General features: G+C 41.8%; 4 protein-coding genes across 9 annotated transcripts in view; 3 read left to right on the top strand and 1 right to left on the bottom strand.

Annotated features, from left to right (window-relative positions):
- Positions 1-6,285, bottom strand: part of bmp4 (bone morphogenetic protein 4) — an 8,980-nt gene extending 2,695 nt beyond the window's left edge. The window contains exons 1-3 of the mRNA XM_080479679.1: positions 6,012-6,285; positions 2,261-2,383; positions 1,278-1,642 (exon numbers count right to left, since the gene is read on the bottom strand). Of these exons, the coding sequence (XP_080335805.1) occupies positions 1,278-1,635 (358 nt within the window). The 5' untranslated portion in view covers positions 1,636-1,642; positions 2,261-2,383; positions 6,012-6,285. The remainder of the gene's footprint in view (positions 1-1,277; positions 1,643-2,260; positions 2,384-6,011) is intronic.
- Positions 6,286-63,979: 57,694 nt separating this feature from the next.
- Positions 63,980-83,510, top strand: ddhd1a (DDHD domain containing 1a). 4 transcript variants are annotated; one of them, XM_080480064.1, is made up of 15 exons: positions 64,046-64,177; positions 64,602-65,214; positions 66,333-66,509; positions 71,169-71,270; positions 74,066-74,194; positions 75,504-75,651; positions 77,593-77,702; positions 78,306-78,412; positions 78,490-78,752; positions 79,696-79,771; positions 80,437-80,586; positions 80,771-80,835; positions 80,930-81,102; positions 81,988-82,185; positions 82,292-83,510. In XM_080480064.1, the coding sequence occupies exons 2-15, from the start codon at positions 64,608-64,610 to the stop codon at positions 82,477-82,479; spliced, it is 2,493 nt and encodes an 830-aa protein (XP_080336190.1). In that variant the 5' UTR covers positions 64,046-64,177; positions 64,602-64,607; the 3' UTR covers positions 82,480-83,510. The 4 variants fall into 4 exon arrangements, with proteins under 4 accessions (XP_080336188.1, XP_080336191.1, XP_080336189.1 ...); XM_080480062.1 differs by having other exon boundaries at positions 63,980-65,214; XM_080480065.1 differs by lacking the exon at positions 71,169-71,270 and having other exon boundaries at positions 63,989-64,177.
- Positions 83,511-88,999: 5,489 nt separating this feature from the next.
- On the top strand, positions 89,000-128,031 carry fermt2 (FERM domain containing kindlin 2). 2 transcript variants are annotated; one of them, XM_080480367.1, is made up of 17 exons: positions 89,000-89,261; positions 90,563-90,720; positions 104,025-104,258; positions 110,388-110,516; positions 112,972-113,004; positions 114,526-114,751; positions 114,855-114,957; positions 115,239-115,346; positions 118,841-118,975; positions 119,698-119,747; positions 120,560-120,684; positions 120,790-120,896; positions 121,004-121,222; positions 124,022-124,042; positions 125,008-125,132; positions 125,238-125,379; positions 126,061-128,031. In XM_080480367.1, exons 2-17 carry the CDS (start codon positions 90,564-90,566, stop codon positions 126,232-126,234), a joined length of 2,088 nt encoding a protein of 695 aa, XP_080336493.1. In that variant the 5' UTR covers positions 89,000-89,261; position 90,563; the 3' UTR covers positions 126,235-128,031. The 2 variants fall into 2 exon arrangements, with proteins under 2 accessions (XP_080336493.1, XP_080336494.1); XM_080480368.1 differs by lacking the exons at positions 112,972-113,004; positions 124,022-124,042 and having other exon boundaries at positions 89,041-89,261.
- Positions 128,032-143,112: 15,081 nt separating this feature from the next.
- Positions 143,113-213,596, top strand: stxbp6 (syntaxin binding protein 6 (amisyn)). 2 transcript variants are annotated; one of them, XM_080480289.1, is made up of 7 exons: positions 143,116-143,475; positions 155,158-155,357; positions 197,458-197,588; positions 197,777-197,942; positions 201,032-201,130; positions 208,889-209,046; positions 211,275-213,595. In XM_080480289.1, the coding sequence occupies exons 2-7, from the start codon at positions 155,204-155,206 to the stop codon at positions 211,296-211,298; spliced, it is 732 nt and encodes a 243-aa protein (XP_080336415.1). In that variant the 5' UTR covers positions 143,116-143,475; positions 155,158-155,203; the 3' UTR covers positions 211,299-213,595. The 2 variants fall into 2 exon arrangements, with proteins under 2 accessions (XP_080336416.1, XP_080336415.1); XM_080480290.1 differs by lacking the exon at positions 201,032-201,130 and having other exon boundaries at positions 143,113-143,475; positions 211,275-213,596.
- The last annotated feature ends 74,762 nt before the right edge of the window (positions 213,597-288,358 follow it).

Raw genomic sequence — 288,358 nt, 5'->3', positions numbered from 1 at the left:
GCACTCCCACCCAAAAGGCTTCAAAGCGTGTTATTAACATAGTTTAGCAGAGGAGGAGGGTAAGATGCTTGTAGAAAGGAGTACAAACACACACACACACACACACACACACACACACACACACACACACACACACACACACACACACACACACACACACACACACATTGCATCACAGGGAGAAGTGACTCCTCCAGCAGTGTTTCTTCCCTGCGAGCCTTGGTGCACTGCCGTGTTGGTGTATGTCGGGGTGTGCTACCACTAGCAGTGTGTTTGACAAGCCCCATTACGGCTGACTCATCCCTCCCTCCTCCCTCCTCCCCCTAAGGGCGGACATGTTCTGTAGCCCTAAAGGTTTTCTCAGTCCTCCACGCACACAATCAATCCCTCACTCACAGACTCCGGCGCATTATCTCCGTGTCTCACTGCCAACATAAAATATTGTTTCAAACGGTTAAGAGGCATTTCTTTGGCCGTGTTTCCGAACTCAACTTACATTCAACAGATCGGCCAATCTGGGTTTTCTCCAGGTCTAATTGAAACCTCTGCGTTTGTTGCTAAAACGAAGCGGTCACAATAAACAGAAAGCCTTCTAACGTTCCAGTCTTTCTATCACGCCGACTTCTGAGACTGTTTTTCCATCTTGCCGGAGAGCTGCAGCGTCTGCTCTCGGCACCCACATTGTTGGCAGAAGGGGCTTTATTTAGAAGGCTGCAGAGTAGCATTAAAGATAATTGCACGTTGAGGAAGTTCTGCGAGAAGAGCCCTCCATATAAACTGGAGACATGAGAGACGAGCACGCTCAACGTCCAGGCCAAGAACAGGCTTTTTTAAGCCCCGTTGTGCTGGGTGGGGTGAGAAGTGTAAGTCCGTAATATGAAGGTATGCTTTTCCTTCAGCTGCTAACCAAACACGCAGAGCTTTGTCAAATTAGGCTCTTGAGAGCTTGTCTAGCAGAAATTTTTTTTTTTGGTCCCTCTGTAGAAACTGTCTTGTGACCACATCCTCGGATTCTTTGGTTATGGTGAGATGGGCGGAGCGCTCCGACAATCATGTTTCAAAGGATGTAGGAAATGCTCTTTTCTCCCTCGCCCATGCTAATGCATTACACTACTACCAAAATTATCGGAATGCCTGGCAACTGTGACTCGAAGTATGGTGTAATGTTTTGTGCTGACATTTGCATTTATCATCTCTAATCCCGCTGATGACAACATATCCGTGCCTTTTTTTTTTCTCTTCCCCTTACTTCACATTATTCAAACAGTCTCTCTTACCTTCATGGTGGAAGCCCCTCACAGTGTTGGCTCGGCTCGCCGACCTCTCCGGGTACTCGAAAGCAATGTCGTGCGCTCCGACCTCCTCGGCCTCCCCAGACTGCAGCCGATAGAGGTCCAGCAGGTAACGGGGCACGGTGGCCGAGCGGCTGGGCCGAGGCCGCCTTTTGAGGCCAAACATGTGCAGCAGCGTGGCCTCAAAGTCCCGCAATAGTTCATGGCTCTGAGCGGCCGAACGACCCTGCAGGCCAGGTACTTTCTTCTTCCCTTCTTCAGGTATCAGACTAGCATGGTTGCTCTCTCCCAGCAGGACTTGGCATATTAAAATGACCATCAGCATTCGATTACCAGGAATCATGATGTCTCTGTTGGGAGCAGCGGATGGAACAGAGATTAGAAAAGAACAGAGACAAAAAAAGGAAAGAAAAGAATTGGAAAGAAAAGGAGTTATTGTAACATTTCTAGTATTTTATCAGCTTCATTCTTCTATCTAAAAGTTCCCTCGGAAGACAGACTAATTAGCCTCTACAATCCAGTCTGCCTTGTTTACAGTAAAGCGGTCCTCAATCAGATAGGCCGCTGGCAGTTTATCTTTGGTGACATCCACCAAAGGTAAACAGCTGGTTCAGGAACCTCACTTTTTTTTTTTTTTAAATGGAATCTGAGGACCATTCCTCCTCGCTCCCTCCTGTTCCCCCTTGTGTCCTCCACTATGATTAAACAAATAAAAGAGGCAGCCCTGGGGTCGGAGCAAATTCTTAACTTGATAAGGAGCCTCGGTCCCTCACAGTCTGCTCCAACCAGCCATGGGGCAAACAAGCCCTGGACTTAACGTCACACGTTGCCTTTCGCAACAACCCCACAGGTACTTTCCGTTGAAATTTGAATAAAAGCCCCGTGAATGAGTGACTTAGGTGAAGAGCAGGGGTATATGCAAAGCGTCACGTGCCACAAAATTGAAGAGGTATGGTCAACCTACTTACCGACAGAAAATAAAGCATGGGAAAACAGTCCATGTTTGTTGGGAGCAGGCAATGGACACGTTCTTCCAGAAAATTTTAGGTGGCGTTGGGCGGCTGCAGGTAAACGTTGGAGTGACCCTGTTCCTGAAAGATAAGGTGAAAAAGAGATGGGATTTAAGGAGGTTGTTAGGTGGTATTTCCTCGAACAGCAGCACACCAGAATGCACGTATGTCTGTCAGCTTGGGAGAGAGAGCGAGAGAGAGCGAGAGAGAGAGAGAGACCCAGTGTCTCTTTAAGGCTTATCATTTTGGCTCGTGGGTAAGCTAGCTATTTGCTGTAACTGGAATGTAAGGAGGTATGTGCCACAACACAGACAGCAGATCCCAAATGCTTCACACTCACCTCAGACAAAAAAACACACCTCATTCATTATTAGATATATCTTTTTTTTAATACCACGAACACAATAAAATATTTTAGTCAGACTAAGGGAAACTGCTACTTTTAAATGAAAATAATGCATGAAATACACAAAGACATATACAGTGATTCTGATCATGAGATGTTCTATACCTAAAAAAAAAATAGGTGATTTTATTCAGCATACATCCCTTGTAGCAGCGTCTTTGTGCAAGAACTTTTGCATTTGACTGCCATTATGGGATAAGACATACATTCTGTTCTGACGCAGTGTAATGTGATTGTAATGAAACCACAGTACACAGAATATTTTATTCTTAGGTGCTCCAGATGATCATGTTAACTAAAATATTGATGTATTAAGAGCGGTTTCTCTATACAAACTTGGTCTTTAAAAACAAAAGAGATGAGTCTTACTTTTACAGTCATCTTGTCCTCAGCTTACCAAGCACAGCAATATGGCTCTAATGATTCCAATTTTACCCCCCATTTGAAGTGTTAAATGCCACCGGCTCGCACTACTGAATATGACTGAATCCCTGAGTCAAAACAACAACGGCACCATGGCAGAGACGTTCAGCTCCGGAGAGACATCTTTTGGAGCTGGTTCCACTGGAGAGCGGCACCATATTGATTGTAGTGTGTGAGTACATGCATGTCTCTGTAATATACAGCTTGTGTGTATTTTAGTGTGTGAGGCTGCATGTCTTTGTATCTGCGCGATTATATCTGCCCCTGCATGGTTCACTGTACGTGCAATCAAGGATCTCTTTCCTAACAGCATTAGGCTTTGACCTCCAATTGACCCTCCTTTCTCGGTCATGACACTGGATCCAGTGTGTGTGTGTGTGTGTGTGTGTGTGTGTGTGTGTGTGTGTGTGTGTGTGTGTGTGTGTGTGTGTGAAAAGGGCGATGTGCAACGTGCATGAGATGAATGGCATGCTTGCGTCAGTGTGCGTGCCCGTAGGCGTGCACGAGCGTGTGCCACCGTTCGCATGTTCGTGAGAACTGTGGCAACGAGAGGAGGGTTCAGAACATGATCATCTCTATTACTCATGGGGGGCGGGGGGGGGGGGGGGGGGGGGGGTTGAAATGTGTGTGTGTGTGTGTGTGTGTGTGTGTGTGTGCGCGCGCGCTCGCATCTCTGACAACAAACGTTCATTGTACAGAGAGGGCCTCTCCCATGATTACAGGGATTCATAGCACTCAAAAACACTGACCATACAGAACATCTTGTAACTGTAACCAGCCACTGACAAAGCTGCAGGCTAAATCAGACAGACGCTCAAAGTGGCGTGATGATGATGAAAGAAAATGTGAGGTGGGCAGGTAGGAACTAACTTTCGACTCTGAGTGAAAATATATGTGTGGGATTCAAAACTCTTTTGAATGATTGATTTCTCAAAATTGGTGTGCTGTAATCTTCACTTCCAAAATGTTTGCGAAAGTATCAAACACTCAAACATTGGAACCGAGTGGAAAAAGACACGCAAAAAAGCTTTTTTTGTTTGCAGCAGCAAATGCAGACCAGGGTGCAATTAGGCCGCATGTAGTCATTTGCCCCTGGCTTCGCTCGATCCCCCTTGGCCTCTTTCTCCCCTCTGTCTCTTTTTGACCAGAGATAATGTGATCAGACTCTGCACATGGCTCTTCAGATGTGTTTTCTGAGGAATTTGACAGTGATGGTGGGAGGGAAGATGAAACTGAGGGAGGGAGTGAGTGCAACAGGTTACCACAGGAACAGATCTATGGCCTGATTTTATCATTCCAGATGCCTGTCATTAGTTTGCCAATTGCCTACGTTTATTGTTGTGAGTGTGTGTGGTGTTAATGGACAATTTTTTCTTTCTATATTGTCTTGATTAATTAAAATTCCCTGTATAAATTTAGCTCTACACATTTATTAAGTTAGAATTTCAGGGGAATATAATAAAATACAACCCGTAAAATATCAATAATTTTTCTACCACTGGTTTTGTTTTATGTTAGAAAATTAAGATGGCACTGGAAGAAACCGAAGTTGTAACTTTACAACTTGACTGGAGTCAAACACTGACCTGCAGGTTTGGTTGTGTGTTGTACTCCAGTGGGAAACACACCAAAACCATTCAAATGCAGTGAAAGGGGATTTTGTAAGCTGTGGCAGGCCAAACTTGAAAATCAAGAAATTCATTAAGATCTGCTTTTCCTGCGAACTTACGCATCTATTTGTACTATTTAGCTTCAATAAAACCACACAAAAGTTATTGGGGATGTCAAATGGCTTCTAGTTCCCATGGGTTTTATGTAAAAGTATCATCTCACACAAAAAAACAATACTAATTGACATCAAACACGTCAACACCTGAGCCAACATTTTCCCGAAACTTGCCAAAAAATTCGAAACCCGTCTTTGAAATATAATGACTATATAATTACGGGGGAATAAAATGCGTTCCGTTGCGTCAAAGTTTGGAGCGCGTTCACCCGGCGAGACAGCGGAGAAATGCGAGTTGCAAAGTAAATTCTGTGCCAAAGACGCCATGCGCCCGCAGGACGCGAAATGTTTTCTCTGCTGCCGTTTCACGGGATTAAATGACACAATTTCACTTTATAATCAGTTGTTACGAGCAGGTGAAAACACGCGTAGCATGTAAGTCGTCTTTTTACAAACCGGACTGACATCTGTAATTCTATGACACCGTCATGTAATGCGTTGGCACTTGTCATGACGGGTGAGAAATGAGCTCGCATTAAACTGGCACAATTACGCACTAAATATTATGGGAGACGAACAACTGAAATTTACAGTGCGTGGATTTCACATTAAGACATTGATCCTTCATTTCTTGTTCTCAAAGCTCTGTCATATTTTTTTTTTTTTTGTCCCATCATGCCTGGACGGCACATAACTACATACAGGTGTTTTATTCACGTGTTGGGAAAAGTAACAAATCTTTATCGTGTGAATATTTAAAGCGCACAGAAGAAAGGAAAGCGCATTGAAATCGGACCCTCTGTTTGGAAATGACCTCACTATCTTGGTTTGTCATTGCTCAAGTCTTGGGCTCAAAAACGCTTTAACCTTTTACATGCTTGACCGAGATCAAGATGCATCCCAAAGCGCACTTGGTGTTGTTTCTGCGTCACTTCGTCACGCGTAAACTCTGCGTTTTCACCGGTAACACTGCCCAAACCCTCGGTTACGTCGGCAAAACTCGCATAAAAAGTCACACGATAGGTTAAAAAACACAAAAAAACAACAACAACAAACAAAACAAAAACAAAACTTGTTTCTGTGGTGTGTAACATATTACAGTTTCTAAAAGCTCCAGCGCAGGTAAAGTGTGTGTGAAGTGTCAGTGCGCTTACCATCAGTGGAGGTACAGGTATCCTCGAATGAAGTGAATACGAAGGTGTAAGGGACTCCAGGCGTAACGCCGAAAAAACGCCGAAATGAGCCTTAAAGGAGAAGCTGGATGCCTTTTTGGCTCATTAATCCTTCCGCGACACCTCTCGGCGGACTGTGGAGAGGAGAAGGCCGGCCACTCGGGCTCTGCAGCGGGGGTTTCCTTCCTATCCGTCTCCACAACAGATCGCAGGAGCGGGCGCTGCGCAGAAGACGGCCAGGTTTTCCGAATGATCCAGCATCTATGGCCCCTTGCACTTTTTATGTGTCCGCCCAATTTACCCTCCCTGCCTCCTCTTCCTCCTCCTCCTCCTCCTCCTCCTTCTCCTCCGCCCTCCCTGACCCCCACCTACCTCATCGGTCTCAAACACCTTGGATAACCCCCCCACCCCCTCTCTCTCCTCCTCTTCCACTTCAAATAAAGAAACCTCACCGTGCGTTGATTTTTTTCTCCCTCCCTATTTATTATTTCAAATTTTGCCATTTGCTCGTAAGAGTCACTGGTTGAGACGCTTTGTTGCACACTGACATGCAGGAATTTAGTCTTTTTCTGGCTGTTGCAGCTTGTCTTTCATATAAAGTTCCACACAGTTTAGGAATTGCTCAAATTTTTTACATTGACACTGTACAAACCCCCTTTTTTTGTTATTGTTTTTAATGACTCGTATTTAATCATAAAAACTTTAATAAAGGGTGATTGTGCTTTATTTTGTTCTGAGTGATTACAGGACTTTTCTTTTCTGAATCTGTGACCCGGAACTCCTCCACCTATCAGAATCAAACCAATTGGTTTGGGTCAGCCTGGTTTTTCACTTTGTACCCCGGATGGAAGTTCCTCTGGTATAAATAGATATGAGCTAAATCTACAATGTGAAAAGGAGCAGCCGAATACACCCCGATTCTTTGTGATTTATTAAAAATGGCAATTAGAAATACCGTTTGGCATAGCAGGACATTTTTCAGTTCATGAGAAGTAAAAGAAATCAAAGGAGTTGCTCGTCAATGATTTGCTGTTCAGCGATTTTCCTTTCAACCTGATACTGCATGACACTAAAGCCCGTATCATCATTACAACACAAAACTGTTTGCTCAACGTTTTGTTCAGAGAAGGGAGATAAAAGTAGGATATTTTTTAATTATATACTAGACATATTTCATATTTCTCATCCATTTAGTGGGTTCCAGCACACCTACAGGCACTTTTAGAGTCATTCATCACCCGAAAACCCACATCATGGACTGCTGGGGCAAACTGGAGAACAAGGAGAACATGCAAACACCACATAGAAAGGCTTTCCTGTAGGTTTATTCAAACTATTTCCACACAATCATGGCCTTTTTTTGCAGAGATTAAAAAGCTCCACACAACACTTGCATCTCACCCTCTGAATTCGCTGCACCTGCACTGGACATATACATATACATATACATATACATATACATATACATATACATATACATATACATATACATATACATATACATATACATATACATATACATATACATATACATATACATATACATATACAGCTGGTTGAAGAGGGAGAAACCACAGGAAGTCAGTAAATAGTAACTTTCTTCTTTATTGATAACAACATATGCTGACCTGCGATGAAAATGTGGATCTTTATACATCATACACATTTTGTATCAATGGCACATTTGGGATTTATTATTATCATTATTATTATTACTTGGTATTATATTGGAAAGGATTCATATTTTTATTCAGTTAAAGTACAACGAGGAAGTTGGATAACTGTTTTCTTGTTTTAAATTAGCTCCCATTACTTTTGTTTCCTCTTGGCGCTGCGTACCTCCTCTGACAAAAACTTTCCTAATGTTGTTTAAAAAATGACAATAGCAAATAATGAAGAGATCCAGGATGTTTCTCATCGTATCCCCTGGCTCCTCCGATCTTTAACCATCTCCATGTCCTCCCCCTGATTATGAATTCTCTCTGAGGTCTTCATCTTCTCTTATTCACCATAGCCCATATTTCTCTTTGGGACATGTCCAAACAACTTGAAGCCGATATCTTTAGCTTTGTCTTTAAAGTAGTCAACCTACACTCAGTTTTAAATGAGAGGATTTATTTTGTTATCGTCACTGATTCACTGATTCTCGTTGCCTCGCCAGGCCTGGACTGGAAAGTTAGTTCCCCATTTAGCTTTTGACCGCCGGTAGTAAATCGGCATCCTCTATGGTTGTACATCTGTGCCTTTATGCATGTGGCTTTTTGGGGATGTGCTTTGTGACTCAACCCACTTTGGATTCCTCACCTTCCAGCGCATACCTCCAGCGTGACTCCCGATGCTGGATCCCAACCATTGCAACGTCGTCATTTGTGCTGCAGGTCTTGCTGTTATTCAAGGGATCCGTATTTTATGCAGTTCCTTTGAGTTGTATTGACAGAAATGGATCAGGGTGGTGATCTGATAGAGCTCCAGTGGATTAGACACGTATGAAACACTGTTTTCTGTCAGCCTCGCTGCAAAATGTGACATGATTACATGAGCTGAAGTCATGTTTTTATTGAGCTCTGCAACTATGGCAAGTTTCCCTGTTTGCTGGCAGTACATGCATGTGTGATAATACAAAAATGGCTTTAAAATTGTACGGTTAGACAATCGGCAACATAAACTGTTGCGCTAAACATGAATAACTGTCATTTGGGCAGGTTTTAGGTTGGTGTTTTTTGTGTGTCAATTGACCAACGTTTTACCAAAATCTATTGAGAACAGTAGCTTAGATTACATTTCTAAATAAAAAAATGGTCAAAGATATAAAAAAATTTTTTATATTGTTTGCCACTTTCCAATTATATAAAACGCAAGAAGAAAAAAAACAGCATTTATTGTCAGTCATATTGAAACTCACCACAACATAAAGGTAACAACATTGAAACATGTTTTATCATCATGGAGAGTTTTTCACTTTGTGCCCTGTGAAAGTTACATTTCGCTGATAAAAAAAAAAACTATGATGTAACTGTATTCATTGTTTTTGCTGTGGCTCTTTCAATGAATGATCTCCACAGATTTGAAACATTGTTAATACTGCATATCATGCGCCTTAACGGTGCAGCTTGAAATATCTCAAAAATGTTTAGAATTTCTTAGATAATTTAAGAGATTTACAAAGTAGTTAGTTTGGGGTGTTATCTGACTTCCGCTTATTTTTCCTTTCATGCACCATTACACTGCAAAACAATGTGGAGGAGGAAGAACACTGCAAATACACCAGTGTGCAGATTTGAGGGAAAGCATGCCTTCAGATGATAAAATACGACGCCACATAGCCTCGTAGTTTGTGTCATAGAGGAGATTCCAGCGTTGTGTCAGGAAGATGTACGTTAATATATATATAAAATATATGTTAAATCAAACAAAAATAATGAAGCCTGAAATGAATGAAACCCTGAAAATTATGTAGTTTTCAAGTTTGGCCACCAGTGGGAGCTGTTTTTTTTATTTATTTGTAATGAAACCACAAACACATGCACACAGAAAACAATACGCTATACACATTAACAACTGGAGTACACAGACATTCGTATGGACAGACGACCAAGTTGACTTGTTATTACAGCGACTCTCAATTATAAAACTACCAAGTCCAAGGAGAACATGCTCTGGGAGTCATGCCACTCTGGAGGCCGCCATTGTTGTTATTGATTACCGACTCGTGCATGTGCAGAAGAACAGTTTACTACAGCCGTGATGCGCAGGCATAGTAGCAGCATTTCCGGCTCCTACATGGTGACAGAGCCCAAACGTTTTAAGAAAATTGTGTTGTCCTCCGTTTACACAACAACATAGTGTTTTCAAAAAGTTCCACTTTGGGAGCCGTTCATTATTTACCAGGATTTTGCTTCAAAAAACTAAGCTATTGACTTTCTTTCAGTTTTGATGTACTATTAAGAGCTCAACTTAAAAAGTCGATGTTGTGTCTGTAGACCTTTCAATTGGAATATTATTCTGTCCTGACTATATTGTGTTGCCTGCAGTGACCTGCGAGCATCACAGACGTTCCTCCACAGTGGAAACCTTGGATGTCTCTTACCGATCAGGCCGTTGAGAGTACAAGATAGGCTGCGGATGTCTCTTCCAAGGTGTTGACCAGGCTTAGCCTCTTTGAGCCCCCTCAGTTCCGAAGGAGATTACCAACTGCGGGTGGCTTAAACCCACAGGCAGTGAGTGAGCAACCTATTTCACTACCGACAATGTGAACCTCTGATTCCCCAGCGACAGACTTAAAAAAAAAAACCCAACATTCTTTTAGCTTGTAAAAAAAAAAGAAAAAAAAGAAGAAGCATGTTTTACCTGAAAGTTCAACTCCCAACTGCTTCTCTTTGAGTGAAATGAGCATGCACAGAGCTCACTCGTGCACCGACATTTGCCTTTGGCCATCTTTCGGGGGATGAGGTCAGGGTTGCTTGGCGGCACTAACTGTTGCTGGGAGCACAGGGAGAGCTCGCTCACGCGCCCCTGTCACTAAATCCTGCTCGGAGCCACTCACCTGTGAACAGCGGCCCTTAATCAAGCAGCAGCTCAAAGGTGACCCGGCCGCCTGTAGACCTCGAGCCCCGATGTCATAACACACCTTCATTCTGTCTGGGCTCTCCTTCAGAGGCTCAATCAAGCGCTCACCAGTACAGACACGCGCCACGGCGATTGATCAAACCTCAGCTTTCACTTGCGCCGGGAGTTCTCATTGAAGCATTCTTCAGCACAGCTGCCTCGTTTTGCTCTAGATGCTCGTCCTGTAATCCCCCAGCCCGGCCCTGGGACCTGAAAGTCTGGAAGTGGTGTGAGGGGTTAAGAGAGGGGAAAGGGACGAGGGAAGCAGAGTTTAAGGACGGATTGAACAAACTATTTTAATCCCCATAATGGAATTGCCATGTAAACTTGTGAATCTTGGAGTAAACAGAAGGAACATGAAGAGAGGGTGGATGTTGAAGTAGTCTGAGCCTTTCCGGGGGGAATTGTGTGGCCATTGAAATGCTTCCATCTCTTTTTTTTCTTTTTTTTTTTGGGTTGAATTTCTTTTTCAACGTGTCAAAACAAATACTCATAGCTCCCCTCTTGTGAAGAATATTTAGATTAACTGTGGTGATTTTTCGCCATGTTTTACTCAAGCTGTGCCGTCGTAAGTAAGGAAATTATCCTTCAAGGAGAATGGTAGCAGAAGCGAGATATGTTAATGATAAGAGGGAACAGTGCACAGAGAATAAAGCGGCCGCGCTGAGGCATCATCTCATACAACACTCCCGCTGGCCAATATTATCCGATCCATTACAAAGAGCGATCATCAGTGACACTCCCGGGTATAAGATTGGGACTGTGAAGTCGTGAGTGACAGGACTTTAATGTTCGTCCATCTCCCGCTTGTCACTGGCGCAAACCTGCCCCTGCCAGATGTTATCAAAAGCAGCTGGTCAAGTGAGCAGCCGAGGGGGTGGGAAGTGTGTGTCGGGGGCTTTTTAAGCCTCCCCCCCACCCCTCTGTCAGGGTGCAGGGAGACACACTTGGGCTTCAACACTGTCCAGACGCAGTCTGAGTGGAGCAACGCCTGATGCTGGGACTCTGGGGGGGGGGGTTTGCGCAGGGAAACTTTCTCAATGGATTAAAAAGCTTTTTTTATCACCATTTGGATTGGCACTTGAAGATACTCCTTTAATCTGAGAAGGGGAATTGACTTTGCCCACACCACAGTCCCAAAGGGTTCAAGCTGAATTCTCCAGCGATGATGCTAGTTAGTTATGGACAACCTCACAAGTGTCCAGCAAAATAGATTACGCTTGAACAAATGGAAATTGACCAAAATAGAAGATAATTGAATAAAGTGCAGTGCAGCAAAGTGATACGGTGCCCGGAGAGATCTCGTGACCAGAGACTCAAAATTAAACGTCTCTTTGAAAACCGATTCTCAAAATCCAGTTATGACATTACAGTACAAAGCTGCTTTTGGACAATCTTACAAGAGGTAATAAAATAAAAGTTGAAATTTGCCAAAAAATGTTACTAATACAATTTGCTGAAAGTCACGTTTCACCTCGACTGACCGTGACCGGAGGCAGGAAAGTATGTCAAAAATATTTTTTGCACGTCACACTAAATATTCTCTGTTTTCTATGGAGATTTGTATGTTGTTGCTCTGCATGTGGGGATTTGCTCCCACTGTCCAGAGATCCTGTTCATACGACAACGTTTGATTGAAAACGCATCATTTTTTTGCGTTTTCATTTCACAAAAGTTTCGTTTTTGCACGGCAACGTTTTGAAAACGATTTCTGTTTACAAGGAAGTGGCATGAACACCCCAAAAAAAATACTTGTGCAGAAGAATGTTTGACTAAGGCAGTAGCAGCGTTTCTGCCATCTGCATGGGGACGGAGCCCGAGCGTATTGTGTTTACCCCCCCATTTGCACAATGACGGAGTCGATGCATTTTCTACCGACGCCCAAAACACAACGAATGTTCTCTTTTCGCCTGCATGGGTGGATTTGCTGCCACAATCCACAAACATGCATTTGATTTTGATTTGCCCACAGGCAGCTGGGATTCGCTCTCTATGGAGACGGCGGATGAACATTGAATTTTATTTCTTTTTTTTTTTTTTTTTTATTCAGTGGCTACAAGTCGAAGCCCAAAAAGCCTCGTTTGGACCTCAGACCAGCTTCAGCTGTCAAAACAATCCAATGAAGGAAGACATCAACGCAGAACTTTAAAGAGGTGGAGTTAAAAAACACAGCATCTGCCCTCATTCGCAAACTCTTTCAGATTATGTTCTCACTCGATCGCCGTCCCCTCAGATTGATCTTTGCATCTGAAACTATCAAGAAGCACTTAAATAACCGAGTGTCAACACGGTTGTTTCAAACCGTGACTTTTAATACAGCCTGTAAATCACACCAGGAACCTGTTATTTCATCAAGAATGCAATTACATACTTTCAAATAAAACTTGAAAGGGCACAGCCAGTTTTAAAATGTGGTGTGCGCTCCCATGACGGTGGGGAGGAATTTCAAGTAGTTGGAATATGCTAACATCTTTGTGAGGGGGGGGGGGACATGAGCAAGACGAGAGGAGATTAATGGAGGAAAAAAAAAAAAAAAAAGACATCAAATGTTTCATACATATAAAATCAATGGCAATAAAAAGAAATCTATATTTTTTAATTTGTGTTCTTCTGTCAGCCATTTATTTACTGTTGTGACATTGTTCTCTGAGGCCACATGTGCAGTTTCTGATGTGGCAGATGTGGTGCTTGAGATATTAAATTAATCCCACATTTACATTTAAAGCCATCCGATCAACAACACATGCAGTTTAGTTAATTCATTGTACGATTGACTCAATTGCCCTGGAAGTAATCCCTTATTATCATGTCATAGACTTAGTTACAGTAAATTAGGGTGACCAAACATCCTGTTTTGTACACAGACATGTCCAATTTTCACATCCGTGGTTCTTATAAATGCAAGAAAATGTCAGATTTCTTTTTGTTTTCCTGAAAAAAAAAAACGATTGCGCATATATTTTAATTGACTGGTGCTTTGCACAGAAAATTACTTGGATGCATGTGTAATCCCATTAAGCTGCTTTGTGTGATGCTCTTTCCACTCATAGACTGAGCAGATGATGAAGAAACATTGCTTCCTATCTGCCAACGAAATGTTTGCTAAACGAGTGTTTTGGGGATATTTTTGCTGGAAGAGTTATTCAGGACATTATTTTAAAAATACAATCGTTAAAAACAACGCTGACTTCTCAAATATGTCATCATTTAATTCCAGGGATTTATTGAAGAGAGATTATTTTAGTATGCTGAGTAACCTCTGAGAAGTTTGTCTGGGTTTGAATCGTAGAGAGATGGATGAAAGACTACATTGAGCATGTTCAAAGTGGATCAGATGAATTTAGAACCGGGGTGTCTCTCCCAGTCCTGCTTCAAGTTTTATTATTTATGCCAAAAAAAAAATAATAATAATTACAGAATTGGTTCTTGTTTGTCAGTATTATTCACTCTGTAAAGACGACAACACCAATAGAAGAAGCTTTCCTGAATGATCGCTAGACTTCATAATGTGAATAGAATAACGAAGTTAAGATTAAATACGGTTCTGGACCTAATCTCAAAATCCAGAGTGGCCCAGTTTGTATGAGATATCATCTTGGAGGACCAGGAAGCTCCGACCCTGGTCCTGAAGAGCTGCTGCCCCGTGTGGTTTAGGTCACCTCCTGCAGCAACACATCTGATTTCAATGAGAAACTCCTCAATGGATTTTCTTAGGAGCTTGATGATGATATAGTCATTTGTTCATGGTACGTTGAAGCAGGGGGACGTCTCCATCATGCAGGACCCGGGGTGGACACCACTGTGTTTTAACATATACTCTTCCTGTTGTAAGTTTGAAGCTCAAATGGTCTTGTGACTCTGCCTTTGTTAGAGCCCGTTTACACAACGTTTTCAAGTGAAAACAGAAAACTTTGATAATGATTTGGGTGTTTGGAGTCACTGAAAACACAACTTTTTGAAAACACTCTCACTCCTTAAAACGCTGCTACTGCGGACCACAACCATAGTTAATACCTTGTCATGTAAATGGGTCCTTACTTTTCGAAATTAGTTTGCTGCAAGAATGAAAAAATTTATTTCAAAAACAAGTATAAACCTTTTTAGTCATGTTGTCCTCCATAATAACTTTAATTAATATGCTGGCTGGTACAAAACTAACCCCCCCCCCCCCCCCCCTAATTTACAGACATTTTGCAGCTTGGAAAGTTGCAAACAAATTGGAAATTCCCTTCCAATGCATCATGGGTAAACGACATTGGTGGAGTGCGTGGGTGGAAGGGCCAGGGGGCTCACATACTGTACAGCGTGACCGGAGTAGTTCGGAGGGATCGATTTGTACGTTCAACTCCAACCTGGACACCAGCTGTCTGCAGAAGAGATGGGGAAAGATTTGTGGCTCTGCAGCTTGACAACAAAATAATCTTTGCACTAATGTTGAATTACTGCCGTGGCAGTTTGTTGCACTTGGCCTATTTGTCAAGTTACATGAAAAAAACCCTCAGGTCATGATCTATCCATCCATCTTTTATATCGCTTTGTCTGCTTCATGATCGCGCAGGGGGGCTGAGGGCCGATCCCAGCTGACTGCTGGTGAAGGCAGGGTACAACCTGGACAGGTCGCCAGCCCCCTTTGTTCATAAACAGCTCATAAATTTGGCAAGAACATACTCATATGTATTTAACATTTTCCTCATGTGAGGAAAAGCAATCTTCAGGGTTAGTTTTCAGTATGAAACTGTGTCCGGTAAATGTACTGTAACTGTGTAAACTGCATCGTACGGCTGCCAGAAATGACAAGTTTCCTTTCAGTGATGTGGTTTATCCACCAGCTTAATCCAGTCTGAGTAAAGCTCCTGTGTTTGTGAGCATGTAAAGCTGTTTTAAACGAGGCTCAGTATCCAATGACTCACCCCTGACGTAATATTTCATGGTGCAGTCGGATGTAACTCTCCTGGGTGTCTGGCCTGCTGCTTGGGATTTGGCATGGAGCGGTAGGTGGTCAGGCGATTAGGTCACCGCATTGCTCTGAGATCCAGGAACGCTGTAACCTGGGTTTTTGTATCTGCTGCGCTTCCGATCTCTCTGTGGGAACCGATGTGTTGCAGTTAAGTTGAAGCAGAGCAGCATCCAGGTTCCGCCCAGCTCCAAATAACTAAATAACAAGGAGCAGAGTTTTGAACTCCTTAAAGGGAAAAGCTCTCAATTTTGCTTTAGTCGCAGCGGAATGTGATTGCTTCTGTTGGAGTGGCTCACGGAACACAGGAATCATATCTAAAAGTATGTTATTTCCACAGATACGACAGTACATGAGGTTTTTTTTTTTTGGGGGGGGGGGGGGGGGGAGGTGCAAGCCGAAGGGGAGCACTACTGAAGAATTCCTTTTTGTCGGATATCCTATGATCTTTTTCTGGATGGCTGACTGAAAACTTAATTTCTAGCTGGGCCTGTAATTGTAGGTCATTTTGCTCTATGAGTGCAATTGCAGATTTGATAAACAAGATCCTCTGGCAGTGCAGTGTTTACTTTCAGGGCCTTCATTTGAGAGCTGGAGTTCAGGGGTGGGATAAAGTTTACCCCACGTACACTCACACCGACACGTTAACACAACATACTGTACGTGTACAAAGAAACGTACATGTCACTGAAGCATGGCTATGATAATACACCCTCTACATCAAACACTTAAATCTACTTTTGAGCCACTCAATGTTTCCAGACCACCTATTTGCCTGCTGTAGATCTCAACTCCAAGCACATCTGTTATAGGAATATGCTTCTTTTTTTCTTTTTTTAAATAGCTTAAAAAATACATTTGATTCTCAAAAAGGTAAATTATACTGTGGATAAGGTGAACACTGTGGGCTTCAGTAAACGCAGCTCAAACACAAGTACATTTGCAAGTGACTATTTTCAGCCACAGATTGATTGAACTACAGAGTTTTTTTGGCAGCAGCACGACTGACTCATAATAAACTAACTGTGCCCAGGTTCACAGCCCTGAACCAAGACGTCACCAGTATAACACTGCACGCCATGAAATCGTTTTAATGGTTCCGGGTTTTATTTTTTTCAATTTTTGGGGGTATATCTTTCACATGAAGAAAAGACTGTATGTATACTGGGATTATTCTTTAGTTTATTATCCAAGCTCAACAAAATGTAACTTTCAATTCCTTTTCATCCGTCTTTGCTTTGCCGCTCATTCATGCTCTTCGTATTCATATAGACACTCGCTTCAAACTGACTTTCTACCTCCAGGTGTTCATTTTGTTGGAAAGAGCATTTGGCAATTAATTCACTAGAGGGCGCTGCTTTAATTTGACCAATTGGCCAATTTTTTATTGGGAAAAGTAGAATAACAGAGGCAATGATAACTAATACAGCAACAGCAGGTAGAGCACAAATCAATAATTCCTATTTAGGATTTTCATGACAAAAATATAAATTAGAACCAGTTGACGAGCCCAAAGCATAGAAAACTGTTCAAATTTAGCAAAGTTTCTAGTGAAGTGTTTAAAAACTTTGCCCTTAAAAATAAATGATGAGTACTAGGTGCCATTTGAAGTTTTTAACCACACTCTCTTGGATTTTAAATGCTACTGAAGTATGAGACACTTTAGCTGGAGGTTAATATCCTAAAGCCTAGAGATAAATGGGATCAAATCCTGTCGGGTCATTGTTGTGATGAGCAAAGTGATCGTCTCAGGCCAGGCGGGACAAGTTGTGCTGGCCCTGCTAGGAACATCAGTTTGTGTTTCATTGCTTCTTTGGCGTGACGTGCCAGGTTTCCATTTGTTTGCTTGATTGCTTTTGACACAGCCCACAGGCTATATTGTTTACTTATATATTTTTTTTATTATTTTGCCACCACAGACTCCTGAAGCAGAATATGGACGGATGACTCCATAAGAAATGAATGAGCCTTTATTCAACTTCGGGATGCCGGCTGATGTTGGCGAAGAAGGGTATCAAAAGAAGAATCAGCCTGGGTAAGGATAACCAGAGTACCTAGAGAAAACGAACAAGCCCAACTGAAACTAGAAACTGGGAACAATCTCAGTATGGAGCAAGAGTATTAACCACTACCCCACTGTACAAATCCTATAGCACAGACGTTTTGCTGGATGACTGCAGGACACATCAGATAGTGATGAAGCCAGATGTAACCTGACTTGTTCACTGCTGGGAAGCTTTTAAAAGGTCTCTTAGTCATATCACTCATTCCACGTCAAAGGCATCTTCTGGGAGAAAGCATGCTCCACCAGCAGGAGAGAGCGTAGCGTTGGTCCAACACAATTCGGGATGGAGATCGGTTGTAAAAGATGTAGCAGCCTGTACAAATAAACTTAGATTAAACAAAAATAAGCCGGCGAAGGGGGAAGGGGAAAGCCAAAGGTTTATCTGCTGTAGTTTCTGAGAGGCTGTAATGGATCGGGTTTAAGTGAAGCCACATTTCTTTTTTTCTTCTTCACTGAGCTCCAGCGCTCGTCCCTCCGGGGGGCAGTTGACATGACACAAATTTTCCGCAGACAACTAAATAAATAAGTAAATAGATATAAGGTCAGTGATATTAAAAATGAGTCAAGAACATTAATACTGGTAGTGTTTGTTTGTTTTTCAATGCCAGGGTATGGTTGTGGGCTGCAGCTGGAGATCACACAGATTTAAGAAGAAAAAAAACAAAAGCGTCCAGATCCCGAGCCAGCACGCTGGGTTAGAGAGCGATTCTGTTCATTTTCACCATCGCAAAGGCGAAACTCATGCACACAGAGGCCTTTGAAAGCTGTAAAATCTAATTTATAATAATCATGTGTTTATGCGAACATCAATAAACGTTTATCACTCAGAAATCACAAGTATCCCACTCCGGTGTCGACGCAGGCAAACACTGTTTCCACTAAAACCCAAATACGCTCGAGTCCAATTCATGAAATTAAAGCTTACCGGAAAAATAGAAATAAAAAAAAAAAATGCCATGGTTTTAGTGATATTAGCCAGGATAATGATGCATGGCTTCGTGTAATTCCCCTTCTTGTTGTCTTTAGCGGTTTGGCTCGCTTTGGCTCGTGTCCGAGGGATCATTTGAAATGTTTTGTTTATTTATATGTGTTTGGATGTCCGGGAGTACGATCTCAAAATGATATATATAAACATAAAATATTACCCAAAATTTGAGCTTAATCAGGGGAAAACTTCAAATCTACCCCCAAAAAGCTCTCCCCCTTCCCTCCGTCCTTATTGTTTCATTCATCCATCCAGAGCTGCTTTCTTTCCCCTGGAGTTTCAGCTGCGAAGGCGGAAAGTCTGCTGCTCACCATTGTTGCATTACATCTCTGGTTTCCCCTCCAGGAGTCTGGATCGCAGCAGGGGGGAGCAGGTGAGAACACAGAGGAAAAGAAGGAGGATGGATGGAAGAAGAAAAAGAAGAAGAAGAAGAAGAGACAAGACAGGAAACAGCAGCTCCTCTCGGAGGACGCCGTCCCTCCTCATGAAGCTCGGGTAAAATTACACCACAGTCCTCCATTATTTCCACTTCTCTCATCCCATCACTGATCCTCTTTATGAGGAGGAGTACGCAAGCAATTAGAGCATCGTGCGCACAAACAAGTTCATATATCCTGCGCTGGTAAAAAGATCAAACAAAGATCAAGACACTTTTTGGATTATGTTTTATTTTGGCGCTGCAACTTTTACCAAAATGTGCAGTCATAAAAAGGCTTTAGGGGCACCTGAAATATGTGACCTTTTATTTTTATTGCTCCCTTAAACACTCATTCAGCTGGAGGCATCCATATTTGTAGATGTTATGTCATTTGCTGTCATCCACCGAGCATGTGGTTTGCATGCTCAAAGGCACTCCAACAGGTTAAAGGACGGGAAAAAAACAAATGTTGAGTTAACTTTAATTATTTGCACACTTTACTGCTTTTACACATGATCAGTTCTATTCTTATGCGTAACACTGTCATGCAAGGTAATCACACACCATCGGAACCAAGTTCGGTTCAGTGTCCCTTCTAACGACACTTCAACACATGATGGGGCATCGAACCACATCATACGGGGTTGTCCAATGACAATCAAACAAGAAATGTCTCGCTTGCTCTCTGTATGTAGTAGACTTTTTTTCATTTCTCAAGATAAGTATATTGTGTGAAAGCCATTTTTATATTTCAGTTCTTTGGTTTTTCCTAAATTTGATATGAGTGAATCTCAGTTCAATAAACCCAGAACAATTAGAATGGTGGAGGGATTTTCTTAATTCATAGTGGAATCAGCTATCATCAGCATCATGTGAGGGGTTGTGTGAAGTATCTTGAGCTTCTTTTGCAAAAATGTCCCCAAAGAATAAAAAACAAAACAAAAAACTGAATAACAATGTTAAGGAACTGACACCGTGGTTGCTGGGCAACGCATGACAATGTCAGTGTAGGACCGAGATGCTGCATAGACTCTCTCACTTCCTTAGCTTCACCCTGCAGGCTGCTCATTCCATTGTCCTAAAAAGAATTAGATGACAGTTAGCATCATTTTCAGTCTTTCTCTGTATGGAGTCTGCATGTTGTCCCTGTGTATGCATGACTTTTTCTCACATTACACAGTACACAAACTGACGACACCGTTCAAAAACCTGCACTTTGGGTTAATTGATTCCTCTAAATTGTCTATAGATGTGAATGGCAGTGTGGGAGACTGTCTCTCAAGCAACCTGTCAATGTCCGTAGTCAGCTACGTTTGGCTCCAGCGACCCAAGTTAGATTAAACGGTAAATACGAATTCATAAATAGGGTTGAGCAGACCTGAAGAGGGGTTGTTCCGCTCATCGCCTTCGATAAATAGCACCGTCAATGTTTCATAGACTTGGTTGAGTTTTCCGATTTAGCTCATCCACCTTTGTGTCATTTTGGCCCGATACCAAATTAGCAAACATGCTTGAATGAAGGCTCCTGCAGAGAGGTTGTTGACTAAAGCACAACAAACATTTACAGAAGCTCCTGCACCCTTTTTGGCAGGAGGAGCAGGAGATGACATCAGAGGAAAACAGAGTAATTCACTGTTTACGCAGTTTATTTTGGAGCTTGATTATGTGTAACTCCGCAACCTTTTAGAGGGTTTAAGAACACTTTTAACCATCGGGGCTGCAGCCAATCTTGTTATTGCCCGCATCTGTTGAAAACCAAATAATAGCGGGTGGTCACCTTTCATCATGGTATGATGGGAATGGGTTGTGTAAGGTGATACCGCACGACGCAGGCATGGCTGTGACATCGCTGCTTTTAAATTTAGTTTTCTGTCCACGACCAAGCGGGGACAAGTACCATCTGGGCTCAGGGAGTAGTAATGGTAGCGGGACCGAACGTGCACATTTCATTTCTGAAGCGGATTAACAGAAGTTTAGCTTCAAGCTCAACTTGGGAGAGACACAATTTAGCAGGATTTTAAGGAATTCCGGGGTGAAAGAGGAGTTCACCCAGACCCATCGAGATAAGGCGAATGTGTAACCGCTGAGCGACGACCCACCTTAAAACTCACAGATTCCCTACTGATCTTCCACTGAGCTCAGGCTATTTATGCAACCCTGTCTACATTAAACACACAAATGACTGCAACACACACAACCACAGACACACACACACACACACACACACACACACACACACACACACACACACACACACACACACACACACACACACACACACACGCACACACATACACACACACACAGAGCAACCCACTACCGCCACCCTGCCCACACTCTATTTCAGTCTGGACTTTACCGTTCCAGAGACCACAGGTCCCGCCACATGGAGAGAACTGTGCTGGGCTCTCTAACCCCAGTCAGACCAGGGTAGTCACTGGGGTGGGGTGGGACGGTGGCAGCAGCGGCCAGAGGGTGGTGGTAGTGATGGGAGGGAAAGGGGGGGGTTGGTGGTTGTACGGGTGTAGCGCTATCTCGCAGCTGTTTCGCTAAGGACGGCGAGGTCTCTCTGCATAAATTTCCCTGATATCACCTCCATCAGACGGCCATAAAGCTGATTTATTATAAATACTGCTCTCGTGTGTTTACTGCGTGCATTCTTGAGCCTGCAACATCTTTCAAAGTGAGCACTTGCAGGTGCTCTGGCTCAGTCTCCGTGGGGCAGACTAGAGGAAGTCAAGGGGAAAAAAGGGAGAGGGGGAAGAAGAAGAAAAAACAACAACTCGGCAGACACAGCAAGAGGGGCAGGGGGGGGGGGCATAAGGCAGGGAGAACGAAGCCGGAGAAGGAGGTACCAGGGTGGTCATTACTGTGGTGGTCTAACCGTGTCCGTGTCAGAGTATGAACTTACTTTGCAGTAAGCAGTGTAATGCAGTGTTTTAGTGAATAGCGAATGTAACACAACACTGATACGGTGGTATACTGGGCTACCATATTGCTCGCTTAGTAACATTGGCACCAACTGTGACAGTGAGTTTGTGAATAGATGCCTCCGAAGGGGGTGAAATTGTTTCCCTTGAAAAGAGGCAGGCCAACAGCAATCTCTAGAGGAACACGGTGGCAGATAGGATATCAGATCTTGACGCAGATATGCCAAAAAGACAAAAAGTCAAGTCTTTTGTTGAATTTTGGAACAAAGTTTAAAGAGAAAACATCGGTGTCAAATGGAAGACAATCTACTCTGTCTTGTACTGGAGTCCTCATAAAAAATGTCATGATGTTTACATGGAACCTTTTTTAGATTCATAGTCATAGAGTTGTCGTTTTATTGAGCTGGCCCGCTTCACAACAGGTTTGGCTGCATATGGACCCTGAACACAAATAGGCCATTTCTATTAGAGGTTTGAGAATTTCCATTGTGATCAAGATAATTTGATGTGCAGATTTTGAGGTCATCACACTCTTAATACTTTACAATGACGCAGCAAATGTTAAAAGTTTTTTTTTCGGCAGTCATTTCTGTCCCGGGTGTCCTCATAAAATGTTAGTAGCATGGTTTGAGCAAAAACACCAAAGGATATGTAATTTTCACAGGCCCTCATTTGGGTGTATGTCTCCCTAAATGCAAATTAGCCAAAGCTTGCCACGTCTGGGGGGTACACAGATGCCGGCCCCATGGCAACCAGTATGTTTTCACAAGAAAATATGGCTGCGGTCAACAAACAACAGTGCAGCCGAGTCAGACCCATACGCAGAACTGGAGGAGGCTATAATACACGGTCATACACAAGCTGCTGTTTACCAACTCAACACGAAGAGCTTTTTCACCATTTACATGCCAGGTCACCACACAGCTGCTAATTAGCCTCAAGCTCAGTTTCAGACTGTTCCTCTGACGTAGGTCAGGACAGTTCAGGACATCGAGACTTCATGCCAGTCAAATGCCAATTTCTGGGCACATACATTTGTCTTTAGTTCCTGCAGCATCATCATCATAAAAACAAATCAATCCAGACCGCTCAGAGGTTATGAGCCTGTTTAAAGACACAATCAATTCAATTTTATTTAGAGAATGTGAATAACAACGTCGTCATTTGTGGGTCTTCGCAGTCCAAAAATGGCCGAGTGACAAAACACAATAAACGTTTACATCTGGCGCTTGGTTGAAGACGCTCGGAAGGGGTTTGTGTGAAAAGTAAATTGTCCCGTTTATTATGTGACATTCGGGCAGTTTTCTGAACATCACATGGATTCCTTCATAAGCAGCTGAAATAATATTGGTTCTGCTGTATATCGTCAAAGCTTAAGAGCTATGCAGGCGGCACGCCAAATAACATATTGTACATGTATTACCCATCAACAGGTGATTTTTCCAAGATATGTCGCCTTTAAAACTTGGTATGCTCGTCTTTCAAAAAACACTGTTTCATTTAATCGGGGATTGTTCATGCTTCAAATACATCTGTGGAGTCATGCAGGTCTTGTCTGAAACTGAACATGATTTTGAAGTGAGGAAACTTTGGAGGAGAGGCGAGACATCGTCAAAACATAAAGTAAGATTGAGGATTTTGAATAAAGACGTCTATATAGAAGAAATCCTTACCACCTGATTTATTGTACTGACATCAGGGATTACATGAATGGAATTGTAGGCGTTTCAAACTACCTGGCATGTTGGGCAAAAGGCACACAAAGAGAAATTATGAAAGTTGTTATATACACTGTTGTATGATTAATTTAAATCCACATTTTTCTTCTGTGTAATAAGTGGACATTTCAAAAGCATTCCTCAACATGCTGACTCAACACAACCTTTTTTGGGGGACTTAGTTGCTGTGTACTGAGATCATAGCCATCGTTGTTGGTGAACACAGTGTAAATTGTAGCCAGTATTGTGAAAATAGAAACAAAGATCGAGTAAACAAGCATTATCAGTGGAATTTGTATTGTAGGTAAATCCTGAAAACAATATCTTGTTGACTAATTGGACCGTTAACTTGGCTTTAGTAAATACGATAAACCTGGATGATAATCCCAGTGATTAATTTTAGATGAACTGGACTTTTTTTTCTCATAGATATCCCTTTTATTTCGAGCTAAACTCCGACATATCTCTTTCAGGATATGAATCAAACAGCACTGTACTGAAAGGGTATTGCAATGTTACAAAAATAGGTTTTGAATGTACATTTCTGCTTTTATAAAATTAGCAGCTCACATCGCAGAGCTTCTGTTTATCAGAGCTGTGCTTCTCTTTCCTTAATCGTGCCACTTTATTATTTGATTGCAAATTTTTTTTTTAAATGTGGAGAGAGAAAGAGATAGTATCTAAAGGGAACAAAATGGAGCCCAGATGGCAAAGAAGGGAGTATCCTCCACCGCAGCTTTCTCTTGATCTCACCCCGGTTTCCGAAAGTGACGCTGCAGAGCGGGCAAGCCAGGAGTGAGACGGGATGCGAGGGATCGGCCCAGAAGTAGATCAGCAATAATTAAAAAGAAGACAGAGAGGGAGAGGAGAAATGTGAGTCATTCCAGAAATGCGAGGGAGCTGCTCGCTTTGTGGATGCAACGGGAGATTGACTGAAGATGAAACTGTTCTGTAACTTCACTGCCACCACCGCATCAGTACGTCCGTCATGTGCAGTGTTAGGATGATGCCAAAAGTGAAAGGAGAGTAAAAAGATTTGGACATCAGATACGTTTAAATGATCCAGTTGCCTTTAAAGATCTGGAGTCACTGGTAAGAAATCAGTGGGTGCTCTGGATGTGTCTGGCATGCAACCAGACATTTTGTAAAGATATTTCTCTCTCTGGTGGAAACCTTTTAGCAAACCTGTCTGCGGCGGGTGCCTTCAGCTCAAGCACAGACAATCTGACACTTTCTTCTATTTGTTGAACACTTCAGGGTGAAAGCAGCTCCGGTAAACACTCGTTTTAAGCTGCCATTGTTCCAGAAGCACCTGCTATGCCATGTAGGGAAGTTAAGCTTGGTATTTATCCCAAAATGCGTGCGCACACACACGCACGCACACACGCACGCACGCACGCACGCACGCACGCACGCACGCACGCACGCACGCACGCACGCACGCACGCACGCACACAGTACCATGTAAACAGATACCCACAATCGTCCTACCGCTCGTTCACAATCTGGCTTGTGTTTGCTTCCCGGGATTTTTTCACAGGGTGGAAATATTTAGCCCTGATGAAACATGCATTTATTTAAGTTTTTTTTTCCTTCTTATTCTTCTTTTTTTCCCTTCCCAACCACAGTCCCTAAAATCAAATAAACGAGGGAGCATTATTCTTTTTTCCTCCATAAAACCCCATCAAGAAGAATGCTGGTAATCCATGTCTACTCCTCCATCATGCCTTGTTCCTTTCATTACCAGCCATGCTGTTCCTATTACGCCTCAACATCATCTGCTCTTATCAAGATAAATGCGCTGAGATATCATTTCATGTTCCCCCTTTTTTGCTTATTGCCTGCCCAAACACTGGACACAGGTTGACTGCACTGAACCAATTTACTGCATGTTTGCGGTGATGGAGATTCTTTTGTTTCTTCCTTTTTCTCTCGCTGGAAAAAAAGCATTTGTGCTGCCTTTTCCGAGCTCCTCTCTTTTTTTATTTTTCCTTTTTTCTCTTTTCAACCTTGACATAAGGAGTTGTTTACTCGGCTCTTGTTCAAGATTGAACACAAGCCTCCGAGACGTGAGTTTGTTAAAATGATGCGGAGAAAAAATAATGGCATAAACATGTTGACAGATATCCAACGAGAGAAAGAAAAGGGTGGACAGAGAGTGGATTGTGGGTTTTGACAGGTTCCACTTCAGAGGAAGCTTCAGGGACTTTTCTAGAAACCATATTTGTGAAATTTCCCTTTCACCGGTATTTACAGTTTTTCATGCAGTCTAGTAATTTCACATCTACAGGATATGAATATGTGTTTTTGAAAGAGCTCTGCTGCATCCAAAGGTATTATGTTCCTGCTGGACGCTGCCTTGTCTCATACTCAGAACCAGTAGTCGGTGCCAGTGCAGGAAGAAGTGTGTCCATGTCAGATTCACACATCTGCCTTTTTTTTTTAAAAAAAGAAAAAGAAAAAACAACTGCGGCCACCATCTGCCTCTGGTCTTTCTCATTTTTGTTTTTCCATTTTTCCACTCTTTATAATCACCAGCTACTTCAGATCGCAGGCTTAAGTAGTCCTCTGTGAGCCAATGCAACATTGATTTTTCATGTTTTGTTTTGGTGGTGGTTAGTAGAAACAACCTTGTAACCAGACGTTTGCCGGTTTGAATACTATTTTCTTCGGGTCCTTGAGCAAAACACTCAACCCCCAACTACTCAGCCGATCACCTGATTTGCTGCAAGTGGGCAACTGAAACTTTCTTTCCGTGTTTGTTTTTGTGATAATCCTGCTTTGTGGTTGCGTTTGAGGTAGCAGTTGGAGTTTGTGTTGCCCTTATTGAAAATTTGTTCCTAATATTCTGCTCCTCTAATGCCTATTATATAGTATATATGCTACAAGTCTACATATAGAACTCTACAATGTGAACATTTCTTCTGCTGTATGTAAAAAAATATCTCCACTTATGCAGATGATGATGTAGTAAACAGGATTCCTACATTGTTGTTGTCAATCTACTTGCACATGTGCTGTCAAAGCATTGACTGCAAATAAAAAATGCAGTTTTTAGTGACTCCTTTATTTGTTATGTGCATCCATTCACCAGTATCAAACATATTGCCCAGTCGCTTTTCACACACAATGCATTTGTCTCAGTGTCGTGATGCATGACTATTAAAGAAAACAAACTGTAAAAGTGGACACTGGCCTGCCGACTGTCACAAATCACAATTTGCAGATTCATCCAACAGCAGCATTATTCCCAGGACTTGTTGGCTGTGGAGCGGTGACTGGCATCAGACAGCTGCCTCTTCTGTGGGTAGGAGAGCAGACCGACCAAAACCAAACTCCAGAGACTGTGAACAAATCACTGATCATCACTGTCTGTCTGTCTCTCTCGCTCCCACACGCACACACACACACACACACACACACACACACACACACACACACACACACACACACACACACACACACACACACACACACACACACACACACACACACACACACACACACACACACACACACACACACACACACACACACACGCACAGCTTGCAACACACACCAAATCCTTTTTCAAACCATGATACGATTGGCAAAAGAAAATGCTGAATAACATTGTGACCGGACTCGGTGTTTCACCCATGACTGCTTTTGTCTTGTGGGAAACAATGTTCCTCGCAGGCTGCTATTACACATATGCAAACAAATGATAATATTCTGTCTAGACAATAATAATGTCTAGACAAATGAAGTAATAGGTTATATCCTAGGTGTGTGATTTTGAATCAGGTTCATGCATGACTAGGTTGTGATTGCCCCGTTTTATTCTGAGAGCGAACGAGACGAGGGGAACGAGTACAATTAGCCAGTGTGTGAACAAGCTCTTGTTTATTGACTTTCAGAGGGAAACTTTATTAACCTGCCCAGCCTTGAATGGGAGACACCTGCTGTTGGCACTTAGGCTGTCATTACTGCTGTAGAGAGCCACAGGGAGGGATCCTGGCTATGCCCAGTACTGCCTGCTGTTCCATTGTGCGGCGCCCCATCATCCAGCAATTGAGTGCTACAACGTTTACAATGAGATTGCCCTTTGTTGGGTATCGTCGCTAAGCTGACAGACCTTTTTTCCCTCACTTGTCAGCAATCAAATTATGGTGGACAAACCCACCGAAACTGGTTTTGTTCCTTTTGTCCGTCAGTCAAGAAAAAATAGACGCTGCCCATGATTGACTTTTTTTTGTTGAGGTTGCCATTGGTGAAGTGGGCGATAGCAAAAGAATTAAATTCACAACGAAAGCACAAAACAACGAGTTTGAGTGGATAAAGAGCCTGAAAGAGAGACACTGAGTCACTGAAGGCTGGAAGTGAGCCTGTGTGGATGCCGTAGATAAGATTGGTCAGTCTGATTTCACACATCTCCCTGTCAGCAAGGAGTTCAACTGTCATTTGGAGTTGCTCTGGTAAATCAACTGTATGCTGTGTTCCACGTTTTCATGATATTAGACTCACTTCAAAACAAGTCACTGATGAATTCAATAAGCCTATAATCCAGCGCACGCTTACAATCAATTTTCTAGTGCCAGTGACACGACTATCATTGTGAATCAGTTTTTAATCCTTCTGTAAATGTGACTCTGATCTTGCCCCAAAAAGGGGAACTAACTGTCACTGAGGAGATGAGAGGATGGATTGCTCCTCCTACTGAGTGATACTTCCTCCAAAGTGCATAGTGTCAATGGCTGACTTTCAGCAGAACAGATAAAACGCCGTTACTCTGGCTTTTATCGTCTTCCCTGGGCTCAGGGAGCGCAGATACCACCCATTACAAGGACAGCACTGAAGGCGAGCCTGGATGCGTGGGCTTCAGCATGTCTGCAGCTAAAAGGAGTATCTGTGTGTACACTTGTGTGTGAGTGCCTGCCCGTGAGCTGATGTGTGTTCACTAAAAAAAGGACAGGGGAAGGAAAATTATGACGATAAAACCCCGCGTGGGCTTCGTCGTCTAAAGTCTCTTTATGCAAGTGCGTATTTATTTATTTGTTCTCATTCAGGAAATTAGGTAACTGGAAACCAAGAGCAGTTTACAACCAAACATCCACAAATATACAAGCTGTGCACATCCAACTTTTAACCTTACTGAGTCCAACATGTACTCCGTGGACCCCTCAGGCAAACATTATGTTGACGATCACAGCTCAACAAAAATAATGTTGCTAAGTCAGCCACTGGCTTGTCCTTCCGCCCTCCCAATGCCCAGCAACAAACTATTCACTTGTTTATACAATGTTGGAAAAGATTTGATAGCAGACACCGAATTTCCTGCTTTTGCTTCTTTGTTTGTAACTTTTGCTCTCATTCCTGTCAAACTGGCCCGCAGTCCTGAGCGTGTACGAGAGCTGAGGTGATTAGCTGTAGCAAATTCCCAAGGATTACCAGTAACTAACAGTTACAGGTCAGCATGCCTGCCTTCAGAAATACCAAACTGTAAACAAGTCAAAGCATGACATAAGCAAAGCCTTTGGTCCAGCTTTTTGCTGCAAAACATGCAACCTGCAATCGAAAAAGCCAGTCACTGTCGGTTTTTATTTAAAGACAAATGCAAATAGTGCAAACGAGGTGTGGATGTGTGCCAACGTGTGGAGTGTTAATTAGGTGTGGAATGGTGACCTTTGCCTGGCCTAAAGGGACCTTTATGCATTGTAGCTATGGAGGGATTAATAGGTATTGCTAGGCAACGTGAATGTGTGCAGTGAAAATTCAGTCACAAGTCATTAAAAGCACTTCATTTGGAGAAGCCCACACCGAAACTACATGCAATCTTTAAGGCTGAGATTTCACTCTTTTAAATGATCAGAAATTATTATTATCTGAACTTATTTTTCATTGTTTAAACCTGAAAGATCACAATTGAATCAAAAAGGAAAAACATTCAAAAAGTGGCACATTGAAAATGATGTAGTTACCACGTTGGGCTACCAGTGGGTGCTGTTGGTTGTTTTTGTAATGGAACCACACAAACATGCACACAGAGAACTATAAACTATAACTATAACTATAAACAAGAACAATGGCAAGTAAACAAACATTTGTATGGACAGATGATGAAGTTGGATTGCTATTCCAGGGGACTCTCAACTATAAAACTACCAAGTCCCAGTAGAATATGGACTGGGAGTCATGACACTCTGCAGGCCTCTATTGTTGTTGTTGGCCATCTACTTGCGCATTTCCAGTAGCATTTCCATCGTCTACACAGAGATGGAGCCTGAGTGCATTCAGAAGTTGCATTTTCACCCATTTACATGGAGACGGAGTCAGAGCATTTTCATAAGTTCCACCTTGGGAGCCGTTTTCAAAAGGCTGCATTTTCAGTGGCCCCGAGCGCTGCTATCATGTAAACGGACCTCCAAAACACAATGAAAGTTTAGCATTATCCCCTTGTCATGTAAACAGGGCTTTAATCTGTGGCCTCAGTCCCTTCATCAAACCTCCACATATCGTGAATCTGTGCACTCAATGAGTTCTGCATTCCTCCACATTAGTTTTATAAATACTCAACAAATGTAACTGTAACCACAGACTTATAATTCACGATGTCTATCACGACAGATTCAACTCCTAACAATAGTGTCTCAAAAGGACGACGATTTTGCAGTATGTCTTCCATGTCATTCTTGGTGTTTCCACAAAACACCTGAATTACAGGACAGTCCCATAGAATACGTGTGTGGTCTCTTTCTTTACCACATGCATTACATTTTCCTGTGCTAGGTTAAGTCTGAATGAGTGACATGTAAAGCTTCAGTCAGAAGTGGGCAAATGGTGGCCTGCAGCCCACATGCAGCCCCAGTCTCCAAACTTTGCGGCACACATGCCATTTTCCAAAAATGAAAAAATGTATGATTATAGGTTTCACATGTATTTTAAGCACATTTGAACCCATAAGGAATTGAAATGACTAAAATTACTGTACTACTGGATCTATTTTAAGAAAAATGAAAATAAAGAGTCAAAAGCTTGAATGGTAATTCAAATTAGAGACATACAGTTGGTTCATTTCATTAAATTAACTGCCATAATTTTCATAAATCCTTGTAGTAGATATTTGACTTTTGATAGGGAAGATTCCATTTTGTGGCCCTCAGTTACACAAGATAGATTCCCAAGAATGATCAAAACTTTCACGCATTGTTGTCTCTCCTAGCCTCATGCTAACAATCAGGTCTTTCTCCAAAGCAGAAGCCACTTTAGACAAATTTTTATCTGTACAAATATAAATGCATTGTCTCCTCTGAAGGGCTTTTATTTCGTGAATCCCAAAACCTCTCTGCCACCCTTCATCTGCTGCTTGTGGGCCAGACTCTGCTAACCAGCCCCCTCAAGAGATGAAGCCAAGGAGCTTGTGTGGCGGACCCATATAAATAGATGTAACATAAAGGCACTGCCTCCCTTTTTCTTGCCATTGCGTCCTTTCTGTCTTGGAGTTGTTGTATCTTCTTCATTATGTGTTTGAGTGCTGCTGAGGCCACTTTTGTGGTGCTTTTCAAGAGGAACCCCTTTGAGAAGCAGCTCCTCAGGGACTGGGGACAGGCAGTCGGCCAGCTTCCAGAGTAAACATATAATCATCCCTTGGACAGCTATAATTATATCTGGGACGTGAAGGAACAGAAGCAAGCGAGAGCCAGGCAGATACACAGTAGCAGAGGTAAAGCAGAAAGATTTAATATTTGTTTTCTGTTGTGAATGGAGCTCTGGCTGTGTTTAGGCAAACAGCAGAAGGAGCGTACAGCCTGTTGTAGCGAGTTTGGGGCAGTGGCACGTGTGCTTTGGCGTTTGTACGTCGAAGCAGAAGCTGAATGTCAAGACATGTCTGCGTCCATGCTTACAGAAACACATACACACCTTGCATGCACATCTCCACCCACATGCAACCGAACCACATGGAAAAAAAAAAAAAAAAAGAAGAAAAAAGTGGGTGGTTTCGGGGATAGTTAGGGGAGCTCCCTTAGGGCCTTTTCTTTCATCCAGCATCTCTCAACAGAACAAATTCAATGTGGTTAACTAGCTGGTACACTTCGCGGTCAACTACCAATTCCACCAGGCTACTCTGAAAAGAAATTGGTTACAGTGTCTGGCTGGAAAACCTAATGACTTCCAGGCGGTTTTTTTCTTTTGGTAATTAAAAATGAATTTGTCACTACTGAACAACAAAAATGAGTCTGGCCTGTGAATACCTGTTTTTCTTTGCATCACATGACGGTTCAAAACCAGCCAAGCCTTGGTCTTTTATGTGAAAGTTCCCCTCTAATTTTCCTTGTCTGCAGTGCCCTCGAGCCAGGTTGGATGGGGGTGGGAAAGGGTGACATCACGCTGTTTAGGCAAATTCCATATGAAAGAAAAGAAGAAACAGCAGAAGTGATTTTATATAAAGCAGTGGAAACACTATAAAGTTATAGGAAGTGATTAGCCCATAATTAAGCAACCTAAACAAACCCCCACCGCTCTCACACATCATTACTGCCTCCAAACTCACAAAGCAGTGTGCACATGCAGCAGAGGCTGGGAGAGGATGTCTCCAGGGCCGAAGGTTGAAGCTTCGGGAGCAGCAGGGACCGGGGTGGGGGTGGAGGTGGGGGTGGGAGGGTGGGGGGACCAGGCTGCAGCTGGGGTCAGGAGAAGGCACGTTAATCACTGCTATCCTGTCAACAACAAAGAGCGGGCCTCACCCAAATGCTCTGCTCGGTAGCCATAATATTGCCACGTGAGCCAGGCAGAGGTGTCACTCGAGAACTAAAAAGAAGGAAGTGAAGACACGGCGTGATGATGCAATTACAGGAGTACGACGAGAGAGGGGAGTAATGGAGAGTGAGACAGGGTGGGGGGGTCTCAAGTAGTTTCATTCTTATGCTTAACCATCACTTAATAACAACCACAAGGCCTTTTGGAGACGGATCCCACACACCCTCTCACCCCCCTCAAAGAAAAGCCTATAAATTACCTACATTGGCTGGTACCTGACATGACTTATTACTTGCATGCCCCAACCACCTCAGTAATCACAACTTCTCTTTTCATTCGCACACTTCCAGAACTGAACGTCAGACACTGAACCTGGGCGCGTGCACTGATCCCTTGTTTTAAATATTGCCTCACCGTAGCTCTTTAAACCTCCTTTGAAATGATTTTATTATCTGGGTCGAATGTCGGCAGGCCTACCTCTCCTCTCTGCTGACACACACATTCAAGTACACTCCTTTCACTAAATGTGTTGTTCCAAGCGCCAGTAATTGAAACACAAGCCCTTCCTGCAGTGACCAGACTGTGACCCCACATCAGGTCACATTACTGAGCAATGGACATGTTTAGATGTTTTACTCCAAAAGAAAACATCATTAGGATCTGAGAGTATATTTCACTTTGCCCTTATGTCTGCAACGCCAAGGTACTGACCGCCCCCATGACCTCAGACCTGACCTTCAACCTGCCGGCCCTCTGTAATACACAAGTACACATAGGCTGTGTTTAAACATTTAAAAATGCCATTTACTAAAGTGCAAACCATTTCATAGCCTTTTTTTTTTTTTTAACTCTTCCATCTGCATTGTCTCTGCTCCAGCAGTTGTCTGATCTGACACAGCCTGATAATAGGGTCGGGCCCAAGTGAAACCAGAAACAATTTGTTTTGGTCTGAGCTATCATTCCATTTCCCATAAGCCGTGCCTCTCCCTTCTCTCCTCTCAGCCCCTCTTTGTAACTCTTGCCAAGAATTAAAAGGCATGACTTTAGACACAGTTACAAAAAGCAGCTGCTGAGTAACTTTCCTCTTAGAAACATACGAAAGGCCATTCCAGATTTGCATATCTTATTCCAAATCACAAACTGCATGCCTTTTAGAGAGCCCCAAGGCCCTCGGCTTGCTCAAATGGAGCAGTATTTCTGGAGTCCACCTCTGGAATGAATAAGGGAGGAAGTGGAGAGGCCGCACTCACCCTAAGGCAGGAAGTGACATACGGATGACGCTCGGCAGCAGTTGTTTTAAATCTTGTACGGCAAAAAAGAAAATTCTTAAGAGCAATGCAGGAGAGACGGAGAGAGGACGAGGAAAGGGGGGAAAAAAAAGTAATTTGATTATAGTCGTTGCCCACAGCAGCATTTCCAACTCTAAACATGTCCGTCCCAAACCCGCTGATGTAAACACAGCATGCTCTTTGACCTCCATGGTAAACATCTGTTCAAGGATAGGCTTTCACCCGCATTCAAACACTGCCTGACATGACATTGATGAATATACTTTTAATCACCAAAAGTAACACATTAAATGACTCTTCATTATCTGCCTCAGCAAAGTCTAAAAGTAAAGCTGGGCAAGGAATTTTACTTGATTTTCAAGCTTGTGACCTGCTGGCAGGGTGTTTCCAAAATATTCCAAAAGTGTGATCAACAAATCACTTTCAAGCCTCCCAACATCAAAACCTTCACAAGTTACTGCAGCTCTCTTGGTATTATCTAAAAACGAAGACACCAGTGCCTTTGGAGAAGCACCTTGGGAGAGAAGGAAGACCCTTGAAAGGGTGAGCAGCAGCCGGTGGGTCCAGGGTCTGGAGCTCGTAAAACAGCCGCAGCCAGCCAGGCCAGGGGGGAGGAAGGAGGCAATTAAAAAGACCTGCCAGTGGCCTTAGTGCTGGGCACCAGCTGACTTTTTTTTTCTTCTTCCTGTTGTGAAATAAGTCGATAGAATGGTGATGGAAAGGCAAGGTGGAGAAAGAGAGAAATCAAAAATGGAGGTACAGCTGAGGGGTGCTGTGACTTCACTCTGAACTGGGGTGGGACCGCATAGACCACCGCTGAGAAAAGTAGCAGACCATCAAGACAGACGACTTCCTACTACTACTGGAGTCTGATTATCCCCTCGAGGCCCAGAAAGAGCCCAATAAAAGCCTCCTCATTAAGAGTGGACCATTTATAGATGGCTTAATGAGTCTAGGCCACTAAAAGAATAGAGGGAAGGAGGGACTGATAAAGAGAGTGTCCACTTACTACTTTGGGGTTCCTGTCTCTGCACCTCCCTGCTCTCTGAAGTCTGGTCAGAAAAATCATAACATAGTCACATGGAGCCGTGAAGGCCAAGCTAAACACACCCTGATCAGATTTTAGAGCAATAAATCTAAAGTTATCTCTTCATAGACGTTCCTACAATAACATTTTCTACGTGCACACATTCCACAGATGTGCACCTTTTGCTATATGGCGCATGATGAAATTTGGTTAACTCCAAAATCCCGACGATCCGTATTACTTCAGTTCTGAAATTTTTTCCCTCTCTGAAAAGCCACCATTCATTTTAATAAATCACTCTTTGAAGGGTCAACACAGCTCACTTTTTTTCATAACCTCAAAGGCAAAAACTAAACTTCAACCAAGTAACTAGATGGGCCCACCGCATCTGATAAGTCCTACAGTACAAACAAAGAGATAAGCTCCTATAGGCCATTCATCATACCACTCCCACTCTAGCCTCATGCATCCTGGTCACCGCCCTCCATCACTGATAACCCACAGTGATCCTATCTGTCCCTTTGAGAACAACAAATGCTACATCTTGACACCAGCTCTTTTTCTCGTCCCCCCAGACACATGCTTGAGCACACTCATGCATACCCACCTGTGGTAATTATGCAAGTATTTAAATGCACAAACGCACAGAGTCCACACAAACCACATACTGCCTTAATTTTCTTAATTACAACCAAATGCTCCTCAGAGAGATGTTTCGAGATGAAGTTCATTCAAGAAGCAGAGAATGAGAAAGACATACTAAATGAAGACGTCTTCATTTACACTTTCTCCAGGAACTTCCTCAAAACCACATAGTAAAATCCCTGTTACACTAATCATGAAATACTTATAATAATGCAATGCCCATAAATGGTGTAATAAAATTTCTGGCAGTAGTCCTGGAATCTTTTCACGGGGCACTTGTAATGAGAGCAGATGGAAAGGCCTTTACCTCCTCGCTCCCTTGGTGGCACGCTGGGTGTTACTCTTTTCCTCGCCAATAAAGAGGCGTTTTGTTCTGTCAGAGAGGACCTCTGCTGTGGTATCATTGCGCCACTTTGTGCCAAGACAGAGAAAAAGAAAGTGAAAGCCAGTCGGACAGTTTGAGAAAGAGGTTGAGAAGAGTCGGGGATTAATGGTGGCCCTGCAAGTGGAGGCCATAGGTAGAGATGAGCTGCCACAATAACACACGGTGATTAAACTCTTACACATTTAATTAGATAGTTCCCCTCCTGCAGATCTCTTTAGCATTTGAATCTGGGTTGAAGCATAACACTGCGATGCCCCATTGTGAAGTGGATATCATAAAGAAAAGTACTGCCCGACAATGAAAGAATAGCAGAATCCGAGGGAACTTTTTTCTTTCTTTCTTTCAGCCAAACCGGGAAGCACCTTGGAGCATGAAATGTGGCTCCAATTGTTTCTCTGTGTGTGTATCCACCCATAGCGCTGGTGAAGGGTTATTGGCAGGCAGGAGGAGGGGAGTTTCGGGAGGGGATGCTGAGCTGAGAATGCCAGGAATGTCCAGCCCTGTTTACAGCCTGGGCTGGTTCACACCTGCAGGTCAGGGTGCTATCACCAGCCCCAGGCCCTCCTCTCCCTTCTGCCCCCCTCATTACAAGGGGGTCAAGCTCAGAGGTGACCTAATTAGAAGCTCATTACATCACAGACAATCTCCATTAGCATGCCAAGCCGGCCTGTTAATCCATTAGCACCACAGAGGCCCCCAGTGCAGCCTTTACATTCCTGTCCCTGTGGCCCTCACTCAGGGCCCCTGCCACACACAAACAGACACACCGATGGTTTTTATGATTCAAGACAACAAAATATTGTTATTATTCTACCACAGATAAAATAAATAATACATATGTTATTACAGGGAAGACCAAACTGGTCAAGGCAGATGGACATCCACCCATGTGTCTAATTGATTCAAATTTTTTCTGTTATAAAACGGGTTCCAGAGTGGGGAAATTTTAAAATGCCACCTCGGCGTTGAGGTGTGGACTTAACAACAACAATGGAAGACTCATGGTCCAGGTTGTCCTGCAGAAGCTACTGATGGAAGTCAGTTTAATATGGTGATATGTTGGATTTCTCGAATACAAGGATGAGCATGAATATTCTCCGTGTCTTCTTCTGTGGTTTTTCATGCTTTGTGTCTTTTCTGTTTATGGTGTATTTCTGGAGCAGATACAGCGCACCCGAAAGGCCTGGCATGTGTACTACGTCATTTTGAGCCTAAGTAACATGTGGACAATATTTTTTTAAGAATGATGGGGGGAAAAAAAGATTGTTTTGACTCACGTGGACAGAGCCTTAGTCAGTCCATGAGACAGGCAATGTCCTGACACTTCAAGGTGTTTCGGTCCAGTGAGATGAGCACATGGGGTTGGGGAATAGTTTCAGTATGTCAGTGGTCTCTGATTAAGGTCACACCTGAAAGTTTTGGCTGCAGGACAGGCTACAGACTAAAAACATGTTCGCTCTTTAAGTGTCTTTTCTACATCTGCTGAAGAGCATGTGCAGCTCCAAAATAAATCCTTTCCTCCCCTTTTGACCATTAGAGAGCGAAGAGGGGGAAAAAATATCAAAAAAACTGAAAACCGTAATTCAGCTCGCTCTTTTTGGCACAGAAATTGCAAAGTTACAACCCTCTAAATACTTTTGTGTATTTGCCGTAGGTCTGCTTGTCATTATATGCTTCCAACTGAAGTTTAAACATGTAGGAATACTGCAGATTTTCTCACAATAAGTTGCTGTGATGGATTCAAGTAAGTTGCAACCAACTCAGTTGCTTCTTTTTCCACTGTTTCCTCATAAATGACCTTCCCTCTCCGTGTCGTTGTTGGATAAGGCTTCTGAACTGCTGGGTGCAGCTGTGGGGTTGTGGCCCAGTGCTGGGGACTGAAAGAATCGGTATCCATCTCCTCACTGGGGACCTGGGAGACACTGAGCCCCACAACCTTCCCTTTGAAACCTCTCCCCTCTGGTGACTGGCAGACCATACAGCGCACAGAGCTTTGTAAGTGACTCCATTGTCGGGGCCAGATTGAGAGGAAAAAAGGGGACGAGCCCCAGGGATAGAAAAGCAAGGTGAAACAAAAAGGTCTGGCTCTGTGGTCTGACGAGGGCAGAAATGGATCAAAGGAGTGGGTGCTGACCTGCGGCCTTTGTCCATCAGACAGCCCTGGCTTCATTTAACCTCTCTCTGGAGGTCGGCAAAGCCCATTGGGATATCGAGCTACACAGACGCCATGCCCTATGGGGACATCTCAGTGCCTCCTCCACAAGCCCTCCACCTGGGACAATATCACAGGTGAAAGTGGATGGGAGGGGTTGGTCTGTGCATCGCCCTAACCTGTCAAGGATCCACCACAAAGGGAGCTGAGCCCTCTCTCCGGATGCCCGGCGGCCAAGTCTTACCTTACTATACAGCATTCACATGGCCTTGCTGCCTCCCTGCCCTGGCTCCACAGGGAGAGCTACAGCATGGAGGGAATCAGAACAGAGAGGAGCTCTCAGTCGCTCACCTGGGGATGGTAAACCTCAGCTATGTGGCAAACAAAGGTGAACTTAGTGGATCTCTGCTGCATTGTTTCGTCGTGGAAACTTAAATCTTCTAGCCTTAATGAACTGTTGAATAGGGAGGATTTTCTGTGGTTCAAGGGGCCATGTGTGACTTTTAAAAGCCTGTCCATCATGCTTTCTATAGAGGCAGACCTTACAAACAACCTGTTCACAATACGTGCAAGGATCTCTTCTGAAACAGTCAAATTAAATTTTCAGCAAGTATTCTAAGTTCACTGCTTACTGTATGTAACCTGTCGTCACATGAACGGATGCTGAGCAGGCCATTCAAACACATAGATGATGGACACGAATGCAGCTAGTTTTGAACAAATCTTTGTCATCATGATTCAAAGTTCCTTCATAGTAATATTGCAATAACACAACAGGTGGGCATTTCTTAGAGGGAATCACTCACCCTGCCTGAAAAGGGAACCAAAGGTCGAGAAGTGGAGCGGATGGACAGGAGTAGGAAGCTGAGGATGGGAGGCAAATTGAAGCAGGAGTACCTGCAATGAAATTGGGTTGGGGGACTAACTATGTTGGGAACGAAAGCGGCCAAATTGTCCTGCTTTCATTAGTGTGCTGAGTGAAGCCTCTGCCGAGGCCTCGATTCCCAAGACTCTCGGATAACAAGTGGCTTCCCACACTGAGGCTTTCTGTTTTCTGTTTCCTCTCCAATAAAACCAGCCACAGAGAAAGAGCAAGAGAGAAGACCAAGAGTGATAGACGGGTGGGGAAAGGGGAGAGGGGACCCCCGTGGTCTGCTGTTATCTGTCTAACGCAGTCATTTGGAGGGGAGGGGTGCAGTTTGGTTTATTTTCCCCAAAGCCAATGAATGGCTGCTGACAAGGCATTTCTGATGGCCATGATAAGATACCCCACCCCCGGTGTCCTACCACTACAGCTCTGACCAGACCTCCACTCCGGCCTTTCAAGTAACCAGGTTAACTGGTCGTGGAAGACCTGGTACTGAAAGACAAAGTAAGGTGGTCTTGTGCTGAAATGCACAAATGTCGCAGACTGAGTGAAAGCGGAAGGCAGTGAGTGGAGGTCACTAATATGACCTCCCACACACAGTAAAGCACAGACCAAGACAAAAGCATTCCATAGGCTATACCAGTCATCCTGTTAGTGATAGGCTCTAGATAGCGTTCTCTACTTTATGCAGCTGGCTGGTGTGTATGCAGGGAATGTTATGTTTGTCTGAGGCCCAGGCACGGCCATATGGATGCATACATTTCTGTAGGATGTGCAGAGGTCGGTGCTGTTGACTGTTTAACCAGCTGCCAGCTGCTATCATACTGTACAATCAATGGGTATTGTATATTTGAAACATGAATGAACATTAAAGGTTAAAGAGAGTTAGAGCTAATACACTCCAGATACATCGTTGTCATGAGTACTTTCTTACATCCATCGGTCCATGTGGGTGGCTGTGTGAGGCTGGTGTCCATACCAGCAGACATTGGAGGAGATGGTACACGCTGAACAGGCCATCACAAGGCACACACAAAGAGAGATACAATTATACACACCTACCAACAATTTAGACCTATTCACTTAAATCATCCTGCTATTGGCCTGTGGGGGGAAAATGAAATTTGTGAAGAAATCCATGCACGCACAGAATACATAAAAAGGTCTGAGGAATTATTTTTCAGATCAAGGTTAATTTTGTTGTGCTTGTGATTGCAGGCGTGTAGCAATCATTATTCTCAGAGAGTTTTCAAACTCTCACATGTGCATCACGCATCATCAAATCGTCAAGAATAGAAGGTACGTTGGCATGACACTGGTTGTTTTCTGGAACAACCTTCACCCTCTCCATGAAGCTCTCATGAAGCACAAGCAAACGAATCATCTGCCAGGAAGTCATCCCTGCGTGTAGCCATCAGGCTTCACTGTCACACTGTCAATTAGGACTACAAGACAATCTTTTTCCTTCATTTTCTATATTTGTATTTCTTTAATTCATTATCATTGCAAACAGAACCTTTATCACAAATAGGTTTCCCTTTGGATTGTAGAGGTACTCTGATTTTAATTACTAAGAAAAGAACAGTTGCAGATATATTGTATTTAGCCCTTCGACTGAACATTTGTTCAATATAATTTTTTAAAAAGTGAAATATTAACTGGAGCTATCATTAGCAATGACCATTTTCCAATTTTTGTAGCCTATTGTTTGCTATCCCAGTCCATAAATGCAAAAAAATGGATCAATCATTCTAAACAACCTGGAATTTAGTGTCACACTATGTAAAACTTCATTGAATACAATCTGACTGAGTTACACTTAAAGTTCAAGATGCATATTTATCAGACACTGAACCCGAAACTCCCTGTGTGAATGCAGTGTGAGACTGAGTGGTTGGTTAGTCGGAGGGACCGATGGCGCAGATTGGCAGCTTCGCTTTCGTCAGTTCTTCTGTCAGCTGTGGCTACATGTGCAGCCTCCCACCATCGAGTAAGGAGTGAATGAATAATGCAATGTAAAGCACTTTGAGTCTCCTAGAAAAAAGCACTATATAAAACCCATGCATTATTATTATTATGCCTCAGAGCCTATTGGGCGCTTGTGTGAGGAGATCCTCCGTCTCCCCATCTGAACAATCACATTTTAAAAGCAAATAAAGAGTCAGACGGCTCGGAACTCCTGAAGTGAAACATAAACTACTTTAAGAAAGGTGGAGAATGCCGGGCAGCAGAAGTGGAGATATTTTCAGGATTGTTACGTTACGCTATGGAAGTGAACCCAGAGTGACGTACGGATGCAATCATGTGCGCACCCGCGGCCTGCCCACAGTCTACAGACGTGTCTTGCAGAGAGCATGGGAAGGCCTTATAACACCAGAGTGACCGAGATAGAATAAAACCAATCCGCCTCATTTTATGTCCGAGACTTGGGGCACCGTTTAAATCGCCCCTGGCTCGATGATTGGCTTAAAGTCCATTCTGGTTTGTTCTCGAGTGTTTCTACGAGATGTTGAGAAGAAGACAACAAGCAGTGAGTATCTGATTATTTACTCCTGTCACATCTCTTCAAATTTACCGGTTTAAAAGAAATTTTAGGTTCAACGTTCTCCAGTTAAGTTATTTTGAAATGCACACAAACAGAAATGTGTTCAGAATTTTGCAAATGTGTCTAGGGTTGTTAATGTTTATAAATGTTTAGATATGCTCACATTCATTATTGACTGTAAATCCAAGAACTTAAATAAAGCTGTTTATTTTTCACTTCTTTTGTTGAGGTTTCTTTCAAAGAATTCTAAAATGCTTTAAAGATGGATTGATGTGTTGTTTGAAAATATACCGATATACCTTTTGTTTTTCCTAAACTCAGATTGTCATTTCCAGTAAAACAGCCCCAAAACATATTCATTTTCTAAAAGGGACTAATGAACATCTGCTTGTGTTTGTTTACAAGTATGTTAATAAAAGAGTCTTAATAAGTGCTCTCTATTCACCAGCTGTTTAAAAGAACTATAATTTTTTTATCACTGTGGGGCTCTGTCAATCTAATAAAGGCAAGATTGTTGTAAACGTGCTGTATTTAAATGAAGTTAACATTGGCTGAAATTGAATAATAATGAAGAGCCCCATCTAAGAAATTTATCACCGGTCGCCGCTGATATTTATATTTCTTTAAAAAAAAAGAAGAGGAAAAATAAACTTGATATGGCACATAAGTTGTGTCGCACAAGGTCGATTTTTGTGACAACATGGATGGATGGTTTCCTCCACTCTGTCGAGGGGCCCCGTTAAACACCATATAAAAAAAGAAGTTAGCAGGAGGCCATGTTGGGAAGGCAGAGATAAAATCCAGCAGGGGTTGCTTATTGCTTCCTGTCATATACCTCATCGTCCTTTCTGTGTTACAAACACAGTGACGATGGAAACATATTCAAATACAAACATAAGTGTGCCTCTGCAATACATTTAATGCGGATTTAGTTTTAAAGTCTTCAAAGGGATTCAATGATAAAATGTAATGGGCTGCACACAAGAACTTGCAGTGTTTTCTTGCCACCACTGAGAATACGGAGGAAGTGAGTCAAATAGAGACGCAGTGAGATGAGAGCGTGCACGCACACAGAAGCTGAACACATGTACAATAATACTCGCAAACACACAGCCGCAGCGCTCTGAGCCAACCTGATTCTAATTTAAAGGTTCCATTACAGAGCACTCGCACATGTGCGCCACCAAACGGTCTTAATCGAACCACCCTGCTCTCCCGTGTCCCTTTACTCACTAATAGCGACCGGGGCAGAGCTCAGACCAGCGGGCAGAACCGACAGAGGAGGGAGAAAGAGCGAGAGGGTGTCTGTGTTGGAGAGGGAGGGTGGCAGCGATGATAAACTGTGACCTTCTCCTCATACTGCAACATGCCTAATGGCCGCTCTGAGTGCTCCAGCTCAAGGTGTCTGAGCCTCTAAATGGACGGGTATTTTTATCCTCCTCACACACACACACACACACACACACACACACACACACACACACACACACACACACACACACACACACACACACACACACACACACACATGAACAAACACTGCAAATGGTGTGTGTAGCCGTAGCTGACGTCCGGGTGCACCACAGGGTGAGCGGGGACTGGTGAGTTGGCACGCAGCGCTGGCAGTACTCAAGTTCCTGATAGCTTTCAGGGCCCTTTGATGTTCTTTGCATCCCCCGGCCCCCTAACCGCTACATCCCCCCTGGCCTCCCCCTCGCAGGAAATTGCATTCTGTCCACTGCCATAGCAGATAAATGAGGCAGGAGAGGGGCTGCACACTGTCACCAGCCGACCTGGCCTGTCTCACACCGCAACCTGCAGTGTATTAGCCGCGTGTGTTTGTGGCCAGCACCCATAGCTGGGGTGCCTCTGGGAGAAATAGTGCATCTGCATACACACAGCTGTTGCCTGACTTGTACACACAGTAACATACAAATTAAAACATGCCATTGTATCGTACAACCTTAAGTCAGGCTTCCTACTGCGCTTATATGTCCTGTATGATACTTTATATATGCATAACTTCACTGATACAACTATTTTGACCTCTTGTAAAATGTTACTAACTCTCCAGGGCAGTGAAGACACACGCATTCAATTCGTCTCCGTGATATTATCCTGAACATCGGACAGGGACAACAACTCTCTTCACGCTTGCAGCTAGCGTGTCACATTTGATTACATCATTGTGAGATTCCTGCTATTCCTCCATAGACATTGTCTGGGAATGTCAAGAAATAATACAGCTAAAAAGGACTGCTCACGCAATGGGGACCCCAGTGGTACTTATGGGCATAGAGGCGACTAGAAAAGTACGGAAAGTTGCCTGTGGACATGTGTGTGTGTACATACATGTGTGAGGTCATGGTTTTTGTCGGATGTGACGGTGTGTAAGTGTGCACGTGTGAATAGGTGCATGTCTGAGATCATGGGCGTATGTGCGGGCCACGAGCCTCAGCCAACAAATATGTTTGATTAGTGCTTCGCTGCATGCAGCGGGGTCTGCTGTAACTAAATGAGTTTCAGCTACAACGTGATGTCAGTCCTATTGGAACCCGATGGGACGACCCCACCCTGCACGATACAAGTTTAGAGCCCTCACACCAGCCGACCACCATGTTATTGTGTTGAAACCTACACTGTTACACACAGATGCTTATCACATACAGTAGGCTTCAACACAAAGGTTTCAGGTGTGAATGTCATGCAATGTACAGTAAGCAGGATTTTCTTTTCTTTTCTTTTCAAATCTGAAATGGAAATTGCCAAATAATCCGTTCATCCTGGACATTTCCATATTTATGAGTGGGATTAATCAGTAGCATCTGTACCTTCATGTAATCCACCATGGATTCATAGCTACTTCCACTTCTGTCATCTGTCTACATCTGTGACTTTGTGTTCTGTTTTTTTTAATGCATCATGAAGGTGCCGATATCTTCAAATCTCCCAGTACACCCTGTCCTCAAAACAAGCTCGTACTTTGGTTTGCTTGAGAATGCACAGCCTATTTTCACACATTTTGGGCTGCACACAGAGGAATCCAAGCGAGACGTGGGACATAATGCAATTTTCTTAGCGCAGACCTTCAACAATTCTCAATTCTTGCAGACAAACAGATGCTGAAAGCCGAATGGGCTTTAATGGCGTATTGGCAATGACCTCCACTCTTATCTTTTGAAAGGATTTATCAGGAAACGATCCGGAAATTCCGAAATGTAAAGTTTTTATGTCGCAAATAACTCACAGTTCATGTTCATTACATGGTCATTGCTGCAACATATATTACTTTAATATAATGTAGTTTATTTTCCCACTCAATAGGCCTTCTCTTTTGCTCAGTATAGTGATTGAAGATGTTTGGCCGAGGCTGACGTTACTCTGCTCCATGCTTGGAGCAGTGTGTGTGTGTGTGTGTGTGTGTGTGTGTGTGTGTGTGTGTGTGTGTGTGTGTGTGTGTGTGTGTGTGTGTGTGTGTGTGTGTGTGTGTGTGTGTGTGGCTGAACTATGAGAGGAAGTAAAATTCTGCTTGGGATTGTTGTCTCTGTTGTTGTCCACATCTGTAAACTTGAGACAAAAATTGAGTGTTTGGAGGCATTTTAATGTTATGTTGAACTCTGTCCTTTTTTTGATCAATCAATCAATCAATTTATCAAGCTTTCTTTAGATAGCACCTTAGATAGAACAAGGTGTTTCATATACAAATAAAACTTTAAAATCCCTTCAACCATCCCTTCCTCACTCTATTATTTATTCAAATGTCCAGAAGAATGTTTGCTCTTGGAGTCAACTGAGGAAACATTTTCTTTTCTTCATAATGAGGTAATGGTAAAAGAACCTATCAAAAGATACAATTGACTTTATTTGTCCCACAGTGGGGACATTCCACTGTTACATCAGTGATAAATAAAAGACCAGATCATAGATAAGAAGGTGAAAAGGATAAATAAGGCCAATAACACAGAGTAATATGAAATGTCGCACAAATGAATTTAAAAAAAGGATAAGCAACTATGTACAAGGGAATGCCACATGTAACAGTGTATAATTTTACAGTGAATACATATATAGAATATACCAATTTAAAATAAAGAACAACTAAACCACAAGATATATTACAATAGATATAACTAGTATTATAAATAAAAAGTGTTAACTGATCTAACAGGATAAATCTACTGACTACTATTACTAATAACTCTTTGGCTTTTTAAAACATCAAAAATCTGGGTAATCGTACCAAAGTTAGTCCAGGTTACTGACAAGATGCGTCATCGTATGTTTTATTTCTTAATTCTTATATAAATGAATAATCACTTGTAGAGGACATGAGAGCACTCACAAACTCATATGGTTAAAAGCAAATCTTATAAATATCAAGGAGCAAGACCAATGACAACTTTAAAAAGCAATAGGAGAACAAATATATTCTAAAACTAGCAGGATGTCAATGCAGAGACTTTAAAATGGACATTAGTGAACAAATTCTTCTTTGTTGATCAACTGCGAAACACCTCCAAAGTGAAAGTGCAAAATATTTGCATGAGTGTATAATAGAGTGCACTTTGTACAAGCTCGTCATTAGATGGCAGTCCTCCTCCCTACGTCAGCGCTGAAGTCGTCGCCACTTTTAAATGAGCAAAAGTGTGGCAAAATTTTTTTTAAATGCCCTCTTGTGAAATCAGTGTGGTTTGGCAGTAATTTCATGTGGAAAATAAAAACAAGGTAGCGTGTAAAGAAAACCCCAACCTGTCATATAATCACTGGAGCGATGCAACACCACATTCAACTCAAACATTTGGATATTAAACCTCCACCTAACGAGGACCACTGCTGTGTAAACCACATCTGACGCAGCCATTTTGACATCATTTACCCAGAGACACTGTGATCTTGCCCAGGCTGAGAAGGTTACGCAGCTCATCATGACATCATTTCTGTCGTATTGATATTTTAACTTCTATTTATTCTGTGTTCTTTTTCATGTGGAGCTATGTTACAAGAATTTCCCTCTGGGATTAATCGAGTGTTTCTATTCTATTCTATTCTATTCTATTCTATTCTATTCTATTCTACTCCACCGACCTTGCACAATTTATTTCCACAAACCTTTGTCAAAGGTAAAAGCTTCAGAAAATTAATGGAATGTTGAGTACTACACCATGTAAAGTCCCTCAAACAGGTGGTTGAAGATTGTGCACAAAACAAAGCAGCTCCGAATACACACAATGCTCTCTGTGACCATGTTTCAAATACTTAAAACTGTTTTGTCTGTTTCCTAAACATTACTTTTGTAACTGTAGTTGCCAGGTGGGAACATCTCTAATATAGCACATATAGTACAAATTATATTGATGTGAACTTGAGTAGATAATGGTGACAAGTTTGGGTTTCAAAAAAATTATATATAAAGGAAGAATTTAGACCTTCGAGGGAATAATAACTTGACTCACAGAACTTTACTGCTGTGGACAACTGAAAATATTTTTTAAAAACCAGAATGAAGTGAAAAAGGACATATTTTAACAGCCAGCGTACCCTAACTCCCTCTAGCCACTTCATCACCTCCTCCAAGCAACCAGCAACACTCCCCTCACAGCAACACTCCGCTGTTGATGGGAGCGATCCTGCATGTGCTGAGTGAGGAGAGCAAGGACACCATGTGGTTCTCTATTGTGTAACACACACGCCATGTGCACATACACACGTCTGTGCACACACCAACCCCATTACCCACCACCTCCACAACTGCCCTGTATGACCCTTCATCCTCTCCTGAGCTGTAGCAGAGCCCCCCTACACATCAGCAGGCTTCTGATTGACAGGCCGTGAAGATACACCAACATAGCCTCCATTTAGCTCAAGTACCACACCGCCATCACCTCAGACACCCCCGCCCGTGCCCCTCTTCATGTCCCAGGAGAAAACACACTTGAGCCAAAGTGTTTCAGAGCAGGATGTTTCCTGGGGAGAAAAGGTTTCGTCTCGGGTCAGTGTGCACCGCTGTGATGGAGGGTGCTTTTTCACGAGGGGGGGGGGGGGGGGGGTGGTCTGGACTTATAGTGAGAGGAAAAAAGAAGAACAGAAGGGAACGTGAGAAATGGAAACAAACAAAGTGTGTGTGGAAGTTGCAAGAAGTGAAGTGTGGCATAGATAGGATGGCGAAAGTTAGTCTGTGTGTGTGTGTGGAGGGGTCTTGAAGTGGAAGCTCGGTGAGCGTGTGACGGAGTAGCGGGGTGTCTGAGGGTTAGAGAGTTTGGAGCAATGAAGGTGGTGGGGGGGTGCTGAGGGTGTTTAGTCCTGAGAGGAAACATTAGCAAAGCGAGGAGGAAAAGCTGCCAAATTAACTTCTCACCCTTTCAATCATACCCCTGAGAGTTCCTGCCCCACTTTACTTCTGCCGATCTGGCTCCACTCCTTGGATGGAGTCCTTTCTTTTTTGCCCCCTTTTTCTTTTTTTTTTTGGTCCTGCGCTGTGGAGAAACATCACACTCTCACACCAATGCAAGCTCAACCTTACAATCCCACACCCTCCACCCCCCCCCCCCCCCCCCCACCCCCAACATCTCGTCTTCTTGCACCCTCAGCTGCGCCTCTGTTTTCACTCACTGACCAAAGATGACTAAAAAAAATATCTCCCTCTGTCTCAAATCTCTAATCTGCAGCAGCAGAAGGATTTAATGACACCAATGGATCAGAAATCAAAACTCATAGCTTGTTCAACACATCCACTCCTGAACAGCAGCCAGCAGAATAAATAAACCCTTGAAAAAAAAGAATTGCTTCATGTATGACTGCATTCCAAAAAGAAAAAAAAAAAAACTGCATTAATGTGGGTTTGAATGATCAGCAGAGGAGTAGAGCAGATGGTCTGTCATGACTGCTGCTTTTGTAAAGCCATCCGTGTGCATTCAGCTCAGCCAGTGCAGCATGGTCTGGACTGTGGCAAAACAGTTAACATCTCTGTCCTCCACACTGTCATACCCTCCCACCTTCCCTACCATTCCTACACACAGCCACTCTAGCCTAAATTGTTTGTATTTGTGCTTTTTTTTTTTTTTTTTTTTTTTTTTTTAAACTACCCCATGTTCTGTTTTGCCTCATGTTTCTTACCCTTTCTATCACGGAGCAAATTGGGTGGCTGGTCCCTTCACTCTCAAATAGATGATTAGAGTCATTGTGCTAGACAAATGTAACTTTTCTGGACGCTCTAAATCTGTTCAGGCACATTTAATAGTGTCAATTATTGTGGGGCCAGACAGGGGACTTGGGCCTTTCTGTAGTCAGGGCCCTTAATAACATTGGCTTCAATGAGAAGCAGATGCTGACCCGCTTGGTCCCTTTGAAAAAAGACATTTGAGTAGCTCTGCTTCTAATTTATGAGCCTCCCTCCACATCTGGAATTCTTTATAATTAAAACATAAACCCCAAAGTTCTACTTCCACCTGTCAAATGTTGAGAAGATGAACATAGTAATGGGCTTCTCCTGCATTGGTAGAGAGATGGAAGGACTGCTTTTGCTTGTTCTTTTTAAGGGACGGGAAAGGGCCAATAAGGGGGCGCAGAGCGAAGCCTTCTTTTGTGATTGTTTTTGCTTTACAGCCAGGTCTGGTGTGCTGCGTGATCCTCAGCTCCGAGTGAGGTAGAAATGAAGCCAGTAAAGCTGATCTTTGGGTGTGTGAGTGCATAAATAAGCTTTAATCACATCCAGTCTGATTCATAAGAGGGTAGAGAAACAATTGCTGAGCCTTTTTTTCCTTTTGATGTTTTCTTTTCTTTCTAACAATTGGCTTCAAAGCAATGTGAGACAAAAGCATTACTGCAAGACGGAAACGCAGATTTCCGACCTCACACCCAGCACGAACAGGAAACATCACGTTTAAGCTTAATAGATTTCATTTCCTTGTATTTGGAAGAAATGAAAGCAAAAGAATGGATTTGCCATGGCTGGTGAATACCATAATTGCCCTTAATAGGGTTTGTTCCAACAGATCAATAGAACCCACATGAGTGTGTGTACATGTGTACGTGTCTGTGGAGGTGTGTGAGCGTAAAGCCTCTCAGACCTCAAGCTCCCTTCGTTAAATCGAATTAAGATCCTGCACCCAGCAGATTAATTTTCTTTGTCTTTTTCATCTCCTTTCTTCCTCTCCTCCCACCGCCTCACACCCACCCTCTTTGAAAACCAAGTCGAAAGCAGCTGTGAGAGGGGCCGTCGAGCTTGTGGAGGTTGGAGAGTGCAGCTCGTGCAGTTAATCCTGCTGTGAGCACGGCTATGAGGACAGCATTCCTTCCATTTTCTCCACTATTACCAGATCACCATAATTAAGTCTTCAGTGTTAAAGGGGCAACCGGGCCCAAACAGAAAGCTGATCTGCACCAGCTTCCTGTGGCTACTGCTGGAAGTCCAACGAGGGCCACATGCCCTGGTACACCTGTAACACTTACATTAGACATATGAGCCTGCACAAATAAACAAATGCTAGAAGTCAACACATTAGAGGCAACCTGCTTGAAATGGGGTCTTTGCAAATCTTCTTCAGCACTCTCTGTTTTTATATCGTAAACTTATTCTGTCAGCTGTGATGACGAGAGTCAACAATGTCTGCAGGTGGGAGGCGGTTAAAACCTGACCAAAGTTCCTCTAAACACCAGCATAAAATGCCGAGCCTTAAAATAGACAAAGGTTTAAACGGTCTTAGTCAGCAGCAGGTATTTGGTAAAAGAGGAAAAAGCATGGTGGAGAAAGCAAGCTCAACAAGGACTTTGAGCTGGGCACAATAAAAAGAGGGACAAGTGGCAGAAAAATTGGGTGAGAGGACAGCGAGAGAGGGTAAGCGCTGCACGGGATGGGGGTGGGGGTGGTGGTGGGGGGTGAGAGGAGGGCCTCTTTGTGGATCATTGGCAGATAATGGGCTCATTAGGCCAAACGTAGCTTTAAAAGGCTCTGGCTCTCTAAACAAACAGAACAGGCGCTGAGGAGACGGACTTAAGGGCCCGACATGGAGAGAGATATAATGAGGCCCTCCGCCCCTGTCCACCAGAGCAACGGAAAGCCAACCAACAGGCTGCCCACTCAAATTCTTCAATGATCAGCCAACCTGCTTCAGTGCCAGTCACACTCACCTTCCTCACAAGTGAACCTCCTCTCAGTCTCTGTTTCTTGTTATCTCAGTGTCGCTTTGGCTTTTCTTCTTTCTAAGATTTCTACTTTGTTTGATTATGATGCAACATTTTGTAATATAATGTGCATATTTTTGACCCTCTGTCTACAGAGAGCTAATAGAAAATATCCATGCAAGGAGTAAATAAACACCCCCTCAAATCTCATTTTATATCTGAGATTTGAAGCCAGCCCCCAATTCTGGACACCAACACACAGTTATTTAGCTTGAAACACTTGTTACACTGTTGATTTTGAATACTGAAGTTATGGCATCTTTCATTCACAAATTTTGTAATTCCATCTCACGTTTTGAAGCGTCTTTAGTCAAAAACAACACCAAGTTACTACTAATGTTGCATGGCAGCCATTACTATTTAAAGTACTTTGAGATTAAAATTCGCTATATGGGTACGCTCAGTTTACCATTTAAGGTGATGATTTGATTACCAATATGCATCGAGCCAATAAAAGACAATTGCTTTATTATTTATGGCTCTTCTATACCATTTTCTCCTTTTCTTCCACCTGGAGGTGCTCGGCACTGGAGCAAAATCCAAACTAACTGTGAGTGAAAGCAGGGTACTCCCTGGATAGGTCGCCAATCCATCACAGGGTAAACACAGAGAGACAAACAACCACACACATTGACATTCACACCTAAGAGCAATTTAGGGTCACCAATTAACCTCACATGCATGCTTTTGGACTGTGGGAGGAAACCGGACAACCTGGAGGAAACCCACTCCGGCTGCTATGTAAATTCCACACAGAAAGGCCCAGCCTATATTCGCATCCACTACGAAGTGGCAGCACTAACCACTGTGCAGCCTTTGCTTTAATCACAGTCAAATATTATGAAAATAAAACATCAGTGTGTGATTGACCACACTGTTGTCTCAGTGATGATATCACCGGCGTGATGACATCACAGTTTGCGAACCAAAAGAAAGGGGAAGTAATGCAGATTTCCTCCAGTGATATGATCATAATTTGGCAGTTAATGTGAAATTTGTCAATTGCAGATGCGTCGTAGACTGATCAGTCAGTATCCATGTGAAAACAATATATGACAGCAAATTTTATTTTCCGAACTCCTAGTTGAGTTTGTTAATTTTGTTATGATTTGTAATTGCACTGCACATATAAGATTTTCTTAAGTTGAGATCAAGAGACTCCACTCTGTGCAGCATCATTTCTCTTACAGGCTCCGTTTACGCGGCAATATCTTAAGTGAAAACGAAGAGCTTTCGGTGCATTCTAGGTGACGGCGATTGGAGTCACTGAAAATGCAACTGTTTGAAAACGGCTCCGAAGCAGGAACTTTTCGAAAACGCGCCGACTCTATCTGCGCATAGATGGCTGGAAACACAACTTTTTGGAAATGCTGCGCACCATGGCCATAGTAAATAGTTCTTCTGCACATGCACAAGATCAGCACAAGATCAGCAATAACAATAACCCCAGTGTCATGACCTCCAGTATATATTGGACAATCCAACAATCCAACTTCATCATCTGTAAATACGTTTCTCTCTATTGACTGTGCGTGTGGTTCCATTACAAAAACACCCACTATGCTGTTTCCATAGAAATGGACATTGTTATCCAGATATTAGCATGTTATTGGAAATCTTTGCTATGTAAAAGCAAAACATTTCTGAGGACAAAAAACAAAATTGATGTATTTTCACTTGAAATGTTATCGCGTTAACGTGGCCTAAGCTGCAAATTCCTGAAGATGGTTAACATTAGCAGTGTCCCTAGGTAAACATTTCTTCCTATTTACTTTTGGTCAGACTGAAAGAAAGGCTTTGATTGTGACGTTTTCTGTTTCTGCTAATGAAAAGCATTATGGACATGTTGTGGTGCCACTCAGTGTTTCTTCAGTCGTTCCAATGAAGGTTTAAAGACCAAATCTAACATGTCATAAATACGGCAGGTTAAAGTAAAGTGGATCTCTCATATAAAGTTTGCAGTATAAACTGAGAACATCTTAGGTTGAGTGCCGACTCAGTTTTATTGTTATCTGAAAGCATTAAGCATAATCACTTTCAGTCGTTTTCTGTTTTGTTTGTTTTTTTTTAAACCCACAAAACACTGGTGTGGATGTGAATCATTTTTCTGCGTAAATGCTGTTTTCATACACACGATAGCCTGCTTACTGCAGAAACCGTAACCGTATTCTAGCTCTCCCATTGCTCCACTTGGTGGTTTGGCCCACACAGCCCCCCTCCAACCCCCTGTATTACTCACTGCAAGTACTTCTGTTTGTTGACGAATAGGAAATACTCATAGTGACTCATGTTTTAGATTGCTTGTCCTTTACAAAACACCTGGCCTCGGTCACCTTATAAAATGCAGTCAACATCGTACTAAGTGTAACCAGAATGCATTATTCACTCATTAGGGTCAACAACCGAGCTCTCTCCTCATCCAAGTGTTCCCCAAGGAACGATACCAAGTCATCAAGTGATGCAAATAAAACGTTGCTGAGAAGTCAGAAGAAATGTGAGCTGTGTTTAATGCTTGTGGTGAACGGGTGCTGCTCCAACAAAGAAGCCTGTGGGGAGCTCAAATTCCCTATTAAGCAATTGGGATGTGAGCTGCGTTATTGGAAGGAGAAAGGCCTTCAATTATGTTTGTGATGATGCCACTTACAGGGGGAAAATTTTTAAAAAAGCATCTCTGTTCTTTGAGATATTTCATTGGAAGTAAAAAAAAAATCACTTTTTTTGTAACATGTGGTGCCCATTAGAAACAAGAGAGCATTTTTCCTCAAACTTCATTGTAATCAACTCAGAAATGTTAACACCGTCCGTGGATTTCCACCTATTGAGAGTGCCACAAGATTTATAGTGAGAAGAAGTAAAGATGCTATTGTCTGGCTCTCCAGGAAACCCGAAATCTCCCATTACACAATGTTGGCCTTTATTAATACCAATATATTGCACTGCGAAAGGCAGGAGAACGTTACTTGGAAGGGCAGAAGTGGGGATAAAAAGGGGGTGCTGAGGCGGTTTCTGTTCATCTCCAGCTGCTTCTCTGCTCATCACGCTGAGCACCAACATCAAACACACTCACGCTATGGCCTCCTCTCACACACATCTGACATCCATTAAGGATACTGATGGAGGACCAAGCCTCTGCAGGGACTTGTGGTCCCATCTCTCAGCTCCTTGCACAGAAAAGAAAAGGAAAGGAAGGGGAAAGACGAAAGGGATTGAAGGAAGGGGAAATTTCTAACAACTAGAAACTGGTCCAAACTTGGAATACAATACATGTTCTTTTTTCTTTTTTCTTCTTCTTTGGATGGAGACCCAACCACTTCAGCATGTGAATATATTTTTAGCTAAGCTCATGCAACAAAGTCTGTTCAATCTGGACATTTTATAAAGAATACTTATTTTACCACAGGCACATTTTTAAGATTTTTGACCTTTGGTAAGAGTTCTACTATGTGTCTCTCATAAGATGTTTAGCAATACTGAGCCAAACTTTTGTGATGCAGGAGAAAGTATAAACAATGAAAGAGAGCAGCAGGGTTTTTTTTTTTTTTTTTGGCTTCTTAAACACCCCTTGCTTGCAGCCAAATATGCTTTTCTACTTGAGGATATGAGGGGAAAATGTAAACAGAAAGGAACAAATACAAAAATTATATATATACTGTTATAAGGGCTTTCATAAAATTAGACAATTTGGATTTTTTTTAAAAAAACCATGATGCTCTCTGGTTACGACAGTGGCATTTGTGCAGAATCTAGATCATATTTGAGGGTTCACAGGCCGTTCTGTAAAAACATTCCAAAGCTGTCTGCGGGATATGTCTATTCCCTGGGTAGTTTTCCCCACTCAGATAAGTCAACCCTGACAGTGTGAAACATCATCTGAAAACACAGAGAATTGGCCAAACACATGTAGGTCTCTTCATGGGCTCACAGAGGTCCTGAGGGCAGGGTGCTCACCTTGTAAATGACAGCCAGAGAAATTTTACTTACAATATACGAGTTGGTCTCGCACAAGGATCTTGAGGGAGATTTTTTTTTTCGAGAAAAGACGCTGAAAACCTGAAAGAGGCTTTCAGGTTACGTGCAGGTAGAAGGGAAGGATAATGTGGATTTTAGTTCTTGTTTCAACAGCCGGTGATTAGATATGATGCCCCTCATAAACACCTTTTGTAATATTTTTATAGGAGTTAACCAAATGGTTCCCGCACTATTTCAACTAATCAAACCCTCTTTTAGAAGGGTACTTTATTATATTCAAAATGTATGACCTGCTGGTATTATTGAATCTTCTGGCTCCGAGCCTAATGCATGTAAAGTTGATTTACAGGGGGACCCAACACTGGAACAGTGCAGCTATGCGTGTGAAACAGCTCAGACATGTCTAAGACTCTTACAGTATAATAGAGTAATGAGAGTAATTGTTGCACCGGAAAAGCTCAGTAAATGTAATGTTAAGGCTGCAGGCTTATAATGAGGTGAAGATAAGGTCTGCTGCTTTATTAATATTATTTAGTGATTCAGTTTGGGGAATAGGTTTGAATAACAGAGGAGGATGTCTTAATTAGACTAAAGCTGGAGTTTTTCTTACAAAATGGGAACGTCAATAAATGATTACCATACTGTATGTATTGTCAACAAATAGAGATAGATAGATAGATAGATAGATAGATAGATAGATAGATAGATAGATAGATAGATAGATAGATAGATAGATAGATAGATAGATAGATAGATAGATAGATAGATAGATAGATAGATAGATAGATAGATAGATAGATAGATAGATAGATAGATAGATAGATAGATAGATAGATAGATAGATAGATAGATCGATAGAAGCCTTTTGATTTGCCTTCCCACAGTTCTTTGGAACATGTAATTGTGGGATGGGCAGCAGAGGTGAATACATGGGTTCCAAATGCCTGTTAATCTGAAGGAAACCTTAGGGGAGAGAGTGTTCATCCAAACAAGGTAACACTAACTTCTCCCCTGGCGCGTGAAAAGCAGAGTGAGAGAAACATCACCCTGCTGTCTCCTCTGCTTGTTTACTTCAGCACATTAGCCCATAGGGCCACCCCACATGGACCTACATCCTGCACGGTCAAACACAGGGATCAGGAGAATAGTGTGAAAGAGAGGAAAGGCACACCTCATTAATCTTCCTGGCACTTTCCTCTCCTTGGCTGTCTATTTTAGCGGCGAGTTTACTTTAACGTGGAGGTGAAAGTGACAGCTACGCAAATGGCTGCCTTAAAACGCAAAATGTTCAATGTCACCCACAAGTAATAATTTACACTGTTTGTAATATCGTCGCCGCACTATTTTTGCCACTTTTTCATTTTGTCTATGCTCCTCTTGTCTCCTAAAATATAACTCCTGTTATGTTTGGACACAAATTCTGTTAATCTGTTACAAGCAGAGGAGAGTGTGTCTATTATGACATGGTGAAGAGAGCACATCAGAGCACATCCTTCCTGAACTGACTCACTCACACCAAGTTACTTTACTAAAGTGCAACCGTTCTGTTTGCTGACACAAACCAGGCAGCCTCATCCACTGTTAAAAAAAAAAAAAAAAGAAAAAAAAAAGAAAGAGTTTTTGTTAAATTCGAGTAAATAAAAGTAATTTTTCAAGAAAGTGGTGGTCAGAGTTAGACGAGTCATTTGACATTTTGGGAAATGTGCGTACTTCTTCTCCAGCAGGGAGTCAGATGAGAAGGTCACGCTTACTGTTATCATTAAAATGAGGTTTAAAGGGAGCGAGTGGAGACCGCAAGTAGTCACTCTTTCTGGCAAATAAATAGTCTGGAGCATTAGTCATCTTACACCACAGCTTGTAATTTTTACACATTATTTTTAATAGATTAAACACACATTATTTAACATCTTAATTAGGCTGTGTCAAAGGTGCTGCCAGGCAGATTTCTCAGCCTTTGAAAAGAGCCTGTTGCGCTGTCGAAGTGTCCATTTCTACGACCATCACACTGTGTCTTTAACCTTCCGTGTATGAAATGCTTTAATCAAAGCCTCATTTTCTTTCTTTTACAACACAGACAACGTAAGAGAAACCAGCACAGACACGAAGTCAAACAATGGACTTGATTATATGAAGTTCTCTCCTGTCGAGATACATTGTCATTAAACAATCACACATAATAAAGACCAATTGTTCTTTACAAGCGTGCATTCGTTCCCTCACACAAACAAAACATGGTGACAGTGGCCAGGCTCCAGTGTGTGCGTGTGTGTATGTGTGTGTGTGGGGGGGCTCAGACTTTTGAACTGTTTGCAAGGAGTCTGCATGACAATCAGCCTGTTAGCCCTGCAGGAGATTGTTAGGGGAAGCAGGGCCAGGCAGTCGCTTCTGTATGCAGGGGTCAACGGCTTCAGTCACTTATGTGAATGGTGGAGCCCAGACAGCTCTGACAGGTGGAGACGCTGGCCTCACCTCAGCCACAGCCTGCAGGATGGAGACTCCCCAAGACACCCCAGTCACCCGGGGATGTGAAGTGTGAAGTGCTGCCCTGCAAGCACCCCTCTTTTCCATTATAATTGACTACACCCGGCCCTTTTGAATTCCCCTCGCATGCTAGAATCTTCTCTTTTCAGTTGAACACACCTACCAAATCACCTCAGGATGTGGGTGGGGGACACGGCAAAGCCCACACATTACATCATGTATTTACTTATCCAGGCCTTAGCCAGTGAGTGACATGGAGAGTGGAGCCAGGGGTGAAAGGTGAAGGATTCAGGAGTAAATGAGTCATGACCAAAACCAAAGGATTGCATTCTAAGGACAAGGTTGCTTAAACACCAAAAGGTACAAAACACCTCCACAACATCTCTGGAGTTGGAGCGTGAAGATCCTAGAAAAGCTTCACCAGAGGTTCATGTGATTGCTACAAATTTCTAAACTAATCCTCAGAGACTTCCCAGATGTACATGTCTTGAACATAAAACCATAATGTTTCCCAGAATACAGAGTAAGCACTTTGAGATTATTTGCTATTAATGACAACTATTAGGGGCTCAGGCTTTTGGTAGCCTGCCAACTACTGTTTGAACATTTTTTCCTTCCCAGCAAGTGGAATTTGAGCTCTCTAAATTGCTTCCCTTTAGTAACAATGCAGTAAACACCCTCCAATCCCCTCTCAACGGTCTGCGCATGGTCAACATCACCTCGGTAACTGCTAGTGACATGTGCCGCAGATTGGCCTTGTAGTGCATCCAAGTGCCCCACCTTAGCGAGGTGGCGCAGCTCCGAGAGACCAAACAGACCCGGAGAGGGCCATCTGCAGACTGTTCCATTTACCGAGAGTGTGGGGTTTCTTTGTTTCAGCGGAGGGATCCTTCATTTTTGCCGCAGTGTGATGGCGAAGAGAGGGTGAACCAGAGGTAAAGGGAAAATCCAAGGAGGCAATGAAGAAGAAGAAAAAAAAAAGGGAAAGTAATGGAAAACTGTAAGAACAAAAGTAGGGATGGGTGGATGGATTTCCACTTATTCGTCTGCCGTTGCCCTACAACACTTTCCTGTCAGTTGGAGCTGCAATGGCCTGCACGGAGACATCAAGCGCATTCCAGGAGACGGCCCAATTACGGGCAGATGAGGGGCAGTTCTCTTTGTTTAAGAACAAAGCCAGAAGTGACACAACTGGTCTTTAAAGGGCGCTCTCACAGCCCCAGCTGAAAAGAGGGGGGCCCAGTGGGTAGGGGAGGTGACCAGCTGGTTATAAATATCTATTTGGTCAGTTACTGGAAGGAAAATTTGCAGTTTGTTTGTCATCCACTCATCCAGGTGGTGGGCCTGGTGGTTGCAAAACATCAGAGCAGAGAGACAGAGAGAGAGAGAGAGAGAGAGAGAGAGAGAGAGAGAGAGGCCAACCTGTGAGTCTGACTGCCAGAAAAAAAATGGAATTTGACTAATTCTTATATGAAAGCCACATGTCATCCTCCAGTGTAAACCTGCAGTGCGAAAAAGTTCCTGGCCAGATCGGGTTGCATATTTAAACTGACGATTTTTCTGGTCATTCACATTAGATATCAGCACAATGTGAATTAGTCTTGCACTCATTATCGTGCAACTTTAGCGCAACGTTTAATGCTCAATACCAAAAACAAGAATGTTCATGTAGAGTTGGCCTGGATTATTTTCCATTTGGAAACTTTTAAGTGACCAGGAATAAAGACACATTTGAACGTTTCCCGTGCAGAAATGTGACTTTTAGTATGAGACTGGTCAGAACTGTGACCAGCAAAAAGTTCCATACATTCATGCTTTAAGTATTAACCATTAACCATTTCCCACGAATAGGCCACAAATATACCGTTATAATGTGTCCTTGTTAAAGGTGACAGTTCACATTGAGTCAGTTGCAAAGGAGACAGGTTTCCAGAAGTATGTGCAGAAACATCACAAGCACTTCTACAGAACAATCCCCTTCGCAAGTGACTCTTCATAAATGCACAATGTTGTAAACAGATATTGATCAAATAGAGCAATATGTGGTCCTTTAAGGTAAAGCTTTTTCCCGCCCCCTAAAAAAAACATCCAAAGTACTTCCGGAAGCTGAGTCTTTGTGAAAGACAACAGTTTTTCTTTTACAACCACCTTTCAAAGCCTAGGGGGGGGGGGGGGGGAATTTAAAAAGACAGAGTTTGGGTGGAGTTGCACTTTAATAACGCACATTGTGCAAGTAGTTGTTGATGGCCAGAAGCACAGAGTATTGGCCTGCAGAGGGGCGTTACGGACTTAAAGTTTAATTCCCACTCTGCAGTAAATTAGAACACAGCAGGGTAATGTCTGTTTATTCCAAATACAGCTGCCTGGGCCTCTCTCCTATCTCTCGCCCTCTTTCTCCTCCCGCGGAACCACAGCGAGGCCCCCGGGATCACCTGGATCAGCACGACACACGCACACAAGCATCGCTGCAGAAGACGCACGTTCTGCGCAAACACATGCACTTGCATAAACAAACAAACAAGCACATGCATACATGCACGCATACCCAGAGATGTAAACACACAGTCACGCTGCACTAATGCACTCGTACACAAGTCATGTAAACACACTATTACAGATACAATACAGCAAGATTCTGGAGTTCAGTGACACCGGGCCAAACACTTTGTGACTACTTGCTCCATTTTGTGTTTTACACTGGGGAATCACACTTCTGCCTCGATCCTGTGTTTCTTTAATATTTTTCCGACAAGATCCGTTTAAAACATGTTTAGTAAAAGAAAGAAAAAAAACCCCGGCATATTGAGCATCTGAATTATGTTTAAACCCACCCAGTTCTTTACAGTCTGCTTATTTGTCATCATACAATGGCTTGATGATATTTTGGGAGTTGCATTCAAATGAGGCTTTTTGATGAGTTCCACTTACAGTTGTGTGTCTTTGTTTCTGTGGGGTTTGTGGCAGTCTAAGTTTACAGCAGTTAAGGAATGCACTTAAAACAGCATCATGAATATAAAATGTGGTTTATCAAACATACATTTACAGTTTATTGAATGAACACTCACTCCATTTTGGTTTTCATTACTGGAAGTGGAGCCTTCATCTGAATCAGTGTTTCTCAGGCATTTTTCAACAATAGGTTCAGCCACGTGTCCCCTGACCCGAGCGGATGCTCGGTAGAATGCTTGGTAGAATAAAAACATTTTAAAAACGCACTTCAGTGTGTTTTGCCACGGTAAATTATTCCTGAATACATCTTCCATCCGTTCTGGCATTTCTCAACACTTGAGAGGCAGGTGGCTGAAGTCTCTTTGGGCCACCCACACTCGAACCTACAGCCAATTTAAAGTTACCAATTAATCTGGAGAGCATGTTTTCAGATTGTGTGAGGAAATGGAAAAACTCTTCTTTTTTTTTAAAGTTTCATTTACAGTTTAATTATCTGAAGGGGTTCTGGTACTTCAGTGAACAGCTGCTTTGAAAACATAAACATCAGAAATTATCACGTCACTCTTCACATTTTTATAGAGTATACCGGTGCATGGCTATTTTACGAACCATGCATGGCCAAAGACATTTCATTACTCAACTCTCCTTACGTGCAGGAAGGTTCAGATTAAAAGAAAAACAAATGGGGAAAAACATGGGGATTAGGCATTCTCTCTTGCTGCCCCAAAGCTTGAGAATCTGGAATAGTTTGTCCCATCAGATGAGAGCTGTGAAGACTATAGATTCATTTAAAACAACCCCGGAAACCCATGTCTTGGAACCTGCATTTTCCATCAGGTGAATTGAATATCTTGTTTTTTCACATTTTGAACAACAGCAATTTCCACCCTATTTTGTTTGAACATTCAGTGTTGTTGTGTTGTATTATTTCATTATGCAAAACAGACAATTTTCATAGTTTGAATTCTATTTTGATTTAATAACATCTTATGTTCTTTTGTTTTTAGGTTCACTTAACTAAATAAACTGTGTCTTGGATCAAATGTGACATTTATCATTTATTACGTCAAATATATCTTTTAGGAAAGCGCTCTAGATTGTGTCATATATGTTTTTGGGTGAAAAATGGATGCATCACTTGTCGTGCTGATGTGATTTGGATGCTTCTTGCCCCTCAAATGACTTTTCCAAATTTAACCGCTATGACATTTCTTCTTTGGAAACACAGTCGCCTTAAGTTTAACAGGTATTTCCTGCCATCTGCTGGAACGTTTACTTGTTGCATTTGGCCATTTAAAAAAAAAAAAAAGAACCTCAGAATATTATTTGTCTTTGGCTGTTTTGCAATTCTTAGAACGCGAGTTCGTACTGGCATACATCATGAGTAACTACTTGCAGGGCATCCTCAATAGTGTGGAAATACAAATAAGCGAGAACATATAGAGGTTAATGGAAATTTGGAACATGAGCGTACTTGACGAGGTGGCTGTCATGGCTGGGTGATGGACCTTGAAGCTGAGGAGCACGACTGAGGAGGCAGAACCGGGCGAGAGGAGCCAGGAGGAGGAGGAGGAGAAGGAGGATGAAGAGGGGGAGGAGGAGGTAGAGGAGGTGGAGGAAGAGGAAGAGGAAGAGGAGGAAGAGGTAGAGTAGGAGGAGGAGGAGGAGGAGGAGTAGGAGGACCCTAGAGCCTCTCTGGTTCGGTAGGTGGGTGATGACATTTTATATGATGCTCTAACCTTTAGAACATTATGGTAAAATAGTCAGTACCTTTTCTGTCTCATACATGCTGTGTATAGTACAGTATATTGTACCGTGTAAGGTACAGTGTATAGTACAGTAACCAATAATGTGTATAGTACAGTGTTACTATTACTTCTAGCCTCCTATACAGCCTTTATATTACTATTCAACTCCTTGGAGATCAGTAACAATAAAAGCAGCTGATCAGGAATTTCCTACTGAAACAAGAATTATTTTACTGTTTGTTTTCTTGAAGATCCCCGATGTACGTATATTAAATGAATTAACCAGCATTCCACATACCTGCCTGCTTGTCATCATCCTTCTGGTAATGTCATTAATATGTACTGTATTACATTTGTCTAATATAATCCTACAGTTAAGCACACCAATCATTAGCACTAATCATTTCTCTTTAGAGTAAATCCATAAATATATACATGTCTTAAACTGTAGAGCAAAGAAAGATGTCAAGCAGAAGATGAAGGAAACTTTATTTAACAAGCTTAAACAGAACCTACAGCAGTAAAAACACAAATAAGTTAGAAACATGTACATAGAAAAATTCCATTGTTTTTAAAAATTCTAAAGTTCTTTATTTTATTTCCCAGGAACAGAGGCCCCTGCAGTGATACACAGGTCAATAATATGCCTATCCTGGACACATTCTCTTCTAGAGGTGCCGTGACTCCAGCCTTGGGGGTTTCCGGGGAGCATCGTTCTGTTGACACTGATGCTCCTGCTGGCCATCAGGCATTCTGCCGTGCTGCTGCGGCCATTGATGGTGCTACGTCCTATATCTTCTTCCTGCAAAGCCACAACACATCTGTTACCTAAACAGAAAACTTTTCCCCTCCATCATCGTGTTGTTATTTGTGATGCCAAAGGAGGTTTATTGATAGTTGAATTGTTTTCATTTTGTCATTCTAAACATGAATATTATAGACTCGTTTATAACAACAGGTAGATGCAGAAAACCAGTCAGTATCTGGTGTGACCATCAATTGCCTCACGCAGTGCAACACATCACGCATATGGTTGATCAGGTTGTTGATTGTGGCCTGTGGAATGTTGGTCCACTCCTCTTCAATGGCAGTACGAAGTTGCTGGATATTGGCAGGAAGTGGAACATGCTGTCGTATACGCCGATCCAAAGCATCCCAAACATGCTCAATGGGTGACAAGTCCGGTGAGTGCGCTGGCCATGCAAGAACTGGGATGTCTTCAGCTTCCAGGAATTGTGCACAGATCCTTGCAACTTGCGGCCGTGCATGATCATGCTGCAACATATGGTGATGGTCGTGGATGAAAGGTACAGCAATGGGCCTCAGGATCTCGTCACAGTATGTCACAGTATTGACATCAGCAAACAGCTCAACCACACGACGCTGTGCACGCTGTCTGCCATCTGCCCTGAACAGTGAAAACCGGGATTCATCCGTGAAGAGAACAGCTCTCCAACGTGCCAGACGCCATCGAATGTGAGCATTTGCCCACTCAAGTCGGTTACGAAAACGAACTGCAGTCAGGTCGAGACCCCGATGAGGACGACGAGCATGCAGATGAGCTTCCCTGAGACGGTTTGTGCAGAAATTCTTTGGTTATGCAAACTGATTGTTGCAGCAGCTGTCCGGGTGGCTGATCTTAAACGATCATGGAGGTGAACATGCTGGATGTGGAGGTCCTGGACTGGTGGGGTTACACAAGGTCGGCAGTTGTGATGCAGGTTGGATGTACTACCAATTGATCTGAAACGCCTTTGGAGATGGCTTATGGTGGCAAAATGAACATTCAATTCTGGTGGACATTCCTGCAGTCAGCATGCCAATTGCACGCTCCCTAAAAATTTGCAACATCTGTGGCATTGTGGTGTGTGAACAAACTGCACATTTCAGAGTGGCCTTTTATTGTGGCCAAGGCACACTTGTGCAATATTCATGCTGTCTAATCAGCATCTTGATATGCCAAACCTGGGAGGTGGGATGGATTATCTTGACAAAGGAGAAGTGCTCACTAACACAGATTTAGACAGATATGTGAACAATATTTGAGAGAAATATGTCATTTGTGTGTATAGAAAATGTTTCAGATCTTTATATATGTATGACATTGTATAGGTCTATGCAGAGGGACCATTCGGATGTACCCTTGGTCTCCTACTGATGACGTTTCACTGGTACGCGACACAAGTATGGACAAGTATGGGTATTGTAAAACGGCCTTTGTCTCCATCTAGCGCTTTGAAATAAAAACGCACTTTTGCGACGTTCTCGCGGATTCTGCGTGCGCGCTCACGAGCGAGTCCCGTGACGAGCGCGTCATCAGCTGTCCGGCCGTAGTCACGCACGCGCGGTTACGGCGCTGCTGTCTCTGTGCAAGATTTGTTTGGACAACGGCAGAATGTGGAATTCCGCGGAGACCCGGAACAAACTATGGTGTCTGTAACATCACCCCCTTCGAGTCGCACTGGAGGTCCACGTTGACCGGAAAGTTTTCGGCTTCCTGTGAGTTAAATGAGAGGCAAAGTATCGAAGGGCTGTGCTGTTTTATCTCTCCGTGACTTGTCCAACCGGCGTCGTTAGCTTTAGCTTAGCAGGCTAACGAGCTGATGTCGAGACAGCTGCGGGAAATGTGTTGAAATTGAAATGTTTTGATTTATTCAACATGCGTTGTTATGATAGCTGTGGCGGAGCGTCAGTGACTCTGATAAGTTGAAGTCACTATCAAGGTAGCGGCTGTAGGGTTTATTTATTTCCTGCTCAGGTAGTTATGAGCAGTTTTAATGTTACAACCCAAACGACCACACTTAGCTCTCCGTCCGTGAGCGTTGACGCCGCCAACAACAACAACAACGAGAAGGAGTGGGGTTTGGGAAGCAATGTGTATCCGTACTGTCACGAGATGAGTCTCATGGGCGATTCAATGCAGGCGGGGATGTCCTCCATCCAGCCGGGGCTGGACGGCCACCTGCCGCTCATACACGCCAGCCACCTCGGAACCCAGGACGGGCTCCTGCTGGACCTGAACACCCCGGGGGCCTTTATCGACAGCGGCTCCCTGGAGTACGGCGACGGGAATGGCGCGGGTCCGCTGTTCGAGAAGAGGAAGAGGTCCCGGTCCAACAGCTCCAGACACAGGTTCAACGAGGTGGTCACGGAGCTCGGTCCGGAGGAGGTGCGCTGGTTCTACAAGGAGGACAAGAAAACCTGGAAGGCTTTCCTCGGGCATGACTCGCTGAAAATCGAGCTGATGTTTCGGAAATACTGCGAGCTGAACCCCGGTGCATCAGGCTCCCAGGTCAGCGAAGAGGAGGAGGAGGGTGGCACTGCGTTTGTGGAGAGCCGGGTGAACGGTGCAGTGCCTGTGGAGACCCGGACCACCACCCTGCACAGAGGTCGGGGGTCCCTGGACACATTCACCTTGTCCTCTGACGAGAAAGACCCGGACAGCATTGAAATCAACTTGGAGCCAGTGTGTGTCCGGGGAGGGCTCTATGAGGTCGACGTGAAAGAGAGGGAATGCTATCCTGTCTACTGGAAGCGTGAGTATATTCACCCACCAACAGCATCTGTACAACTATGTACTCAAATGATGTGGCACATTCCTGCAAATTCCACAAACATCATTATCATAGTGTCCCCAGTCACTGATTCCCCAAAAGTGGCCACCAAAATTGTCATGTGAATCTTGCAACATATTGTAGGCCTTTTTTTTTTTACTCTGGCAAACTAATTACTTAGCTTGGTCTTTTGGGAACAGTGTCAGCCTATTGGCCTCGGCTGATCTGTAATAACTAATTCATAGAGATTTCCGGGAAAAGGACTGGAACAAATGAAGGAGGTCATTGTAGAGCCTCAGAAAACCCGACCTCGATGAAAGGGGTTCATGGGTAGCTGGTTCTTTTGAAGGTTAATGTCTAGTGACATTCATTTTCCTGGATGTTCATGTTGTGGATGCAAGTTCTTTAGAGCCAGTTCAGACCCATTTTAGACGTTTTCAGCTTGACTTAAGAAGAATAGAAAGAAGTGGAGAGATTGGAATAAAACAGAAGAGACGGTATCAAGGGGCTTTCAAATGAACTTTAATCTAAGGAGCAAAAGGTATGAAAGCATTACTTGTTGTCTTGACACTTCCTTATTTAGCAAACCAGATTAAATCAAGCTTATATTTAATTTCCACAGAACTTGAAATGTTAGTGTCCGTAAGGTATAGGTTATCGTCTCTGACTACACATGAACCACCATAACAAATGAGTGCATTGTATTTACTCTGACTCCTTCTGACTGTCAGCACTTTGCAGAAAGGCCCTGTCTTATGACAAAGTGGTCTTAATTTAGAATCTGCTTTTACACTCTTATTCACCACCAGACAATCAGTTAATGATGTCAGTTTAGACTGTAATCAAACATGGCCTTGCTCTACGAGCCTCGGAGACTTGGCCCACCTGGATTTGTGAGACTTCCTGAGTTAAATGAAAATTGGCCCGACTGAAAGATAGCCAGGTCTTAGTGTGGGACTGTGGTGACTGTTGATTTTTTCTCTCAGCGTATCCAAAGCAGAAGGAAAGGAAAATGTATCTGTATAAACTTTATGTCTCAACTTAGTTGAAAAAGTCATCAATACAACTGAGACTGAATCAATGCTATCACCTTCTTACAGAACAAGACCATATACCTGTAATGAGAGGCCAGTGGTTTATCGATGGCACTTGGCTCCCGTTAGACGAAGACGAAGGTGACCTCATTGAGCAGGAGCACCTGAACCATTTCCGTGGCCAACAGATGCAGGACACCTTCGAGACGGATTTGATTGTGAAGACCGTTGACAGTAAAGATGGTAAGCTAAAGCGAACGGCCAAGGTAGACTTTTAAGTTTTTTTTAAATCCAAGAGGTTCTTGACACTTGAAGCTATGAACTCGTTGATGTAACTGAAACGCAGCACTGAAGCATCCATTCTTAGAACAGAGCACTCCATAAGTAAATATGGCTGATTAAATCAGACTGTAATCAGGGATTGATACAAAAGCTAAAACATTTTATTGGTTCTATTAAAACCTCATTTTACATCATGTGACTTACTGATCCACTGAACTGCATTTTACTCGAGCCAGGCAGCGTCTTTTAAAACAACACACACTTGTGTAAAAGCAGTGACTAGATGAAATGCACCCATAGGCTTTATTAGTCATGAATTCCATTAGAAGGTAAGCTAGTTTAAAAGCCACTGTCTTCACAATAAAGGCAGAAAATAGAACTGTGTGTCATAAATGGTGAATTATGAGACGGCTCTGCCTGCTGTTGCATCGACGCACAGCCAAGAGAAATGAATGGAGCAGGTGCCTCTATTCATGTGTGTGTGTGTGTGGAGGTTTTTGTCATGTCATTCTTCCAGTGTAAAGCAGGTGCAGCTCGTACATTCTGGCTTATCCCTCTCCGGGGGTCTGGCTCAAGCAAAGTGTGGCCGGTTTTTAGCTGCGAAAGGCAAAAAAAAAGAAAGAAGTTCTTTGATTCAGCAGTCTCCTTAAGGCAGCCATATCTTCAGGACCTTTGTTGGTGATTAATGTGTGGGTGTGTGAATGTGGCAGATAAATTGAGCAAAGCAGGACAAAAGCGATGTAGTAACTGTTCACCAGAGTGAAGAATGTTTGATTTTTTTTTTAAGAAAACATGGCTGAGAACATCATCAAGGTAATCTGGAACATATTTGAGTGTTGAATTAATGCGTGAATAGCAGCTCCGCTATGAAAGAATCTTTCCCTTGGCTAAAGTTGTCATCGTTGCAGCATCAAACAAAAAAAATCTAATCATGTATTGGTATTGATGTGTACTGCACATGTACCAGTCCCATCCTTTTTCGCTTGTACGCGGCACTATGGTTGACATGCAGCTACACTATCCCACCCTATTCAGAATAAATTAAGTCCTATAAATAAAATCATCAAGTGAGCAAAAGGAGGTAGTGACAGTATGTTTTGGTACATTTCACTAGCGTCATTACAGTTTTTTGTCACCTAGTCATAGCTCCAGCTTTAATCAGCTTCTGGCACTTTCTTCAAATTGAATCACAGAGGTAGTAGAAAATGTATAAAGTCGTATGCATTAGTGTACAATGGGAACTCATAAATACATAAATATATTTAGATGCAGAGGGACAAATGCAGATCATGTGCAGGGGTAAGCAAATAAGTTTGTGGTTCATCACAGCTGCACATCTCACGTACCATATGGCCTTAGCCTGTCTAGTACGTGAGTTGTAATACTGCAAGGATGATCATTGCAGTATAATTCTGCTCACCTTGTTGTGTAGTGAGATAAGCAGGGCTGCAGTCTATCCATCCATTCATCTTCAATACCTGCCTCATTCAGACTGAGGTCGCAGGAGGCGGGTGCTCAGCCCAGCGGACACCAGATGAAAGCCAGCATTCACCCTGCACAGGTCGAGGATGAGGTCTTTGTGTTATGTAAACAAAATGCATGCGTCGTTTTTGCATTTCATCTGTATTGTTGGAGAGAAAACATCGAGGTTCTGATAAATCCTGTAGCCTTGGTCGTGAATTGTATTCTCACTTCTATATTTAGCAGTGCTCTCAGGGAAAGTGAGTGATAGATCCTTTTAATTCACTTTGTTTGGGCTGATGATACTGCCGACCTTTGAGAGGAGACTGTTTTATCTTGGAACTAATCATTTCAAGTGCTGAGCCATAAGGAATCTACCTTGGACTGCATTTCAACTGATAAATGGATCATAAACCGAGCGAGCTAAAACGTGATGTTATTGCGGGACATACATTTCTCCTGCTATCTCTTAGTGGCTCTCCTACCTGCCACTCTTCTCTCTTTTCTTGTGCTGCAGCAGCCAGCTGAGACTAAAGGTTAGTGAAGCAGAAGACATGGTAGGCATTTCAGTGAGCTATGCAGCCTTAACATCATAATGAGGGACTACCCCTACTGTAGGTGCAGAGCGTTCATAAATGTCCTGTTTCAAAAGAATGTTTGGTAATAATACAAATAAGAGTAGCAAAGCCTGAAATGTCAGTATTGTGCATGCAGTGTGGCATGTTCCACAAAAAGATCAATAGTCGCTTTTCTTTTCTTTTTCAAATGTTCAGTGACTGCTTTTCTGTCAGCTTTTTGTTTTACATTACGAGCAGAAATAAACCCGGATTCAAGTGAAATGACAAGCTTTTCCTCAGATGTTCTCCATAAATAGAGGTCTCACAATACTTTCTTAAAAGGAAATTATTAGGAATTTTGAAAGTGGAAAACAAAATAAACCAGATAATGTGCCATATGCTTTAAGGCTTCATGCTTTGGGTTTATTCAGCTGTGAGGTAGTGGTGGAAACTACAGGGTGTGTCCCAGTCTGCCGGGCTCGAAAGACCTCAAGGAAATTTAAAGGCCAGTGGTTTGGGCTGAGCGTCGTCTGTCAGCATTGTATCAAGTAATTTTTTTGAGGTAGGCAAATCTCACGTGTGTTGCAGTGCCTATTTAGTTACATGTGTATTTAAGCTGCACATGACACGGATGACATGCTTGACATTTATAGACAACAAAATTAAGTTTTGTATTTTAAAGAAATGTAAGGAAAAAGAGATCAACATTATAATTGTCCACTCAAGTTTTTTTGGGGGGAGAGAGATGAAAATGTGTCTCATTTAAAGCTGTATTTAAAGAGTATTGAGACCAGCAGCAAAGAGCTGCAGCAAGCTTCTAGCTGGCTACATTGAACATTGGGAGATGGTCACTGCTGCTAATGTTTCTGCTGTGGCTTGAGTCCAAATTGGGCTTTTGTTCCATGCTGTGTGTTCTCACTCAGCGTGAGTGTGTGGCATTTCTCCAGGTGCTCCATTTTCTTGACGGAGTCCAGAAACATGCATTTGAGGCTAATTGGTGACTCTAAAATTACCTCTGGGTGTGACTTTGAGTGAGTCCCCGTCTCACTGTTTGCTCTGTGATGGACTGGTGCAGGGTGCATTCTACTCTCACCTATACTCTGCTTCAATTGGCTCCAGTGCCCCACGACAGTAAGTTAGAAAAGAGGTATCGATGATGAATGAATGGAAAATGTTATTTTGCTGTTTGTAGTAAGCTTGGACAGTTAATTAAATAACCGATTTTACAGAAGGTGATATATTCTAAACTCCTCATATAAAAATAATGTTACTAATTCTGTACCTTATAATGATAGAGGTTATATAGTCACTTTGTTGTGGTTATCACACAAACACACGCACAAAAGAGGTCATTGTATGGCTAAAAACTCAAAGGCTAAATCAGTACCAGACTGTAAAGGGTGATATTTTATTGTTTATGTTGATGCCATTAATCAGGTTTTGTTTAATCTGATCCAAAAGTCTCATCAAAGGTTATCAGTTCAATGTGGCTTCACATGCAAACTTGATCCATACGAGTGATTCCAGTCATGAGAGAGCTCTTATCTATGAATGGATCCATCAGTGCTGTAATGCCTAAATGGACTTCACTGATAGCTTTTACAGCAGACAAACCTCCTGTACACTCAGCAACCCCACCCCCCGCACACACACACCTCCTTCCTCCTCAGCCATTCACCTCTGCTGAGGGAAACGCTGCTGACATTTGCAAGTCTGATGTCTGTCTTGTCACGGGTTGAATGATTTAGTCAGATCGAAGACTCATGGAACTTTGTGATTTGATTAACAAAACCCGAGAAAGCCTTTTTAAATGTCAAGCTTTGTGTGTTTGCAACAGATTCAGTAATTGAATGTGTGGAGAGTTTGGGTGTTTTTTTGTTTTTTTTGGTTTTGGTCAACATTTTGGTCATTTGTGAAACAATTCAAAGATTTTAACCTATTCATCATTTCAGATTGAATAATTGCTCTCACTTTAAAAGAAACAAAAAGCACCACTGAAATTGGTCTTCAGCACATTACGTCAAAAAGCATTTAGTATTTTTATTCATGCATTTGTAACTATGCTGGATATTACCAATAATCCCCCAGATTTGGATGTATTCTGTTTGTATGTTTTTCATTCATTATAAATGACATTTAACATCACAACCTTCAAACAATGCAAGTGGTGTAAATTATTCATCAAGCCAAATGGAAATGTGGGTAAATATTAGATGCAGTCTAAAGTGTATAAATGTATCATGCATACGCAAACAAAAACAAAGGGTGATTGCTGTCATTACATTTTTCAGTCATGCCACTTCCATAAATGTCACTTTTGGAGTATTTTGTAATGAGTGTCAATAAAAAAAGCTACCACAGTCATCAGAGGCAGATATCAAACAGCGCTGCATTTTGAGCTGCAGGTCCATCCTGACCTGTTAAAGGTCGTAGGGTTGTTCCCTGCAGCCACCAGGACACAGTGTTCATCCAAGTTACAGCGAAGTTGTAACCTGGCGGCAGCGCTGCTTGATAGGTTGACCTGTTGAAGAGTGATGACAGCGGTAGTCTATGTGCCTCACACCGGGGTAATGGCCATTACTTACTTTCTGTTGGTTGTTAGTTCTCTCCCATCTGCCCCCTTTCTACCTCCCCTTTCTGTTCAAATGGAGTGGATATCAGACGAGTGCTAAAACTACATGTCACAAGCGCAAACGCTGCCAAGGTACTGTAAAATAACTTCTGTTGTATTAGATTTACTAGCTTGTACCCCCTTACCCGTAGATCCTTGGTCCTCGTGGAACTAAAATTTCCCTCTTTTTTTTGTGGTTCAAACTTTTAAAATCTAATACTTGGGCACTAGACCTAGGCTCAGTTAGAAGCGGATTTGGGCTGCTCTCTGCTTTCCCCTTGCAGCTTTAACTGGGCCTAGTGGCTAGAACTTTCCTCTGTGTGCTGTGACCCGGACTTTAGCACTTGTGCTGTCACTGTCGCTGCTTTTTGAGGAACCCTCTCTGTATCGGTCTCTCGTCTACTTGTTGGAATAGTGAGTAGATAGCATCGTTCACTCAGCTACAAGGGTGCCCCCCCCCCATAAATCATTGGATCTGGACTTAATAAGCTGACTCTTAAAGAAGTCACCCTGTCTTACTGCTTTTTTCTGTTTTGTTTTGATCTCCTAGCCATGCCGACCCCCTTCCTCTCTCACTTATCCTCACAGTCTGAGTGTATCATTATGGAAGCACCCTCACCAGCTCTCGCTCTGAGAGTGATGAACAAAGCACTCTGTTGAGAGCCAAGCAATATAGCTGAACAGAGGAGCCTTTGTGGCCTTTACTGTTATAGCCCTTAACATGTTGTGTAGAGTGAACCTCTTTGAGGTCCGTCCCTGTCCTAGTTCTGGATGGAATGAATAGGGGTGTCTCGTGGGCTTTTTCTTCATTTTGTCATAAATCCACACCCTCATTGACCCATAGCCTGGAGAAACGTGTTTTTTATGCACAATTCACCACCTGAGTTTACAGAATGTTGCACAACAAGTCATGTTGTGAAGTGCAAGAACTTAATAAAGAGGAAATTTACATGTAGTTCATACTGGAAACTAAAACTCTTTATTCAGCAAATAGTATCAAAGAGCCATACTTCCTCATCTAACTTCCCTTAACTCGTATCACACTGTTTGGGAGTCTGTTTTCTGTCTCCATCTTCACTCCTCATACTTTGCCTTTCACCTCCCTCAGTAGTTCTCCCCGGCAGTGTTGGACAACTCGCTCAGTAAATGGTTTCTTGGGTGGCTGCCAGCTCCTCTGAACACTTTGGTTTTGGTCCCCTCCTCTTTCCCCTTTCCTCCAACAATGCATTCCCCTTCATTGTAAAACAGGAAGAGTTCTCCCACAACCCCCAAGTGTCATTTTTAGTTCAGTGGTGGTATTTATTTTCAAATGCTTCATCTGAATAAAACCACCAAACTGAAGTTCGATGTAGTTTGTTTTACAGCTGGAAATCCCACCTCCTGTTTTACAGTGTGCTCAGCAGGTGAATCTCAACGGTTTCATGAGGCCTCTCCCTCCTTTTCATAACAATGGGGGTTTTCATGGTGAATGGCACCTTCCTTTTCTCCAGGTAAATGAGAAAAGAAGGCCACTTCACACTGCTTGAGATGAATTCAGACTGAGCTGTAGAAAAGTGCTCTTTGCTGCTGCTGCCAAAGAGTGGTTTAGTGTTGTTTCATGTGGTGGTGCAGGATGTGCATATATTTCCTTTGCTGCTGAGGGCTTTCATTCGAGACTCTGCAAAAACAAGTTAAAATAGGAAAGAAGAAATTGATATTTACCTTCTAATAGAATAGAAATACTTAATTAATCCCTGGGGGACACTCTTGAAAATTCCTTAGAATCTAGGCATTACTAGAGAAAATGTCAGACCTTCTCCTTTTTTTGTCCAAATATTTCAGGCAGATGTATCCTTCTTCCAGACTCTGCTTATCCTGATTTATATTCAGACTGGCTACACTCAGGATGAACAGGTCTCGGTTTAGATGCAGTAAGTTCTTTACCTTTATTGAACAAGTCATGCTCAACCAATCAGCCAATCAGGACCAAGTTATCGCCACTATGAATACATGCACTGCCCCTTTTCAGGTATTTCTGATCTTGCAAAATCATTTGAAGAAATGAGATTGAGAAAAAAGATTTTGCATTACTTTTTGTTATTATCATTCTATGTGTTGTTTGTGGGACTCAATTGTTGAAAGCATGGCGTTAACAAATATTTAATCTGGAATAATGCATTTCTACAAGTACTTTACCCTCTTCTTAAGGATTTTAATCCCTGTGTTTGCTTCAGAGCAACACAAAGGGGCATGACTATGCACTGGACCACTGCCAAAATCTTCAACCACACTCATCAAAATGATCTTGACTGAACACGGCATTTAAAGGACATGAGGCAGAAACATAAATAATCTCTCACAAGTTAACCAGCTTGGTTTATCGCTCTTATCTTCTGCAGCAAATGGTTTAACGTCTCTAGCTGCACCTCTGTTCTGCTCTTACTTGCCCAAGTCACTGCATCAGACATTAAAACGCCAACCTGGAAGAAATTTAAGCTGAAAATGAAGTGAATTTTAAAAATGGGTATATAAAATATTCAGTGGGATCATTTGCAAGCAGGACGACAAGCAAGAGCTGAAATATGCCATCATGGTGTGTGATAGTTTGATGTGTTTTCTGTCTGCAGATCAATGCTCTAGACTGCATTTGATTGGGCTGTTTGGCTAGACTGATCCTAAGCTTTTGCTGTTTTGTTCCACAATGAAGAGGATTTGAACTGGGTCTGTTCTGTCTGTCCTCGATTTTTCTCCTATCCTGAACATTTGCAATCACAACGTTTTGTATCCCTTTTCCCCGATTTTCCCCCTCTTTGTCAAATTTCCTATACCATCTGTCAATGCCCTCCTCTCTTTTCCTGCGTCCATTCATTCACTCACTCACTCCTCTCTTGCTGCCCTCCCCCTTGCAGCCATCCACAGTCTGAAGCTGAGTCGCACACATGTGGATTGGCACAGCGTGGACGAAGTCTACCTCTACAGCGACGCCACCACGTCCAAGATTGCACGCACTGTAACCCAGAAACTGGGCTTCTCCAAAGGTTTGTAGTCATTGACTGTCATAAGCACACACTGCGTGTGTTTGTGTCTATCAACACTGAAGAAGATTGAAACTTCGACTCAGAGCTGTTCACATACTGTAATAATGATGATGATGATTTTTGTGTTTCTTAGTCAGTGCTACTGAATTAGATTCTTGCTCAACGAAAACAATAAACACTGTAATCCCATTAAAGTTAAAAAAACAACAACTATTTGTTATCCCACTGCAGCGGATTAACAGGAAATGGTAGCTAATAGTCTATCCATCACTATTCTGTAAGGCTTAATTCAGATTATTGTGACAGAGTTGATTATGGGTGAAAGCAGGTTCTACCCTGGACAAGTCACCAGTTCATTTGAGTAAACGCAGAAAGACAGAGTTACATTTAATTCAGTGTCACCAATTTACGTCAAGTCTATATTCTTGTACTATGGGAGAAAACCTGTGCACGCACAGGGAAAACTATACAGAAATGTCCTCAAGCCCAAAGTTGCGCTATGGATAATCTTGCTGTGAGGCTGGAGTGTTTAACAAAGATGTAGTCAAACCAGCCGAACTAGTTCATTCCTTCCATTTTTGTTCTAAATTCATCCTGGTATCTGCATACACCCACAAGCTCAAGGAAATAAAATGGCAGTGTGCAATCATTTGCTGGTATTAGCTACCATGTGATAACACTTACTTCAACACGACCGGGTACAGTTTAGTCTCTTAACTGGATTAACTAAGGAAATCACACAATGTCCATCTGCCATCTTGAAGGGGCTCGATGTGACCGACCATCCCGAGTGTATCTCATGAGATAACGTCTGTAGTTTGACCCCAAGTCTGATGCTTGATCTGTATTAATGACTCTAATCTGTTCTACAGTCTCCAAAGCTCCAAGGTGCATTGTCATCTTCTGCACGCAGATTATAAGATGAGTTGTTACAGGTTATCTCAATCTCCTCTGACAAACAAGTGCTCTGTGAAGGGATATCTCTTTAGTGTTATCCTTACGGTTGCTGTATCGCACATGACTCAACTGGATTATAGATTCTAAATACAGACTCATTCAGCCTGTAGCCACCTTCTAAGTCCTCCACAGTGTCGGGCTTCAGTCCCAGCAGGAGTCCTCATCTCAGCCTACTGGCCTCTTTGGACCCAGCACAGCACGTTACTTAAACATTACTCAGCTGTTTAGACTCTCAGTGAAAGAAATGGCGCTTTTGGCTTGTATTGCCAGTGTTGTGTGGAGTGACTGATTTTCCCTTCACAAAACAGTTCACATATATCGAATAAAGACCCCACCTTCACCCCTCTTTCAGCCTCCAGCAGTGGTACACGGCTCCATCGGGGCTTTGTGGAGGAGGCCTCACCTGAGGACAGACCTCCACAGACTACACATGTCGTCTTTGTCGTTCACGGGATTGGACAGAAGATGGACCAGGGCCGTATTATCAAGAACACTGGAATGTGAGTTGTGTTGTTTTTTAAACAGTCATAATCTCTTTGAAGCATTTATGAATTCTTTTTTTTTTTAAGTTGTAGCTTGCTACTTTTTCAGATTCTGAATTCCCATAATTGGATTCCCCTGCCGAACTCACTTAATTTAAGTTCCCTGGTGTGTGTGTTTGAAGGAAGGTTTTAGATATTGACCTGTCTGGCTTGTTGTTGTGAGTCCTGATGTGTTCGACCTTTTTGATGTATTAGCATGTTGATAAAACCAGCGAAGTCGATATGACTGTGGCCAAGTAAGAACAATGAAACATTTATCAGAAAGTAGGACATTTGCTCTGACAGAAGTTTACACAGCAGAACTGGAAACATTCAAATAGCAGGGATAAACATCCGTGTTAATCTCCTTCACCTTTCAGGCCTGTGCCTCATGTTTCACCAAATGTAATGATTGGATGCTTCAATCAGCACAAATGGCAAACCAGTGAGCTCTGTTGTTTTTGGTGCCCCGATAATCTGCGAAAAACGAACCCCCATAACCTGTGCTCATAAAACCAAGACTATTGGTCTGGCCTGACACTGCTGACTTGCTTCTGAACAAGCGCACTGATTTCCTTTCCATTTCAAAGTCACCTTGATTTATTAAAAAGCTCTTGTCAATGGGACATAGCCAAGTTGAGGTTAAAGATCTCTAGTGAGGAATTTAAACAGAGAAGGTCAAAAATCTCTCTTGAAACCTGGTTGACTTGGTTTTGTTGTGCAGCTCATCAATGTGGGGGAGAATAATGAGTTGGCTTCAATCCTTGCTATGTGTGTCTTTCACATCATAGATTGTGTGGTGCCAAATAGCCTCGGTCTATGTGCCTTTCAGTAGCAGTGCAGGCAGTACAGCCTGTACAGACCAGAGCTGTGTGTCTCTGTGTCACTGAGTTAACGTTGGATCGAGCCCCAGCTTAGGCCAAATAAGCAGGTAAAGTAGACCAAGTCAAGCTGCATAGCACTAAGCCTTACTTACTCCCAGCTCCCTGTGGATTACAGCCACACACTTTCCTCTTCCAAGAGGAAAGATCAGACATGTCTGGCCTGCTCCTTGTCTGTCTGTTATCATTGTTTGGTTAAAGTCAGAATGCATTCCGGTAACGTGCCTTTCAGAATGGCAATTTAAGTGGTGAAGGGGGGCATTATTATATTTTAAAACAAGAGTTGTTAATCTAAGCAGCAGTATTTGGCAATACTTCGACTGAATTTACACCTCAGACAACCACGGATTAAGTAAAAAATGTTTACCTGTGTGACCTTTTTCAGCATTCTTTTCTTATTAATCCAGATCCAGACCACTTTCATATGAGTCCCTAAATCTCCCCATACCTCAGTCTGAACGGTCCTGTCACATTTCATCCGACTTTAATGTCAATGAAGTGAGAGAGGCACCACAATTGTGCGTCAGGCGGCGTCGGATCACATTTACAATATAAAGCTCCATAATCACCCATACTGCCTGCGTGGCGGGAGCAACCACTCCTTCACTAAAACTACAGAAATCCGATCTCTGCAAAAAAAAAAAACGTTGATGTAGACCTACACAGTGTGAACGTGTCATTGGATTTCCTGTTTCTGAGCCTTAAAGTTTCTCACAGCCTCCATTTACTCTCGTCGACGGCTGCTTCGCTCATTTTGTGTTTAGAGTATCCTGAAAGCAGAACTATGAGCAGCGTCGCTGCCAAGTATGTGCTGCTGCATCAGTGAGCAGCAAAATGGATGTCCTTCTTCCCTTCCCGACATTCATTCTAGTCTGAGAGTGCAAACACACTCTCTTTCACTCACAACCTGCCATTATAGTGTTCTGCTCCAACAACAATAATAGTTTCTAACTCAAGCTAAAAAATACCCAAATGCGCAAAAAGTAATTCTCTTTCCATCATCATCATGCAGCATATCTTTTTTTTAATGCCTCTTCAGGCTGAGAGAAGGCGTGAGGAAGATGGAGGAGAAGCACTTTTCAGACCACAATGAAGAACATGTTGAGTTCCTGCCCGTCGAGTGGCGCTCCAAACTCGCTCTGGATGGAGGTTTGTGACATTGTGCAAATGCTTGTTCTGCTTTATCAGTCAGCGCTGCCTGTGGGTGTGACGGACCACATAACTCTGTGATGATGACGACGATATTGATTGGACAGTTTCAAAAGAAAAACATACTTGTAGTAACAGACTTGTAATTAAGTGCTAAGAAAAAATGAGAAATATGTCGTTTGAAATGGTAGCTTGTGCATTTTTTTCTGGAAACACGAAGCTCTGACATGGAAATATTTACTGATGCAACTTTGCACCAACAGCTGCTTTAAAAGTTTGCAAAAAGAACTAATAGATTACTTTAAAAAAACAAAAACAAAAAAAAAGTTATAGCATCTCTGCTAATGGACTCCACACTCTGAGGGCCAAACTATATAGTTGATCTATGTATCAGTGTCGTGTGTTCCAAGCTGTGGAGAGGTTGATCTGCACAGATGAGCTGTGATGCACCACATGACTGGAGCTGTTGGAATCTATTGCACAATTTTACTGTATCTGCCCAGCAGGTGACCAGAATCTCATGAATTGCCTGCTGTGGTTTCCACGCTGGCTAAATGTGTAGAGTGTAATTTCCAACCTGACATGGTGGGTGTGTTTGTGCAGATACGGTAGATTCAATCACACCAGATAAAGTGCGAGGACTGCGAGACCTTCTGAACAGCAGTGCCATGGACATAATGTACTACAACAGCCCTCTTTACCGGGACGAGGTGAGTCATACTCTCTCAGAAGCTACGAGACTTCGCTCGTCGCCGCCATTAAACCCCCGTCCCCGCCTTCTCTCCAGATCACCAAGGGTCTCACGCAGGAGTTGAACAGACTGTACACACTCTTCTGCGCACGAAACCCAGACTTTGAGGAGAGGGGCGGCAAAGTGTCCATCGTTTCTCACTCCCTCGGCTGCGTCATCACGTACGACATCATGACGGGATGGGATCCCGTTCGCTTCTGTCTGCAGGAGCATCGCGCCGTGGAGGAGGAACTGGACCTGCGCTGGATGTCTTATGAGGAGCGGCACATTTTAGAGCAACTGAGACACACAAGAAATAGGTAGATTTCCTTAGAGATGATTGATTCCATGATACTAACTGAATGTCCAGTTTTGGGTTGAAAACTGGACAGTTTGCTGAAATTAAATTTTAGCAGTCTTCTTAGTTTATTACCTGCTACACTTTACAACATGAATTCTGTAATATTGCTAATGACAGTAAGTTTGACTGTGCGATCTCTATCTGCACAAAGCTGCTGCAGCATACCTCAATATGCAAGAATAATAGTGTTAACCTATACATTCACTAAAACTGCCTTCAGGAAATAGATCAAGGAAATCAACCAAGAATGGAGCTGTTGTCGCAGCGTGAGAGGATTCATGTGAATGTTAACAGAATCTATATGTGGCTCATTATTTTTATCTTCTGAAAATATTGTTTTGCTTTGTCATGACATTTCTGACACTGTCGGATCATCTCAGGCCATCCTTGAACCACTCCCACTACAGAAAACCACTGATTTTAAACCACGATCAGACAGATTCCCCATATTTTGTCCAAGACGGACACCTTCAGATGTGTTGTATTATTTTTGGAGGCTACTCAATAGGAGTATATTTACAAGCAGATTTATAATAAATAGCTGGAGTTACTATTGAAGTTTATTATTTCTAATCATGAATTTACGATTTCAATACAAAAACATAAATTAGTGGCTAGTCTGATGTCTCATGATCAAATGGAGGCTTTCAATACATCTGCTCTGTACCGCCCATTACACAATGTGTGTACTTATTCGTACCATCACCTCAGTGAGAGGAGACTTCTGAAAAAGGTTTTATTGATTTGAGTGGAGCAGGAGCCTGTCAGTAATGGGCTTGTGTCTCGGTAATGTATCTAGTAGCTGCATATGAGGAGGATTGTTTTGCTGTTATTATTGGTCCTGGGTTGTGGAGAAGTTTTAAATTCTTACAGGATTGATCATTGCTGTTGGCTTTTGTCAGGTTGCGAGAGCTGGAAAATCAACTGGTGACACTTGAGGCCTCCCGGCCTTCAGCCCCCCCTGCTCTCAAGTTTAAGGTGAGAGGCTTGATTTTGTACACATATTGATTGTATACGGTTGAAAAATGGCCTTAGCGATAAAGCTGACATGCACCAGACCAGAGCAAAAATCATGATGATATAATAATCACAAATATTAGACAATCCTCTTTTGACCCCACATTTTCAGACCTAAAAAAGTAGTAGGATATTAGGATCAATGCCATTTTAATTCTTTGGCAAAAGTAACTTTTCTGCTCAAAGCTTTTTCATTTTATGTTCGTTTTAAAAATTAAACACTATTGTGTCAGAAGTTGTTTCCATCTGTACTCACTGGACAGATGCTACCAAGTTTCCCTAAAAGAAAAAGAAAAAGAAAAATTTGCATAACATTTTGATAAAGTGGCCAGACTCATTATTATCCGTCGATCCATCTTCTATACTGACTTCTTTACCTGAGGTCGTAGGGCGCTGGTACTGATCCCAGCTGACTGGGTAAATGCATGTTACACCAGGACAAGTCACCAGTCCATTCCACCTTAAAACATGCAACACAGAGCCTCCTTTTACTAGAAACTCCAGAAAGATTCAAGAAGATATTATTGTTCATAGAAGTATAGATGGAAACGGACTGTAGCTTTGCACAAATACTGTCAACAATACCGATGAGCCTTCATGTCATCTTCACTGTGTTTGTCCCTCAGGTGGAGAACTTCTTCTGCATGGGTTCTCCTCTGGCAGTGTTCCTGGCTCTGAGAGGGATCCGGCCCGGTACCAGCTGCCACCAGGACCACATCCTGCCCACCTCCATCTGCAGCAGGCTCTTCAACGTCTTCCACCCCACTGATCCAGTGGTCAGTCTCGCCTGAGCTTCTCACACCGAACAGCTGCTCTGTCTCACTCGTTGTTCGTGGATTTGACCTTTTCCCCCGTGCTCTGCTTATGGAAACCACATTTGCAGCTCATTAGACGTGTGATGTGTGCAAAGCGAAGCTCCTTTGTACTTGAACCTCACTCAGGTTATTCTGCTTTGTTCAGGCTTACAGACTGGAACCCCTCCTCCTCAAACATTACAGCAACATCTCACCTGTTCAGATACACTGGTAAGAACTTAAGCATTAGTTTTGACGTGGTTCCATTTTAAAACGTTTTTTTGTGTCTGTACTGAGATTATGTGGCGTTTGATTTATCCGTCAGGTGCAGTGCCACTAATCCTACACCCTATGATGAGATCCGACCTACATTCCTCAACCCGGTAAAAGAGCCCACATCTGACACGGAGAGCATTCCCAGTCCAAGCACCTCTCCCGTCCTGCCCCGTAGACACTACGGGGAATCCATCACCAGTCTTGGCAAGGCCAGTATACTAGGTAAGGCACGAGCAACGCTTCAAATAATTCATTCTAGGATGTGACTTTTGTTTCTACTTTAAAATAATAAGAGTCAAGAACTTATAAAGTACCAGGACTATTACTGCTCTTCCCAACACTTCTTCTTATTGAGTATTTTGTCAACAGTGCCATCTTGTGGCAGAAATAGGGACATGCAAACATCATCTGAGGCATTTTTAACCATTTACTTTTCAATCAAAGTGTTTATATTTGCTTTCTTGAGCATTGTCTTAACCAGCTATGGTAAATTAAAGAAATATTCAAATATTGAGAAAAATCGCATTTCTAATAATTGAGATTAGGTTGTTTTATTTGTTTTTTTGGCGAACTTCTTAAGATACTGTATATACTACTACTTAAGACAGAATAAACTCGTTTTATACTCCTTTTGCTTTAAGAAAACTTATCTTATTCTTCTGATCATCTTCGTGTTCCTGGTTGATTCATTTATCCGAAAAATTTTAAAGTCTGAACATTAGCGTGGTGATAACAGAAAACTACTATAAATGACAGTATCTTTCTTTTAAGATCTCTAAATAAGTCATGTTTAATGTGCTTTGTTTTGGAAAAGGAGCACAGTGTTTTGTAGTATTCGGTAATATAGAGACAATGTTCTAGTGAGCTGTTTTCACAAGAAACAATGAAATATGTGATTTTGGTCAGTGTGTTTGTCACTCAGAGTTTTGATTGTATATTTGACGTATATGTAATGATGTGGCTTTATGTTAAATTGACGCTCTCAATGTAGAGAAGAGTACTTCAGCAACATCCTCGAGTTAGAATATTCAATGTATAATTTTAGTGAGTGCTCTATTAGGCGCTAATATACTTTTTGATCCATTTACTTTTCCTGTTCCACGATAGGGGCGGCGAGCATTGGGAAAGGTATCGGAGGCATCCTGTTCTCGCGTTTCTCCCGGTCCAACAGCCAGCCATCCGTGTCGTTGGGACTCGACGGTGCAGCAAGCGCCGACGAAGAGGAGCAGAAACGCACAGAAAGCCAGTCGGCATACGGCCTCTCCACCATGGTTCGGCCCACCTCACCCACCGTGGACACATCACGTAAGCTCTCTCACCTATTCAGCGGTCATGGAGAAATTCGAAATCATGTTGATTGGACATTTGAGGCTCTACTTTGATTCTGATGAATTGATTTTCTGCCTGACAGTGGAGCTGGAGCGGCGCATCGACTTCGAGCTACGCGAGGGCCTCGTGGAGAGTCGCTACTGGTCGGCAGTCACCTCGCACACAGGCTACTGGTGCTCACACGACATCGCTCTCTTCCTGCTGACCTTCATATACACACAGAAGACGACGCCGTGCGACACAGCAGAAGACACGCCAGTGCCAGACTGAGGCAGCACATTTATTACAACACAGACACACTTGAGTGGTGTTTTAAACTCTGAAGGTGTTTGTCATCTTCTAGACGAAACTCAAAAAGTCACTTTGTTCTCATTTGTTCTCATCAGTACCTTTCTTTATTTTTTTTATTTTGGTGATCCAGCTCTTTTAAGACCTTGGATTTCATTCCCAACAGACCGACTCAAAAACTTCATTCCAAAATGTGCATTTCTTCCTATTTTAGTTTTTTTTCTGAAACGGTGACGACGCCGAGGCCTTTTGCCAGTGTGACAACAAGCTTGCATGTCAACAGTCTAACGATTCTGACGTTTGGACGATTGTTGCCACCAGGAGAGAGTTCTGAAGTTCAGTCCAGCTGCTTTTCCTCTCAGACTCAGTCTGGAGCCTTGTGACACATGAGCCTGACCCCCTCAGCCTCTGAGGCCGCCGGCGCTGTGTCTCACTTTCTTCTTTCTTTGGATACAAGAGGGAGAAACAGAACTGTCAAAAGTGTTTAGTTTTCATTCTAGCGAGCATTTATTTTTTTGTTCATGTCATAAACCAATATATCTGATGCCTTTTAAAGCAGCCAAACAATGTAACTCAAAGAAGATTTCTTCAGTTTTTTCTACGGTTCTCAAAAAAAAAAATCAACAAAAAAAACAAACCGTGGGGCATTATCCCTTTAATGACGTTTCAGCAATATGAAAACAGACACTCGCTCTTCATTATTTTCCCCCATTTTATATTTATTTTTTATGTTTATTACGCACCAGATAAAACCTGGTTTTATATTCTCCACAGTGAACTAGAATTTCCCTGTTTTTTGTTTTCAGTTACTCAATAAGAGACGTGTGCGTGGAAACAAAAACCTCGTCGTTGTTAAAGCAGTCGAAGGTAAATACCTTCATTCAGAGTCTTTGTGACATTTACATTCAGAGGTTTACATCCATGTGCGGATTGTACCAAGACAGGCGTATCTTTGCTGTTGTAAAAGAGCCTGAGGTGTAGAGTTATTTTCTTACGCAGTCGAATCCTAGTCTAAAAAAAAATATATATATATAAAAAAAAAAAAATACTTGATGTCATATACAAGACAATGAAACAAACTCAAAACAATCCATCAGAACTTCATGCTTCTACGGTGGGAATTTTCTCTCCTCATATCTTTATATTGAAATCCAAATGAAATCAGTGATATTAGATGTATTTTTTCTTAAAAAGAAAAATATTTTTCCTAGCGACATTCAGGCTGTTGTGGATATAAACTTGGATCTCATTTTAGAGAAAAAATGGGATGCAAACTTGTGGCCAAATAACATTTATTTGTTCGCTCGTGAGCTGCTTGGCTTTACTAAATCGGTTGGTGATCATTTAGTCGGCCAAGGGTTTTAAGAAATGTTTTTTTTTTTTTTTTTTTTTTTAAATACATTGCACATAAAAACACTAACTTCTTCGCCTTTTTTCTGTCCAGTTCTCGCTCGTCTCGTTAATTGTTGGCGGAAACAAGGTTACCATTTATATTTGATGTATGAATTAAAAAATACTTCCCCAAAACAGGAAATAGATAAGTGGGGGAAAAAAATCCTGACGTTTTTCCGACTTAACATTGAGCTTTGATTAAGAAAAAAACAAAACCAAAAAAAAAAAAAAGCCCCATCCTGGTGGAGTCTCCATTCGCTTCTGATCCCAGTAATTAATCTTAAATTAAAATGCTTGCTCACTTTGCATGGTGTTAGATTAATAGTGAAAGGTTGCTGGGAGAGGAAAATGGTGCGGAGTGCCAACACACATAAGAAACTTTGCTCTAACGACGACGAAAAAAACACTCGTGATTGTTAATAGATTTCTAATTAAATCATTTTGAGTACTTTTCTTTTGAGGGGATCAAGAAATGGAATTGTCCTTCACGTGACAGAATTTTCTTACCGTCTGTGTCAAATTCAATGTGTGTTCTACTTGTTTAGATAAAAAAAAAAGAAAGGAGAAAAAAAAAAAACCTAATCATAGAGCTTGTTTTTTCCACTGTCGTGTGAAGCTGCAGCTTCACTGTACCACACAAGGGCTGTGGCTGACTGGTCCACCTCTTGAATGGAGTCAGTTTATTGGTGTTTAATGTCCATGTTGTGTGTGCAAAGGCCTACTGACTAAAACCAGACTGCCTTGATGAGATGAAACCCCCACAGGCCGGAGGCGTGTGGCTGCTGGGACACATAAGGGAGAGTGACGTTTCCATGTTAGATCAGGTGGATCTCGCACATTTATCAGCTCTGAATTGCACACGAAGCTAAAGCTGAAATCAGCCCGGTTGTTTTTTTTTTTTGTTTGTTTCGTTTTATTTATTCATTTTTCGCTGAGCATGCGTTGCATTGCCGTGATACGCGTGGCATGCCGACAACCCCGGAGACCTTTTCTTTTTTTTTTTTAAACATGTATTTCATTGTTACCTCTGCATCTTTTGTGGGTTCAGACGCAGCAGTCGTGTACTGTAGCGGTGGTGGACGGACCACCGGGACAACAACCACAATGTTTCAGTCGTCTTCTGTGAAATTGGCTGCGTTTTCCAAAATGAATGACATTTGCACTTACTTTCCATTCGAGCAGTTTTTCATTCAAGCACAGATCTTCAAATCTGTTTCAAATTAAAGAGGAAAAAAAAAACGTCACGAGAATTTTCTGAAGGTGCAATATAATTTTGACTATACAAGCATTTAATGTACAGCATTTTGAACGACAACGGTATATTTTTCTTGTCGAGCATCAGGGAAACATCTGCTGTTACAGGTTTTGTAGATTCACCCGATTGAAGCCATCAGAGTAAAAGGATTGAGCAAGACGTCACTCCTTAGAATAAAACAATAAACAAGCAAATAAAGATGTTACGTATGGCTCACAGCTACAAGAGGGTGAGGCAGAAACTTTCTGTGGGATGTGCTGAATGAAATGTGTTTTAAATGTTGCTCAAACCTTGAATGGATGAATGGAAAAGTGTTTTTTTTTGTTTTTGTTTTGTTTTTTTGTCCGTCTCTAGAGCTGTGCAATAACCCATGCCTGTAATGGATTCTAACTGCCATCCAAAGCACTGTATTTATTTCCTTTTATTAAAGCATTTCTTTTTTTTTTTTTGGGATACAACCATCTGTCTTGTTTTCTCGTTGCATTCGTTGCTGATTATATTCTTTCTTTTCCAGCCTGAGTTTGGGGGACAATAGAGCCGTTTGTCCATGCGGAGCTCAGATCAGATTCTTTCCGAGGCGCCCCCTGAGGTGAATAACAAAGCCGACTTATAGACGGTGAATGGGCTGCATTGTGATCCGCATGCCGCCGTGGCTTCCACATGAGTTCCTCGATGCAGTTTAAAAACATCTGCAAAGGCGAGGCTCACAGATGGGAGCAGTTAGATCTGAGATGACTCATAAATAATGGAGGTGGCTGCAGTTCTTGTGTGTGGCCAGAAGAGGGCAGTCATGTATCGGTAATGCTGGAGAAAAGAAGCCTTAGTAACCATCTGGTCCCTTTTCCCTCATCCTGGTTCCATTTCAATAATTGCACTCCTTTAATAGATTTCAAATGTTTTTGTGAAGGATAACATATTTCAAGTCCAGACAGAATGCAAAAATCTTCACTCCCAATGCCAGAAAGTAAATCTGAGGCCTCCTCCACCTTTTTCCTCCACCTCCTCCATCTCTCGCCCACATCAGCAGCAGCAGCAGCCAGGCCAGCTCCCGATCGGCCTCCTGCTCTGCATCTGACTCAAATGTTTACCCTGCAATTAAAACAGAGCCTATAAAAGGCAATGGGTCGGCCGCCAGACACTGACGAGGGGGTCAAAGCTTGCAGGGAGAGGGGTTATAAATCGCTTTGATGCCGACCGTCGTCTGAAGGCCCAGATTCCTGAGCTGAGTGAGCTCACCGGCAGACCGAGCCAGAAACACACATGATTCATGGGCCTCCTCTGCACATATCTTGGAGTGTGCATTGTGCTGCTGCTGCGGCGGCTCTGGAGAGAAAGAAGACTGCTCTTTTGTTTTTTCTTTTCTTTTCTTCAAACTCACCATGATCATTTGACTGAACAGTATCTTCCATCTGGATGAAGACAGGAGGAGGCAGCAGCTCGTAGACAGTCTTATCTTCATTGTGCGCTGATCCACACAGATACTGATGAACTATCAGCACACGTGTCATCTATGTCTGGTACAACTGTTCTACTCAGGGGTGGGATTAACAGATACTCCAATAAAGTTGCATTTTTGACTTTTATAAAAATCTACAGTGCTACTTAAAGTTGTAACTTGTTCTTTTTTTAATCTACATTCTTTCCCAGCGTGTAATTCTTCTTATTTTCATGTTCCAGTGTGCTTTGAAAAGAGATATTTTATATAGGTACACTGGATTGATTACACATTAGATACAGTTGAGTGATTTCTGAAAATCTTTTTTTTTTTTTTAACTTAAGGATTTTGTAAACGATGCGTCAACCTTTAATCGACAACTTGTTAAGTTGTATATTCAATATTGAGTAGTTCTTCCCAAGTCTGCCCCTCCATCTTCACATTCAAAAGCTACAACCCCAGTGAAAAAACAAAAAACAAAAACGATTGTGCACGGGTGAAGATGAGGATGGAAAAACAGGAATCATCCTTCTTATACCTGCTTTATCCAGCTTTAGTCAAAGACAGCTCGTCGTCACATCCATCACATCCATCACATCCCCAAAGCTGGAACCTAAACCCCGGATCTTCTTCTTATGAAGCGAGAGAGCTTAACATACACAAAACAAATTTGGTTAATTAAACATTGATGGCATTCATATTTATTTCAATTCTATATATGGGCTATTTTGGAACTATGGCTGTATAATCTAATACCATTATCTATCTATATATATATGTATAAAAGGTGATGACTAAATATTTATGTCCTCTACATTTTTTTCACTTTTTTGAAAAGAAATCGGTGAATTACAGTTAAATGATCGACTTCGGGGAGGAGGAATGGTGTGAAGAAGAAAACAAACTTCCATCTGGACGCGTTACAACACGGCAGTAAACGATTCCTTGAATATATATGTGTGCCGTGATACAAATGAAAGTATGTTTACTCTGGATAACTTCTGCGGCTCTCACACATCCACCGGGTCTCTTTGTCCAAGAGAAATAGAGCTCACTCGTATAGAGAGAAGCTTTGCAAGCAAACGGGGGTTTTAAAGGAACAGTATGTGTTTGTAAAGACGCAAAAAAAACGAGGGGGTCAAAAGTCCCTGTTGTGTTTTTGTAGTTACTCCCAGAGCTGCAGAAGCAAAGGTCCCTGATGATGATGATGATGATGCGAGACTCACTCACAGCTCTATTGCCATAAAAGGCAGCTTGAGATGCTTGTCCATTAAGTCTGCCACAAACTGCTGAGTTTCTCCGTCTGGAGGGTCGCTGCTCAGCAAAATATTGTGATAAAATATGAGCACAACATTTTCACACTCTGCCCTGCATCTGCTGTATATTCACTGACGGCCAACACTCGCTTCATCGTCTTCACTTTCTAGTAAGCCATGAGCTTTGTTGATAACACAGAATTACTGCGAATTTGATGGTAATTTAATCATAATTTTAAGTCTGTGCACCAGTGTATTCTTTGCATGCCGTGTATGTCATGTGTGGTAGTTCTTACCTTTTTATTTGTTGAAGATAAATCGTTGTAAACGAAGAAATATAGTGTGGATTCACATTGTTTGAACCTAAAAAAACGCTAATATCACAAGTATTGAAGCCTGAGGTAACATCGATGGATGAATGAATGAATTACTTTAATTCAAATCAAAATTGAAATATACAACAACACTATTCAAAAAGAGGTGCAAAGGCAATGCCATAACTGTTACACTTGTGGCTCTGCACTGTTAGAAGATGGATCCATTGCATTACACCAGGGGTGTCAAACATAAGGCCCATGGACCAAACCTGGACCCCAAGAGGCTCCAATCTGGCCCAGGAAACCAATTTTTCAGTGTTTCTAGATAATTTTTGACTTGCCAATTTTTCAGTTTTCGGAGAGTTTTGTTAAAACGGTTTGCCAAATAAACAACAAAAGCCAGAGCACACGCTTACTGAATTTTTTCCACACCTTTTGACGCGCTTTTTGTGTACGCGCTCCAGACGGGACTGCACCAGTGACATGGTGAAAATCTGGCAGAAGAAAAATAATAATAATAATTAAAGGGTGTAATCTTTGTGCCTTGACTTTTAAAGAGGCAGGCAAACAATAAATATATCTTCTTTTTTTTTTATTTTACCTTGCTGCAACTATTTTCTTGTTATCAAGGAAAGGGTAAAGCAGCCCCCTGACCCCTCCCTGAAACTCTCTGGCGCCCCCTGCAGGAGGATGGAGAACCATCGTCAGCGATGTCATTCAAAACAATGATAATTTACTTTTCGAGTACATATTTCTTGGCTGTGTGTGTGTGTGTGTGTGTGTGTGTGTGTGTGTGTGTGTGTGTGTGTGTGTGTGTGTGTGTGTGTGTGTGTGTGTGTGTGTGTGTGAAAGGAAAAGTGGGATTGGAGCAGTGACGTGATCCCCGCTGGAGGAGGAGGAGGAGGAGGAGAAGCCGCGGCTGGACTCCATTAATCCGAAGCCTGCGGGAAAACTGTTTGGGATACTTCACTTTTTCTCCGACTACTTCAGGGATTTCTCTCTGTTTTTACCACCGAACCAAGACCCCATACATGATTTAAAGACGGGGGACTAGTTGTGTATCGTGTACTCGACTGCTGTAGTGTTTTTTCTCTCTCGTCTTTGTGAAGGTGAGTACTGAATTAAACGCCGCCGCAGTGAAACATGGAGAGAAAAAGAGAAGGGGGGAAAAAAAAGAAAGAAGCGGTTGCCGCTTTTGTCGCTCAGTACCTACAGTTTACTCTTACTTGTAACTTTTCTCCGGGTATTTCAGGGGCTTGTTCGGGGGGCGTTTGGGCCACTTTCCCGTTGAACTTTGTGGTTAAACGAGCGGCTGCGTGGAGCCCGGGGAGTTGTTGCTTACATAATGAAGCCCTCCGTCTATTTGTAAGAGTCGCTTTACCGTTACTTTTAACAGGTGGAGCGGATCTTTTACTGTCATTTACAGATGAAAGAAATATATATTTTAAATATCCATGACCAGGCGTGGACCTTCAGGTTTTTTTTCTATTAGTGATCCGGCGGTTGTTTTTTTTTTTTTTTTTCTGCTCCAATGTAACCAGACAGGCTCGGATCACAGAGTGACAGGCGACATTGTAACTTGTTCCAGCAGCACAGACGCTCCTGGTCGTTTTGTCCACAATGAACAGAGTCACCTCCACTGTCAGCCCTGCAGCAGACACATCTGATTCTTTATTAGCAAGATGAATGTTAAATACATGTGGAGCCAGGGGGGGGATGTAGTGGTTCACACTGGCGATGAGAATATTAAGTTTTGGGAATGGGCGAGCCTTTCTCTCTCTGTGTGTAAAATGGTTGATGGATTTCACTCGTGAATTCATTTTCCCACTGATTTACGCTCGCACACCGACAAAGGTGGCTCAGTCCATCCATTGGGAGCAGTTTAGGATTCAGAGCCTTGCCAAAAGGCACTTAAGAGTGCCTCATTGACAGGGGGAGATGGGGAATCAAACCTCCGATTGAGACGACCCCTCTACCAGCCGAGCCACAGGGGGTTAGCTACAGACCTAACCCGCCGCTGGTTTTCCACCAAAGAGCTTCAATCTTAATGACATCAGTGTTGTCAGTGTCACTTTTCTATACTCTGACCCCGCGAGATCACGAGTGGTTTTCTCATGTTGACTGTTGGCAGCAGTGTCTAGAGAGCTTCCTTTGGAAACCAAACAATAGACAAGTAGATTTGTCCACCACACTTGGGGTCTAACCGCCGGCAAAATCCGATGCATTTACCATCATGTTACCTCGATATTCAACGCTAAGTTTCCACCGCTACTATGAGGGAGTATGAAACACTCAATAAGGTGCTTTTCTGCATGTCTTGATGGTGTTTTGTCAGATTCAGCCTTTCCAAAGGAACCCGAACGTTCTGAAAGAAGTCTTCTCCCCTCCTGACTCTGGCTCTGTTTGACAGGATGGCACTGGACGGGATCCGGATGCCCGATGGCTGTTATGCCGACGGGACGTGGGAGTTGAAGATGCACGTCACCGACCTCCACAGGGACGTGTCGCTGAGGGTCACCGGGGAAATCCACATCGGTGGAGTCATGCTGAAGCTGGTGGAGAAATTAGGTACGCGCGCGTGCTGCTGGAGCGCCAGCCGTTTGAGCATTTCCAAGGCATCCTATCTAAACGTCAACAATCAAGCTGCAAACAGTCTTTTTTTTTTAGCACATCAACCACGGGGCGTGCAGATTTTGCAATGCTTTGCTCTGGTAGCACCTTTCTCTTTCCTTCTGTGCCCGTGGCTGCCTTGTGTAATCTTTTATTATTCTTTTCCTTTTGCAATTTCTTTTCCATGCAAAAGTTCAAGCTCTAGATACTCTCCTACATTGTCACGTCTGGAAGCTCAAACATTGATATGCTTCAATATATTAATGAGGTTTTTTTTTTTTGTTGTCATTGAAAGAAGAGTGTAAAAGTTGACATTTGTTGCTCGCGCAAGCAGCGCCGACTGTTCGTCTTTGTTGGCCTGTTGCAGAAGTGGGTCAGTTGCTGAAGGTATAAAGAAACCACACACTCAACCCCCCCCCCCCCCCACACACACACACACACTGTTCTGTAACTGCACTACACTTGACAAGTTTGGGTGCAACTCGGCACAGGAGTCCTCTGTTCCAGCCCCCTGAACACTGGCCTGTTTCATGGACTCTGGAGAAAGGTCAGCGGTGGTGGCAGGACGTTTCTGGAGGGAGCGACAGTTTGCTGTGCGCTGACGCTGCCCGAATGCTCAGAATTCCTGCTGCGCTCCGAGGTTTTATTCCCGACCCGTGGTCCTGTTTTTAGCTGCTCTGTTCGCGCGCCACATAATTGAGGTCTTTGTTCTCTGCGGCAGTCCGCACTGAGTAGCATCGAGGCTACGCGAGTGCGTGAATTCACTGGTACGCCTGCGGAGTTGTGTTCATGCATTTCTTTAACGTCCGGGCGAAGGATGTCGATTTTGTCGGCCATTTCTTGTTGATAAAAGTCTCCCTTACATCAGTTGTAGGATGACATGTGCAAATATACACGGCAAAATGGCTGATTTACTCTGAAACTGGAGCTTGGAAGTGATGCTCTTTTAACGCGGAGGCCGGGTGTCGTCATATCCAGTCGTGTTTTTAAGAGCATGTGTGTGTCTTTTATAACGGGTTTCACAGGGAGTGTGGGGGCATTTCTCCTAAACTGACTCAACAGGCTGTTTTGGATTGTAATCATTAACCCATCCACAGCATGAGTTTTTCCACATGGCCACACTCTCCTGGGGACTGCACACACTTCATGTCAAACAGAGGATTTCGATCTTGCAATACGCAGTGTGTGCACGCTTTGAATAGCCCATTGGCGCCCCGTTCTTTTAAAAAGGTTTGCAGAAAACATATTGCTTTCATGCATCCGTGCGTGCACAAACCTAATAAAAAAGCAACCTCGGCATGCCTTTCTGTGAGACTGACTAGTATTCTTAAAGCTTTTTGTTAAGTAATCTGCTCCAATACCTCCCCGGTCCTCATCCAGCACATCTCAAGTGTTGTCACGTACTCGCTGGTACGGTTTACTGATTGCCTGGCCGTGGTGGCTGTACATGGATACCGTACATGAGCGAAATGCATGGGTGCGTTTGCAAAATGCTGTGCCAAGGGGACACGTAGATACCAGTAAGAGTTTTGGCAAGCAGTGGCTCAGTTCCACATTCAAAGGACGACACGGTTCAATGACAAATCTCCCGCCGCCGTCCTTTTCATGTTCTGTCCTTTGGCTCGCTTCAAGTGGGGAAGGAGGCTTTTCTTGACACAAAGTTTGAAGTCCTCATTCAAAAAGAGTGTTTTTGCATGCAAAAAAAAAACAAAACAAAAAAGGTGCAGCTGTCTTCTCCATGACGACGCGAGTTCCCATCGGTAGTATTTGTGCATGCGTTTCCACACGTGCGCGGGGTCGTGCAGGCCGGCGGGTGTGTCTCGGCCCCATGCATCCTGCTTCCATCACGCAACCCTTCCCGTGGGCGGCAGGCCTCTCGTCCACATTTCAGGTTTCGGATGGCCCTCGATAATGGATTAAATAGACAAATGCCAGGAAGGCACTTAGCTATTGATCACAGCGGCAGACACTGCATCCATTTCCCCGCAAACCCTCCAGGAGAGCAGTATTTAAAGCCAGCTGATTAACCACCCGCTGGGTCCTTTTGCTTTTTGTAATCCTTTCATCCTCCCGTTGCCTTCCATCATCGCTGCTTTCTCCAAAAGTGTTGATGTTTTCCAAAAGTCGGCACTCCTCTCTAAAAGCCGGGAGGGAAACCGCATATTGTACAAACAGCATTAGTTTGCAGGAGATTTATTTGATGGTGCCCAATTTGTCGAGCTTTTGGGAAAGGTAAGGCTTTGTGGCTGACGGGAAGTGCTCGAGCTCTTTAGGTTTCGGGCGAATGCATTGCAACTTTGCACACATGGATGATGTTGGAGAGGGGTGCTGCTGAAATGTCGCTGTTTGTAGACAACCCTGTAAGTTAGTTATCTTTCCCCTGCTTTTCGTAGAACCACGATTTGTTTCGCTTGAATGAACAAACGGGTGGGAACACAATTTGATTTAGTTTTTATTTTTAATACGGATGACTTCCTGCTTCTCAGGACCAAATCAGCATCGGTCATGAGAAGCAGGAAGTTATATATATATATATATATATATATATATATTTTTTTTTTTAATAGTTTACATACAGTTCAAGCTTGAGGACTAAAAATTAGTTGATGAACAAGAATTTAATAACAAATCTCAACCTCACGTGATCCAATATTATTACTAACAGCACTTATAATCACAAAAAAGCAAGACTTATGAATTACTCACAGAATGTCAACTGAAATATTAAGAAACTACTGAACGAGGTCGATGTTGCCTCGTTATAACTTGCTGAAGTTATCGGCACCAAATTGTGGGAGCAGGATGCAGAAGCACTGAACCAAAACATCACGTTGCAGCACGAAATGTAGAGAAATGGCCCCAAAACGAGGAAACGAGTCAGCCCAGGCACCAAACTTTTATCTGTTATGCTGTTGATCGCGCCCCGATCGCTCAATGTGGATGGAAAAGGACGTGTGCGCGAGAGAGAAGAGGAGAGGTGGGAAGGAGGTGTGTGCAGTGAACGCTCTCCTCTCCATTGTGACGTTGCGCTCGCTGCCTGAATTCCATAAAAGTCTTCTATGAAGCAGGAAATGACCTCCGGAGTCTGGCATGTTGTTCTCCGGTCGCTGCCGTCATTGCTGGAGCAGCACGCTTCGTCCACCTCTCCCTCTCTCCATCAGCGATCCCTCTTTTTCCTTTCTCCTCTCCTCATGCCCACAGATACTTCTGTGGAAAAATACTTTTACTATGTTGTCTCCTTTTTTTTTTTTTTTTTTTTTTTCTCGCTTCCTAATGCCGGACTCCTATTTGACACAATGTGCTGTTCAAGGCATGAAGCAGTTGATAGGAAACTGAGGTCTTCCCCTACTTTCTGACCTGGGTTCATGTACTCTGATGCTCAATGTTCCAGAAATAGAACTTGGGCAAACTAATTGGTTTTGTGTGAGTCTGATAGTTCATGTGGTGGTTTCCAGTTGTGGCGGGGGCGGCAGCAGTTTCCTTGGCCACCGCACCGCCATCCCACCGCAGAGAAGTTTCCTTGCGTGTCGGAGGAAACGTGTTTTGTATTTGCGCTGACCTACATATTAACATCCCGGTGGATGTCATCATCCCGCATTCATTTTGGTTTCATCGAAGCGAGTCGCTCGTAGTCGAGCACAACTCGGATCGTCTTTTTTTTTTTTTTTTCTTCGTCCATTTGTCCACCTCCACTGGGAAGCACATCTATCAGCAAGCGAATTCCTTTATTAATTTTTTTCCATACAATGTTTCCTCTGAGAAACTTTAAAGTAACAATCGACTGAAGTAAAGTATGAGTAGACAACTTTTTACCATAACTCTCAACATTAGAATTGAATGGCGCAGTGTTCATAAAATATGCATATGGTTCACTGTTAACCATTCCACATTACCGCAGGGAAGATTCAAAGAAGACAAGCAGCTGTGGCGTTCAATCAGTTACACACATGTTGTGATATCTTTACTTTGTACTGGTGGTCCTCGCGCCGGCTTGTTGCTAGTATTAATCTTTCCTGAGGAGGATTCAGAACTGCTGGAAGTACACAAATTTAAGAGTGATCTAAGCTTCTAACTTTTCCTTAAATAAAGAATTTTTTATTTTTTCCCCACACATAAGTAATGGTACATGTATTTCAGTAAAGCGTGTGAGTACTTAGGACTAGTTCTGAGTCCTAATGCCAAGGTTTTGTTCTGTTAAAGTGTCTTGGTTTTTAAGGCAAGATGCCTTAAAAGAAGCATGTATCGGCAACTCTTACTTTTGTACTTTATTAGTGTGGCACTAAAGTTATTTTTCCCCCCACAAATATCTGTGTTTCTCCTTTACTCTCTTGACTTTCTGTGTCCTCCTGCCAGCATTTTCACTGAAGGGTTATAGTGACCAGTGGGAGATGGCTTTGCTTTGACAATGGAGCGCAGGCTCTGTAAGGAAACAGACGCTATTTTACACAGGATGCTGAACTTCCTTTGGGATTTTTTTTAAAAATTTAATTCACAACACTTTTCCCCCCTCTGTCTGCTTCATGTTCCCGCCTTCATGTCTTTCGAGCATTCGGGCCATTTTTTTTTTTTTGGTCCGGCCCTGAAGGAAAGATGGGTATTAGATAGCATCGTCATGGTGATGTGGGAGCCGTGAACAGGTCGCCAATTCTTTTCCTTTCATTATCGTACACGCTGATAGGATGTAAGCACATTCCCTCCCCCTCTGTCGTCTCGGCCTTGACGCACCGCTCAGACATATCACTATGTGTAATGAAAGTCATTGATTTGGAATGGAGCCTCTCTAAAGGTCTGGCATTAAGAAGTGAGAAATGGCCCTGCAGCCTGTGTGATCATCTCACTGTCTAATCTCTCTGACAGGAAGTAGTTAGCCTAAGTGCCGGTCCTGCCCAGGCCAGAGCTTTCCTGTTTCAGGGGCAAGATGCTGCTGTGATTGTGCCGCTCTGCACTCAGCCCTCGCAGATGTGGCCATATGTAGACTACTGGCCACTGATATCGCATGCATACTCACCGATTCCCATATATAGACAGCTTTGGCAGCTCCACTCAGGTCTTTTTGAATCTTCATCTGTTTTCCTTTCTATCGGTATTCTGCTTGGCACACAGGATAACGCAAGGGAGCCAGAATGACACAAGTGCTGAGTTCAGAGCTGCAGCTCTCAGGTTTCTCCAGTTGTTTTTATTTTTTATTTTTTCAAGCATAGATGTGAAATGATGTGAAGTCCGTGGTGCGTTTGCACTAATTCAAGACTTCACAAGAAATGATCAACCCCTTTAACATGTTTCCATCTAAACTGTAAACCAACAAATGACCCGCAGAGACTCAATGGAAATATTTTGAGACAGGCAGAAGCTGTAGTTCTGATTGATTGTGTGATGGAGAATGTGTGACATACAGAAACCAGCTGCTGTTGTGAATCTGCTCCGTGCTGCTGAGGTAATTATCTGCTCGGTGTACAAGGAAGAGTTTCTTGTTGTAACTGAGCTTAAAGTTCATCATTTTGTTTTTGCTCTGTTGTGCTTCTCTTGGTGAAGTGTCCAGTCAGAGGAAAAAGTACTAAGGATGCACGATGACTATTTTTATTTCCTACTTCTCATGGCCAGCCAAAGATATTTAGTAGATATCCCTAAAGGTGTGGAAAGCTCAGATTTAGTGAGCAAAGATTAATGAGCTGAAACTTTTTGTCCTTCTCCTTCCTGTAGTTCGACCAGCACAGTAGGAAGGAAATGTTAGAGCCCCACATTGTTGCTCTCACACCACACACCTGCGTGTCAATGGGGTAAACCGATCTGAAGTTTTTTGTGTCGCTTCTCGGCCCACTTTTCATTCATTTAAAAGCCGTCACTCCACCCCTCCATCTGTCTACACTCTCCCTTTCACAGAACAGAGCTTCGGGAGCTTTCTGTTTTCATAAACAGCGTATTGGTCCATGTCGGTTCGAGAAAAGTTTGGAAAAATAATCAGTGAAGCTCTGTCGCTCCTAATTCGTTCAGTTTCCCAAACATCTTACTTAATAGCAGGTTTGCATTGCAGCTCAATATCCTCAAGAAATGGGCTTCGCTAAGATTTCTATAGAGGTTCTGGGGTTTCCTGTTTGGCTCGCTAAAGGCATCAACGGTTATCTCAGTCCTGAGGGGACGAGACCCAGGATACATACATGGATGGAAGGACAGATGAATATTGTGTATCTGCTCCACTGATCTTGGTCCCACAGATTCTTTGTAATGTCATTATTGCACCAGGGAGCTGGACGCTTAATTGTATAAAGCTGCGTTGGGGCGGAGGCAGAGTCCCCCCCCCCCCCCCCCCCACTGTTTTCTGATCTTTGGGTTTGGACACAAATGGATACAAACTATCCGTCTCTAAGGAGGTTTCCTCTGGCCTTTTTTTTCCTAAATGCATTTGAAGTCAGCACTGTTGCACCATTTTCACTCTTAACAGACTGGATCCTCCGAAATGACTCCTCACTCCACTCTAAGATCAACTTCATTGTTGATACACGAATGCTCAGATATCTACCCATTGAGAATAAAGATCCCGCTTCCCTTGTTATCCATCTTCTAGCCTCATTCATCCAACTTGGGCAATTTTAGGACTTAAAGATTTCAGTTTTTGACCATGCACAGAAAAAAAGAGCTCAAGACTGATATTCATTGTGATCTTATAATGATTGGTGTGTTTTGTTTGAGAGCTTTTCTGGATTTAGACGAGTGTGTGTGAAACGCTGGTGGTACGCTCCACAAAATCAATACCACATTGGCCTTTTTTAATGAGTCTTTTTTCAGACTCTACATGTCTTGCATATTTAATGGCTGCGATAAAAAGCACGTTTGATGGACTATTGGCTGGAGCTGCTGGTTGATGAATGACTGACGTGAACTCAACTAACCTCCTTCAGAAACTGTTGTTCCTACTCATTATATTTACGCTGGGCTTTGGGGTCGTCCTGTGTAGACTTCGTATGTACCTCTTGTGCAAGAATCAAGTAGAAGCAGAGCTGCAGGTTCTAATGAATACGCCAAATGATCCCAAAATGGCGTTTCGTATTCAGATCGTGATGAGAAACCACGACTGTCTAATCTGTAGAGCCATCAGATAGTCATTATGAAAATGCACCAGCACCACTTGCAATTACCGCGTATGCAGTATTCCTGCCGAACATGCAATTGCTTCTCATTTCTATCGCTTAGACCAAATTCTCTGTCTGAATCTCGATTTACGAGGTCGGGAACAGCCAGTGCATTAAACATTTCCAGCTGTGCACGTCTTTGCAAAGCATTTGTAACAGACAATGGTCGCTTTCTTTCACAACAGATTGAGGATGTGCTCGAGTCCAGTGAGTTCCTTTAACTTGGCTTTTACCCCGAGGGGTGTTTTTTTTTTTTTAAAAGGAACTTATGCATCATGGGTTTGACCAGCTTTACTTGCAACCTGTTTACCGCAATCATGTCATCTTTCATTCTTGTGTTATGAGTCTAGAAACAAGTTTGTCTGCTCCTCCTCTGCAGATCAGTGATTATGTCCCCTTGAGAGTCTGAACTAGTTTTTAACACAAGCTCTGATGCTGCTGAATTCATCGTATCGTTCCAATCTTCCTCTGTAATCTTTTAACCTCCCGTGTGTCGTACAGATACTGTCATCACCTGTCTGGGTTGAACCTATTGTGTACGTGTTGGCTATCTGATGCTGATGCTATCTGGCGTGACTGCACGCGCTACAAAGCGCCCCAAGGCCCTTTACAGTAGCTCTAATTTAAGGACAGTGCACAGCAGTTGCTTGTTGTATCTTTGCTTGTCAATGCTGACCCTCGCCCTGCTTCAAAACGAGGAATATATTTAGAAAGAGAAGGGCTTCGGTGTGGTACAAGGGCGGGGGGGGGGGGGGGTTAACCTGTGTGTGGATACACGTGTCGGTCTGTAAATGGGACGGAGATAATAAGACAGCCAAACCCTGGCACTCTGTGTCTCTGTTGTGTGTGAAAACAAGTTGTCGCCGTGCACCGCTGCCCCCGCGGCGTCAACCAGGAGTCGCCAAGGAAACGGCATGACCAGCCTCACCCAGCTGTAAAGCATGCCATTTATCAGCCCGTGGCTTTAAAAATGACAAAAGCTTTGCATCTCACAGTCGTGGTTATTACCACGTTATTACCTTCTGACATCCAAGATTGCCAGTTGTACTTCTCATCCCACAAATGCACAATCCTTACAAATGTGGCATCGTTTGAAAAAGGGAAATAAACAATATGTTTCCATCACTACAAGACTTATTGCTGCAAATCGACACGGTGGATTCCTTATGTTTTGTGCACATTATGTTTACAGTCATTTTGAATCTGCTCTTCTTCCGAACAAGTTGTATGACTTGCTGCGTCTCGTGTGTGTGCCCATGCTGAGCTCCTCCCTGTCCTCCGCCCTCCTTCTCATGTCCTTTCTCTCGTTCTTTTTCTCTCATCCTCTCCTCTGTTGTCCCGTCCCCTCCCCCCCACAGACAGGCCTCCATAAACAGAGCTGCCTCCTAATGTAAACACCACAACTACTCTGACCAGGAGGGGATGGATGGAGGGAAGCAACACTCTCCCAATAAGAGCCCTTCAGACTGGCTCCATTTTTGCATACAGGGAAATTTTAACGTGTCCTGCTATTAATCCGTGCCAATTTTTTTAAAAAGAGTTTCTTGTTGCGGTATCTGCTGCCGGGGAATAAAAAGCAGTTTGCCTGGCAGAATTTCTGCTTTGATTTTGCTCGTTAAAGCACAGACACGTGCGACACGGAGAGCTAATGTCGTTAATGGATGGATAAGAAGAACACCTTCTCCTGGGCAAACAACCGAACCTGCTCACACACAAAGCGTAGAATATCTGTATCGTCTTTCACATCCTGCGGAGGTCATAAAACATGGTTTTCCCATTCGGCTTCCCCCCCTCCCCTTGTCTTGAATGCCATGTACACACATACACACACACACACACACACACACACACACCCATATTGCTCTGCGAAGGGCTGTGGGTCCACATTTAATGCACCCAATTACTTAGGCCCTCCGCTTCTCTGGCTGCTGCATTACGTCAGGCTTGGCAGGCAGTATTTTTAGCTGGTAGATGCCATTGACCACTCTCTCTCTCTCCCTGTGGATTGAGTTACCACCTTAATGCTAAAATTGGCCAATGGAGGCCTACCCGAGCTGCCCTCAACCAATCACAATACATCGAACCACTGCGTAGCGACACGAGCGAAGGGAAGAGAAGGCTGCGTCCAGTGAGGGCTGGGCGGTGGGCAGCGTCAACGGAAACGGAGAAGCGGAGGCCATAGAAAGCGTAGTGAGGGTAGCTCAGCCCAGCCAAGACCTACATTCATGCCTTTCCACAGATTGTATGGTGGTCATGAACGCTGAGTATGAAGACGTTTCTATGGATCGTGGTATGTGGCCAGGGCCAGGGTGCCAAATGCTAATACTGGCTGTTCAGCGTGGCTCCCAGACACCAGAAATTACAAGGTTGTAGGAGGAAAATCTGTGAGCACAGTTATGAAAATACACCCCGGCTTATTTTCAGTGTTTCTCTCCGCGCTGCCTCTCATTATTCCAGCCTTTCAATAGTCGGCAGGAAACTTTGGGGAGCCGTTTCTCCGATGGTAGCAATGAAGTTATGTTGTGCACAGCTGAGGCATCAGAGAGGGGGGGCGATGACAGCCAGACCCCATGCTGCTGGAGTAACTCACCCAGGGCCTCAGAAAGCTTGGAATGTTTTCGCTCAAGTACCAGGCGTTTGCCCGCTGGAGTAAACAGGGTAGAACCCAACAGCTTGACAAACAGCGCTCCGCAAGACAATTCTCCAGGCTTTCACAAAAAGACATCTGCATTCAGATGCTTGTGGCCCTTCTTGTTCTTCTCAAGCTTGTGCTTCCCCTCTTAATCGTTATTGTAATCTCCTCCTCAGCCCAGTTTGCTTTACTTGCACCACAGTGGTCTTCTTTCTTCGCTCCAAGCAGGCAGTCTGTTGTTTCACCTTCTCACCCACTAATCCCGTTCATTCAGCTCTTAGACAGGGTCAGCGGGAGAGTGTCAATAACGCATAGAGACGCCCCTATGCAAAGCAAAGGTCAACGAAGGCAAGAGCAGCACGTGAAAACAGAAGGCCACTCAAGGTTTTGGTTACTGCGGCAACGAGCTGTTTGTTTGACGGATAGAGGAAGTCAGCATAGAGATGTTTTCTGAATGCTGTACTGATTTGAATATTCCATTTACAGAGTGAATGAGTAATGAGCAAGGTTGAACTTGATGGAAAAACTGTCGGGTTGATTGCCGAGTGTAAATTTAGTCTCCCGGCTGCTGTGGAAAGAGTACGAAAAACTTCAATTCAAGCACAAAAACAATTACAGTGCGGCAGTTGTACCCAGTTGCAAGTAAAAGTACCATGTTTATTGAACAATCAAGTTAATATACTCAAATTACTACAAGTTGTCTTTTTAACAGCATTCGACTTTCATGGGGTGGCTCTGGCCCGGGTGGTAGACTGGTCGTAGGTTCGAATCCCAGTCTCTACTGTCCATATGTTGATGTGTTTGTAAGCAAAAGACGGAACCCCAAACTGCTCCCAGTGGATGGATGAAGTGCCTTACGTATGGCAGCCACGTCCATTGGTTGGGGCAGTGGTGGCCTGGAGGTTAGAGAAGCGGGCTTGCTGTGGAGAGTTTGAAGGTTCGAATCCCACAGTAGACGTGTCACCACTGCAGGTCCCTGAGGAAGACCCTTGACCCCCCCCTCATCTCTCTGGAGCACCGCAAGACCTCCACATCCTAGAAATAGGATTTGTCAATGTGGGGGGGTGATTTCCTCAAGGGGATTAATAAAGTCAGCAGCAGGGATTGGATTACATTTAATTGTGTCAAAGCATATTTCTCTGATTAATAAAGTATCTAAAGTGGCACTATTTTAAGAAGATGTAGCTATAAAGCAGGAATTTGCTTTGTTAGAAAAGAAATAGTCTTTTTGCCTTTAAGCATTTAAGTTGTACTCAGTAATGACCTGATTTTATCCTCACAGGGTGTAAATTGTACTTACTTTTTACAGTAACGTGAGTATTTGCCATCCATTATAACTTGAGTATGTCCATTAGTACCTCTATCCTTCCTCTTCCTCATGCACTTAGATGATGTGACATCAAATCACTTCATCTACTAATATGCCAACAGTAACTAAGTTATGGCCTTAATGAAGAACCCCCCCCCCCCCCCCACCCCGAGATTTGACAGTGTATTGTCATTATTCTTAATTCCTCAGTTGCACTTATCTCTTAGTTGACAAAAATGATGAATCTGTTGTATTGCGTTTTACTTCAGGTTCAGGTGCACACTCCTCTTTCTTCACCTTTGTGCTTCTCACTGAATATCAGGAAATGTCCAAATGTTTCTTGTGCATTGCTGACACAGCAGTGTAACGTGCTGTCGCAGCTCAGATCAAACGCTTTGATTAAAAGATGACTTGGCAAGCTGACGTCTCATCTGGGTACAGTGACTCAGAGTAGAGAGAGAGAAACACAGAGTGAGACTGAGGATAAGCTGCAGAAGCAATGAAGGGGGATGTGGGCGTAGGAAATGAGACACCACACTGGGAAGTGCCTTCCTGGACTAATGCCGGAGTAATGACATCACTGTTTGGAGGGGACATCTCAACACAGCAACAATTGGATGCAAACTGTTCCCTCCATTAGGTTGTCAGAGTTTACCACCAAGACATCAGTACGTCACACTAACACTTTATCAAGAAAGAGACTGTATTCACTCTCAGATCTTTCTCTACAGAAGTGTTTTTTGTTGTTTTAACATTTTAAAGTTATTTTTTTGTACAACTGGTCATTGATAATCGTGATTTCATGTTGACCTCAGAGTTTTAATTTCTGTCTTTGGTTAGAGAGATATACTACGATGTTATAGAACAGAGTTTTCTGTCCATACAGAGGAGGAACTCTTTAAATATATTAGAATTAGAATCTGGCCAGGTGTTCTTTAAATAGAAATAAAATCAAACTTTAATTGAATATGATCAAACATATTAATCATAAAGAAACACATTGTGGGGTACTTTAGGCGTGTTAGATTGTTCCACAGGCGGACAAAATCGAATCTGTATTTTTCTTGAGCTATTTATCAATAATTACCGTTAACCGATGCTCTCCAAATACATTTGAATTGATTATCGTTCACTTTTAAGCGATCTCCTCGACAATGTTTTTGCAGTATAAAACCTCTGCAACTGATCCTCACTCCATCGAAAAGCGAAACCAAGAACAACAATTTGCAAAACAGATGCTTCGACTTCCCTCAGATCCGTGCAGCCTTCACCTTCCTCTTGAAGAATAGACACGTACACCCTGAGACCACAGGTTTGTCTCCATTGTGCGTGAGCCCCTCCACAGCAGAAGCCTGGAAGCCATGGGGGCTTTCGAGTGCCTTGTGTCTGCTTAAAGGGATCACGGTGTGGCTTTGAACAAAGAGGGAGGTATGAACCTGATATTCCCACCGTGTCACACAAACAGCCACGTCTCTCACATACTCTGTCCTCTCCTCCCTCTCACTTTGACTTCACCCCCCCCGTGCAAACCTTTTTTTGGCGCTCCTCTTCACCCTAACTGTGACCTCTGCCCTGCAGGGGACATATCTGGTGATCTTCGGTCATTACAGTGTGCTGAATACAGACTGGTGACTTTTTTTTTTTTTTTTTTTTTTTTTTTAACACTTTCCCTTTTCTGCTGTCGCGTCCCTTTAGACCAGGGGCGTCAAACATAAGAGGCTCTAATTCAGCCCGTAAAACCACCAAGCAAATTGTAAAAAATCTCAAAGAAAACATTGGGGTTTTTTTTTCTTTTCTTTTTAGAACAAAGTCCTTTAGAGTGATGGACACAACATAACATTAAGGCCCGAGCTCAGATATCGGTCATGCTACCGTAGAATGGAGTGACCTTGTTGCTATGAAAATGAGCCTCAAAGCCATGCTGTCAGGGTGAATCTGTAAAAACATGCTGTGGTAATTATTTAGTTTTGCAAAAATATAACAATTTTCATCACTTGTACTGTTTTTTGTTTTTTAAACTCAAAGAAATGTTTGATCGATCCACTCAACATTAAATTGGGCTGTCTGACCCCTGAACTAAAATGTGTTTGACTGTGACAAATCCTCTAATAAATAAGGTTTTGGAAGCAAGGTGAATGCCGCCTTGCACACATTTCTAAAAACCCAACCGTAACGGTCTTTCTCTTTGTTGTAGATGTGAAGAAGGACTGGTCGGACCATGCCCTGTGGTGGGAGAAGAAGAAGACGTGGCTGCTGAAAACCCACTGGACGCTTGATAAGTACGGCATCCAAGCCGACGCCCGGCTGCTCTTCACGCCGCAGCACAAGCTGCTGCGCCTCCAGCTGCCCAACATGAAGCACATGAAGGTCAAGGTCAACTTCTCGGACCGGGTCTTCAAGGCTGTGTCGGACATCTGCAAAACTTTCAGTGAGTGGAGGCTGTGACTCATTCTCACGTCGGAGAAGGTGGTTTGATTTTGCAGTGTGGATGTGGAAAACAGCGGTGGAGTCGTTATGAGATGAGGCGTGAGTGATTGGCAAAGAGTCGTGGAAATGAAAACCTATTAAAGCGTGGCATACTGGATCCAGTAGCCTCACTTTAGGTGTCCACTCTGCCTAAATGAATTGTGCCTCTGGCCGTGTGAGGTTCTGAAAGCTTCACTAATCACATCCTTCCTGTCACATTGTTTTTATCCCCGACAATCAGTCTTGTTTATTAAACACTGTAAAGCTCTGCATGCTGAAGTCATGTCTCACGACTGGTTGTCCACCTTCACATCACGTCCTTGGAACTTGGGCTCCATCGGTCTCACAGTAATGTTTGCTAAACATGGATTAGCAATCTGTGTCGTGGTTAAACAGACACGCACCAAATAAATAATTCTCTCGCTTCTTGTGCTGCTTTACCAGCCGTCTTTTCAATTAATATTGGGAGCGTGCATCGTGGCGTAAGCAGTACTCGAACACTGGACATCTTCTCTCACTGGCTCCATGATGTCCTGTCCTGTCTGCTGAGGTCACATGGACCCTGACAACCCCTGACCTGCTAACGCCCAGTCTTCCTCAGCTCAGCCCTCAACCCCTTGCCCCTGTGACTTAACCACCAGTCCTGTTTGTTGGTCTGGAGAACCCGCCGCCCCCCCCCAACACACATAAACATCTCCGGACACCTGTTCTGTTTTTGTCACTGAGGTCTGTCGGCCAGTAGGGTCAGTACCTCCAGTGGCAGTTTTCTTGTTCTCGCTGGCTCCGACAGGTAGCACCAGGCTGTTCTTGGTTGTGTGTACACAGAGCTGTGCTATGAAATGAGTTTTAGTTGAGTGCAACTATACAAAGAGGCTGTTTTTAAACTCAATGGCAGAAAGTCGTGGGAGAAGCGGGCCTGCAGCCTTTCTGTCAGGCCTCATTTGGACTGTGTCTGCTTCTACTTTGGTTTTAAATCAGTTTCAACTCCTCAGAAATTCCCAGCAAAAGCCTTGTGCATGTGACAGCCGGTCAGGACGTGGTACAGATACGATAGGCACCTGAATGTACGCGTCTGCTAATTGGTAACGGACAGTGGGAAAGTTCCTCTGACTGTAACTGGATGACATCTGACTTAGCTGACTTGCAGCTGTTCTGTCCTGGAATTCAGTATTTTCTTTTTTTTTTTTTTTTAAATGTCATCTGGGCAACTGAGTTTGACAATTTCCTGTGCACATTTTCTGCTGACTGCCTGTGAGCTGCGAACATTGAAGGAGAGGGGACAGGAAGAGACGAGGCCTGTCCAACTGGCCTTTAATCCAGACAGGGAAAAAGGAAGGACAGAGATACGGGAAGACACAAAGCCAGTGGAGATAAATAGTTTTTTTTTTGTTTTGTTTTTTTTATTTGGCTGTGAGCTGAATTCTTAACACAGAACTTCTTCTATTTTCCAAAATAGGTTTATTTAGTGCCATCAAAGTTAGACATCTCGTACAAGGGAAATGCTCGAAATAACTATAACTCTCCCAACACAGACACACTCCATCTGGACTGAACAGTAAAGGAAAAGGGAGCCAGCTGAAGGTTGGTGTACTGTAATACTAGAAAATCACTCGGTTCCTCTCCTGTTGTGACCTCTGTCAATTTGGCAGCTCTCACATCCTGTGCTGCTCTGCTTAGTTGATAGTGGAGGAAAAAAAAAAAAAAGTCATTTGGGATTTTCCACTGTTAGTTTTTAGGTATCATTTTTAACAATTTCGAGAATTCTATCTTGGATATGATTTTTGTTGCGATAGTCCATAGGGACGCTCCTGCATATTGTTATTGTTGCCTAAACTAAACATTAACAGATCATAAGTATTGAAATATATACTGTATATCTGTGTTTCAGAAACCAACACTGACTTCTTCATCACGCTACTTTAGTCTGGCCAACCGTTCTCAAGTCATACAATTAGAACAATCGTATATCAAATGTTGCATCTCATTTTTAACTCCCTGAATCAACAGAATAATTGATGTTTGATATCAAATCTGAAGGTCTTCCTTCTCAATGTTTTTCTCCCCCCGACGAAAGAGTCTCAGTCAGACCTCCTCCTGTCTAGACGATCTAAACTCAATTTACTCACTTGCAACGCATTAAATAGACACATACACGTCCTCCCTCTGACAGGAGGCCATTTAACTGTTCCTTAGAGTCAGCACACAAAAAATGTACTCTTCACTACTGACTAGCACTTGACTGTGGATGTGGGAGCTCGTGGTTGCTCCCCCCAAAATAATAAAACCCTAAAAATGAAGCTGCAGCTCTCAGCAAAGTCCAGGCCGCTTCACTTCATAGTATTGCCAAGCTCTCCTTTACTCACGACGTGCAAGAAAACAAGCAAGCAGTATCCTTCTCTGGAACACGTAAAGGGGAAAAACCTATTGTAAAATGAGTCAAATGGATGACCAGGCAGGAAACCGCTCATGACAACAGCTTTTGTCTCTGTATCGCTTGTTTCTAAAAGCATGACGAAGACGGTTGATAGGTTGTCTTTCAGGGAAGTGTTGGCTCAGAGCAATCTGTCCTCCAGAAAACTGTGACTTCGTGTGGATTGTTGTTTCTGTTGTTTTGGGTCCAGCAGGGTGGTGACCCTTCAACCTGACTGGGCCCATGTGTTGCTGGCTACTGTTGTCATAACACAGGAACACTGCGATCTGGCCTCAATTCTGACTCCTAAATTAAAGCCTGTTGTCCTGTTTGTAGGGGCATTTCTGCTACTTTTTAGTCTTAGGAGTAAAAGAAATAACGCATTCCCTTGTCAGTCTTCAAGAGCTGCCAAACAATGGATGATGCTTTCAAGTTAACATTATCAACAGCTGCACCACATTTTCAACAAGATTCAACAACTTTATTCATCTCTAAGGACAAATTGCTTGAGTCAGCCGTCATGTCAAAATTGAAGTACACTGACATATCTAAAGAACATTAAAAAGCAAAAGGAACAAAATATCATGTTTGCAGAATAAGGTCTTGAGGTCTATACCTGACCTGTGTCATGAGTGGTGTTAAGTACCCAGATAGTTAGATTATTAGAACCCAAAAACACATTTCATTTTCTAAACCAAATCTTTTTTCCTTAAGCTATGTTCAACCCCTCCCTTCTTGTACTCTCCCATGAAATAAACCCTTGGTTTCGTCCTCCTGAGTTTTGATCAGTCAGTCTTCCAGCCCTGCGGTTGCCTCTTTTTAACATTCAAACCTCTGCGATGGTAAAACAGAAATTAAAGCACTCCTCTTTAATGCTTTTTGTCCATGTAGGGTGTCTATCTGTTTATATGACAGAGTTTAATGTTGTAAAATTAGACTGTGACTGGGTTTGTGATTCTTCTGCGGCTGGCCTTACTCACTGCAGTGAATCATCTGTTCCAAGGAGTAGATCCAGTGAGCCCAGCTGGCTCTCGGTCAAGCCCTCTCCTTCTGGCGTCAGGCCTGGTTACTGCCACAAGTCCGCATGATGGAGAGTTTGAATCTTATTGTCTAGGTGTCGTTTCTGCCAGTGGAAATCATCCAATCCTTTGTCCGTTCCCTCACACACCCTCCCCATGCACCAGCCGCAAGTATGCGGCGACTGTCGGAGCGATCATCGCACAGACTCTCAAACTATTTCTATAACATACAATTCAACACTAAACCAAGTTTGTCAGCAGAAATGAACCATAACATTTGTCTGTCAAAAAATTCCCATTTGAATCATTTCTCATATGGTTTGGTTATCCTTATTGTACTGCTTTCTCTTCCTTAGTTTCATGATAGACGGTGTACCTGGTGACTAATCTCTCTGGCCCCGTTTACATGAGAACATCTCAAATGAAAATGAATCATGTTTGCTTTCATTTTCAGCAAAGTTTTGCATTCACACAGCAATGTTTTGAAAACAATGTGACGCCGAGCTCCATTGTCGTGTCAGTCTAGCATGATGTGTTCATGCTCATATTCCATTACCTGCTCAGCAGCCCTGACTCGTGGTGGAGAGCTGCATGACAGTGAAGCAGCCTTATACAAGAATAATACACGAATTACTTTACCAAAGTAATACTCCTGACAAGAAGGGGAGCAGATGGTTGATCATTCAGCTGACTAATCATGTGCTTCCCTTGACGTTATGCAATCATGCTTGTGTTTGGGACTCTTTACGGTGATGCATTTAAGAAAATAAATCTATTTCCTTTTTAAAAAAAGAAAAACTAAAAGAAAAAAAGCTAATTATTTGAAATGATGTGTTCTTCTCGTGGGTGGATTGTAGTGAGTCGTGACACAGTCCAGTTGCCTCTTATTGATGATATCCTTAGTTTAGCAGACATGGAGCCTCCGTCATATCGACAATGCAGCCTGCCTCTCCGTGGGAGTGATGGAAGAAGCATATCTGTCCATTACTAACTCCACTTATTCACGGTTGAGAGAGGGACCGCTTCAAATATTGCTTTTATGGGAAGATTTGTATTCCAGTTTCTTCAAATGATCCTAAACCTGATGTGTTAGAACTGAAACCTTTGAAAGATTTGATAACTATTGGGGTGGAAGTTGTCTAAATACGTGAAAACGCAGCAGGTTCATTCCAATAAATGACAGAAATCAGCCGATGACCTTCCAGCGGTGTCTTACACAGCAGTGTGCTGGTGAATATTTGTCATAGGAATACATTCCTAGAGTTGACAGTGTGATCATAACAATTCAAGAGTTACAGTGACATTGTAGTATAACGCCACATGCCTCTTGAAGAGCGAGCCGAAGCCACGTACTCGCAGCTTGATACACACTCGACTGTGTGTGTTGGCCTCCTCGCATAGCTCAGTGGGGCTCAAGCTGAGCAGCACGCCGCAAACTCACATGGCTGTATAAGGGCACAGGGACTGTGTGCTCCACTGGTGCAAGCACCGTGAATATAAGGGAGGAGGGAGCCATAGAGAGAGAGAGAGAGAGAGAGAGAGAGAGAGAGAGAGAGAGAGAGAGAGAGATAGGGGGTGGGAGGGTGAGCTCCCATCTGGTAGTTCTTAAAACTCCTGGAATGCTTTTGCTTTAGTTACACAAACCAAACAAGCTTCCTCACCAAGCCAAGACGTTCTCTCGACCCGTCTGCTCGTGCTCTCCTCCACACACACACACACACCCCCGGCACTCTCTTCAATCTGTCTGCAACGCCGGCCCAGTCCCTTTCTGTGAAAATTACCAGTGAAATCCTTCAGTGGAAAGTGATGAAATTCAATAATGCTCCCTTCAAATACATGCTCGCGCTTTAATTCATATGAAAACCCATAGGAAAGCAATCCAGCTGGGGGTCCAGATGTGCTCACTTCTAGACCAGCAGCATCCATTCCAGTTCAGACACATTCTGGCCGTTTTAGCTCTTTACATCAGAACCTGAACTCGGCCTCATCTTCAAACGCCTCTGCTGCCGCTGAGTGATGGCTCCCTGGCCTCCAAACCCGAGGGAGGCAGAGAACAGAAAGCAGCTCTGTTTTACTCATCACACTGAAACACACACTGTTGTACTGTAGCTGGTCATTTCACTGAAACTACCTGTTTGCTGTCATGTTTGTTTTGTTGTCTTTTTTTTTTCTTTTTTCTTCTTCTTCTGTTTTGTTTCGAGCGTTGCTGTGTTAACCACAAGAAGCCGAGGAGTAGTTGTGGAAAGAAGGCCGACAGGGAGCTAGAGGTTGCGTCGGCCTCGTCTCAGCAGGGGATTACAGTTAAAGGAAGATTTGTTGGGGCCCCGAGAAAAGGGATTTGAGATTTTCCACCCTTCATGTGCACAGCTGTCTGCAGAGCTTACCCACAAACTCTGTCCATCCTTCTTGTACTTATTCTGCCTTTCTGCCACTCACAGTAGCCTCCCTGTCCTACTCCCCTTATTTGTTAGTGTGCTTTAGAAGTTGTGTCGTTTATTGCAAAGCTGTCATTGACAAAAAACAAACCAAAATAATGCAAATTGCTGTCTTTTTCGAGCGTCAGCGGCATCAGAACCTGCCCATCTCCAGAGAGGCTTTGCAGCTCGTCGATGTTGTGTTTCGGTGACATCAAATGAACCTTCTCACCGTCTTCTCCGCCCAGATATCCGCCACCCAGAAGAGTTATCTCTACTGCGTAAGCCCCGTGATCCCAAGAAGAAGAAGAAAAAGTTAGAAGAGGCAGAGGAGGATGATCTGGAGCTGGAGGGTCCGCTGTTAACCCCCGGATCAGGTGAGCTGTTTTTACAGATTTTGCACCGTCTTTGCGGCGAGAATTTCCACTGAATTACTCGGAATTAGCGGAAAAATGAATAGAACACAGACGCTACAGCTAATATTTATTCAATCTGATTTTCACTTTTCTAACTAATCAGCTGAAAGGAAATGGCTTATATTTCCATAATCGTGTAGCTTGGGGTTATGTTATTGCACATTGCTGTAGAGTAAAGCTTTCACTTCCCTCAAGCAGCAGGTTCCTCCGGCTCTCACCGAGCATCTCCTGCTCTTTTCTGTGTCTGATTGCACTTGTGGCTCACAAAACCACCACGATAACACCAGATTGCGACACGCTGCGTCGAGTGACCAAATATGAATGTCTTGAGTTTGAGGCCTGCCTGGGATCTACAGTCCTGGCTCCCGATTCCTTGGCAGGGAGGACGAAGAATGGTTGAGATTCCACACATAGTTGGTCACGCTGCCATTTTAAACCCAAACCAGGCTACACAAGTGCAGTTAAAAAGGCCCTCCTCCGTCTGGCAGTGTGTGATTGAAGAGTTAAAGCCGTCTGAGCGGAGCAAAACCGGGTGGACCGCCGTCGCAGAGTTGGCAACAAGGAAAACCGCTTACACTATGGGGCAGGTTGAATGGGAGTCTTCAACGTGGAGTTAGCCACAGTCAGTTCGTTGAGTTGGAGCTCATGACAGCTTAATATACAATCATGGAGAATTTGAACCATCGTGTCATAGCAGTAAAAAACAAACTTTAAATGACGTGTATGGAAGGCAGCAGCCGCTTCTAAATATCACATGATGATCACACCCAAAGTTGCATCATTACATTTTGAGGGTGTGCTCCAGCGATGCCTCGAGTCCTGATACATTTTGTTCCCGGTGGGTAAATGTGGTCACGCTATCGAGCAGTGCAGAGAGTCTTACCAGGAATGTGCAGAATCTGTTTACTGTCACCAGTACACACACACACACACACACACACACACACACACACACACACACACCACACACACACACACACACACACACACAAGTGGTTCCTGCCTGTTGGATCACATGCTGCAGTGAGAGTCTGTACTTCATGGCCAAGTTAAAGACGTTATTCTGTCCCTTGTGGGGAAGATCTGGCCTCTCAGCACAGATCTTCTGATGGAAATCACAAGGTTTTGCACAGATGCAATCAGGACTACAGCCATATCCTTTCTCCATTGCACTCTTTCAGTAATGTGTTTTAATAGTAAAAGATTTGATTAACACAAATTGCGTTTTTCATTGCCACATTGAAAATAACTCCTTTCCACTTTGTTAAATGTGAATCTGTTTTTGCACTCTGTGTAAGAAAGCCTAATATGAGACATATATATTATATATACAAAATTTTAATTAGCAAGCATTGATAGAATTCTGTTTCAATGAGAGTCTTTAAAATATTCTTTGACTGGAGTTATTTGTGACTGACTATGTGGTTTCAACCTTTTACTGCCAACGATTCACTGCTGCCATGTGCATTTCTCATTAGCATAAGTCATGTACGGTTCAAAATAGCGATATATTCAAACATGACGAAAATGCAAAGAAATAGAACTTTGGGTGTAGCTACTACTCACAACCAGATGAGATTCACTAGTCTGTCAAACACCTGTAACATGAGCACACTGTGATATTGAAGAACTGTTGAATATTGAAAGTTGAGTTATGGAAAAGGGTTCCCACATTTAACAAAAGGGTTTACACATCAAATAAAATCTGGACAATCTTTAAACAAATTCTTTTTCAGTGACTCAAATCCATGAATTGTGTATTATATAGTGATGTTCACTCATAAATGCATAAGATAATTTCTTTCCAAAAACTTTTAAACAAACCATTTGGGTCGCTCCAGACTCCTTGTCTGTGTCATGTCAGATCTCTCTCTGAATCTTCCATGCTCACAGCTTGAGCTGTTATGACTCAGACGTAGAGCCTTTGTGTGGTCCGTGATCCCAGTGCCACCACATCATGGAGTCCCTGTTGTACGTAATTGTCTTTGCTGTCAGGTTGGAGGACGACATGCCTCAGACGGCTATTTACACTGCAGTTAATCCATGCAGGGCCGGGTGACGTTCACCAAAGCCTTCCTCGAGCTTTCAGTCAGTCATGCTGTGTTGGATGATAATGAATGGATGGATGGAAACGACAGAACCCTGCAGCTCGTGCCAGGGCGATCTCCTTTTGAAAGGAGGGTAAACTGAGTCATCTGCTCTGTGGCTGGCAACTGGCAACGTGTGTGGAAATGCCACAGATCTCCTCATTCTTCTTCTCTTCAACCTTTGTCTCTTCTCCCGTTTCCCTCTGTCCATATGCAGTTTTCAAAATCTTAAATCTCACCTCTTTGGTTTTTATTCGCTGCCTGTCCGTTCCTTCCCTCCACTTTTTTCCTGTCTTTCTTTTCTCTTACTCTGTCTCTTTTCATCCTAGCCTCTGAGATAATATACATCGGACCTGTCAAAGGTAAGCTTTCCTCTTCCTCTGTCCTTCTCTCTTCAGCACTGCTTCCTCACCCATGACCTCCACAGCTGCAGTTTGAGGTCACATGGCATCCCTAACCTTTGGGGCGAGCAGCCGAGTCACCTGACCTCTCCTCCAAAGGAAGTCAGCTGATTCGGGTAGTCCCATGACAAAGGTTTTGCGACCTATTAGAAATAAGCTTGAAGCTCACTTTTTCGGAAAGTGCCTCCAGGTCTGCTCATTGTGCAGAGTAAACAATCCCTCCTCAGCCTCAGAAAGTTTAGCTCAAGGAATCTGCAGTCAGTCGGTAACAAGGTCAAAGCAGGCATGTTTGATATTGGACAACTTGTGTGTTTGCCGCGTTCCAAATCAGAATCACATGCTTGTAATTCTGCCTCCATGCTTCAACTATCTTCCCACACAGTAACTTTCTGTGGAAAAGAAAAGAGAAAAGTCCACATGTGACACATTAATTTATTGACAATTCCCTCATGGTTTACCTCCAGTCCTAACCGCCAGTGGTGGTCCGGCTTCGTGAACCCCTGCAGTGGGAGCATGAGGGAGTAGTCATGTTAACATTCTTCATGCCTTTTCGCCGACATTGGAGAGTCAATAAACAGGATGGAGGAAGCCTTGTTGTGTTGCTTTCACCATAAACACAGTTTCTCTGGATATTTAGCATTCCTCATGAGACTCTATGGAAGAAGGGAGCGCTCACCCTGACCTCATTAGGATCGGGGGGGTGGAAGAACTATTAGATAACACCTCCTCCATGGGGATGGGTGGCCATAGCCTGCACCCTGTTCTCATGACCTCAGCTCATAAGCACAAACACACACACACACACTCACTCACACACAAACACAAACCAAACCCACTTCCTGGTTTCAGAGGGGATGTAGCAGTTAAGCTGGTGTTGCTTCTTGACCCACGGAGGGAGAGAGGGAATGTGGCTAAAAATACTCCTCAAGGCCACACAACAGGAAGTGCAAAAAGGGGCTTCACTTTGGAAGCTTGTGTTGGAGCCCAAATCCTAAATTTAAAACTAGATATGAGTGGAAGTCACCACATTTAAATTGTTATTGTATGCTCCTTCCAGATTTTTTGCACTCCTCCTCCTCCTCCTCCTCTCCTGCGCTAGTCTGCTGTGTGAAGTGCATTCCTGCAGGTTTTGTGACCGTAACCAAGTTGGTGACCGTGATAGTGATGTGCATCATCTGCATGCTGATCCACATCAGCCCCACCATCAGCAGCAGGATGTTGTAGAAATCACTCATCTGCAGAGCATGGGCTGGTAGTCATATGATGACCGCTGACTGGTCTGCCCATTCTCCAAGTGTGTGTGTGTGTATGTTGTCACTGTTGTTATTTCCATTTGATGCTTTGGCGGTGGTGTATTTGTAAATGTGCACTTAACTGGATCCTGAGTGTCGATATAAGGTTACAAGCATACCGACATGGTTGTTTATGAAGTTTTTTTCCTTTCGGGCACTAACTTGCTTCTTTGTTTCTTGTTCTTTTCAGGGAGCATCTACTCTAGTCCAGGCTTATACAGTAAGACCATGACCCCCACCTACGACTCCCGGGACGGCAGCCCTCTGTCGCCCACCACCGCCTGGTTCGGAGACAGCCCCCTGTCAGAGGGCAATCCCAGCATTCTTGCCGTGAGCCAGCCCATCTCCTCTCCAGACATCCTGGCCAAACTCTACAAGCCCCAGTCTCTGTTGGACAAGGCCAAAATCAATCAGGGGTGAGAGGCACTTTGCAGATTAGTCTGTTTAAATGGCACAATATCGAAAACACAGTGCGTTTTCATTTCATGGTGCCTTTTGTCTTGGTGGTGTTGTGCACAGGTGGCTGGACTCCTCCAGATCTCTCATGGAGCAGGATGTGAAGGAGAACGAGGTGCTGCTGCTGAGGTTCAAATACCACAGTTTCTTTGACCTCAACCCGAAGGTACACACACCAGAGCAACCAGTACAAGACTCCACACATTGTTGGGGGATCTGTTAAGGACATGTTGTGGTTGATGGCTCGTTTCAAGTCAAGTAGCAGAGTCTCTCCGTGGTTCAGGTTTAGAATAATTAATTCTGAGTTTTAACCCGCGTAGTTTTATGGCATTTTGCTGACCACCTCATAATGCCTTAACCACATGCGGCTTTTTTTTCTGATATCTGACCAGATGTAGTGTGGTCTTGTCCTGTGTGCTCAGCCATGTGCCTCGCTTGTGTCCACAGTATGATGCCATCCGAGTGAACCAGCTCTACGAACAGTCCAAGTGGGCCATCCTACTGGAGGAAATTGAGTGCACGGAGGAGGAAATGATGATGTTTGCTGCCCTGCAGGTAAAGAGGCTGCCAGTGTCAATGCACACGTTCTCAAATTTTTCCTCTTTCAGCATCATTTTAACAGGGTTTGAAATGGGGAGTTCTTTTCTGTTTGGCAGTGGCCAAACTGCCTTCTCAGCCACAAGCTAATGAATTGGATGGAACTGCAGCCTGGAGCTGGGCCATAACAGGCCGGTTCTACTGCAGCATGCATACTAAAACTTGGCCATTGTATGTTGTTACAGAGGGAGTTAATGGAGGCACTATCACAAATATTCTCGGTGTCCCATTTCTCTTCATTGATATTAATCTGCTAAATCGGCTATTAGGAGGCGACTCAAAATGTCCTCAGTAAATAATTTAGCAACAAATCATTTGCAATATATTACTGTACTTACCTCATTTTGAGGAAGTTGCATTCATGACACTGATATGAACAATGAATAGAAAGCTCCATTTGCACACACGTTTTGTTCGAGCGAAACAAACTGTGTGTGACTTCTCTGTCAGTGTGGTTGATTTGTGGGAATGTGAATGCTGCTCTTGAAATTGCTTTAATTAATTCAAAATTTTGCTTTTATTGTCATTACACAAAGGATGCAACCAAATTTGGATAGTTGTGTAGCACAATGCACTGTATGCTATTGGAGCTTGTAGGTGTTAGTCCATCCATCCATCTTTTATACCACTTCACCTATCGGTCCGGGCTGGTTTTGAACCAACTCGATATAAATTTAAGATCATTAAAGCTCTGGTAAAGAAACTGTGCTTAAAATTTTTTGTACATGTTGTGATGTACCTGTAGCATCACAATTAAGATCAGGTCTTCGTTGGTGTCCATGTCTGATGTGCTGCAGTGAAATAAAGCTATTTGGAATCGAACCGAACACGGCCATCAAAACTCAAAGTGGGGGTAAAACATATGAACACTAATCCCAGAAAGGAGTCAGCTAGTTAAGGTGAGTATTGTACATCAGAAAAGTGTGGAAGATTCAACTGTATACTCTATCCTTCCATCCATCCAAATTCTCCTCTACTTATAGTTAAATACACTTGAATTATTAGGTTTTATCTGGAATATTACTTGACCTATTTCAATGAACTGAAATAATACCAAGTTAAAGAAGTATATCCCTACGAAAGTATTCATACCATTTATAAAAATTGAGAATTTAGAAAAGAATACTACAACATATTCTCATGTTGTAACTTATGTTGTATAAATGTGTAATATTGTTTTGCTTCAGCACATCAATAATTGGTTGAATAATTCTGATTGACGTCAGGCATGTTTGTTAATTTTTAACTATATTACACATGAGTTTCTCTTCAAAGATTCATTTTAAAGAAGTGAAATCTGTGGATACAAAGGGGGAAGCGATATACAGATGTGAACCCCACTTCCTCCCCCAGCTATCTTGTGTAGTCACGACGGGGGTGTGGTGTCCCTGCTATTTCTGACCCCCATAAACTGTGGGTGCCAAGACCCGAGGACGCCACCCTGTCCTCACCCCAATGGTAATTATAGTGCATCCTGGGCCACGGGACCCCTCGCTTCAGCCCGGACCACCCACCCCAGCAGGACACGGTCAGAAGAGACCTGCTCGCATTCCTGTAAAAGCTCTCGTACACTCTGAGGTGTTTGGTGTGTTTTATCAGACTGGTTATAATTACCCTTAACGGGTTTCTTGTTACACCTTCCCGAGAGAAATGCTAATCCAAGTAGGGTGTTTAGACTGGCGACTACTCTGTCACTACCTGTCTGTTAGCGCTTTGGTTGCGGCTACTACGTTTCAGCTGCGCAGCGTGAGCTCAGGGATGGGCTACGGTTTCACTGTGGCGGGACGCGGGGGTCTAAATAAAGAGCAGTGATTGTCTGCGCTCGGTCTGTCGCTGGCTGGAGTTGGCACGCTATCACCTGGATGTTTCACAGAAATGAGCTAATCAAGAGTCTGAGGCAGAAACTGACTCTAGTCATGGAAGTAGAGCACATGGTGTACTTTGTACCAAAGCAGGGAAATGCACACAGTCTGTTTATCACACGCAAACACTGAGAGGGGGCGGGGTGGGGGGGATACTCCAGAGTGAGTTTCAGTTTGAAGAAAACCCTTCAGAGCGGGAGGACAGGAGGACAGGAGTGTCATGGCGAGCCCATTGTCCCGCAAGCTAAAGCCTCACAGATCTCTCTCAAAGTCCGCTCTGCATCTCTCGCTCTCTCGGCAGCTGTTCATTCATATATTGGTGGGGGGTTGGTGACGGGTTGACATTACAAATACCATTTGTCAACAAGCTGTATTTAGTGTCGGTGACTCACCGTCGGGTTTTCGGTAATGGCCCCATCCCGATGAATTGGTGTTTCCATTGTTAGAATAAAGCTGTGGTCTCACATGTGTGTCTAATGAAAACAGTTTTTATTATGTGTAACAGTTGCACAAGATGTGCAGAAAAAGATCTCCGCTTATTTTAGTGCATCATTTCTTCAAATCTCCTCAAACCGATACATCTGTCTCCATCTAGAAGACCACGTTGCTGTTTAACTCAGTAGCGCATGCTGGCTTCACTTGCTAACTGAAATCCCAGCAGATGGTAAATTATTTATATGGCTATTATCACAGACCGATCCCCTTTTATAAGACGAAGTTGGAGCATTTATGCAGCGGTAGCACATTGCCGGAAACTTTATAGAGATCAGCGAAACTGTTGACGACGGTGCTGGAGCAGCTGTCGGCGTTTCGTTTAAGTCCTGAGTGTTTCTTTTTCAGAAAAGAAGGTATTTTGGGGTTGATTTGTAAGTTTTAGCTGTGTAACCACACTGTAAGGAGACAATGGAGCCACAGGTTGTTCACACGACGTATAAAACCTGAGATGCACTGTAAGGGTTTAAACGTCAGATTTGTAATACTGTGCATATGCACGCTTAATTTGCTCTGCAATTGAGTATAATGAGTAATATGCCTCAAGTAAAAGGAACACTTTATTGAATTATGGTTGAGATGGACGTAAAGGCACCGCAGCAATGTTGGGCACAACTATGAAAAATGGCATACCACAGTTTTTTGTGTGAGAATGCAACATTTTGAAAACAAAACTCAGAAATGTGTGAAGATCTGAGTAGAATCTGAGGTAAATAACAATAAGACATGCTGAGTTTCCTGTTTTTGCCTTCTGGTTTTGGGCTCAAGCAACAGGTACAAGCACTTATTGGTCCATAAAGCCATTTCCCGCCTGCATTCAGGGCAGGGTGGGAAGTCATATTGAATTTGATTATGTTGGTTTTCACAGGTATAGATGATGTAGTCGCTGCTACTGATGTTGTTTCGGCTCAATGTATTTCCCTCCCTCTTGGATTTTCAAATGCTTTATGCCATGTATATATGTTTGTGCTTTCTTTATATTTCATGCTTTGCTGCTACGCTAACTGCCCTACAGGTCTGGGACATAATATAAAAACTGAACTGAACTTTAAGGTGATCTAATTGCGACATCTCTCTCTTTCTCTATTTTTCTTCTAGTACCACATCAACAAGCTGTCAATCATGTCATCAGACAACCACATGAATAACAGCGAGAAGGAGGTGGACGAGGTGGACGCCGCCCTGTCGGACCTGGAGATCACTCTGGAGGGAGGCAAAACGTCCAACACTCTGGTATGACAACACCGCCACCGCTGCCTCCTTCTGGGCCGTGGAGCACTTGAGTTTCATCCAGAACAGTGCCATTATGTGAATGTGATTTCCCACTTGTGAAGCCACGGCTTTGGTTTGGCGCCATTTTTTTTTTTTGTTACTTGTTCTGATGAAGTGTCCTTTCATCATCTGTGTAAAACAGGAGAGGAAATCTACACAATCAACGAACACAACGTTTCACGTGGTTATTTTTAGGGTGGGCGAATGGGACAAAGGGCTGTGGTTATAAGCCACAAACCCCATGAAGGTTGTATTTTAGCTGCACTGTTCCAGCAGCCCTGTCCTGAGAGGCTGTTGAAGTTTCTACAGCTTGGGGAAAAGTAAGCTATGGGATATTACACAAGAGCTGTTGTCTATAGCGCGCTCTGCTGAGCAGCGGCATTGAAAATGTACAAAGTTGAAAGTGCGCTTGTTATTGTAGTTGCGTTTAACCCGTTATGGCCGAGAGCGACACATACGCAAACCAGATGCAAAAGGAATGTGTTTATATGATGGCGTGGCCTTAAAAAAATGTGACCTGCAAAACGGGAAAAAGTGAAATCACGTCGCATTCAGCGCTGAATGGAAAAGCAAACAGCTCTAAGGGCGAGAACTCAGCTTTTACCTGTGATTTTACTGGATTTCCAACTCTTTTATGTTAAATATTGCATATACTAACTTTGGTTTTTTTCCTCTCCTTCCAGGGTGACATCACATCCATCCCTGAGCTCGCAGACTACGTCAAAGTTTTCAAGTAAGTTCGCCTCCCGTGTAAATTTGGTTTCGTAGTACCACGTCAACTTCACAATAATCGACGTATCAATGCATGTAAAGCCTTACCTGAGGAGCATGAAGCAACTCCAGAGAAGACGATGGCTAAAGTATCATGTTTAACTTGGAAAACCACTACAATTCACTAACAATTAACCTGAAGAATAACAAGTTGTCAATATGTCAGTAAAAATCATACTGAGTGTGATTAAAATCGTGATTTTGCTTCGAGGAAATACAGATTTGGAAACAATCTAACAAAGTATTGTCCAAGGATATTAAATGTTTTCCATAAAATTTGTAATAATTGTGATTAGAATTTTGGCCGTAGTTCTGCAGTCCTAAACTAAACTGTCGCCATCAGTCTAATTAGAAAAGCTGATTCTGCAAAGAAAAAGTGCAGGCTGCTCTTTTACTTTGGCTCTATTGCAGTTTGAGCGAGTATATTCTGATTCATATCCATCTTGCTGGCTGGAAGCCTTCGCTGACATGCAGGTGGCCCCGAGGGGCGACTGGCTGATAAAATGGATAAACTATAGGGGGGATATTATCAAGGGGCATCTCCTCCTTAATGGTTTTCCAGAGTGTTGGCTCGTCTCCTCTTCACCTCGCTGACTGCTCAAGTTTCCTTGCTCTTTCTTCCCCAGTTCTCTCTCCCTTCTTTCTACTCTCTGGTGATCTCTCCTTTCCCCCACTCTTCCTTTTAAGTCTCTTTAAAGAAAATGGGTGTTTTCTTTTCTTTTTTTCCCCCCATCTGAACTCTGACATGTCTTCTATCGGTCACTTTTCCTCCAGGCCAAAGAAACTGACGCTGAAGGGCTACAAGCAGTACTGGTGCACGTTCAAGGACATCACGATTTCCTGTTACAAGAGTAAAGAGGAGTCACACGGGACTCCTGCTCACCAAATGAACCTCAGAGGTGATCATACACATTCTTGAAAAACGCATGCCTGCATGTCGAGCCTTGGGTTTTCTGCTTATCTTCTGTCGGCGCGACCTTTGACCCCCTCTCCTTCTGTGTCAGGTTGTGAGGTAACACCAGATGTTAACATCTCGGGTCAGAAATTCAACATCAAGTTGCTAATCCCCGTGGCCGATGGCATGAACGAGATCTGGCTTCGGTGTGACACGGTAAGGCCGAAGCCGGCGCCCTTTCGACCTCGACTTGTCGTATTGTTCAGGTGTTCTTGTTTTTTTTTTTTTTTTTTTTTAACTGTATTTGCTTTGAACGGCTCCAGGAGAAACAGTACGCCCACTGGATGGCTGCGTGCCGCTTGGCCTCCAAGGGAAAGACCATGGCCGACAGCTCGTACAACCTGGAGGTCCAGAACATCTTGTCCTTCCTCAAGATGCAGCACATGAACCCCGACCCCCAGTTCATCGAGCCGATCACCACGGATATCAACCCGGAGTGCCTGGTGTCCCCGCGCTACCTGAAGAAGTACAAGAACAAGCAGGTACGCCTGCGCGCTTTAACATAAAATATCTGAACTCTGTTTGCAGACACATTGGAGGTTAAAGAAGACGCGAAGATCATCGGCGTCTGGCCTGACGTGTAATTTGTGGGAGGTTGTTTACCTGCTTGATGGCTTGGTTGTGGAGCCGGACGGAGAAGCAGCTGATGCTTCCCAGATGGACGCCTCCTGGCATCAGTCGTCTTGCTGTGGAATGTAACCTCCCTCCACCTCCCCTCTTCCTTACTCTTTCTCCTCCTGCTCCTCCCTCGACTCCTGTTTTCGTCCAAGGGGAAGTCAGGACAGCGGATGTCTTACAGTAGAGCTGCTTATGTCAGACTGTTAACGATACCTCCGTGGCGTGGTGCTTTTAGTAGATCTCGGTTGCTGAAAATAGTCTTCTGAACACAACACTGCGGTGCGGTCCCCCGCCACAAGTGGGCATCCTAATATCACAGTGTTATATTTATCTCCCAAAATGATTTAATTTGCTCTTTAAACCTCAGGAAGGCTCGACAATGTCCTCGGGAGATTAGCATGTACGCACCAGGTTGGTGTATGTACACTGGAACAGCTGAGTACACGGCTGCCATGGCCGTGTGAGCTGGATGTGGGTGAATGAGGTAGTGGCCTTCTCGCGGCTTACTCACTCAGTCTGGATTTGCTTAAGTTGTACTACAAACGTGGAATGTCGCTCGGGGGGGTCTGGAAGGATGTCGGGAGGTCGCTCGTACAGTAAACGGTGACTCAGATACGGTCTAGACCGTAAACTGAAATATCAAGCCATCTCTAGAAAGAGTCGTGGACTTAAATGGAGGTTTAGGGGAGAGAGGATGTCGTTAAATAAGATTACTGACATGAGAGTTTCATGTCCCATACCCCCCCCCCCCGTTACGGTCAGATTTTTCCCTTACATACAGGAAGTGCATGACGTGGTCCTCCTTAACTCACAGCCTCAGCACAAACTTAAAGTCAGAGTAGATCCTGATTTACAGAAGTACATAATAAAGTTTCACTTCTCTCTTTCTCTTTTTCTCACGCCTTTTTTTTACAAATCGGGAAATCCCTTCAGTCTATTCAGGGTCAATTACATCATCTTTTTCTCGTTTTTTTATCCTGAACTCTATCAAATCAGATTGTGTTTATTTTGTTTGGTCAACTGCAGTATCAATGTTTCATATTGGTCTCTAAGGTCTTTGAGATATTACTGCCAAGAAAACCTCCTCATTGTACACTGTATGCAGTGACATCATTACCTCATTGTAATGTGTTGGACATGAGAGGATCGATTTTTGAGTTTATTATGAAAACGCTTGTGGGAATAACTATTTAACTGATGAGCCTACAGGTTCACCTCGGTTTATTTCCCTGGAAAAATGATCGCCTTTAATAAGTATAGTTCAAATAAGCAAAAATACAGAAGGCTCCGATGACAACGACCACGAGCCAAATTCCAGTAGAGCGTAGTCCAAAAACTTGTTAACTTGTTTAAAAAGCAAACAAACATCCATCTTCTATATTGCTTTATCCAACTGAGGGTGGTGGGGCAGCAAAGCTGATTCCTGTTGATGGGCAACTGCTCTCCCACTTTCAGCCCGGAAGTCACCTGTAACACCTGTTTTTGACTGTGGGGGAAGTATCCAGAGAAGAAGAAGAAATAAATACCACTGCACTTCAACCAGTGATGTTTCACTATGAGGAGAGTGCTCATTGTGTTAAACAGCAGGCCACACTGTCAGTAGTATCAGACGAGCAGGATGTGACTGTGCTTCTTTCTGGCGGGGGGCCAAGCCAGAGGTTGATAGATGCCCTCTCCAGGGGGGCAACATAAAAGCATGAAGCTCTATGCAGAGTGTACGTCTGCACACATACACACACATGTGCACTCTGTAGTAGGCGTGGGCCATGAGGAAATGAGCCGTCCCTGGGAATGCTGCGCGGGAAAACTTGTTTGGGAAAAGCCCCTTAAATGTCCAGCGGGCCTGCGACCCCTCCCAGCCTTCTTTAAACTGGACTTCCTGCAGCAAGATTTAGTCCGAGGAGACTTCCGGGCTGCAGGACACAAGCGGATACGCTCACAGGAGTTTCAGAAGGACGGATTGGAGCTAATTCTGCACGTTTGCACAGAAAACAATTAAAAAGAAACTAGTTTTAAACCCTCAATCTTGAAGATACTGACGTCCACTTCTACTGCTGCTGGTGTACAACACCATCTTGTGGTTGAAATTGGAACTACAACTCAATTTAATTATTCTTTTCAAAACCTTTTATGAAGAAGATTGGATTTTAGATTTTAAGGCCATGCGATATTTAAAGCCCCGGTGCTTCTGTTGTGTTTTGCAATAAAACTACGAAATAAATAAATTCAAAATAAATATGAAAGAAAAGTGCAGTCATATGTGGTTATTAATTAAAATATTAAAATATTCTTTATCACAATCCTAAACATTATCACCTGATATGAGCCAGTTTCAGTGAAGTGAGTCCCGATGTCCTTCACATTAAACCGTGCAGATGTTGTGGAGTCTCTCCCCTTGTCATTTATAAATCCCACACCTTCCGATTGCTGCATGACCTCTCTGCTCCACAGCCCCCCCCCCCCCCCCCCCCACCCCCACACACTTTATTTCTCCTGTTACTGTGATGGTTTCCTGCATTGTTGTTTTGATCTCTCTCTCTCTCTCTGCTCTCAACACTGAATCTTACGTGCTTTGTTCTCTTTGTCCAAACCATCTTCTCTCTCTTCCTGTATGCATCTTCTTCGTTCCTCTGTATGCTCCCATCCCCTCCTCCCCTCTTCAGCCAGGCTTTATCAGGGACTTGGTAAGTCCAGTTGTCTGTCCACTGGGTGTCTTTCAGCTTTAGATCTGTGCATGATTGTGGAAAGTCTCGGCACTGTTTTGTGTCGGCGTCGTCTCGCCTGACTAAAGTTAATATAGCGAGTATTAGTGGCCATAACAGTAGAGTAGATGGCGTGCTTTCTGTTTATGTTGCTCTAACATGTTTTGTACTAAAAGCAGCTAATGAAGCTGGACTGTGGGAGAATTAAGAGGTGTTCAGTCAAATAAACGGAGCATGTTTTAACACATTTCCATCGACTGAACAAAAAGGTAAAAACCTAAATTGATGAGTATTTAATGTGTCTTGAGCATCTGATGCATGTGTGTCATGTGCAGAAGCTGCTGAGGCCGAGTGATCCCTCACAGTAAATCAGTGTTTTGACACAGCCGTTTTTGGAATCAGACTCTTTTATTGTGTCGGTGCTGCAAAGGAATCTGATGTTTTAATAGTAGTTACAGTCACGCTGCAGCCTTTTTAATGCTCAAAGTGACCGATCGTTGTATCTGTGATGGATCACTTCTTGAACCTTCAAGCACAAACTGTAAGTGCTGACAGACACAGACTCTGACCTGTGAGACTCTCCACTGCTGTTCTATTTCCCAGGTTTGACACTCCCGCCTGTAAAAGGGGTTTAATGACGGAGGTATACACACTCATGCATGCCGGCTCCCACAGTCTGAAGGCTCATTAACCTCGATCGGGCTTAAAGCTTAGTTTAGCTGTACATGTATGTGAGAGTTCTGTGGAGACCAGGTGTCGCTGTGCACTGATGCTTTTATTGTTTGACTGCACAGTTAGAAGTCTGCTGATTGTCTAGTTTAAGCTGGGAAAACTGAAAAAAAAAAGTAAAAACTCCTGCTGTTTTGTAATAACTAAAAGTAGTCTATTTAAAAAACAAAAAAAAACAAAACAGTTTTAAATAATAAGTGTGATTGTGTATTTGCCAGATTTCTGCCCGGATTCTCGAAGCCCACCAGAACGTCGCCCAGATGAGTCTGATCGAGGCCAAGATGCGCTTCATCCAGGCGTGGCAGTCCCTGCCCGAGTTCGGAATCACTCACTTCCTGGCACGGTCGGTGGAGATGTCGGATGCTCTCGCCCACTGCGTTGGACGCGCGCGTTGACGTTCGGTTTATTCTACCGAGACTCTCACTCTGTCCCCGTGCCGCCTTTCCAGGTTCCAGGGTGGGAAGCGGGAGGAGCTGATCGGCATCACGTACAACCGTTTGATCCGCATGGATGCGAGCACCGGAGATGCCATCAAGACCTGGCGCTTCAGCAACATGAAGCAGTGGAACGTCAACTGGGAGATTAAGATGGTACGGAGCGGAGCAATTCACACCATACATCGGTCCCTTCAAGGACAGGAAATAGTTTGGACAAAGTCTTGAGAGGAACGACAGCCCGAGTGAAACCAGGACAATGTAGACTGAAACAAAATGTCTGCACTTGTTGGAGGATGTGCATCACCGACAATTCATGTTATTCATAAAAACACATTTTTCTGGGAGGCAGCGTCTTATATTACGACCAGTGCGGTACTTCCTGTGGGAATGAACTCACTACTCTGCTTATTATATTAAAAGTGAACCAAGTATCGACCCATTTCCCTCAGAATTACAGCACTGAGTGTATTTCAAGGTGAATATTTGCCAATTCTTGCACGTGGATTCAAATTCGAGAAATTAAAAATGTGTCTTTTTTTTTTTTATTAGATTAACCTCCATAAATCTCATCATTTCTTGTGGTCGGAGTCACAACGCAGTTGTGAAGATGTCATTTTTACAGCTAAAAGATGAAAAATCATTTTGATTGTGATCACAGATAAAAGCCGACAGTAACACGGTGAAATGTTCACGGTCAGAAAACCCACGAAAAGTTGTGCAGTCACTTTCCTTTGAACATCTTTAAAAAAAAAAAAAAAAAGCTGTTCAACAGAAGAAGGACGCTGTGTTGGTCCCTGACTGCTGCGCTGTGTGTGTGTGTGTGTGTGTGCCCAGGTGACCGTGGAGTTTGCGGACGAGCCCAGCCTGTCCTTCGTCTGCGCCGAGGTGGACTGTAAGGTCGTCCACGAGTTCATCGGAGGCTACATCTTCCTGTCCACGCGCGCCAAGGACCAGAACGAGTCTCTAGACGAGGAAATGTTCTATAAGCTGACCAGCGGCTGGGTCTGAGCGCCGCCGGCCCCCAGGGAGCGGGAGGGAGGGGGGGGGCACACACCTTTTTGGGTTTATTTTACTATTTGTTTTTGTTATTTTTAATGTTTTGGAGCTGCATCCAAGAGTCCAGAGCAGCAGCGGGTTTTTTTTTTTTTTCTTTTTCTTGCATTAATATTGACAAGCCCGTTTGTTCCGACACTAACGCTGTGGTGGAAGCAGTCCAGATGAACTGTGGTGGTTGCGCAGAAGCTGTTTCCAGGAAGGTTTGTCCTTTTGTCCTGCAGCCGCCTGCCTCCTCTCCTTCCTGGACCCGATGACCGCCGACTTACGTCCACGAAAACCCTTTTTTTAAAAAAACAAATCCTTCTAATCCGACTTTAACCCAAAGAATTGTTACTTTTTTTTTCCTTTTTTTTTTTTTTTGTCTTTACTTCCTTCTAAAAATCATGTCTGTCATTGAACCGCTGTGAGTAAAGTTGCGCCAGGTATCTAATGTTTGCATTTATTTATCCTAAAAGACAGGCCTCATCAGTAGGACGTGCGTCTTTTAGCGTCCGCTCGGCGAGAGGCTCCGTCTTGTTGACGTCACATGTAAGCACTTGTGCAGTATACGGTCATGTTTATGAATAAGCTGTTAAGTTTCCTTTTTTTTGCTTTTCTGATGTTTTTGTGTACTCGCTTCCTCTCCCTCCCTCTCTCTCGAGTACGTATCCGTATGCAGACCGGCGTGACTCTGTGGGACTCGCTTTGGTTTGGATTGACCGATGAAACCAGCAGCCCGGCGCACTCGGGTGAGCGTCCAGTGGGGTTTAAAAAAAAAAAAAAAATCTGCTTCCCAGCTGATGGAAACGTCCTTCCAAAGTTCGTCTTCGGTCTGTCTGGCTGTCACCTAAAACCCAGCTGGAGTTTGAGCTCCACTCTTACCCGAAATGGGGTTGAAATGTAAGATTTCCACACAAAGGAATGGTGGTTAGTGTTTCTGTGTGGAGAAACACTGTCTGGCTTCAGTCCAAAAAAAAAAAAAAACGTGTGGATGTGACTTGCCTGACGGAGGTCCGCACATCCTATGACACGACAGTGGACAGATGCTGCACAAGAATATCAATATTCTCCCGAAAAACTTCCCCTGACGCTTCCGTTTTCTCACACCGTATAGTATTATCATGTTTATTAATACACACCAGCAACAGGTCACAGAGTTTAAAGAATGCATATGCAACTTTTTTTTTGTTGTTCTTGTTCTGTCCTCAGTATGAAGGATCAGTAAATGAAGTATTATAAATTCTTTTTTTTTTTTGTAACTAATGTAAAAACACAAACATTTTATAGAATTGTACAGTGGGTTTTTTTTTTTTGTTTTTTTTTTGTTCTGCTTTTATGGGGGTTTGGAGGTTTTTCTTTTGAGAAAGAAAGGGGGGTAAGCCATCAGTCAACGTGTAGTATTGAGAAGTGTGCCTGCCTATGTTGTGTTCTTACCGAGTTTTCAGATGAAGCTATATGTGAATATATATGAAGATAACACTAGTCTCAAACTCCAAGATGTTGGTTGAGTACATATTTTTGCATTTGTGCTCCGTTTGTCTGCTTTTGTCAAGAATAATGTCCATTCGTGGCCTGGAGCTTCATTTTTAGCTCTTTTTTGTTTTGTTTTGTTTTTTTTAACTGGCAGTGATACATTAAGTGCTTAATTCACCTCATTGTCTAATTTGTTTTTAATCACAAATGAAGCGTGCCATTTATTAATGTCCGTATGAAGGAGATCCTGGAGTTTGAGACAAATCAGCAAAAAAAAAAATAAAGAGAGGTGAGCGCAAACCAAGCCTGTTGTTGTTTATTTTTCTCTGATGTTTCAGTTTGCCTCCAGTGGTCGGGAGCAGCCCTGCATGTCCTGCTGTCCCGGTTTCTGACTGTAAAAATGCATTTATTTTAAAAAAATAAAGTAATTTTTATTTAAATTGCTTGGAATTTGTTTTCATTTCGCCACGGGGGAGAATATGTTTATAAGTCAAACGTGATTTACTGTTTCAGATGCAGCCAACAGAACTAATGATGGCTGTTTGTTTGGAAATGGTATTTAGTGTAGAAAATGAATTTATGGCTGAATATGAAGTATATTTTACTAATGTATAAAAAATCTGTTCCAGTGCAATGGGATCAGCATTTGCTGTAATTGTGTTTTACTATAAATATTCTCTAATATTCAGCATTTTCCTAGACACACCCCCACACCACCTGCAGAGGTCTCACGCATGCACCGCCTGTTTCCCTCCAGCAGAGAGCAGCCTACACCCACTCTCCGTCCGAGTCTCCGCTTCACCTGACTGCCCATCCCAGCAGACACCCAGAGCCAGACTGAGGAGGAGATTAGATCAGATGGACGCCTGCAGACCTGTCTGCTTATTTTACAGGCTTTCTGTTCATTTCCCCTCCCTGCAGCGGACAGGGTGGACGTCCATCACCTGCTGAGCGGCCGGGATATGAAGCTGTCAGAGGCAATGACGAGAAGAGCGCTTTCCACATCGTCTCATGTCAACACAAGCAGCATGCGTTAGAAAAAAGGAGATTTTTTAAGGATGTTTGAGGCCGTAATTGTAATGATCGTCCACAATGATGAAGAAAAAGAAGAATATTGCGGTGTAGTATAGAGAGCATGTATCTAAGCCGCTCTCTGATGTGAGATCAAGTGTGAAGTTTGCACAGTCTGGTGTTGGTGGTGAGCATTCTCACCTCACAGCAAGGCAATTCATCATTTGTGTCCAGGCTTGGTTGTGTGAAGTTCCCACGCTCTCATGTCCACAGGTGAGTCTTGCTCGGTCCGGTTCGAAAAACATTGCATTTGAGCTGAATCAGAATTGTATCTGTGAATGTGATGAACTTGTAAAATGTCCATGATGGGCCGGACGCCTTCACCCCCAGTCAGCTGGAATGACCTCTGAGTGGGATGAAGAAGAACATGTTATGAAGAAAGATACTTAGATGAAGTTTGACAACTTCAACGTTCAAGAACAAAAAGACAACCTTTGGATCATCGTTGAATCTCTCCCGCCTTTCGTAGCGTCTGGTTCTCCTGTAGTCCACCGGGATCGGATCCATTGGGTTCACAGTGTGTTCGTGAAGAAAGTACATTTCATAGATGGCTCGCCCCGACTTGGGAGGACGGCCTTGATATGGCAGAATTCAACTGGATTTGACGCTGACATTTATAGACTGAGCTCCTCGCCGGCAGTCCCTGCACATTTCAGGAAGTGAAAAACATAAAAGGAGCCGCACAAAAAGCAAAGTGGCTCCTGTTGCCTTTCAATTCTGCAGCTTCCTGCTTGAACTCGGTGCATATTCAATCACAATGAGGCGCTGCTCGGCTTTCCTGTGGTTCACGGCCCCTGAACATCATTGTTAATGTCATGCGGCCCCGTCTCCCCCAAAGTGTTTCTGACCCCCCCCCCCCCCCCCCCCTTCGCCTGCAGTGCTATAGATAATGTCAGCCGTGGCAGCACATGTGCTGATAAGTTGCTTTCAAGTGGGTCTTTAAGTTTCTTTGAAGAAGCCAGAGCTTTGACCTTGTCGGGATCATTTATCATTTTTTTGAAATCTCTTCCTCAGACTGTTAAGATAAAGCTGGATGGAGGTTAAAATACTTGCTGCCAAGATGACAGAGATCGATCCACCTCTTCGGTTTGCTTGGAAATATCCCAGCAGCTGCTCAATAGATTGCATCCAAGGTCTTCTCAGACTTTCATGAGCCCCGGAGGACTTTTCCTCTTCAGCCACCGCGAGCTGATGTGTGAAACAACCATTGGACTGAGTTTTACAGACATTCGTGCTCTCCTCCAGGATGAATTCGAACGATATTAGTGATCCCCTCAACTGTTCTGCACTTTGTTCAGCCCCTCAGATAATAACTTCATATCTGCAAACAGAGGCTGCAAAGCTTCTCCTTGTGTGTATCCTTAGTTATATTTAGATTTTTTGGATTGTTTTGAAGAATAACCCGTTCACATGGAGCATCTCATGTTCAATCACACATAAAAAAAAGCACTCAGCAAATACTTTGTCCTTAATGCACAAGATAATATAAATGAGATCAAATGAACGTTCTGTCATTGTACACGTTCAGTTTCTCGTGTTATTTGGAGATTCTGACCGTGTCTCTGGTCTCAGGCTCCTTCACATCCCCTCCTCGTGTCTGATTGCTGTTCCCCTCCCTTATGTGTTTCACCTGAGTGTGTGATTGTCTTCATCTGTGTGCGATGTTCTCTAGTGTTTCTGTCTCCTGCTTTCCAGTGCCTCAGTAAATAATCTACTGTGATCTTGTGGACTTTATTCTTTTGGATGTTTAGATTTGAGTTTTTTTTGTTGTTAGGAATAAGGATGAGTGTCTTCCAGTCTTCTCCTGAGCCAAACACAACACCTACGAGACAAAGGCATTTCCAGAAACTGAAAACATTTTGCAAATTGTTTTAAAAAGAGAAGATAATGCAGAAAAGGGAAAAAGGTAAGAAAACTCAACAAATCATTGGAGGTGTGGAGTTTGCATGTTCTCGTCGTGCTTGTGTGTGTTTTCTGTCTATAATCCACAAACATGCAGGTTTCCAATTCACTAAACTAATCCTACTTTATTTATCCTCTTGGAGAAATAAATTTTTTCTGCCCACTCTTATGTGGGCACAAATAATGTAATATTCAAAATGTTCCCCCCATTTCTGAGGATAAACTTCAACACGCCGCATGACTGTCACCACACACCATCGCTGTGCTTCACATCCGGGTTTCACATATTAAATCGGGAGATGTCCAACATGTGAAAGGAACCACATGTTATTCCCATTAAGTGGGACAGTCCAGACTCCATATTTCCATGGAAAAGACTCGGTCAGGGCTAAACGCTGCTCAGTGCCAAGACTCTTATCTTGATGTCATCGGTTACACTTGGGAGCTGCTAAGCTGAGTTTAAAGGCTCGATGAAAACATGTGTCCTGGCTAAAGGTCTTGGTTGTTCAAAGACTAAAACAACATCTCAATGAGTCCCTTTGTTTTAGTGACCCGCTAATTTAGGTGAAGCTGAGCTGACTGGTGTTTCTTTGCGAAGTTCCTCATGAAGCCTCAATGTTTACAACCTGTCTTGAGGTTTTTCTGGTTTATTATCTGGCCATCTGCTTGAAGTGCTGGGAGCCTTGACGACCGCCACCTTGTTCATCTTTGCCTTCAAGCCCGGGACGTCACGCATTTATTTGCACAAGTATAAGCATGTCATTAAAGTCTCTGTGCTGATCCGCAGGGTGTCCTCTCAGCTGAAGAGGTCATGTCACATGGTGTTTATCGAGACGGGAGCGGCCTGCATCGTCAACCGCTGCGGCACGCGAGAACGCCTCCGTCAAGTGTGCGGGTGTAAGCACAAGCAGGCTTTCAAGGTGGCTGGGAAATTACTGCTGAAAGCTCCACCTGTTGCACGTTTCAGCTCGCCTAACGTTGAGTTGAGTCGTCTCTCGGGCTATTTGCTGTGGGAGTTCTTTCCTAAAGTAATCCACTTCTCCCTCAGGGACCTTTTGGCTTCAAGCACTCTTTTCACAAAATTGGATAATTTGCATCGCCTCGCTCTCAGAAGCCCGTTTTGTTCGGCTAAATCTTGTTTTTCAGCCGAGTTAATGCAGTTTAAAGAGGCTGCTGTTGTTGGGGAATACATTTGGGACAAGCAGACGAGTGTCAGGTTGCTTTTTTTTTCCGCTTGTCTTTGTTACCTTACACTCCAAGATAAGGTAAGGTGAGTGTGTATCCACAGATTAGTCTGATGAGGAGAAAATGGAAGCATTGTGGAAGAGAGTCAGTCGATCCACCTGTTTGAACCCATATGCAGTCAGTAAAGTCGAGTTTGTATGTTAACTGAAAGTGTATTAGGTAGTAATAACAAATTATATTGTGTTATTACAGATGAATATTGTGTAAATTGACTTTTAATTATTTTTATATTGTAAACAAGACAAATAATTGCACTGGGTGTGAATTATATACGTGTTGAAGCAATTGAATACACAATCAGGAGAAAGACACAAGTGCTCCTGTGCTTCTTGCTCTAAGACTCTTTATTTCTACAGATACGATTTTTTTTTTTTTATTATTGTGGTCACCGTGCCCGGAATCCATAACTCAGGATTTCAGTACAAAAACATTCATGTAAGATTGAATGCTCCCAGTGGCGGTAGCAGAAAAGATGTCAGCAGGGTGGCTGGGATGAATCATGTATCGTCACAACAATACCTCTTTCTCGAACTTCATTAACTTTAACTCAGTGCTGAAGGTGATACCAGTCGTAAAGTGTCCAGCAGTGATGTTGTGATATTGTAAGAGGCTTCCTCCCAGGAGAACTCTGACATCCAGGGCCGCTGTCCACGGCCCCGCCCCAGCCACCCCCTGACTCCACCACTGAGTCGCCCCTCGGCCTGACTGGGAAAGTGTGTGTCAGCCCTGTGACAGTCGGGTCGGATGGTTTCAGATGGTTTCATCTGTATAAAAGCTTGACGATTTGATGAATGAGCCCTCAAAACGAATTTTTTTTTTCTATTTAATTTTGTCCAAACGATGCCCTGGTGTAACATACTGCAATGACTCCAGTGTTTTCAAATTGATCCCTTTGAGTCAATAGTCTTAAAAGGCCCTTTATAACCATCACCTTTTAGGACCACTCTCGGCTTCGCTCTTCATTTTATGATCTGTTTGCTAACAAGCCTGCAGAAGCCCCGACTGTCTCACTGCCCCCGAGGCCATCCCCACCTCCTCTCCCTCACGTCTCTGACTGACACCACTTGTCCTCCAGCTGACGATAAAGACCCAAATTGAACTTGCAGGATAAAAATTGAAATCGGGGCGCTGTGTTGTCACCTGGAGGGCTCTCCATATTGATCGTCTGAATTAGCTGCTTCGACGCTGAGATGGTGAGAGAGGTGGTTAACCTGGCAGGACGAGAGAGAGGACAAATATTCAGAGTAGCAGGAATTCAAAGCTCAATCAAAGCAAAAAAGTAAAGGATTTACCACTAATGCGTGGGAATGGAGTTATAACAAGTGGCTAAAAGTGAATACAGTGGAAAAAGCTGCGGAGTGCTGTGACACATTGGCCGAGCCGTCAGAACTTTGTCCGTTACTCTAAGGACATATCCAATCATTAAGCTCAGCTGAAGTCGCAGCTGATGTTGGATTGTAATCAGTTTGATTTATTCATACATTATTTAAATCCACTAGAAGTGATTCTGAGTGGTGATTGACTGATTCCTGCATCATTTTCTTTAAAACTAATTCTTGGACAAATGTGCATGTGGACAGACCGCTCTTAAAAAGTGGACTGCCTCCGACTTTCAGCTGCCTCTGTCCTTGAGTGCACACACACACACACACACACACACACACACACACACACACACACACACACACACACACACACACACACACACACACACACACACACACACACACACACACACACACACACACACACACACACTTCATGCACCTTTTGCTCAGCTGTCTTGCCGCCATGATGGAGATTGATCTCGTTTGTGGTGTTTAATGGCGTGTGGCTCCATTAGAGTCCTTTGCCCGGTGACTTGCTCCACACTTTGACTGAAGCACACCTATGAGGATTAACTTTGATTCAGGATGCATTCACCTAAAAAATCTCCTTCCTCCCACTTCCCCAACTCCTGCCTCATCGGCTGCATAGACTCTCCACACGGCACAGGTTAGAAAACGGGTTTTATCTGGATGCTTTCATAGGTGGACACAGTGAGATGGCGATCGAACAACTACAGTTGTTCAGTTGATCCAATAATGTAACAATACATAAGTCAGCCTGGAATTCTAGGATATAAAACCATTATTTGCAGGTTTTGGGCAGTTTGCTAATCAAAAATAGACATACTGAATTTGAGAGAAATCATAAACATTTATGGACATTATATAAAATCATTTACTGTTATTACTTTAACAGCAAGTTATTACATTACAAGCTCTATTACATTTGGAATGACTGAAATTATCATGTTACTGGTTGCTCCAAACCTGATGCGATCCTCCTTGACTGTATCCACTCACCTCTTATTATCTCCCTGATGTGTAACTATAGTGTTTTGCTCCGTGTTGTCAGTTTGTCTTTTCACATCTGTCTGCAGTTTGTCCATTTCTGTCCCTGTGTTTCCTTTTTGCCTGTTTGTTTGACTTGATCGACGTTGCCACATTCTGAACTTTGCCTGATCAATCGCGAGCAATATCAAAGTCCCGATGCTGCAGATTCTTGTGTGAATCATGTGCAGTGTTGGAAACAGTGCTGTAAAGTGGGATTGAAATTAAAAATAATAATAATAATGATTATTTCAATTTGTTGCTAAGAAAGAGGGTAGGGTAAATATGACATTAGGAGACTGGAATTAGGAGGAAGAATGTGAATATTGTGGAGTTTGAAAATTAGTCAAGTCTTTCATTATAAAGCAGAGCAAGTTTCTTATGCAACCTAAAAACTGTTGTTTGACATGAGAAAAGGTGTGAAAATGTAGAGAAAAATGAAAGTTCATAGTCCGAGAAAGTTGGGAATAACATGGTAGAGCAATACAATACAATACCGTAACACACTTTTTTGGGCAGTGTCTCACTGTGTGCATCTATGAATTTAGAAAAGACACCCTAAAACAAAATAGACTTATCTTTTTTTAATATGCAGCCGTTTCTCTTGGATTAAGTGTTCATATTATTTCACATTAAAATATATCATTGCTTGAACAACTACTTTTTATTGATAATATGGTATTCAAATTAAAGATTGAAAGCAAATCTGTCGGCCCTCTTTATTAAAAAGGCCAAACTGCTGTGATTGATCTGTGCATAAAAGCCATTACTTGTGGTTGGCTGAGCACTCAGATGATGGATGGTTAATATCTGCTCCAAATCTAATTAAAGCCGCTGTCTTCCACGAAGGAGTGTTGTTGTGACGGGTCTGAAAATCCAGAGAAACTTGTCAAAAGTTATGTTTCGTGAATAGTTTTTCAGATCTGTTTTTTTTTTTTTTTCTTAATTACAAGACTTTCTGCTCTATAGTCCTAAAGGTCATTCAGGTAATTCCCATAATATGACGGTTCTTCACATGAAAGCTTTTGACAGCCATTGTCCTATAGAATGAGACCGTGAACAGATGAAAAGAAGATAGAAGAACTAGTTTTCTGTGAAACCCTCTTTATAGTTCTATGCTATGCTGATTGCGCACACAACAAAGTAGCTTGATTATCGAAGGTGTGTTGTAATAAATGGTGATTAGTAGAAGATTTTAAAGCGAAATGCATCTGGAAATGTGCAGGATTCAAAGGAGAAGCATCCATAAGAAAGACCGTCACAGGCACTGGAAGCTCGGAACAATACCAAATCAAAGTGTGCTCTTATTTCACTCTATTATAGGATTTTCAAGGCAGATATGGTTTTATAATGTGAAATGTGCATGAGCAAAGACTAAGCATGCCGACATGAACACATGCCTCATTGCTCAGTAAGGGAAAAATCTAAACATTGGGTTTGAGAGGGCCTCTTCACATAAACACACAAGGAGATCCTGGATATGCCAACTCTAACGAAGTTACCACTGGATTTTAAATTCAATACAGTTATATTTATATGACTCTAATTACACCATGAAAATCGATTGGCACTTTTACAGAGAAAAGCCAAACGATCCCACAAAACCTCCCCTGAAAAGAAACCTCTGCAGCAATCAGGGTTTGGGGTTTGGAAGAAAAAAAAAAGAAACAGTCAGAGATGGAGACAGTCAGAGAGAAACAAACAAGATGACAGCAAGTTTTTGGCAGACTGGCCGTAGGAAGCACAGATCAGCAACTTCCACTATGAGATCCTGCTGTATGTTACTGAGCAGGGATGTCAAACAGGGGACAACGTCACAAAATATAACAATTACAAAGAAAAACGTCACAATGTTCAGCTCGTGCTTCTTTCTCTTTGTGAATTTCACCTTCTTCATGTTCTTTACAAGACATTCTATTGATTTTTTATTCTCTGTTATTTCTTTGCACTGAACCAAAGCGAAAACATCCCGAGGTGTGTTAAAGCCAGCTATACTGGCTTTATGCAGCCTCCCTAACTGAAACTGGAAGCTGGTTCCACGTGAGAAAAGCCTGATAGCTGAAAGCTCTGACTCCTTTTCTACTTTCAGCAAAGTCAAGAACGACCAACAGGCCTGAACAAAGTGTTCTGATGGGACTAACACAACCGCAATAAAACTTGAGATGAAAGAAAATACAACGGTTTTGATATTCTCAGTTTGAAGCACAGCTACAAGATAAAACATCAAATCAAGCCCGCATGCTGTGCACACTTTCCTGAAGTAACGTATACATGTCAGCAGGACCTGAATAACACATGTTTTTTTCTCTCTGGTTGAGTTCTCAAGCTGTTTTGGAACCTCTGTCTGATGTGTGTGTTTCTCGCCGCACATTGTGCAGGGTACGCAACAGACCACATGGATTTCAGTGTTTGATCAGCAAAAGAAAAAAAACCAAAAGAGACAGAAAGGGAGAAAAATGGGGGAAGAGAGAGTGGATAGGAGAGCGTGCGAGAGTATGGCAGCCATCTGGCATTGTGGGGAGACGAGAAGCAGCCGGAGATCGGAGCGGAGGGTCCCTCGCACCGGTCCATTCCTCCATCGTCAGATCTCCATGTTTACCCTGCTCGCCACGTGGACTACAGGCTCCCCGGTCTCTCTGAATCCTGCCAGCCCGCACAGCGCCGGCAAGGATTTGAATGTTTTCCAGGATTTTGCGGGCTGGAAGGGTGTATAGAGGGAGAGGGAGAGGGAGAGGGAGAGGGGGGGGGGGGGGGGGGGGGTGAAAGAAGCAGATCCAAAGGAGAAGAAGTGCCAGGTAGAGCTCCGACAGAAGCGCTCGCCTCCTCTGGGAGCGCTTTGTTAAAGGAGAAAGCACTGAGTGTACTCGAGTAGAGGCAGAGTCAGTGATTAACCTCCCAACCTGGGGATTCTTTGGCACGTCCATCGCTAGTAGCTCACAATAACAAAAGATTTACTGTGGCTCAAGACGAGGACAACAAATACATCACAAAGAATTGCAGGGAAATAAAATGATAAGCAGATACGCCCATCATTTTCCATTCAGCGCCTCTGATTTATGTATTTCACTGGCAATGTACATTTATTATAAAATACATAGCACTGTTTTAGTAATGGACATAAAATGATGCGCGGGGCTTTTGGAAGCTTTCTTTTTTATTGTAATTCCACAGCTGTAGTCCAAAGCGCCGTCAGATTGTTGCTTAATGTGAGCGAGGGAACGCTTCAACGAAGCAATGGAGCAGAAGTGGCTCAATTTGTTCATATAGTGCATCAGCATTCAAATGGAAACGCTGCACTTGGTATTAAAAAGAACCCGAGAAAGTGGTTTAATAATAGTGACTGCTGTTTTTCATAATTCAATCATCTTCTGTATCACTTCATTGACATTGGGTTTTGTGGGGCTGCAGGATCCCAATGGCTGAAGGCAGGTTCCACTCTGGATGGAGAGACAATCTCGCACACACTCATATTCACACTACAGCAATTCAAAGGCACCAATAAGATTTAAACCCATTTTTTTTTGTTGTGAGGTTAGAATCCTGAGTATTAGACCAGAAGGTCATGGATCAGAAGTTCACAGGTTCAAATGGCCTCATTAAGAGGCGAGTGTGGTAACCACTGCAACACCGTGCAGCATAGCCCCCCAAGATGATTTAAACGTCTTGTACTTCTGCAAGTTTCTGTATATTTCAGTAAGTGAGAATGGTAATTTGGATCCGGGGTGACCAAGAGGTTAGAGATCAGAAGTTTGAAGGTTTGAGTCCCACTGTGGGTCCCTGAACAAAGCCTGTGTCGTACCATGGCAGCCCACTGCTCCTGGTAGTTAAGGATCATTAAGAATTGTGATAAATATAGAGAAGTCATTTTCCCAAAGGGATCAAAAAAGTATGCTTTCTTCTTCTTTTTTTAACATTTGTCCCAAGAAGGGAATCATTCTTCTCTTTCAGGAATAATCCTCCATACTAAGAAATCACGAGAGTGAACAGGAAGGCTGGATCCCGTTTTTTCTTGGAACAACAGGTTATGATGTATTTGTGGAACCCCCTAAAAAAAAAAAATCACTATTGAGAAATGTTTCTGTTTATTGTCTCCCTCCCCTAACAATAGCTTGGGATTTTCACCCTCGTCGTCACAACAGTCGGAGTGAACGGTTACCCTTCCACCACAGTTTCCCCCTCAAAGATTCCAGACCAATAACACATGCTGGAAACTTCACCCCGCACCAGCGAAACCTGGAGGACGTCTCAGTCTCTGTGGCGCAGCGCACATCCAAAAACTAACCTCAGCATCGACTTAAGCGACGAGTCGAGCCAAGCCTTCATCGTGCTGGTTGGGCCATCATTTTTCCAGACTGTTAGTGAGCCTGGTAGCGCCTCAGGAAACCTCGAGCAGCTCACTGACCAGACTCTCCCCGGAGACGTTCCACTGCCTGAAATCCCAAACTCACCAGCAGGAAACAGCTCAGTGCCCTTTTAACCCTCCCAGCTTGTGTGAGTCTGTGTGTTTTTTCATGTGCGTATACATCATTTCCCTTCTTTTGGCCGATGTCTCTCTTTCCACCTGGAAACAGTGAGTCATTTCTGTGAAATGGTCTGCTCATGCAGGGGAGCACAGAGGCGCAGTTCACCACAGAGTCACTCTACCTACAGTACTTGTTGCCGTCTCAGAAGCCCCACGGCCACCGCAGTAAAACATCCCCCATTCTAATCCAAATCTCTACTACAGCAGGAGAGCCCGTGTAAATCAAAGAGGGCTGTTTGAAGGTAAAGCACGCTCTCAGGTAGTCTTGGAGGACTTAAAAGACGAGAGGGAGGGGGAAAAAAAACTAAATCTAATTCTAAAATCCTGAAATGAACTCTTTCCACATGCTGCACCAGATGGCTGAGCAGCTTGTTGAAGCATGGAATCACAAAGGCAGCCAGACAAACTGTTACATGATCCCAAGGAAGTTTAAGGAACATTCACAGTTGATTACTGGTGTGAAACGTGAAAGACGAGTGAGATGTTGTTTTCTGCCCGCCTGGATCAGACGTTCATCTGTCAATGTGGTCAGCGTGATGGGGAAACAGACTCCATGCACCAATGCAAAGCTGAGTGGCACCCGCCAGAAATACAGCTGCTTCTCTGTTCTGGCAGTGTCATTTTTTATTTATTTATTTTTTGTCCATAGACTGAACTGTTGCATTACTCTGGCAAACTCCTGCAAAGTCAATTAAATTATATAAAAACTTTTGTAGATGGCTTTTTTTATTCACCCCAAGCTCATCTGCCATTTTAGCACTGTCCCTCTCGCTTCGCCTGACCAATAATGCTGGCCCCAATGGTCATCAGCTCCGTCTGAAACATGTTAATGATCAGCTGCAAAGACCCACAGGGCAAAAAAACTAAACAGAAGCACATAAAAACTGTTGAACTCTCTTGGATGAAACAGCAGTGTCCAAGTGTGTAGCTCAAAGTGATGAGGGAGCTTAAAAAAGAAGCCAGATCTATCGGGAGAGGAATTAGAGCTCTGTGGGGGAATTGGGATGACTCACAACTGGCAAACCACGACATTAGACAGTCGAAATTGCAGTCACACGGACACAGTGAATTCCCATTGGAGTGATTTGCGTTGGCACGGCTGTAAAAAAGCAAAGGAGAACGGTTCACAGCAGCTGGCAGCGCGGGACACTTTGTTAACGCTGACACCTCCCACACATCCAGCAATGAGCTGCTGGAAACCGTTCAGGTAGTGTGGGCCTGTCTAAACAAGTGATTGAAAGAAGTTAAGCTACTTTTTTTTTTTTTTATTAGGATTTTGGAGAATGCCCCAGTTACAGCTGATTCTGCAATGTTGTGGGAAGACTACAATAATCAGAGATTTGCCAGGTTTAGTATCATAGACAGGGCAAGCAGGCAGGCTCACAGCAGAGTATTCTTTAATGTCATAAGAGTCTAATCTTCTATAAAATGAGACGAGCTTACTGTTTCTGCAACAGGGTCGTGTCTGAACACACATTTAAAGGTTGTTAACCTTCTTTAAAACAGTGAAACCTTCCAAGTTGCTCCTCAGGGTCGGTTTACGCGACAGCATTTTCAATCGAATCTTCATTGTCTGTCCATACGAATGTCTATTTTGTTAATGTTTATAGTGTATTGTAACAACACCCACAAATGGCCCAACATGAAAACGACACTGTTTTTAGAATGTTGCCGCGTAAACACAAACGTTTTCCGAAAGGAAAACGCTAAATCTTCTCACACAAACTGGCCTTGATGATTTAGAAGTTTAAGTATCCTTCAATACATCAGACCCCTTTGCTTTCTCGCGAATAATTGAAGGATATTAGATAGCTCAAATATCTATGGTGACCCATGGTGAGCAATCTATTTTATTGCCGACTGAAGTTATCACGTGGGACACCTGATGTCCCTCCAATTTTTGAGACGCAGAAGAAAAAATAAAAATGTCTTGTGCCCCTTCATGATCGCATAATATCCCTTCAGGGACAAAAAGTGTCACTGCCAGGTGGTGCGTCATATTAGAAGTTTCAAAGTAGTGTTTTTATGGCGACTTTGGGAGAGGATCTTCATTTTTGTACTCCAGAGGAGATAAAATCAAAGCCGCAGAGCTGCAATCAGAGATATTTACTTGAGGCTTACAGCCTCCAAAACCCAAGTAAGCACTTCAACTCACAGCAGGAGTCTTAAACTTGGCAGGAAAGAAGAGCAATTGAGAGATGCTGCTTTCTTTCCCCCTTCTTCATGGATAACCTTGGAAAATGTCCTGGTTACTGTACATTATTTTCTAGAGGCACCAAGTTTTGTGGTGGGTCATGGGGTTTCATGTCCAACCCAAATTAAATTCAGGGGGTGGAATCCTCCCCTCAAACAAAGTATCTACAGAGTCCTTGAGAGTGCACAGCAGCAAAACATGACTTTTTCACTGCTGTCAGCTTTTGTGGCTCAATGCACTCTCCCTCTCTCCTTATTGCCACTTAAAAAAACAACAACATTTTAGCCATACTAATGATTGGGAGAAGGTAGATTCATTGAATTTTATTTAACCGACACAGAAACATATGCTGACGATACATGTGTTTGGGACATACTGTATTTAAGGCTCTGTTTACACAGCAACATTTTCAAGTCCCAACAGCAAACTTTCATAGTGCTTTGGGAGTCTGTTCACGCGACAATGTTGCTTGGAGCCACTGAAAACGCAACTTTTTGAAAATGCAGAAACTGCGCACGAGCACCACGGCCATAGTAAACACCTTTTTCTACATGTGTGCACCTTGATAGACAATAACAACAATACCTATAGTGTATTTTTCTCATGTGTGGTTTCATTACAAAAACAGCCAACCGAGGTTCAGCCAATCCCAGCCGAGTATGGGCGAAGGCAGACTTTCCCCCGACAGGGAAAACACCGAGAGACATGCAATCCTGCAAACTTGCAATCACACATACTTGCAATTTATGAGTCATCAATTCCCCATTGGTGTTTTTAGATTGTGGGAGGAGACACCTGGAAAAGCCCCATGTATACACAGCGAGAAGATCCACAGGGAAAGGCTCAACAATGCTTGGATTTGAACCGGGAGTTTTCTCGCTGTGAGGCGGGGGCGCTCACCACTATCTGACCATACGGCTCCAGAGGGGACACATCTCCGAAGTTTACCCACTCATTTCCACTAATCTGTGGTTTCCAACCTTTCTCTTAAGAGACCCACATTTTTACCTTTTCAAACTTGGGCGACCGCCCAACATCCTGTACAATTACAAACACTATATATAAAATACAGTTTCTCTGTTATATTCTGTAACGATGAGTTAATCTTCTCTGAGGATCAACTTTTTGGGGCTTACACGCCGTCTCGGGGTATTTGGCGGTGTGGTACTGCTTCAGTGTACACGATTCAAAACTTTCTTTCACCAGTTTTTCACCACCAAAGATGCATCTTCTATGAAGCTATATTCTATGAAACTCTCTTCTTTTTTTCCTCCTTCTCTTAAGCCCGATGGTCCAACATTTCTTTCACTACTGCTTACACTTAATGTAAATGCTTGAAGTTAGTAATTTTGTGACAGAAATTGATCAAATACAGACTCACCTATTCAAGACATGAAAAATAAATGTAAAAGATAATAAAAGAGGGCTTCGCAAGGGTAGGCAGTCTGTCCAGAATTTAGGAGAACTACTAACTTGATAAACTGACACCCAGAGGTAATGAATGTGAAAGTACTCACTATCCAACACCACCACTATGTTGGATTACAGGGTTGTGCTCACGCTACCGCAGATACAGAGTTTGTACTGGCTTTTAAAAACAAAATCCACGCCTCCTCTGGAGAACGACATGCAATATAGGGTCCTGTGTTTTGAGTGTTTTCTGTATGCTGCATGTGTTCTTCTTTGTTTTTGTTGTATTTAGGTGGCTTTGTCACAGCACCACAGCTGGCCTGGTTTAAATACTGCAGCGTTTTGCAGCGCACAGGCATATTTTTCTTCATGTCGTTCCATGTGTGGAAGACTTTCTGTAAACAGAAAATATTTTTGAGTCCAAGAACCTTTTTTTATGACTTAAGTATAACCCCCCCCCCATTAAGTTGGCACACTCTGCCTCCCCCTACAAAAACTATCTGGATAAGCCACCGCGCTCTAAAAGTGTCAAACTATTTTTGGAAAGAATAAAAATGCAAAAGAGAAACAGAGGGTCTATTAATAACATTAAATGTTTTGTGTGTGTGTGCGTGCGCGTGCGTGTGTGAGGGGCGCGCGCAGTGGTGTGACGCCGCGCTATTGGCGGGCGGGTTTGCGCGTCTCTGGGAACCTGCTACTGGTTTCTCATCCACACACACACACACAAACACAGTCACAGGCAGACAGACAGACTGGCTCTTCAGGGAAAAACGGCAGCAAAGAAGGAGAGAGAGAGAGAGAGAGAGAGAAAAAAAGAAAAACTCGCCTCCAGCCGGTCACAAACCTACAACTCCGAGAGAAGTGGAAGGACGCGATGTTGAACGCGAAATGCGAGCGTTAATTCAGTCCGAGCGGACAATAAGGAAGAAAAAGTGCGTAAAGTGTGACAGCTGGAGAAATTAAACCGGGTGGAGGATTTGGGGATCCGCACGTGGAAACAAAAACCTTTCTCAGACGCATAGGTAAGCTTCGGGTTTACATGTATCTGCATGCATTTGAGCATATTTTACGCACGGGTAAAGTTTTTTTTTCCATGTTTACGCGGAGACGCTTTTCGCGCCTGCGGTGGTCAGTTGGCACAGACTGCGTCAACAGTGTCTCCGCCACTCCACAGTGACATAAGCCTGCGTGGCACTGGAGAACTTAAACACTTTACGAGCCACGCTTTAAAAAGAAACTAAACAAACATCAAGTCTCCTGCGAACTGCGATTAATGTTTTCCATCCACGAAATCGGATTCATTAGAATTACTTTCTATAAATGGTCATTTTTGTGGCGTTCGACTAGATGAACCGCACCTCCTTGTTCCTGCTGTGATGTTTTGTCACATTGGAAGCAAAAGGCACCTTTTCAGTCCAATCACAAGCAGAAGTTGCGTGTCAGACAATCCTGTCAGCGCAAAGTGGATTTGGGGTGTTGTCCAGCTCGAATAGAGGAGCAGCCTATTAGACATGCTCTGCTTTCTCATCATCAAGCCACAAGGAAACCCTTCTCTCACATGATCACACTGTAAACTTGGAATATTGTCCACACACTGGACATTAGTCACATTTTAAGCATGCAAATACATCCTTTTTGAATAGAAGAATCAGACACCCAAGTGCATTTCCAGAGAACACAAGGTGGATTTGGGGTGGTGTCCAACCTGAATAGAGGAGTTGCCTGTTAGGAATTCTGTGCTTGTGTATATTCAAGCAGCTCGGAAATTCTTCTTTTGCCCGATCAGTGTAAACATGTAGTTCTAAATCTAAAACTAAGACTTTGTCGCATTTTAATCTTGTAACAATATGTGATGATCCCGGTCTGCATTTTTGCAAAATGAACCTCAGGATTTCAAGCTTATAACTAGTCTTGTTGAAAGCAAAAGTAAAGTACACTTTTCAGTCAGATATTTGAGGAGAAGAAGCAATGTATGAGATATTCCCTTCAGCACAAAGTGCATTTGTAGTGTTGTCCAACATGCACAGCCGAGTTGCCGAAAAACATCCGGTAACCCTCTATTTAGAGGACCAAAATGTATACTTGTAAACAGTTGCCACGTTTTAAGGGCCCAGAATATCTGATGATCCTGGTTTGCATGTTTGCTAATGAACCGTGTGTAGTGAGGTGTTTGAAGTGTAAATTTGACCTCAGCAGAGATAACAAGATTAACCATAAACCCTTAAACACTCATGCAACAGTTTTGATAAATTAGTGCATCAAAAATAGAAACAGGCTGAAAACATTTGAAAATAAGTGTTTGTTGCTGCTATTTGAATGTGTGCTCAAGTAAAACCCAAGGCATATGCAAAGTGAGCTGTTGTTTGGAGCCTTCAGGAGCCACTCAGGGTCCCCAAAACAAAGGCAAGATAAAAGGATTAAGCAAAATGTCCGCTTTTCGAAAATATTTGTTCTCTGTTTGGGTTAGATTCATGGAGTTTGAGCTGAGAAATCTCAAAAGAGAGCAAAGAAGAGCCTTTTTCTGCACGTGTCCGTCTCTGTATTTCTGACTCAGGCTTTCTCCTTTATTCCTTCCCTTGTGTTTTCAAATGGCATTAACTAACCCACTTATATTTCAAATATTGCCTCTTCCTATTGCTGTAGTTCAGGGTTTAATTTGCTCTGGCATGCCATAAGAGATAAGTGTCTGCCACTTCCTCAGCGTCCAATTAGAGTCAGCAGCATAATGTAAACTGTCCCCCCTCCCACCTCCCTGTGGGTCTGCCACCTCAGCTCGCTCTGCTATCAGAGGGGACGTATCCTTGGGAGCTGACATGAAGACATAAAGATGGCTGTTTCTGTCTGAATTGTACGAGTGAGAAGAGGAACAAAAGCTGCCAGACAGTGTGTCAGATAAAAATGACATTGAAATTCCTCCCCAAGGATCCCAAAACACAAAGGACCTGTTCCTGTATTGCAGAAGAACTGTGGCCTGCTTCTCGATATTGAGCAACTCTTCTGTTTTGCAACATATTGAATGGAGAAGTGGTGAGATGAAGACTTTCTGGAGTAGTGTTGTTTGGTGTTGGATTGTTACTCTAAATGCAGCATCCAGATCTGCTGCTTTGGACCAAGACTGTAACTTACCACACGTTCACTCTTGTATTCCTGATGCCTCTTGCCATTGCGACAGTACATCACCAGTCACTGTGGTAATGATCCTCACAATATTGGAGACGTCCATTGGGGAGTGCTCTATGTTTGCACTTTTTGCTATTTACCAAGTCCGTCTGAAATGTTTTACAGCATTAAGGTGCTAAGCTATAAAGATTGAGCTCATTTGAAGGGGGGCGCTGGCATTTCATTCATTGATTGATGGTTAAACCATGCCTCTCTGGCACTATATAACCTTCACTAGCAGCTGAGTCACCAAGGGAAATGGATGGGGCCTTCCATATCTTTCCTTCTGAGGGTAAACCCAAAGGTATTGTTTAGTCTGCCGCTGTGATGAATCGCTATTCTGGCCTCATGATCAATATTTTCTTTCTCCTTTTACATAAAAGTAGTAGTCAGCAGGATTTGCACTATTCACTCTCTGATGACAACCTGTTGTCTCACGGCGGAAAATATAATTTATGTTTCCACTAGCAAAAGACAGACAAGCTTAGAGAGATGTCTTTTTGTAATTTCTACCAATCCTTGCCGATCCCCTTAATTCTCGATACTCATTCAATATCACTGTAAAAAACAACAACAACAAAAAAATGCATCGTTTTCGCATTATCGTTTTAGAAAGGTTTCGCGTTTGTGATGAAAATGATGTCATTGTCATGTAGGGATATTAATGGGTGCTGTACTCGAATAAAACCACATGGGTATGCACGCAGAGAACATTAAGCTGTAAACATTTACGCTCCTTTGAAACGGTCTTTCTTTGTTGTTTTGGCCCACTCTATCGGTTATTTTCAAGAACTAAAAAGTATCTCCACATGTAATCCAGATGACGGTGTAATAAATGTCCACTTTATTGGAGAAATGGTGTTAAATTCCAGAGTGAACAGCACATTCTGCATTTTTTTCTTTGGGATTATCCTTCACATTAGTTACTATGACGGTGGTGTGCATGAATCAGTGTTTCAGAAAAGTAAAAGTTTTGGCCGTTTCCAATGAAATGGACCATTTTCATAAAGTTCCGTTGTCAGTGGCTCCGAGCACTGTTGTCATGTGAGCGGACACCCAAACGCAAACAGTGTTTTCCATTTTCACTTGGAAAAAGTGATGGAAAGAGACCCTGAGATTCACGCCGTTAGTGGCAGCTTCCAAGACATGAAACTAACGTGAAAATCAACAAATATATTATCCTGACGCAGTCAGGTTGTCCGCTCATCTCGGCAGCCCTGCTCTGTGAGCGTCATCGGAACAACCCAAGTTCTGCGGTGCGACTGTTTCATTACGTCCAGGCGGGACTCTGACTCAAGAGGCATTTAGTCATAATCCAACAAATGGTAGCCTCGCGCCTTTGGGTCCTCTGCCAAGCACATGCACTAAATATCTGAACCTGCAGTTTCTCTCTCAACAACAACATCATCAGTAGGGTAAAACTAAACCTGTCTTAGAACAATCATTCAGAACAAACATTTTTAACGTTTTAATAAATAGGTCGATAAATAATAACAAAATCAAAAGGCTATTTCAATTTTACAAAGCCAATCCACAGTAGGATTCCAGTGTTTAAAGTAAACTGAACGGTGCTGGTAGGGCCACTTCATCACAAAAACATGGTTAGAAATGACATAAACAAGATTTGTGGTGTTTCATGAGCTTTGCAGTGTTTCCACCTTTTTTTTTGTTTCCTGTGAACCCCGAGGCATCCTTTTTCAAATTGGCTTTTGGAAATCTATAATTGAGACTTTGACAAAAAGTGTGACTCCCACTGTTTTTCTTGTTGACAAGCTGAGGTGCGACTGTGGACGCCAGAATTCTCCAGTGTTTATGTTTTGTTTGCCAACAAGAGATTTCCTTGGCTCGACTCGCACACATGCCATCATGTCAATCTCCCCTGATGCAACTATGCAAACTCTATTTTACTTCCTGCACAACGGAGAATTTTCTATCAACATCCACTTGGTACTGAACTCCGTTCTTATGACAACCCTACTTCATGGACCAGTCCTCTACATTATTTAAAAAAAACGCCAAACTTAATTGTTGCAAGTGAAAGAAAACCCTGCATAAGAAACTTTGCAGAACCTTCAAGAGATCATTGACAGCTGCTGAGTCCTTATCAGATATATATATATATATATATATATAGTTGCCTTGCAGTGACTCCTTCACAAAGTGATAGGTTTTCAAAGGCAGAATGAAGACATGACGAGGAAATTACAGGATGGAGCTTGAGGCAGATATTTTTTGATCCAATAAGATCAGTCTCAGGCAAACCGCTGTAGCACTGCCTCAACAATAAAGTCACTCAAATTGCCAGCTGGATGTCGGGATGGATTTCAGTGTTCGTGAAAATCAGTTTGATTCATCTGCTGAGCGCAAACTTTTTCGGCTGTGAGAAATCAAGAATCTCTGCAGTGTATTGTGTGTGTGTGTCAACCCCCCCCCCCCGCTGACGACGTCGGTAAACAGAACGGTTCAGAATCTGACTCACACATCAAACGACTGTTCATTTTGCTGTGGGGAATCTGGGTGTACTGTTGCATCACAAACAAAACAAACAACAAATATTGACAACTTTTCACCTGAGTCGTTTGAAAATGCGGGGAGACGTGGAGAACGGCTTATGACCGGATGTGTCCGAGTGTTTGTTGCTGGCTTTGAGCTGAGCTGCTGTCACTTCTCTCGGGTAGTATTTTTGGCCCGTCCCAGGTGAAAGTAGAGCGATCGTGACAATTTCTATTGTTGTTGTTCACAATCTGTGGTCTTGCAGTTAGAGGGGCTGTTGTCATGTTTGTGCAACCACAAACTGAGATCTTCTACTGACAATATCAGAAATTACACAACCACCGTTTCACAACACCGCACAGTGTGACGGCTTCTGCGAGGTACAGTGATCAATAGGAATGCAGCAGAAAATCACGATTAAAGCAAATAAAATACAGGATCCAGTCACATTCTTTTTATATGCTTCCATATCAAACCATTTCCTTGTATAGAAATACTACAACTTCAAGCTTTGCTTAATTTTTTGACTTCCTGAAGGCACCGACTATATGTAGATGACATACAGGTCTATTGTATTAATGTGAATCGAAGTACATTGTCGTGGTCGTCATTATAAAATCTACTTCGCACAGGTAATAGACCTGTGACTGCTCAAACGTCACCTTGAGAAATCCTTCCACCCTTTCATTGCCATACTTTTGATTCCAACAAAATCAAGCCTATTTGCATATCTCTGGAAGTGGAAGTTGGGCAAACGAACTGTTAATGAGCTTTGCTGGCTGGCACAGGCTCACTCTGAAGGAGGGATTTGGTTCCTCAATCTCAGAACTTGGACAGCTGAATCAGGAATGCCGTCATACCCCGCTTGAGTGAGCGGCCCTTCTGTTGTGCTTGTTTTGGATTTAGTATTAACAAGGGTTGGGGTTTTTTTTCAGAGAAACTGATAGACCTGGTATTTCACAATCCAGCCCTGCTTGATTCCCTGAAAGTAGTTTTTCGGTAATAAATTGTTGAGATATTGTTGTTACTAGGCTCTTTTTCACCGTGTTTTATGTCTTGTGAAATACCAGAGAGAGTATTTCCTCAGCATGACCTGGAACATAGTAGCTGTGTAACATAACAATTCTTGCCATTACTGGCTCTTATCGATTGATTGACTATTTATGAGTAAGAAAAATATGTTCTCCTGTAAGTGTGTCAACACTAAGGTTTGCCCGTTATTTGTTGCTGCTCTGAATCTTAATACGTCGCAGGCTGGCGTTGACACCATGAGAGCAGCAGGGCGGATGCTGTAATCTCTCAATTATTTTATGAGAGGTAACGTTCGCCATCTGTTCGTGTGGCGCTGTTGGATGGTGCTCACTATTAGTGACACGGATGAGTGGCAACTCTCTCTAAAGATTGAATCTATGAGGATGTGAGCACCGTGGGAGGTCGCTCTCTTTAAAATCAAGGTTGTGCATAATTCAGCATGAAAGATACGCGTGAAAGGCTGCCGATGAGGCAAGATGTTTTATTTCTGAATGCATGAAAGCAACTATTTTGTCTTTGCAAGTTTCCAAAGGATGTCTAGTGTGAGTGGGAGGAGTAGATGTAAAGTAATTCTCAGAGGTTTTTTTTTATTTTTTTTATTTATATCTGTTTAGCTTGTGATCTTGCCAGATGATTACGTTATATGTTTTGATGTACTTATTTTGTATAACATAGTAATTCAGCTGTTTGGCTCATGCTCCAGCTGGAAGGAATATTTCTGCGCTGCTCTTGATCAACTCTTCTGTATCTTGTTGTGGACTTTCCAAAGGGGGTTAAAAAAAAAAAAGGGAAAATATGCATGTTGACACACCAGTATGTTCTCAGCTAGTGCACACGGACGCATGGAAAAACACTGCCTTTTGAATGTGTGTAGTATTTTATTGAATTCGGGGCAAAAAAATTGTCGGACATTTTCTGTCAAAAATTCCCCAAATCCAATCTACTTTTAAGTTTCTTTAAGAATTGTGTTTTTTTTTTTTCTTTTAGCCTCCTGCAAAACTTTAATTCTTGTTTTTTCTGCTTGGTTTTTGCAGTACTGTCTATATAGGAATATGTAGTTTTTCCATACCCAGCAGAGGACCATAAATATCCAAAGGTTAGATTGAAGCTGCCACAGGGAATCTCTCACGGGGCTGAGGAGAAATACTTTTTTGCTTTCAGTGGTGGCTGTTCTTGAAGATAAGATAGAAAAATGTATTTCTCCATGTTTATCATTTTCTGCTGCTTGGTGTACACAGATGCAAACTTTCACTTTTACCTTCACCCTAACTTAAATATAACCCATGTCCTGCAATTAAGTCTCACCTCGCATACAGTCCTTTGACAAATTGAGCTGTTCTGTATTTTCAAGGCGTTTTCACTCTAATGGTGCAAAACTAATTGCTTCTTCTAAAGGCAGGACAAGCATGCACGCGTACAAAATCTATATTTACTGCGTTTCACTTGACCACCTCCTACATTCTCTTACTCCCACAGCAAATTAGAGCTCACTGCTTCATATTTATATGATTGATCCATAATGGCTCACTAAGTAATTGTCACATCAGCTACCAGACTTTTAATTACTTGAGCGGCAGAGTGGATATATGTGGTAATAGATGGGATGCAGATGGACGTGGTCTCTGCCAGCTGCTGGTTTCGGCTTTGACTTTTCATGTCTCTCCAGGGCCGCACCTCCGGCTCACTTTGATAAGGTGCATCTGCTTGTCTTCTGAGCCCATTTCGTCAGATTCTTCCGCTTTCCAATTCCTCGTGAGTTTGGCCGCTTTATGAAGGGCTGTGCAGACTAACTCAGAGACCACGCTCCGGTGCGGCCCCCGGGAGAGCAGTGATTTCACACCAAGGTACGAGGGAACGAGCGGGGCCACAACGCGCAACCGCAGTTAATAAAGTGTTTTTGAAAGGAGGCTTTGTTGTAGAATGGGGCGATAAGCAGCCATTAAATACATGTTCACTCTTTTTACTGCCACAGCAGCAGCTCGGCTGCTACCACTGTTCAGCCCTGCGCTGTGAGCATTGCATAAGTCTGCTCAAAGTCAAACCGTAAGCTGTGCACTGTAGCTGGCTACATTTCACTGCCTCAAGGCTCCTGTCTGCCTCCTCCTCCTCCTCCTATTCCTACTTCTTGCTTTTTCTTCCACCCCCCCTCCTCGTCTCTGCTTCCCGTCATGCTTCAGTGGGCCACCTGAGGGGGAATCTGCGCTGGTGACAGCTTGAGGCGAGATGTGGGCAGCCTTCCTTCTTCGCTTGAGGATGATGTAGAAATTGTACGGATTAGGGCTTCCTCAGAGAGGAACTGCGCTGCTATCAGAAGGCAAACAAAACCAGCCACTTCTCAGCTGTTAACCTTTTTTTTTTTATACCATCCAGTTTTTATCCAAACGGCAGTGAGAGGAAGGGGGTAGCCTCATTTTTTATTAATTTTTTTAGCTTAATCAAAATGATATCAGTGTGCTGCAGGTTCTTGTTAAAAGAATCCTTTTTGAAATGAAGTTTCCCCTTAACAAGAATCAGGCAATAAATAATTTAGAATTTTATTATTAAACTTTCATTGTAAAATTATGACGAGACCCTGAAAGCTGGTTAACAATACAATAATTTTGAATATTGGAAAATGTCTTATTCAGTGGATGTGACACCGAGGCCTTCGCAGAGCTTTTGAGGTTGGATTGGCACAGCACGGCTCTTTCAGTCTTTATCAATTCTCAGTATGATGTGCACGCCTCAAACAGGTTTGCACAGCCTTTGCACCGTGTCTGACTTGCCGGAAAAAGACCCCCAGTTGAAAGGGCTCGCTTGCTTTTGACAGTTGGCTCGAATGCAAAACAACTCTGTGCTTCTTTCTGCAGGAGCCTCACGCGTCTGTCTGCGAGCCAAAGCGTTTGCAATTTGGACATCTTTTAAGTTCCAAAGAGAGGCTTATTTATTAGCCCTTTTAATTACTCTCCACACAGTCTTGGCGTGGATTTTTGTTTACGGTGGCTGCTTGCATTGCTGAAAGGGCAGAGAGGAGGGTGGTAAGTGGGTGAAAAAGAGCAGATTGGAAAAGGCTGCTAGTGCCTCCATTGCAGGAAAAGTTAGAATTTCGATCCTGGAGAAGTGACGTTTACATTAGAGAGGAATGAATGAAGGAGATCAGGTGAAAAACATTGTACGTGTGTGAATTGGGAAGGTAAGATGGTTGATTAGTGACCAAAAGACGGGAGGCTGTGTGTGATGTTGCCGAGCTGGGATTTGTCAGAATGGACAGCATTAAGTAGAAGTAGGTTGAAGCTCATGATGGACTGTTTGAGAACATGAGAGAGACGAGATAAGAGTTTGTATGGTTCACTTGTGTGTGTGTGTGTGTGTGTGTGTGTGTGTGTGTGTGTGTGTGTGTGTGTGTGTGTGTGTGTGTGTGTGTGTGTGTGTGTGTGTGTGTGTGTGTGTGTGTGTGTGTGTGTGTGTGTGTGTGTGTGTGTGTGTGTGTGTGTGTGTGTGTGGAAAACGATTTTCATAGTGGAGCAACAGGCCATTGAGAAGCTTCATGAGTATCCATTCAGGGAGAGAAGACATGCATGTGATTGGTGTGAGGGAGGAGGATACAAGAGGCCGAGAGTACTGGAGGAAGATCTGCTGTTAAAATTATATATAAATAAAAAAAAAAAAAAAGCCAAAACAAATTACAGTGACATTTTGAGTACTTTCTCTTACTTGGTCTAATGCAGAGAAGCTCTCTAGTTTGTCAGCAGGCTTATTAATATATATATCTCTGAAAAAGACTTTACATTTTGGTAGATATCCTTGGTGATTATCGAAGAGGTGATGATTTATATTCCATTGTGAAAGCACCTCTATATGGTTTCTTAGAAATGACCAATGGAAGCAACACACTCAACAGAAATGGAACAATAACAGCTAATACTCTTAAGTGGGACAATTTATTAGATTGTGTTGCATTCTAACAAGGCTATTGTATCCAAAGCTTTTATCCTCCACCGCTGTCGAAGTGCTCTCTCTGGCCTGACGTAATCCCGCTTTAACAATGACCACAGGTCAACAATGGCCCCCTTTCAGCCTTTGAGTTTATAGACATGGAAGGCAGCTCGTAGGCTTTTTATTGCTTGTGTAAACTGTGCTCTTGTGCAAGTCAATGAAACTTGGACTCCGATTTGCCGGAGCTCACGGTTTGAAAGCTGGCTGCACTGCTGGAAAACATCTTTTGAGTTTGTTGGTGGTTGTAACCGTAGCGAGTCGGCGCGATGAAGACATTGTTTTGCTGGTTGCCTTGCTTTGGCTTCACAGTAGCCTAATTCATCCACTGGTTAACACTAACTGATTTGTCCATCAACAGCAGGGTGGAGTGGTATGTGTGGTTGAGAGAAGGATTAAGTTCCACAGTCGTTTTGGGAGCATTTGGATCTGATTAACCCACCTCATCACGTTTGAATCCAGAGTTTGAACACCGGCCAAATAAGAAGAGTTCTCCCTGACACCACCAGGACGTGCTCACTATCCCTCACATTGTACTCTCTGTCTCCCAGGAACAAACTTGTGATGGAAACATGATTGTGGTTTTGTATCACGGCGACCCACCACCACTCTTAACAGCCTCGGCTGAAGTTATTTAATCTCCGTGAGTGGCGGTGCTTCCAAGGAGAACATTGGCAAAACATTTAGAGATATGGAATCTGGAGACTGGCAGAAAAACGGAGCGGTGTAATTTCAAGCGTTCCCTGTTTTGGAAGCCCGTGACTCCCTCTGTCATTACTTCAACATGCCTTTTGCACTGTGAGCAGTGGAGTGTATGAATTCACATTGCTTGTGTGGGATTGTTTCAACTGGAGACTCCTACTGGACAGTAGCAGTTGGCCCGAGGAGGAGGTTGTGATCGGTCAACCGTTATAGTTTTAACTCGTCCATCACATAATGATACTCATGTAGTGAGAAAACTATGTTTATCTTTATTCATTCTCAAGCTTTTGTTTCAGAGATTACCTGAGAATATCTTCTTTTAAATCTAATTATGGCTGAATTTTCTTGTATTCCTTTGAGTGATGGATTGTTTCATGTTTGATGAACTGAATTGATCAAGCTTCATTCATATGGAGCTTTTTATGTAGGTCCATTTCAAATCTGAAGATTGATTCATGCTACTATGCTGACTCGGTTCCGAAAACAAATGTGGAGTCGGCGAAGGTATGCGCTCTACCGAGTGCCCGCTCTAGTGATCATTATTATTATTGTCTTTATTTCAATGCACTCCACAGTACTGATAATAAGAATGATCCTTTAATTTATACAAGTTTTTATTGAGCATAATTCTTTTTGAAAGCATTTAGACTTTGAGTGATGTGAGTGTCATAGCCAGATGCAACGTAAGCACATTTTAGAAGATGGATGAGCTGCAGAAATGACGTATTTAGAAGCACACAAAAAAAAACCTCATGTCCTTAAAAGTAGATGTGCTTAGTTAGTGGGATGTTTCTTCATTTAGTCAGTTTTATGTGACATTTAGTTTCATATTTGTGTGATTTCTCAGTGTCAACTAAATTTTTTCTTTTTTTTTTCTTAACATCAGTCTGAAATGTGATGTTGGACAACATGACTTTTCCAACAGTGTTTCGGTACGATGCACACATGATTACTGTAGTGGTATTTTTGCAAGTTTCAAACTCCTTTCAAATGTATGAAGGTGCCAGAGCCGTTGCAGGATTTCCTTCATTGTGTGGATCGAGAACAATCTATTGCAAGGATGCAATCCTTCTGAAGTCTGTCACTTCCTTTGTTTGGTCTGTGCAGCCTTCAGGTTTCACTCTTGAATTTCTCTTAACACAGTTTGTTTGGCGGCAGAATGAAACAATCCGTTTGTTTTCGGTGGACCACTGCAGCAGAAACTATATATCTGCCGATTTAAACTCAATCAGGACTGATAGTAGAGGATTAAGTGCGTATAATGATTCGGAATAAGTCGGGTTTCTTGAAGTTGGCTCCGTCTGTTTCTTCTTGCACTCATTTTCTCTCTCGTCTCCTCTTCAAAGGTTGGATCTCTTCACTTTAACTGCTCGCCGGCCGCCTGATTCAGAGATGAGTGCCAAGTCAGCCATCAACAAGGAGGTCTTCATCCCCCACGATGAGAAGATGCTCGCTGCTGTGCAGGTGAGGCGGAGGACAAAGAAGAAGATCCCGTTCCTGGCCACGGGCGGTCAGGGCGACTACATGACCTTCATCTGCCTTTCAGGTCAGAACTGATGAAAACTTCTTCTCTTTTGGTGTGTAAAACGGCTTCTTCTGCTGTGCTTGCTCATGTTTCCCCCCGCCGGCTGGTGTCGGTCGTGCTCTTTCAGCCTAAAGTCACATTTCAGACATGTCTCCTTTAATTCTTTCAATAACGTTGGCCCTGACGAGCGTGTTTACGTTTCCTCTGTCGAACAGAGAGCCACGCTGAATCAATTTCCTTCTGGGCTTCGGGTTAATCCTTTTTTAAACAGATTAGATTTAGGCTGAAATCTAATAATTGTTTCACTTGAAACTGATTGTGTTTCTGGATATTTTGCTGTTGAACCATCAGCTAATTTGCTTCCAATTAATTAGCTATGCATATTTTCTTGCTGGCAATAAAGCCTATTTCAAATCCAGCATCTTAAGAAGATAATTCTTCGGTTTTAAGGCCTATCAAACTCCGAGGTTCAGAGGTTCCTAAAAGTGACTTGCAGTCATTTATAGACGTATCAAGACAGATCCCAGGTACACACAGATGTTTTAAGTAAGAATTAATGATGTGCTTTAGATTTATGTTTTTTTAATCTCAGCATAAAGTCCATTTCAATGAAACCTTCTGACTCGGGTCTCAGTGTCATGTGGTGTACTCTTCTCTCGGACATTTATACCATTCGCTTGGTGGTTTCGTGGGCCGGACTGGAGCCTCTTGTGGGCTTGTTTTGGCCCACAAGCCTTATGTTTCACACCCCTGTTTTAGACACCCTTAAGGGTTTATGAAGGAGTGAATAATCTTCTTTTCATGTGAATATGTGTACTGCCTAATATCCACTGTGTGTAATGCTGGACTGGTCACATCCCCAGCAGCAGACCTCATACCCTCGGTTCCTTTTCAGTTTTCAGCTTCACTGCTCTTGAAACTCGTAAAGTCATCTAATGCACAGACTGCTTGGTTCGCATGCCATTTTTTAAAAATTTCATTTTTGACATTATATTGAATATGTTACTGATTTAGTGGAAAGTTGAATGAATTCAACTGGTTTGTTTGGAAATTTCTTCCTTGTATCATCAAAATTGTGTTTGTGTTTGACTCACTTAGCAAACACAAGGCAGTTGAAAATAACTCATTCAGTATCGCTCTCTGAGCTCCTCCCCATTTTAACATTGACCAAGGTCCTCCTGCAGACTGCAGAGGCATAGTGATTCAGGTAGCGATCATCCTTGTGTGAGCAGCACACCTTACTCGTGTGACTCCCCATTGCTTTTCCTCATTCCCTGATATGACTTTTCTCTGGGTAATAATATCAAAACATTTCCCAAAATGATCATTTCACGTTTAATCTCAAGTCGCAACTTCATTCATCGATCACTAAATTTATTTATGGCTTTTTGAAATGGCTTTATTGTCCTAAATGAAGTAGGCATAGTACAATTAGGTCTTTATGGACAGTGTCCCATTATGTATTGAGCACTAAAACATTTATCCTCATATTGTTTAAGTGTGGCTGCTCGTCCTCACTGAAAGGTGTGTGTGTTACGCAGAGTGATGGAGGCAGGGTTAGTGTTAAATCCCCAATGGTGCTTTGGAGAGAATCCAATTTAAACTGCAACTGAAAGTTGCTATCATGGGAGGATTTATAGAGATTTACTGTTATGGAGATTTGCTATTTTCAGAAGCCCCAACCTCTCAATAAGGACTCAAACGCTGAAGCGCGTCTGTGAATAGACTGTCCACTGTTTCTTTTGCAATGAATTTACTCCAAATCTACCCGTATTGAATAAGTTTGGTGGTTTACAAAGGATGCATGTGGGTGTCAAGGCTTCCACCTTTCTAGACAAAAAAGGATTTCAAAACCTCTTTATCGTGATGTACTGATGTAGATTGCTTCGATAATCCTTTAACTGCTGATGGCCAAATACAATTCATTTCACATGTCTTTGTTTAAATTAGATCAAAATTGACATGAGGTCCTTTGATGTGAAGATTTATGATTTAATAATCACAATAAACTGATTATATATGACAGTGTTCTTCTTTTTTTTTGCATTTCAAAGATGCCCTCAGGAGGCTTATACAGCTTTCCTTCAACTATGGTAAATATTTATTATCTGAATAAATGTTGAGAATTTCATTCCAGATAGTCTGTATTTAGAAATAAATGTTTCATAATATTCTAAAAACCTCTGCCAAAATGTGCTGATTCTGTTTTTTCTGCTGTCTGCTTTACAGTATATCAGCCTCCTGACCGAGCTGATGTTTTGTGTCACATGAGGGAACACAGTGATGAAGGCCAGCATTGTAATGTACAGTAGTTCACTGAGTCATGTGGCATTTCATTAAGCCAGCGAAGCGTTGTTGTGAGTCGTCTGTGTGCAACCCTGTGTGTGTATTTTATAGTCCTGTAATGAGTACGAAGCCAGCCAACGCACGCCTCCCACAACATTTAAGATACAAGGCGAGTAGTGTGACTTTGAGTCGCTCAGCGTGTTGTATGTATATGAGGGTGGGGGATGGAGGGCAACTGACATTCTCATGGCTCCAGTAGCAGATAAAGTTGAGGCCCGAGGCCATACAGTGGCAACGTTATGCAATCTGTGGCATGTCACGGCTCCAGGGAGAGAGCCTGTCTCTGCAGCACAGCAACTGTAGACGCTTCAAGCTCGAGATGAACAGGGTGCTGGGATCAAACACCAGGCCGTCACTGTTGCTCCAATTCCTCCATCATATGCTGTATTCACATTAAAATCCAGTTAGTATGAAACAACCCCCCCACGCCCAAAACAAAAGAACAAAATAATTTCAGTAGTTGAAGGATTCACTGCAAATCATTGGTTTGGAGTAAATCGCTGCTTTTTACCGGCTTCCTGCAGCTGACCCTGTAACCGCAGCTCTCAGTAGGATCTCGCTCTGACGGCGAGTCTGACTCTTTAAATTGGCTCTTTGTTGAACTCGCGGTTGTTTGTTTTTGGTCGAGAGCTGCATTTGTCAGCGCGTTGAAATAAAGAAACGCGGACAGCTGCCACTTGGAGAGCAGTGTTTCCTACTTCAGCATTACGTTCAACTCCACCAAAATCAGACGGGCTTGACTCACTTCGCTAACGATTGTTTGGCTTCAGGGTGGAAGCTCCGATATCAGTCTCAGCTGAGCAAAGCAGACCAGCGAAATTGCCAAAACCCCTTGGAGAAATACAGTGATTTACATCATGTTCAATTCAATCATTTTTTCTTTTGCCCAGAAGGTCCAAATATTCAAGGTGGCTTCAAACAGGCTACTGGACGAGGTTCGTGTTTATGTCCTGAGCCGTTTGCTCTGGTTCAGTTTGTCCACTTTGCCTTCGCTGACACAATCCGGAGGGTTTCTGGGAGGATCTGGAGTTCGGCCTGCTTCCAAGTGAATTCTGTGTGGTGTGATTGTGTTGAGAACCCAACACAAGCCGGATTATAAAACAATGCAAAGCTAAAGTAAACTGATTATTCCCGTTCATGTTCGGACTGTTGTTATTGTTTATTCATCGTAATTTCACGAGGCCAGACAGCACGACTTTATTTTTATGTTATAATTCATTCCCAACTCGGACCTGAAGTAGAAATAAGTACCACAGCAATTTCTGTTTGGTGAGCAAACAAATCCAGAGGATTAAAATTGATTGTGTTTAATAGAAACGAAAGCTTGAGCTGGAGGTGTTCAGTTGTAATGTTTGTTTGTTCATTTATTCATTCTTCTGTCCTGTGTCTTACGTACAAACATGAAATGAATACGATAAAAAACACAGACTTGGCCTCAAGAATTAACTGGTGGAATGTTAGAATCTGTAACAATCTACGCATTTGTAAATTTTATCTCAAATTGATACTTTTAAATATGATTTCATTCCAATCTCTCCAAGGTCAAGATATTACGATGCGATTGTGTGTTTACCTCCATAGGAAGCTGTAAAACAATGGTTTGTATGGCGCTTTCATAGTTTATCATTTTCTATCGGTTGGTAAACATCCATGTGCACTACGAGTTGCTGTGAGACGACCGTCACTACATTTCTGACAGGCGAAAAATAGCTGCGACTCAGGTGGGAGAGCTCTTCGATTGGTGTTCCGATGATTCGCACAGTGTGCGATGGTGTCACCCTGCTGACCCCGAAGTTGCTTCCTATAATGGTCGAGCATCTTGCATTGTTGTGTGAACAGGCGCTTTTTTTCCCCCTCTTGCCTCATTGCTGTGTAATCTGTGCATGGCTGTGTACTGTGAGTTGATGTGGGTGAAAAAAAAAAGTTACTACAGGTTTGTGTTGGATCGTGTTGGTCAGGGTTTGACTCTATGTATTGTCTGTGCTCATGGGCTCACTTTAGGGTGAACTTTGATTCATGAAAAACATGCTTTGTGGTTGTTTAATTTCAGTTTAGTCATGGTAATATTTTACTGCTAAGGTTTTTTATTTATTAAAAAGTCAAGATTAGTCCAACTTGGTGTGTATTTATTTCACAGACGTGTATTAAACTACCACATATTGTTTATTCCAATTAAGACCATATATCACCAGTGTGATACAATACTGAGCTTGTGGGTCCACAACCTGAAGTGTGGTCGTATCTTCTTTTGTGCAGAGGTGACTATGTGCATTAAAACGTCCATGTTTTGTAGTTTTCTATCTGGAGTTGAGCCATTCGGTCAAAGTCTCCTCTCCATCAGCGCTGACCCGTTTGTGAACCACAGCTACACTGACTGGTGGAAGCATATGTAAGGTGGAAAGTTCAGTTCAGTGTTGATATTATCATATTTGTCTTACTAAACCGAATGTAGTCCAGAATCCAAACACTCCTCCTTTCATGTGTTGTGAGGATATTTCGGAGCTGACTTTGATCCTGTTCACGTACACATAAACTCCTGAGTTCTTCCCCTGCACTCAGAAGCATATGTTAACGCTTTCACAACAACATCAGGGGTCTTGATGACATGGGGGTGTACTGGAGCGCTGCCAGAAGCTCAACATGACCAAGTTGGTTAGCGGGATTTCTCTTTGATCGCTGGGCTTCACGCGGTGCCTTTTTGGCTGGACCTTGGGGCAGAAACACTGGACCGCCCACAGAGTGTTTGGCAGCAGAGATGTGAGGCCGTTTCGACCAGATAAGGCACTGGGAAGGTTCACTGGACGCAGCCCATTAGTCTGCATGATTCTCATTTTTCTTTTTACAGAAGGAAATGTTGTTATATTTTTCCATCCCATCTGAACATTTGCTGCTACAGGTTGTCAGAGAATGTGGGGTGATTGAGGGAATTTAGAAGTAGCCTAATGTGTTGATTTCTATAGGGAATGCCTACATTTCCATCACTTAACTGTACTGGGTCGATGGAAGCAATCGTCCTACACTTATCTGTCTTCAACACATGCTTTGTGCCTTTGACTACATTTACAGTTTGTGTTTTGATATTCATATGGAAAACATGTGGGTATCCATGATTATGGGTGTATCCATGCATTGTGTGTCTATGCAGGCGTAGTATTTTGTGGGTGGGTTCGCATGCCTAATTTAATGAGTCAGCAGTGTTTGATTCATGGAATGGGTTAAGAAGAAATTGCGGCTATGTTGTTTCTGTGATGTTTAAGCAAATTTTTTAGTCACAATTTAAAGAAAATATGCTTCATCACATCATGCACCAGTTTTAGAACCATTCAATTTGACATGTCCTTTGTTTTAGGGACAAAGATCAAATTTGTTTTTAACGTTTCGTCCAAGAGCCCAGTATATCTGTAGTTTCCTCTTTTCAGATTTTCTGTGTTCAGTCTTCTCCTGACTATTGATTAGCTCCTGAGATGAATGGGCATGCAGCTTGTGCAGCTTATAACCAATCAGAAAGTCGGATCAGTTTTGACCTTGGTTACTCCGCCTCCGCCCCAATAAAAAGCAATGCTTTAACCAAGACTCTGTTACATTTGAGATGTCCGTTTCTTCAGGATTTCAAGTCCACGCTTAAAATAAATGAGATGCTGGGGGGGGGGGGGGTTCTATTTAATGATGTTAAAAATGTTCATGGCTTCGACTGTGAAGCTCAAGAAGATTTCATTGAGAAATTTCAGTTTAAACACACAATTTAAAACGTCTTGTGGTGAGTACGCCTGTGTTTTTGCTTTCTTTGTAGTACTGGAGAGAATTGTGGTGTGACCATGCCGCGCCTAGTTTAAATGAGCACTTCTTTCAGTGTAACTACTTCCCACTTGATGTCCTTGTGTATGGGCGATCCCGCCAGGTGGTGATCAGTTGATCTAATCAAGATTGGCTTAGTAGTCAAAAAGTTCCATATTATTTCCCGACACGCCAAATCTTGATTGGAGTCTTGAACAAAAAATCTCTGACAATAATAGTCAAACTGTGCAACACAACAAAAACAACAACAAAACTTATAGATTTAAATTGAAAGGTTATTATGATATGTGTTCCTCTCGCTCATTAAAGATGAAATGGGGCTGTATGTGACCCCCAAACTAAAATATGTTTGACACCCCTGATATCGACCATAAAGACTGTGCTAGTGCTTTTAATTTTAAACTCTGATGTTATTTTGTATATACAGTATATCAAATGCCCGTTTTACAATTTGAGTGACAAACGCTACTAAAGGGGAGTGTTCATGGTGGTGGTGGAGTCAATGGTGCCACTGGCGCCGGTAGTTAGTGAAGCTCCTTTGTGCTCCTCTCGACAGTTTTCTCTTTTGCTTTCACACTGCATCCAACTGATAAAACTTTTTTTTTAAACTCCTCAGCGAATCCGGACAAATGTTTAACAAGGTTCAGGCAAGCGTGGGCGTGTGGGTGGTCCGAGCTCTGTTGTAAAGACTGTTGCCTTCTGTGCATTGCCAGTTGTTGCAGCAGTGACTGACGCCAGTCTCCCAGTATTTACTGAGATACACTCAGCCCACTCATGTGGGACCAGATACATCAGCATGAGACTAATACCATATTCCCAGAAAGGTTTCTGTATTCTCATGTGCATGCCATACATACCACAGCCCCATTAGTATCTGTGGCAGATCTAAACTAATTAGGTATTTACTGCTCTGCCTTTCAGACTTTTGCTCCTGCCCCCTTCATTTGATAATGTTTACCTCCATCCATCTGTTAAATGTCTTGGCCAAAATGAAAGTGTCAGTAAGTAAGATTTCACAATCTGAATGACCGGTGCAGCATTTCTCTTGTGGACCAACACAAATAAAAGGGAGTTGTTTGCACTGTGTGTGGGTAAGAGATAAAACTCTGCATGGTATTACTGGCTCTTAGCTTTCAGCTGACTAAATAGAAATTGTGGGATTGTGATTGATACGACGCACCTGACCTTGACGCTTGAATGCCAGCATGTTTTCCCATCCTCTAAGTCTCCAATAACCCTTCATTCCCTAGTTGTTAGTAGTTAGTATGTTAGTATGAGTCCAGTCCAGTCTGCTCATGTGTTCTAACTCTTGTGTCCTCTTCTTTGGACCCAACACAAAGCCTCATGTCTTCGCATGGTCGCAGGTATTTATATATATATTTTTTTTAATCTTTCTGAATTTCTCTGGATTTGAAGAAAGACAAAAGAAAAATTGCTCCATAAATCCAAAGACATGCAGACAGTCAAATGCATTATCCAATATGCTTGGCATCTGCTGTCTCTTATCTTACACACACACACACACACACACACACACACACACACACACACACACACACACACACACACACACACACACACACACACACACACACACACACACACACACACACACACACACACACACACACACGGAGCAGGTGGAGCTGATAGATTAAAGTTGCCAGTTCTCTCTGTGTGTGTGTGTGTGTGTGTGTGTGTGTGTGTGTGTGTGTGTGTGTGTGTGTGTGTGTGTGTGTGTGTGTGTGTGTGTGTGTGTGTGTGTGTGTGTGTGTGTGTGTGTGTGTGTGTGTGTGTGTGTGTGTGTGTGTGTGTGTGTGTGTGTGTGTGTGTGTGTGTGTGTGTGTGTGTGTGTGTGATGTTGTGCACACAAAGCTTCCCTCTGTTGAGACGGCCAGCCTGTTTCATCCAGTCGGCAAAGAATAAGTGTGTGTGTTGTTTCTGACAGCTCTCTTCACACTACTTTCCTGTGCCAAAGCCAAGCTGTCCATCATCATCTCCCATCAGCCCGTCCGCCTGTTCATTAATGTCCACCTCATTCTGTTTTCCTTCTAACCGAACACTTCAGTTCCTATAGCACCCTCACATTTCTACATCATGATCTCCTCACAGTTCAACCCTTCACATCTGTGATTTTCAGCTTCTTTTATCTTTTGTACTTGTGTGCGCATCTTTACTTCTTCATGAAAAAAGAAACCTGCAAGGTCTTCTTCTTTTCACAGGAATGCGATGATCGCTGTAGGGTAGGCTGCACAGTGTTGCCGGTTGAAAGACTTTCTTTAGCTCCCTCTAAATCTTCTCTGTTTGGCTGCTGTCAGCGTCGCTCCTCTCTTTCTTTAGGGCGCTTTGTGTAGGAAAGTGATGTTCCTGCTTCCCCTGGAAGCAGAAAGAGGGAGTGTTAATGTAGGAATCAAAACAAGAGAGTGCCTCATTCTTTCACAAATAACATGTTTGAGCACAAAACGTTATTTGTAACTTGTTATTATAGTGAAACGTTATTTTGTACAGTGGATTTCTTCTAATTATAGTTTTGTGGAAAGCTGTGGTTCAGTTGGTGTAGCAGATTGTCTTCCAATGGCAGTTACGCTGTGCAGACTTTGCAAAAGCATGGTAATCGATTCCCAGTCGTGATATTTGTGAAGTGAGGGAATCCTGAGGTAAAATGCGAGTGATGGTAATGATGATAACAAAAAAAATTATAATAAAAGGATTTATCTCACAATAAAAAATACACATCAACAACAATCTCAGATCCACTTAGAACATAATGTGCATGATATAAAAGCAATAAAGAGACATTACAAAAAAAATAAGAAATAATAAAAACAGAACAAATGAGTAATGATGGTGTAAAATAATATAAAGTTAAAACTAGTGCAGGTTATGAGTCAAATAAAATGAAATAAGATGCCATGACAACATCGTATGAATGTAACAATAACAATCAACATAGAGTAACAAACAGAAAATAAGCTGAAACATCAGAAATCATGTATAAAATAAATAGGCAGAGGGCTCAAAATAACAAATATAAACTATATTACAGAATTACTTTTATGGCGTATGCGTCATTGGAAATTATCAGTTAAAACATGTGAAGAAATGCAAACACTCCACCAAGGCAGAGCGGAAACAGTACAACAAGATCATTGTCACATTCTACTTTTCGATAAGGATTAAATAGACCTTAAGACTCTGCTCTCCACAATAATTCAGTTTTTGTTTTGTGTGAAAAGAAATCATCAAACCTTTGGGATGAAAACCAACTGATCATGACGGAACGCGACGGTATGTTTCGTTTTAACCAAATGACTTCATGACTCCGCCGTCTCTGGCTTCTTGGTTGTTTTTCTGAATGCTGTCAAAGTCTTGACGGCACAAAGACAGCAGCGAACGGCCCCCGGGAGATGAGCTGATGCGGCCATTGAGGAGGTTATTATTGGGAAAGGAGGACCACGCCACACATTTCTGTCACTGTGTACTGTGACCCTATCGATTGGCTCGCTAACAAAGCAAAGAACTTTGTGTACACAGACAAATCCTCGACATTCTCTCTCTCTCGCAAAGCTCTTACTCCACATCCTTCATCTCATTTGAAAACAAGGAAAGAAAGGGGGGGGGGGGGGGGGGGGGGGAGAGGGAAGAAAAGAACTGTAATACACGAGTTAAAAGCCTGGCCTCATAAAAGGCAGCCATCCATATAATTAGCTGATGTGCTGTTCTTGTCAAACTGGGAGCCTTCATAAGTAAATAGTTAATAACCAACTTTGGTTACTCAAGCCAATTGACTTTCCAACAAATTTATTTGGCCGCAATTTAAAAAAAAAAAAAAAAAACACAACATCCTGAAGATATTGAAAGTAGAAATGTGCTCACATGAAGCAAAAGGCCAGTGTTGTTTGGGAAGAATACATTTTTTTATTACACAGAGTATTGACGTTCTTTGATTACAGGAAGGTCTGCCAGTGTATTACGCCTCCACCCATTTCACGAAGCTATGTTTCTCAATCTGTCACAGCAATTTGGAGGTAATCACGGTCCTCCTGCAGGGCAATGAGTTGCCAGATCAAATGAAAAAATATCCACCCGCCGGTAAGAGGAATCGCTCTCGTTGGAAATGCATTCGTTTTGTATCCCGATCATGAGCGTGACCACATATGATCAAATTCATTTTACCGGCACTGTATAGTGTTATACATTATGGTTCCGTGCCTCGTAATCAGTCTTCCAAGTCAGGAGAGGACACCAAGGAAATAAGGTGCTCATTCCTCGTTTTCGTGGAAGCCCGAGCAATAAATCAGGCTTTCTGCAGGTGTATTGGTAACATCACTTCTTTCGGCCGGATAATTGTGAAATATTAGTAACAAGATAGGTTTTAAAGGTGTCGTTTGTCGTTTTGCAAAGTTTATTCACTGACTCAAAACTGATCTACCCTTCATATACAGAGAACACAAGAATTTATGAATTGTAAAGGGGGAAAAAAAAAAGTGTATGTTTTGTATTTTAACTCATCACTTTATTTAAGAAGGTGAATTCCATTGGGGGCGAAGATCTCATTATCTCAGGGGGTAATAAAATGATTATAACTGAAACAAATGGCAAAATCGATTATATAAAACACTGAAATAACAATAATGCTCATCATGTCGAATACTTCCCGACACTGGTAGGGATTATTGGAAATAAAAAAATGGTATGTGGAGGAATTAATTATTATATATTTTGTAAAATCACATATTGTTTAGATCTGAATGTAATTTAGAAAACAAATGAGAATTTGAGTAGTGTAAGGCTGGAATATTAATTTTTTTTTTTACTTTCTTACATGGATTTTCCTCAGTGCACCTGAGAAAGTTCTTTTCTACATACAGATCTTATCGATTCATCGATTGGAAAACAAAGCTCTCTGTGAAAAGCAGATGCTATACTTGAAAATGAAAGCCTTGCTTCTCCGGGTGGATGGAATGTTTTGGTTTAATTTCAAAATATGCAACGAAAAATCTACATATCTATGTAATCTACCAAAATCTATTTGAGATAGAAAATGTTATATCAAATGCTGAGATGTGAATGAGTGTGATCAGTTAACTACAACACCCTTTACATTTGACTATATTATTTTTGCCCCAGCACTAGACTGTGTGTGTGTGTGTGTCTAATCTCACATTAAATTTATAAAAAAAAAGCTTTGAACTATCTCTTGAGTAAAGACTTATTTTCAAAATGTGACTTTTTTATGGTATGGATTACGTTGTGTTTTAACAGTTTACAAAATGACAATACGATTCAACTTTGTTTTTTGACTCTTTGTTCTGTTAAGTCACTGCTTTTTGGGAAAACCTAAGGTTGTATTGATCATGTCATAACTTCCGTCCTCCTTGATTTTAACCAGGAGCCCAAAATGTTTTCATCACAGCTGCCAAGGAAGTGACAGGAGTGTGATTGGGTGCAAGTGAGGGATTAAACTGAGGTTTGTGAAGAAGGAAAGACTTTCCAAATTAAAAGTTTTTTGGTTCGCTTCTGTTTCCCTTCTAATGTTAGGATATATTCTGCACTTCACTGGTCATGTCAAATAATCCACTTATTCTCATGTAATGTTTAACCTTCTTAACGATGGCATGCAAGACTAGATCATCCAACACTATAATCAGAGGTGCAGGGATGATAACGCCACAATCATGACCTCACAACCCGTCAATCTATCTAATTATCAGTGGTCAGCTGAACTTTACAGTGATTGGGGGAAAAAGCATTTTTGTGTTTACGCAACAACATTGTGAAAACGACGTCCGTTCAAAGGGCAGAAATGCTGAAAACAATTTTGTTTTCCTGTAAGGCCACTAGTGGTCGCTGTTGTTTGTTTTTGTAATGGAGGCACAGAACAATATGCCACAATGGCGAATACTCTGATATTTCTCTGACAGACGACAAAGTTGTATTGTTATTACAAGTCACTTTTAACTATAAAACTACCAGGTCCCAGGAGAATATGGACTGGGAGCCATGACACTTTGAAGGCCGCCATTGTTGTTATTGTTCATCAACTGGTGCATGTGCAGAAGAAGTATTCATTACGGCCGTGGTGTGCATGTGCAATAGCAGCGTTTGAGAAAAGAAGTTGAGTTGCGCTTTACCGCGTTTCCACTGAGGCCAAGTGGGAGCATTTTCAAATAATTCCACCTTGGGTGCTGTTATCAAAAAGTTGTTTTGACTTGCTCTGGGCATCGTTGTTGATCGTTGTCAGACTCCCAAAACGTAACAAAAGTTTCCCGTTTTCACTTGAAAAAGTCCCTGCAACTTCAAGGATGCTACAGTAGGTGTTTCATTATTGAGACGGGACCCTCCGAACTGGACTTGTATGCATCTAGATTGACAGATTTTAAACATTTCAACTTAGAAAAAGAAAGAAAAAAGATTTCTTTGGAAATTTCTCTGTGGATTTACGCCATCAAATCTGAGCTGTCTTCAGAAGACGTGTCAGCGGTAACCTTGCAAGAACATTTCCAGCTTGTGTGCAGCTGCCCGGGGTTTTCAATATGCACACCAAGACGTTTGCGAGAGCGGACCTGATTGATGTGGAGTGCGATGACTGACTGCAGAACCACGGTCACCTATCGACTTGAAATCAAATATCATCTGTTCAGCTTTCTTCACTGCGCCCTTGCTGTCACTGCTGGGCTGTGGAGTGGAGGGATGATGCATCTGTGTGTGATAGTCAAGAATAGCTGTGTCATTAGATAATTGTATTATGTAGCTGTGGGAGTTCCTACTCACACACTGATTTGTACATAATGTGAGGAGGAGGAAAGGCTTGAGGTCTCTCTCGTCCTTCAGAGTTGTGTGTGTGTGTGTGTGTGTGTGTGTGTGTGTGTGTGTGTGTGTGTGTGTGTGTGTGTGTGTGTGTGTGTGTGTGTGTGTGTGTGTGTGTGTGTGTGTGTGTGTGTGTGTGTGTGTGTGTGTGTGTGTGTGTGTGTGTGTGTGTGTGTGTGTGTGTGTGTGTGTGTGTGTGTGTGTGTGTGTGTGTGTGTGTGTTAATTTTAGGGTCAACGTTTTATCTTTGCTCCACAGTTTAACCAGGTCTTGATTTATTGAAAATCCTGCTACGTGGACTTGTCAGTGTCAGTTGGCTGAAGTTAAATGCGATTTGTCTTCCGTTTGGCTGAAAATTACAAGAAGTAGTGACTAAAACACACGAGTAAAATGATACCAGATGGCATATTTTAGAACTGAGTGTATGTGGTGAGTTTGTTTTTGCAAGACTACAAATGGGACAAAAGGTATTGCGGTTAATCTTGTTTTATATTTCACTTGAATTACAAAAAACATCAACAAATGACGACATGTTACTGAGGAGATAAGGAGGTTTAATATGTCTTTGTATTATAGAAGTTTTAATGGGAATGGCTGGATCCCCACCCCACACACAATATCTGTGATTTATCTGAGAGCCTCCAGCCAAGTTTCCATGCATTACAACTGATTTTATGGAAACAAATGACAGATCTGAGTTTGGCTGGATCTTTCCTGTGTTCATCTACAGGTGCAGCCTGTAAATCCCCTCACTTCTAAGTTCCTATGTCACTTAGCTTGTCTCAGAATCTTTATCTGATTATTAGGCACTATCTGAGATCCGTAACGGCATTAATCAGACGGAAAGGAGGACTATATATTGCAGTATATATACCAGCTCCGACCGGGAGGGGAGAACACCGGGAGGGATAGCAAGACAGACAAGAGATGTGGGGGAAGAAAGGGAGGGAAGCATCTCAAGGGTTCTAACCTCTGACAGTCTTTACTGGAAAGGAGGAGGGGATAAGATGGAAAGGAAATAGCTGCAAAGCATTACTGTTTTTAATCTATGGCACTTAATTTATTTATTTTGTGCTGTAATGGAGCAGAAATAGTTCTTTCTTGTGATGTGGGGCGGAAAGACGTATGGAGGGCTTCATTATTTACTCGGCAAACAGTATTTGTCCTCATGTGAACTCTGAAACTTTGAACTGTTTTGCTGCAATGTACACTAGTGATATTGCTTGAGTCACGTGACTTCATTTTGAAAGTGTAAATAATGAAGCCAAATCAAATAATGGGCAAAATAATGGCTGAAGTGTGTAATATGAATAAGATTAGTCTTTAATAGGTTTTGTTGAGATTACTGTTTATCCCTCACCCTCCCACTGATGTGTGTCTTATCATGATTTATGATTCCTTTGATGGCCTGAAAGGTGCATAACACATCGAGTGCTGCATAAATAAAATATCGGCTGGTGGCAAAGGAGCAGGCCAATTTATGCATGTCCTTTAGAGACTGTCAGCTTCTCCTTTGACCATGTCTACTTGCTGGAATAAAATGCATCCATGCCCCCCCCCCCCCCCCCCCCCCCCCCCCCCCCCCCCATTTACTTAGGCCTTCTAGAGAGAGCTTAAGAAGGAGAATCATGAAGAGAGACAAATTGTAGTCTGCTGTTCTTTCTTGAAGCTCCTCTTTTTTTTTTTCTTTATACAGTCAATGTACTCTTTGTACTCACTGAGACATATTTAGTTGGCTCGATGTGAATACATAAAGAGAAGTGGGGTTAATACAGCTGAAAGCTTGCTGTAATCAACTCAGGACTACAAAGAGCTTAAAGACTGAAATTTGCATGTAATAACCTTGAGGACTCATCCGCCTGCCTCAGAAACCTCCAGAAGACGTTTAGTTCTTTTCTGCTTTAGCGGTCTTCTTTCTCTCTGGACTGTCTAATTATCTCTTGTTTGAATATCTTCGCTGTTCAGTAGGAGAAGCAACACATTTTGTTAGTATTTTATAATGTGTGTTTGGTGGTATCATAACTTGATGTTTTTTTGTTTTTTTGTTTTTTTGTTGTTCTTTTAAAGTCAATGAACATGGATAAGGCACATCAGATTTAAAGTATTGCCACACATGTGTAATGTATTTGAATTCCCCTTAATTCATCATTCCTGTGTTCATTTGTAGGCTACAGTTATGCAAGACATATTTATGGAACGCTATATTTTACGAGGAAAAACTCGAGCTCTACTGATTTGGTCACGTAAAATGAAATGTGGCAGCATTTGGCTGACTTTACTTTTTAGCTGAACCACTTCCAGCAGGAAAATCCAATCGGCACCTTATATCATTGCTGGAAAATTGCATATGTTTTTTTAAAAAGTATTTCTCATAGGTTGTTGAAATGACTGCGGCCATTCCTCCATAAGGTGTGCCAAATTTGTCGTCTGTGGGTCTATTCCAGCCTGCAGGATGAAAGACTAAAATAATAGCTGTAATTTCTTCAAATGAATTCAATTTCACCACGGACTGATCTTAACAAGGGACTGCATGACGTTAGGCGATCATAGGATGTGCGGAATTTTTTGATTATGGCAATAACAACATCGCTTCAGGAGATGATCTTGATATCGTTGTGCCTTTGAGATTTGTTCTTCCAAATAATGGGGCTCCACCTCTGTCCGCTGATTACAACTTTTTATAAGTTCACCACCTACTTTTTCTGAATTCATTGGAATTAATCATCATTTTATTTCATACTAAAAAAAACAATCGGTCATTTTTGACTTAAAGTATGAATTCACGGTGCGTGGAAGCAGTTTCTTGCTGTTCAGTCAGTCTTTTACGATCTATATAATATTGCAGTGATGATAAATTGAAAACCTTTGTGCAGCCTGATCATTCCCTAATTTTCTGTATTAATTGGTCATCAAATACGGTCCAGACTGTGTCTAAATCACCAGGGGAGACGAACACAATGTACTTAACCTCGTACTGAACAATTACCAATGTGGTCGGAATTAAAAACGTCCTATTTTGTTTCTGTATCTATATGTGAATGTGAGTGTGCTTATCCTGTGATAGACTGATGACTAGTCCAGGTTTTTATCGTCATTCAGTAATTTTACCACTCTGACTCACTAGAGATCAAATCATGCTGTATGTGGCCATTGAACCGAACTCTTCGACTCTTCTTTTGTGATCATAATCAACAAAAAAGTGAATATTCACCTCCGTTTTCCCCTTTTTCATTCTGCAGGAATGTGCAGAGCATAGACATGAAATGGCACTGCACATTTTAAAACTCAGGTTGCTGCAGAGAAATGTTTTTTCCATGGCATGGCGAAGACGAAGTGGCTTGTTAAATGTGTGTAACTGATTGAGCCGGAGGCTGAAAATTATCGATTACGCTTTTCCCCCTCTCGAAAAGCCCTTTCAGCTTTCTCAGTAAATATTTTGTCGCCTCGCTCCCTCACCCGCCCCGGGGAGAGAGAACAATGCATTCGGCATATGCTGAGTTATACCTTTGTAAAGTAAATATTTAACTTGGAGTCTCGCCTCCCGCCTCTGTTCATAAATAAAGAGACTAAGTGGAAATGCTGATCCATCCTCTTCATCTGCGTGAATAACGATGACTGTCCGTCTGGTTTACCTATGAACTCATGTTTCTTTAGTCCACAAGCAAGGACAAAAAGTAATACCAAGCATGTTGTATAGCTTACTTTCTATAACTTTTGAGCTTCCTCTAGTCACATATCACCACTATGCAATATATATGTACGTGTGTATGTATGTCATAATTATGTCATAATTCTTGTACATGACGCGTCAGAAGTAATGCCACAATTTCCTCTAACCAGGTGCTTCTTCTCATTGCAAGATGAGATAAAGTAACTTTAAGCGCTTATGTCTCTTTAGACAGTTTTACCTGAATTCGTATACGTACATTAAAATGCCAAATCAGTTCATAAACATGTGATCCTTCACACACCTTGTTAAAAGTGATCTTACAGACGTGACCGAGCTGTTCTCTAATGAAACCATCATACAATGCAAAGCTGATCATGAGCATTTTGTGAAATTTCATTCCTGTCGTATATTTTCGAGATTTTCTTTTACCTCTGACTCTGCAGAAATGTTCTGCTCTGTCCACTGTCGGAGCCAGTTTCCCTCCGTGAAAGAAGAAGAAAGAAGATTTAAAGTGAGAATAGAAGGAAAGCTCCTCCCTGCGGGGCTCGTATGAAGCACAGCAGGATTGATACCATCAGATGTAATGAATTCAACAGCGTATCTGATTCCATGGTCATGTGCCTGCTGAGCCTGATGATTCCTATATCATTTCAGGCTGCTACTATTGATTTTGAACTGAAGCACATGGATTTGCTGAGCCAGTGCGTCTGTATTTAACTCTATCAGTCTCTTCAACGGGAGTCTGGATTTATCTGTGGCCCCCAACATGGAGACGAGTTCTGCTTGCCAAGCAGATCCGAGTCCGACCGCAGCTTGGTAATGCAGGTATTTCGTCAATTTTAGGGGTAGTTTCAGCTGCACTGGTGGTTATGAAGGGTAAGGGACAGCTGTTTCCAAAGAACTGACTCATCACAGTGTTATTTTTAACCTGCGTTATCACAGTGAATGATTTGTGTTTCCCGACCTTTAATGCAGACAAAGCGAAACCTGCATGAGCCAACTTTTGTGCTTACACCGTGCTTATTCCCGTGAATGAAGAGAGTATGAAACCCATCCTGCAGACCTCTGAGTTTGTAGGGTTTTTTTTTTTAAATAATTTTTCCTTCTTAGGGTCAAAATCAGGCAGCAGATTGACGGAGGAGGCAAACACGTGATCCAACGCAGGATGAGGGGATGCGTACAATTTTGTTCACTTTTGTTTTAAGTTTTGCCAAATACAACCTGGCCAGCTAGTGTGGCAGAAGAAACCTAACAATCAGCATGCGAAAGAAGTTAGAGTTAGAGTTTTGGGTAGAAAAAAAACAACCAACAAAGGACAGGACAGAGATGGAGAGCAACAAACAAACAATGCAGACTTGAAGGGGGTGGGAGGCTCAGATCTTAAAACTTTCATCTCCACTGTCTGAAATCCTGCAGGAAGGCACAGAAAACAATATGGAAGGAGGGAGACTCAAATGTTACTCCAATGCCAAAATGGATGCTTGAAGAGTGAGGAAAAGTCTTAACCTATAACAGCTTTTTAAAAGATACCTAGGTTCTAGATTTTGCAGATAAACTGCCACTAGAAACTAATCAAATAGAATTTCTCCTGGCAGTGTGGATACTTATCTAAAGTACTGCTGGTCTCATGTCAGCTCAGTCGGCCAGACTCCCTACATAAATCAAGTTATATGAACCCTCCCCTCCTTAAAATGGGGTCCTTTATTCATACATCATATCTCTGTTTTGTTTGAGTGAGTGGCCTTTGTTTGTTTGCTTGATTATCTCTGTAACTTTGTGTGTGTTTGTGTGTGTGTGTGTGTGTGTGTTTGGTGTGACGACACCATTAAATGTTGATGTTGCTTTGAATCAAACAGACAGCACTGTATCTACTGAGCCTGAGTAATTGGACCTTATGGGGAATATCAGACCCACTTCTGGAAAGTGGACGCACACGCACATGCACACGCACGCACGCACGCACGCACGCACGCACACACGGTTATCAGAAATCTTCGACAAAGGTTGCTGAGATAACCAGTCTGGAGTAGGAGTGCTTACTGTCATGCCACAAGAGGGAGAAGGAAGCAATTCAGCTACAAGTCTTCACTGGTTTTCTTTCACTGAAGTGACACATTCTCCAGGAACACATTCATTCCAACTTTATTCTTTAACCACTGAAAATGTGCAAATCTTCTTTTTTTTTTTTTTTTATTCATTTGAGTGGTTCACATTTATAGCCGTATTTAAAATTGTCACGGAATGATTTAAACCTCTAAAAACAATGAAAAAGTGGTACATCCCGCTTATCAGGACTTTTAAACGTTTCTTTAGTGCAAATAGATGTATTTTAATCACAGTAAGGATCTGTTTGACGTCGAAGGATCAAAAAGCGGCGTCGCTATGAACGCTTGGCCGCCACAAGCCAGTTGTCCCTGTGCTAACTGTTCTGACACGTCCTGCTTAAAACCCCAAAAAAGGTGAGAAGGATCGTGAGGCCCCACTTTCACGGTCTGTATTCATACTGAAAATCTAGATCAAGCGAGCTTTTGCACTTCTGCTCCACTGCTCTAGAATTCACCAAGCGTTGGAGTGCCACTAATGAGGAACATGAGCTTGGGTGTAGACTGTGGCGAGACAGGTCAGTTTGAACCTACTGACGATATGTTTTTATTTATTTTTTTGTTGCAATAGTAATCCTTTATTGACTGTTTATGTTGTGATGTTTTGAAAAATGGATGTGTTGAAATAAAAAAATTCTGATTAGTCTTCTTCTTTATCTTCGGCATCATTTGTGTGATTATCCATCATTAGAACTCTCCTCGGTCTAAACCACCAAAACCTCCTTTATTAAAAAAACATTCCTGTAGATTTTTGTTGCATTTGTTGCACCAAAGATAAAGTTTCCATTTCAATTCAAGGAATCTACTTGAAAACCTGAAAATAGGCTTTAACATACCCATATGGGAGGTTTGACTGACAACCCTTGGAAAAATACAGAGTGAAAACAGGTTTTTTATCGGTTTGTCTTCATACCTTCAGCAGGCGTCACACAATCATTAAAGCTGTTTTTGAACAAAATGTTTTTCTATCGAGGCGTTTCGTGATGATCTTTAAACGAACCACGAGGCTTTGAGCCCAGCCAAAACAAAAGCTATCTCCGAAAAAGTGAAATGGAAATATGTAATGCTGTGAAAGTCATACACAAAAACAAACCAGATAATTATCCCTCTGACAGAAAGGCTGCTCTTTATCAAATATCAAATCTACTTTGCAGAAAAACACCGCTACACAAATTCCTTTGAATGAACAAATCTATGACACAGCTTCATGGCGTCAGTGTTTTTTTTTTATTGTATTTTTATATGCACTCATTTACAGTTGATTTCGTGGAATTGTGATAAGAATTTTTATAGATGGGGATTTAGAGATGAGATGTTCTGAAGCCTCACCCTAAACCCAGCTGTTGTACTCTAAATATTGTTCCTACTCTGTGACCTTTTGAGTAAAAGTGGTGATATAGTTGACTTTGCGTTGCTCTTCCCTCCCAAACCGTGCAACTAATTACCTTAAACGACTGCATTAACCTCTTGCATATATTTAATCTCTTCACGGTTTCAATTTACTATTGGTTTTGCTTTCCGACTTTGTTATATTCGACATCTGTTTTTTGAAATTTTTTATTACCCTTTGATTCTTATACAGGCTGTAGCTTTGGGATATGAAGCCATGACAAACAAATACAAGCATCGGAGAGAACTTAAAATGTACTTGTAAATTCATGTTTGGCGACATAAAGGTACTTTGTAAAATGCAATAAAGATTAGAAATTCTAATTCAGGGATTTTAATTTAGACTCACTAGCTGAATCCTCTCGCTGTTGCAGGATACAGTAACAGGTGTGTTTGCAAATTGTAAACCGCCATCCAGCCGTCTTCCTCCGTGCCGTGTAGCACCTTGTCAACACGAAAAGTGGCGCGTTAATGTGTTAGTGAAGGAGTAGCAGACACAACTTCAGGAGTAGGTCCTCACAAGACGCCTTTCGTTACTGAGAATAGGACTGTCTATAAATATGCTCAGAGTTTAAAACAGAAGTAGTGTTTCTGCATGGATTACACAGAGAAATAAACTTCTAAAGAAATGTGCATATTCCACTGTATGCAGAATATAATCCTTCATGTAATAAGATAAGTTTACAGGATGCAAGAAATTTGAAAGCCGCAGCTTTTCAGCTCCTCTTTTCTTCAGCGTGCGTTGGACATTGTGTTGAAATTTTGCAATTTGAATCCCCGTTATCAGAAATATCAGCGATATAATAACATGAGGGGATATAGATCAAGCATATAGCTGGTAATCGTCTGCTCCCGACTTGGACAGCAGAATATATTCTGAGTTGGACGTGTTCTCTCAACACAGCGCTGGTAAAATGACGTTTTTCACCAACTGTGGTGTTTGGAATGATTGTCACCGCAGGCTGAAGCTGTGCGGATTGTTTTGAGTTGTTTTCCGGTGACTGTGCAAGAGAAGGTAGAATATCTGAAGCTCGCAGTAATCTGGAGCGAACAGCTGCTTCGGTGGGAGCTGAGTGCCAGCCTTTGTTTTTTTTTTTTTGTTGTTGTTTTTTTTTGTTGTTGTAACTGTTGCTGCTGACTAGCTAATGTTCAGGACCAGCAGGACTCTAATTACACACGCTTTCAATAAAGTGAAAACAAAACTGATGGACTGTATCAGCAAGGCTCCCCCTGCTTTGAGTGTTAAGTACATTTTAGCGAAATGTTGTTGGGAGACTCTGAGGTCAGACCTACAAATATTATCCACAGCATGTTTGTTTTTCACTGTTAATTGATCGCACGAGAATATTGATTTATAAGGCTGATTGCTGCTTTAGCAGTATTGGTTATCTGCCTCCCTGAGGAGTGTTCTGTGGAGTGCGAAGGGGTTTCATAGATTTTATAATGTAGTTTTGTGTTTGGATTATTGTTAAAATGAGAGCCAGCAGGCTTGATGCTTGTGGCGACAGCAGCGACCGCAGCAGTTTCACTTTTGACTCGGCGGCCAGTTGTATGTCAATAAAGATCTGTAGGTTTAGTACCGTGGACGGCAGGATGAAAAAAATAAAACAAGATTTTAGGAGTGTGTGATCCAGCCTTGAGTCAATGTGGTGTTCAGTCAATCCCAAGTCGACGTCTCAATTAATAATTATTTTCAAAGTTTTTGCCAAGTTACAAAAAGTGTGGACAATTTGACTATATTAGTGATCAGTGGGCACGTTCACATGCACACTAATACTCTGATCATCACCAGATTTCTGGAGATTATTTGAGTGATCATGTAGTGATATTCTCCAATTTCTTATTAATTGAATATCCAGACGTGATGGGAGAAGCTTCTGGAGTAAAGCGGAGATGAATTTTTCTAATAAAAAAAAAAGAAAAAAAAGAACTCGATACAGTTAACCATAGGCGTTGCCATGTTCAGCGAGGCAAGGCCAGATGTTTTGATAACATCAGGGTGTTTTGAGTCTAACGTCACTTTCTAACGCACTACAAAAGAAATCCAATAATGGACTGAGTGATAATCGCAATTTTGAACTTGCCAGCGCATTTGTCATATAATGAGTATGATTAATTTAATTTGACTACCTCTGCATTTTCTTTTCGTCTAAAATTGGACACAAACAGACTGCACTACAAGTTATTGGAAGGAGAAACGAATCCAAATGGCGTCTGTGTACCCGCAGTCCTTACGCTTTTGCTGTGTTGATCTCAGTTTTCAGTCGGCATTATGACCGGTACATTCTACATCTGGTGACCACATTTCCCAGTTAATTTTACTCTTCATCAGTTTCCTTCAAACAATCAGCCGGGCCGAGCAAAGTGGGAAGTCCTTTTGTCTAAAAGCAAAGTGGTGTGGCACTGCTCTTTTCTTCTGCCATCACAAAGCTGAGGCCTCGCTGACCAATTAAGCTTTGTTGTTGTTTGTGTCTCCTCGGCCCCCGAGGGACCTGACAGGCCATGGAAATGAATGGATTTGTGTTGGAAAAATAAGCGGAAAATAGGAGGTAATGGTCTCTCTGCTCACCTTGCGTGACCTCTGCTCTTTTTATTGATTTGCTTTAGAATAACAAACAAAAGTTCCAAAAGAAAGAAACCATTAGCTGTTGTGCAATAAGCTGATTCATGTCGTCGTTTTTTTTTTTTTTTTTGACAGAAAGCAGAACGTCTGTATGATTTCAGGCCTCTTTAGATGATCTAACCCAGCTTTTGTCTGTTAAATCGAGGCTTCAACAGACTGTCGAACGGTGATGACAGATTTGTGAGGAGTCAGTCAGGCATAGTGGTAATGAAGTCACTCCATATGTTTAGCAGCTCAACAAATACAGCTCTTTTAATTTTCATTCATTTCTTACGAGAGACTTTAGAGGGCTCCAACACATGCCAACTTGCAAAACTTATAAAGCTCCACTTTTTTTAAGGATTCTCGAGCATTGAGCACGACCAAACTTTATTCACGTTACAAATGTAGATTTACAATGCTGAGCAGACTTATGCAGTTTTTAGATGATCAGTCGCATCACTCACCATGGGTAGAAACAGGAATGATACCTTGCTCAAACAACTGAAAAAGAGATACCACTGTACACTATATTATTCATTTGAACCAACATTTGGTTAAATTTGCTCAAACTCCCAATAAAAAAAACCAAACAATATTCATGGAATATGTAATGTTTTCAGGGGTGTACTGTTGCAGTCTGATGACAAAAGTTGCTGAAAATCAATTTAGAATCAAGATTCGAGTCGCACGCTGTCCTTATTACTGTCCTTGTTTATACAGGCATAAGACTTGGAGCTTAAAAAAGGCATTGTAGGGTACAGCTAAGCCAAGTGCGAGTGAAGTGTGAAATGAGGACATCTTGAAAGACACAGCTGAAATATTCAGCCAGTGCATCGTTCGAGACAAATGAAGAGTTTTAGTGTCTGTGGCTCGACTCTGGGAGGAAAATTAAAGTTGGAGGTGCTGTGGGTTCAAATATAAGCCGTACCTCTGTGATCCATGTCTTGCCTTTTCCGATACGACGATGACATTACCTGTTTGTCTGTGTTATTACATCCCCAATGTTTTTTTTTTGTTTATTTTTTTTTATGCATGTGTGCTGGACTTTATTGCAGCTCGGATACAAGGAGGCCCGATTGGGAACCAAAGGCGCCAGGTTTGTGGATCTGTGCATTTATGTGTTTGTCAGAACGGGTATTGTAATAACACTAAAAAGATGATATACTTCCCTATGACTCATACAAGCGAAAGGCTCAGGTATGGAAACTGTAGTTGTCTGTCGGATAGATTAATGGCAGAGCAGCCTTGTATTTTCATCAATTCCCAGTTGCAATAAAGCTCTTTATTGTATGACAGTCTAAGTGATAAGGAAAAAAATATGTTTTAAAACATTTGCTCATTTGACTGAAGTAAGCTTGGGGATTTATGCGTATCTATCATTTTGTGACACAAAATAATTTACCATACGTCACTTTCTGAATAAATTGGCCTACAAAGTGTATTTAACAATGTACCAAATCCCAGAGCAGAAACGGGTGTATTTCCTCTCGAAAGAGCTCGTTGAGACTGGAGCAACTTGCTCACATGAAGGATGTTACTACTGAATTCCTGTCTGCTTTTGTAGCCTAAAAAAAGTTGTCGAGTTTTTAATCAAACCACATTTTTTTAATCTGAGCGATGCACTGTTTTGAGCTTTTTCCCCCCACTCGTTGGCCGGCTGTGTCACGCCCTCTGCCCATTTCTTCTCCGGCCATGCTTACAGTGCAGCGCCCACCGCAGCCCAGTGTGCCTTGTGAGTGGCATGCATGCTAATTGTGGTAATGAAGGTCACTCGGAGCGGCAGCTGGAGTCCCTCTCTGTATCTACAACACTGCCTGTAGGGGAAGTTGCTGCCCGGTGCGAACCTCACCGGGACATCGAAACACACCATATGCTCCCTTCCCACCACCTCGCACCTATTCCAGACCTGCCACTGAGAAATTCAATCACATAGCCCAAAGCCATGTAATATGTGAGATACTATGAGGTCTACTGTCCTCGCTCCGATTGAATCAGACATAACTGTCTGCACCTAAATGAACTCAAGAGTTTTTCCAACATTGGGCACAAAAACAAAAAATCCTGTGGCTATTAGGGGCCATTCACTAAACAATAAGCCACCAAAACAATCGTTTAGAAATGTGTGGCTGACCAACAGATGAAAGTTGACAATAAGTGAGCAGTTTGAAAAGACTTGGAGGGCAAAATCCGAGTGGACTTCTTATATTCAGCCCGTTTGAGTTAAGCTTTTTATTCTGTCACAATCAGGACAGCTCATTAAAGGAATTCAGACTGGGCACCTGCAAGAAAAGAAAGAAAGAAAAAAAGTCAATACTGCTGTTGGTGGAGCTCAACATGCTGCTCTTTGCTCATTCTGGCTGCAATCAAACCCTAACAACCTGCCCAGACGTTTTCTTTTTGCGAGTAATTTATGCACCTTTTGATTGCACATTTCCTTTGCAGTTGCTGTCAGGTTTGTCCTCTCTGCAAGTGCTGAGGTGCCTTGTGTGGCTTTGATAGAAACTAAGGTTTCGGTGTCCTCTTGGTTCAGAGTCTACCTTTCTAATGTTTCTGTATTTCAGCGGGACTCCGCTCTCACAACATCCGTTCCTTCTACCAGAAAGCTTGCTGCACATCCATTATAGGCCGCTCGATCGCCTTTCGGATTTTTCTGGGAGAAAACAATCAATCTTCAAAATGCCAGCTTTTCCCAGGGAGGACAAAAAAAACCCAAAACAACAAAAAAACCAACAACTTTTCTGACGAGTCTTTTTGTTTCACGATACGTACATAAGCAATGTTGTAAGTCTTAAAGTCTGAAGATTTGTTTGAACTTTCCACTCATTTGAAAACGCAGCATTCATAGAACTCCTCTCTGCAATTGGACTATTTTCTTTCTCCCATCATACGTGCACCGGAGTCTGATGGATTCATTGTTGAAATCATGTTGCCTCCATGACGATAGGTAGCTCTTTTATCATCTGTGTTTCTGGTTGCCGGCAACCTGAGGCAATCTGAAGTGTGTGCGCGTGTGTGCACGTCTTAAAACAAACTCCATCAGCTTCCTTTATGTTTCTTCTCTTTGAGTCTCTGCCTTTTTAAATGCTGCCAGACTTTCAGCTCAGGATTTGTCACAGTTGTGTGTTCAGAAAGCCTTGTTCCATTTGAATCCTCCTTCTCTGTATACGTGCAGGAGTAGATCAACTTTCAATTGCATTGATTTAAACAGTGGAAGACAAGCTATGACCAAAAATCAGTCGTATTCGTGGAATGAATATCAACAATTAAAGTCACTGCTTCTTGAATGGAGAATACTTTGCCACTGAACCCAGTCCTGAGCTTTGATTTGCTCTTCGTCCCATGATGGATTCATCTCCTCCAGCTTTTTTGTCACAGTCCTTCACCAGGTGGTTTTCCACTTCTCCCCTACAGATATCTAATCTTACAGAGGCAGCTGTTATTAAAGACATCGACTTTTCTCATCAAAACAGATGAGAAATCTTAACCAAAACTCTGGATTCCTGGTTTACGTGTACGATACAGTTCAGAACAGGAATGTCTAAATCATAACAAACTGTTTCCGGATGCTTTTAAAGTGCTCCATCTGCACAAGATGTGAAATCTGTTCTTGACGTAAGTGTCTTATTAGTGTTTTCAGGTAGGTTTTCGGGTCAGCGCCACACTGTCAGGTAACTTTGTAAGTTGAGAGTGTCAGGATTTAAAGGTTAGACGGGATACGGGCTGGCACCGTGGCATCTGACTCTCTCCGGGCGTCTCATTCGCCCCGTGTGTCTGAACAGGCCGGGTGACAGCAGGCTGCGGGGATTCTATTGGTCTACTGTTGAGCCTTCCTGTGTCGGACCCTGGGTGGTCTTTGCTCTGGTATTTCACGTTAAGGGCACGGATTAGCACCCCTGCAGACCTCCTGACGGTGCCACATCCACAGACGTGTACGTGTATGATGCCAAGCATACAGATATTTATTTAAAAAAAAAAAAAGGTTTATTTGTTTAACACTTTGCTTTTTTTTTGTCAAAGGTGATGTATCTCCGGTTTATACTTGATTAACTAAATACAAAGACAGCTTAGGCAATTTTTCAAAAAAAAATTCTGGATCTGAAAAAAAGAGGGTTGTCACAGTTGAATATCAATCTCTCAACCACCAGCTGTTTCCCTGCTACGTGGAACATCATTCATGGAAAGAGCAGATGGAAACCCATTGACTCCGGGAACAAATGAAAGTTTTCCTGCATGTTCGTGATCCATCCTGGCAGAGCAGCAAGCTGTGCCCTTTAGACGTGCTGTCTTTCTCTCTGTGTGTGTGTGTGTGTGTGTGTGTGTGTGTGTGTGTGTGTGTGTGTGTGTGTGTGTGTGTGTGTGTGTGTGTGTGTGTGTGTGTGTGTGTGTGTGTGTGTGTGTGTGTGTGTGTGTGTGTGTGTGTGTGTTAGTGTTAGGGTGGCGGGGGACCACGGGGGACACATCCACTGTCTGTTTTCACATAGTATAGTCATTACCATGTAACTCCCTCGACTTAAATTGAGGGCGCTTTAAGTTGTGATCGATTACAGGAAAGCGAAACTATATTGAAAACATGTTTTCTTGCCCTCAGAGCATCAGTTAGATGTTGACAGCGCTCCATATTTGACTTCAAACTAATGTCATCCTGTAAAAATGGAGATCAAAGATCAAAACAGAACCAGAATATTTTTATCCTTGTGATCACTCGGAGGTCAAACCGATACGGCCAAGAGTTTCCTGACTGTTGGTGAGTTTTGATCTTTCCTGACAAATATTACACCACAAACTTGCTTTAGTTTTTTGTCGAATACATTTTTTAAACATGCAGTTTTGGCTTCCGGTACTCTGAATCCTCTGTTGTGTTTTATTGGCATGCTGCTTTTAACGTATGCACATTCTATATCCATGGACAATTACAGCTTTTTCTGAGGCTGCACTATATTTCATATTGCACATTTCATTTTCTTTTTTAACTTCTATTTTCAAATCGTTGTTTTTTTTTCTGCCTATATTCTTTATTCTCATTTTTATTTTGTCTATATTCTCTATTTTTTTTGACTTGGAGGTCTGGTAATTTATCCCTACCGATGGGGAATGACTAAATAACCGATAACAATATCTAGTGCGATGGAAGCAGGACTAATTGGATAGTTGAAGACGTTATTGATTTGGTTTTTCATGTTGACATTAGGGAGGTTTCCCAATATTTCATTTTATATCCACTGATTGCATTTGTCGGAGGATATTGCTCAATTGTAAGTGTTGGTCGATCAATAACTAATAATAACTTGTAATTTACTGCACTGTTTTAATTCAATCCATCAGTATACAGATGGATACAAGCCATTGAATTAGGTTTGACTTGTGTTTTTGGACTCAATAATGTGATTTTCTCAATTTTTCCAAATTCTCCACTTTAGGATTGAATCACATTTTGCCATCAGAATGTGGCTCAGGTTGTTTTGAACAAGTTGAATTTAGCGTACCAAGAAAAAAATAGCTTAGCTTTTTGAATTTAGCTTGTTGCTCTGCTCGAAATTATTCCTCTTGTTTAATGTGTCTTTTATCAAGCGACTCAAGAAACATGAAGCATATTTTGAGTCAGGACTCTATTTTCACATTTATGAAAAAATGTGTTTATAGAAACGCAATTCTTTTGATAGTTATTTCTACGGTCAAAACTTATGAACTGATTCAGATTTTTTTTTTATATGTCGTGGATGATAACAAAAAAACAACCCCTCCAAAAAATAAATATATGATGCTACAAATATTATTTGTAAGTCCCTTGATGCATATAAGCTAAAATTATAATAATAAATAACAACATTATTGAAATATTTCAGTTTCTGTGTAATGAATTGAAAATATATTAAAGTTTCACTTTTAAATGATTTAAAAATAATTAACCTTTTGTATGTAATTTATTGAGATGCTCCAGTATAATGGAGCTATTTCTTGAACACTTCACATGTTGTTCTGGCTGCACTTGCTAATTCGAACTATCATAAAAACACAGTTCAAACTCAACAGGGAGTTTGCAGTTCTTTTGAGGTTGTTCAGGAACAAAATATTAATCACTCAATTCAATGCAAATGCTTTTAGTCATTTTTGATTGATGGTTTTATTACATTTATGCTTTTAAGCAGCATGTAGTTTTAAACCAAAGTACAAATTCTAGCTGTATTATCACAAAAGTTACAAAATGCATGAACTTGGGTGATTGTTTTTTGATTGACTGTATTAGTATTTGACTTCATGCAAATTTTAAAAGCTCCAACGGAGCAAAAACATGTCACAGTCACACAGAAAAGAGAAAAAAAAAAAAACCTGACTTATCCAAATTAATGCGAATCACAACTGCACACTGGACAGAGCATAAAGTAAAAAATGTGTGAATAATGAAAATTCCCCCATGTTGATTAACACTAAGTGTGCGAAGTACCGCATTGCTTCTAATCAATTTCCAGTTAAATTGGGTCTGCATATACTTACAGTATCTGCAGCTCTTATTCTGACTATAGATATGACCGCTCGAGGTGAAAAGTCTATTCAGAAGTGGCATCAAATGTCATCAGGCTGGCTGCTGTTTTTTTTTTTTTTTTTGATTTCCATAAAGCTACAGGTAGTGTGGAAGTAGCAGTCTATATTTCCTGAATAAAAAATGTCATTTTAACAACTTCTGGGTTTTGTCGTCGTCCCTTTGGAGGCACAGATAATGAAGCCTTCTGTTATGTGCGAGGGCTTGATTGGCTAAATGTCATTTGTGGCTCAGCTGGCTGTCCGCGTGACCTTGATAGTGCTCGTGTCCGGACGTTTGGACAAAGTTGTTGATGAGCAGTCTCCATGAAGCCACCTGGAGTCGGTCTATCAAAGCAGCCCAAAGCCTTTGCTGGAGGTGAAATGTTGAACTGTTTGGGAGGTAGACTTCACTGCTTTCACCCATCATCTCATAAACGGGATCATTTTTGAAGCCTGTCTGTGTTGTCGTTTATTACAAAGGATTAGACAGCAGTTAGAAAGATTCACAAGAATTAATCCTGCTCGAAATATGTGATACAGTGTCGGGATTCCAAATAAATTCTAACTTTCTGCTACGTGAAATTGCATATTGGTGAAATGAAACATTGGTCCTGCAGGCAAAAACTGACCCACCAGTGGGCAGACAAAATAACGCTGGGAACCTGAATCAAAGAACAGACTGTGGTAAGATTTACCATTGTAAACAGCTTCCTCTTTTCCAATAAAATCACATTAGCATCAAATTAATACAGTGAGGTTCAGGCCGGGTTACGTGATGGTGTTTAATGTAAAAGTGCATTTTTTTCCTCAGTTTGTAAAAACGTGCAAATTAAAGGCAGAAGAAATCTTGGGTTCTGAGAGGTGATTGGCCTTTGACAACATTACAGAAACATTTATTTGTTGCTTTCACCCAATACACACACCTATAGTGAGTTTGACACCCCTTTTATTTATATATATATATATATATATATATATATATATATATATATATATATATATATTACTGCACATGAAATCCTTTCCCCTCATGCTTTGATCCTGAGGATCAAAATCAGGTGGATCTCATCCTGTCTACTGTGTCGATTTAACCCAGTCTGTAATCTAAAACCACGCAGACGGCTGCAGCTTTACAGTGTTGACTGTGTTTCTCAATACATATCTCTGCTGCCTGACTTTTGAAACGGGAAAAACATGCTTTTTTTTTTTGCCTTAATCGCAAAAAAAGTAGACAGTGTGTCAAAGCTGAAAGAACAAAATACCTCTTTGCTATTCCAAAAATGTCTTCTGCTGTTGTTGACCCAAAAAGATCTTTGTTGGAGTTCACCTGTCACAGCCATGACAGCATCTGTTGAGTTGCGGCTTCATGCGCACTGTTGAGGCGCTGTGTTGTTAGATTTCGGGGGAGAACGTGCAGTAACAGTATCTTCGGCGAGACGATGCCTCACTAAACCCCGACTAAAAGAGAGCAGATGGGCCGGGAAATGAAATCTGGCAACACGCCTGAAACGTAATGCTTTGATGCATCATTTGATTTCAGCTTACGGGACCTCAGGTAGAAAATACGGGGATGACTCACTGGTATGCAGTCTAACCCTCTCTGCATGTTTTCCTGACAGCGGCGGACAAAATGAGATGATGGTTGAATTCAGATGTTTCTCATCGCATCAAACCAGAAAACGAGAACCTCCTTCTAGACAAATAAATCCAACTTTATCCCTGAAAAGATCACGTCTGAGAAAAATTGTTCAGGGGATGACATTACAGGAAGACTGGAAATTGGAGTGTTTCCTAAAAAGTTGGCCCAGGATTATGGAAGCACAAGGATACTATGCCTCTGTCATGAGAAATGTTTATCTCAAGCTGACTGCAGCGTCAAATTGGGTTATTTCGGCACTTTAATAAAAGGCCTCAGATACAATGTAACTCAGTTTCGACAGCGAGGTTGCTTTTGCTTTGGGGATTTCTGCTCCAGGCGAATCACTTTAGGTCACCCAGAAGAAGTAAGTGCTGAGGAATGCACCTTGTTTTGACTGTTTGAAATACCATTGCACGCTGTTGTGTGATGTTATCCAGATTAGGTTGCTGTGAGGGTCTTAGTATTAATGTACACCAGAGGTTTGACATGTTCGACACACTTTGTACGCATTTATTCCTGTTTGACACCGTGGTGTAATCACGATTTTCTCTGCTTGTCTTATAATCATTTTTTTTTTCTTTCTATGAGGCAAATTGAATCATGTACTTTTTTACATGGCCGTTTGGGAGCCTAGACAGACAGATCTCTATTAAATCCATCCCATAGCATCACAGTAGGAGAGCCTCAGGCCTGTGCCCCAGTGTAATTAAATATTTCCTCGTATCCCTGGTCTCCGGCTCGGGAGGAATGTCTACTATGTGGGCGGGGGCCTAGCTTGAATAGCCGGGTTATTAAGTGGTCCGCAGAGTGCAGAGTGATGAACGAGCTGAGGGGGTCGTAATGTGCAATACAGACCTCACAGGAGACCCTGTGTTTCCTCCTGCAATGTGTTCAGGAGTAGGAGGCAAGATGAAAAAGAGAAAGGCTATGACCTGCCTCTGTGGAGAGTGAGATTGTTTTCTGGCCTTCTGTATGTTTTAATAATGATCAGTTTTTCTAAAGCATAAGAGATGCACCTGTACTCTTTACAATCGCCAGAGGTAGAACCTGAAATGTTGACTCTTCACTCTGCTTTTCTATTTTCTGTGTTGCTTTGGTTTGACTTGAACTTATAGACTTTTGAGTGCCTCAAAAGAGTGTTCTGCTTCTGAATGGCTGATGTACATTGATTTGTCAAGCCTCGAGAATCCTTTGAATGCGTTGTCCTTGGGTGAGTGTTATAATTGGGCGGATGACAGACGTGACTGGAGGCGAAAGGCGGCTGGAACAACTTCATTTTTTAAAAAGCTCATTTGGCTTTGGCATTCTTAACATTCGAAGGGGCTCAGATAAAAAGAATGACTCCACTCCGGAGAGATGAAACATGGACACAAACTCGTCTTTCAGCATTAAAACCACCTGCTTTACATCGTGTTGGTTTCCAAAACAGCTCAGAGGCATTCATCGACTCCACCTCTGAAGGTGTGTTGTGGTATCTCGCGCCAAGGCGTTAGCAGCGTTCCCTCTAATCCTTTCAAGTCTCACGGTGGAGCCTCCATGGATCCCACTTGTTTATCCAGAACATCCCACAGGAGCTCAATCGGATAGAGATCTGCAGACTGAAGGCCAAGTCAACATCTTGAACTCTTCACCTTCACCTTCCTCGAACCACTCCTGATCTGGGTGATTTACCCCGCCGGAGGAAACCTCTGCTGACAGAGAGCACAGCTGGCTCGATGTGGTCTGCACAGTAATGCTTAGGTCGGTGGGATGTGTCAAAGTGAATGCTGGCATATCCCAGCAAGAGAAACAGTCTCCACAAGATTCCCTTTTCTCCTCAGCAATCCGTCCAAAACCTTGTGAGCTGTTTTCTATTCATTGCAGTAAAATATTAAAACCTTGATTAAGAAAAAAATCTTTTTGAAAATTCTATTTTCTTTTCGGAAAATATGCTAGTTCATATAATCAGTGATAACAGAGATGTGCGACACGAGTGAATTTATCCTGTGATTAGACGTGATGCTGTGGAAATGATGGGGTGAACATAATGAATGCATATTAGTACAAAGCTTAATTATTCTGCCTTTTGGGAGTTTTTCTTTTTGACATTTCTAGTCATTAAACAGTGCATGAGTTGGGAAATGTATGCACATCAAGTCCAGTGTATGACAGGATATCAATTTATAAGTAAAAGTATACCTCCTGGTATAGCAATGACTCATGACACATGACGACTAGATTTGTCTGATGCTTAGGATTGTGTTTATTCGGCTTCTCCATTATGCTGGTGATGCTCATTTGTAATTAAAAACTGCGAAAATCCTGAGGGATGGCATTGTGAATTGTATATGGGAGGAAATCTCAATATGTCTGCTCTATAATTCAGAAGGTATGGCCAAAGTCCAGACCGAGTGCCAATGCCAGACCAAGGTTTCATTTTCTTTATGACCTGTGCCCTTGTTTATCATTGTTTACCATCAGCACAAACACAATCAACATATGCAACTCGTATGTCGAGCGTTTGCATACATGAAAATGATGTGTGGGCCAAACACAAGCTATAACAGGTCACTAATTCATTATGAAAATGTGATGAAGCCTTGATTGAGTCGGTATAATGTAAAGAGACACCACGAGACAAAACACGATAACTTGTACAAGAAACCTTCGGAATGATGTGTGTAAAGCACTGTCAATTGCTTTGTGTCTGACTGGTGATATTTAAAGAAGACCAAGAGAAGTCACATGAGTCAAAGACATTACTCAAGCAAACCATGGAATTGGAATGTGAAAAGCTAAAGATGACAACTCCAGTGCGAAGACGGCTGACTTGATCGAAGTACAGTTTACTGAAGACACATATGAAATGAGCTCATTTGACCTGAGAAAAAAAACACTGATCAGATATTAAGAGGCTAGTTTTGAATTACATTACAGAATTTGGAAGACTGGGAAATAGTTTGGATACCCTGCATAGAATTGTTATTACACTTAAGAAGGAGTTGTTCATAAACTTCAGCACCCACGCCTCTCAACATACCATTGGCATAGATGGATAGATCTGCTATAGTTATTTAGCTGTATTCTAACAACATATTGTCAGCAAAACAAGTTTTAAACATACAGCTGACTTGTTTTGTCCTGATAGAAATGTTATTGTTACACAAGGATGAACTGCTTCGTTGTTGTGCTGAGCTAATGGTGTCTGTATCTGTTGTGAGTAATTTGTCACTCCCAATAGTTGCAAGACGCTGATCTCTGCACTACGGCGATTATTCAGCACGGCATATGCACTCTCTTTTGACTGGTGGTGCCCTGTCACTGCGTCGGCACCATCCTGCCAGGGGAGGCCTTGTACACAGCAGTCACAGTGTTTTCAGCCCATGAATAGACTATAGAGGCCTTTGTTACCGGGTGTTGTTGCCGGTCTCGCCTGTGCCGCGGTTCATCGCAGTGACAGCTTCTTTCTGAAGATAACAGCGTGTTCCAGCTCGAGCGGAGTGGGGGCAGCTTTAAAATAGACCTGTAATCATAGACCCAGATGGAGGAAAGTGTTAGACATGCCCTCGGACGACAGCTCTAATAACAAACCCCACAAAATCCAACTTGGGAGGAAACTGTTGGGATGTTTACCTTTCAGGATGGTGTCCTCGGTACCACGGTCGCCCCTTTGAAAAAAAAAAAAAAAAAAGCAGTATTCTCCAAGGATTTTGTAAACGTAGGAAGATATTTCAGCTTGTTTTTACCTCAAAAAATGAGGTTGTGGGAAACGCAGCACATGCTTTCATAATTAGTTTCACTTATCTGGTAGTGGCTTTGTAGTTCAAAGTATTCATCACAAATTCTCTGCATATAAAGTCAAAACAGTGTTTTCCTCACATGAACTCTGAGTGTTCAGCTGGTCAGTTGCAGAGTTGGCTGCCAGTCTTGCATCGTTTAGTTAAATGTTACCGTAGAAAATGAGTGGTACATATTCAACTTTTTCACTTGAAGAAATACGGAAGTAAAAACAGAATTGTAAGTTTTCAACTGCAAGATAATCCTACGTGCCAGATTGAACCTTCTGACGGGCACTTTGCATGTTTGACACCTCTGCTCTAGGTAATCTGTTGTGCGCCTGCGATCCATCTCTTAATTACTCTGATGGTTTCTCACACCCTGAAATGTATGAACATAATGTAAATTATCCTGTGTGTGTGTGTCACAAAGACAGCTTGATAACTTGTGTGACTCGACAAGAAAACACTTGTTTTTCCTGCCTTCCTTACAGTTCTGTTAAATACCAACTTTAGTCTGCATAAAATTGCAATTAGCAGCCTCGGAGTTTTGCCTTTTGTTCTTTGCTCGTTGGGCTGAAGATTCCTCGTGTGGCCTCATTTGTTTAGTTTGTTCAGGAACACACATGATCTGTCCCCGGAGATCTTTCCTGTGCTACAAACGGAGGAAGCTTCTCAGCCAAGCTAAACAAACTGCAGCTCTGTGTACTCTACAACTAGACATCCATTAGCATTTCCTACTGTCTTCGTTATATTCAAATTGCTTTGTAGAGTCAGACTTGCACGTGAGTCATTGTGACCGAGCTGTCCCTGTATGAACCTCACCAGGTGGCAGCCCCCTCTGTCTTCGGAGGTCTTTTATTTTATTTCTGGGGGTGGGGGCGCGGGGTGAGATTGCCATGGCAACTGTGTGTAGTTAATGTTTGAGCCGAGACAATCGACTGCTGACAGAAGGGGCTTGATTTGTCAAGAGATCCTTTCGCCCGTCTGGCTGAGACGGCGGCTGCGGAATGTTTTCTCTGAAGTTATGACAGAATGGAGCCAAACAATTAGAAACATGCTTTCATCTTTGCAGACTGACTCACAAGTTCTCTTTAAACTTTAATCAGAAGTTTTAGTGTAAAGGGCATTCTCTGTAGCAACACGAGCAGATTGTTGAATTTCCTGCTTCCTCGTTTTGTAAGACTTTATATTCCTCTTTGGTGGGTACGTTTAGTCAAAACAGAGCAACTGGAATGCCGTGTGGCTTCACTTCATCCGTTGTTATCATGAGATTCTGAATTTTTATAATCTTGCTGGGGTTTTGATTATATTTCTGGCCCCTGAATGGTAATTTTTTGATATGGATCAATGTTGACTTGCAGATTATGTGGTATTAGACAAGCAAAAGGACGTTTTTTAGTTCATGCCGCAGTGGGTGGTCCTTGTTCATATCGTCATGCTGACCAGAACTTTTCAGGATTTTATTTCTTTCCAGCGTTCCATTCAACATGTCCAAGAAGTACTGACAATCATTCACAATCAGCAACTTGCACACTTCTTGCACGGGTCATTTTGATCATTACGGCGTGTGCTTGAACTCCTGGTGCTCACATTTCTGTCTCAACAACCACAACTATGATAATATTTCCTTGAGGGTAAGCTGATCCTGAGAATGTTTCCTCTGTGGTGTCCGCAGTCTGTGAAGTCTACGGTGCATGTTTCCCCTTCTGGCTGCAGCGCTCACACAAAGCCAAGCACAACAAGAGATTGGTCTTTTGGAGGAAGTGCGAGCTTGTCACCATTCGAATATGAGAAAGGAGCAGGACACGGGCCCCAGAGTGGCCTTCCTCTAACTGCCAGGACCACATGGAAACAATGCCTCTGGCAGATTTTCCGTGGTTAAGGCTTGAAAAAAATATCCAGTAGCTTTGTAACCTTTCCCCCCTTTTTGGAGATATTTAACATTTAATATTGTGTTCAGACACTGTTGGCCTTTTATAAAACAGCGGTAGTGTTGGTATCTATCATCGTACTCGTGCAGGTATGGCCTCGAAACCGGTAAATGGAGCTATTGACTGGGAAATAAATGTGATTAATGCTTTTAAAGGTGAAATTCCAAAAGTGGAACGAAAGAATTCAGATATTCGGTCACAATATACAGCAAACTTTTAATTAAAAGAAATGAAAGAAATGAGTTCACTTGATTTATCCCAATTAATTAACAAACATTGTGTGATCAACTAATGAAAATAGTTAAATCAATTGGCACCCCTTATTATTTTATACCTGTTGGCAACAGGAAAGAAGCCAGAAGCATAAAACTGCAGGATTATCGGCCAAAAACAAGAAAGTCACCAAAACCGCTGCTAATGGGAGCTCCAATTTACATGATTTATATGAGCTCAGTGTTTTTGTTTAACATTCAACGTCTTCCACAGAGTGGTATACACATACTCCTCTCAGTGGTATAGTCACAAAGTGAAGCTCTCCACTCCAAGCGTAATCCTCCGAGTGTTTAATGGCAAGATGGTCTCAACGTTTCTGAAACCGCTGATCTCCTGGGATTTTCAGGCCATCTCCAGGGTTTACAGAAAAATGGTGTGAAAAAGAAATTATGTCCAGTGAAGCAGTTCAAAGTGCAGAGAGCCGGCTGAAAACAGAATTTAAAGGAGAGCCTCTCAGAATATACATATGATGGCATATGACCTGCAGGATAGAATGGGAAAAAAAAAAGAAAAAAAATATTAAGTTTGTTTTTCCTATAAGCAAAGTGAAATTTGGTCCAAACAACATACAAGCGTCTACTCGCATCCTTTTTCAGAAAGCTTTTCAAGATGTTGTAGAACACAAGACGCACGTAATGAATCGGTAACTAGAAAAACTTAAGCAGGTGCGTCGATCGATCGATCAATCAATCAAATGAATTGCTGTAGCCCTTTGCAACGGCCCGACAAGTAACCAAAGTGCTTCGCAGTGAGAAACAAGAATAACTTAAAACCAACACAGTAACTTAAACAACAGAGACAGCAGTAAAATATACAGTAAAACAATAAAAATAAACCGCAACAAAACACTATATTATACATCTTAACAGAAATATAAAAAAGTCTACATCACCGTGCCATTAGGTATGAAAAGCCATTTCAAACAAAGATTGGGTGGTTTGGCCAAAAGATTTGGCCAACTTGGTACATTTTGTCACTGTAGCAAGCTCAGCACATCATGTGGGGTCTATTTTGGAAATTTCTATTCCTTAATATTGTCACTGATGGTTAAAGTATAACAGTCTGATCATGATCTCATGTGTCTTATAGGTTTTAGCAGAGAAGACTCCCATGGTCCCATGGGAAAGCAGATGTTTGCACATCTATGCCGTGTTCCCGGAGAGAGGCTTCATATAAGCCCAGTGATTTGGCATATTTCAGACAGCACCTTGCTGGAGCTGTACAATAACTAACGTGACATTTAAAACAAAAAGTGGCCACTATCAGTTTTACGACAGGCATTTGGAGCTCCGACATTGCTCCCATGTCACTGCTGAGCCTCACTGCACACTGGATCGATCCTGGCACTCTTCAATTAACTAATGCGGGCCAGTTTCATGGGTGTCAGACAGCAGAGCATGTACAACGAGACATCCAGGAGATAATGAGAATGTCATGGGATTTTTTATCCTATAAAACAGCTCTGCAAGCCAACTTCCCTAAGAAAACGTCAGTATCGGCTCTGGAAGGTATCAGGATTTGCTGATACTCTATTCTAGAAAAAAAGAAAAGAAGCTGATGGGTTTCAGGGCCAACAATTGTGATCATGACATCCCTAGTTGTGACTTTGTGCTTTGGGATTTATACTTGGACCCACATTTACCAGAAGCAACCGCACCACATTTCTTTTCCCTTTCGATCGAATGCAGTTCCCACCAGGAGCGTGCAGTCGAGTTAATGTGGCACTGAATAACATGTGTCCTTTCAGCCAGCATAACGATGTTACATGAATATAATTTCTCTTCTTCCCTGATTACCGTTTGAATAAATCCAACTTTTCTAAGAGATTGTTTCAATAAGTGCAGATGAGGTGGGAGTCAACAGCAGGATTTGAAATTGATTTAAGAGGCACGAAAGGTGTCTGGCGCTTTGATTAGGACCTCTGTTGATGATTCAGCTCCGTGGCCTTGAGACTCAGATGCTTTTCAGACATCCAGATTCAACTCGGCAGTCAGCTTCATTTGTTATTTCGTCGTTTTATAAAAAAAAAAAAAAAAAAAAGATACAGTGCTACCAGCCTCTTCTTGTGGGCATTTATTATGCAATTCAAGCATCGCAGTTCACAATGTTATGCAACTTTTATCCTAACCCTGGAGTCAGCGTTATTGCTTTGAAAGCAGCCCTGACCCCGCTGGTGTATATGCTAATGCAACAATGCGTCAGTCAAAGCTGCTCGGGCTTGAGGGTGGAACTCATTCATAATCGTGATTTTGTTTTTATGGGCTCTTATGTTGTACAGTATGCTGGAGGTGCAAGCATTTATATCCTCTGAGTCAGGCCTGCAATGTTTTCTATAGTTTATGATGAACTGCCATAGGTGTATTTTTCAAAGTGAGCCGCTCGCCGCCCGTGATCGACTGCTCTGCTTTAATTCACCGTACATTTTGTGAGAAGCACATTTTAGTTCATTTGTCTGAACAGCTCGGCATAATGTTGTTTAGACACAGTTTGTGCTTGTCAGGACTTTACGAAAATAGTTGATGGACGACTTGTTTAACTAAAAATTTTAAACTTCCTTGGATTTAAGCTCAAAGCCTGAGGATGTCTGTGTTTTAGTAATGTTGTTAGAGCTGCGGAGTGGTGTAGTAGTTTGCACTTTGGCCTCTTAATCATTTCATTCATTTATTTGTTTAGTTGGACGGGACATTGCATATTAATGAACAACCAATCTGTTCATGAAGTTACTGTGAATATACCGGATTTAGCACAATGCTAATTTACATCCGTTGTTCCATTTAAAAAAAATAAAAAAATAATAATAATAATAAAAAAAAAAATCCTAAAAGGTTACAAACAAATAAAATAAATATGGTAAAACAAAGATGATAAAATAATTCTTCCTAAAAACCGACGATAAAGTGCAAATATTTAAGTGCTTACTCAACAGGTTGACATAGGCAAAGTGCCATTTTAAAATTTTAATATTTTTTAAATCAAAATGTCCTGGGTTTTGGCGTTTCATGTGATCTCCCCATAGATTGTTTATTTATGTGTCTGCCTGCCTGGTGTGCCCTGCCTCTTCCCGTTGTCAGCCGGACTTGCCCGGAGGGCCATTTGCCCCTCAGCTGGTTGAAGCTGTATGTTAGATGGAAGCAAACAGGTAGAAACCTTCCGATTTTTGATGAGCAGTTTGAAATACATGTTTCGCTCTATTTGGTTTTATTTGATTTCACACTGTGTTCAGGCTGTGTGATAGTCGGCAAACTTGTTATTGAGTTTTGCCACATGTCTTACGATAGACAAACAAAAAAATGTAAGTGAATATCTGTATGGTTTGGGATTTGTATTACCAAATAACAGGGCGCTTTCATTAGAACCTCAGTTTAGACCAGGGGGTCACATTTTTCTCATTCATGCGAGTGTCTTCAGTTCCCATCAGCAGCATTTCAGAAGTAGAGCAGTTGTTGGCTTATTGATTTTTTTTGCGAAGGCTTGATCCCATGAATGTGGCGTAATGTTGCATTAATGTCTGAAATGAAATGCAGTTTGTTGATGACACAAGATGTGATGTTTTGAAATCGACACAATGCCTTTTATGCTCGTACTTCCTGTTTGAGCATTATCCAGAATCACACGGGGTTTGTGGGCTTAGCTGCAACGTTCCAGATTTCCCTCTCTCTCCACTGTTACTTCCACAGTGCAGGGAAGCATATTGTCTTTCCCAGTTCAGTCAGTTTGTTTGAGATATGTATATTACGCATGTTTTGAAAATTTGTGGTCTATTGTGTTAATTTTTTCATCTATCAGCTGCTAGTTCTCCTTTTCTTTGTGAGAGGTTTCAGGCTCCAATGCCTACTCAATCATTGTGGAAGAATAATGGTTCTGTAATGTACTTTATCATCTGACACCTATCTAACACAGAGACAAATTATACTTGCAGTAAATTTGATAACCTTAGTTTCTAGACGTCTACCCTTCAACACAGTGGTTCATTACCCAGCTGTCACCCCCTTCATGAGTTTCGCTGGCTTTCGGAGCGCCTATTAACCTTGACCGTGACCCGAGACAGATCTGATCACTCACTTCATCTTTTTGTCGTGGTTGTTCTTGTCTGAGTAAAAAAAAATAATTAAAAAAAAATCCCTCAAAGGATGAAAAGAGATGAGTGTATTGTATGCATCTGCTTCCGTCATTCTCTTCCACGCTGGATCCGCAGGCCAGCACCTCCAGAATCAACTGCAGCTGTCTAAATGGATACACAAAACATATCCAAACATCGCTCGTCTCATGGGAGTTTGCTTACTCAATGCATCACCTGATGTAACATCAGGCCCTACCTATGTGTTCCACATGGTTTCCAGAGAAGGGTGTGGTAGGTCTTTGAACCAGAAAAATCCTAAACAATAGAGAAAAAGAAGACGTGACATTGAGTGTTGTTTTTTTTTTGCCGATGAGCACAGAGTGACCTGAACACTTCCCTCAGTCGGAGATGACACAATGGCAAAATGTGGGAGAGCGGAAGCAGGGGTTAAAAAAGCAACACGAGTGCATTTTATCCCTGAGAGCAGCGGACGGGTCTGCTGTCATGTCACACAGACACACGACTTGTTGGAAATTAAAACCTTAACAGCTCAGAAAGGAATGTGTTGACTTTGATCCCTGCATGAGGGAATGCTGTACATGGCAAACATGTGTCTTTATTGTAATACTGAGAGCATCAAAGGGTGAAGCTGAGAAAACAAAAAGACAGACTCTGGACAGCAGGTGAAGCGTGAGTGAAATGCAATTTTCCACCTGTTTAGATGTGTCGGCAGCGCAGAAGAGAAAATGCCATCGCCCGTGATCTGTATGCCCCACACAGTGTTGACAGGAATATAATAACATAAGTGTTTATGTGCTTTAAACAGTTGGTGCTTAATACTGCTTCAGCATAGCAGAGATGTATTTCTTAGTACAGTATCAGGTTACTGAAAACACTTCAGTAGGATTATTGGTAAGACCAATCCCATGTTTAAGGCTTGTCTGATCCTGGTTAGGCTACAACAGGAATCTCATTGTAATCTTTTATCTGGATCTTTGTTGCTGTTGGCTCAAAAAAGAATATTGTTAATACTTCCCTTTGTTTCCGCCGCCCACTGAAGGAAGCCTGTGTCCTTTGCTCTGCTTATATTGTTGACCTGAACCGTCTGGTTATCATTATCACACACTTCTCACTGTCTCTTGTTTCAAGTGTGGCAGAAACGTAATTTCCTGAAGTCTTTAGTCATTGGGCTCATTCGGTGCTTTATTGTTTGTGTTCCTACAGTGACTAATAAGAAGCCATCCCATGTATCCGTCACCAAGGTGAAGCAGTTCCAGGGGTCTTCTGCCTTTATCAAAAGGTCACAGTGGACAATCGACCAGTTACGACAGGTCAACGGCATTGACCCCAACAAAGTATGCTACATCCAATTCCCTTCAACCTGTCATTTTAAGATATTGAGTAGGGATGCATCGACACAGCTTTTTCAAAATACGAGTACTAACCTCTAGCTACTTGCAGATACTGAGTACTGATACCAGTTCATGCATCCTCAATGTTCTCCTCAATCTACTTCCTGTCTGTTATTCACTGAATTTTCTAGGATTGTCCAGAGTTCGACCTGATGTTTGAGAATGCTTTTGACCAGTGGGTTGCTGGTTCAGCAGGAGAGAAGGGCACCTTTATCCAGATCCTTCACCACACCTGCCAGCGCTACATCCCCACACGGAAACCGGAGTTCGTCAACTGTCAGTCCAAACTGCTGGGGGGTAAGGCATTTGAAATAATAACAATAAACCACTACTAACAGTGTTCGTTAATACTTCTGCTCCGTGGCTCTGCAGTGCCGTCCTCTCTGCAGTCACACTGTGCCGAAAGCCAGTTTGAATCTAATTAAGTATGATGACAACCAGCACCTGCTGTGTATGAAAATCTATGCTCATCCCATGTACACAGCATCTGTTGTGGGCTCTGGTGAAGTGAGGTCAAAGAGGATGTCCAACAGAATATATCGGCAGTGACTCGAAGCATCCGACGCAGTTCAGCTGGTTCAATCAGTACAATGCTAAATCACATTTTTCTTTCATTTGTGATGTTTTAAATGAAAGTCATTATTTTAATAGATTTTTTTTACCATTGGAAATACCACTGAACATCACAGTAAAAGCTCTAATCTTCCCATGAATAAGGATACTGATATTTAATCAATTAATCAGTGACATAAGAAACGGTTAGTTGGACAATTAGCTCTACCCAATACCACTGATTGTATGCTTTAAAGAAAAAGCAAAGACAGAAAAATCAAATAAGCTGAAGCAAAATGATGTGCCGTGTAAAATATCACTTTAAAAGCACCTAATTGGTCATTTCCTGGCTGAAAGTGGTTTGTTTACTGTTTGGAGGGTTAACCAGATGATGAGAATGCAGCATCCTGGGTGGCTTAATCAGATATTGATCTGTTTACCCCCGAGCTTCATCTTTAACAATCATTCAACCTGTTGTATTATTCATAGAGCTATTTATGGGAACACATCCCTGAACCTGCCTCCTGCATGTTGTCCATCTGCCCCACACATTTGGGGGGGGGGTGGAGATTGGCACCAAGATTTTAAACTTTGCAGAGTAACACATGAAGAAAATCTAGACAGTGTAACGTATTTTGTGAGCAATACTGTGTTTACTTTATTAACAACATTTTTGGTGTTAAGCTGCTGCTGGAAACCATTGCAATGCATGCAATACACTGCAAAAAATTGAGTATATTATGTGTGCGATTCTACTGTATTTAGTTTTCCTGTCTTCCTGTTTTTCTTAATATTCATTCAAACTAAAGCTGCAAGTTCATCTTGGCGCTAATAAATTCCATCGACTTTCCTCCTACTCTGAAAAAAACATGTATTTTTAACTCTCCTCCACTGACCCTGGTGGTGCATGGTCTGTGTGTGTGTAGGCGGGGAGGCAGTGGCGTCCCAGAGAGCACCGAACCCGAGGCTCTTTAGAGTGGGCCGGCTTATGGAGTGCAACTGTTGCCTATCAACAGCACGCCCCCAGTAGATCTGGAAATTACTCGTAGAGTTTCTGTAGCATTGCAATAACTCCATAAAGTCGGTAAAACTCAGGGATCACAGCATTTTGATGTCAGTCAAAGCTTGTAAGTATCAATGATTTTCCAACAAAAGCAACTTGTCCTAATGAAAAGACGAATATGTGCAAGAAAGATGTAAAAGTTGACATATCCCCTCTCAGAATAAAGAAGACGCCTCTTATGTCCACTCCAGTTTAAGTCTCACACCAGTGCAAAACAAAAATGATGACGCTGCTCAGGTGTGGGACCATAACTGTGGTGGATACTGTCTGCACAACCACCAGGGGGCGTCTGAACCCAGAGAACATGCCAGATAATCAAAACTCCTAATGCAGGAATTATCTACAACAACAGAAGAACTCATCTTTTAATTTGATGCGCATATGTTCACAGATGGCAGAACATCTGACCAGACAGTTCTGTTCCAAATTTTGTAATACAGCCGCTAACAGAACACCCGATCTTTACTCAGAAGTATCTTAAACGTGGAAAAAAGGGGTTGTTGAAATGGGTTTGGAGCCCCGAGAGAGCTCTGATCTTAACATGATCAAAATCTGTTTGAGTTTACGTGAAGAAACAGAAGGATCTGAACCAGAAGGATCTGAACCAGAAGGATCTGAACCAGACTGCAACTACAGACGATGGTTACTTGGTCCAAGATGTTTCGAAACAACCTTTTGTGCAAGATAGCGGAGGAAAAACTGATTTAAAGGCAACAGGCGGTCACACCAAGTACAGATTTCTATCCAGCTTATTCACTTTGACAAGTTATAAAAGATGAACTTTTGAGACCCTGTTTTCTAAAGCATCTTTCAGCTTTTTCATCTCAAACTCTCAGTGATACAATATTTTAAAGCAGTAAATTTGAGCCAGCAAAGGATTTATTGTGAATCCCAAAGAAGATGAAATAAACCTTGTTGATTTCCCATCTAAAGGAATGCAGATAGATAGGGGGTCTGATTAAGAATAGAATAAATGGGGGGGGGGGGGGGGACATTTAAAATTGTTACAACTTGGAAATATGGAAAAAAAATAAAAGCACTAAACTCGGCATGCATCTATAATTGGGACCATAATTTAAGTTGATATCCTTTCACTGCACCATGCCTATTAGACTCTATAGACTGTACATGCGACGTGTTTTAATATATTCTGTTTAAAAAAAAGACTTGTGTCAGATCCGTATGGGAGTAGAAGCACAGGAATGTGTTTTTGATCCTCGATGAGCCACGTAATTGGTCTAGAAACCAAATCGGCTAATTTGCTAATTGCCTTGTTATCGGTGCCAACTTGGGCTGCTGCCCACCCTGTTTCATCCTGTTATAACCGGATTCCCACCTGAGCATTTCCGCCTCACTTGCATGTGTTTACAGTTTGAATATAATTTCATGTCTCCCTCCAGTCACACTGGGTGTTTGATGTTGGATCTCCTTCTGGAGGAGACTTGAATTTAACACTTTCTCACTGAGATGTAAACAATAGTTATGGAGCGCTGGGGATCAAATTAGATAATTCCCTAACTTGTCAACCCTGACGGAGTTCCCTTTAACACAGAATACCAGTTTTTACACTCACAATTGTGTGACCTATTTTACCCAATGAATAAATAATCTGTCACTAGTTTTTTCAGTCGCATGAAACAACTGAACGGTTGAGTGCAGAACTCATGATTTAATAATCCAAAACGTTAACCCCTTTCAACTAATTTCACAACTATACATCATGCTATGAACGTCGAAGCTGACTATGACTTGTGATATTCTCTCATCGCAGAAGACCAAGCTGTAGATTCAGTCTTTTCCCGTTGTAAGGTCTTTATGAACAGAATGAGGAAAGATTTTGTTTCACATCATGGTCGTCTGCTCAGACAAGGTAAGCTCCAAAAACCAAACCAGTCGTATCCTCCCCTACTAAAACACTTCCTCATATGTGAAGGTTCTTAAGACTGTGGCACCGTTTACACGACAACATTCTCAAGTGAAAGCGCAGAACTTTACACAACACATGCACTCAGAGCCACTGAAAATGCAACTTTTTGAAAATGTCTCCTAAGGTGGAACTTTTTGAAAAGCCTCCGTCTCCGTGGAAACGGGGGTTGGACTTTTTGAAAAACGCTTCGACTCGGTCTCGCTTGCAGACAACAGAAACGCTGCGGCCGTGCAATTACGAGTAACCCTCAACTATAAAACTACCAACTTGGTCGTCTGTCCATACAAATGTCTGTGTATTTGTCACTGGGGCCAGAGTTTATCTGTTCTGTGTGTGGGTTCATTACAAAAACAAACAACAGCGCCCACTTGTGGCCTGGCATGCTAACTACATGACCTGTGGTTAAATGGAGCAAAAATAATCCAACCAAATGCCGACCAGATTACATTTGCACCATATGAACAATTTACTCATATTTGCACGATACAATTGAAATTTCGATCGGACCGGAGGAGGTGGCGTAGTCCAGGCTTTGATCCGATCATAGTCCGTGTAAACCGTTCATCGGGTTATTTCCTACAGTCGGAGACTTTGTGTCTGTGATCACGTCTGTGATGTCAGTTCATCTGACTTCATTACGTCACCGCTCACAGCCGTACACTCGTCTGCGTTTTGAGAAAAAAAAAATGAAATGAAAACGCAAAAAAACGATTTGGTTTCACTTGAAGCGTTGTCATGTATACAGGGTCTAAGTTACATTTTCTTTTACTTAATTGACGATGTGCAATATGTAGTGAGGGTTGCTGACGTACGTTGTCCCACAGGAACTTAGTTTTTTATGAGTTTCTAATATCAGGTTATCAAGTAAATCTAAATAGGTCTTCTCTAAAATTGACACTTTCTGATCACAATAAATGGGTCCTTTAAAGAAAATGAATGAGTTGTCATATGTTGCTCTACTGTGTTTACCGTTTACACACAAATCGGTACTCTGTGCTCCCAGTGCACATGTTGCCCAGCTATGTGTCACTGTTGGTGTTGGAGTACATGCTGAAAGGGATTTTAAGTTTACATCCAGAGGTGAGGTGAGTTAAGTTCAGTGTCCCGACCCCTCGCTGTCAACACTCACAGACAAATTATCTGTAGAAATAGCTCAATGGCCCTGGTTTACACACCACACCCACTTTTATAAGACTCATATTTGTACAAGAGTTTTTCCACGCAAAATTGTTTCGTAAGACATGAATTTGATTTTCTCGATTAGATACAATAAAAATACATGGATTTATACAGTTGGAATTATTTTCAAAGAAGCGACTAAAGACCAAAGACGTGGGACTCAGTCCTCGGTTTTATACAAATGCATCATCTACAGTCATGAGTGTCCTCAGCCTATTCAGATCTTCTACATCACTGGTATAGGTGTGTATAGAAGTGTATGTATACATACATATTTGTAAATGAGCATATTTAAATGTATAATATTAGATATAATTATGTATACTTGGTTGATAATGATAAAACAATAATTACTTCATATAAGATAACTAGCACTATTTCCACATATTGAATGATTTTCACACATAAAATGAGTATAAATTATATATTTTAATGTAATGAAATAATTGTGATCAACATTTTTTGAATGATAGATGATTGGTTATTTATATAATCGGTTTAGCTGTATTGAATACTGTATAAGTTTTTAATGACATGTAAGGTGAAACACATTATAATTGATATATGGGGGCAAAGGTGGGACTGAATACTTTTTCTTCCTCATTTGCAGGCATTCAATCTGCACATACTGTCTTTTATTGTTTCTTAATTTTGGGGGGAAATATCTTTTGTTTGAATTGATTTTTTTCTAATCTTTTTTTTAAATACCCTGTAGTAGAAAGCCTGTCTTGTATTCAGACCAATACAGTAAATCATATTTTCATGTGGGACAGTGACAGAGTACATGTTTCCTGATGAATTCTTCAGTATTTAACCGTAATCAAGACTTTTAATGAACGAAATAATATATTTCAGAGCACTGTGTGATGCTGACATTTATCTGCTGATTAAAGCCACGCAGCGTTGGCTGTTAATGAATATCTACCAGCTGTTTTTCTGGCACAGATAGACACAATGTGCGGTGGTCGCGTTCAGAGCCTCGATGTCTTTTTTTTTTTTTTTTTTTTTTTTTTTTGTGTATGACAATGACTAAACTGAAAGGGAAACTGAGCGAGCAAGGTCGAGACTTTTCCCTCAGGAAAAGATGGTGGGGGCAGATAATGTCCTTGCTCCTCTCTGAGTGGTTAACCGAGGGCATGAAGCCGTCATTCGCAGCCACATCACTTTAATATGATCATATCTGCATAATTGTAGTCTGTATAATGACACGCAATAAAAGTAAATTACATGTAATTCAGACGGGACAATTATATGGACTGATGACTTAATCATTGTAATATCATTTGCTGTAAACTTCAGCGCTTGATTTTATACTTTACATCAATCAATCCAATTGTGATCGCGAGGTGACTGTCAGAACATCTCCACAGCTCTCTATTCTATTCTATTCTATTCTATAAAAAAGGCTCAAATAAGCTGCATCTGCTCCTGTCCTGGTTCCAGTTATCATAACACACTTTCATTCCATTCAGTCCTTCCTTCAGTGAGTCAAGCAGTAAGAATCCGACCTTATTAGACAGGCGGTTGTAAAGTTATGGCTGATCGGTTTAACTGAGAGTGTATTTGAGTTTGTGAAAGTCAAAAAATATGCAGCCCTCGACACCTGAGCAAGTTTTTGATGAGTAGGACCCGAGTGTGAACTGTGCTTGATAATATTGACATTTTTGACTGACTTTGGGAAAATCTGTAGGAGAAAACTGTATTTGATTAAAAAAAGTGCAACAAAAAAAATGCAGCTGTATAGAAATGGTTGGCATGTGCCAGGAGCCACAGGGGTGTGCGGGGTGGTGGTGGTGGGTGGGTAGCCTTCCTGTTTGAACCACTGCCATAGTTTTATTATGCTGCTGCGGGTAATGTCAGGATTAGCATTAATTAAACTACAGCTGAGGTTTTATCTTGCAGTAGGGGCAGCAGAGCCCTTCCTGAAGGCGTCAGTGATGTCCGCTTTCTGATGATTTCCTCCCATATTTCATACTTTATTCTTCTATATATAATTCATTTGGAAATAATGAGCCCCTCACCTGTACTGTTTGCACAGCCAGGCCACTATATCAGAGGTGTCAAACACATTTCAGTTCAGGGGGCCACATCCAGGCCAATTTCATCTTGAGTGGACCGATAAAACAGTGCCAAAATAACATTTAAATTTAAACTTTAAAATAGTTTCTTTGTTGTGCACTACTGAAAGTTAAAGTATGTGCCTCTGTAGGTTTGTGTGTGTTTTATAATCGGTACAGTTGACTGCACCAGATTAAAGATATCATTTAGATTAATATCTTGTTTTTTTACTGTTTCTAACATTTTGAACTAATTGGAAAATTTGCAACACTTAATCATGCCTTATGGCCTCTCTGTGAACTGTAAATCTGCAGTTAAAAAAAAAAATACAGCCTTTTTTTATTACAGCCAAAACTGGGACAAGAGGGGCCTGTTTTTAAAAAAGAAATTAAATATAAAAAAGCTCTGTACTTCAGAGTGAAGAGGATGTGGATGTTAGTGAAACTATGAATAGGACAATGATCGCTCACCAAAGTCTTTCGCAGCATGTTTCTTTTTTTCTTTCTCTTTTTTTTTTTTTATAGTTTGGGACGGGTATCAGCAGCCTAATTTGTAATATGCTGGTAATACAGAGCGTTTCTGACGGAGTTTCGAGTGCAGATAAGACTGTGCACATAAAAGAAACGATTGTAAGAAGCTCAGTTCCTTAAAACGCCCACACATATTATACCCCGCAGCATTATCCCAGCACAGGGATGATACCATCACATATGCTGCCAGCATGACAATTTTCAAAGTACTCTGGCATATACTGTGTGCTCAGGCCTTTTGTGTAGGTGTTTTTTTTTTCTAAGTTAACTGACACATCCTATTAATCCTATACGCTGAGATAGTAAATGTGGCTTTTCTGTCAGTGGTGTTTGAAGTGTATCTGAGATGCTGATAACCATCAGGTTATTTTCCTTATCATCCAAGCAGCGCAGCTTGTGATTTGAAACAGTATGAGAAATGGAGGGGCTGGGTTTAAGTCCCACTTCCTTGTTGTTTTGATTTTGCTCACAGTTTCTTGATTCCGGAGTGTTTAGTTCCCAGAAAACTGCTTGCGTGTTTAGTTTGAGGTTTCCCTTGTTTGAGGAACTGCGGCTGATTACGTTTATCAGTGCAGCAACGGAATTCCTTCTACATTGTAGAAAAAAGCTTGTCACGAATATTATTGTTCAAGGGTCACCAGTGCAACATCGCAGCCATTACCAGGTGAACCTTTAAACCCCATCCCTCATTAAAATAAAATAAATAAATGCTGAGAACGATAATGACCAAAAACATAATAACTTTAGCCATTCTGAATGTAATGAAGCCTAAAACTGAATAGCTTCCTAATAATATAATATGTTAATAGAATTGTTAAATATGTCTTACAACAATGGATTAATATGACCACTATACTATCTGCTATACCAATTTTTGATGAGAGGACTGTACAAAATCTGCTCAAAAAACATTTTCTTTTCTAAGAATTGCAGTTCTGTTTATGTATTATTGCAACGTTGGCTGCAGTACTTACAAGTCAAATAGTTTTTTTTACTCTAAATTGATGCACGGAGGCTTTTTGTTTGAATCACATCACGGCACTGCAGAAGATAATCTACTCCCTCGTAAAGTCTTCCAGAACATCTCCCAATCCTGCATTTTTCCTTTTTCACTAATTCCATTTTACACTGGAGGGGCCCACAATGTAGCCTGAGAGAGGAGAAGAAAGGGACTCAGTGAAGATGTTGGAAAGACAAATAAATAGAGGCTTGTGTGCACATAGTGTGTAGTGGCTGTGAGTGTGGAGGAGGTATATTGAGGATGATGGGAGTATTACTCCCTGAGCTTCCCAGGAAGAGGAGTGGATTGAGAGAAATCTGTCTGGAGGTGAAAAGGTCTTTTCTTCTTCCAGTGAAGGACTAACCCCATTAGGAGAAAAGATATTTTTAGGAGAGGGCAATTGCCTGGCTTCAGAGAAATACTGACAATATTGCAATCACACCGTGGACACACGTTTAGACATTGGACTGATTGAATCAGGATTCCCAATGGATTTGGAGCTAATTTCATCACTGGTCCATGTTTGCAATGTGGTGTGTTTACTTTAATCTCTGGAAACTCGACTGAGCTAAGATCTTGTTTTTTTTTGTGCATATATTCCAATTCCCTTTTGCCGCAGGTGTAAGTATGAACATGTCCATGCATCCATCTGTGTCTGCGGTGCGGGTGTGTCTCTACACAAATTGCTTCGACTTTATCAAGTTAACTTCTTTTGAAGGAACACCAGCTGGCCTCACCGTCTGCCTCTGGGTTGTCATATAATCCACTGCAGTAGAGCCTTCCCAATTACCTGTCACTCAGCCTCCCTGCCTCCCTGCCTCCGTGCCGGGGGACACACACACTTACTATATTGCAGTTACCTGTGGGGAAAGCAGGAATCTGGCTTGTCAGGTCTTAATACACTTGATACCTTCAAGCTTTACTTCATTGTATCCCAACAAAGTCATCACATATAAGAATATACTGACAGTGGAGAGCTGAGTCTACTATGTACTTTCTGATTCGCTTCCTAGCAATTATATTTGACGTGGGAAAAGTTTATGACAGAAATGCATAGATTTGAAAATGCAGTATAAGTAGCTGGTGTCTGTGTTGTGCTCCTTTTAATATAAAAATTTTAAAAAGTCCCATACAATTGAAAATAAATGGCAAAGTAGACATACAAAGTATGTTCAGACTGATTTACAAACTTAGGCGCCATTTACACAACAACGTTTCAAGTGATAATACATCATTTGTGCATTTTCGTTTCAGAAAAGCTTCACATTTACACTGCAACATTTTGAAAAGCAATTCCCAAAGGGCAGATATGTTAAAAAAAAAACACGATTCTACCAACATGCTACAAATATTAACAATGGTGAGTACACAGACATGCGTATGGACAGACGACCAAGTTGGATTGTTGGATTACGATGATTCTCCAAAACAATGCTGTCGTGTAAATGGAGCCTTGGAAACAAAGACTCGCAGTGTCGGGACATACAGGTGAATCTCAGGACGCATAAAAAAATGTATTGATTTGTAAGTGACTCTTATAGTCATAACTAAGAAGTCCCCATTGTTTGATAACAGAAAAGAAAGATTCAGCATTTCTCCATTTTCATGAATAATCAATTAAAACGAAAATAAGAAAGCAACATGAAGTGCTTGAAATGGTTCTAAATCATATGGACATTTTAAGATTTGAAATACATGATGGGAAGAAATCACCTTTATATTATCTATGATGTACCAAAGCAAAAAAAAAAAGGGAGGGGGGGGGGGGGGGCACAAGATGGCACCTCGTTATTTTTTTTCCTAAAAGTGAACCCAGGAGATCAGTAACTGAGATTCAAGTATTTTGCTTCCCAACTTCTAGCATGTTAGATAATTAGAATGAAAAGAAATTGTAAAGTTATAATGAAAAACCAGACTTTTGTTTGCACATTACTGCACTGCATATATTGATATTAGTGATAATTGAACTGGTTCTGATTTTGTTGGATGTAAAAGACAACCTTATTTAAACTTTTTTTTTTTTTTTTTAATAAATGGCCACTAGACCGAAAATACTGCCCAATGTGATCATTTCCTATTTTTGCACATTTGTGAGTGGTGGCTTTCGCCGGTGTTCGGCTTCACTGTCATGTTTTGTCCGCAGCTTGTCTTTGGGGGAAAAGTAAAGAGTGTCACTGCTCCGTGGCGCTTCTGTTCACATCAGCAGTATTTGACAACATAAAAACCACGTAGAGGTATTCTAGAAGTGACATGCGAGCCTGAGGTACATCTCCATAAAGTGACGGATTATACCCCACTGGAACAATGGAACTGTGCAGAGGAAGAGAAAGCTGCGGGAAGATTGCTGCTCCTGGTCTCGTTGTTAGCATAGTGCATAATGGCAGCGCTCCCCACGTGTGGTAGATTAATGGCTTGTCAGAGGAAACATCCGCAAGCTGCCACTGTTATCCCAAGATGTGTTCTCTGTCTTATATCCACTGTTTGGTCTTCGGGGCGGCCAATGCAGACAAACACACCTTTTTTTTTTTTTTTTTGTCCAGCTAAGGAAAGAGGAAATCACTGAGCTGACTCTAGGAGTTCAATATTAAAGAACAGCAGCACTAGATGTCTCGAGGATTGACACACCCTCCTGAAGGAGGCATTAAAGTCACAGTTAGTTGTGTTACTGTGTGACAACTTCTGAAAGGTTAATTTCCCCTGATCTTTGCTGAATGTAAATCACCTTCAGAGGAAAGTCATATGCTACCTTTTCACTGATTGCACCTAAACCACTTCTTTCATGAGACTTGTTGCATTACTCTGTTTCCCCATGTGAATAACGCTCCCCCCCCCCCCCCCCCCCCCCCCTTTCTCCTCTGTCTTCACGTTTCCCCTCGTCTTTCTCGGCCGCCTGGCCTGGCTTCTTGGCTTCTTGGCTTCCGTCCTTATCTGCAGGTAACAGTATACTACACTCGGCTGCAGACAGTGTGACGAGTGCTGTACAGAAGGCCAGCCAGGCTCTGAATGAGCGCGGTGAGCGATTAGGCCGGGCCGAAGAGAGGACCGCGGACATGATGAACAGTGCCGAGCAGTTCTCCGTCACTGCACACAAGGTGAGGCAACGTGTCGGTAACATGCACTGCAATACATGACCTCAGGGTGGCTCTACTGTGTGTTTTAACAGGCAGCATTGGAATCCTGAGGTCTGTCATATGTTATTTAATACCTTCATTGTCAAGTGTTTATTTGTTCATAGGTTTTTCTATGTAGAGTATATACAGGAAGGGTTGGGGGTGTTCTCCACTTTGGGAATAGATTGAACAAAACACAAATTTCAGCAACTTCATGTTTTGAAGAAAATCAATGGTATTAAAGTAAAAATGTCATGCTGGAAAAAAAAAAAGGAATATAAGACCATAATAAATGGATCATGTGCATCATAGACTTATAGGTATCACTTGAAGAGCCTTGACCGAGCACCTGTCAACTAATATCACTTGCTATATCACACAAAATGCAACATTCAACCGAAATGTGCCACGAGATGCGTTGAAAACAGTTTTACATTGAGAGTTCATTGCATCTGTTTCAATGCATGAGAAGTGGCAGCACTGCTTCTCTTGCATTTCGAAATACATTTACAGTCATTTTTGTGCTTTGTGTGGTCTGTCCTGTGAAGTTGATGTATTCTATTTACCATCTGCCACCAAAATAATTGAGCCAAAGGGGGATACATACCCAGCAAATCTGACCCCGTGTAATACTATACATGCCTTCACTGTTACTCCTGCCTTTTAGTGAGGGGACTCCTCTGCTGTGGGAAGATACTAGTTGTTCTTTCCTCCCTTATTTACCTGGCTTTTTTAATAGTTCAATATGTGTGCGTATGTGTGTTCCCTCATATTTCATCAAACCCACATCTCTTGTTTGTCAGCAAAATTAATTGCATGCTGTTTAATGAGGCTGTTTGCATAAATTGACTGCAGCAAAAAAGTTGGAGGAAAGAAATGCATTGCTTTGTAATGAGCCCACCTGATTGCCATCATAATAGCCGTCTTTCAGGCAACATTGTAAACATCATAAATGTTTGTGTGCGTGGACTGTCATGCTGTTAGCAGATAGCCTCTACTGACAGATTTACAAGTTAAAGTGGGGCATCATTGACTTTAATAGTAAAGTCATCCATTATCTATTGAAATGGATGTTTTGAGCGAGTCCTAATGCCACATTCGTGTTGGTGGGATAATTGAAAGACATTTGAAGAGCCTCACTTGGCCCTCTCACCGCTCGCCGATGAGCTCCCCCGCTGTGATGGATTACAAACAGTGCGATAAGCAGAGCAAAAAGCCTCAGATTCGGTGGATTGCGAGGGAAAACGGCTGCACAACCCCCACGAAGAATCATTCATTTTGCAACATTTCTCATTTCACTGCTTGTCATTAGCCGTTATAAGACTTCCCTCGTGATTTATCATTTGTCTTGCATATATTATTACCAAGCCTCACACTGTTGCCTGTCCAAAGCCTTCTGTGAAACCGCTCTGAATTTTAAGAAGTCATTCCCTGTTCTGTTTGATGACGACTTTGAGAGAGGACTGGCTGGATATTCTGTGAAAGATTTAGTTTTAGTACTTTTTTAACTCGGCTGTACGTGTTAAAGGTGGACCTCTGCACACATTGTGGCACTTAATTTACAACCGAGTGCAGCAGCGGTGTCTGCAGCACTGAGTGGGGGTCACCTTGACACCGTTTTTTTTTTTCCCCCTTCTCCACAGTCCACCTCTGCAATCCCATTTCTCCACCTCACTTTTCTGACAGCAGACAATTTAGCCGCACTGCTCCGCTTTAATGAAACACACTCATTCCTGTGTGCTGCTCTGCTGCCCCCACATGATCGAGCCATAGAATTCAGTTCGTTTTACAGCAACATCCACAGCCTGTGTGTGTGTGTGTGCGTGTGTGTGTGCGCGCTCGCATGTGTGTAACATCCTTGCGTCTCCACACCCTGCAGCAGCTTCTTGTGAGATTGGTGACTATGGTCATTCCTTTAACGAGTCTTCAGTCAGTCCCATCAGGACCCGTTTTAATGAGATAGAAGAACGTGTAGGAAGACTCATTATCTGCCCACTGGCTACTTTCTGCTCTGTGAAAGTGCTCTTAAAATTCCGAATATATGCAATTTGTCCTGATTTCATTATGCACTGTGCCCACCATTGTGCTTCCTCTAAGAGTCTGATGCATGTGGTTCTCAGGAGGGTGAGTTACTCATCCGGTGGCACTGCTTTCTGGGGTTTACTCACTGAATTATTGTGCAACCTCCCCCTACTCTGATTTTTCTACAGCTCGCCATGAAGCACAAATGTTAAACCACTGCCAAAACCAACCGGGCTGGGGGTTCGGCAATCGCCAGCTGCTGTACAGGAGAAGGATTCCAGATTTTATGCTTTTTAAATATTTTAATATGATTAGTATTTGTTAACAATGTTAACACTTTAATGTTTTTGGGTTATTGTACTCTGGTGCGTCTCGTTTCTAATGATGTTGAAGCATCAAGCAGCGGGTAAGAGGAGAAGGAGGAGGTAAAAAAAAAAAAAATACAGAATGTTTCCTGCATCTGTTTGCCAAAAAGTTACAAGCCACAGCCATGACTGTACTCAATGACAACAGCCACTCCATAAACATCCTCTTTTTCACTAATGTGGGTGTACGTGCGATGACCACACATCATCAGCAGTCACTCCCAGGCAAGAAGCAGCTCTTCTTCCCATGTGGGTGACTGAGCGCCGCAGTCTGATTTATGAGTGAAGACCTGCTCACAGGGTGTTTAAGACTAACTGGATCGGGTGGCAGTGGACCACATGGATATTTTACACATGCATACAAAGATAAAGCCTCTGGTTTTTTTAAACCTACGTTGTGGCTCCATAGACATTTCAGCAACAAATTCTGGATGTTAGATGATCACATCTATGAGGAAAACACCCGCTCTACCCCTGAATGTCAAAGAAATCCAAAAATCTACTTTCCTTATTTTTGCTTTGACTCTTGAACGTCGGGATCTCTGTGTGTGGTTTTGTCCTTAATTTCCAAATGTATGAGAGCAGTATTAATACAAATGATTTACAAACTGCCATAGTGGTCAGAAAGACGGCAACCAGGGAATGAAAATAAAGACAATTTTCTATTATGTGTCATTCAAAATCAACCAAACCACATGGGATACTGTCCCAACATTTTGGAAGTGTACTTGAAGAACATTCATTTCAAAGTGAGCTTTTTTAGGTATACGCGTCATTCAGTATAATAATTTGTGTTCAACAAGGGTTTTTAAATTGTGAGGTGGGCTCCTGTTGGGGGTGACAGAGAGTTTGAGTAATTTATGAACAGAGTTTATTGACTTTGTAATGGAGATTAATCAAAATGATAAAATACTCTTGGTACAACACAATACATGCCTCAGTTGTAGGCTACATATTAAGAATGAACAGATACATCCTATTGTTAATGAGAGGACAGCGTTAATATTAGGATGTTTGGTATTCAACCAAATATTACTGCTTGGCAATGAGAAAGTTTGAGAATTGGGTGTTCATCTCCCCACACTTTAGAAACCTCTTGTGTTTAAGGGAGTGAAATCAGTAAAGCAGCTTCAGCACTGTAAAAAGCAACATGTAATTCTTCTAGTGCTATTATCTTGATGTCCGTAGAGCTGATTTTTTTTTTAATTAATCCTGGCTGTATTTCAACTTTAAACACTCAGTAGTCATACCTTGTGCATTTTGTATGATTTGGGTTGGTCATAATAATATTGTGTATGCTGATAAAGGACAAGGTGTTTCAAAAAGCGGCGGTGTGACGTAGTTTCTTTGTCTTACTTTGTCAGTACCTTCGGCTTCATCACTGGCAAGACTCCACCAACACCTCCATCACTTGAGATGTTTTTGATTCTTTTTTTTCCATTTTGATAATTCACGATGTTACGACGCACTGATGACCTTTATCTTGCAGCGCACTGTTGATTTCATAATGAATGGTTTCAGTTGCCTAACTCTTAGTGTGCTTTTACTCCTCTCTAACACTTTGGATGTTTCTTGTTTAAATAAAGCAAATATAAGGATACATTTACATTATTCTCTGTGTTTCTTTTTATACTTGACTTTCACCGTATTTACCTCTCACATTGATGTTCCCTTCTCATAACCTGCAGAATAAGTGTCTCAAGGGACATTTCTGTTTATTTTCCCGTCAGATGTGCTTCACCACTGCTGTTATCACACTGATCACAAGCCCTTACAAGACTGTAAGATGTAAAATAAAGTCTGTTTCACAATCGCAACACAATGGTTTGTTATTAGTGCCTTTTTATGTTAACATTTGCCCTCAGTTTGCAAATCAATGTGCTGCTTTATGAAGCCACACAGTGTTTAAATTGCCTCCGTGGATCAGCGAAGAGAGTGATTGGTTACAGCTGAATAAAATCCTTTTTTTAATGCTACGGAAGAAAAGAAACCTGTATGCAGTATAACAAATAATAGCAGAAGTGTTTTAGTCCGTTTCTGCATATTTAAGCATTTAAAACTTGTACATGTTTTGCATGGATATTACTATTACATACAACGCTGAAATGTTGGTATTTATGGGAATAAACATACTTCATGTTGTGCAGATTGTTTCCTCTGTACTGTCACTTACAGAACTAATGGTTTTGTGTGGTACACAAAGGAGTATCTCAAAACTAGTGATAGTTTTTCATTGCTCTGGCTCACTTGCTGAGATTGCAATTAACCTGACATGATTTATACTGATTTTAATTGGAGCCATAATTGTGTTCAAAAAAGGCCCCCGGTGTTTTTCAGCTGCAGTGAAGACTGACCTCATGTGGTCAAATTTAAGAAGACATTGCAGTTATAAAACCAGGTCATCTCTTAAAATTTAAGCACTGCAATTTCCAATAGATTGGTTCACTTTTTAGTTACAGGAAGCACTGATGCCTCAAAGAAGAATTTTCATTTCTTTTGCACGATTCAAAGTAGAATACTTTGAAATCAAATCATATTTTAATGGCATAATACTGTGAACTACCAAGAAAAGCTTGTTCAGTTTCATATATGAAATTATACGACTGCCTTTACGACTCATGAAGTAAAATGTGTTTAAGGTATATGCAATAGTTGTTTCATATAAATGAAATCGGCTGCACTGGACAAAATGTTTCAAATACGATTGTATGAGACGCTGTGAGTCAAATCATCAAGCAACTTGTACTGCCAAAACGGTCCTGCAGTACAATATCGCACCACAAGGTGGTGTATTGTGTCACTTAGGTCCCATTACAAGTGAAAGTGGAAAACTTTCATTGTGTTTATGACAGCGGTGCTCGAATCCACTGAAAATGCAACTATTTGAAAACGGCTCCCAAGGTGCAACTTTAAAAAAAAAAAAAGCTCAGTTTCCCTAGAAACGGGAAAATTTAAAAAAATTTCAAGCACAGCTACTGTGCCTGCTCACCAAAGCTGGAGTAAGTAGTTCTTCTGCACATGCACAAGTATGGACAACAACAAAAATGGCGGCCTTCAGAGTGTCATGACTCCCAGTCCATATTCTCCTTGGTAGTTTTAGTATTGAGGCACATGCAATAGCAATCCAATGTTCTTGCTGGTCCACACAAATGTCCGTGCGCTGGTGTAAATGGGGCCTCAAAGTAACTGACGCAAACGTTCAAACAATGTCAGAAGCTTGTGTTGACGAGAACATTTTCTAGTTTATATGAAAAGCACATCCCACAGAGCCACGTTAACTGACAACATCTTCACGAATGACATTGAAAACAACAGAGTGAGTGGACTATTGATGAACGACATCAGCGATCACCTGCCAGTGTTTACAGTTTATGGCAGTAACTGCAGAAAAAATCATCCAAAGGAAAACAGTCACAGCCGAGTGAGGACAGAGGAAACCAATAAAAAAAAAAAATGACTTGATAGTTTACACTGGGAAAGTGTTCACAAAGAAAACTTTATAGAAAATGCATATAATACCTTCTTAGGAATATTCACATCTTTTTATAATAGTTGCATAACAAAATGGCAGCAAACAAGAACATACAGATCAACCTTGGATAACGAAAAGATTACAGAATGTGTGTAAAAAGCAAAAGATAAATATAGAAATATAAGAAGTTAACTAAAATGATCGTTATGTTGAAAGGAATATTATAGTAAAAGATAAAATAATATTGTGAAAGGAATATGGGACAAATGGTCTTATCAAAAATGTTGACAAATATTTTCTCTTCGGGGATTTACATAAATAAATTGTCATTCAACTAAAGTAAAACTATAATTATGTTATTTGGCAGCGGTAAAAGAGATACATATGCACAGTTAAAGGTAGATGTTGTGGAAATTGAGAGGCTTCATGAAAAGGTGTCTTGGTGTCATGTAACTGATGATCAAATAAATTGGAAATCTCACATAAAACTCCACATATTTGGCACCACCATATTTAAATTACTGTGCAGATGTTTGGGGCAACATATATACATGTGGGTGTAGAGATGATACGAACTGCACTCTTCTTAAAATACAAAGATTCACTGACCTGGTTGAATTTCAAACAACGCAAATAACGTATAAACAACCAACTTCCTACAAATATTCCAAACTTTTTATTTTTATTTATTTATTTATTTTCAGAAATGGGGGTTATAACTGGAGAGGGGATTTAAAGTTACAACATGGTAGATTTCACACAACACTAAAGTAATTTTGTCTGTCTATATGTGGAGTGAGATTGTGGAACGAATTGGAGGCTGAGCTCAGGCACTGTCCAAACAACACCCAGTTCAAAAAACTGTACAATGCAATGTTTTTCACAAAGTACAGGGAGGAGGACAGGCTGTGACACTGGTGTAATAATAATGTATTATTTATTTATAGTATTTATATATTTGTATTTTTTTTTTTTTACTATTTTGAGGGGAAATATGAACAGAAATAACTACTGGGGTGTAGAATAACTAATTGTTAAGGTGGAGAAGGGGTGGGAGTAAATAAGCTTGGGCTTAGTCATTAGTTAAAGGGGTCATATTATGCAAAATTCACTTTCTAATGGTTTCCCCAACAGTAATATGCATCCTCATACCTGGGAATGATGCCCCAGACGTGAAGATGATACTGTATGTCATCTCTCTCCCTGGCTTGTTGTAATTTTTAAAAAGTGTGTGCTCAAACAAATCAAAAATCAAACTCTATTCGGGGGTTTAGCCAATCCCAATCAAGGTAGGCCCTCCCTTTGACCCTCCCACAATTAGGCAGCTCTGCTCTGGCACATGGCACCACAAGAGGAAGTACAGTACTTCCTCCTCTCCCAGAGATGAGCATGTGTCGGTGGAGACAGTCCAGCTCACACAGACGCAGCAGATTCTGAATGCAGCTCATATTATCCAATATTCAAACGGATGAAAAGCTGGATTGCAATAAACTTTTAATACTATTTTTTTGGACCAACAAGATTCATGTGAAATAGTTGAAAAGCTGGATAATATGACCCCTTTAATTAATACTACCAGGTCTGGACCAGTCATGGAATTTAAAAACTAGAGGTAAATGGGAGACTCTCACACGTGTGTGCGTGCGTGCGTGCGTGCGTGCGTGCGTGCCTCACACGCAGTGAACAGAGATTGGCTCAGGTGCCCTGCAACCTTCTATTAGATTAAGGGGAACACTATAGAAGATGATGGAATTCTTATGAATCACTGTTGTACCACATGCTCAGTGAAAATGTAGACCTAAGGTGATGAGTGTGACGAGTTTGTGCCCCTCACAACCACCAGAAAAACTTTTTCCTTAACTAACTAATTTCTAGACTGGAGATGTGACATCTAAGATATATTAAGTATTTATCTTAAAGTGGGTCATATTATTGTATCTGCATTACAAAATGCCCGCTGGATATTTGACAAGGCTGGAGAACTATACATTGGAGATGAAGCTTTACCTACATCCAGATCAGGTGAATAGAAAGAAATTTCATCAAAACGTATATGTTACCTTCTTCCATTTTTCCTCTTAATGGTATTTTAATCTTCCAATTAATGATGCAGATCAATCTGACAAGCAGGAAGGCAATTAGTGCAGTTGCACAGCAGAAATGTATGATGAACAGCTTTTAGAGCTGGAGAAAAGAGGGAGTAAGCACCTCATTAAAGCTCCGGCACAGGACTCTGCTGCCATTACTCACTGCCTGCTCCTGTGGATCATTCACATTCAGGCCGTTTAGAAAAGCTCAGCTGCTCCCAGTTGCTTCCTCCTTTACCTTGTAGCTCTCAATGTGTGATCTGTGATTCATTTCACACATTCAACCTTCTTTTGTTGACATGGTTTTCACAATCAACAATTAAGATATTATTGGTTTCTATAATGTCTTGTGATTTTAACTTTAAATTGGTGATTAAAAAAATAAAGTCTCATGTATGAATATTTGTGTTTAGTTTACTTGTGCCGGTTTAACTACCACTCTACACCTCTAGGGGGTGCAACAAGCAAGACCAGGTCGGGACTGGCATGCAATCATATCTAACTAAAACTTTGAAGGTCATTAAAAACAAAGGTAAAATCTAGTTAGAAACGTCACCAAAAATAAATAAGCAGATAAAAATCAAACTGAATGAGGAAGAAGATGAAAACAGGGCATATTTGGAAATTGCATATAAAAAGCAAATAAAACAGCCTTCATTTACTTCAGTTCAGTAGTATTAATTTCTTTTTTTGTTGTTGTTTTTATTCTTTGACAGGCAAACACATCAATTCAGGCTATATTGACAGTATTTAAATAACCTGTCTCCATTACCATGTCTCGTTGTGTTGTATCTGCTCCTCTTTAGCGCCTCCTCGTTTAATTCCTATTTTCAAACATACATTTTTCACGTGTTTTTCCATGAGAAGATCCATCAATTCAGTCAGTTAGCATTATTGTGTTACAGTTGTTTATTGATTACTGGTTTTTGGTGTGCAATTTCTGTTTGATGTGTCCATTGATTGCATGAGGGGTCGAGGTTGTGAATTAAGGGTTGATTGAGAACTGGTCAATATCTGTAATTGCTGCAGTTAATGACAAATAGCCTGTTAAGCAGCCCTGAGGTGGTTCACACACACACACCACTGAAATAGAGAGCCAGAAATGCTCTGAATAATAATTTAGTTGGGGTTTGTTTTCAGTATATAGCAGATTTGCGGCACATTTTATTGTGACAATCCATTCAGAATTTTTAAGTGTATATGCCAATCCTAATTATGCTCACTCACATATAATAACTGGCTAAAAGAGCTGCACTATGTTTGGTGAACATGTTGTTTGGTAACGCTGTATTGATATGATTTGCAAAAGAAACAAACTTACGTCTCCATGATGTTAATGCCTTTGTGCTATTGGATTTGTTCTTACAAATTACAGTACTTTTTCTCTGTTGGGTACCGGTAATTACATTTTAGTGATTAATTGCACAACTTTATGAAGATTTTCGAAACAGTCACACTTTTCTTCAATATTTCTGATGCACAATGCATGGAATAAAATTCATCACAGTTGAGCCAGTGTATTGCAACGACCATGCATCTTGGCTTCATTGTGCAGCTCGACCAGCTCCGATATTTTTTTTTTACAGAAAAGAAGTTAGCTCTAAAACCCTCCCACTCAGCTGAATGAACTCCCGAACACACATCAATGTTCTTTAGTTTTAACTGTGCCGAGGCCACGACACAACACTGAACAAACTCATTTCTTAGCAAATAATAGGAGGCCTTGTTCTGTCGAGTGTCACCTTGAGAAGTGCATTGACATTCCTGTCAGAGGGGGAGTTTGGGAGTTGTCGCTTCAGCAGAGCCTCGCTGCCTGTCTCGCTAACTGCCCCAGCCAACTGGCCCCGGGGCAACTCTGTTTTAATCAGCCAGCCTCCCCCAAAGCTCCACACGAGTAATTACAAGTCACACCCAGAGGTGAGCCGGACGGATGAATTGGGAGCAGACCTCAGCTTTTCATTATCGTACATATCTGTGAGTAGTCCTATTAGTCAGGCTTGGATTTCACCTTAAAGCCTCACTTTAATAACTTGTAGCTGGATCTCGTGTCTGCTCATCAAGTAGTGTGGAAATTGTGATTCTGAAAATATTGTCTGAGCAGAGGTTTGCACCAACAAACTTAACTTTTTCAAGGAAATGGATAAATGGAGGTAGAGCAGATTAGGTATGAATTTTCCTACCAATTACACCCCCGTGTCATTAAATATGACAAGGATATTACTACTCCAACATGACAAATTAACCAGAGAAGCAATCAAACATTTTTTTTTAGGGATTCATTTTATATCTGAGGTATAGTTTAAGCTTGTCCATTAATCAAACTCTGGAGGAGAGGTGAGGTGTTAAATTCTCATTTTCATTTCACTTGTTCGGATAAAAAAAGAAAAAAGTGAATGCCATGAACAGAAAAAGTGCCCATGTTGTTTAATCTTTTAATGTAATTTTGACAGTTTTGGCACAGATGCCACATAAAGACCGAATTCATCTTGAGTGGGTCAGACCAGTAAAATAGTACCATTCTTGTAAAGGTAATGCACAAATACAAATCAAAGGAGTATTAAAATGTTTATATACCTTCTTTTTGTGAATGCTACAGGGGAGGAATATCATAGAGGGGCTTTAGAGACCAAATAATATATTGATTTATCCTGTTTAGTTTTTCCTTCTGTATTTTATTTTGTGTTTTTAGAACCACAGTTTGCATTAAGATATTCTATCAACCTGCCCATCTGTCCAGTGTCACGACATATTATCAGTTCATTTGAGCAGATGTTCAGTTGGAGAATCTAGTTTAGTCTTATAATAATAATAAAAAGTCATAATCGTTCCCTTTTGTTGTTCGGTGTTTGTCAGGTTGCTTTCTGTTCTTTGATCTTTCTATCTATTCATTCAAAACTGCACAATTACGTGACAGCATTAGTATTTGACCAGTGTCACATTTCCTATGAGCTTTCGCGCTTCAGTTTGAAATAATGCATGTTACATGTAAGCGTCATGTCTAATTTCTTGATTTCATGGCATTTACATCAGCGTAAGAGAAGTATGTGAGAAATAAAACCAAAGTGAAGTACTTGGGTAATCACAAAGAAGTCAAAAAATAACTTACATTTATGATATTGCGGGGATGCCCTCATATTCCCAGACATTTGCGGAGGCTTGTAGCTTCCCAAAGATCCTGTTCAAGGCTCTCTGCAGTCACCTTCTGCTCTCGCTTGCTGTGGCATCTTGAGCCCGTGGCTAATGACTCAAGGCTGAGAAGCTTGGCACTTTAATGTAGTATGCTTGTTATGTCAAACTGAATGTGCCGAAGCAGAGAACAGTTTGAATACTTATGATAAGCACAGGTTGTTTGGGGTTAATGTCTTCACCAACTTGGAAATCACAGGGTTGTAATTGAAGTCTGCAATGGAAATATCAAACTCAGTACGTGAGTTAACATTATTAAACCAAGCTTGGTGCACAGTGTCGTAGAGTTTACCAGTCATGCCCAACAAGAATATCACAGGTTTCTGTGCGGAGTGTGCATGTTCTCCATGCTCCTATGTAGGTTTTGTTCATTCTGAGTAATCAGGTATGCTTGGAGGGAGATTTTGGATTTTACATAAGGAAAAGGCAGAGAGTGGTGCAGCCTGGGTCACCCCAGCGATGCCCACAGTGACTTGGCAGATGTGAAGCGAGGCGAAGTGCACAACAGCTGTTTGCTCTAAATCGAGCAGCCTATCCTCCCAATTCTCCCCTCTGCCTTTGAGTTCCTGTGGAGTGCAATGTCAGCCGTGCTGGAATCATCATTCATTATGCTGATACACCTCACACAGTTCCTCGTTATGCTTAATTTGTTTCTTGGTCCCTTTGTTGTTGGTCAAAGTTCTCGCTGACTTCCCTTCTTTTGTTATTCTATGATTTGGTTTGACGAGGACAAGCCCTCTTACATAATTCCGTATGCTTTTTAACACACCTGATAGGATGTTTTTGAACACAAGGGAAGAAACACAGTGCAAACAGCTCCTTAGTATGAGTACAACCTTCAATTTCTGCTGGAGATTTGCTTCCGAAGTCAAACACGAGTTGAAGCAAAAGATCTGCAATGCATTTACAGTGTATGAATGGTTGTTGTTAATGTCCAAGGTGCAGAAAATGACGCATGTGTGCCAGTTTTCATGTACTATGTGTTAATAGAATAGGCTATTTTGAGCCTGTATGCACTTTTTGTCTGTGTGTAAATGTGAAAATCCTGCTGGAGTCCCATGGTATGATGTGGCATCCTCATCGATCCGACACCATTTTCTTCTAGTGTATCCAGCTGTTGCAATATTGACTTGACTGGAAGAAATGGATTGGCTTCCAACAAGCAGCGACATGCAATCTTTCCCTCTTCTGGGAGCACTCAGTGCTCTGGCTCCATCGCAGTGTTAGAGCCATTGTGCGAGTCAGTATTGAAGACATAGCTCAAACGGGGTGTATCTGTACAAGAGCGTATCTAGAGGATACGTCTGTTATGTGAGCACCATTATGCAGAATTTATATTGAATCTTAATGATGTTTACTTTATTTGTATTGGCTCATTTTTAATTGTATATATTTCAATGCATGAGACTTTCTCCACATGTGAATTAAGCATTTAAACATCGACTTTTAAAAGGATGCTTTGAAAGACATGTCCGGAGGTGTCTTTACTGCCTGGGTTGTCGCAGGACTATCCTTCACACAGGAAACAATCAGAGGAGGCCTGAGATCCTGTGGGCTGCTCTTCAGAGTGAGCAGGTCATCAGTATGCAGACAACGCCCCACAGTTTTGCAGTGCAGGCTGCACGAAGCCTCTAAATTATGGTGGAATATGCAGGAGGGAGAATTCATAACAAAATCTGTCACTTGCTGTTTGTCTATGATACATCACCACAGCCTTGTTAATATTCTCCAGACTCCAGCGGAGGATTGTGGGCCGGTAAAGGAGAGGGAGAGAGAGAGAGAGTGTGTTTCCTCGTGTCTTGGCCGGAGGTAGCTGCAGTGTGAAGTTGTAAGGCTGCAGGAGTTTGTATCTGCCTCTCTATCGACTCGGAGGATTTATCTCCTGGTCAATGAGGCGGTGCAGAGAGGCATGTGTATCAGCAAAGAGTAACGGCAGCCACGGCACTAACACCAGGGGGCAGCAATTAACATGAATTAATCACATTGATTTAGGCTTCATCTTCCCTGGCTGCTGCTCTCCTTTTCTCTGCTTCCTACTCTCACATGCACACACATCTAACCTGTTCTTTATTAGTGACCTGATAATGGCTCCTTATCACCAGGAGTCCTGAACAAATGAAGGTTTTTCTCTTTTACACTGGATGAGAAGGTGGTCAAAGTATTCCATCCTGTTTTTATGCAGTTAGAGTGATTCAGAGAGTAGAATATGAGTGGAATTAAAATACCAACACATTCATTTTGAAGTCATGCATGTAAATGTGTGTTATGTTTGTTCTCACAAAGGACTTCTATCATACCTTTTGTTTTCTGATTCAAATAGAAGTGTATCCTCGTCTGCTTCTACACACAGGGGTGAGACTTTAATCCTGGTGCCCTTTCTGCCACAACCAGGATTCAAACCTCCACACTCACAGTCAAGTGTTCCTCCATCTACTTTATTTCAGGGGGTTTCCCATGCCTGGCGAAGCACTTTCTCCTCCTCGTCATTGCACACAGCTTCAGCACATCCCCACATCCATCCACTGAGTGGCACTGCAGCTTAAGCCGAGTCCTGTGGAGCCGAAGAACCCGGCTGAACCTTCAGGAGCACACCAGCCTACATCAGCTGCTCACTTCAGTGCCAGCCCCTAAAAGTTACCCAGGATGCTTAAATCTGCTGAGCTGTCTCCTCCTCCTCCTGCTCCTCTCTCTACCGCAATATGACTTTTCCTCCCAACTCCAGAAGAAAGTTCTTAATAATTCTCTCCTCTCGATACTCCCTCCTTTCCTTGTTCCCTCTCCCTCTCTCGTATGCTCTTACTCTATCGTCTTTCTTTTCGTAGAGGCATCAGGTCAAATCCAGCTGTAGTCTATCTAATCCCTCTAATTCGGTTAATCTAATTTTCGGAATATCGTCACACTGCAGATCTTTACTGCTGCTTCTCAACAATCTGTTTTTCTCTCTTTGCTCTCAGATTTATTTGCCTAAATCCTCTGTGGCCTGGACTTGTTCCGACAAATTACTTATAAAATGTTGCTGACTGACACTGTTTTGACCTGGTGACATGTCAGTGGACATTTTGTTTGTTTTAAGGATGTTCCTTTGAGTGATTGCGTAATTCCTGTGATTGAAATTTACATTACTCATATTTTTTTATAAAGTTGATGTCTTTTATAAGGATTATTTAATCAATCTGAATCTCATTACGTTTTGAAGTATTGAGGGCAGGCTCATATATTTCACCCCAAAAAAGAAATCCAGCCTTCAGTTCAACAGCTGGATCTTCCTTTAGCTGTTCATTATTACCCAAGAAGCTATGATTGTCCCCGATTGTCTTACTTGTTCTGATTTCTTCAAGGTTATTTAATGACAACGAGTCACGGATAAACAGAAAGTTTGCTTTAGGCACCTCTGATCGATGTGAACTAACCTGGAGCTCGTCATTGAGCGTGAACTATCTCTTGGTTGGAGCCGACTAGTCTCTCATTCAGTATTCATTAGAAGCTGCCAGTTTGCCGTACATGCGTGTTTGAGGGATTACCAAGGTCTATTAGCAGATAAGAGGGACTTTCTCAGTGGAAATCACTGGAGATAGGGTATGTAGGTTAAACATTATGTGTCCCAGCACCCACTTTCTAATCACATTCACAATTCACAGATAAGCGCAGTGTCATTTGCATCTTGCGGGCCATTTTGCCACTCGCTCACTGCATTGAAATGCCACTTGTTTCATCATCGCTGCCACTCTACGCTTGGTCTCTCTCACTTTTCCCCATCATCTTATCTGTGGCTCCTGGCTGCAGCAAATCTCTGCAGTGATTGTCAAAAGAATGAAAGTATTTTATATCTGCATGGAAAATCATCTTCTCTACACATCCTCCTTCAACCTGCTGTCATGTAAAAGTACAGAGGGGAGTTGGTGCGGGGAGGAATCCGGGAATGGTGTCAGTCTCTGGGAGGGGATTAGGGCCAGGCCAAACAGACATTTACGGAAACTGAAAGTGGGCCGAACGGGACACACCCTTGTGTCGTTTGTTCAGTCTGACAGCTGGATTGAAAAAACAACAAAAAAAGCAGATAATATTCCTTTATGTGCCTGTCTTCTTTCCTCTGTCACTTGCTATTTTTTCCCCCTCTCCATCTCTGTGGACTTCTCTTTTGATCATGCCTCCCTGTCTCTATTTGCCTTCAGCTGCTTCCCACTGTCCTTTCTCCTTGCCATCCGTGGCCCACTTGTGGATTTATAGGTCAACCGTCTGGCGATTTCAGGTCTATCTTATTTAATTCCCTCCCCATGGGTGTCAGGAAAATGAGATATCGGCTGCAGCTCAGTTCTCAGAAATACAGTAAGTTACTGCCTGCTGTCCGCTCCACCGATAGACTGCAGGAATTTAATCTGTGGTGCTCTGCATACTGAGTGTCATTAATAAAAAAAACAGAGATGGTCTAATTATATAGGAGAGGGACAGAATAAGTAATGAGGAATTATATGGTGAAGAATAGTTTCACACAAAAGTGTAGTGGTTTGTGCTCTCGCCTCACAATGAGATTATCCCCGGTTTGATGAATCATTTTGGGACATTTCTGTGTGGAGTTTACACCTTCTCCCTGCAGATTGTGTGTGTGTGTGTGTGTGTGTGTGTGTGTGTGTGTGTGTGTGTGTGTGTGTGTGTGTGTGTGTGTGTGTGTGTGTGTGTGTGTGTGTGTGTGTGTGTGTGTGTGTGTGTTTGTGTGTGTGTTCCCTGCAACCCTGTGAGGAAGCAATTGGTATAGAAGATGTATGGATGTTACATTGTTGTCAGTTTTGAATGGAGCTCCTTGTCAATATTTCCTTCTTGCGGCTTTTTGTTGCAGGTCGAATAAATCATGGCTTGCTAAGTGCAGGAGACACACCAAATACCTGCTTTCTTACTTTCTCCTTAATCTCCATAACAACTTCTTTTTTTTGTCCACTTTGTTTGTTTGTTTGTTTTTTGGTGCCTCGGTGTACTGAGAAGCCCTTTCTTTCTTCGATCTATTTTCTTTTCCCCAGTGAAATATATGGACGTGTTCCGGATGACTGCAATGCAGCTGAAACAACTTCTTCTTATTCTCAGATGAGACAAAAGGGAGGGTGGCGTGTCATCCAGGCCTGGGAAGAGTCTTTAAAGAGCCCCTGTACTTGCAGGATCTGAATCTGGGCCGGGCCAGCCGAGCCATCCAGCCAGCAGATCCTCAAAGAAGTGGAGGAGACAAACACATTGCTCCCGTCTCAGCCCCACTACAGAGAGACGGAGATAAAACAAGAGATGAAAAGAGATGGCCAGAGACTCGAGAACTGAAGGAAAAATGCAAAAGACAAAGTCAGGAGGAGTAATAAGCATGAACACCTTAACTTTCACATTCACAAAGAGAAATATTCATGATACTGTTGCCACATACAACACATTTCTTCTGACACAGCACAGCAACCTCCATTCATTATGCACGGCTGCAGTATTTTTGAGATCCTGACCCGAGTGCCTCTCGGTGTCGACTCAGCTTCACAGAGTCCGTGTAAGCAAGCCAGACAGGTGTTTTCCGCTCTGCATAGTCTTTTTGTCCAGTATGGCTCTCACACCTCAGCCAGGCCTCACGCCAGCACAGCAGGTGAACCACTGTCATGCAACGCCCACCATGCGTCAGCAAGTGTAAATATAACACTGACTTTGGGGATTTTTGAGTTAATTTAAATGCCATATGGACCCCTCTGTCTCCTCCAACTGAAATTATGAGCAGTGCAGGAGGGGCAGGGTGCCTGAATTATAAGATTATGCCAGTTTAAGTTGTCTCTAATGTGGAAATATACAACTCAAATCCCATAAAGGTTGCGACGACGTGCTGAGGGTACAACTTGATGCAGGATGCACATATTTATGAATTTCATTCACAATTCCTAAAAAGTTAGGATGGCATTCATTTCTTCTGTAAGAAGATATTCCTTTTGTTTATGTCATGTGTATGCAGTAGTGCAGAGAAAATTCTTCTCTGCATTTAATTCATCCCGCAGAGGCACCGAGCAGCAATCATTAGCTGATGGGCCCACGGGGACGCTCACTTCCTTTATCAACAATCTCGTCATTAATTTAAATCAGCGACCCTCAGGTTACAAGCTCACTTCACTATTTTTTACTCTTTACATTTCACTGTTTACTTTGCTTCCTATTGCTAATCTGCTATTTCTTTCAAAGATCCTGGAAAAAAACTAAAGCTTCTCAAATATCCTGTCACCTCTCCAACAATAGTCTCTACAAAGAGTGCCGGTCGAGTTTCCGTTGTCATCACAGTGCAGTAACAGGTAATTAATGACTCTAATAGTCCCACTATGTTCGCCAGTCAGTTCCAGCACCCTCATGACCCTAAAGTTGGATAAAATTAAGTAAAAGGTCAATGTATAATTGTTATTTTTCTTTTTCAAGAGTACATTTTCATACAGTCTTTTTGTGTACTTCAGATCTGGATGGATTCACAGATATCTATAACTCGCGTTGGGTGTCAAAATTGGGTGTAATGGATGCTTTGCTTTCAGTCCGTTGAAGCGAGGCTCCAATTGTGTCTTGTCTCAGTGATCATTGCACTCTGTCAGTGTCCTGCTGCCTATCAGCCCGGGATGACAGACAATTAGTGGCAGTAGAAATGGCTTTTATAGCAGACCCATTCCCCCTGAATTCCCTTGTCACAGCTCATTGCGATAAGACAGGAACTGCAGAGGCTCTGCAAGTGGAATAGCAGGGCAGTTACAACGTGCATTCATATTTTAACAGCCACTTGGACTGAGATTCACTGGAAGAGGAGCGCGCACACACACACACACACACATACATATAAATACTAACCCCAGCACTTAGAAAACAGGCCCTGCTGCATCAAACACAGATGCATTTTCTTTTAGGACATTGTGCTTGTGTGCTGCATTGAGCGCCGACTTTCCTCTGCAATTGATGAAGTATAAAGCTCAGGATCAGAACGTATGCTGCCACAGCATGCCTTAAAACTACTAACTTATTCACTTCACAGAGGCAATTAGGAGAAAATGAAATCTCACTGTTTGGGAACACAGTTGATGTTATTGCCTGGGTGGTGGAGGTAATTATTTTTGAGTTGTGATACAAATACTGCCAGAGGAAACCAAAAAAAAAAAAAAAACATGGCGAAAAAATAGACCCAGGCGTCAAATATCAGCAGGAAAATAATTTGTTTTTTCTTCACTCCTATCAGATTGACCTGAAATGTAATCATAGTGTGTTTCTTGATAAATCTGAAAATGGGTGCATGTCTACCGAGTCTCCTGCAGTGAAAATACATTCTGTGCATTGACATGAGTGGTTGGGCTGGTTATTATCATGAACCGTTACCCTTGATTTACTAGAAATTAAGATGACTAATGATTACAGGGAGAAAACTTATGACTCATGCTGCCGTCTGTATATGTATGTCCCTGTATTACTCATCAGTACACATCAGGGATCTCAAACTCAAGTTTAGTTCCAGAGGCACGAACAGTCCGGATTGATGTCAAGGGGGCTGGACAGCAAAAATAACCTTTATATTTTACATGTATTTAACAGTATTTAGTTATTTGGATGGATAATAATGACGATGACGATAATGTAGCTCTCTGGTGCCCTCTCGGGAAAACCCTCACCACACTATAAAAACCACTGCCTGACATCAGTACTGTGATATTTAACGTATGTGTTGATATTGTATGATTGTGACTTGCATTGCTTCAATCTGGAGAGGTCACCAATCCATCATCAGTAAACCTAAGAAACACAAATGTTTGATCAACAATTCAAGGTTATATTAAACACAACAGCAGAATATTTCGATGCATGAAGAACTTGTTTATTTCCATCCATCTATAATATAAATCCTGTGGGATTAAACACGTTTACTGTGATTGATAATACATTTTTGCACAAATCCCATGAGCTGACAATTCTTCTTTTTTTATATAACCTTTGATACATACTTTTACTATAGGGTCAGTGGTGCCTAATTGATAGTTTATTCTTAAAGAAACAGGAAAAATAAATATCAAGTGACTCATTGCATTCTACAATGTGAGTCATCCATGTTTAAATGCCTTGTTGGGCATTTATATATGTTTCTGCTTGTGATTCAACATTGGTGAAATATGCAAATGGTCTATTTGTTCAACACCAACAGTGAAAGACTCCGTATGCACACAAGTGTTTGCAATTGTATATTGTACCGCTGCATTTACACAATGTGTGTAGGTGTATGAGCCTAATGAGGGCAGCTCTCCCGGGTGCAGGCTTCCGCACACCCTTGGATGCACATTACGGCACAGGTAGAGGTTACAGCATGTGAACCATGCTGAGAGGATTACACACAAGAAGCTGTTTGAATTAATACTTAATGAAAAACCAGTGGACCTGGTAGGAAACAAGCACCGCACATGAAGCTGGTGTCATGTGTAAATCGCAGAGGTCATAGATTTAAAGTCGACCTCCGTGCCATGACCCTTTGCATCTCTGAGTCGGCAAAGCTGCGTATAGTGTGCACTCAGCATCCCGTGGCTGGATGGAGAGGCAGCTGAGGGAGCAGAAGATGGAAGAGGGGAGGAGGAGCTCTTTTAGTGAAGCACCAGAGGTTGGAGGGTCAAAGGGAGGCGCTGGGCCTCTGAGACCCGTCTTGATCTCCTGGTCAATGCTTTCACACTGCTTGACTCTGTGATGTAACACTTGTGTGCATCTTTGATCAGCAGTTTGACTTTTGTTAGCATTTCCACAACACACTGTGGCTTCAGCAAAAAGAAATTCAAATATATTGTGAAACAAGTGGAACAATTGGTGACGATCATGTCATTTTAATACAACCTGATCCTGATTGATTTTGTACTGTATACAATGTGCATACATTACAACCCTATACAAACACCCACGCCTTGTGTATGGAAACAGAAGTTAGCAAACCTATCAGAAACCTGCTGCTGTTTCTTCATTCGGGACTGTTTCCTTTAGTTTTGGGCAAAATGCATTTGGCATCCTTCGAGCGAGAACGAGATGTTTTATGAGCTAAGTCATTAGTGTCGAAGATAAGGCCTGCGGGCCAAAATGAGCTCAACTGAGCCCATCAGGCTTGTGGGATGAGCCTGCTTTGTTAAAATGACATTAAAGATGTTAACGACAATTTAAAAAAATAAATAAAGTGCTTGTGACATAAGAAAACACTGAGATCCAAAAAATTAACAGTAAATAAAGGTGTCAAACATGAGGCCCGTGGGTCAAAACTGGACCCGCACAAAGCTAAATTCTGGCCACAACGCAAATGCTAAAAATTACCAAGAAAATTTACATTTCTTTTAAACAAATTTCCTTTAGAGTAGCAGACCCAACACTGGTTATATTTTAGGAGTCGTTGTTTGGTTTTGCAAAAATATAGCCATTTTCATAACGTATACTCTGCGCCACAACAAAGAAACACATTAAAGGATAAATTTAAAAGTTAGAATGGAACTATTTTACCAGTTCAGCCCGCTCAAGATGCATTTTTTACATTTGTGAGCCCCCTGAACTAAAAGGTGATTCACACCCCTTCGTTAAATTGTGCAGTCTTCATGTTTTCTTCTGAACTACTAATGGTAAATTGAAGGAAATGATAGAATATAGGAAGATATAGTTGTGGAAATAAATGTTGGTATTTGCCATAATTGATTCTTGCACTTGCATTTATTTATTTGTTTGTTTGTTTGTTTGTTTGTTTATTTATTTATTTAGGTTATTTTACCTATAAATAGTGAAATGTGTGTGATTTTAGTCCATTTCCACACGTTCTTATGAGTGCCCACTAAATGCTTAAGTAGAGGTTTCTTTGGAGTTGCTGAGTTGTCTGAGTACAGACTTGCTGTCTTGATTTGTGTTTCCACTCTGTAACACATTTGTACACCGTGTCCTGCAGCGGCTGGAAGGCGAGTGCATCAGTTGGTCTGTTTATCTTTCTGTCCACTGCTCAATGAACCTGTCAATCCTCAGTAATGGTGACTTCAGCCTCGACCCTGACCTGGACCAGACATGTCAGAGCTGTCAGCCTTTCTATAAGCCGGCACGAGTTGTTTCAATCTCTTTCTCTGTGTTTGGACTCAGCTGGTTTAGAGAAAGACAAATTATCATTTGGCCTCACACAGCCCACATTTGATCCTTTCTGAAACTGTGCTGACATGGTCCTGTAATTGGCAATTGAAGGTTATTTGGCTTGATCAAACAAAAAGTACGAAGTGACAATAAATGTGTCACAGGGAATTTTCCTATTATCTATATAACCAGGCTCTCTTTCTCATGTTGGGATGTGGTGAGGATCAGGTGGTAAAGTGGGTCTTTGTCCAATCCATGTGTTGGTGGGTCAATATGTTGAGCAACACACAAATAACAGCAACAGACTAACTGCTCCCAATAGAGCCGTGCACAAAATTTAATAGTATTGTTCTGCTGCACTCCTGTTAAAGGTCTGAAACAAGCTGGTATCTATTCCACAGCAACAGGACACCCTGAATGCTATGGATGTTTTCAATTTTAACTTAAAAATGTTGTCATGCAAATTATTACATCTTGTTTCAATAGCAGAGTAAACTTGGAAACAGCCTTATGTTGTTTTGCTATGAAACAACACAGTTTTGATAGATAAGTTACAGGTTTTTAGTCCAAATAGGATTGTTGAATTGCAAATGCCTACAATCAGAGTGAACAAAATACTTTTTTTTTTTTTAAAAAAACCCGCCAGATTACACTTGAACATACTGGATTCTCAAAATTCTCGAAAACCACTAATATTTACATTATTGTAATTAAGTAACATTTTTGTGTACTTTCTATTTCAAGAGTATTATTTTCAAGCTTGGAATTTTACATATATTGATAATTCGTACAATCTAATCTGAATTAATATTAAAATCTTTTCATCATCTTTCTTGTAGATAAATAATAATAAGTCATTATTAAGGAAATATAATAAACAAATTTTAAATGTAGATATTTTTTCGGAAGTATTTATTCAAATACTCATTACCAACAATGCATTTATATATGGTTACCACTTACTAAATTTTTAATGGGAGGTTTACTTTGATTTGAGAATCCTTTAACAACAGTGCTTTTTCTTGTAATTGAATATAATTTAGACCATGTAGCGACAGTGGCACTTTGGGTATTATTTTCTCTTCTGATTGATAGTTAATGATACATGTAGAAGATCAGGCGTTTATGTCCGGCTTTGCTTTCTGTTGTTCACTATTCATGATTCTAGAGATTCCTCAGCTGTTACATTGCAATCTTATGGCTCTTTTCCTGGTCACTCTTTACCTCCCCTCTCATTTGCTTCTCTGACAGTGTGTCAGTCTCTCCTGTGTCTCTATTAGACTTCTCCCTCCATCCCCCCCATGCCTTATCCCTCCCCCCTCTTCATAACTCCCCAGAGAGGAGTGATACTGCTGATGCATCACCAGCCAAGATAATTTGTTTAAATGACAGATTAGAAGGGTAACTCGATTTGTGTCCAATACAGTATGTAGTGTCTGTTACCAATCTAATAAAGCCAGCCTCCCCGACCCCCCCCTGCCCCCCCCTGCCCCCCCCCCCCCCCCTTTAGCTTCTTCCTCGCCCAGCTCCCTCCCTCGTGGGCACGCTTCGCTCGGCACTGTGTATCTGCAGCAATAAGCTCAGGGAGCAGTGTGAAAAGGAAAAAAATCAACAAAAAAAAGAGGGGGGAGGCTTGTCTCTAGTGTCTGTAACATGATTGCAGGCAGGGGCCACCAAGGCCGCCACATTAATTGAATTGCGAGGCCGGGAAGCTGTGAGGTTTGGCGAGGCGCTCATTGACTCATTGATCGGCGCAGAGGGGCTTCAGAAATATGCTTTGCAGTCGTGGCCAATCAATCAAACAATTAAGCCTAGTCTCTGTTGCTGGCCGCGCTCCATTTAAGTCTAACCTCCCGGCTCCCGGTGCTGCACTTCCCAAATTAATTGCTTCTCACCACAGAGTAGGCGCACCACCTCGCCCCGTGTCTGCTGGGGCCCCCCTCGTGCACCTGGGGGAAAGGTAACTGTGAGTCGGCATTTTGCACAGAGGCTTCTGTGTAGACTGTGACGATACACAATCGTTGCCCACTTTTTTTTTTTGGTTCAAGTGAAATCCAGAGATGTTTTGTTGGATTTAGTTCTGTCTTCTAGATGCAATAGGGTAGGTGAAGGAGAAAGGATGCACACAACAAGAGGAGGGGGCAGTCATCAGCGTGGCCTTTCCTGCAGCACACTCCTCCTCCTCCTCCTCCTCCTTCACTCTCCTCCACCTTCTCTTTCCCCCTTCCAGGCTTACAGGGGCAGTAAAACCTTGTCCAACAACAGCAGCAGGAGGATTATTCCTCGTTCATGGCTTCGTGACTGGAATCTACAGCTGCCCTCTTCTCGCCATATGGCATTATCAATTTTGTTCACTATGGCGGAGCCTGTCACCTTAAGACTGTGCATCCCTGGCATGCCGCCCCAGCGAGCATCTGTCATGGGGGACTAGTGGGGGTTTGATATCTCTGTCTCGCGTACACTCTGCCTTTTTTCCTTCTGCTCCTGTTTGCCTCTCCCTTTGCTGCCTCCTCACATTCCCCTCGTCCTTCTCATTTCTCTCGTTTTTAGGTGTAACATTGAGAAGGCTTTAGCAGACATTGGGAGTCTAGGTGAGATTATCTTGGGTGTTTGCCGAAAGCCCAGTTCTGCAGCCTCTCACTGCTGCCCTTCTATGACGGAGAGATGGGATATGATAAATCAAAAGTGTCCTTTTTTTTTTAGGAATGTGTCCTTAATCTTTTCCGAATGGCCACCTGGCCTGATTTGTGACCTTGAGGATGTGTGTGGGATACAGGAAGGAGCAGCAGGACTCCACAAGCACACACTCAGACACTCACATACATTCTGGCGTATGACATGAAGTGTGTTTGTCGTGTGGATGTCCTTGAGCGGTTACACACACACAAACACACACATATACACACACACACATACACACACACACACACTGAAAAGTGAAGAACCTGGAATGTCACCAAATAAAGATTGGATCGGAGGATTCATCAAGGAGGCAGCTGATGCAAAACACCACAGACAGACACACTGCCGGATGTAACTGGTCAGCGCGCACAGAAACATGAAAATACAGCTCAACATATTTGTCTTGTGAAAAATTATCTCCTCCATAGCAATGTATGTAGATTATGCAGACTAGAGGACTAATATATGTATGTTTATAAAACAGAGATGTCTGTAATGATGCCCTAAAGCAGCACAAGGTACAGCTTTTACAGTAGAGTGCCACTGTGTGTTGTAGGTTACTAGTTGAATATACTCGACTGTAGATTATGTGATTGTGAGAGCAGCTGTTTTCCAGCAGTATCCTGGTCATGTGCTTGAATTCATGCAAAAGTCTCGTGTCAATTATCTGCGAATATAAGCATTTTGCAGTCGTATGTGCATTTGTGTGAGCTTGTTTTTCACGTGTTGTGTGTCTACAGCCATGTGCATGGATGTCTATATGGGTATTGGTCTGGAGTGAGTGTCCTCATAGCATTCAGAAGGGGTCAATCTTTGGGCTTTCATCATTTAAAAAAAGAATCATGTACTCTATATCTGATCAGATTAAGTACAATCACTATTATTTGTTACTGTTATATGGATATAAATCAGTTATTTGTCCCTCTCGCTTTGTTTCAAGTCACCTGTGTCAAAGTTATTTCCTCTTTGGGCAGAATCCTATTGAAGACAAAGATTGCTAGTCTAAATGGGATTTTCCAGGCTAAAATGAAGGTTAAGTAAAAAGTAACCTTTTCTTCCAGTTTTTTTTTACTTCCCTTTTCAGAACCAGCTTTCCTGAACTGGAACATTTGCACTACATTAAAATCATCTCAGGCATTGCAGAAGCTTATTTTAGCTGGGCAGCACTGATCTCATGCCAAATCATTTCTAGTAAGAAGATGTGTCCTTCACGTGTTCCTTTTGGTTGGTTCTCTGAAATTTAATATTTGCCTTGCAGATGGGTAAAACTACTTCCAACACACTCGGCAACCTTTCTTGCACGACCTCACGTAGTTTTAAAGCACATACTTTATTTTTATTTAACCAGAAAAACCTTGGGGAGATTACAAGTGTGTCCCGCCAGCAGTCCATTAAAGTTTCAGACAAAACAGATACACATAAATCATATATGAAAATGTCAATACATTGAAGAACATAGAAAAGCCATTTTTAAAAATGCAAATTTGCCAAACCAAAAAACTGCCTATAATTTAAAATTGAGGCCATTATTCAAAACATTTGCAGACAGATGTACCTGTCTCCAAGTCACGAAGCAACTTTTTAAAAGAGTACAGTGAAACCAGGTTTTTTTGAGTTTCTTTTTTTCTTTTTTCTTTTTTTTTTTGTTGTAGTGCATTTAAAGCAAATGGAGCCGGAAACCTGAACGCCTTTTTTTTTTTTTTTTAATCAGTAAATTCACAAGAATGAAATTGATGCAGTATATATACTTTGCTTCGACCTTTACATCCTTTAAAAATCCTGTTTTTTTGACATTTGAAAGGGGAAAAAAACACAATTATTCTATCCTGAAGTGTGTTATAAATATTAATAAAAATATTTAAAGTTTTAATGCTTTGTACAGTCCTAAAATTTAATTTATGATACAACAGAAGTTTTTCTCCCAAAAATGAATGTTGTGACCCATAAAAAATGCAGTCTACCTGCTGTTTAAAACTTTCATGAAGGCACTTTATCAGGCACACACTAGAATACTTGAAAGTAGAAAAATGCATCTCTTTTTCAAGGCTACTCCAAGTGGTTTTAAAGTCCCAAAAGTAAAAACTTAACACTGATATGTACAGGGTTTTTTGAAGAAAATTGTTGGAAAATTTAAAAGTGACAAAAATTGAAAATATTTCATAATCTATCAGAGGTATATGAAGAAATTTGTTTTAGATATATTAGATATATTTCTATAGCAGGATGTCCATTTTCAAACCAACACCTACTCAATTCATTGAGTGTAAATTATTTTGAAATTACTCATGATAATAGTTTACAAAATATGGCAAGATTAATATAACCTACAAAACCTACAAACATATAACATAAGAGCTACAAAAATCCAGCTTGCAACGCAAACCTTTAATCATTTTTAAGACTGTAATTTAGTGCCCTAAAAGTTTGATGAATCATGTGTTATTGTGAGATGGGCTACTTGTGAATATCACTATATCAATATCAAATACATATGACGTTGAACATTTGGTGTACACACTCAGGCCTTGTTTGTACAACAACGTTTTCAAGTGAAAATATTAGAAATATCAAAGTATTTCAGGTGTCCATTTATACAATAACAGGGCTCGGAGCCACTGGAAACACAATTATTTGATAATGGCTCCCAAGCCTCTGTGGAAATGTGTAAAACACACCACGGCTGTAGTAAACAGTTATTCTGCACATGCACAAGCAGATGGACAATTAGAACAATGTTTGCCTCCAGAATGTCATGACTCCCAGTCCATATTCTCCTGGGACTTGGTACCTTTATAGTTGACAGTCGCCTGTAATAGCAATCCAGCCTGGTCATCTGTCCATACGAACATCCATGTGCTCGACATTGGTAATATTTAGAGTGTATAGTTCTCTGCAGGTATGTGTGTATGTGGTTTTATTACATAAAAACAAACAACAGCACCCACTAGTGGCCCTGCAAGAAAACGACATCATTTTCAAAACTGTAAATGTGAAACTTGAAATGAAAATGCAAAAACGACGTGTTTCACTTGAAATGTTGTCACGTCAATGACGCCTTCGCTCGAGGTCAAAATTGACATTGATTCTGTGAAGCCATGAAATATGAACCATATGCAAGGGTTAAGAGAGTAATTGCTTCATCTATGGTCTCAGAGATGTTCTAACCTGCTTCTTTATGTTCCTAACATATCATCATTCCCCTGAAAGCTTTCATTCTGAATGTCTTGACTAAACAATGGAGGGTGAGTGATGACGAAAGCCAGCTGTCAAACACACTCATCTCTGTAGCACTCAGCATTCATATGTCCACTAAATGTGTCCTTTTATATTCATGCCTTCTACAAATTTGCACTTGAATTGCATATTCTTCCGGAAAATGTTTCACCCTTTCTCTGTTCCTCGTACTGAGTGGCCAGTACGAGAAAAAGTTAGCCGCTAATGGCTATCACACGTCCAATCACCAATTAACTAAAGAGAGGAGCTGGTTAATTACTTCTTATAATGTTCACCAGTCATTCCTCTGAGATATATTATGTTGCATTGTGGGGTATTTCTGCCAGTTAATGTTTCTACTTTCCCAGAACTGCTCGCTCCAAAAAAGAAAAACTCCACCATGCATTAAGCTATTATAAGTACTGTTACTTTATTAACATTTTAATAACCACAAGACAAGAGGGGTGAAGCATGGTCAATTTCTCTGTTAAATTTTAGTCTATTTCCTCAAATTCAGTCTGTATAGAATACAAATATCACTATTTCTGACCTTTTCTCACCTGGAAGAGATAAAGATCTGTTCATTTTCAGCTATTTGTCAGATGTGAAAACGGTAGACAATGCATGCGATTATTCTAGAAGAATTCAGGCACGCTAGAATAATTATGACTGCTCGACTCATCTCAGCACACAAACACTCCACGGGAAACTGGCAGATTCATTTTAATGAATGATGATTGTGTAGCGTGCATGCTGAATCTTTGGTGTGTGAATGTTGGGAAACAGCCCCATTTTGTCTTTTGGGCTTCGGCTTTGTCAGGTCTGATTGCTGACGGTGTGCAGATTTTGAGTGTAAAGCTGCTGCGGAGTCCCGCAGGGACCTTATTAAGGACACTCCACCGTTTTGCTGAGGCGGCATGGTAGACATACGGTTCGTATGGACACGTTATTGATCAGTTCTGCTGGAATGTGAAGTAGTAAAGTGCGAAAATAATATCTGCACCACATTTTTGACTCATCCTGTGATTACAGCGACGCTTTTATATGTGATTGCAAATACACTCAATTTTGTGAGTCGAGCATCGCATCGAATTAACGTTTATCCTATAAAAAAAATTATTGCCCAAACGAACGGTTTATCAATGTAGGAAAATAGTATCTAAAAGTATTTTATATGCATAAAAAGTGGCCAATAAATGGGTTTGCACAGCAGTAACCCTGTAGCACATCTACATCTATTGATTTGATTCTGTCTTATTGGAAACGATCACTTCTTCTACCCAATAGTCATAAAACCATTTAATGGACTGTTGATGCGCTCCGCTTGAGAATAGTTTATCCTGTAAGACAACATGATTAACTACATTAGAGGCCGCACAGTGGCGTAGTGGTGAGTGCTCTCATGTCACAGTGAAAGTATCCCAGTTTTGCTTCTATTTGGGGTGAGTTTGCATGTTCTCTCTACGCACACAGGGGTTTTCTCCCTTCTGCCCTCAGCAAATATGTGTTTGAAGGGAATCGGTGACTCTAAACTTCATGTACAAATATGCGTATCTGTGATTATCTGTCCCTTTGTATTTGTGCTGTGATATTAAATCAATTACTGTCCTCTAGCAAAAATCTTAATACATTGATTCCCAATGAGTTTTTGCATCCCAATATCCCCATGGAACGATAGAAATAAACAAGAAGTTCAAGTAGAATGATTAAAGTTTAGTAGATCTGCACAGGTGTTGATATTCAAATGTACAATAGTTCCAATTTGTAAAAGTTGAGATTTGGTGGTAGAAATGTTTTTAAACCTGACAATTCTTTGATCAAACAGCCACATTTCTTCATTTTCTGCATTTTACCTGATTCAAAGGTTGGGCTAAAAATATGAGGTTGAGCTTCTACAATTAAATGAGTACAGAGACAAAGGAGAGACGTAAATCATTTCCCCCTTTACGGTTCAAACTGACCAGAAGGCTACACTCTGAGCCTCACCTCAGCTTACTGCAGTAAAAAAGAATTTATCACCGCTGTGAAAGATATTTGATTGAGAAGCTGGAGATGGAGAGCCGGCTCTTGGGGCAGTACTAGTACGCCGTTTGTTAAACATATTGCCAGATTAAATGAAATGATGATTAAAGGCGCCACATGTGATTGATGTGTTTGTTATGATTTCATTATGACCACAGACGTCAGAGGCAAGAAAGGCCGGGGGGGGGGGGGGGGGGGCAAGGTCCAGCAAAGACAAGTAGGATTGAGACGTGGCTTTCTTACCGAGTCTGATACAGTTATTTTATTGGTGCCTGAAATCCTGCCAGTCACTTTGATGAGCGCTGGAAATGTTTGGGAGGAACCAGGGATTGGACCACAGTTTTACTCTTGGGCTCGGTATTTAAACCTCGATAGACTGCCAACCAAGCACATGCAGGCTCCCGTAGGCAAAACTGTCAAATGTCAAAACTTGGCATCGGATGAAATCTTAATCTTGTTGGGCGTACTGATGCAGCCAAATCTAGAATTTCAAGTGTGTGTCAGTAAGTAAGTGTCTGAAGGATGGAGCCCCCGTCAGTTGGCTGAGGTCCATGTGCTTGAATTTTGAATTAGAATTCCTCCGGCATTTTATATGTGAAGCAAGCGTCAAAACTCATTTATTAATCTTTCTTGTCCATCAGTTTACATGCACACTACCAATTAGATCATTATCAGATTTCTGGAGTTATCAGATTATTCATGTGATCATGGGAACATAATGTGATAGCAGCACTTTATCTGATTATGATAAGTTTGATTTAGATACCAACATTTCTTCCCAGCGTATACCTAATAACATATTTTGTTCTTGTGTGTCTATGCATTTGTTAAAAAGAAAGAAATCGTTGACCAAAGTGAGGTCAGAACGCAAGCAGAAGACCAAAAACAACAAGCATTACGTGCAGCAGCGAAAAGTCAACAAAAAGCCACTTCTGGAGAGAAGAGATGAATTTCATGATAAATTAAATGAAAACTCTCAACTTCCGCTCACTTTCATGTGATGAATGCTAAGACAGATTGGTCGTACTCTTCTGTTTCAATCGTCATGTGAACAGGCTGATGGTGATGCAGTAAGGAATATAACTTTATAAAATCGATTAGATGGTTGACTTCAATTCAAATCTTGACTCCATCTATACCTGAATTGTTCAATCTTCTCATCCCCCCTTCTGTTCTTGATACAGTAGGTAAGAAGTGATGCGGACGCTGCAGGCAGATTCAATGTACTATTGAACCGTTTAAAGGGCGCACATTGATCTCGGTTGGAAGCGATCGATAAATAACCCCTCATGATAACCAAAGAGCGATCAATACAGGACCCTGTTGCCAAAATGGGCATCAATACGAAACCTTATTATTATCATTTAATGATTCAATCAACCAGGAAGCACATTTCATGAGTCTTTGAGCACTATTAAGAGAATGGGTTTTATGATATAATGATCAGTTTTAACAGTGATTTTATCTATGTTATTAGGTGTCAGATGCAAGCACATTTTTTACACTTTCTTCTTACACTCGACCGTTTAATTTGTAGGTTTGTACTGTGCAGAATTGTAATGTCAGATAGAAAATATTAGCAGGACTATGAGAGCGAACAAACACGTACAGCAAGCCCTGTATCTGCTTGGTCCTCCCAGAGGTCCCTCTGTTACATTACTTCAGAGCATTTAGGAAGGAGAGGCTGAAATAAAAGCTGCCTCACGGACTGATTGAAGGCTCTTTATTAATAGTGGATTCTGACTCATTAAGACCAATCGGCTCTATTAATTTTCTCTCTCTATTAAGTAGCGCGAAGATATCCAACAACCTCAGAGGAGCAGGGGAAAGGATGTACAGAAACCGATGCAGTGAAAGTATTATTCTCTGCGGTCGCTCTTGGGGATTTAATTTGTGCCACTGGAATAGAGACATTTTAAAAGGGCAGAAAGAGAGCTTTGCAGCACCGATACTGGTGCAGATTAATTCCACACAGTTTCTTGCCATTTTAGGTTTTTTTTTTTGTTTGTTTTGTTTTGCAGGACCCACATCAAGGACTCATGCTAATACTTGCCACAGTGGGCTTACCTGCCGGAGATCAATAAGGAAATGCTATCCCGTAGCCCATTAAACCATTAATCGCATAAACCAGTTCTGCAGTTTAAACCACACACGGCAAACGTATGCATTTAAATGCACACACACTGTAGAATCCGTTGACTTCAGTAACTGTCAATGCTGTTTGTCCACACAGCTGTATACATAGCTTAAACAGAGAAAACACGGACAGTATTTGAAATGCTGAGGCAGACCGGCTGTGTGTTTGGCTCTTAGTCAGCGGCAACATGACCTTCATTCACATCTACCGAGACAACATAGATCCCTGCGAAGAGGAGGAAAGAGATGAAGGGAGCAGTGAGGATGGGCGAGGGGTGATTGGTCGTGGCAGTGGTGGTAATGTTTCACTTCTGTTCACTCCCTGAATTTGTATGAGTTCCCGGCTCTGAAACTGATACTCTCACAAACAGGAAGAAGTGGGGAGGAGGAGGAGGAGGAGGAGAGGGAGAGGAGGAGGAGTGGAGGAGGAGGAGATGAGACCTTTCAAGGTGAACGAGGCAGCATGTTTGAAGGGAAGAAATGGGGGGGGGGGGGGAGGATACAAAGCGGATAGAAAAGAAAATGAAAGAGATGCAAAGAATGAAAATGGAGCATCAAGGGAGACAAGGAAAGCAAGAAGACAGGGTTGAGGAATAACAAACAGATTCCTTACTGTTTTTCAGACAGAAACTTCATCAATGAAAGTCAATTTATGCATGAGGAAAGCAAACCCTCATAATACGACACCTACATTTAATATCACATTTATAAAGATGATTTACTTGTGAGGAGCGAGAAAATTGCAACTTGCTGAATAATTGAAAAGGTGCACACAGGGGTGATATAAGAGATGTTATGCTGGAGACTACCGGCCATGTTTCACCTCTGGGGAACGTGATCTGCCAGCCTTGCGGGCTTGCAGCATTTAAAACTTGGCACACATGGGATATGTAGGTGTGCATGCATTTAGATGCATCCTTTAGGCACTGCAAATACGACATATGAATATTTACAAACAAATTATTAGGAGTAAACATCCTCCTGTAATCTCACCATATGTCCAGTGGGGAATATTCAGCCCTATCCTAACCACACACACACACACACACACACACACACACACACACACACACACACACACACACACACACACACACACACACACACACACACACACACACACACACACACACACACACACACACACACACACACACACACGCAGTGTGGAACAGGTATAATGAAAAGGTCAGAAAATGTGTGCCTTATGTGCCTTTAATCAAAACAGCAGGTGCAGTGAAGTGAGAAACTTCCCACTGCTAAGGAGCAGAGATCGATTTGATGGCAGGCTATAAACTAAGAGGGAACACTAGAACAAACACGCTGACCAGAGGGGAAGGGTTGTACTTATGTTTTTGTTTTTTTTAGGGAAGACCCTGATCATCACAGTGCAGATGAGAGAGCACAGAGGAGCTTAATTACCAGGCACAGCCAGACAAAAACAAACACATACCCTGTTGAATTGCGAGGTCAGCAGGTAAAAAACTGGTCTCTGACGGAGTGGTGTCGTGTCACCCTCACAGGCCCTTTCGTTCATTACCCAACATCATTCCTCCTGGTCACAATCCACATTCTCACTTCGAGAAAGAAGCAGGGGTCCGCAGCTTTCACAGTTCAGATTCTGACTCATTATCTTGCTGAGTATCATTGTTCACACAGGTCTATGTACTGAGGATCTGAGTATGAACTTACTCCTCATTCTATGTGTTGGTCACATCAGTATGACGCTCCAACACACATAGCTTCATTCTTTAAAATGCAATGTGCCATCAGTAATTGGGTTCACTCAACTTTTTTCACCCGCTTTAATATGTTTTGGGTGAGTTGCGTAGCAATAGTATCATGTCTCAACTTCCCATCCCTGATTCAGCCATGGATAATTGATAATTATGGGTGTTGTTGTTCTAATTAAACAGCTATAACAAGGCGAAATCTTCCGGTCAACATTGAGAGTTAAAAGCAAACAAGAAAAATTAACACAGTACTTCAATTCATCTTTACCAGATGTATAATTGAACGAGGCAGATGGCACGACATGTTTCTGTTTGACCTGCGATGCCGCTTATGTAGTTTTGTCAAATTCACTCCAACCATCTTCTATCCCGATTCATCCAGTGATATGTCACGGGTATTCTGTTGAATGGATGGCTTCAACATTTTTTTTTTATTTTTTTGCAAAATAGAAAAAATTCTTGCAAATTTTCTTGCAAAAAGAGAAAGTGTTGCACTCTTGCTGCCACATGTTAATATACACTATATTGCCAAAGGTATTCGCTCACCGGCCTTCACATGCATATTAATTTGAGTGACATCCCAGTCTGAAACCATAGGATTTAATTTGACATGGGTCCATCCTGTGCAGCTAAAACAGCTTTAATTCATCTCGGAAGGCTTTCCACAAAGGTTTAGGAGTGCCGTTATGGGATTATTTATTTATTTTGTCTTTATTTGTCTCCGTTCTAATTCATCCCAAAGGTTTTCTATTAGGTATCAGGATTCTTTGCACGACGGTCAACATCAAAGTTGATCATCCGTGTCTTTATGGACCTTGCTTTGCACACTGTTGTGCAGCCATGTTGGAAAAAGAAAGGGGCGAACTCTAAACTTGTCCAAAATATCTTGGTATTCCTATGCTTACTGAGTTCCATTCACTGGAACTAAGGGATCGAGCAGAACTCCCAAAAAACACTGCTCTGAAGCTAATCTGAAGATCACATGGAGTTTGGAGGTCTGCAGCTAATGACTCTGCAGAAGGATGGCCACCTCTGTGCACAATGTGTGTCAGCATCTACTGACCGCTCTGGGATTCTTTTGTGGCCTACCACGGCGTTGTCCAATTGCTGTTGTTCACTTCCATGTTGTTATTGTACTAACAGTTGATTGTGGACTATTCAGTGGCTTGGACCTTTCACTGCACCATGATAGCTTTAGAGACCCTTTCTTTCACTAATGTTTTTAGAAATAGTCTGCATCCCAGGTGCTTGATTTTATACATCTGTGGCCTTGGAAGAGATTGGAAAACCTGTCCTGATGATGTACACATCAGAATAACTGACATCATGTCACTTGCATTAGGATTATGTTTGCCCCGTATTTGATAAACCATAATTAATATGGAAAAAAGCATCAGTCAGAAGACTGAGAGTTAAAAAACAATAACATTTGTACTGGTAAAGCAGGAATACTCAGCATTTCTATAATTTTATCAAAATCTAGAAATCCCACAAAGAAAAAAAAAAGTGTCAAAGTTCCTCACTAACTTTTTAATCAAGTTTATGTAGAGAGGAGAGTCTAACTTTTTCGTTGTCTTCCAATCCCATAAGTTTGTTATTGTTAAGCGGATCAAACTAAATAGCTTATTGTATTTTTCTGCTGTGTACTTGTTCAGACAAGAAGTATTTTGAGACTGTCATTCAAAAACAGACAATCTTATTTTAAAGTTAAATATTTTAGATTTGCTTTCTGGTGTTTCACTGAGAAGCAGTGGATTTTTTTATGTGCTGTACATCCAATAAAAAATTAGTTTGGACTGTTGTTTAATAGATCAGGCTTTAATATTATGTTAATTCAAACAAAAATTATGAAACTAATTGCTGATTGGAAAAAAAGCTTATTTGTCCTGAGAATTTAACCAAGACGTGTATAATTAAGTGGCCCATTTTAGAGATATCTGAGCTTTTCTTCTTTATTTGAGTCGAAAAAAACAGAAGGTCAGAGAAGAATCATCTGATTCAGATGTGATGTAATGTATCTCCTCGAGCTGACAAACTAAAGCATGGGGAAAGACACGCTTTGTAGTGACTAATGTGCCTGTGAGCACCATGCTGTAGGGGTCAAGGGTTTCTAGACACGTGTCGTCCAAGGAAAAGACTCCAATCCCTCCGGAAACACTTTCTAATTGTCCCCAATGAAGCATCCCTCATCAGTTTGGCTATTATTAAGAAAGTTTTATGTGAAATGACACTGAGAGCCCTCGAACATGATCTAATGTAAAACAAAAGAGACTAAATGTATTTTGTCACCTAAAAAGAAAAAAGAAAGAATAAATGCAGTTGAAAAAAAGGAGTTTGGTTGTGCCTCAAGGTTTAACTCTGACTTCAGCTCTGCTTTGACGTTGTGTCCAAATGACAGCCTCTGTTTCAGCTGCGAGACACCCACAAATGACGGCTGTGTGTTTGTCTCTGCTGAATGTAACTGCCATGACCACACGCACACACACACACACACACACACACACACACACACACACACACACACACACACACACACACACACACACACACACACACACACTTTCACTAAACTATTTATCATACTCCTGAATGTACAGTAAAGATAGTGCAAAGTTGTTCAAAATGTGCACACATGAACACACAGCACGCACTTTGATGAGTTTACACTGATGAAAAGAGACGCCGTTGGTAAAATCAAACATTTGAACCCCCCCCCCCCATTTGCATCGCCAGCAAGGCTTAATTACTCACTGAATCATACGCAGGCAGATTTGAGGCTCTCTCCCGATTACTGTAACTCAAGAGGAGCTTTCCATGTGTCACTTTATTGGCTGTGTGCATGCCTTCACTGCAAATCTGTGCTGCCCAGCTCCAGGCACTACTGTATGTGAAGGAAAATATAACCAACAAAGAGATTAAATGTTTTAATCCAACGGAAAGGAGGTAACTCCTAAAATGACAGCCTTACAGTGAATTCCAGTTTTAGCACAAACCTCTTTTGAGACCTTTGTCATCTGAGGACTGAAACGTCAGATAAGGTAGTGAGATTATGCAAGGCTGTCTCCGGAATCCTTTAAAGCTGATATTGATATCATGTTCAACATTTCAGTTTAGTGTGTTTTGAGTCCTTCGTTTCAGACTCAGCCATAAAACATTGTTTGCATTTTTGTTTTGCAGGAAAATCTTCCAAGTTAGAACTGATACCAGATGACTGTGGGGTAAAGGCAGGGTACAGCAAGTTCTGTTAAGATTAACACTCTGGACTCAATGTGAGAAAATCCTTGGTTTGTGTCCAGGCTTGGAGGCTTTTCTTTCTGGAGTTCTTCCTGGGATTGTCTATAATTTGTCTGATTTCCTCCCTGTCCGAAAACATACATTTAAAGATAATTGTTTTTTTTTTTTATAAAATTGCTCGTTGGTCTTTTTGTGTTTGCCCTAAAATTGACTGGTGATCTGGTCCAGGAAGGATCCTGTCTTCACCCATCAAGTCTGATCTACGGAAGCTTTGCGCATATAGAAAGCAGATCTACGAACAGTGACGGTCACATCTGATAAATGCGTAGAATAACAGATGATCCATTTAGCATATGCTCAATCTGATTTACTGCCCCTGGAAAAGCTTTCATTGTTTTTTATAGCATCTGCTTTTTAATCATTTATTGAATGGTTTTTAAATTTGCTGTCATGTTCTGATACATTTTTAGAACTTTTCTACATTTTTGTGCTGGAGGGGGCTTAGTCCTCCATTTAATCACTCCAAACAAATGAAGTGATACCTCCAGCAGACTGTTCTCATACAAACAGGCACTAATATGTCAAAAACCTGATTCAAATACACCCGTTTGCGCATATCACTCATGGTGTTATTCTTTGTGACTCATTTCTGTGTGTGTGCATTTTAGCACACTTTAAGCAGGATCTGAATAAATCAGGCCCGTACATTCAGCTGGAATTAGTTCCAGCCTCCTGCAAGCCTGGACAGATTTAAAGAATGGATGGACACCCTGGACAGGTTGCCAGTCAATCACACAGCCAACACAGGCACCAAACATCTTTTCGACCTGGAGGAACCTGACGAATTGGAAAAACATGCAAAATATACACAAAAAGGCTCGAGCCTGGAGAAAAATGCCACGGAAATCAAACCTGAAAACAATAAAGGTGAACAGTCAGGTGAGACACATACAAAGAGAAAACAGATGTGAGACATGAATCTCTACATGAGAAAGTTTAAAACTGGACTAAAGGATTCCTCTCATGATGAATGTCTTAAAGATGAGACAATGTGACAAGATAAGAGACCTGAACCTGAAACATGAATGACACATGAAACACAAAAAACAAAGAGGAAAGAGGGAAAATCAGGGTCGAAAAACCTTATTGAAAGTATCTAAATATATCATCGGAAAGAATTAATGGGAAACGTCATGGAGACAACAACATCAAAATAATTCCACCCAAAGCTGCATTATTTAAATACTCACAATTGAAAAGGTTTTCATATCATACGGTTTTATTGGACGACTGCTTTAAAACCTAACATCACACATTTTTCACAATATATAGATCAAAGATCCTACATCTGCATTTTATAGAAAGTTTTACGATCATTTTGTCTTATCCTATGTCCACAATAGCATGATTTATTTCATTTACCACGAATATAACTTACTTAATTAGGTGTTTGTTTAAAATGAGCATTATTATTATCTATGTGAAAAATGTAAAACATTTTAGGTTTTGTGTTTTTCAATCTCTTTAGAAAAGATCATCAACTGTCAGGCTAAGATTAGTCAACTTTGACCTGAACAGTATGATTTTTACAGTATTGTAGCGTCACAGAGCTGATCGCTGCAATGCATTTTGGGAGCTGGGTTGGTGGTGTTTTAAATGTCTTTATTGGGGGTTATTTTAGGCTTGTGTTGGTAATAATTGTGTTGTGTTGTGTGTTTGTTTGTGTAGTTAGTTAGTTGATGTACAGTAGTTTAGTTTAAAAGTTGTAAGTTGGCAGAGGGTTTTGTGTGTCATGTCATCCTGTTATGGTGTTCCCATGTGTATTTTTATCAAAAGAAAATCCTTTGTAGCTTTCAGCTGGCATGATAGGAAAAACTCAGTTATCTGTGTGATTCTTACGTATCGCTCGCCACAGTATAAAGCATGAGTTTATACAAAACTAGGGCAAATGTGGAGGTTATCATATATAATCACTTTTCTTCACCAGTATATGGACATACAAATTAAAAAATATCTTAATTTTTGTGTATTTTGGTTCTCTTTAGGGAATATGGGTTATTGTGCAACAGAGCGTTTGGATACCCAGATCAATGCATGAAAACTGTGGCTATACTGTGAAAGAACGCTTGTGAGGGATTTCAGCTCTTGTTTTAACCTCCTGCTAATCCTGATACATATACAAAAACTGAAACGTATGCGTTGTACATGAACTCCTTTATTCTCTGCCTTCTAAAACACTGTACCACAAACCCTTGTGCCAGATGCATGATTACAATTGAAAGACTGTAATGAAGAAAAATTACTTGCAGGATCTGCAGCTGATGAATGATGCAGTGGGTGCTTGAGGTGATCTGGATTTTTTGCCGTGGCGGCACATTGGCTCATAGATTCAGATCTACGCGGGCGTCTGCCTGTCTGTCTGCGGCTCTTTGCGCTCTGATTGGTCATCAGTCAAGTATAATGACAGCTCATTTGGACCTAATCTGTCACAGGACTACAACTACTCTGCATGTCTTTCAAATTACATAGAGGAGAGGAAGAGGAAAAAAATGGGAAGGAAGCCAAAGGGAAGACAGGAAGTGAGCAGAGAGAGGAGGCAGTTTCATGGTTTTTAATGTGCGTATCATAATGAAGGTAAAGCCGTAGTCAGTCCTGATTCTCCAGAGAAATTGGATCTCTGGCATTCACCCAGAGACCTCTTAAATCTACCCAGAGGAGCCTGGCCAGCTTATTCAACTTTCTCACGTTCACTGGGCTAATTGATGCTGGGGCAGGTTACGTTCTGGACCTAACAACTACCACTACTTTTGTCTTCAACGCATTCACACATAAAGTGTTGTATTAATAACAAACGAGTGTCTGTGTGTGCATGCACGTATAGTAGGTGTGTATCCTGTGGCTTACACTGCTCCCTCTCTCTTATACAGGTACTGAAACTGCTTGTTGTGCATTCATGTAAAAGCCATTGATTTCCTTCCTCTTCATTTCTAAGGAGATCAATACATGTCCAGGACAATGCATGTGAACACACAGCTGAAAATCAGAGAACAAGCCCTTTCATGTCTTTTTTTTCCCCGAGGTTCCACAAGAAAAAGACACTAATTGGTGCCCCGCACTAACAGTGCTGTCTTGGATTGACTTGCTGTTTTTAAAGAGAGGCTCCACCATTGACTTTAAAAGTTAGCGATTTTAGCATATAGACTTCCCCATATAAAATCAAATGTATGACCAGATACATTTTATTGGGGTGTAGTGCAGTTTCTTCAAGAATGTAACTTCTAAGAAAATGTTTGATAAGAATTACACATTCTTCTGGTATTAAAAGTCTCCGTGGTGAATGACTGCTATTTCATTGTTATGGCCATCAATATTTTTTACCAAGTTTTAATTACTTTTGCATCGGGAAGGTCCCACGCTGCGATGGCCTGCGTGGTTTCATAATTGCAGATTTACTCACCAGAGCTGTTTGGTCCCATGTTGCTAAATTTACTTCGACACAATTTCATTACAGTGTTGCATTAAATATTCATAGAATCCGAATGAAAAGCAGTGGAGGGTAATTAGATGTTTGTTAATTTCCAGACTAATCCTGCGTTGGGCATAAAACACTGACTGACAGCTGTCAGCTTAATATCTTTTGTTTACTCATCATGCCTCACGCAGTTGTCGCTCTTCTGTGTATTTACTGTGTAATACCGCGTAGGACTGATTATGTGTTTTGCATCTTGTGCTTACTGACATGCATGACACTGCAGATTAATGAGGCTTAGATATGTTTGTTTTCTCTGTCTGATAATATTACCATGTTACAATTGGTTAGAAGGCCTCTCCATTTGCTTAGTTATCACGGAAGCTGCCTTTGCACGACCGGATTTCATGAACTCATAAATCTTCCAGGTCCTTTCCTCAATTTGGAATTGGATTATAAAGCTGGTCCTTGGGGTATTTATTTAGGAAAACCATGGATTTATTCATTTTTGAATGTAGATTTACTGGCAAATGCCACAGCCATTAAATAAATAAATGTGCTATACATGTCATTCAAAATGAATTTCAAAGTGTGCGTTAGGATTGTCTTCTCAGTGGGGTGCCAGAGAGCTTCAGTGAGCATCCAAAAATATCGGGTCAGAGGGATGCCATTGTTCATTTTAGAGCAGAAATCATGACAGAAAGAAAGACCTGTGGGATTAAACTATTATTTAGGTCAGAAATGTTAAAACGTAACAGTGGCGGACACAACACAACGCTGAGAGCTGAGCTGAGATAACAGTGATGCTGCCATGAAAGCTCGCTACCTCTGCAAACTTGGCTCATAGCCATGCTGTAATGGTGAGTTTGTAAGAAACATGCATAATGCAACAGCTTCAGGAACATTTTTGGCAAATTTCACTGTTTTTTGCACTAAAAAGTTGCTATTAAAATTGCATTTATGTCAAGAATGTTGTTATTATGGGTAGGAATTGTTTGTTTTTGCGAAAAAATATTTTCATCACATATACATTGTGCCATAACAAAGAAATACTTAAAAGTTTTAATTTAAAGATGAAATGGCACAATTTTACAGGGCCAGCCCACTCAAGATGAAATTGGGCTGTTTGATTTATTCAAATTGCCCAAGTACCAAACTTGCATACTGTAGTTAAAAACCCCAAAGATATTTCAAATCAAATGCATCTAATCAGTCAAATGAAAGGTATGCGTATTGTTGTCTATAGAACCCAAGATCAATCGGAAATGTTGCATAGGTACAAACATTCAACCAAAAATGACTACTTTGCATGAGAGAAGGCATGAGAAAGAAAAAGTGGTTGAATCTTTGTGATAACGATCACAAATCTCGCTCTAAATGAGTGATACAGGTACTTACTGATAGTCTTTGGGGACCTATTCAGATATGTATCTTGGTGAAGAGATTAAAAATGGGAAATGAGGCTTTCACGGTTGAGGGTAACTTAAGAGAAACGGTGCACACGGGGCGGTGAAGACAGAAGGATGAGGGCACAGATAGAAGGAGCACAATGGTCTGACAGCACCTGCTGCTGTCTGAAAGACCGCTGTCACCACTCCCCTCCCATAACCCCCGACTGCCTGTCAACACCAGGGGAACGCAGCGCCATGCGGTAACACGTGACACGTCGATGGCCCCATCACAGCAGTGTACATGCACAACCAGTGATACACACATTGTCATCACAGGTTACGGCTGCATGTGGATGTCCTTGTAGGTGCAAGTTCATCATGTCTGAGGCATCGATGAGAATCAACTCACATTTGCCACATAACACCAAGCGTTACATTATTGCCTTTGAAAACGTTGCCGGATTGTATTTTATTTTTTTAACTAATTAGGGAGTAAAACTTTATTTGTTGTTTAGGGTGTCCACCATATAAAGTGACACCAGCAGAATCCTTAGGCTGCACAGTACAGTTAGTTTGCTTTTCAATTTCCAACGTCCCATTTGTGCGACAGAGAGTGCAACAGACTAAATTGCTGATGGATTGTCAACCACGATGTGTCTGACGCATCATTGCTTACAGAGTATTTTTGAAGAGTCTGTCATGTCCATATGGAGCGTGAAATGGGGAGCTTTCAGAAACTGTCTGTATGAATTGCAAGACTTAAGTGGCTACAACATATACACGCGCATAAAAAGAATGTAGACAGGCACTTAAGATGTCCCTCTGTTTCCTTACTGCATTAGTGACGTTGTTAGACTACCAGCAAAACTGGCGCATGTGTGTTTAATGTAATGCCTCCTTATACCAACGCACGCAAGAAAGACTCAGCGGGATGGATCTAATGCAACTTTCAATAATTCATCTCTGGAGGGAATAACAGACGATTAGACATAAATGCAATGTCATCATGTTAACAGATAGATAGCAAAATACTGAATCTTCAAAAATTCTCTCATATTTTTTATTGGGACAAAGGAAAATCCAAGTTTACTCTCATCATCCAAAACTATAGTTTATTTAAAGCTAAAGTAAAAAGTTACAAAACAAAATCAAATGATTAGACGTTGAAAGATTATAAACACTTGCTTGTTTTGCAGTGTCACTCGATGCCCAGTGCTCTTGAAATCAACACTACAAAGTCAAGCAGCATTACATTGATAATGATGAACATTGAGCCAAAATAAGAGAATCCTCTCATCAGCTGGTGAAAAGCTGCTTTATGAATGGGACAGTCAAAGAGAAACAAGATAAAGCCATAAGATGATTAATTGTGAAGTGTAATGCTGAATGTGATCGGTGTTTAGTTTTCATAAATATTTGGAGAAAATGTGTCAGCCTCTATGCAGCGTTGACACCCAAATGTGCCTGTATTCAAATCTAAGTGGGCCAGGACAAGCTCTCCTGTCAGCTTTACACACACACACACACACACACACACACACACACACACACACACACACACACACACACACACACACACACACAAAGCTGTCCAAAGCTGACAACCTCAGCAGGACGGGGGCCTTCTTCCTCTTCATCATTTATTCACCAACACAGCACACTGTGGCCAGTACATCCTATAGAGCAAACATTTATTCTCAGCATTCTTCAATTTCCCTCACAAAGCTCTTTTCAACCACCATGCTTTGCCTTTTCATTCTGCACCGTGCCGGCGATATTGGTTCCATAAGCCAGTTTAGGTTGCTGGTATATTGTGATCTGGTCAAATACTGCTGATATAGGTGTAAATAAATACGTGTATGCGTGGACAGTATTATGCACGGGTGGACAGGATGGAGTCATGTGTTTCACAATACGCCCTCCGAAGGATCAGACAAAGAGCCCTGACCCATGGTAACTCTTGAGAATGACAACTACATGCAGAGGAGCTCCGTCTCGGGCAAAATCACTAATGATTATTTAATTCTTAAAAGTATGATCATTAAAAAGTATTAATGTCCAGGTACCTAGGGTTTTAATGACAGGTGTTGGGAAATGTGATAATTATATGACCCAAGCAGCGGCAGCAGTTCAGTCACCGACTGAAGAGTTGTGGTAAAGATAGGGACCTGAGGCAAAGCTTTAGTGTTTAATAGATTGAAAGGTGAGGTTTTCACCAGTCCAGGTGGTATGGAAAACTAAGGGATAAAGAGGGCCTTGTTGGCTTTTGGGAGAGATGTCGAGGTTGATTAACTGGTATCCAAGCCCAATGTTGGACCTGCCGACGAGATTTTGCCTCTTGGTTGTTCAGAAACAGCGTTGAGTTCCCATGTAAGAACGAGACGCTTCCCCACTATCAAAAACAAACACTCAAATACTTGCATGTGCTTTCTCTAAAACTGTTCATTACAGTTTTTTCCTCATAATTGTGCTTCGTGAGGTGCATTGTAATGCTTTCGTGTTTGTACGCCCGCTCGATAGTTTTCCTGATGCAGATGGAATTATAGCAACCACAACATCATCACAATGATGGCCCGTCGGCACTGTGTTGCATGGGAGGGGAAAAATGGAAGGCAGAGTCAAGGTTGATGATTTCCCTCATGTGTTTTCATAATGCATTTTTCATGTGCCTCGTATATTGTGAACCAGGACAATAATTCAATTATGTGGAACAACTTAAATTAGGTGCTCTTAATCAAGATCGCCATGACTACCGTGACAGAGCAGTACAAACATTTCTAAAAACCTTCAGCTTACATCATGTTTTTCTATCAGGGGGAAGATGCTGGTGATATGATGGGAAATGCCGAGAGGATTGTGAATGATTTGATAAAATCTAATCTAAATTGTATACCACTTAGCTGTTTTTGTCATGACTTTGGGAATGATTGATTAAGAAAGCGTAAAGCGTGCTAATTTGCATACTCATGTGAATAGATTGTGCGTTCGGGTTGCGTGCATTTTCAAAGTGAGGACTTACGTCATGGAGGAACTGACTTTATTCAACTGTGGAGTTTGGGTGTATTTTGGCATGTTTACCTGAGAAGGATCTGCTGGAAATGGTATTGCTTCTGTATTTGTTTGCTCATATTGATTCGAGGGAGCACTGAGCCCCCACAAGATCAACATGAAAAATGTCACCATGGAGTTTGATGTGTTGGTGAAGAAGCTTATGGAATATATCTGAGCGTTACAGCAAATAAAGAAAGAGTAATTTATTGATCCCCTCAGGAAAATTACTTCTCTGCATTTAACCCATCCTATTCATAGTTAATCTTAACTATATAAGCTGGAAGCAGTGATCTGACTGGGGAGTAGTTGGGGTCAAGGGTCCTGCTCAGGGAGGCACAGTGGTGATCTGTTAGCTGTGGGATTCGAACCTGCAAATTTCCTATCCCAAGCTCTGTTTCTCTAACCTCAAGGCAACCCCCGGTACAATCGGAATCCCCCCCCCCCCCCCCCCCCCCCCAAAAAAAAAGCAGTGTTATCGAGTCAGGATTTGAGGTACAATCCATAACATAACTTAGAATTAAATCTGCAAAGAAAAGTTGCGGCGAGCCAGCTGAGGATCTCTGACATCTCTGCTGACCCAGTTTGCACGTCCTCTTTGAACTCCATACAAACAGACTCAGTCATGAACGAATAACATTATCAGACTTTGTGAATCACATCGATTTCTCGAACATACACTGATACTCCATATTCATGAAGACAAAGAAGTTAATGGAAGGTGCGTGTTATTTTGCAGCTCTGTCAGACACAGTCCTCGGTGCAGCCCATTAGTCCTTCAGCCTCCACACACAATATCAAGGTTGCGATCAATTAGATCAGGCTCTTTGTTGTGAAAATTGAGATTTTGATGGAGAGTTTTTTTTTCTCTCTCTGAAAATACAATCATGGTATGAGAAAACTGAACATCTGAGTCTAAAAACACACTGGGGGGGATTTTCTAATGGTGGATATCTACCATCAACAGCAAAGATATTTTACAGCTGCTCAAACCAGCCTGCAAGTGCAGCGGTAGGTAGTAAAATAACAGAAGCTGTGCAGTTTCCATGGACCACCCAATATAACTCAATCCCACACAGACTTGTTCATATAAGCTGGAAGAGTAATGACTAAATTTATGGTTTTCTATTGAAGTATCAATACCACCTGAGATGTGTCATAAATCAAAATGGTGGGCAATGTAATGAAAATACAGGAAATTGCTGCGGTACTCTGTGTACCGTAGAGGAACCGGAATTCTACAAGATAGTAAAAAAAAAAAAAAAAAGCAGATGTGAGTACAATTTTATATGGTGGGAAAAGTCAGGGATATTTGTAGCCCGCTGTTAATCATTTCCTCCATGTGTCTATTGCATACATCAAACTGGAACATCACAATTTTATTCACAAAAACAATATGGTCGGCGCAGCATTGCTGTTGTCCGTTGAGACGTACGCTTTATGGGAACGCTCAGGTTATCATCCCTCTTGATGAAAGTCAAAGCTGGAGTCAAACACAAACGGCAGGTGTGAGTCACGGATTGACAGTCACAAGAAAGGCTCCAGAGCAAAATGAGTAACACTCTGAAATGAAACGCCTCAGTCTGCAGGGGGTTCTGTGAGCTCTGCGTCATTTCTCCGCCCAGTGCTTGTCCGCCCCCTCGGCCGAGCGCAGGAAGTCCCTTACCGGCGGCTCGAGTCTCCCTGCCCACATGCAGCAATGACATTGTCCCCCGACTTGAATCCCGCCAGTCACCCTGCTAACCTCCGACCTTGAGCTGCTCTGTTATGCATAAAAGGCCACGAAGTTCTATGAAGCGGGGGATGACGCTCCAGACTTTTGCTCACAGCTCGGCTGAAAACTTTGCTGCCTCAGTCACTACATACCAGGCGGGCATGTGTGGCCAATGTTAGCAAAGCGCCAAGTTTTGAAGGATTAGTCATTTGAGTTAGAGACGGCTTGAGGGAGCCGTTCTGGCTTGTGAAATAAAATCAAGTTGTAAGATTTCAGAAAGATTTGAATTGGAATCGTGAAAAGGTCAATTCTATACTTTTACTGCTTCAACCACAAAGAGTGTCGGGTAACCTGTTTCACCTGGAGGCCCTATTGACACGACAATGTTTCAAGTTGTTTATGTGTTTTTGATTCAGAAAAGTTTCCCGTTTATACAGCAACATTTTGAAAGAAATGTTTGTTTACACGGAAGTGGCAGAAACACAGAAAATTATATAGTTTTCATGTTAAGTTACTGTTGGTTGTTTTTGTGATGAAATTGCACACACGAGAGCAGAGGACAATAGGTATAAACAATAACAATAATGAGTATATGGACATTCTTATAGACAGATGACAAAGATTGCTATTACGGTGAGTCTCAACTATAAAACTACCAAGTCCCAGGAGAATATGGACTGGAAGTCATGACGTTCTGAAAGCCGCCATTGTTGTTGTTGTCCTAGTTTTGGTTGACATGCACTAGAAAAATGATAACAAAAGGGAAATTGATCACTTTGTTTCTATTATTGAAATTATTGAAGGTTTGCACTTGTAAAAATTATATTGCATGCATGTGATTGCCAAAGCTTATGCCAAAGCTACTATTTACGGTTAGAACAGCGTCAACTAATACCAAAATGAATGCTTAAATCAGAAAAATGTTGCTCTCCACTGGTGGCAACAGCTTTGCCTATTGTTTATGTTAATGGAATGCTGAAGCTGATGCAAACATGATGACTGCTGAGATGTGTGGAATGATCTTATGGGGCACACTGAAATTTGTGTCTGCTCGACTAAAAATCACACACACATACACACACACACACACACACACACACACATGCTATCCATTTAACATGTTTGCATTCATGAATATGCAATATCCGTTGTGTCTCCCAGATCTGCAAAAACACTGGGAGGAGTTTATGCTAATGGATTAATGTATAACATGCAAAGTGAGTATTACTCTGAATTTTCTGTCTGGAAACACTTGCATTGTTCACGGCTCTGCTTTTCATGCCGTCGAGTCGGCTCACTTTGATTTCTAAGATATTTATTTGACCAATAATCTCCAATAATTTGAAAAATTAACACTTAACACTTTGATATGTTTGATAACTTCCTCCACCAATATGGTGTCACATTTAATTATGTATTGTTGAGTGCACAGCACTCTTTTCATTAATCACTCCACGGCAAACACAGAAACGAAACAGTTTCCAGCAGATTCTAGTTCTAGTGTAAACAGGAGCTTATGCATGCAAATACCTTATTTTGAAGACTCATATTTGTATCATAATTCATGTAAGTCATGGCATTTTTCTTAGCAGTTTGCCTGAAAAATGCACAAAAAGTGAAAGTGCAATTTATTTGCATCAGCGTGCAATTTAGCACACTTTATGCAGGATCTTAATCAGGCCCCTTGGAGAAGTTCTGTCTTTGTGAGCTTTATTATAAGCCAACATTATCCTGCCTCCACTGTGCCTGAGATATATTTGTGCCTCAAAATAAATATTAGCTTGCCTTTAGACGTGCTGTCTGCTGCTGTTTACATATTGGGAGCTTATCTTAGTCGCTTCTTCTCATCGTCATTCGTGCATTTATCCACTTCTCACAAGAACAGGTGTTAAACCAAGTTTCGGATGAGTGCTTGGGATGTTTTTCTAATTTGAGAATGCACAGATCAACTCAAACGAAATAATGCCTCTCATACGAGTTTCTACAATTTTGATGGAACAACTGAACTTCAAGTTATTTATATGACCCCTGTTGTCCGAACAGCACATGACGAGTGAGTGAAAGAGTGAGTCAGTCAGTCACTAAACTGAGCCACAAAGTGCTGACAGCTCTGCTAATGTGTCACAGCAACACAAGTAACAGCACACTATAAAGGCATTCTAAATGTAAGAGACAGCACACTTTTTACTTCCTCAAGCAACTCCTTTTCATTTGGTGAAGGAACTCCATTATTTTATGAAAAAAATAGGACTGTCTATCTGTCCTGCAGAATTCCAATTCCGGCTTTTTTAACCTGTGATTTTGATACTATAGCTGGCATATTGTGAGACTGCTACACTGGAATCTGCCCTAAAAGCAGTCCAATAACTGTATAGCTATCTTTTTAGTAAGATGAAGATCATCTGAAGGTGGTATGATTTTATTTTAATCACTTTTCCAACCTGCTGTGCCAGGTTTTCAAACGGTAGTTGCTCGGTGGGAGAATCCCGCATGCTGCTTTATCGGGGACGTCACTATTTCCTGGGAGGAAACGCTGTCCTGATGTGTTACTGTGTCAGGATGGGTGTGGCACTCTGGGGTTTTGCTGCATGGCCGCACATCGGTATATCCCCTCTTGAAGAGGACAGTCGGAAGTGCTGTCAGAGCCTCACCAGTCTGCACACACCCCACGTTCGTACAGTATTGCTGTTTGCGCATACGGCTCACCCACAGCAGCTTAGCTCTCGGTTGACCTTGAGGGATCGATGCAGAGGTGGTAAAGCAGAGCTGAGTGGCCATGTGGAAGCTCATAAATAAGAATGAAGGATGGCCCCAAGGGTCCAGGGTGAGGAGGGGGTGGGGGTGGGGGGGGACATCACGAAACACCCCAGTACGGAGAGGCACGACATAGACACTCGGCTGCCCAGCGCCCCCTCACCCATCTGGAGATTAATTACGCCTGTTTCCACATTACCATCCAGTCCCCCCTCTGGGGAACCTTGACCCCTCAACCCTATATGCACTTGTCTTCCTCCACCCACCACACCATTCTCACACACACTGTAGACCACGTCAGGGAAACGGGCAGGTCGCTGTAACTCAATCACGTCTTTTACAGCTCCATGGAAATCTACCAGGCTGCAGAGTGCAGCATTTATTGCTTTAGAGTCTGAGATTTCATATTCTTGTCATCAGCTGTCATTTAACACAACCTCTGTCTTCCCAGCATGCTTCCGTAATCACATATGCAGCACAGTAGCAGGCGCTGGAACTGTTTTTGCATTAGCCTTCTCTGCATGATGACAGCGCTGTGCTCATCACTCACCACTCTGCCCTCGGAGCTTACGCTGCCAGTGGATATTGATAGGGCCCTTGAAAAATCACCCTCATAGAAAGCATTCTGCCAACAAGACCTATAAAGTACGCTGAGGATCTATACGGAGGCCTAATGGTGCTTAAAACCTGCCACACTGTACACCCTGATATATCACCCACCAATTATGTGGAGATTTTTGCAACATTATAGTCCCATTTATAGCAAAACCTTTGGCATCACAGAAAACCCTTATCCAAGGTTTTCTGGCTTTTTTCCCCCAGAGCTTTCATTCTAAATTTATTTTAACTTGCAAGTGACAGTTGAAGCACATTTATGCTTATTTAAAACAAGCTTTGTAGCTCATACTACCCTTCTACCTGAGGTAATTACTAATATGTGTGATAGATATAAATCTAATTAACCTCTTTTTTTTTTTTTTTACAGATTTTCCCTATCCTTGACTCTAGAGGTCTGTGGGAAAGAGGGATCTTCTTTTTCCAACTACACTGTAGCAATAAAATGTAATGTGAAGGCAGTTGGAGCAGCTGACATTTCAGCTAACCTTGTAATAAAGTATGATGAGACAAAAGTGCTGACAAAGTACCTATCATTCTGTTTACAGCAGGGTAATATGAGAATTGCGTGTTCTGGTGGGAAGGCATTCCTCGAATCAGGAAGTATTTAGCAACCTGGCTTCTGAGGTGACCTGGTAAAAGGTCACTGTTGTTCCACCCAGAGTCCCCACGGGACTTGCTTGGTCGTGTGGATTCAATCTGACCACAGGGGTGTTTATTTTGGTCCAATGCAAAGCAGCGCCTGCTGCATATTATTGTATTGGCCACAAGGCTGAAAAGCATTGTTGTGATTAAATCCTAAAAATGCACTTATAGTGTCAAAAGATCTCAGAAAATGGAGGCTTTTTAGTGAGTAGGATAAAATATATGATCAGAATGGAGTTTGCATCTGTTTAAAGTAAAGTTTTCAGCAGTTGAATATAAATCCCCAAATCTTATTATAATACTATTAATACAGCTGAGCAGATAATGACTAATGTTGTTTTGAATGATTAAGTTATAATCACCCAAATATTGTTATGAGAAGATACCACGTTATTCACAATATCTGATTGGATTTATTTTCCAGTGCATTAAGAGTTAATGGTGTAATTAAAACACACTCCAGGTTGCAATTTAAACTTCATATGGGCATTTCATAGCCTGCAGGCTACATGAAGTCCCTGATCAACCTGTAAGGGGTTAATGAAAAAATGAGGAATCCAGTGGAAAAATACTCTACATAATACACGCAATTACAACATTTTTCTTTTTTTTTAAATTTAGAAAGCAGCTGTTTTGGAGCTTTTTTTTTTTTTTTTTTAATTGTTGCTGTTTTTAAAGATTGCAGTCTGAATCACTAATATTCCACAATACATGCAAACATTTCCTGAAACATCAACAGTAACCTATCAAAACTTGTGGCAAACTGCTTTTTAATCAGCGGCAATATATTCATCCTGAGCCAAATTGAGAACTTATGGCTCAGCCCAACACAACAGATGTAAGGCTGGTGCTTTCATTATAAGCCTGTTAATTGCTAAAATCATTATTTTTGTCGATCTTATTAGCTTATTTATTTACTGCTGTCTCATTCACAGGTGTTTCCCCTGAAGAAGCCAGGATGATACGGAAAAAAAAAAAAAAGACAACAACTAATTACACACCAGTTTATATTTCTTTGTGAATATAAAGCTGCAAAAAAACTGCTGGAGAAAATAAAAAGAGAAAATGACTCTGCAAACTAGAGTTAGTGCACTTTTATTACTCACTTGATATTACTCAGCCCATAATGAAAACTTTGGTTTGACGTTTGAATTAATGATAAGGTTTTATGAGGGAATTTCATCAGATTTTCTCTTGAACTTTCAAATCCAGCAGAACAACTAAAAACTTGATCAGGAGCTATCGTTTCCTCCTACCCGGGCCCAAAGAGATAGCGATTATTAATTGCAGCCACAACAAAAAAAAATTCTTAACTTTGTACTTGTGCTGATGCTGGTACATTTATTCGCTTTATCTACCCACTATTACATGACTCTGAATTTTCATTGTGTTATTATCTTTTTTTCCTATGCTTCTACGCTACAGTTCCTGTCTTTCCCTTTGTGTCTCCATCTCTCGGTATTGTGCCCTCTCTGTCCGGCTCAATTGCTCTCTCCTGCTCTGACTCCAAGCTTTAAGAAGGCTATACGGGGAAGATAGCTGACAAGTCCAGATAGGTTCTCTGTGAGACATGACAGGCGTCCTCTATCTTTGCCTCCACGAGCACATCCAGTCTGACTGTAAGGCCCTATGCTGTTGCTGAAAACGTGTTGTGAATATTCTCCATCATCTCCGTGATTGGTTTTCCTGAAGAAACTTGTTTTAGTATGAGCAAGAAGTCCCTCTCTGAGACTGAGTGAAGTTTGACCCAAAGGAAACAACAAGCAAAACGCTTCCGTTTATGTAACATTAAATCTTTATATCTGACTCAGCTGCCTTGGCCAGTACATACTGTACCTGGTAACCTCTCTGCAAGGGGAAGTACTTTTGAACAGGATGTCAGAGAAGGTAGTTTGCTTCACGCACCGTCCGTCTTCCCCTCTGCAGTGCAGCAAGAAGGGCATATGCTCAGTGCTCACTGTTTGCTTAGGGTACGTATTGATCTTACTATAGGCATGCTGCTCTGGAAATAGCAAGAGACGACACGCAGAGTCACCAGAGGGACAAGTACTTTTCAAAAAAAAGCCCGGATGTTATGTCATTCTAGACCTGCACCTATCCCCTTGCTCGCTCCCTCACTGATGTCTCCGTCCCACATCCCCATCCAGTACAAGATGACCCCCTCTGAAAACAAACCTTGACCTTACACTCCGGGGACTGTGGTTTACTCACTGTTGGTCGGACCTGCGCGCTGAAGCTCTGGATCCGCTCTTAAGTACAGAGGCTCTGCCATAAATCAAAAGGAGGAGTGCTTGTTCTTCTCTCCTCCACGCTGAAGTTATTAATGATGTGTGCTGAGAGAGCTGAGCTGGGCAAAGCCAAATGCTGGCTTCATGGCGCATCCTGCTGCTGCTGGGATCTACCCTCTCAAATCCCAGAGCGGGTCTTGCTTTGTATTTAAAACCCCTAATTCAGAACAGCAAACATTCATGTGTGTTTGTCTGTCTAGATTTGGGAGAGCACGTGCATGCGTTTTGTTTTGTTTGGAACAAAGCGATAAATTTGACACGTCTAAAAAAAAAAAAAAAAAGAAGCCCCTCCAGTCTGTTTCATGTGGAAACAATGCTAATCTCTTAATCCTCATATTTTTTGACATGGCATGATTAAAAATGAAGCTGCAAGAAAAACAAGAGAGAGATAATCATTGTGCTAGATTTTGTATAGTTTCGTTGAGGCGATGATAAGAGAGGATTGAAACGTCGATTTTTCAGGGACAGGTGGACAGCTGATGGATCCTTCTTCAAAGTGGTGAATCCATGTTGAGGAGGGCCTGAATGAAGCAAACTTAAGAGTCTTGAAAGAAGAATATACGCATAGAATAAAGGATCAGTGGCTGGGAAAATACTGCCAAAGCTTACATTACAGTCAGTCAGTGAGAAACAATCAGATCTGTTGGATGCAGTACCTTCTCTTGAACTTTAGTTTTAGTACAACTTTCTGCAAACAGGATTTTTATTTATTTATTTATTTTTATTTAGACTACCCTGGAATCCCCCCTCTTCGTTTCAAAAGAAAAAAAGAAATGCTTAGGAAATGTTGCCCCACACGGAATAGATCAGTTGCGAGGGAAGGCATCCTCTTTTGCATTGTTTTACAGTACGCTTACAATCAAGATGGAGTGTTAGTATGAAGGGCGAAAGACAAAAATAAATATACTCATATGTATGATAATACTATTCGTATGACTGTGTTAATATCAAGTATTTGATTTCCATTTCTAGGAGTTTGACTTGTTTTAATCATCTAAGTAGATTACAATCCATTGGTGAGTCTGAAAGGTCATAAATATCATCAAATTATTGATTCTTGGCTTTTATTCATAAGTATGAATCTTTTTGACATTTTATTGCCTTAAGGAGAACAAGTATTATATAACAGCTCTTTGCGGACCAAGCAGACCAGCACAAGGCTGGAAAATTATGAAAATATGTACTTCTTACTGGGACTAATTATGTAAGTGCTGTTGTGGCTAAGCAGACTCAATAAAATGAAAGCTGGGGTTATGTTGCTGTAGGGGAATATATGTCCACGATTCATGGTATATGTTGTGTAGGGCTCGTAGGTCGTATATTTTTACATTACATTCATTAGCAAGTGCTTTTCAGTGTATTAAACTTCCATAAAAGCAATTCTGGTTTGAATAGATTAACTCTACTGTTTGTATGTGTGAAGTTAAAAACACCGCAGGTAGAGAAATGTTCACTGAGTTCAGGTTTACTGCAGCTTCATGTTGAAGTTGCGTTGGAAATGATCACTTATGAATTATATTTATTTATTCCAAGGGTGTCAAGCACATTTTTGTTCAGGGGCCACATGCAGCCCAATTTCATCTTATTCGACTGGACTGGTAGAATAGTGACATAATAATCTTTAAATTCAAACTTTAAAGTTTTTCTTCATTGTGGCGCAAAGTATACACTATGTGATGAAAATGTCTACGTTTTTGCAAAAACCAAACAATTACTATGTAATATCACTACAATCACAACATAAAGTCAATTTCAATGAAACCTTCTGATGGGAAACGCAGTGAAGTGTCCAAAAACCTTCTCCTCTAGCTATTGCATTATGCATGTTTTTCATGGCAGCATCAGCAATGTCTCAGCTCGGGTCTCAGTGTTGTGTTGTGTCCGCTACTCTCACAAGATTTGTTAAAAAATCAGCGTTGTCTTTGAAATGTTTGCAACTTCCTTGGTGGTGTAATGGGCCAGATCGGAGCTTCTTGCAGGCCGGTTTTTGTCCATTGTTCTTGTTTAACACGCCGGATGTATACATACTGAAACATAACAAGATAAAATTAATAAGATAGTCAATGCAACAAAAACTTAATTAAATCATCATCACATATGTTCCCAAAGTTTTACAAAATATGAACATTTTGAGCTCCTGCAGACAATCTGCGTTTTATTTCCTCAGGCAGAAAGTTCCACCATCTGGGAGCTACAACTGCCAAAACTCACTCACCGCCTCAGTCACCAGATGTGACCTTAGGGTAACCAGCATAAGAGGGGGCATAGCAGGTGAATGACAGTGATTTGGACCCAGAGGTAAAAAGCCATTTGTCCCCATGAGGGCAATCAAAAAAATATTAAAACCAACTTAGAATCTTCTACGTAGCCAATGTTGGAAAGCAAGAAATGATGTGTTCGTGGTGGTTGGTAGCCCTGCTTCACAGCAAGAATATTACTGGTTTGACTCAAGCCTTTGGTGCATTTTGGAGGCCCCATTTAAATAATGATTCACGTGAAAACAATTTTTTTCTTTTTACATGGAAATGGAAATGGCAGAGATATGATTACTATGTAGTTAAATTGTTGGGCCACTAGTGGCTGCTGTTGGTTGTTTTTTGTATTAAAACAATATACACATGGGCAGAGAACAATAGGCTCTAAGCATTAACACTTTCAAGTACACAGCATTTGTATGGACGGATGACAAAGTTAGATTGTTATTCCTGGTGATTCTCAACGAAAAAACTACCAAGTTCTGAGAAAATATAGAGCGGGAGCCATGACACTGTGGAGGCCGCCATTGTTGTTATTGTCTATCTACCCATGCATGTTTCACTATGGTCATGTTACACAGGTACACTAGCAGCGTTTCAGAAAAGCTGCATTTTTGCCATGTCACCATGGTGACAGGTTGCAAAAGTTGTATTTTCAATGGCTTTGAACAGTGTTGTCGTGTAAACGGACACTCAAAACGCAACAAAAGTTTTCCGTTTTCACTTGAAAACATGTAAACGGGGCCTGAGTGTGCATATTTTCCCTATGGATGGCTCTGTTTCTTACTGATGGTCATTTCCTTGTTTTTGCCCATTTGGTGCTCTGGTGATCTGTCCAGGCTGTACCCTGCCTTCAATGTCAACAGGGATCAGCTCCAGTACCCTGTGAACCTGACTTTGTTAAAGCAGCATTGAAGGGCCTGGATATACCTTTTTAAAGTCCAGACTTGGGAGATTCCTTTGCAGAGTTTTAGATGTTCTTCCTGTGTGAGAGTAGGTTTTCTGTGGGTGCTCCGATTGAGGAATAACTTGGGGAAACGTGTTTGACATTATTAATCAAAAATGGTGGTTATTGTTGAGTCGACCTTGTGTCCCCTGCTCATTGTTAGTTTGGATCGGCTCCAGCATCACATAGCCCTCGAGTCAGATACCTCCGTAAAGGATTTGGTTGGATGGATTTTTAGTGCCACTCTTTACCCCGGAGGGATACGTACACTACTGAGGGAAACCTTTGCTACACAGATCATAGATTCATCTTTTAAAAAATGCACACAAAAAAATCGCAGCACATTTTTTCGTCTTCTTTTTTTTTATTATTGACTGACTTTATTAAATTTCGTTATATTGTATTTTATATTGTGCACCACAATATTTGAAATATTGATTGATTTTAGTCATTTTTATTGCACAGTATTTCATATTTGAATAACCTGTATAGTTTCGTTTTTTTTATATGCTTAATGAATTGACTTTGACTCGACTAAAATATGGAACAATTAAAAGAAGCTCAATGATATGTCAGTTGTGTGTCTGGATGCGGACCACTGTTTGTCCAATAGTACCCTGTCTCATACACAATGCAGTTCTGCACAATATTGTGACCTCGTCTTGCTCTTTGAGACACTAATGCAAAGGAGGAGAAGTGAAGACAAAACAGGTGACACTGGAAAACTATCCAGAGAAAATGACTTTACTGATGTCTGCGGGGCAATAGGAGTTGACATCTGCAAGTATCAGCAGAATATTTTATGGAATGGCCCCCCTCTCCACAGAGTGTCACAGCAGATATTTCATGTCAGTGGGTGGATGCGGTGAATCTTCCCCTGTCCTGTCACGCTCTCACCTCTAAAGAAGGTGGACATCAGCAGGGTAACCTGCAATACCACAACGGTAGACGCTGGTCTGTCCTCTGTTTTCAAGAGCAGGACGCAGTCACCAAATCCCTCCGTTCATTTCCAGGAACACAACACCCAATGAGGCATATTTGCCAACACAAGTAGAATTAATTTCACCCAAAACTGTGCCACATCCAGATTAATACTGATATGCTGAAACATGGCGGCACTAACCCAGACGGCTGTGTCTCTCAGAGACTGAATAAACTCTCTGAGTGTGCCCTAAATTATCATAATGTTCTTCTCTCCAAGGTTGCTCTGTGCAAAACTAGGTTTAAGTAATTAAGTCATTTCAAAGCACACAACAAAGACAAGACGAGCAGGGAAGATGAATGAGGCCTAACAGTCCCAGGGGATAGTTGTTTTCACAGTTTGAGCACATTTCAGTCAGAAACACAAAATGATTTTAATAGTGTCCCAATATATGCACACACACACACACACACACACACACACACACACACACACACACACACACACACACACACACACACACACACACACACACACACACACACACACACACACACACACAGAAACGCATCTCAATTTGTGTGTAACTCATTGTGGGATGCAGTTTTTGTGAGCGCCGCCGTGGCAGAAAGGACCAAACTTGTTCCATAATGAGTCCTTTTCAATTTTAATGCCCTGCATCTGCAATCAGACGGCGGTTATATGAAGTGTGGATTTATTGGCCGTTCAGTGTCATTTGCTATTTTGTGGGTTGTACGGTGAGGACAAGAACAAGGACACGAGGGGTGACAGAGAGTGATGGCCATGGTGGTAATGACTGTGGTCAAATTAGAGGCAATAATACAGATGGAAGGGGATAATGTATTCCAGCAGATCTTATGTCTGTGTTTGAATAAGTGTGCCTAAATGGACTTGACATATGACACAGAGCAATCAGTGACATGCAGAGAAACTTGACATGCACGGCTCCATTTGGCTTGAAATGACTGCATAAATTTGGACACATGAGGACAGGCTGACAGAGTATTTATCCTCTACGACACGTCTTATTTGAAGTACATACAGAAACATATTTTTAAATTTGACATTGTGATGTCGCTAACCATTTTTTGTTTATACACTATATACACATAAATTCTCTATAAAGGAGTTGCAATTGCTGCTTCAAAAATGACACCGGAATATATATATATTTTAAAAAAAAGATTTTAGCTTTGATTGGTGCTTTACATATCACGCTGTTTTGCCATTCGTGAAGCAGTTTTCTCATCTAATTTAAAGAATGACAGTTTAATTCTTATCTCTGCTTGTCCATGTGCCAATGAGCCCTTGAGCAACTGAGTGAATCCTGAATTACTCCAGAATGGCGGCCTTGTTACCATCGATTTGTGTGATTGATCGGCAGTGTAAAATAGTTTGAGACGATCATCTTTAACCAAGTGCGTGTCAGGAGGGCTGAAGCCAATCCCAGCTGACACTGGACGAAGGGCCGAGCACATGCCAACCAAGTTGCCAGTCCATCACAGGGCTAACACAGGAAGACAGACAGTCGCCCACGCACACACACTCATGACTTGGCGGGAGTAATTATGTACACTTTATTGTGGGTGAAAGCCAGAGTCCTGAGAGAAAAAAAAACAATGCAGCCACGGGGTGCACATGCAAACTATACACTGAAAGGTTAAGATCTGGAAGAGAACCCAGTCTTCTCACTGCCAGGCAAGAGCACTAATCACTCCACCCGCAAACAATTTATCCTGCTCACAGTGTAAAGATGTCTGGAGAAGCTAAGAGAGACGTGTTTTATTTCAATTTGACAATAATTATGACTTCTAAAAAGGGTAAAAGACAACATTTTTTATCAGATATCCAGCTTAAAAAGTAGTATACATTTAATGAATCAAAAACAAAAACCAGGCTTGGATGTGTTTTTTGTGGCTACATATAAAACGATATGGTACAATTTTATTAATTCATCAGCGAGAGAATTCTAGTCGTCACAACAGCTTTATATGCACAGGATGAGTATAAAAAGCATTCACAATGAGATACTCTAATAGGATATTCACAGTATTAAAAAAACAAACAATCAATCACATGAGTTTAAAAAACAAAAAGCACATTAATGCACATTAGGCTAGAGTGTTGGAGAGTTTTATTGTAGCTGTCGAAATCATTATTTGCTTTGCAGTGTTGTGTTTATATTTATTTCTATTCTTTAAAGAATTTCCCTCTGCAATTAAAGCATTTCTATTCTATTCTATTCTATGTCGGTTCCTATGTAATCTGGGTGCTGGTAAGTATAGCTAAAGATAGACGAAATGCCCCATCTTCAGCTTCCTATCCTTTTCACCGACTTCTTAATCAGACCAAATAAATAGTCTGAATCAGCTATGAAATAGGTTAAGTTATTTTTCTCATGTGGGACTTATAAATAACTTCAACAATTTCCAATATTTTTAGAATTGGAGGCAAAAAGTGACTACCTTCTCTCAACTTCCTGGAATTCTTATTCAATCAATATCACATAAGCGCGGCATTAATCCTAACATTGATTCATGCCAGGTGCTTCCAAATGGTCTGCACTGCTCTGTTTGCTACCCCATCTTCTCACTCATCTCCTTGTGTGTCTGCACACCATCCGGTGTGAGTGCAGTGTGTGCGTGAGAGAGAGCTTTGATCTTTCCCCGGATGCCTCCTGGTGTGAGGGAGGGAGGCTCATTAGCTGTGCCTTTCACCTGTCTGTCGTAGACAACAGGACCAACCAATCACTAATTAAGTCACAAATGAATACCACATTCTGCTTTGCAGCAGACATGTAATGTGCTTTCATGCTTCTGTTTGTATGCTTAAATAGATTGTAGAGGGCTTGATGATGAGCTGATAAGAATGCGGTTGCCATTAGCGTGACTGCTGAGTTGGTCTGTAAACCAGTGACATAAATGTATAGTGTCATCCACAATTGCAGCCATCCGTCTTCTTCACTGCTTTATAAGTCTTCGGGTTGCAGGCAGCTGGAGCCGGTCCCAGCTGACGATGGGCAAAGGCACGATACGCGCTGGACAGGTTCCCAGTCCATCACAGGGCAAACAATTACACGCTCATATCCGCACCTCCAGGCAAGTTAGAGTCACCACTGAAGGTTGAGGTTGACTGTGGGGAGGAACCAGAGTACATAGAGAAAATACACACGCGCACACACACACACACACACACACACACACACACACACACACACACACACACACACACACACACACACACACACACACACACACACACACACACACACACACACACACACACACACACACACACACAGATCGAACATGGAAACTCACTATATAATAGACCAGTAGCTCAACAAAGTTTTATGTTTGGACAGCAATGTTTTAAAAATGATGTCCGTACGCAGAAATGGCTGAAACGCTGAAGCGCTGAAAACAATCTTGTTTTCCTGTAGTGCTACTTGTGGGTGCTGTTTTTATATAATAAAAGCACAAACAAATTCACACAGAGAACCATATACAGTAAATATTTACACTCTTTCAAACCGTCTTTTTTTGTTGTTCTGGCCTTGGCATGATGTGTCTCCACACGCGATCTAGATGATGGTGTAGTAAAATACACTTTATTGACGAAGCACTGTTAAATTCAAGAGTGAACAGTAGACACTACAGTTTTCAAAAACTTCTGTTTTCAATGACTCTGAGCACTGTTGTCTTGTAAACGCACAAGGAAATTTTGCATTTCACTTGAAAACATTGTTGTGTAAACAGAGCCTGAAAAGAATATTTTTGGGGGGTGGGTTGGCTGGACGTGTATTAGCTGCACCACCACAGTGACAGCAGGTTCAATCTTCCATCTGTCTGTAGAAGGGCCTTGCTCAAGGACACTGCTCCCAATAGATAGACTGCTCAGTGAGTAGAAAAGTGCTATTTAAGTCTAAATCCATCCTGTTACATATTTAGAGTACAGGGTGTGGAGTACTATATACAAAGAAAGGAAAGGTTCATGATGAAAAACTGCCTGTATAATCTCACAGTTTATAAACTAGCCTGTGTGAGCATTACAGATTTTTTAGTCTGGCAGTTATAGAGTCCACATCTGCTACACTCACTTTGCAAACTTTACCTTTCTTCTTCAGGTGGACCTTCCCTGGATGTCAAGATCTGAATGCTGCTGTAACATGGCATTGGCCCCCAGCCAAGTTTTAATCCTAATGACAGTGATTTCTTTAAACTACATTTAATAAGAGTGGTCAGCGTCAATCACTCCCTTTTTTTTGGCGACATTACAGTACAGTAATGCCCCTGAAGTTTGCCACAGACTATCAATGCCGACTTTGCATTTTTTTAATATATTGAATGTTTAATATGTTCATATATTTCCTGCAGCCATTATTTTCTTATATAATCCTTTAGGAGTGAATCACAGCCTACATCTTTATCATACACATTAATGTCGTTTCTCTAGGGCAAAAAAGTGTGACAAGCACAATTCTTTCTTTTTTCTTCTTCTTGATTTACAACTCTGCAGAATGGAGAACAATGGCTAAAGTGTTGATTCCACGCGGGTTTGCATTTAGTGTGCCCGTCTATTGTTTCCATGTCGTGGGTAGCTCTGCAGAAATGAGGGGGAAGTGTGTGGAGAAAAAGAGGCTTTTTGGGACGCTGCAATGACATTGTGCTGTATTTATCACCTGTGCGTCCTCTTCCTCGGCTCTCATGAGCTTCACGAGGCACGTTCTGCTCTTGGATCATCTATGTGCACACACGCACGCATGCACGCACTTTTTATAGATACTCCTTCCATCCATCTATTTCATTTCTTCTTTCCTTGGAGTCGAGAAAAGAGCGTTGCTTTAGCTGAGTTTTTCACTCTTCAGGATAAATCAGTGTACTTTTTGAAGTTTCTGGAGGGAAGGAGGCCTAAGCTTTGGGTGTCGGGTGTGATGAATCGGGGAGCACTTTTACAAGTATAGACGGACAACGTCAGACCTGGCCGTATTGATAAAGATGCGACCTTGACAATGAGATAACATAAGCTGAATAGAATATTAAAAAACGAAAAGGAAAAACATGATCGAGAGTTTTCATCAACAAAGGCCAGATTACAAAAGTTTGTTTTTTGAAAACAGTGACATGGTTTTTCTGTTTAATCTAAGTCTCATTTGCAAAGTCAAATTTTGTAAAACTTTATGTGTGGAGTTGTTCGGTATGTTGCAAGTGGCAATAACAGAATTGTGAAGTGAACCGGGTTCTAACTTTTGTACATGATGTCAATATAGACATCAAAGCTCGGCAGCAGCAGCATTTTCCAGTTGAAGCCCATGCTGTGGTTTACATTAAAAAATCTGGTGCACGAGTCTTAAATAGATTCAATGTTATCAACAAATATATTCTATTTATGTAGATACAGGCATATACATTTAAAAATGACATTTTTATTATCATTTCAAGATGTGGTATTATATGCTTGGAGATTCTGTTGAACCCTTTAAGTTGTGATGGCTGATGGCCCCACAATGAGATTAATATAGCCCATCCTTCCATCCCTCCTTGTTTAACTCTGTGTCCAGGGCACTGGAGCCAAACCACGCTGACAATGGCTGAAGGCAAGTTTCACCTGCCTTCACCTATAGTCGCCAGTCTATCATACTCATAGACGTAGTTGCCAGTCTATCAAAAGTGTCCTGAGAGGAGCAAAATCGGCCTTTATAGAAGACAAGAGGGAGTGGAAGAGAGATGAAGTGAGTCAGAAGTATAAGAGAGAGGAAAAAGAGACTGAAATAGGAAGACAGGAGAAAGCCTCTACATGAGGTAGCTCTTTGTACTTTATTAGGTCGATATCTCAATCTCAATGTCTGCATTGCAGCTCTGTCGTGCTTTATCAGCCTCGTCTCCTCCCTTCCCACAGAGAAAAGCCCTCAGAAAACCATTTACTCTTTTTCTTTGATGTGAGGAGCTTAATATCTATTCGAAGCCTTTCTCGCCACATTAAAATAGAGATTTCTGAGCTTCCAGATGGATGTGATAGCAGCAGAGCTGTTACTGTAAGCTAATGCAGAGGCTGTCCTGCGGCTGCTTAAAAGCTAACTTTGGCGCGTCTCTTTTAACTTCTTTTGAGGGGTGGTGTGTAAGAAAAGGTCAAAGGAGGGGAATTACCTGAGAGATCAGATTTATCCTTGAGGAATGGAGGAAAGATTAATTTCACTAAGTGCATTTGTGACAATCTCCAGAAGGAGCTAATTAATTATAGCCATAACGAGCGCAGAGGGAGAGCGCGCACAAATTCCCCCTGTAGCCACTGGTCAAATGTAAGGGGATTTGATCTGGTCACTGTTTGTTTTAACTGTAATTAATTATCTACTCTGAGCAACTAAGGCTAACTGGAACTTCTGGGAGTTCACATTTAGGCCATATTTAGGTGTCCTTCTTATGCACTGTTGAGCAAAATAGTGTCAAACGTAAATGCCTGTGTGCACCTACTAATATTAGGCAGCAGGATCTAAACCCTTCTTACCTTTTCTCTGTTTTCCAATTCCTTATCTGGGAAAAGCAGCGGGTCTCAACTTCTATTTCACCTGAACCACCAAGAGTGCCTCTAAGAAAAGCTGAGGACCTCCACGCTAACTTCTGATTTGACTGAAACCTGCAGTGAAGCAAACTGCTAAAGGACTAAATCACAACCAGGCAAATCCGCTTCACCTCCTGTGATGCTTGGTGCCTTGCAATTGGATCCCAGAAACCCATGATGGGAAAAAATGGGACAAAGCAATTAGTCAGGAAACCATGGATTTCGGATTCATGATAAGGATGGTCCATTACCTCAGTCTACAGATAGAATGAAGGATAGATTGCATTGTGAGGGGTTTCAACTGCACACCATTGGAAGTTGTTTCCATCTCATGTTTCACTCAAGCGTTCAGAGTGTGAAAATGTAATTCATTTAACAGGTGAGGACATTTAAACTACTGGGTCCTCACTTCTAGCATTATTTGGAGGCTTCTTAAAAGGCTACACTATTTCTCTTATATGTTAATCTTTCTACCTAAGAGCTTTTCCTCAGTGAGTCCTCTTGGAGAGTTAGGAATGACTTTTGCAAAACGAAAAATGGCACAAACAGTGGCAAGCATCTTGTAACTAGTTATTTTATGAATGAGTGACCTAAGAGACCAAACTGATTTTTCACTTTCTTGGGCATTCTTAATCTTAGATCCTAATTAAACGGCTACACCGCACGCTGGTGTAGTGATTAGCACTCTTGCCTCAGAGTCAGAATATTGCTGCTTCAGTTTTGGCCCATTCTGGGTGGAGTTAGCATTGTCCCCAAAAAACCCAATGTGATTCAAATTAATTGCTGGCTCTAATAATGCCCGTGAGTTTGTTAGATAAAAATGATAACAAATTCTCTATAAAACTAGAAACTTGTGCAGTATAATCAGATATTAGTGTAGTTTGTTATGGCATCTATTATAGTCTTCCCAGTGTTATTTTGCAAACAGCATTTTGTCTGCCTCTTTTCTGAATGACCGATAGAAAATATGAGTAAATTGAATATCTTGAAAAAGACATTTGATCACTTACTGAATTTTTTGTGTATGATTGTCGGAGACCTTTGACACAGTTCTGTGTGATTTGCCATGTGCGGAACTGGGACACATCCTGGTTATGAATCTTCAGCAGTGCTGATTTATTAACCATGACACCTGCAGTCCCCTGACAGTTGTGATTTGTTGATGTAATCGATCTTCTCCTTCCACATCAACAGGCACATTTGAACTTTTGGATATTCAGCATCCCTCTGCACCCAGAGACTCTTCCCAGTGTGGGTCTGTGTCACCAGTCAAAGCATTTTGACTTCTTGAAGGAATTTGAAGGTTAATCTAAAAGTCAAGGTGACACTTCTGCTCCATGACAGTTTTTACCCGATGTCAGGAGGAGGAGGTTTTTTTTTGTTTCCTTTCAAAAGCAGTTAGATTTGAAGATTTTGGTTTAATTCATATGATGATGGAGGACAAGCTAAAATTATTTTATAATTTATATAAAATTTTACAATGAATTATCGAGAATTTCCAAAGTTTAGGTCAGACTTGGGGGACTTTCTAGAGTGTGTGGCCTTGTGTATCTTCCACCGTCCACAAAAATGCATTTAAGGTTAACTGGTGACTCAAATTTACCAGTACATGAGGATGTAAATGTGATTGTCTGCCTCTCTGTGTGTGACCTGTGATTAACAGGGAACCTGTCCAGAACTGGATAAAGCGGGAAAGAAGATGGATTTTGTTTGAATGTATTCTAATGCTTTGTAATTATTCTCTCTACCATTAGTCTTGATGCATCTTTCCCTGAAATGGCTTGGCAAATAGCCTCTAAATAACATGCAATAAACTGTGATTGGGTGCTGAAAACCTTACACGCCCCTCTTCTGAGTATAAATCTTTGCCAGTTGGCTTGTGTCCAGTCAGAGGATTGATGTTAGCACCTAGATCGTGGTCCAGTCACACCATGGCTCACACCAACCTCACAGTCAAATGAATTAAGATTCTTACCACCCTTTAGGTTCCTATTTGCCTATTGATTGTAGAATTTCATCACTCTTAAGTATTGAATTATTGTTGAGAGGAGGCCCATGAATCTTATGCCAAAGAGCACCACAAGCTATAAGTTATAGCCAAAAACAGGGGCTTCCTGCCCAGTGGAAGCTCAGCCTTACCTGTCAGACTGAGGCAAGCATTGTAAATCCAGGCCCGAAGCGTGTGATGGATATGTGGGGATTGAAGTGATAGCCCTAATACCACCAGAAGGACCTGCAGGTTAATCACAATGTGCTGTTTAAGCAGTCTCGCACCAACAGCAACACATCTTAAAACACCCACACACCTCTGTCACACATACACCCACATCTTGCACGCTCATTTCAAGCACATGCATCCACACACTCATAAACAAAGTCCACCCCCCTCTGTACTTTTGGCTGCATGTGTGTGAGTTTGTGTGTGTGTGACTGTTGGCACAACAGTACATCATGTCCCAGGCACGGAGCACACACACTAACCTGCGCTGCTTGTCATGGGACTCCCAGGAGAAAGGGAGGGTCTCTGTCACACTGACCTTTCATTTTGCAGAATTAGCATGTCAGTCAGAGTCCACTCTCCTGGGAGGGCCGTGGATAACATGGGGGATCACCCATGGTCTTATTGCACTTGGAAGTGTGTACAGGGACGCTATGTTGAGCTCAAACTTCTGAAGTGTCTTTTATCTCCTTTTGTTTTATATTTTTGAAGTCGGCAGTCTGTCTGTCTGTCTTCCTTGTTGGCTGGTGTTCACCCGGGACGGAAAACCAGCTAGGTCCGCTACTGGCTGCATGAGTCTTGTTGCCCGCCTCCCCAATGTCAAGTCATTGTCAAAAAAAGAGAAACTAGTCATACTTTTTGTTGATTTAGTGTCATTCATGGTTGAACTTCTTGTATGCATGCTGAACATAATCTCTTAAACTGCACTCAGTGCACATGCAAAACAACCTTTCCATGTGAGCAAGCTTCTGCTGCATTCCCATTATCTGGAATGAATATGCTGACTGGACATGCATAATACATGAGAAAATTTGTGTTATTGCAATTCATGTGTCTCAGTGGCAGACCCCTCTGCCCTGCAATGCAGTCACAATGGACACTTATCGGCACTAAAAGGGACATCACCACACTGGAGGACTATGGCCTGCATTGCAATTCTTCGGAGGACGGAAAGAGGAGGAACAACTCTGAAGCCTCGAGCTGCTACTCATTATTGTTACACTGTGTTCCCTCTCTTTTTCCTGCCTCTTCCATAGTTTCCTCTGTCATTCAGCCCCTGGCCCTTTAGCAACCATCCTCCTCTCTCCCAGTGGGTTCCCACCAGTCAGTGGATCTGCCCTGGATGTTGGCACTAAGTGCTAATTACACCGTCGATCTCACCACAGTGACAGTCCCGGTCAAGAAGGTACCTGCTCCCTTGTTTGCTAATCCACAGCTGCGGAAACAACACTTCAGTGAATACCTCTTGCCTGCTGATGAGTTTAAGTTGACATTTAAGATAAGATATCCCTTTATTTATCTCGCATGTGGAGAAATTTGCATTTAGCAGCATCCAACAGCTCATGGAAACTCTGAGACCACAACTGAGCATCATCTGGATCCTTGGACGTTGTGCCAGTGAATGGGATTGATTCAGGAACACAGTTATTGGCATTTGGGTGTACTGTGGTTTCTGTAGATTATAAGATTTTATGTAGAGTTTATGTAGAATGCATGTATTGAATTATATAACTGTGAAATCCGGCAAGAAAATAACCACTAGCCATGGTGTCATATCACAAGCCTTGTTTTTGGTGTTGTATAACTCTAACTCCGGCACCGATTGGCAGATGTCTGAGGAGACGCGAGGGAACATTGCTGCCTATAAAAAGATCTCGAATCATTTACATTGTAATCCACTTTACTATCCCTTCCTCAGATGGTAAACTCCGCCAATCCTGTTACTTTAAGCCTTCTTTTCTAGCCAGCGGCCTCAGGTTGCCAAGCTTATTGCAGTGACACTCAAAGTACTCCACCAAGTATCCTGGCTTGAACTGCATCTCCAGGGGAGCACCTGTGTTGTTGTGGTGGATCACATGCTCCGCCGTGTTCCCTCATCGGCTGCCATGAAATGGATGAAAAACAAACTAATGCCGAAACAAAGCAAAGCAACATTGCAGTGTTGGTTAGCTCAGCTGTGAACTTGTGTTTCTTAAAGACAATTTTCCATTGTGTTTGTTCTTTATTCACTGGAGGGTGGCTCGGGAAACAAAAACAAGGCAGATTCCATCCTACACTGAGTGAGACAGCGGGTCTGCCTTGGCCTATTTTATAAAAAAAAAAAAAAAAAAACACACACTTGTGTTTACTGAAGCAATGTCACTTAAATTTCAGCTTTGTTCATGGGCTTATTGTGCTCTTGCATAAAGAAAACTGTAGTTGCCCATATTTATGGCTATTACGTTTAGAAAAACATTTCTTCTTCCATATCTGTCAAGAAATGTGTCTTTCTTTTAGGGAAAGCTTTTGTTTAGTTTTGGTACAGTGCATAGTTTATGCCAGTTGTGTTCTTTAGTCCTTGACACCAACGGTGTAGAAGTTGTGATTGGATGCAGCAAAGCAAACTGAAACAAATGTGATTGTTTCTGCCATGGATTCAGTTTTTCATCTCTGATAATGCCTGGAGAAAATAATCTGGATCTCTAGTAACTGAATATTACAAGGCTGAGGGTTTTTTTTCTTTCTGTAGCTGAAAGGCATTGTTTTAACAGGCGCACATTTGAAATGATTCCCTCAACATGAAATCATTCTTTATTATTTTTTAATCCTGTTCAATTCAAACTCTAAGGTAAAGATTGTATCCTGATTGTCGTGTTGGCACGCTACTCTCATCCCAACCTCTGTCTGCTGACACGTCATGCTAAGGTCAGGCCAATCGAAGGTGCTTTAATGAGATCCTGGCACTGTACTGTATTGTATGTGCAATTGTTTCAGAGGCAACACAGTTATTTAAGAGGTGCTTAAAGACAATCTGCCCTGCAACAGGTACCGTGCTCTCCTTACATGAATAAATGATTTGAAAGGACTTCCAGTAACGACTGTGAATGTGACAATCCCAGATGATGCATTGTTTTATGCATTCCGAAATGCTATTATCTGTTGGAATTGGGTGTCTTTGAGAGATAAAGGCATTTATTTGTAGTTTGCATGTTACAGCATGGCAATGGGTCAACGGGTGTGACAGCCAGTCACCTCACTGTCTCTGTGGCAAGTCGCCTGTGAGTGTGAACGATATGTTCTGTATATGACGTCCCCTGGAGGGTAGCTTTTCAGGGCGATATACCGTCACATTGACGGGAGTGCTGATCTGCAAACAGGGACGAGATAAATGCATGTGTCATTCACAACCACATGGGATCCCTTCTTCACATGCCAGAGGACGATAAATGAGAAACAGTCAGGTCATGACAGTGGACTGCACTGTGCAGGTTCAATAGTGCTGGAGATACTGTAAGCCATTAAGAGCTCGAGCCTTTTAAAACACTTGCTGACCTATACTGTATATTACAGTGCAACGACTGTGGAAAAGATCGGTTTGGGTCAGCTCCATCTCCTGAGTCAAGGTGATGTAAAAGAATCCGAGTCCTGTCTAAGTGAAGCCCTGCTGACTGCTGACCTTTGTGTCTTTTCCCATCTATCATGCTGGCCAGGGTATGTGTGTGCGTGTCGGTGGCGAAGGGTGCTTGTTTGCGTGTGAGTTGGTGCATTTCAGTGTGCATGTGCAAGCGAGGGACTTTGAAGGATTTGTCTTTGTCGTTGTGTTGCGTGAATGAGCAATCTGCCCTGTTCATATTCAGCCAAGCATATCCAGCCCTGGCTCCAGCCCTGCCTGTGGTGACAGGGACGCAGTGGCAGTTTAAATCAGTTGACATTGTTCTGGCAGAAGAGAGTGCTTATGCTGAAGATATTTCTATTTGTTTTCTGCCATCTGCAGCAACAAGAGAGCACCTGATAAACAGTAATCAGAGGTCATAAAAAAAAAAAGGTGAAGAGAACCAAGCAAACCAAGAGTTGCGATCGCAATAATATATCTAATGATGAAATACATGGATCACAATACACTATGATGCAGACATGGTTAAAATTGTCAATATAGGTGTTGACAATTTAATTATTCATAATGGATTTGCTGGCACATGAGCGATGCCACATTTGAACGGGGGATGACGGAGGGAGTGAGTTGGATCCATTGGTTTCCATGGTAATTGTTTAAAAAGGCTTCCAGTGTCAATGGTTGCAGATTGTTACAGGAGATGATAGAAACAACAGTAAAATGTAGAGGTTATGTTGTAAAAATAAATGAAACAAGCAAAAATCCCATTTTTTTTCTGATATAGATACATTTTTTAAAGGTTACTTGCAAGTGAACCCTTGTTCAAAAAAGTAAATAAGTGCTCTGTTTTCCATTTGTGCAACTCTTTCTAACACTGCACAAATATAAATATTTATTTCTTTTTTGTTCTGGCTCTGAAACGTGATGAGAAACATCATTTCTTCCAGTTGTATCATCGGGCAAGACATTTTTACCACGCTTGTTCCACAAGGAAGCAAGTGTAAGCAATGTAGCTCACTCAGCAGTCATTGACTATTAGGTGTGTGGCTGGATGGTGAGCAGGCTGCAGCCCTCCTAGAACCTATGCCTCCAACTACTTCGAACAAAAAGACTGTCATGCAGTCATGCAGTTCCTTTGCCATGAAAGTCAAAGGGGCTTTTAGATTTTTTTAGTGTTCATCTGTCTTCTAAAAATGCCCTTTTAGTGTTATCCAGTTATGAGCAAGAATCTAATACACCCCAGTTGACCTACAGTCAGCGATTTAACACTACACTCCTACACACGACTGATTAAGCTGTCACACATACCTGTGAGACAAATATGAAGCATTAGTTTCAATCTGGTTGGCTTGAAAGTTGATTGAAGTTAATTGAACAAAAGAGAGAAATAAACCTGGAAGTGTCAATATTTCAGAAAATGACCAAGAAGCATCTTATATCTTGTTTTCCAATCATTTCTTTCCTTTCATCTCCTCCCTCACTCAGATTTTTCAGTGTACTCATGGAAAAAAAAGATTTTTTTTAAGAAGAAATCCTCATAGCGTGTGCATGTTTGAAGCATCACTAAGAACTCTATCGACATGTGCAAGTAATAGCCGGGATCTGCTCTCCAACATCTGGGAAACGCTGTGGCGCCGTTGCCACCTCAGGGCCAGATTAGTGGTGTTCCTGTCACCCACAGGGATAACAATGGTTTATACAGTGCAGTGAAACACATAACAGAGCTCAGACAGACAGTCAGATGTGTTTATCAACACTAGAGGCGGTCCTAAAGGCTCCATACTAATGGCAGCCATAACTCTGCATCTTTATAGTTCACGTTTTGGAATGGAGCCAATTAATTTTTTTTCCCATTTCCACCTCCATGTGGCTTTACTCTGCTGGACCTCCTTTCCTTTTCTCTCCTCTCCTCTCCTCTCCTCTCCTCTCCTTTCTTGACTTTTCTCTTTTGTCCTTCTCTCCTTGCTCCTCCTCTTTCTGCTGCATGCTATGATGTACCAATGATTCCGTGTATCACTCTGGGCTGATTTACCACGCCATAGGGGAGGCAAAGGTGCAGGAAATGGAGGTCAGAACTCATCGTTAGTGGCCAATGAATTCTTAATTAGGACAACAAATGGTGCAGTGCTTCCAGTGTGGCTGGAGCACTCCCAAAGCACCAGAGATCGGAGGCCAGTCACCTCCGCTCCCTGTTTTAGCTGATTATGTGCTGGACTGCGGCAAACATGGGTAATCGTTCTTCTTTGTGGTGGTGTCTGCCGTGTGCAACACACAGACATGCATGCGTCAGTGTGTCTAATGTGACGGCTGGAAGGAGTCAAAGCGGATTTCAGTTTTAAAATGCAGATCTTCTTGATGTAATGTAAGAGATGATTGGCTGACCATTGTTTTACACAGAAATCACACTGAATATGTAAGAGGCTCCCGGCAGGGTGTGTATGTGATATTCTATGTGCCGTAAGTGATAATGAATACAGCTGTGTGAGTCCGACTATTTATGTACATTGAATGAGGGCATCAAGAATGCGGGCATTTTAAAGTGCCAAGACACCTTTTTTTTTTTTTTTGCTTTGATGCAATCGAAACAGAACCAGCAACAACATTTAAAAAGAGGGTCAACACAAAACCGACAACCTCCTGCCAAACGTCCCTTTTTTGGACTGTTCTTCACAATTTCTATATAAGAAGAGTATAGATCATGACTTCTTTCACAAGTTATCATGGTATGCTTAAAATAGAAGTAATAATGTCATTAAAGTGAAATGATAGTGTATTTGAGGCTTGAAAGAAGATCTTACTCAAGTTTTCAGGGTTATCTATAGTCCCATAGTGTCCAGTTTGTGACAACCCAGAAAAAGCTTTCCCTGTTCTGGCTTTTACCCTCAAGGCTATGCAGTGAACGATGACTCCAGTCAATACTTGTCTAATTACCATCCCGACTTCTGCCTGCTTGTCATGGAAGAGAGACACGGCAGTGTGTCGTGGTCACGGAATTTATTAGTTTCTTTGACAGCTAAACACTGCCAGTGTTAGAATTCATCCTGTCAAACATTAGAACAACAAAGAAGGAATAAAAAACCATTTGTGTCTATACATAGCTTTCTCTCCCTCGATGCATGTGTTATTTTCACCTGTTCCTATACCTCTGTTTCTTCCCCTTTTTTTCCATCCATCGCTTCCTTTCTCCCATCTGTCCTCTCATCCTCATGTGGTGCATCAAACGTCGCCGGCTCCGCTGTGTGCTGACAGGCAGCCTACTGACAAGCTCCCGGGCCATTCCGAGGAGGGCTGAGCTTCCCTTCATGAGGCCCTCGAAGAGACAGTGTCACAGCAAATCCACTCTGGAGGCTGGCCAGCCTGGTCAGTCGTGCTCAGAAAACACACAGGAAACTAAACATAGGAGTTCAACTGTGTGCATCTGTAATGTGCATATAAAAAAAAATTATTTAAAAACGCAATGCCAACACTGGATGGCAAAAGGCATGTATAATATTGAATTAACATGAATATTTATCAGATTACGGGTTTAAATCATTTCATGTATTCAAAACATGACCTTCAGTTTCAAGGTTTGGATTTTACTGTCAAAGTGGTGTATCTGGACCTTACCTTTGGAAACAGTGAGATAGATAGATAGATAGATAGATAGATAGATAGATAGATAGATAGATAGATAGATAGATAGATAGATAGATAGATAGATAGATAGATAGATAGATAGATAGATAGATAGATAGATAGATAGATAGATAGATAGATAGATAGATAGATCTACAGTCTTAGAAGCCTGTCAGTTCAAGCAGATTACTGATATTCGCATTGCTGTTGGTGCAAAACAGGGGCACTTTAGATCTTATCTCACTAGGCTGCAACAACTTGTGTGTGGTTGAAGACACAAACACATGGCAAAATACACACGAGTCATAATTTTCACTTTGAATATGGCTCTTCTATATAATTTACCCTAATGTGGCAAGATTGTTGTTCAGACTCTCACCAAAAAGTTCTCATAACACGTTTAAGCATTTTGCCACATTAAAAAAATTACACCAGACAATTGAGAATTCTTCACCACATAAAACCTCACAGGTTTTCTTTCCAGTGTAACAGTCGCTTTGTCATCTAACATCAAATAAATTACATGTGGAATTTTGGGAATATTGAATTAACCTTTTTAGTACCAAAAACAATCCCGCTGACCAGAATTTAATAATACTAATAAATAAATAAATAAATAAATAAATAAATAAATAAATATAATATAATATAATATAATATAATATAATATAATATAATATAATATAATATAATATAATATAATATAATAATAATATTAATAATAATAATAATAATAATAATAATAATAATAATAATAATAATAATAATTCTTCTTCTTCTTCTTCTTCTTCTTCTTCTTCTTCTTCTTCTTATTATTATTATTATTATTATTATATAGAGTATTTACTTGCTTGGTACAATATATGTTACAGCACTGGAATTCAATAGTGTGTAGCAAGAAATGCATGTCATTTTGGTAAGTTGGATATAAATAATTGAGATATCATTTTCCATGTCCACATGTTCTTCACTCTGTGTGACCTAAATGGTCCTCCATTAAAGAGTTAAATAAGCAGAGCACGAATATGTAATTGCAATAATTAAATTAAGTACAGTCAAGCGAGAAAATCATTTCTCATCACTTGAGTGAGGCTGACAAGGTGGTGAGTAATATCTTGACTAAGTTGGTCAAAATCACACACAATTAAAAGTATGAGCAGGATGACAGAAAGGTGAGATGCTCCGCTCCCTGAGTCACACTCTTGCACGTTGCTAGATTACCTCAATTGACTGAGCCAGGGGACAGGTTAGAATAAGGGTAGCTCCCAGGAGACTTTATGTAATTTCATCCCATGTTCGTGCAGGAAAACACTCAGTGGTTGTCTCCGTTCCCTTTAATCTCTTCTGTTGTGAACAGCTGGCATGATGGCATGTACATTTTGTTTCTTTGTCTGTGGGTATATGTGTGAGTCACATGACTTCTCTCCAAATCTATTATTGAACATTCTGCCACACTCTGACAGAGTCGCAGCTGATTAATAAGTAAAGACAAGACCCCAGAGCTTGGGACAAGCCCAGAGCAAATGACAAAGAAATAAATTCATTACAAACAGAATTAAGTTCTACAAGCCAAACTAACTTTCTTTTTTTTCTTAGGTTGCAGCTCTCATTTGTCTCATTTGTTGTCATTTGTTTAATGCATCAGCATCGCAGTAGTGCTATCACTGCAGCCCTTTGGCGAGAGACACTCCGAAATCATCTCAACCAATCAATCTCACTTAACTTTCTTCAGAAGCTTCTCTTTGTGAGCCCCTCTGGGGGGTGGCAGGGTGTTGTGTCGCATGTGCATGTGTCTGTGTGCATGTGAGGGGGGGAGAGAGAGAGAGAGAGAAGGAAAGAGTGGTATAAAGATAAATCCACTGTGTCTACTACTCTCAAATCTCCACTTGTTTAGGAAAGACATGTGACTGAACATCTCCTCTATATCTGTTTATTCTCACATACACGCTCATTATTCATTACACACAGGCAGTATGCACACAGTGAGACACACACACTCATGCACACGGTGTCATCTTCAAAGGCACCCAGGGGCGGCATGGCCGACGTGACAACAGCCCTAATGAGCTCGCCTGAGTGGGTGACCCTGGTGCCTGGCGAGAGGAGTGGTGTCGCCATGGAGATGCGGAGGCAAAGGGTCTTAGTCATGGTGTCATGCAGGTGTTTTTGGATGAGGATTAAACATCTTAATTTCATTTTACTATTCTTACATGTATGCCGAGGCCCCCATTAGGCTTGAAGCATTTTTAGATTCACAGCGAAACTGATGTATTTTTGGATTTAGTAGTCCGAGTAAGTGGCCATTATTCTGCCTGACAGGCCCAGCCATGACACAAGTAGAGGTTTGAGGTGTGTAATGATGACTGTGAGCTCCCCAGTCTTTCATCATCGTCAGTAGCAGAGGGAGGATGAGGGAGAGACCGTGAGAATGAAGAGCTGTAAAAGCGAGTGAGGGGCGAGAGCGAGAGGAATGCGAAGAGCTCCGGGGTCCTCGGTGTGCTCAGTGATGATATGCGGGGTAATGAACTTCCAGACTTTATGCATCAGAAGCGTGACGCTCCGCATCGCCTTGACTGTCAGCAATTTCTGCCTGTAATGGTGAAATGAAGCCCCCCTCCTCCTATAATCTCCTTCCATCCACTCCATACCAGCTTTTGAGGCTCGCTCTGCCGACTTAAAGCCTGCATTTCATTTGTCAGCCTAATGGTGAAATTTGTAAGGAGTTTAAATTCATACTTCTGCTGGAGGTGTCATGTGCAGTTGTCAGTGGTGTCAGTGGGGGAAAAAAATGTGAACTTGCAGCTCGGTGTGGAAAGTAATCACTTTAAAGTTAGACAAGTTAGACTGTTTTAGAGGAAAAGCATTCTGAAAGTATGTCTCAGTATATTAGAAAAAAAACAAACCTGTTACTATAACTCAAATGTGACAAAATGCATGTATGAAAGAAACCACTTCACTCATCATGAGTGGTAATTCCCCCACACTCAAAGACTTATACAATTATATCCTTCAGCAGCTTCTTTCTTTGGGATATTATACTTTCCAAAAATCAGATGATTACAGCCACAGTGGAGAATAACGCAGTGTAACGTAATATATTACTATAATTCTGCTACTTTTTGCAATAACACACCAGTTTAAGTTATGAACCTCATGACACCATTACAATTACTCATGTTTTTGTCTCTTTGTGTCCTGCTCCCAGTGTAGACTGTTAGCATGAACAGTTTTAATCCTATGAGAGCAGTGCCTTATTCATCTTGAAATAATTAATTCTTCGTGACGTGAAATCTGTTGAATTAAGGCCCCGTTTACAAAACAACGTTTAAGTGAAAGCATTTAGAAAAGTTTTGTGTTTACACAGCAACATTTTAAAAGCAATGTCTGTTTCCACAGAAATTGCAAAAACCCTGAAAATAATGTAATTTTAATGATGGGCTACTAGTGGCTGCTTTTTTGGGTGTTGTAATGACACCAAACAATACTCCATAAACATTAATAATGCGAGTACATTTGCATGGACTGATGACAAAGTGGGATTCCTCTTACGTGTGAATCTCAGGAGAACATGGACTGGGAGTCATGACTTTCTGGAGGCCGCCATTTTTGTTTTTGTCCATCTACTCATGTATGTACAGAAGAACTATTTATGATGTGCACAACAAAACACAACTAAAGTTTTTCATTTTTACTTGAAAACACTGTTGTGCAAACAGGGGGGAAAAACTAACTTTGTGGGGCAAATATGGGCCTGATATGGTCAAATACTCTATAGCACAAGCTAAATTGCATTTTTATGCAAATAGATTGTGCTTTTGGATTGCCTCTCACAACAATAAGAGCAGCATTTCAGCCAAAGGGATGACTCCATCCATCTGTCCAACCAACTCCATCCATCCATTTTTGTTATCCAAAGTCTGTTTTACCAATGTGTGAACTGTTTAAAAGCTGTCATCTTCAAACAAAAAAAGCTGCAGTGGCAGGCAAAAGTACAGTGGGACGAGCACACAAACACACACGTACATTTTCTGTGGAAGCACTATTTTCTTGGCTGGCAGTGGAGAGCGGCCGGAGCCTCTCATCACACATGAATAATTAAAACCAAAATAATGCCTTTGGTTTTTTTGCAGGGTCAGCGCACAATCAGTAGAAAAGGTCGAAACCGTGGACTCTGTTTTGAACGGGGCAGGGAAGGAACACAAGCCTGTGCCGCAGCACAGAGATGAAAGAGAGGTGTGGCGTGGCGAACGGGGGCGACGGGGGCAAGGTGGGGGGGGGATATTGGATGAGGGCTGAGGACGCGATAAAATGGATTTAGAGAGGGCGGATGGGTCTTTTGAGTTATTACAGAAAATGATTGATATCTTGGTTTCTGTGGATTGAACTGAGAAATCGATCATGGCTGCGAGGGCGGCTGGTAAAACTTTTGTGTTTCTGCTGTAGCATTCCCACTATATCTGAGCGTGTTATGTCTTGGAGAAGATGTGCTCAGTGTCAGACTGGCTGTCAGACTGCAGGGAGACGTTTCTCTATTTGAATGCATTAATGTTTACATGTCTCTTTACATGAAGGGATCTCTAAAGATCAAGGGGAGGGGTATTCATGTGGGTGAGTGTGCTATTCTTGCATGCAAATGAAAATATGGTAATGTGAGTGACAGCCTGTGCATATGTGCATGTGTGTGTAATTGCCTTGGATCCCAATGTTGTCACTTTGGCTACTAAGCAGCAACCAGTGTGTTGAAAGAGATTAAATCCGTTGCCGCTTTGATGTTTTGAGGTTCTATAAGGAGAGACTGAAATGTGGCACTCAGTCTTCACTATGACTTACTGTGGTGTGGCTCATGTCTAATCCACATATTCTCAAAGTAAACATTTGGGCCACTTTTTCAGCTCACAACTCATTACACAACATATATACTTAATGTGTCGTTCAGCGATGTCAAACATAAGGCCTGAGGGCTAAAACCTGCCGGCAAGAGGCTGCAATCCATTCCGCCAAACCACCACACCTGTAAAACTTGTAAAGAAAACATAGAATTTTTAACACAGCTTTTTTTGAGAGTAGCAGACACAACACAGCACTGAGACCGGAGCAGAGGTATCGTGATGCTGCCATGGAAACTTGCTATCTTATTGGTACCAAACCAGCAGTTGCCTCAAAACCATGCTGTCAAGTGGGAGTTTAAAGAAATATGCAAAATGTATAAGTTCTAGATGTGTTTTGTACTTTTCACTGTATTTTGCATAATTAAAATTGGCTTTATGTTGACATTTCAGTAAACTGTGGTATGAATTGTTACCAATTATAGTCTGAATATGGTAGAAGTGGACAGTCAATCACACGAAGACAGACAGTCACACATGCTCACACCTACAAGGACCTAACAATCAGCCTTAAATGCATGTTTTTGGACTGAAAACCATGTCCACGCTCAGGGAGAACATGCAAACTCCACACAGAAATAAAGCCCCGCCAACGGTTCTGGGTATTCTCTGTAACACAAGAGCTAACCTCTACACTACTGTGTGGCTCTCTAAAGTCAATATTTATCTGAAACACATTTGGTTTAACAAAATAGCAACTACCAGTGTTTCCATTCGTAATGTGATGTAACTCTAATGTAGATTCTTTTGATGGCAGGCTTTATTAGTTTTCCAAACAAACATTCGCTTCGTGATTCAGTTAAAATCTCTGAGTTCAGGTGACCTGATAGTGTTTTCATGTTTTAATGTTTTTAGTAAAAAAATTTTTTTTAAAAAGTCATTAAAGTGTATGAAACATGCATTTCATGACTTAATACATCATTAGCTAAAAGCTGAGACTGGAACTGTGTGTACCACTCAGTTTCAGAGCCTCTCAAAACACTTGTTTTTCTAAAATGTTATTCAAATGATCACTTGGTTTATAAAACGGCGTATTCATTTTTTGTTCATCTCCTAGATTCTCTTTGTTTCTGCTTGCTTGGAACTTTTTAAAAAAATGTACATGTCTAAAAAGTAGAAAGGGTTAATGTTGCTCATTGTTTTGAATGTTATTTTTTGAAAAAAGAACACAAAATTACACTTATTCAAAAGAAAGAAAGAAAGAAAGAAGCATTCTATTTTATTGATTCCCTTGGAGAAATCATGACTATGCATTTAACATATCCTATTTATATTGAAGAATTGGGCTGCCAACATTAATTTCCTTTTGAATTTACAATGTATGTCTTTGAAAAGAACACCTTTGAAAAGCATTGAAAATCCCTGTTCACCTCAGATTAAAATAAAAAGTTTTATGCTGAACTACTTTGTCTGAAACCTCTCTCCCCTGCAAACAAACAGACTTTCACATGACCTCACATTGGTACCAGTCCATGTGTCCATTCTGCCCACTCTAATCATCAATCTGCAGCCCGGTTCACCAGCCGCTGGCACCTGTCAGGATGAAAGACATGGATTAGTGAGAGAGAGAGAGAGAGAGAGAGAGAGAGAGAGAGAGAGAGAGAGAGAGAAGAGAGAGAGAAGGCATACAATACTAGCGTCACGTGTCCCGTTGCTAGGGAGTCTGTGTGTGTATTACTGTGTACGTGTGATTTACGTCCAACAGTACTGTCAGGCCTAGCTGCAGGCTCAATATGATATCCAGATTTGCGTGTGTGTGTGTGTGTGTGTGTGTGTGTGTGTGTGTGTGTGTGTGTGTGTGTGTGTGTGTGTGTGTGTGTGTGTGTGTGTGTGTGTGTGTGTGTGTGTGTGTGTGTGCCCTTGTTATAATCTCTTTGTGAGGTCCTCTGTGAGACTTCTAAGGTGCGACCTACAATCTTGGGAGCCAAATGCTTGACCTCACAACATTTTGCATATTTTTAAAGGTCAAGATGTTGTTGTCAGGGCCAAGTTACAATCGGATTAGGATTAAGAGGGGAGGGTAAAGGACCTGGGAATGCATTATGTCAATGAGATGGCCCCACAAGTTATGCTGTACAACCCCGTGTGGATGAAATGTGTGTGTTTTCCTCTAAGACCCATGTGCAGCTTATATGATCGCGTGTGAAGTGTAAGATCACTTGTGCCTCTTCTGCAACGTTGTCTTGGAAAAGACTATCACTACACATCATGCTCACCCATTGAAATAAACACCCTTATACACACATACACACACATGTGCGCGCACACACACACGTGCACTTCGCTCATGCTTATCCCCTCCCTATTTCAAGTCTAAAAATAG

This window comes from Lipophrys pholis, assembly GCF_963383615.2.
Source record: "Lipophrys pholis genome assembly, chromosome: 14".
Classification (NCBI taxonomy): domain Eukaryota; kingdom Metazoa; phylum Chordata; class Actinopteri; order Blenniiformes; family Blenniidae; genus Lipophrys; species Lipophrys pholis.
Note: the sequence above shows the minus strand (reverse complement) of the source record. Positions and strands in the feature narration are given on the sequence as shown.

Excerpts from the sequence above, each read along its gene's own strand:
- fermt2 (XM_080480367.1), top strand. The coding sequence starts at position 90,564 with ATGGCACTGGACGGGATCCGGATGCCCGATGGCTGTTATGCCGACGGG. Across the intron at positions 114,958-115,238 it reads TCTTTGACCTCAACCCGAAG|TATGATGCCATCCGAGTGAA; the intron begins GTACACACACCA and ends TTGTGTCCACAG. Across the intron at positions 121,223-124,021 it reads AGAAGTACAAGAACAAGCAG|CCAGGCTTTATCAGGGACTT; the intron begins GTACGCCTGCGC and ends TCCCCTCTTCAG.
- ddhd1a (XM_080480062.1), top strand. The coding sequence starts at position 64,443 with ATGAGCAGTTTTAATGTTACAACCCAAACGACCACACTTAGCTCTCCG. Across the intron at positions 66,510-71,168 it reads GACCGTTGACAGTAAAGATG|TTCTCTCCCATCTGCCCCCT; the intron begins GTAAGCTAAAGC and ends GTTGGTTGTTAG. Across the intron at positions 80,836-80,929 it reads TCACCTGTTCAGATACACTG|GTGCAGTGCCACTAATCCTA; the intron begins GTAAGAACTTAA and ends TTTATCCGTCAG.
- stxbp6 (XM_080480289.1), top strand. The coding sequence starts at position 155,204 with ATGAGTGCCAAGTCAGCCATCAACAAGGAGGTCTTCATCCCCCACGAT. Across the intron at positions 197,589-197,776 it reads ACGGCATTGACCCCAACAAA|GATTGTCCAGAGTTCGACCT; the intron begins GTATGCTACATC and ends TGAATTTTCTAG. Across the intron at positions 197,943-201,031 it reads TCAGTCCAAACTGCTGGGGG|AAGACCAAGCTGTAGATTCA; the intron begins GTAAGGCATTTG and ends CTCTCATCGCAG.